The sequence below is a fragment of the Cnephaeus nilssonii genome (assembly GCF_951640355.1).
Source record: "Cnephaeus nilssonii genome assembly, chromosome: 5".
Classification (NCBI taxonomy): domain Eukaryota; kingdom Metazoa; phylum Chordata; class Mammalia; order Chiroptera; family Vespertilionidae; genus Cnephaeus; species Cnephaeus nilssonii.
Genome location: NC_137076.1, coordinates 80,466,104 through 80,754,461, shown reverse-complemented (window position 1 = coordinate 80,754,461; position 288,358 = coordinate 80,466,104). Strand labels below are relative to the sequence as shown.

Below are 288,358 nucleotides of genomic sequence, written 5' to 3'. Positions count from 1 at the left end.
ATTCCGGTCAAGGGCACATGCCCAGGTTGTGGGCTCGATCCCCAGTATGAGGCATGCAGGAGGCAGCCAATCCATGATTCTCTCTCATCATGGATGTTTCTCTCTCTCTCTCCCTCTCCCTTCCTCCCTGAAATGAATAAAAATATTTAAAAAAAAAAAAGAAAAAAGAAAAAGCGCATTAAGACTGGTAGGAGGTGTGGAGGCACAGAACGGGCTGGCACCCGGGTGTGCCACTTTTTTAATCGGGAGGGAGATACAAGCTCCTGCTTACTCTGAGCTTCAGTGCTGGGCGAGACTCGGGAGGACCCAGACACATACGGGGAGAAACTGGACTGTCTGGCATTGGGGCAGGAAAGCGGGGGCGGCTTTCTTCCAGACGGAGGTGCTCAAAACAGTCATTGTTACTGTGCTGGCACCTCCCAGGTACAGGGCTGACTGGCAGCCATTGCTGTTTGCTCCGCTCTGGAGATTCCCTGAGACCCGCCCTACCCAATTTACAACCTCACCCACGCTGTGCTCAGCAGCTTTTGCATATGAATGGCCTGTCTTTTCACAGCCTAAAACCTGTCAAACAAGCTGCAGCTGGGTCAGGGAGCCCCAAAGCTATCAAAAGAAGGTCCAAGCCTGCATCAGCACCAGCCTTCCTTGCTTCACAGCTGGGCCTCGTCTGGGCACTTCCAAACCCCATACAAAGAGGAGGAATCTGCAGATCTCTCTGTAGCTCCTGCTGGGCGGCCCCAGACAGTGGCTGACTTTGCATCTCCTTGGACATCCAAGAGCCAGTGTATCCAGTAGTCAGTGCAAGGCCATACCAGATTACAACTCTTCATATCCATAAGTGACACACTCAAGGGGCAGACTCAGTGAGCACCAAAGCCCCACTGAAGGAAGTCCTGCCCCATAAGGGTATCTCCTGCACAGCAGCTCTTCCATTGTAGACACAGCTGGTCCTCACAGCCAATTGGCCTGGAGGTCAATTCCTCCCAGGGATACCAACAGAAATCAAGGCTCAACTACAAGTCTGTGCACATAGCCCACAAAGGGGTGCACCAAGAGTGTCCACCTCAGGTGATTGGGGAGGCTGAGCCACTGGGTACACAAGGCCACTCTATCAACTCAAGGAGACTTAGCAGCTACCCAATACATAGAAACAAACACAGGGAAGCAGCCAAAATGCAGAGACAAAGAAACATGTCACAAATTAAAGAAATGGAAGAAAGCAAACTACTGGATATAGCATTCAAAACCACAGTTATAAGGTTACTCAAGAATCTTCTAGAAATTTCCGAGGAACTTAGTGAGACCTTCGAGGATCTTAGTGAGACCTTCGAGGATCTTAGTGAGAATGCCAAGAAAAAGGAAAAGGACCAGTCAAAAATTAAGCATACACTGACTGAAATAATGAATAAAGATTCAACAGTAGACTAAAGGATCCCAAGAATCAAGTCAAAGATTTGAAATACGAGGAAACAAAAAACACCAACTGGAAGAGCAAAAAGAAAAAAGAATCCAAAAATATGAAGATAGTGTAAGGAGCCTCTGGGACAACTTCAAGCGTACCAACATCCAAATTATTGGGGTGCCAGAAGAAGAGAAAACCTATTTGAAGAAATAATGACAGAAAACTTCCCCTACCTGGTGAAAGAAATAGACGTACAAGTCCGAGAAGCGCAGAAACCCCAAACAAGATTAATCCAAAGAGGACCACACCAAGACACATCATAATTAAAATGCCAAGGGCAAAAGACAAAGAGAGAATCTTAAAAGCAGCAAGAGAAAAACAGTTAGTTACCTACAAGGGAGTACCCATACAACTGTCAGCTGATTTCTCAGCAGAAACAATGCAGGCCAGGAGGGAGTGGCAAGAAATATTCAAAGTGATGAATAGCAAGAACCTACAACCAAGATTACTCTACCCAGCAAAACTATCATTTAGCATTGAAGGTCAGATAAAGAGCTTCAAAGACAAGAAAAAGCTAAAGGAGTTCATCACAACCAAACCAGGATTATATGAAATGCTGAAGGGTATTCTTTAAGAAGAGGAAGAAGAAAAAGGTAAAGATAGAAGATTATGAACAACCAAGTGACAACAAATACATATCTATCAACAAGTGAATCTAAAAATCAAGTGAATAAAAAGTCTAATGAACAGAATAAACTGGTGAGTGTAATAAAATCAGGGGCATGGAAATGGAGAGGACTGACAATTCGTGGGGGGAAGGGAGAATGAGGGGGGTGTGGGAAGAGATTGGACAAAGATCTTATATGCATGTATGCAGTATCTATGATGAAAATGGGGTGGCGAGGGCCTGGGCTGGGGTGGGAACCGGGTGGAGGGGAGCTATGTGGGGGGGAAAAAGGGACATCTGTAATAATCTGAACAATAAAGATTAAAAAAATTAACAAAATATTTCAAAATTTGCATTTGGAAATGATGTCTGAGTATTCTTCCAGAAAGTAACTTTATACCTGTGTTTTATATAGTTCACCAAAGCTTTGGGAGCAATTAATGAGCAGTTCCTAGGGCTACTTGGAACACAGGGAGACTTTTTAGTTAAAACAAACATGGAGCCTAAGATCAAAGCTTAGAAAATTAAACCATCAAGGAAAAAAGAACGAAAGATCTAATTCATGTTAATGAGAATGTGGAAAATCAGGAAGTCTGAATAGTTAATGGAAGTATAGACTGATTCAGCACTTTTGACCAATTTGGCAGCAGTGATCAAAATTTTAGATGTGGGCCCTTTGGTAACTAGAATATCACTTCTAGAAATTTATGTCTATAGATATATTCACAAAAGTAGAAAAGATATGTAAATGTGCTTAACAACATTTAGTGTAACACCATTTGTAATACTTAAACTAATAACCTAGATGTTTATGAATAAATAACTAGTTAAGAAATAAGTAACTGTGAAAAGAAATGAGAAATCCATATATTAAAAGGAAAAAGTTGCAGTAAAGTGTTATGTGACAACAAATCCACTCTATAAAGACATAGAGCCCACATACACAGAATATACATATATTTGGGCGTATAGAAATGTCCAGAAGGACACACAACATATTGCTTAAATTAAAAAAAAAAAATCTTATGAAAGAGGACTTGATCCACATAGTAGCCCTGTGCACGAATCTGAGGGCCAGTAGCTCTCTGCAGGGCCTGGCCGCTCCATGCCCGCTGCCCAGAGGCCCATCTGCAGCTGGGCGCAGAACGCTTGCCTCATCGCCAGGCCGACGAAGCAAGCATTCCGCCAGGCCACTCATGCTGCCCAGTCTCAGGGGCCGCCGCCCCCCTTCCTGCCCCCGGGACTGGGGGACTCCGGCAGGGCTGAGAGGACTGGGCGCTGCCATCTTGTGGCTATGGGCATCACCAGATTTGTGATGGACTGATGGTTAATTTGCATATTACCCTTTTATTAGATAGGATAAATTTTAATATAGATGATAAATTGATCCTTCAAAATTTTTTCTTTTTTTAAAAAAAATATATTTTATTGATTTTTTACAGAGAGGAAGAGAGAGTGATAGAGAGCTAGAAACATCGATGAGAGAGAAACATCGATCAGCTGCCTCCTGCACACCCCCTACTGGGGATGTGCCCGCAACCAAGGCACATGCCCTTGACCGGAATCAAACCTAGGACCCTTGAGTCCGCAGGCCGACGCTCTATCCACTGAGCCAAACCGGTTTCGGCCAAAATTTTTTCTTATTTTTAAGGGAAGTCTGTATCAAACCTCATTTTAAGAAAATAAATTCTAGGAATAAGAACCAGAGGGTGCTAAGGCTCCCATTAGCTCAATTATTCTAGGAAAATGACCCCTAAAAGGTCATTTGGCTGGCAGAATACATTCCAAGGAAAGCAACAAAGGTCAGAAAGCTTACTTATGCTTAAGAAAGAAAATCAGTGATAGACCACTGTGACATATTCAAAGGGTCCAATTTCCTCAGTGTAAAAGTGTTTGAACTTTTAGTAAACCCAGTAAAAATAATAAACCCTTCAAAGTTATGGTCAACGCAAGAGACAATCAATAATAATAAAAACCAAAATTCTACTTCAGTAAGAAATTATATGAAGAATTAAACCTTGATAAGAATGTTTCTTTCAATATATGTGACTTTTTCTTTTTTAAATATATTTTATTGATTTTTTACAGAGAGGAAGGGAGAGGGATAGAGAGTTAGAAACATCAATGAGAGAGAAACATCGATCAGCTGCCTCCTGCACATCCACTACTGGGGATGTGCCCACAACCAAGGTACATGCCCTTGACCGGAATCGAACCTGGGACCCTTCAGTCCCCAGGCCGACACTCTATCCACTGAGCCAAACCAGTTAGGGCAATATATGTGACTTTTCATCATACATACATAAAATATCTCCGGAAGGATCCAAGAAATAAACAACACTGATTGTCAATGGGGATGGAAACTGGGTAGCCATGAAACATTTTTATACTTTGTGAATCCTGAATGATGTAAAGATATTACTTAAAAATTTTAAAAACATATATTTTTCCAAATAATTTTAAGGTCTTGTTAAGCAAAAATTTTCGCTACAACAATGAGGACAATAACTAATTGACATAGGACCAACTATTATTCAATATAGCAAAGATTTCATAATTAGTAACACTGTACGCCTACCATACTTCTTTAAGTTGGTTCCATTTTTTATCTCTGATCCATTTCATCTAAAGCAGATTGATTATGAGCATAAAAAAGGAAACTATGTTCTATCTCACGTCCTTGGGTACCCTCTCCCTCTTCCACCCCTATCTTTAAGGTGACAAACATCTTAAAGAAAAATGGTATCTTTCTTGTTTTTTAGATCTCATGTATACTTGAAAGCCAAAGCTGAAATAAAAACAACAATCCTAAACAAAGGAAATTTTGAAAAGTTTTAAGACATAAAACATGAAAGGAAGATGATATAACATAAGTTTATTCTGCTATTTGAAATAAACTTTACTTGCAGAAAAAAAATAAAATAAATTTAGAACTGAATTAATACCAAAGATAACCAGAGAGACTATATTCTTAACTATCCTTAGGATTCCACAAGGGAGTAAGATATAGTTTACTTAAAACAAAAATCCATGTTGAGAAAAATCTTCCTACTTCTTTGATAATATTTAAGTAGGATAAAATAAAGATAGTAAAAAGACTTATAGTGGCTGGCTGTGGTGGTTCAGTGGATTGAGCATCGTCCCTTAGACCAAAAGGTCCCTGGTTCTCGGTCAGGGCATATGCCTGGATTGCAGGCTCGATCCCCAGTAGGGGGCATGCAAGAGGCAGCCGATCAATGATTTTCTCTCATCATTGATGTTCTATCTCCCTCTCCTTTCCTCTCTGAAATCAAGAAAAATATTTTTAAAAAAAGACATAGTGGAAGAGATAATGATTTAGCATTATAATGCCAGATTATTCTTTATTGGGGTAACCTTACTAAATTAATTGTGCATTTTAAGGACTATTTTATCTATTAAAGTAAACTATAAAATGTTAAAATAAGCAAAATTTGCTAATTATTAATTATATAATAACTCTCAAAATAGTGCTTGGGGTCACATAAGTACATCAAGTATACACATAGATTTTAAGCGATATAGTAATTTATATAACGGTTATACCATTATTACAATGACGATGTATATCTTAAAAATTCATTTTCTCAGAGGGTCTCATAGCCCTTTACACATTCTTGGGCTAACAAAGCATTCAATATCATCTAGTCTATCTAAACAGTTGGTTAACTTGTTCTTTAGAAATAATGAAATTAGATTTCTTAAGCTAGGTCATTAAAGATCATTTGGTCCAAACCCCTCATAAAAAGGGGTAGGAAAAACAACAACAAAAGAAGCCTATAAGAATTTAAGAGATTTGCCTAAGGACACCAAACAGAGTCAAAGTAAGAATATATTATACAACTATGGAAAATAGTCCAGAAAATAATAGTAGATTCATTTTACAGATGAGAATATTGAGGCAAACATTTGCTTATAGATCAGTGATTTGATGGCTATGATGAAAATTTAGGTGCCTCATCTAATGTTCTGTGGCATCAGTTCTTTTTGGATCTCCACTCAGATCTAGGATAATAAGATGCCTTTCATAGGCATTTCTTCCTTTAAGCAGATTTACTTTTGAATAGCAACGCAGGCCTACATAATGCTGAGTTGGGTCACAAAATCTCTTGGTAAGACATAACTAGATTGTATTTACCTTCTCTAATATCTATGCTGTTTTTTTATTTTTTTAAAATATATTTTATTGATTTCTTACAGAGAGGAAGGGAGAGGGATAGAGAGCTAGAAACATTGATGAGAGAGAAACATCGACCAGCTGCCTCCTGCACACCCCCTACCGGGGATGTGCCCGCAACCAATGTACATGCCCTTGATGGGAATCGAACCTGGGACCTTTCAGTCCGCAGGCCGACGCTCTATCCACTGAGCCAAACCGGTTTCGGCAATATCTATGCTGTTTTTTAATAGGAAATTCTCCTTGTATTCAGAGCCTACTGATCAATTATACTATGGTATATGTCTTCTAGTAATAAAAGACCAAGGAGCTGGACACAAGGAAGTATACTTATTTACTTAATTTATATACCACCCTCTCTTCCATTTCAACTTCAGCTTTGTTGGCAAATACATGTGAAGGAAATTCTAAAGATGACAAATATTTCTATCTTAACAAATGTATCAAAGTTTTTCTTAATTTTTAAAAAAAATATTTTTACTGATTTTAGAGAGAGAGGAAGGGAGAGGGAAAAGAGATAGAAACACTGATCAGCCGAAACCGGTTTGGCTCAGTGGATAGAGCGTCGGTCTGCGGACTGAAGGGTCCCAGGTTCGATTCCGGTCAAGGGCATGTACCTTGGTTGCGGGCACATCCCCAGTGGGGGGTGTGCAAGAGGCAGCTGATCGATGTTTCTAACTCTCTATCCCTCTCTCTTCCTCTCTGTAAAAAATCAATAAAATATATTAAAAAAAAAAAAAAAGAAACATTGATCAGCTGCTTCCTGCACACCCCCTACTGGGGATTGAGCCCACACCCTGGGTATGGGAATTGAACAGGTGACCCCTTAGTGCATGGGTCGACACTCAACCACAGAGCCACACTGGCTGAGCACAAATGTATCCAAGTTATTATGCTGAAATTAATATGCCATGATGAAAAGAGAGATTCTACCATCTTCACAAATGGTTTGAGAAACACAAAAACTCATCAAATCAAAAAACCTTTGACATGTTGGCCAACACAATGTTGTCACCTAAACATACTATCTATATTTCATTAGGGTCTTTAGAAACTCTGACCCAATGCAGTCATATTTCATAGACAAGGATCATGTCTATAACAATAAAATGGTTGGGCATGGAAACCAGGAAAAAAGACAACAAAGCAGATCAAAATTAAAAGCAAGCAAGAGAAAAAAGAAAGTAGTGTTTTATAATCCAAATTATACTGTTCAATAGTTAACTATGCAAATTCTCCACCTTGAAATTGAGAAGTAAAACTGAAGGGGGGCTAGAAGACTGTGTAAAAGAAATTAAGCCATAAAGGCTTGAACTGAATGAAGTAAGCTATAGAGATGAGAACAAGTATGAAATATTAAAATTCTGCCTTCTGGTCTAATTCTAGAGTTAATATCATTCTAGACCATTATTCATTGTTTTTAAAAATTCACATCAATATCTTAACTGATTCTGTTGCAGAATATTTTAAAGAATGGAAAACAACAGTTTTTAAGCTCCTTTTTAAAAATTATAATATCAAAACCTTGAATTATGGCAAAAGTTAAACTCTAAAATCTAATTAAGGCTTGAGGGTTGTTCCAAATTATATTCCAAAGGTTTACTTACTTGTACATCCTTATTTGAAACTAAGCATGCAAATAGTTCCCCAAAATGAAGGTGCCCAGCCAACCCACAATAACATCTATTTAACTTAAAGAACTAGCAAACCTAGATATCAAGAACACACATATGGAATGCTCAAATGGACTATATCTCTGCTCCATGCAATGGGAGTGGAAAGTCTTCCACCTGCAAACCACTGGAGGAAATTACTATAGCCCAAAACAGATACTAGGAGATAGCATCAAAGAATTAAGGACAAGAAAGATGCTACTGCCTTGCTAGGTCCAGCTAGTAAGAATCATCAATCATTTTTCTCAGGACTCAGTAACTGATATTATCTGCTTTACTCACTTCTTATATTTGACTAGGTTTTTTCACCCCTCTCTGGCTTATAGCAAAGTCTGAAATTACAAAGTTTATTTATAGGTTTTAAATACCAACTTACTATGCTTTCCTACACTCTCCACATCTTCTATAAAGAATATAACTAGTAAAAGAACTAATATTAAAATTGAAATGTCTGTCCACAGAGTGCAAAAGCATGGAATAAGCAATATATTTTTAAAAGTTAAAATCAATATATAAAATAACTGAAAAGGAGGAAAAAAAGAGTTATGCATATAAAGTTATCAAACCTAACAGTATTTGTAACAGTGAAAAATGAAAAGCAAGTCAAAACTTCAAAATTAAGTGAATGGTTATGGTTCATTAACTTGATGAAATATTATGAAAGAGTTATAAAAATAGACTATGTAATAATATGAAGATTATGCAAAAACACTGGAAAAAAATAGAGAAAACTGTATTATAATTACATGTAAATATGAAATGCAAAGATAGATTGCAAAATAGAAAAATAATTGTTAAAATAACAGTATTACCTTTGTATTTAATTAAGATATGTATTTATCTGAGCCATTTTTAAATCTAATATTTTAAATGTAAAACAGTAAATTCAAATCTATCTGTTCATTTAATGCAAATCTTCTAAAGAATTCTAATCACAAACACTACATAATTCCAGAAGACTATAGAAATAAAATATTTGGCCCTGGCCGGTTTGGCTCAGTGGATAGAGCGTCGGCCTGCAGACTCAAGGGTCCCAGGTTCGATTCCAGTCAAGGGCATGTACCTTGGTTGTGGGTACATCCCCAAGTAGGGGGTATGCAGGAGGCAGCTGATTGATGTTTCTCTCTCATCGATGTTTCTAACTCTCTCTCCCTCTCCCTTCCTCTCTGTAAAAAATCAATAATATATATATATTTTTAAAAGAAATAAAATATTTGAAAATCTATATATATAAAAGTCTAAGTGACCGAACAACTGTTCGACCATGTGACCGGTAGCTATGATGCGCACTGACCACCAGGGGGCAGATGCTCAACAATCAGGCATGGAAACATGGAACAGACTGATGAATCTCAGAGGGAAAGGGGGAGGGCGGGAAGAGATTAACTAAAGATCTTATATGCATACTAGAGGCCCGGTACATGAATTCGTGCACTGGTGGGGGTGGGGGTTCCTCAGCCTGGCCTGCGGGGATCGGGCCAAAACCGGCCTGGTGCACGAATTCATGCACCTGCAGGGATCAGTCCGACATCCCCCGAGAAGTCCCGGATTGCACAGGACAGGCTGAGGGACCCCACTGGTGCACGGGCACTGGGCCTCTAGTATTTCATAATAGATTTCTAACTCAAATCAATCAAAATCAGTAAGATTATGCTATACACTAGAATACATTTAACAGTTTATCTTTTTCCTATTTAATATTTTCAGAAAAACTCTCAACAAACAGGTTAAGAAAGTGACTATGTTGCAGAAAAATGGAAGAAGAGAGAATTCAGGCAAAAATTTGGAGGATAAGAATATTAAATTTGTTTATAGTATCTAAGCTTTTATGCTCTACCCTATTTCTTCTTTTTTTCCCTACTCTATTTCAAGTGGTGAAATATGACAATTCTTAAATTTTATAGATGACCCAAAGCAACTTTAAAAAAGGAAAAAGATAATAGAAAGAAGACAGGAGATTAAGATCTATTTAACATGTCTCTCTTGTCATAATCCTATATAATAAAAGGCTAATATGCAAATCGACAGAACGGTGGAACGACCCGTTGCTATGACACACACTGACCACCAGAGGGCAGGCACTCAATGCTGGAGCTGGCTCCTGGTGGTCAGTGCGCTCCCACAGGGGGAGCACCGCTCAGCCAGAAGTCGGGCTCATGGCTGGTGAGCACAGCAGTGGTGGCGGGAGCCTTTCCTGCTTCTGTGGCAGCACTAAGGATATCCGTCTGCAGGGAGCAGGCCTAAGCTGTCAGTTGGACATCCCCCGAGGGCTCCCGGACTATGAGAGTGTACAGGCTGGGCTGAGGGAATGCACAAATTTCATGCAGTGGGCCTCTAGTTCTCAAATAAAAATTAGTAAGTACACCTCAGAAATTCTAATTGATGGGGAAGATCCTAATTAATAATAATGAATGCTAGTGTTATTATAATATTTAGTATTAGTAGAAATAGTAGTAAATGGCATAATTATACTATACATTTAATTTAGTCAATAATTATTTTCCAATAACCTCAGGTATCTATTTGGGAATGTCTGTTATTAGAAATGGTTTAAAAGACAATACTTGCACAGTTTTTTTCCAAATAACTAAAACTAATAAATTTGATTCATTATAACATGTCTCTTACATTTTTATGAAATATATGTATTTTGTGAGAAACTAGAAAGCAGTTTAAAGAACCCTTACAAAATAAAAATGAATCAAAGCACACATTTCAGCAAGAAGTATAAACCTTTAAGTGGGATATGATTTACAATTCCCACAGTTGTAAGAAATATTACACACATAAACCTGCCATCTAATTTAAAACTTTGAAAAGCCAAACTGAAAAATACTAAAAGAACAGAAAAATAATAGAATACTTTAATAATGTTAGAAAGATGACAGCTTTGTTTTTAAAGTCAAATTAGAGAAACAAAAGAAATCACTCAGTGATTTGACAGGTTATTCTATTTTGTAAACATATCACTGAATTTATAATATTTCTAATAAAGGGCAGTTTAAAAAGTGTAAGGATGTCAATTGGAACTGGGGTGAGAAGAAAAAACTAAGTACTTTAAAATATTGTTAATAAATGCAATAAAATAAATAGCCAAACATTTTTTAAAGTTATTTTATATAAAGCATGTAAACTATAGATCTTTATTAGATTTTTCTGAATGTTAAAAAGAAATGAATGAGAATTAAAACAAAAATATTTGAAATTAAAAATATCTTACTAAATCAGCCCCTGCTTGAAGTAAAACATCTGCAACATCTGTATGTCCATTTTCACAAGCATAGGTTAAGGCTGTGTCTCCTGTTGCTGTTGTAGCATGAACATTAGCACCTAGCAAACAAAAAACAATCGTAAATTTACTTTGTGAATTATACATTATATTAAATAGTTTAATTTTGCAATTTGGTGAAACTGATAAACTTGAAGTATGAAGCCCCGCCAGTATGGCACAGGGGTTGAGCACTGACCCATGAACCGGGAGGTCACAGTTCAATTCCTGGTAGGGCACATGCCCAGATTTCGGGCTCAATTCCCAGGAGGAGGCATGCAGGAGGCAACCGATTAATGATTCTCTCTCATCACTGATGTTTCTATCTCTTTCTCCCTCTCCTTTCCTCTCTGAAATCAATAAAAACATATTTTAAAAAATTACATTTGATATGGATATTATTATGATAGTGTTTACTATGATGGCTTTTACTTCACAATAGTCCTAAAATGTTAAAAACAAAACAGAACAAAAAAACAACAAAATACTTGATGAAACTATTGGTATTTTAAATATCCTAATTTTCCTTTAAATATACTTTGTAAAAATGCTTTTAGCCATACAGAAAGAAACTATACCAAATGATTTTAAAATACAGTAAAATCTGCCTTCACATCCTCAGTAAGATATACCCTAAGAAATGAAAGAGCTACAAAAACAAAAAAAAAATACCAGTTTTCAGATATCATATTGTTGGTAGTGTTGGACTGTATTCTGAGACAGTTCTATAGATATTGTGATAAAATAAAATGAGTAATCCTTTGGTAAAAAGTGAAATTTTTGGCATGATTAAGAGAAAACACAGATATGACATTGCTGAGGTTAGTATTAGAAGCATTGACGTGAACTCATGACATATTTTATCTATAAGAAAAATAAATATTTCCTAAATCTGACCAACTATAAAGACCAGAGACAATGACAGACCAAGCAGAAATAGCACCTTTAACTTAGATTGTGGTCTCTAAATATCATTTCCTACTAAGTGGAATGAGTGCTTCTTAGAAAAAATGATTGGTTCCAAGACTGGGACAAAAGCTGCAAAGATGAGTATATCAGAAAGCAAAGAAACCTCACCCTAGCTGGTTTGGCTCAGTGGATACAGTGTCAGCCTGCAGACGGAAGGGCCCCAGGTTCAATTCCAGTCGAGGGCATGTACCTACCTGGGTTGCAGGTTTGACACCATGTGTGCTGAGGCAACCACAATGATGTGTGTGTCTCACATCGATGTTTCTCTGTTTCTCCCTCTCCTTTTCGCTCTCTCAAAAAATCAATGGAAAAATGTCCTCAGGTGAGGATGAACAACAACAACAAAAAAGCAAAGAAACCTCAAAGACTATAATGAGATCATATCAAAAGAATTTAGGAGATAATCTTATTGACCAAAGACAGTCAAATTGCCAATACCTTGTGACAATTTTTACATTAAAAACAAAAATGAGGACTGTGGTGAGGTAAAAGCCATCATAGATGTTTAAATCCAAAAGTTCAAAATAATGTCCATATCAAAACATAAAAACATTGCCCAGCAGGAGTGGCTCAGTTGGTTTAGCATCATCCTGAGCACCAAAAGGTTGGCGATTCGATTCCTGGCCAGGGCACATACCTGGGGTGTGGGTTTGATCTCCAGTTGGACACATACAGAAAGCAACCGATCAATGTTTCTGTCTCACCTTGATGTTTCTCTCTCTCTCTCTCTCTTCCTCGCTCCCTTTTTTCCTCTCTCTATGCATGTTCTGGGGTAAGGACTAACATACATACATACATACATACATACATACATACATACATAAATACTTTATTGGTCATTACTGAAGGATGCTCTAGGACCACCTCATTATTTTGGAAATGTTAATAAAGGGTGGAAAAAATCCTGGCCGGATAGCTGGGTTAGTTGGAGCATCTGGTTGGATCATGTCCCTTGTGCACCAATAGGTCAAGGGTTCAATTCTGGTCAGGGGATGTGCCTGGGTTGCAGGTTCGATCCCCAGTTGGGCGCATGTGGTAGGCAGCTGATGATGTTTCTCTCTCTCCCTCTCTCTCTCTCTCTAGAATCTGTGTTACATGTCCTCAGGTGAGGATTAAAAAAGAGAAAGACTGTTGTGGGAACATTAAAAACCAAACATTTATACTGCTATTCCTATATAATTTATACCTAAGAGTAATCAAATAGTTCATGAGGGGAAGTTTCTCTTTATAGACATATTCTAGCTAATAAATAAACAAGAAGAAATAGTCGACTTTATAATATCACCACTTTGCAACCCCTACTGAATTAATGGATCTAAGCAATGATCATCAACGGTTAATAATATTACAAAAAGAGACATCAGACATTTATTATCTCCTCAAGATAATAAATACTATAAATAACAAATACTACCTACAAAATAGTCTAGTAAACACACACACACACACACCTAATTCAGTCAAGTTTCTAGATCTATTACTTTATAGGAAATCCAAGGGACAGAAAAACAAGTTAAATGAAATGGAAATGCAATTAGCAAAATCTATATTATAGAGAGCCTAAAACATAAACATTCCTTTTAAAAAATATATACTTTTATTGATTTCAGAGAGGAGGGAAGAGGGAGAGAGAGATAGAAACTTCAATGATGAGAGAATCATTGATCGGCTGCCTCCTGCATGCCCCCTACTGGGGACCTAGCCCGCAACTGGGGCATGTGCCCTTGACCAGAATCAAACCAGGGATTGAACCCAGGACCCTTCAGTCTGCAGGCCGACGCTCTATCCACTGAGCCAAACCGGCTAGGGCAACATTCCATTTCTTTAACCAAATCTTAGAAGGAATAAGAAAAGAAAGATGGAAGGGGATCCCACAGATTGAGAGAGATTTAAGAGACGTATTTACCAATAGTTGTCATATGAATCTTATTTGAATACTGATTCAAAAAATTCATTACACAAACATACACATTTATAGGACTATCAGGAAATTATGAAAACTCCTTGGATATTTAATTATACTACAAAATTTTGAAAGGAAATAGTATTTTTACTTCTTAAAAACGTATTTTTATTGATTTTTAGAAAGAGAGGAAGGTAAAGGGAGATCGAGAGAGAAATATCAATCTGAGAGTGAAACATCAATTAGCTGCCTCCTCCGAGCCTCCAACTGGGGAATGGAGCTCACAACCTGGGCATGTGCCCTGACTAGGAATCCAACCAGCAACCTTTCTGTGCACGGAATGATGCCCAACCGAGCCACACTGGCCAGGGCACATTGTTACTTTTTGAAAGATTATATTTTAGAGATAAATATTAAAATATTTTTCATAATTAGTTTATAAAAATAAGTTTATTTTAAAAATAATTTATTTTCACATTTAAAAATTTAATTTAAAAATATTTTTGTAACTATGTATGGTGACAGATGTTAACTACACTTATTATGGTAAGCATTTCACAATATAATTTTATCTCAGCAAAAATTTTTTAAATGTTTATTTTAAATAAAAATAATTTTATAAAAATAATGGGGGATTGAAGGACATATAGATGAAATGAGATTAGCAAATTTAATTCAAAAATTTTTTTCTTATTGTTACTAATGGTTGCTTAGTGACCGTAGGCTTCTTTTGTTTGTTTTTTTAAGACTGAACTTTTTCTTGTTCATTCTCACTTGAGGATATTTTTCCCCCCATTGCTTTTCAGAGAAAGTGGAAGGGAGGAAGGGAGGTGGAAAGAGAGAGAAATATAAGAGGCGCTTTCCCTTCCCTAGAGCACGCATTTCCCTTTCCCTTCCGTGCCCACCCCCTACTCTTCCAGGATACTTTTTTCTTTTTTGTAAGAGAACATTTATTGGGTAAATTAATTTGACACATAAATTAAAAACTGCTAATGCTGGTGATGGGTTCTTAGGATTCATTAAATTACATTTTCCATGTGGTGTGGGAAAATGCCATAAAAAAAAAAGTTTCATTTTTAGAAAATTGTGTAGGCAATGTATTAAAAGACCTACTGGGGGCAGAGGCGGGCTAGAAGGAGTCAATGGGGGAAAATAGGAGACATCTGTAATACTTTCAACAATAAAGATTTTTTAAAAAGACCTATTGGATTTTTCTTTAGTGCTAAAAGAAGAACTTTACATAAATAGATCATACTTTAATCTAGAAAAAAAATTTTAGGTAGTGGTCATATAAAAAAGTGATTCTCAAATATCTAAGATAGTTCTGGAAACTGTATGCTTCAAATTAGCAAAAGTAGTTCAATATAGGAATCAATGGTGATATAATAGAAAAAAATGTTAGGAGTTCTAAGTACTGATTCTGTCACTTATTAGCTTGGATACATTAGGGAAAATATGAAACATGATTGTGCATCAGTTTCTATATCTATAATAATGTGTTTAATAATTTATACTATACAGGGACCAGGGGTAATTAATAATTAGCAGAATGTCTGATATTCAATAATTTCTTTTTTTAAAATATATTTTTATTGATTTCAGAGAGGAAGGGAGCGGGAGAGACAGAAACATCAATGATGAGAGAGAATCATTGATCAGCTGCCTCCTAGATGTCCCACACTGGGGATCAAGCCTGTAATCCGAGCATGTGCCCTAACCAGGAATCGAACCATGACCTCCTGGTTCATAGGTCAACACTCAACCACTGAGCCACACCAGCCAGGCATAAAGACTCTTTTTTTTTTTTTTTTTTTTTTTAAATATATTTTATTGATTTTTTACAGAGAGGAAGGGAGAGGGATAGAGAGCTAGAAACATCAATGAGAGAGAATCATCGACCAGCTGCCTCCTGCACACCCCCTACCAGGGATGTGCCCGCAGCCAATGTACATGCCCTTGACCGGAATCGAACCTGGGACCTTTCAGTCCGCAGACCGATGCTCTATCCATTGAGCCAAACCGGTTTCGGCAAGACTCTTTTTTAATTGAGGTGTAACTGACATGAGAAAGACTCTTGAATGGGACACAGACAATTACTGAAAATGATGAAGGAAGAGTGACTGAATAATGCATATACTAATTACGGTGATGAACATATTTGAGTCAGGGAAGAGATCAGCTTGTATGGTCAGTTTGTACACTAATTCAAAATCTAAACAATCAGCTGAACTATTAACCATCTGGATTAAGAAACTATTTCAATAATAATTCAAAAGAAAAATTGAGGCTGGGCTATATTCAAATTAATGTTTAACAGTGAAAGTCCAAAAAGGATGAATCAAGTTTTGCTGAATATTTTCCTTTATATAGTTTTAAACAAATATATCAAATATGGATAATTATATTATATAAAGGTTTACATCTACCTGAATCAATTCGTTTGGTATATTCTTACTTTGCCATATTATTGCTGAACAATATATAAATCACAAATTATTTTAATAGTAAGTACTTTTGCAAAAAAATTAAAAATAAAACTCCCGTGTGTGTGTGTGTGTGTGTGTGTATGTGTGTGTGTGTGTGAAAACTCAGAAATGTCAAGAAATGAACAGGCTTAAAGGCACCAAATTATCTCTATAATGACATCCCCACCTCCTCTTAGTAGCAGAGAGACTAGATGTTAGTCTCTCTTTTCCAGAAGCCACAAACCATTCACTGGAGAGAGAAGGCCAATAAGAAGCCAATGGCCCTGGCTGGTGTGGCTCAGTTGGTTGAGCAGTGTCCTGTGCATTAAAAGGTCAGGGGTTTGCCCTGATTGGTTTGGCTCAGTGGATGGAGCTTCGGCCTGCGGACTCAAGGGTTCCGGGTTCGGTTCGGTCAAGGGCATGTACCTTGGCTGCGGCCACATCCCCAGTGGGGAGTGTGCAGGAGGCAGCTTATCGATGTTTCTCTCTCATCAATGTTTCTAACTCTCTATCCCTCTCCCTTTCTCTCTGTAAAAAATCAATAAAATATATTAAAAAAAATAATAATAAGGTCAGGGGTTCAATTGCTGGTCACAGCAACCAATTGATGTTTCTCTCTCACATCGATGTTTCTCTCACTTTTTTTCTCTCTCTCTCCTCCCTCCCCCCCCCTCTTCCTCTCTCTCTCAAATCAATAAAAACATATTTTTTAAAAATTTCAGCCCTGGCTGGTGTGCTCAATGGTAAGAGTGTTCGCTTACACACCAATGGGTCTCTGGTTCAATTTTGGTCAAGGGCACATACCTGGGTCGTGGGTTTGCTCTCCCCCTCTGCACGGGGTACCTACAGGAGGCAACTGGTCGATGTGGCTCTCTCATATTGATGTGTTTCTTTTTTGTAAGAGAACATTTATTGGGTAAATTACAGAGGGAGAAAAAGTAATTTCTAGAAAAAATGGGCTTAGGAAATAAGTTATAGAGGTAAAGGAAGGCCCCTTGGAGCTTAAATGAGGAAGCTAACGTGCCTGGGGGAGTTGGTGGTGGTGGTGGGGGGGCCACGGGAGGGAAAGGGAAAGGCGTGCTCCAGGGAAGGGAAAGCGCCTCTTACATCAATGTTTCTCTCTCTTTCCACCTCCCTTCCACTTTCTCTGAAAAGCAATGGGGGGAAAAATATCCTCAAGTGAGAATGAACAAGAAAAAGTTCAGTCTTAAAAAAACAAACAAAAGAAGCCTATGGCCACTAAGCAACCATTAGTAACAATAAGAAAAAAAATTTTTCATAACATTTTTAGAGCCCTAGCCGGTTTGGCTCAGTGGATAGAGTGTCGGCCTGAGAACTGAAAGGTCCCAGGTTCAGTTCCAGTCAAGGGCATATGCCCAGGTTTGGGGCTCGGTCCCAGTAGGGGGCATGCAGGAGGCAGCAGATCAGTGATTCTCTCTCATCACTAAAGTTTCTATCTCTCTCTCCCTCTCCCTTCCTCTCTGAAATCAATAAAAATACATATATTTTTAAAAGTCCTATAAAGTGACATTTTTAGAGAGTTAGGAGCCTAAGAATAGCAGTTAAATTGTGGCTATCATATCTTTTGAAGATATGAAAAAGTTAAGTCTAATTGTTAAACTTATGAAAGCAACATAAAAATCTTTTTCTAAAAGGCATTTTTAAAGCCACATACCGGCAGCCAGTAAATATTTAACCAACTCCAGGTGTCCTTCCTGAGAAGCCTCCATGAGAGGTGTGGAGCAGCCGAGTTCTATATCAGCCCCTGCCTTAATCAGGAAGTCTGCAACTTCAGAAAATCCTCCACAGCAAGCCAAAGTCAAAGCTGTTTCTTGGGTTTCTTCTGTCTGGGCATTTATATTTGCTCCTGGAGAGAGCATAATGATAGATAAAACTAGTTACAAAATAAAAAGTAATTGTTTTGAATTATAATAATCATCTCTATCATCTCTGCTTCTGGGGTTCAGTTCAGAGTCTTGATAATTTACCATCAATGCAAAAAATATTTTAGTTGTAATAAACTTCACTGATATTGACACAAAACATCCAAAAGAAATTAATTTTTTTATTAAGGAAGTAAAACTACTTTACCTTGTGCTAAAAGTAGTGCCACCATCTCCTCATGTCCTTCCCGAGCAGCTTCCATCAAGGGAGTGTATCCTTCATCATTAACTTCTTCAAGATTTGCTCCCCTTTCAATAAGTAGAGCTGCCAATTCAACATGTCCTCCACAGGCAGCTAGTGTTAACGGAGACTCGAATGAATCTGCAGGCATGTTCACTTGAGCACCACTATCCAAAAGCAAACGTGCTACTTCTACATGTCCATCCTGCAGATTTTAAAAAGTAAAACAAGAGGAAGGAAGTTATTTGGAGATTTTTAATGTGCCAAAATAGACTGAGAAAACACAGAAAGATGCCATTTAGATGCATATACATTATCATGCCCATCTGAGCAACTTAAGATCTACGGTATCTTATCAAAAGCCCATTAAAATTATTTTACCTTACTTTTGAACAAACCCAACATTTTCTAAAATAATCATACTTGTGACATACAGTGACAATTCCAAATAATTTTGAATTTCTATCTTCTATGAAGTTCAAAAAACTGTTAAATCTATAGTAGACAACAGTACCTCAAAAAATGTTTATACTACTAGAGCTATACCCTCAAACTTAGGTGTCATGTTTAAGTGTAGAAATTACATTAGATCTATTTAAGAAACAAAGACTTGGCAAAAAAAATAACAACAAATTCTGTGAGGTCATTACCACCTGGTATTATGTCATCAAGGTAAACTCCTAAGGACTGACATTACCCTATATTTTTCCTTGTCACTAGCTTGCTGCAATGAAGCAATGAATTTTACAAAGATGTAAAACTAAGTATCTTAGTGAGGCCATTAACTAAATATTCTCATAGAGGGTATTCATTCTATACCTCTCTATCACCATAAATACCCTCTGTCAGTTTAAAATTCTTTAATTAAAAAATTTATGTAGGCCTTAACTCTTGGTGTGGCATATAGAGTCAGATGCCATGTCATTCAATATTTTTTAAACGACCAAAATATTGGTAATAAAAAGTAAAGACTGAGTACAAAACTAAGGTTTTATAAGGCTGGGCAATTCTTTTATTAAAGAAATAATTAAAGAAGCCTTACTTAAATGTCAGGTTTTGGCAACCATCAAGAGTTTCATTATACTTAATTAAATAACTAGCCTAGCTTTAATCATTTTTGATACAATGCCGAAGACAAATGACTTCACATTAAAATTTTAGTTTTACTAATCCACTTTTTTGTTTGTTTTACTAATTCTTCAAATATATGTAAAATAAAATATATTTTAACCAAATCACTGTAACATTTGGTGTCTGAAATAAACTTCTAATTGAAAAGAAAATAAGGATTTATAAGTGTTTACAGATCAGGGAACTTCTGACTGTGCCGAGCTCCTGAAGGCTCCTAATAAATTGTTTTGCTTGAACTTATGTGAATTTTTAAAGATTCTTTATGGATTCTGTTAACATATCTTGAGTACATACATATATTAAAAGAGAAACTATACTAAGCACTTTTTGATATTAATGAACAATATTAATTTTGCCAAAAGAATAATAAAATAAATAAATAACCCACTCTTAAAGGTCTAATATCATTATTTAAAAAAAATTTTTTTAATTCTAAGACTTTAAATGTCCTAGCCATAGAACAATAGCTGGTATTGGACTTAACTATGAAAGTTAGAAAAAAAAATAGATAAAGCAACGGGAGGCACTGGGAAGCAACCAAGCTAGGGGCTAGAGTTACGATCGCTGAAAGAAGGGAGCAATGAGATGAAGTGGACATTCACTTCAGTTTTTTTGGTTTCTTTCAAACCATGGCCAAAGGAAATACAGCCTAAACAAAGAGTGAACATTTCTATGGGTAAGGGAACAAAACCAGAACACAAGTCAGCCAAAATACTTAGGACTTGGGGAGTGTGAGCAGGATAACTGAGAAATAGAAGATATACAGAAGGAGTCCCAAAAATCTATATAAAGTCATCCTTGGACACTTGGGCAACTCCTGCGTTAGAAACACATCAAAGATGAGCCTCCAGGATACATAGCAGAGAAGGCTCCTGAAAGGTGGGAGACTTTGGGAGTTCAGACTCAGCTACAATGAAAAAACTTTGGTGAGCCCTGGCCAGATAGCTCAGTTGATTGGAGCGTTGTCCATACACCAAAAGGTTGGGGGTTTGATCCCTGGTCAGGTGTGTATACACAAGACAACGGATGTTTCTCTCTCATATCAATGTCTCTCCCTCCCTCCTCTCTAAAATCAAGAAAAAAACATGTCCTCGGTGGGGATTAAAAAAAAGAAAAGACCTTGGTGAATATCCCAGGCTATCAGTTGAGATCATAGAAGACCATACAGTAGCCCTAACCGGTTTGGCTCAGTGGATAGAGCGTCGGCCTGCGGACTCAAGAGTCCCGGGTTCGATTCCGGTCAAGGGCATGTACCTTGGTTGCGGGCACATCCCCAGTAGGGGGTGTGCAGGAGGCAGCTGATTGATGTTTCTCTCTCATCGATGTTTCTAACTCTCTATCCCTCTCCCTTCCTCTCTATAAAAAAAATCAATAAAATATATATATTTTTAAAAAGAAGGCCATACAGCCCTAGCTGGTTTGGCTCAATGGATAGAGCATCAGCCTGCGGACTGAAAGGTCCCAGGTTTGATTCCAGCCAAGGGCACATGCCTGGGTTGCGGGCAGCCAATCAATGATTCTCTCTCATCATTGATGTTTCTCTCTCTCCCTCTCCCTTCCTCTCTGAAATCAATAAAATATATTTTTTAAAAGAAACAAACAAGAAGGCCATACAGTAGAAGTAGGACCTAGAATCCCTTACTCTAGGATCAAAGAGTAAGGACTAAGGAGTAAGAGTAAAGCTAGAATTAAGACTCAATAGGATCAGAGTGATCCACTGGTAATTTAACTGACTGCTAGAACAAAACTTAACAGTCTTAAAAAGAAGACAGGATAATCCAGAACATAAAAGGTACCATATGGTTTACAATTGAAAAATTACTAGACATATTAAGAGGCAGGAAAAAGTGACTAATCAAGATATAAAATAACCAATAAAAGTAGACCCAAAACTGAATCAAAGATAGGAGTTAGCAGAAAAGGACTTCAAAATAACTATTAATGATAAATTACAGAAAATAGATTTAAAAAATGGAGAAAACAGATAAAAAATAAATTTCAAAAAAAATAAAATAAAGAATAAATTTCAACATAGAACCAGAATATAAAAACACCATAACAATATTTATATTTAAATATAAATGGTCTAAACAAACCAATTAAGAAATTCACTTCAGCATAACAACAGAGGCAGATCAAACATATCAAAGTTATAAAAAAACTTTAATCAAAGGGAAGCAGGAGTAGCTACTATTAATATCAGATAAAGCAGACCTCAGAACAAAGAAAATTACCAGAGATACAGACTTTATAAATAATAAAAGGATTAATCTATGAAGAAGACATAGTTAAGATGGTAAATTTTATGTTGTGTATTTTACATTAAAAAAACGGGGGGGGAAATTTAAAAAGTGTATCAGTGAGTTGGAAATGACACAGTTAAGACTGCCTTTTGTACTGTTTCCTACATTGAGAGATTTACTATCAAAAGGTAAATAAAATAGATATTTCCCTTTCCCTCTTTAGTATTGTCAAAATTTTTTAAATCTACTGATGTCATAATATTTTTCTAAAAATATAAAATTAATCCTTAAAGAGTAAAACAAAGATGACCTTTACTTCCCCCAAAATCTTAAGTGAGTGCAATTTAAAATTACCATGCAAGCCTCCATTAAGGCAGTGTGCATCTCATCTGTTTTGTGCTCTTGATCTGCACCAGCATCAAGTAGAAAGCGAACCATATCCAAATGGCCTTCAAAAAAGAACACAAATTTTAAAACTATATTTCTAAAGAATTGAGTATTAATTTAATATGAAGTATTAAAATGGGAAATCTTTTTCTTTCAGATGTCTATACAAAAATTTTGTATTGAATAAATAAATGATAGTTTTACAAAATGAATCCAAAATAATAAGCAGCCTCTCAGCAAGGTATTTACGTTGTTAAAGATTAAATTAGTCCAAAGCACATAATTCAAATAAAGTAACAATACTTATTCTTTTATTAAATCTATACAAACTATCAAATCAAAACACTGAAATAAAATAAAATGCCAGGTAAAGTATGTTTGGATCATTTTTCAGAAAAACAGCTTTAAAATAATAACCATAAACTCACTTTGGGAATGAAAACTCCATCAAAATAATTTCAATCCTCTTAATACATTTAATATTAAAAAAACCTTAATAGTCAATAAGAAAAAGACAAACATTCCAGTAGAAAAATGGATGGACATAAAATGGTAATGTAAAATAATGCAAATTAATATTAAGCTTCATGAATATTTAACTTGATGAAAAAATATTAAACCTTCCTATTAAACAAATGCAAATTAAAATAACACACCATTTTTTTACTATCAAAATGGCAAATATTAAGAAGAATGATAATACCCAGTGTTGGTGAGGGTGTAGGATAAGGTAAAGGGCACTCTCAAACACTGCTGGTGGGAGTATAAATTGATTCAACCTTTCTAGAAAGCAATTTGGCAATATGTATCAAAAGCCTTAAAATGCCCATACCCTTTGACCCAGCAATTCCATTTCCAGGAATTTAGCCTAAGGAAATAATCAGAGATTAGGCAAAGATGTCTGCACAAGTATGTTATCACAGTGTTTTTAATAGTAGTGAAAACCTGGGAACAATTCATATGTCCAAAAATAGGCAATTATGGTGCATCCATTTGATGTATTTGACAGAGACTGCTAGTTCCCTACTCAATATCCATTCTCTCAAATGTTCCTTAATAACAGAACTCTGATTTTATCTGAGTGGCAATTTGCCTGACTAAAAGACTACATTTCCCAGCCTCCCTTGTTGCTATGTGTGGCCAATGAAATGTAAGTGGGAGCCAGCTATATGGCAGAACTGCTAGGAAGATTTCTTAAAGGTAGCTTAATAAATTGGAAGCATCCCCAATTTGCTCTTACCCTCCTCCTCCTTCCTAGACTATGTATTGCTGGGGCCATAGCTACCATCTTGGCAACCTTGAGGATAAAAACCAGATACTAGGATGGTGAAACAGAAAAATAGAATGCTGAGATCTAGATAATAAAACCGCCATACTAGTCCTAAACAGCCCACCCTTGGATTTAAGTAAAAGAGAAAGGGCTTCTCTTTTGTTCAGATTACTATTAATAGGTTTTACAGCCAAATCCACTACTAAATGCAATAGTGAAATACAATGTAACCATCAATAGCTGTATGACAAAAATATTGAGATGGTAAAATGTTCAGTATGTACTGCTAAATAAAATAAGCAGACTATAAAATAGTGTTAGAGTATGATTGTTTAATTTAAAAATACAGGCATACCACGTCTTATTGCGCTTCACAGATGTTGCATTTTTAAAAAATAAATTAAAGGCAAGACCCTCCACCTGCAAAAAGATTATAGTTTACTTCATTGCAAGACTGCTTCATTACAGTTGTCTGAAATGGAATCCACAATATCTCCAAGGTATGCCTGTATATATACATTTGCTTATAAATATACTTGCCATTATAAAATTTATTTTCTTTATGCTAGTCTGTGTTTTTCAGGTTTTTTGAATCAAGTGTGATTATTATATTATTTAAGTGTGAATTATTTGTTAAATAAAGGCTGGAAAATCATATAAAACAAAAGTCATTAAAGAATGGAAACCCTCTAGATCTGTGCTAAGAGTTGGTTGACTTTATAGCTAATTGAATAAATTTGAATTAAAATAAAAAAGAAACATACTAAACTTTAGGATATAAAGGCTAAAATGTACTTTGTATATAATCTGGTGTAAGCTAAATCATTTTATAGCACAGGGAAAACATAAGCAATATAAAATTAAATCAAATACTCAATACTCAAATATTCAAAGTTGTTATTTTAAAAGACCCTAGTCATACATATATAGAGTACCTTTGTAGCAGGCAAGTGTAAGAGCACTTTCTTTGAATTCGTTAGAATGAGTGTTGATGCCTGCCCCATGATCTAGAAGAACTCTTGCAACTTCCACATGACCTGCACTGGCTGCTTCCATTAAGGGGGTATGTCCATTTTCATTATGATCTTCTATATTTGCACCTTCATTAAGTAGCACTTTCACAATGTCAACAAATCCTCCAGCACAGGCATAAGTCAATGCAGTGTTTCCTAACAAAGAGCCAAAGATATACAAAATTATGACAGAATGGATAAAATTATGATTACGCTACTGCTTTAGTTCTACCTCTTTCATTTTCTTACATAAAGGAATAAACTATCATCTCAAGTTTTTCTGTTGTACTAGTTAGAAACATCATCTTAATTTTCTTACTAATTAAAAGGTTTATTATAAACAGATCAATTTACCACTCTTCACATTTCCTCAGCTCAAGATTAAGAACCATCTTGAAAAATTACTTTCAACATATTTTTATCTAAAACATTCTATTATATCGTTTATAATTATTCCTTTTTCTCTCAACATTGTACAACTTAGAAACAATTTTATTTCTATGTATATTCATTTCTTGTAGCTCTTCTTTATCTTTATAGATTTGTTCATAAGACAATTCATTGTTTTAGGTACATTTTCCTTCTGAAACATATCTTCAATCTATATTTAGTAACCTAGTGAGACATATATAAATTGCCCTCAGCATAACTCCTTCAAAAATAAAATTTATTTAAAAGGTCATTATCCCTTGGTTTACCACTTATTTCTTTCCTGATTTTTAAAAAAATATATATTTTATTGATTTTATACAGAGAGGAAGGGAGAAAGATAGTTAGAAACATTGATAAGAGAGAAACATCAATCAGCTGCCTCCTGCACACCCCCTACTGGGGATGTGCCTGCAACCAAGGTACATGCCCTTGACTGGAATCGAACCTGGGACCTTTCAGTCCGCAGGCCGATGATCTATCCACTGAGCCAAACCGGTTAGGGCCCTGATTTTGTTTTGAGGATTTTTATTTATTTATTTATTCCTTAAAATGTATTTTTAAAATTGATTTCAGAGAGGAAGAGAGAGAGCGAGAAAGACAGAAATATTAATGATGAGAGAGAATCATTGCTCGGCTGCCTCCTGCAAATCCCACACTGGAGATCAAGCCTGCAACCTGGGCATGTGACTTGACTGGGAATCAAACTGTGACCTTCTGGTTCATAGGTTGATGCTCAGCCACTGAGATACGCTGGCTGGGCTTGAGGATTTTTATTTATTAAAGGGGGCGGGGAGATGGTTGAACCATCCAACAGAATGAGACTAGAGAAGATTATTTTAAAGGTTCAGCAAGAAAACTATAATTTCAAAACTCAATTTGTTCAGAATTCAACCATTTAACCATCTCAGACATTATGCGCATTAATATTACTACAACTTGGGCAGCAAAATCACCTAGAATTCCTTCTACGAAGTCTTGTTCATTTTAAAAATAAACGAGGCTACATTTAATATTTACTTAATTGCATGGAACTCTGATAGGCTTTCATTATTTAAATTTCTTTTTAAACCACTAAATCCAAGGAATCTCACTACTAAAACTATACCTATAACTCAAGAGATATTCAGTACATGTGTCATGAAAAACCTTATGGGTAAAAAAATACTCTCAGGTTAATCCATAATCTAAAGTCAAGGGAGCTGTACTAAATGAGATAAAGAAATTATAAGAGATATAGTCCATAATTTTGCCTCTTTATTTTTTAAAAATATATTTTTATTGATTTCAGAGAGGAAGGGAGAGGGAGAGAGAGAGAGAGAAACATCAATGATGAGAGGGAATCATTGATCGGCTGCCTCCTGCACACCCCCTACTGGGGATGTGCCTGCAACCAAGGTACATGCCCTTGACTGGAATCGAACCTGGGACCTTTCAGTCCGCAGGCCGAGGTTCTATCCACTGAGCCAAATCAGCTAGGGCAAAAAATTTTGCCTCTTTAAACAATGCATATAATTGTGGTAGAAAAAAGTTGTCCCTTACAGAAAAACTTACCAAATAGAATCTAAGTATGGTTTAAAGACTTTTGAAGATATCAAATTAATCTGTATTTTACTCAGATTCTAAACAAGGGCTAAGATTTTTCTGTAGGTTTACAACTGGTTTTCCCTAGGAATCAAATTTTTATCTTTCAAGTTATAATTAATTTTATCAATTTATTTTTTCAAACTCACACATAATTTTCTATATACCTGTTGCAGACTGGGAGTTGACATTTGCATCATGAAGAAGTAATAATTTCACAATATCTAAATAACCTCCACTGGATGCTGCCATTAGGGGAGTTATGTCTCCTTTAGTCCCTCGATCTTCAACATCAGCATGCATAGCAAGCAATACCTTTAAAACACAAACAAACAGAGAAATTATCAATTCTTACTATTAACATTATTTCTAGAGAATATACTAAATCTGGGAAAATACTCTTTTAGAGTGGGGGGGGGGGTAATAAAAAATAAAAAATAATCACCTTTGGGAAAATATGCCAGCATTTGGTACTCAAAACACCAAGTTAGATGCTATATTTTTACAATACCATTACATATTAATGTTTAAGTATGTAATCACATTACCCATCCTATTATATAATGGAACTGCTCTTGTCAAAGAATTGGTATTATGCTTGGGATTATCTAGTAAGAGAACAGCAAAACTACACTCACAAGATAGAAACTGATAAACACATGGCTATTTCCCAATATTGCTCCAACAGAAGGAAAAATTTAAAAGAATTGGGGTAATCTGGCAAAATGAAAATAAATCATCACTTTCTATTATAGCTGCGTATTATTTCCAAAGACAAGTTTAAAATATTATTATTTCTAAGTGTTTATTCATTAGGACTAGTTTTGAGTAAATGGTAGAAAAATGGACCATGCCTAGTTGCATGTACAGGCAACGAATTAATTATGTATCAGTTTCTGTTTTACCTACTGCCCAGAAGGAAAGACCTTGGCCTATAATTATAATTTTTTATTAATGATAAAATAAAACATCAAAACCCTTCAATAATTTTAATTATTTAAAATGCCAAAGATTATTTCTGCTTACTTGTGCTAATTCATAATACCCTGCTGAACAAGCCAAACACAGCAGGCTTTCTCCTTCTTCTGTATGTTCATTTACACTTCTGCCTTCATCTAGTAATTTACGAACAGCATTTACATCACCATCTGAACAAGCTTCTGCCAGACTGCGACTGAAAATAAAATCATCAACAATTAAGCAACCCAGAAAGACTCAGGGTCCCATGATCATAAATTACATTAAGTATAAATAGTCATACATAGAAAAATATTGATATAATAAAAAAAACCTGTATGAATACCTTGTTTACTGAGTCTTGTTTGCAATACTTATTCATGGATGTCAAGTAAGGCAGAATAAGTGAATATGAAATAGTTGTCATTTTTATATTTTAAAATATCCTAACATATTGTCATATTAAACTTTAAATAAAGCTTTTTACAGCTATTAGATGCACAAGTTATTTTATTTTTATTTGTTGATTTAGAGACAGAGGAAGGGAGAGAGAGAGAGAGAAACATCGATTTGTCGTTCCATTTATGTGGGATTGAACCCACAAGCTTGGTGTACCAGGATTATGTTCTAACAAACTGAGCTATCCGGCTGGGCTAGATGCACAAGTTTTTAAATAATACTATATTAGTGTAATGATTCTCAAAGATATTTGGGACATAATCCTATGGTTTAAAATTTTATTCGGTAATAGTAGAAGGTAAAAATCTAAGTAATCTTATTGCAGAATGATTATTAACAAAATCCGTGAATTTCAAACTTAATGTGCATACAAATCACCCATGTTTCTTATTAAAATGCAAATTCTGAGTCAGTATATCCAAATTCTGCATTCCTAATAAGCTGTGAGGTGATGCTGATACTGCTAGTACATGGACCATATTTGAGTAGCAAGCACCTAGATTATTGCATTAACAACCCATTTCATTTATAATTTCCCCCAGTGTTATTGAGCCATAATTGGCATAAAGCACTGTACAAGTTTAAGGTGATTTGACTTACATATATTATGAAATGACTACAATAAGTTTATTTAACACCCATCATCTCATTTAGATACCAAAAAAGTGGGGGTTTTTGTTGTTGTGCTGAGAACTCTTAAGATTAACTCTCTTAGCAATATTCAACCATTTTATTTATTATTATTCAAAGCAGTTAATTTAAAGTTTACTCCTGTAACTGTTAGGAAAAGTAACTTCCTTAGAAATGGAAACCAGATCTTACTCAGTTTGTTTTCTCACACTTTAGTACAGTACATTCCACAAGGACACTCAATGAATATGAGTAGAATATAAGGATAAAAATATAATATTCATTTTTATATACATATTTATATATACATTTATATATCAACTTAAAATACAAGAGTGGGCAAAAGTAGGTTTGCAGTTGTTCATACACAAAAAGACATGCAAGTTATGATTATTACAATGGCTTTATTAATTCAAAAGAATATCACAATGGCACAGTAAACCTACTTTTGTCCACCCTATATAAACCCACTTGACTAAAATTTATAAGCCCCTCCAAAAGATATATTTAACCAAAATTTGCCACTCAAGAAAACATCTAATATCCAGCAGAAGTCATTAAACACATACGTGTCTATTTGTCCTGCATTGTGGCCGTTTTCTGCTTTCATTCGTGTCAGTGCAGCAGCAGCTTCATCCAGCGCACAACTTACTGAGGATGTTAATCTCCGGAGTACCTCAGGATCTGCAAAAGCTTTACCATCAGCAGTTGACAATTTGCCAATTCCTTCAGTGTGCGTCAAGCAATCAGAAGTGCAGGGGAAGAAAACCATAAAAGTGCAAATTGTAATTACATTTCTAAACATTATTAGCTAAGGCAAAAATGACATAATCTCCATAATAACGCTGAAAGAATATTATGCTGATAATTTCAATTTTGCCACTAATGTCAAAAGACCATCCATAACCACCTATGTTTTAGTTTTTCCATCTTTACATTCAGAGCATATAATATTAATTTGTTCCCTACTTAACTCCAAATGTAACTTAATATGATGCTTATTTTAGCAAATACCGTACTTTCCGGCGTATAAAACGACTGGGCATATAAGATTTTCCTGGGTTAAAAAGTCGTTTTATACGCCAGAAAATACGGTATATTGGACTATATTGATGGGATTAGATATAATGGATTAGATATATTGGACTACCGTATTTTCCGGCGTATAAGATGACTTTTTAACCGAGGAAAATCTTATACGCCCAGTCGTCTTATACGCCGGAAAATACGGTAAATGAGATTTCCTTCAAAGTATCTAGTCATACCATAAGATCTCTAGGACAGAATTGTATTTATCTATAGACTATTTTCAGTAGCAACAAAGGGGATATTCTGTAATGTTCAACAAACAATCCAATAGTTTCCTCCTTTGGCCAAATAGACACTTAGAACCATCTTCTAGGGCCACATTGTAAATTAAAATAAATTCCTTCTTGCCCAACCAGTGCAGCTCAGTGGTTGAGTGTCAACCTATGAACCAGGAGGTCACAGTTTGATTTGTAGTCAGGGTGCATGCCTGGATTGCAGGCTCAATCCCTAGTAGAGGATATGCAGGAGGCAGCCAGTCAATGATTCTCTCTCATCATTGATGTTTCCCTCACTCCCTCTCCCTTCTCTAAAATCAATAAAAAATGTTCATTAAAAATTCATTTTTAATTTTATTATTTGCTTATGATGAGCCAGACACAAGGGAGACAAAAAGGATTAAGACATAGTTCCTATCCTCACAGCACTCACAGTCAGGTAGGACTATCAGATGTCTAAGTTGGCAATAAATCATTTTATCTAGAATCAGTGACTACTGTAAGCAAAAATTTTGTTGATAGTACCACTGCCTGTTACCACTAAAAATGAGAGAAAAATAGTCAATAAAATTTTGGAGAACAACAACAACAAAAAATGGGAAAACTTGCCCAATAAGATATAAAATGGCCCTAGCTGGTTTTGCTCAGTGGATAGAGTGTCAGCCTGCAGACTGAAGGGTCTCAAGTTCGATTCCAGTCAAGGGTACATACCTAGGTTGCAGGCTTGATCCTGGGCCCTGGTCAGGGTGCATGCGGGAGGCAACCAATCGCTGTGTCTCTCTCACATTGATGTTTCTCTCTCTGTGTGTCTCCCCCTCCCTTCCACTCTCTCTAAAAATCAATGGAAAAATATCCTTGGGTGAGGATTAACAACAAAAAGGAACACCAAAAAAACAAAAACAAAAATTGCTTAATGTACCAGAAAAGAGGCAGTCCTGAGTGAGAATCAGAAAAAAGAGAAATGAATTAAAAACCCTTAACTAGAGATCTGAAGTAGTACTCACAACATGAGAAGTGTCAGCCTAAACCAAGGGGTAAAGATGTACTACCACTAAAAAAACTTGGTCTGGAAAAAGAAAGGAAATTAGTCCAGAAAATATTTGGAGAATAGGAATGCCATTTCTCCACATTTCTTTCTGTTCTAAGCAAAATGTAAGGTTCCAAAGCACAGAAAAAAAAAGAAGGTGGCCAGGGCATTCCCATTTCAGAAATATTATACAGTATACCCCTAAATCACAACAGGAGACTCATAAAAAATCAGACTAAAAGGGAGGGATACCCAGTATAATTACTAATGTGATCTTCATTCCTTTTTTTGTTGTTGTTGTTGTAAATACTAGTCCTGACCTAAATTAAACAGTCTTCTGCTGGATACTTACATATTTTGATCAATATATTTTTAAGTTTGTATCAATTCCAAAAAGAGACATTAAATGGACTAAAAGTCAATCCACTAAAAATTGTACCTATGCTTTCATAACAGGATAAAGTTAAAAGAATAACAAGACGATATCAAGTAAATACATTCCTAACATACTATTTATGTCTTTCCAAGAATAATATAGAAAAACTCAATTTCTTTTAGCTCCTATTTTTCCCCTAGTCATTACTTGGTCAAATGTATCATTGCTTATTTCCTTCAATATGAAATGTGTTAAAAGGTTGCTGTAATTTTCCTGAATACCTATCTTTAATATTATGTTTATTAAAGGACAGTTGACCCTTAAACAAAACGGGTTTAAACTGCGCGGGTCCACTTAAACACAAATTTTTTTCAATAAATATGCTGTTGGCCCTACATTTCCCTGGAGTTTCATATCCACACATGTAGAGGGCCAATTGCATGCATTGTTCTATGCCATTTTATATAAGGAATTTGAATAACCATGGACTTGGTATCCTCAGAGGGTCCTGGAACCAAACCCCATAAATACTAAGAAACAACTGAGTTTGGGGGAGTTATATGTGAATTTTTTATTGCATGGAGGTTGACAACCCTAACCTCCTGCGTTGTTCTAGAATCAACTATACTCAGAAGCTTAATGAAATTCCCCATATTTTTTAAACTTTTATTTATTTTCTGTATTTTAATAGCTTTAACATGGCCTAACATATATGTCGCTGTAATAATATATATGTATATCTCCATAGAAGTGTCTAGGCGCTATTTTAAAAAGTAAGCTTTAAATTCTTCCAGATTAAATTCTTACGTATGTGTAATGTGCACATATATTTATATTAAGACATTGCAGACGGATCACGAGAATTCTCGCTTCATATCACACAGTGTTTTACAAATATCATACTTTTAAAAGATATTAGCTTGTAAGAACATGTAATAAATAACTTCAAAATGGAATGGGTATTTAATTTAAAGTGTGCCTTTAACATTTATATAAAATGTTTTTTGTACTTATTCAATAGAAACTTACTGGCCACTGGGTAAAGCTAGCAATAAAACTACTGGTCCGCAATGTGTTAAGTAAGTAAATAAAGGAAGTGTCATACAAAGTGAACATTCAAAAGCAATATACAAATATCAGAAAAAAGTTAACTTCCTTCTTAAAATATAATTTTAGGAGATAAAAGGTTTTCATTACGTATAATGGAAATTTTGCGTAGCAAATAATAAGTAGGTTGAAAAATAGAACAGTGATAAGTACATATTATTTTGAGAAAGTATGCTTATCACAGATTTTCTTTTCTGCTAGTTCAGAATAAGTTGATATAGCTTGGTATATTTGACTAGAGCTGATCCAATTTTGTGTTCAATTTTTATTTAAGGTCTTCTAAATAAAAAAAAAGCAATCTATAATTAAGATAATAACAGACTAAAATAAATAAGTAATCATAGAATTCCCTAAATCAGTTAAAAGATTCATAATTTGATTAACTAAATTTAAGTTTACCTTTCACGGTTTTATTTTATAATATAATTAGTAATAAATTTTCCTTGATAACTAGGTTATTATCTAATACATTAAATATGTTAGTGCAGAGCCCAGAAATCACTCACAGAAAACTTTCAACCAAGAATTTTTAAAATATAAAATGGGAATGTTTTCTTTAGGGGAAAAAATCCTACATAATAAAAAGGCAATATGCAAATTGCATCACTCCGCTATGCCCACGATTGGTCCGGCTGGAGGCGCGGGGGGCGGGGACTCGCGAGTCCCTGACTCCCGCTCCTCCCACCGGCCGTTAGGCCAACGCTGCGGAAGGACCCATGGGGCCGGCGGAAGACGCTGGTGGTGGCCGATAGCGTGGCTGCTGGCAGCAGTTTTCCGCCAGCAGCAGTTTACCTCTGGCCACCCGCCGATCGGAGCGCCTCCCGGATCGGAGTTCCTCTCGGGGTAGCCGATCGCGCTGGCGGGAGGCGCTCTGATCGGCGGGTGGCCAGAGGTAAACTGCTGCTGGCGGAAAACTGGTGCCGGCAGCCAGGTGAAAGTCTATTGCACGAAACTTCGTGCAACGGGTTTCTAGTATATATATATATTGTATAGAGATTTCAAATTTCACATAATCCTATATAATAAAAGGGTAATACGCAAATCAGCCAAACGGCTGAATGACCAGTCACTATGACGCACACTGACCACCAGGGGGAAGATGCTCAACGCAGGAGCTGCCCCCTGGTGGTCAGTGTGCTCCCACAGGGGGAGCGCTGCTCAGCCAGAAGCTGGGCTGACTGGCTGGGTAGCACAGCAGTGGTAGCGGGAGCCTCTTCTGCCTCCACCGCCACACTAAGGATGTCCATGGAGAGCGGCCCTAAGCCGTCAGTCGAACAACCCCAAGGGCTCCCAGACTGCAAAAGCGCACAGGCCAGGCTGAGGGACACCCTCCCCCCCTCCCCGAATGCACGAATGTCATGCACCAGGCCTCTGGTGTTATATAATTTAGGGGTAATCTCGTATAACCTTGTATAACAATCTAGACTTTTAAAGAGTTGAAAAAGAGAAAACAAAAATGACGTACCTGCTGCTTCTAGCAATGCTTCTAGTCGTGCCTGTGTCTCTGGATCCACAGTGCGTAAGTCTGCTCCTTCTGCAGTGCTTGATAAGAATATCTCTGATGTTGTTTTAAGCACTGGGTTATCCAGGTCTTCTTGGTCCAAAATAAATGATTCAACCTGTTTATGAATTAAAGATGCAATATCCATTAAATTAATCTCAATATTGTTAGAGTAACTGCAATTTAAGGTAATATAGCTTCTGATTTGGAATTTAAGTATATCCAGATAAATTACTGTAGAAATATGGGACTATGGGAAGAGACTTTGAGGGAGCCTCCCAACTATCTGCTTATCTTTAGCTCTGACTACAAATATAACATAGACACACCAAATTCAAGTTTTCTAGAGAGCATTGTATCTTCTGTGCCTAACACAGGGCCTGAAAAGCAGCATTTTTTCAATGAAGCAAGTCAATGAACATAGCCCCCAAGATGATGTATAGGGGACTACATAAGAAAAAGACTAGATAGCATAGATAAGTCATTCAGGCACAGCTTTTCCTTGCTGCTAATTAATTTATTCAATTCTAACTCTTTAAAATAATGTAATCCACTGCCAAATATCTGCAGTCTTAGAGACAAGCAAGCTCCATGAGATTAGGAACCATACCTATTTGTTCATTGATCCTCTGGGTCTAAAATACCTTGCAAAGAGTAGATATTCAATACATATTCCATGAAATAAGTAAATTATATAACCAAAATCAACTTATGAAAATAAAAACAACTCACTAATTTCAAATAAAGTTCTTTTTAAATAAATTCTCTTAAATAAAATATGCACAACTTTTCTGGAAAGCTATTTGGAAATGCATCAAAATGCCTTAAAAAGCTCATGCCCTGCTCCACTGGTGTGGCTCAGTAGTGGAGCGCCAACCTATGAATCAGGAGGTCAAGGTTCAATTCCCGGTCAGAGCACATGCCTGGGTTGTAGGGCTTGATCCCCAGCAGGGGGCAGGCAGGAGGCAGCCAATCAATGATTCTCTCTCATCACTGATGTTTCTATCTCCCTCTCCCTTCTTCTCTGAAATCAATAAAAATATATTTTTAAAAAGCTCATGCTCTTTGATCTTGTAATTCTATTTTAAGAAATCTATTAAAAATTTACAAGGTGTACTGGTTAATAATGCCAATTTTTTTCAATAGATGGAGTTATACATATGTTGATATACCTTATCTGAAAGCCAGATAAAAATATGCAAGGATGTTGACTGCAGCATTAATTAAAATTCCAAAAAGAAAAAAACTACAATAGGGAATTTGGTAAATGCATTTTGTACATTCACAGGATGGACTACTATGCAGTCACTATACACAGTATTTTTGAAGCATACTGAATGGCACGAGAAACCATCAAACTAAGTGAAAGCCACAAGATTCAAAACAGTATGGTCGTTATTTTGCTAAAAGTATATATGTACATGTAAGTAAACATGAAATGAGTACTCATAGTATATAATCATGAATACATATTTACATACCTATATACGTCTATCTATAATAATAAAAGCGTAATATGCAAATCGACCAAACAGCCAAACAATGGAATGACCATCCAGACGACCTTCTGGACAAAGCCGAGGCTGCGAAGGCCTACTGTACTCTTGCACATTCCAGGCATTGTGCCTCTAGTAATATATAAATACTAGAGGCCCGGTGCACGAATTTGTGCACCAGTGGGGTCCCTCGGCCTGGCCTGTGGGATCGGGCGAAAACTGGCTCTCCGGCATCCCCCGAGGGGTCCCAGATTGCGAGAGGGCGCAGGCCAGACCGAGGGATCCCACCGGTGCACAATTGGGGCCGGGGAGAGACGCGGGAGGTTGGCCAGCCCGGGTGGGACTGTGGGAGGGCTCCAGGGCATGTCCAGCGTGTCTCCCTCAGTCCCAATCGGCCGGACCCCAGCAGCAAGCTAACCTACTGGTTGGAGCATCTGCCTCCTGGTGATCAGTGCACATCATAGCAAGTGGTTGAGCAGCCTTAGCATATCATTAGCATATTACGCTTTGATTGGTTGAACGGCTGACCGGTCGACCAGACACTTAGCATATTAGGCTTTTATTATATAGGATGTATACCTGGGGAAGTTAACAGTTTTTGTAGACAGATAGAAAAACTGGAATAGAAAGGTTAAGTACTTCTTCAGAGTCACACAGCTAATAAATGGCACAGCTAGGTTTCAAACCCAGGCCATTAAGCTACAGAATCTGTGCTCTTAATCACTAGGCAATGCTATATCACAAATTTATAAACAAAGCACCTCTGTATTTGGACTACATTATTTGGCATATGTAGCTAGTTGATTATGTTTCCACAATGGACACCAAATAAAGATATCCTAATAAAGACAGTCAAGTTAGAATGATTTGGATGTAATTTATTACCTATCCTACCTAATAATAGACAAATATGCAAATTGACCACACCTTTGCTATGCCCAAACCACGCCCACCAGCCAAACCACGCCCACCAACCAATCAGGACAAGTATGCAAATCACCCCAACAAAGATGGCGGCTAATTTGCATATCAAGACAGCGTAGAAAGAAGCCAAGGGCTGCAGAAGGGAGCAAAGCTGCGGAGAAGCAAGCAAGCCGGGGGGAGGAGACGGGAGGAGTGGAGGCGGGGCCGGGGGCGAAGGAAGGAGAGCGGGGCGGGCTGGCGGAGAAGGCGGGCCAGGGGACAAGGGAGGAACGGAGGCGGGGCCGGGGGAGAAGGAAGGAGAGCTGGACAGGCTGGCGGAGAAGGCAGGCCGGGGGACAAGGGAGGAGCGGAGGCGGGGCCGGGGGAGAAGGAAGGAGAGCGGGGCGGGCTGGTGGAGAAGGTGGGCCGGGGAACAAGGGAGGAGCGGAGGCGGGGCCGGGGGAGAAGGGAGGAGAGCGGGGAGGGCTGGCGGAGAAGGCGGGCCGGGGGACAAGGGAGGAGAGCAGGCGGGGCGGGGTAGAGTGCAGCAGGAAACCCTATTGCAGGATTTTTCCTGCAACGGGAACGCTAGTTATACTATAATTTTACAAAATAAGTCTTTAAACTTCAGATCTAATAACATTGAGCAATGAACTATGTACTAGTATGTACTTAGTATAATACAACACAGCTTCACTAATATGTAATTATAAAGATGGCATTCTAGATCCATGCCAATAGATAAATGTAGAATATTAGTTGTCAAATGATATCAAAAAGTAACTGTATAACAAAGAGCTTGTTATAAGTCCACGACATTAGGTATTTGCAGATACATATACCTGCCAGTTGTAAGGATAGATAAAACCATGATTCCAAATTCTGGAATTTCTAACTGAAGATGGTATTTAGATGTTAACATTTCAACTTTATGAAAAGTATTGGTCTGAGTGGTATCATATATTATTATAGAGACTAATACAGAGTATATGTATTATGTAACATTTTAAAAATCCAAGTTAAGGATTTCCAATTCTCTCCCATTTGTTTCTCCAATATTTACTGAAGTCCTATTTTATACAAAGCACCATGAGAGCACAAAAATATGGTAGAAGAAATAAGTCAAAGACTCCAACAATGATTACAAAAGGCCTAAAAGAGAAATAAATGGTATAGATATACACAATAGAGAGAAGTCACTTCCAGCCCCAGTAATCTAAGAAGACATTGCACAAGTAGTATTTGAATTTGGTTTTTAAGGAAGCATAGAATTTCAACAGGTGGTCAGATGGCGGAGGGGTAGGGAAGAAGTAGAGGTGGGAGGGAATAAAATGAAAAATAGGCTTGAAGATGCATTTGGAAAATGATGACTGGTCCACACAAAAAAACATAAGGTCCTCTTCATACATTGCTAATGGGAATATAAATGATGCAGCCACTGTGGGAAACAGTTTGACAGTTCTTCAAATATTAAACATAGAATTATATGATCCAGCAATTCTACTTCTATGCATATATATATGAGGATTGAAAAGATATATACTTGTTCACACAAAAACTTGTACACAGAAGTTCATAGATGCATTATGATATAATGCAGACATAAAAATGGAAATTGAATGTCCATCAACTGATAAATAGATAAACAAAATGTGGTATATCCATACAATGGAATATTATTTAGCCATAAAAAGGAATAAGTACTGACACATGCCAGAATAAAAAGTTATATGAAAGGTCCAGCCTAAGCAAATCCATAGAGACAGGAAAGAGATTAGTGGTTGCCTGAAGAGTCAGGGAGGGAGGAATGGATATGATTGCTAACAGGTCTGAGATTTCTTTCTGGAATGATGAAAATGTCTGGAATTAGATAGTGATGAATACTGCATAATCTTGTAAATGTACCATAAACCATTGAATTGTACACTTTAAAATGTTAAATTTTATGATATGTGATTATATCTCAATTTAAAAATATATATAAGGTACTTAGAGTAGAATTATGGCTTTAGAAAGAATAACTGGGGATAGATTTGAGTAAGATCATGTAAAAGGTGATAGACTGCTCACTGCCTAACTGGTCACCACCAGTAAGAAGACAGAGAACCAGCCCCAGCTGGTTTGGCTCAGTGGATAGAGCATCGGCCCAGGTTTTATTCCGGTCAAGGGCACATGCCCAGGCTGTGGGCTCGATCCCCAGTAGGGGACATGCAGGAGGCAGCCAATCAGTGATTCTTTCTCATTATTGATGTTTCTATCTACCTCTCCCTTCCTCTCTGAAATCAATTAAAAAAATAAATAAAATATATTTTAAAATATTTTTAAAGGCATAAAAGATAGACACTATGGTAAGAGACAGAACAAAAGAGTTGGAATTACATAGAATTATATTCTAAGAATTACATTTATATAGTGCCTCCAAGTATTTTTACCTTATTTCATCATTTCAATAGCACTGTAAGGTAGGTGAGGCAGGTATTGTCTTTGTTTATTGAGAAAGAAAAAGAATCTCAGAAAGGTTGAGTGATATGTCTGATGGAACTAGCACTTGAACCTAATTCTCCTGATCTCTTGTGCAATATTCCATTATATTTTGTTGCCTGATTGAAATGCTCACTGCCTACCTAGCTATCCACTAGGGCTATCTTTTATGCCTTTTGAAACTGGAAGAATGACACTCACTGAGAATCAGCATTCACTTGAATTTTCTTTTCCCCCCATTTATTTTTCCCAGTTTTCTTGAGATATCATTGACATCAATGTTGTATAAATTTAAGGTGTACAACATAATGATTTCATATGATGCACATATTGCAAAATGATTACCAAAGTAAGTTTAGTTAACACCATCAATTCACAGTTACAATCTTCTTCTTGTGATGACCACGTAAATTGTCAAATGTAGTTTTAGCCATTTTATATTTAAGTTCTGACCCACATGATCAAAAAACTTTAAATATCTACAACACTTGGGAAAATCTTAAGTTCCCACGATTTTATAGTCACATATAACTAAACACATAAGTGATTTAAAAATATTTGTGTCAACCAGATGTGCCAAAAAGCACTTAATTCTATTATTATTCTGTTCTATCCCCTCTAAAATTTTATAATGTGGAATCAATTTTTTAAAAACCCAGTTATGCCTATTACTTTGGGAATATTTGGGGATTGCTTTTAGCAGTTCATAAATATCTTACTGATAAACCCACTGAAACACATACTCTTGAAATTCAGAGTGACATATCATCACCTCAATATATATCTGGCCAGAAAAAATGGAAACCATTTATAACTACATGAAAATATTAAATAAGACCTATTCTGTACATTTAATAAAGGCTTGGTGACATAGTACCAAAAAAGTCTATAAAATGGGTAAGTCCAAATTTATGACATATCTAATGAAATTAATCTTCATTATGCAAAGGAATATAAAGTCTCATAGTTTCTTATATGTAGCTGAAGGATTACAGAAATTCCCCTTATTGCCTGATGATACATGTACACAGCTCATCTCTATTCACCAGCTTCATTCAGCAGCAAACATGAAATACCCAACTAATAGTGATATTTGCCAATGGCAAAACTGTTTATTTCAAGTCTTAAATATTGCAGATTTTTCTTCTACCTCTGATAAGGTACAAAAATAAAAGGTGGATAAAATAGGACAAGAGGGAATCTGGCCCTGCCCCCCCCCCCACCCCCGCCACACACAACTACCTGTTTTTCTCTTATAGATAATCTTTTCTTAAATGCTAAAGGCAAAAATTTTGTCTTTCTTTTCAAAAGTCTTGTTTTAAATCTGTGTTTAAAAAAATGAGCATGGTTTTTAGCTTCAACTAGAATTTAAACAAAGGGGTGGAAGAAAACAGGAAAAGCATTTTTTATCCCACTTGACATTTCAGAAATGAACCACTGGATGGCAACAGTTACTAGGGAGATTAACCACAGAATCTGCTTCTATCGTCTTAAAAACAAACAAGAAAACAGTCACCCTGGCCAAAATCTAGTTAGAAAAATCACTTATCAATCTAGTTATGATTTGGCCAAAACATGCTTCCACTAAAAAAACAATTTATATCACCCAGCTGGCGTAGCTCAGAGGTTGAGCATCGACCTATGAACCAGGAGGTGATGGTTCAATTACTGGTTAGGGCACATGCCTAGGTTGTGGGCTTGATCCCCAGTAGGGGGCATGTAGGAGGCAGCCGATCAATGATTCTCTCTCATCATTGATATTTCTTATCTCTCTCTCTCCTTCCCTCCTTTCCTCCCTGAAATCAATAAAAATGTATTTTTTAAAAACCAAACACTTATATCAAGTGTAAGTAAGCAGTATTATAATTAAATTAAATTTTCAATAAGATTAATATATTTTAAGTCATATAATAGTAAAAATCTCTCTACATTTGTCAATAACCAATTATTACCTTCTCTAATACTGTATTTCTGGAATAGCAATTGCTAGTTAAAAGAGAAAAGAACTCAGTAAAAAATGAGTTATCTATCATAAAACATGTACATTATATTATACATTTTTTCTCTAGACAGGTGGTCATACCATGCAATATGCATGATAACACCACCAAACTCTCAAATATAAGTAGAAAATACACTGATTATCATTAAAACAAATAATCAAATAAACCTAACTTTTAACAAACAAACAGAGTATATAATTTTTATTTTTAGCATGTTAATTTGTATTTTATGTTAGGGACTAAAATATTAGTAGTCACAAATTTTGCTTCTACTAACCTCTTTAAAAGAATTTATTTTTAATGATTTCAGAGAGGAAGGGAGAGGAAGGGAGAAGGGAAGAAGGGAGGGAGGAAGAGGGGGAGGCACAGAGAGGGGGAAAGGAGGAGGGGAGAGAGAGAGAGATCAATGATGAGAGAGAATCATTGATTAGCTGCCTCCTGTATGTCCCCTACTAGGGACTGAGTCCCCAATCTGGGCATGTGCCCTGACCGGTAATTGAACTGTGACCTCTTGGTTCATAGGTTGACGCTCAACCATTTAGCAGCACTGGCTGGGCTCTACTAACTTTTAAGAATAATCATCACTCCCATGAATTTCACGTGGAGCTATGAGAAAGCTTCTATGAGAAAGATTAAGGGAAGGCTAAATCTTTATTTTACACCACTTCTCTTCACAAACCTTCAAAAATGAAGCTCCTGCCCAACTGAAGCTCTCTTAAGAAATTCAGATTTGAAAATTAAAAATAAGCTAAATAAAACATTTTAAACTTCTAAAATATACATTTTTTAAAAATGTACTTGCTATTTCTCCTCTCTTATTTAGTCTATCTATAGGATAGACCCGTGGTCGGCAAACTGCAGCTCGCGAGCCACATGCAGCTCTTTGGCCCCTTGAGTGTGGCTCTTCCACAAAATACCACGGTCTATTTTGAAGATTTTGAAGAAGAGGCGTTAGAAGAAGTTTAAATTTAAAAAATTTGGCTCTCAAAAGAAATTTCAGTCGTTGTACTGTTGATATTTGGCTCTGTTGACTAATAAGTTTGCCGACCACTGGGATAGACCAACATGCCTTGCCTTTCCCCACCTAAATTTAAGCCCTCCCTCTTCTTTAAGTCAGAATTGTCACTTACACCAATTTTAGAATGCTTTGGTTTACTACTGATTCCTAGTTGGAGCAGCAAAAAGGATGGGTTAGTGTTCCATGAAATAATTACTGAAGGACATAGAAATTCCTTTTTGCAAAACACACAGTACTCAAAAGTTCAACAGTAGCATCCATCATAAACATGCTCCAAGAATCACTCAAAGAGAGAAAGTAACAGTTGCAATTCAGGCCCAAATAATGATAAATTTAGGAGTGAATTTTGCTGATACAGTAAGGCCCAATATAATAAGCAACAACATCCTGAAATACTAGAATGAAAAGGATATATTTCCTAACATAAACACTTCTCAAATTTCTTTCTAAAAGGAAAACTGTATTCCCAATTTCAGACCTACAATCCTCTTTTCACAAAACATAAATGGTATTTTGGGATTTCTTTAGCTTCACACAGCACAGAAGAGAACATCATGTTTTTCCTAAGTTAAAACTGGAGAAAGTTAACTCTGCTCAACTATAAAAATTTCATTTCTAAGCTATAGTTTATATAAAATCTATTATTTTCTGAAGTCTCTAATTTAAAATGGGAGATAGGAAGATCTTTTAAAAAATAATTACCATTAAGAACTTAAAAACTAGGTCACCATTAATAAAAGGCCTCATATTTATCAGCATATTCCATTTATTATTCCATTCAATCATCTTACCTATTCAATGAAGTAGAGAACTAATCTTTATTTTATTTGTTTATTTATAATATTTTTTATTGATTTCAAAGAGGAAGGGAGAGGGAGAAGAGATAGAAACATCAACGATGAGAGAATGATTGGTCAGCTGCTTCCTACACAACCCACACTTGGGATGGGGCCTGCAACCCAGGCATATACCTTGACCGGAAATGACCACAGGACCCTTCAGTCCGTGGGCCTACACGCTATCCACTGAGCCAAATAGGCTAGGGCCTAATCTTCATTTAATGTAATAAACTCAGAAAAGTTAAGTGGCTTGTCCAAGATCACATAACTATGGAGGTATCTGAAGCCATGTATTTCAGATGCCAAAGCTCATAACTTTTCACCACATCAAACTGTGTTAAGTGAATCTCCTAAACAATGAAGTATAAGTAAAACAAATACTAAGCAATGAAGTAAGCAGAGAATCTACAAGGATTGCAATGTTGCAGTTTAACAGTAATAGTAATGTCAGGAAAAAAAGTCTTTAAATTACATTAAATGTAATAGATTATCAAGCTCACTAACTCCTCTATGCCAGAGTTCTTTAACAGACAGACAAATTCTGTTTTCATTTAATAATTTCTGGCAGCTACATCTACATTATTTCTAATCAGCACACATATAATAAAATTTGTACCACAGTAAGTTTTTTAAAAAGAAGATTGCTTACATATTCATTAGAAAAGCCGCAGGAATCAAGTATCTGGCAATTAAGAACAAGAAAATCTTATTGTTGAAGGGAAAAATATTACTCTATATTTTCCCCATCATAATAAATGGGTAAGATTGAAGTTAGAAAGAAATCCTGGCTTCTGTTCATTATTCTAAACTAGAGGCCTGGTGCATGAAATTCGTGCACGGAAGGGAGGGGTCCCTCAGCCAGGCCTGCACCCTCTCCAATCTGGGACCTCTCAGGGGATGTCTGACTGCCAGAGGGATGGGGCCTAAACCGGCAGTCGGACATCTCTCTGGCAATCCTGAACCACTGGCTCCTAACCACTCACCTGCCTGCCAGCCTGATCCCCCTAATTACTCTCCCTTGCCAGCCTGATCTCCCTAATTGCTCTCCCCTTCTGGCCTGATACCCCTAAATGCTCTCCCCTGCTGGCCTGACCGCCCTAACTGCTCTCCTCTCCTGCTGGCCTGATCGCCCCTAACCGCCTCTGCCTCGGCCCCGCCACCATGGCTTTGTCCAGAAGGACATCCGGAAGACATCTGGTCTAATTAGCATATTACCCTTTTATTAGTATAGACTATTAGTCTAGATAGACAACAAGCATTGAACACTCAACAATTAATTCCTATAAGGGGAGGACAGCATAATGACTAAAAGCAAGGACTTGTAGAATACCAGCCCACACAACTCACAGTATGATCTTAGATAACTTGTTTACCTCTCTTAGCTTCATTTTCCTCAGCTATAAAATAAAGACAGCAATAACTATATCACAGAGTTGTTGATGATTAAAACAGTATCTCTAAACTTGCACAATAGTGCTTAACACATGGTAATTGCTAAACAAATATTGTTATTTTTACTATTAATATTACTACTACTACTACTATTATTAAGGTCAGTTTCTATATTCTTACTTTCTACTCCACAAAAATAATATAGAATTCATTATACTTGTTTTAGACTAACAAATAATCTGAGCATATTAAGCACTACATATATATTCATTCAACCTTTATTAAGCATCTACTATGTGCCAGACATTCTAGTATATACTGGAAACATAAAAATAAATAAGACATGCCCTGGCTGGTGTGGCTCAGCTGATTGTTGTTCTGTGCACTGAAAGGTCACCAGTTCGATTCCCAGTCAGGGCACATGCCCAGGTTGTGGGCTCCATCTCCAGTGGGAAGGGGGCATGCAGGAGGCAGCCCATTGATGTTTCTCTCTCCCTCTCCCTTCCTCTCTTTCTAAACAAAAAATAAAAACATATTTTTAAATAAATATGATTCCTGCTCATTAAGACAGATAATCAAATAAATGTAATACAATACATATTAGACACTATAACAATCATATACATAACATGGGAACACAGAGAAAGGAATGAATGGTTAATTCCAAATGATAGTAATAAAGGAAATCAGAAATGACAACTCTGAAACAAAAAGGTATCCAACAGGATGGGAAAGAGTGACAACAGTGACAGCAGCAGTGTATAGTAGTAGTAGTTACGAACATAGGCTTTACAGACCAAGAAGATACCTGGATTCAAATCCTGGCTCCATCATTACTAGATGAATGACTTTGTATATGCTACATAATATCTCTAAGCTTCAGCTTCCTTACCTGTAAATTGGGAATAATATCACTTTCTTCATATGGCAGTTGTAAAATTTATTTGAGAATATATAAGCAAGCATTTGGCCCCATGGACAATAAGCACTCAGCATATAGCAGTTATTATGATACTAGAAGCCAAAGCAATGAAAGCGAATGTACCAGGGCATATAATAGCTTGATAGGATCAGAAAACTACAGCAATTTGGTATAGATGGAATATAAAAAGCAAATAAAGTAGGGTACAGCAAGGATAGGGTTGGAAAAACAGACAGAAGCAAAATCCTAAATAACCTCATATATAGCAAGGAATTTGGGTTTACTCTTTATCTAAGAAATGAGAAGGCTTTTTGCCAAAGGAGTGACATGATTGAACTGGCATTAGAGAAGTTACTCTGATAACTCGATAGAGGAAAAAGTGGAGAAGTATAATCTTGGAAATAGATAGAGCCCAGGATTACCGCAATAAGTGCAGGTGAAAGATGATGGTTTGATTTTCAGTAGAAGCAGTGAGGATACAGCAGAAGGGACATACAAACAAGATTTTTAAAAATATATATATATATTTATTGACTTCAGAGAGGAAGGGAAAGGGAGAGATAGAAACCTCAATGATAAGAGAGAATCATCGAGAGAAACCAAGATGGTGGCATAGGTAAACACCTAAACTGCTGCCTCGCACAACAATTTCAAAACTACAACTAAAAGACAAAACGTCTATCACCCAGAACCACAGGAAAGCTGGCTGAGAGGAAGTTCTACAACTAGAAGGAAAGAGAAAAGAGCATCGAGATGTGCACAAGTGCTGAAAAACTGAGGTACAGAGGCGCGCGGATCGGGCTGGCGGCGGGTGTCAGGGTGCGCTGCTTTTTTCAACCCAAAGGGAGACAAGCTCCCGATTACTCTGAACTCCAGTTTCTGGGGAGACGCTGGGGACCCAAACTCCTACGGGGAGAAGCTGGACTGTCTGTCATTGGGTCGGAAAGTGAGGGTGACTTTCTTGCAGAGGTGCGCCCAGCAATCATTGTTTACTGTGCTGGGGCGCAGGGCGTGGGGACTTGGAAACGCAGAGACAGCTGACTGGCAGCCATCACTGTTTGCCATGCCCTAGCCTAGTGACTCCCTGAGACCTCACCCCGCACAATCTACAAACCCACCCAAGCTCCACGCAGCGGCTTTTGCATATAAATGGCCTGCCCTATCACAGCTTAACCTAACAAACTGCAGCTCTGGTCAGACAGCTCCAAAACCTCCAAACCCCAAGCAAAGAGGAGAAAACTGTAGTTCTTGCTGTAGCTCCTGTTGGGTGGCCTCAGACAGTAGCTGACCTGCACCCCATTGGAGATCCAGAAACGAGTGTATCTAGTGGTCAGTGTGAGACGACACCAGATTTCAACTACTCACATCCATAAGTGACACATTCAAGAGGCAGACTCAGTGAGCACCAAAGCCCCACTGAAGCAAGTCCTACCCCATAAGCATGTCTCCAGCGCAGCATTTCTTCCATTATAGACACAGCTGGTCCTCACAGCCAATTGGCCTGGAGGTCAATTCCTCCCAGTGACACCAACAACAATGTAGACTTAACTACAACAAGGCTGTACACACAGTCCACAAAGGGGTGGACCAAGAGTGTCCACCTCAGGTACCTGGGAGGCCAATCCACTGGGCCATATAGGACACCTAGCACACAAAGCCACCCTACCAACTCAGGGAAGCAGCGAAAATGCGGAGACAAAGAAACAGATCACAAACAAAAGAAATGGAGAAAAACAAACACTGGATATAGAGTTCAAAACCACGGTTATAAGGTTTTTCAAGAATTTCCTAGAAAAGGCCGATAAATTTAACGAGACCCTCAAGGATATGAAAAAGGACCAACTAGAAATTAAACATACACTGACTGAAATAAAAAATATTATACAGAGACCCAACAGCAGACTAGAGGAACGCAAGAATCAAGTCAAAGATTTGAAATACAAAGAAGCAAAAAACACCCAACTAGAAAAGAAAAAGAAAAAAGAATCCAAAAAGTTGAAGATAGTGTAAGAAGCCTCTGGGACAACTTCAAGCATACCAACATCAGAATTATAGGGGTGCCAGAAGAAGAGAGAGAGCTGAAGATACTGAAAACCCATTTGAAGAAATAATGACTGAAAACTTCCCCCACCTGGTGAAAGAAATAGACTTACAAGTCCAGGAAGCGCACAGAACCCCAAACAAAAGGAATCCAAAGAAGACCACACCAAGACACATCATAATTAAAATGCCAAGGGCAAAAGACAGAGAATATTAAAAGCAGCAAGAGAAAAACAGTTAATTACCTACAAGGGAGCACCCATACGATTGTCAGCTGATTTCTCAACAGAAACTATGCAGGCCAGACGGGAGTGGCAAGAAATATTCAAAGTGATGAATAGCAAGAACCTACAACCAAGATTACTCTACCCAGCAAAGTTATCATTCAGAATTGAAGGTCAGATAAAGAGCTTCACAGATAAGAAAAAGCTAAAGGAGTTCATCACCACCAAACCAGTATTATATGAAATGCTGAAAGGTATTCTTTAAGAAGAGGAAGAAGAAGAAAAAAGTAAAGATAAAAATTATGAACAACAAATACATATCTAACAACAAGTGAATCTAAAAATCAAGTGAATTAAAAATCTGAGGAACAGAATAAACTGGTGAATATAATAGAATCAGGGGCATAGAATGGGAGTGGATTGATAATTCTCAGGGGGAAAGGGGTGTGGGGGATACAGGAAGAGACTGGACAAAAATTGTATACCTATGGATGAGGACAGTGGCGGGGAGGTAAGAGCAGAGGGTGGGGTGGGAACCGGGTGGAGGGGAGCTATGGGGGGGGGAGGGGAAGGAAAAACAATTGTAATAATCTGAACAATAAAGATTTATTAAATTTAAAAAAGAGAGAGAGAGAGAGAGAATCATCGATCAGCTGCCTCCTGCACTCCCCCTACTGGGGATCGAGCCCACAACCTGGGCATGTGCCCTGACCGGGAATCAAACCATGACCTCCCCCAGTTCATAGGTCGACCCTCAACCATTGAGCTACGCCAGCTAGGCCAAACCTACAGAACTTAGTGCCTGCTTAGATGTGTTTGGTGAGACAAAACAGATGTGAGCTCTAAGGTTTCTGAGGACAGTGACTAGCTTTGGGGCAATACAATTTACAAAGGTTGGGGGTGAAAAGGATGCAGGTGGAGGGGGAAAGGGTGAGTTCAGTTTCAGAACTGGTGAACCTGAGATGTTTATGGAACATATATACAGTAGGCAGTTGGAAGGCCTCTTAGCTGATTGCTAAAAGAAATGAGACAGGGAAGAAATATTGATATCTAAGAGAAGACTGCTGAGAGTAAACTGCAAATGCCAAAGGTCCTGACTTAGGACATGCTTGGAGAGTTTACGGAGCATAATGAAGCAGTTGTGGTTTTGCTCAAACATGAACAAGACAATCTTATGCCGATAGGCTTTGTAGCCTTTCATGTAAAAAATCACTGCCCCTTTAAATCTTCTGCTTGAACCCCATCAAACTACTGAAGACATCCAAACATCAAACTTTACAGCAATCATCCAACCAACACAGAGCAATGATTCATACATTAGTTTAGAATCTTGGACTGTCACAAGACCATGAGAAAATTAAATGAGGTGATGCAATTAAAGTGCACAATGTCTAGAACAAACACTGAAATATAATTTGTTAATATCTGAAAGGAGTTTACAAAGGCAAATATAATTTGAATTTTAAAAATGACCTTGTTTTCACATTCCCTGAAATGTTTAGTTCCTGAAAAGACTGATGTCTTTAATAATCAGGGACCACATTTTTCCATCTTTATAATTCCAAAGCCTACCACAAAGCTTAACAGTCGGCTTCAGATAAATTATTGTGGAATAAATAAATCCACTCTATAATACTAATCAGAATTTTCAAACAGACTGCCAAGGACTCTAATCTCTGAAAGACATAATTTTATTATGGAAGACATGAGTTCATTAAGAAGAAGACCTAGCCCTAGCTGGTTTGGCACAGTGGATAGAGCATCAGCCTGCGGACTGAAGGGTCCCGGGTCGATTCCAGCTAAGGGCACATGACTGGGTTGCAGTCTCAATCCCCAGTAGGGGATGTGCAGGGGGCAGCCGGTCAATGATTCTCTCTCATCATTGATGTTTCTATCTCTCTCTCCCTCTCCCTTCCTCTCTGAAATCAATAAAGAAATATTTTTTTTTTAAAAAAAAGAAGGCCTACCCAAAACTAGACTCTAATTTTCTTCTATAGAGAATGAGTAATAATTGTAACAGATTAGCAACAAGGAGATCATACACAACAGTAAGTACCTTTGATATTGTGTTATTATATTATTCTAAATTTTGTTAGAGTGGTGGGTTACAGGTCAAATTCATGTACCTGATTTAAGTAATCCTATGTAATAAAACCCTAATATGCAAATTGACTAAACAGCAGAATGACCGGTCGCTATGATGCGCACTGACCACCAGGGGGCAGACATTCAATGCAGGAGCTGCCCCCTGGTGGTCAGTGTGTTCCCACAGGGGGAACGCCACTCAGCCACAAGCCGGGCTCATGGCTAGCGAGCGCTGTGGCGGTGGTGGGAGCCTCTCCCGCCTCCGCTGCAGGCAGGCAGTAAGGAGTAAGGGGTCCAGGACTGTGAGAGCCCCAGACTGCAAGAGGCATGTCTGGCTGCTGGCTTAGGCCCAATCCTCCGGGGGAACGGGCCTAAGCCAGCAGGCAGACATCCCTCAAAGGGTCCCGGACTGCGAGAAGGTGCAGGCCAGGCTGAGGGACCCCCCCCACACATACGAATTTCGTGCACCAGGCCTCTCGTCTTAAATAATAGTCTCTTCAAATTAAAAGAAAATAAACTTTTTTTGTTAACTTGTCAGTCAAGTCGTAAGTAAAATGGATACTAAAATATAATACAGACTCTTACTGTTCATAGAATTAAAATAACTAGTAATTTAACATAATTAGAACCATTTGAGCAATGACATCCAATAATTGTTTTTGCAGTTTAATCACAAAGGTGATAATACTGGCTTGGGTGTCAAGCAAATTGTATGCTACTTAAATATTGAATTCACTCCTCTTACGCAGTTGTTAGGTGATACCAGATGCAAAAACTCTAACTGCTATGTTTTATATGTTATTCCACTTTATCCATTTGTTTGTTATCCTGGAAAAAGAAATTCTGTCCATATTCTTCTTGCAGACTGTAGTCCACAATAGATGCACTCAGACTACAACTATCCAAACCAACCATCTCCTCTCACTTCATCTTTATCTCCTCTCAAGCATTTTTCCAGGCTTTGTCAGGGAGAAGATGCAAGAAAATAAACACTAATACTATGACAACTTGCTCTTCTGGTAGCATGACAAACACAGATTTAAATCACATGAGTTCCCCCCTCACACACATATACCTTCAGCATATACAAAAGGAGCAGAAACTTGAAGAGCTGGAATATTATTAGGGGTGGGGAGAAGGTCTTTTGTATGTGACCACAAATTCTGCAGCATATTAAATACCCGCCATTGAATCTCTCTTGAAGACCAAATCAAGAGAACAAGCACAAGCCAATAACCCATAATAGCCAAAACAATCTTGAAAAAGAACAAAGTTGGAGGACTTACACTTCCCAATTTCAAAACTTACTGAAAAAAGCTATAGTAACAAGACAATATGAAACTGGAATAAGACAACATGTAAATTAATAGAATAGAAAATAAATATATATATATTATTGATTTCAGAGAGGAAGGGAAAGGGAGAGAGATAGAAACATCAGTGATGAGAGAGAATCATTGATAGGCTGCCTCCTGCACGCCCCCTACTGGGGATTGAGCCCGCAACCTGGGCATGTGCCCTTGACCGGAATTGAACCTGGGACCCTTCAGTCCACAGGCCAATGCTTTATCCACTCATCCATACAGGCTAGGGCTGTCAATTGGTTTTTGACAAGAGTGCCAAGACAATGCAATGAAGAGTCTTTTCAAAAAATGATGTTGACCCCTGGATCCGGGTGAGCCTGGGTCCCGGGTCCGGGCGAGGCCGCGGGCCCCTGGATCCGGGTGAGCCTGGGTCCCGGGTCCGGGCGAGGCCGCGGGCCCCTGGATCCGGGTGAGCCTGGGTCCCGGGTCCGGGCGAGGCCGCGGGCCCCTGGATCCGGGTGAGCCTGGGTCCCGGGTCCGGGCGAGGCCGCGGGCCCCTGGATCCGGGTGAGCCTGGGTCCCGGGTCCGGGCGAGGCCGCGGGCCCCTGGATCCGGGTGAGCCTGGCCCCGGGTCCGGGTGAGACCGCGGGCCCCTGGATCCGGGTGAGCTTGGGTCCCGGGTCCGGGTGAGCCTGGCCCCGGGTCCGGATGAGGCCGTGGGCCCCTGGATCCGGGTGAGCCTGGCCCCGGGTCCGGGTGAGGCCGTGGGCCCCTGGATCCGGGTGAGCCTGGCCCCGGGTCCGGGTGAGACCGTGGGCCCCTGGATCCGGGTGAGCCTGGGTCCCGGGTCCGGGTGAGCCTGGGTCCCGGGGCCGGGTGAGGCCGCGGGCCCCTGGATCCGGGTGGGCCTGGCCCCGGGTCCGGGTGGGGCCGCGGGCCCCTGGATCCAGGTGGGCCTGGCCCCGGGTCCGGGTGGGGCCGCGGGCCCCTGGATCCGGGTGGGCCTGGCCCCGGGTCCGGGTGAGGCCGCGGGCCCCTGGATCCGGGTGGGCCTGGCCCCGGGTCCGGGTGGGAACGCGGGCCCCTGGATCCGGGTGGGCCTGGCCCCGGGTCCGGGGGGGGCCGCGGGCCCCTGGATCCGGGTGGGCCTGGCCCCGGGTCCGGGGGAGGCCGCGGGCCCCTGGATCCGGGTGGGCCTGGCCCCGGGTCCGGGTGAGGCCGCGGGCCCCTGGATCCGGGTGAGCCTGGCCCCGGGTCCGGGTGAGGCCGCGGGCCCCTGGATCCGGGTGGGCCTGGCCCCGGGTCCGGGTGAGGCCGCGGGCCCCTGGATCCGGGTGAGCCTGGCCCCGGGTCCGGGTGAGGCCGTGGGCCCCTGGATCCGGGTGAGCCTGGCCCCGGGTCCGGGTGAGGCCGTGGTCCCCTGGATCCGGGTAAATCAGTGCCCCTGGGTCCGGCCGAGACCAAACCAGAGGGAGTCGGACCTGCATTACCACCATTTGTCCACCATCCAGAGCTGAGGGGTCAGTGCCGACATGTGCTCATAGGGAACTGGTGGACATTGATATTGGGTCTCAAAAGAACTGTTGGTCCAGAAAGAAACTCACTACAGACTGATTCATTTGCCTGTCAGCATAACTATTATTGCTCGTCGCACATTCAATTCTTATAAGTATATCTCTAGTGACACATGATTTCGCTCATCTAGGGGAAATGATGAACAACATAGACTGATGAACAAGAACAGAACCAGAAACAAGGAGGCATCGATCGGACTATCGGGCCTCAGAGGGAGGATAGGGGAGGGTGGGGCGAGGGGGGAGAGATCAACCAAAGGTCTTGTGTGCATGCATATGAGCCTAACCAATGCTTAAGTTAAACAGAGGGTTGGGGCATCCAAGGGGAGGGGTGTGGGATGGGAATGGGGGGATGAGGACAAATATGTGACACCTTAATCAATAAAGAAATTTAAAAAAAAAGAAAAAAAAAAAAGAAAAAAAAAATGATGTTGAGGAAAACTGAATACCCACATTCAAAAGAATAAAGTTGAACCTCTACCTCACACCTTATATAAAAATTAACTTGAAATGGACCAAAGACCTAGGTGTAAAAGCTAAAACTATAATACTCTTAGAAGAAAACAGACATAAATCTTCCACTTTGAATTTCGCATTAGTTTCTTAGACATGACGCCAAAGCACAAGCAACAAAAGAAAAAATAAATATTAGTACATATAAAAATTGGGCTTCACCAAATGTTAATGACATAATCAAGACAGTGAAGAGTCCTAGCCAGTTTGGCTCAGTGGATAGAGCATCAGACTGCGGACCAAATCCCAGGTTCAATTCCAGTCCAGGGCACACACCTCGGTTGCAGGCTCCGCCCTGGCCCCGGCATTCTTTGCGGCTCCTATAGGAGGCAACCAATCGATGTGTTTCTCTCACATCAATATTTCTCTTTGCCTTTCCCTCTCTCTTCCACTCTCTCTGAAAATCAATGGAAAAATATCCTTGGTTGAGGAAAGAAAGTAAGAAAGAGAGGAGGGGGGAGGAAAAGAGGGAGGGAGGGAGGGAGGGAGGGAGGGAGGGAGGGAGGGAGGGAGGGAGGGGAGGAGGGAGGGAGAAAGGAAAGAAGGAAGGAAGGAAGGAAGGAAGGAAGGAAGGAAGGAAGGAAGGAAGGAAGGAAGGAAGGAAGGAAGGAAGGAAGGAAGGAAGGAAGACAACCCACAGAATGGGAGAAAATATTTGCAAATTATACAATATAAGGGTCTAGTACCCCAAATAAACAATTTTTTTCTAAAAAAAACACACCCCAAAACACAATTCAACAATAAAAAGACAAATAACCCAATCAAGACATGGGGGAAATATTTGAACAGACATTTCTCCAAAGATATACAAATGGCCAACAAGTACATGAAAATATGATCAACTTAATTAGTCACGGAGGAAATGCAAATCAAAACCACAATGAAATACCACTCCAAGCCCTAGCTGGTTTGGCTCAGTGGACAGAGCATCTGCCTGCGGACTGAAGGGTCCTGGGTTCAATTCCAGTCAAGGGCACCATGCCTAGGTTGCGGGCTCAGTCCCCAGTAGGGGGCATGCAGGGGGAAGCCAATCAATGCTTCTCTCTCATCATTGATGTTTCTATCTCCCTCTCTGAAGTCAATTAAAAATATATTTTAAAAAATATCACTCCATACCCCCCAGGATAGCTAAAACAAACAAACGTACGTTAGCAAGGATGTGGAGAAATTGGGACACTCATACATTGTTGGTGGAATGTAAAATGTTGCAACTACTGTAGAAAATACCTTGGTAGTTTCTCAGAAAGTTAAACATAAAGTTATCATATAACCAAACAATTCCACTCCGAGGTATATACACAAGAGAACTGAAAAGATATGTTCATGCAAAACTTGTACACAAATATCCATAGCATCATTATTTATAATAGCCAATACGTGTAAATAACCTAAATGTCATCAAACAACAATCAATCAACAAAAAGTGGTATATCCACAAAATAGAATATTATTCCAATGATACATGTAGAAACCTTGAAAATAATATGCTACGTGAAAGAAGACACAAAACTACATATTGTATGATTCTATTTATATAAAATGCCCAGACAAGGCAAATCCAGGGAGAAAGTAGGTAGATGATTACCAGTGGCTGCAGGGAGTAGGGAATGGGAAATGACTGCTAATGGGTACAAGGTTTTATTTGGGGATGATAAAAATGTTTAAACCACTGAATTTACACCTTAAAGAGTAAATTTACCCTGGATCCGGGTGAGGCTGGGTCCCGGGTCCGGGTGAGGCCACGCGCCCCTGAGTCCGGGTGAAGCCGTGCCCCTGGGTCCGGGCGAGACCAAATCAGAGGGAGTCGGACCTGCATTACCACCATTTGTCCACCATCCAGAGCTGAAAAGTCAGTGCCGACATGTGCACATAAGGAACTGGTGGACATTGAAATTGGGTCTCAAAAGAACTGTTGGTCCAGAAAGAAACTCACTACAGACTGATTCATTTGCCTGTCAGCATAACTATTATTGCTCGTCTCACATTCGGTTCTTATAAGTATATTTCTAGTAACACATGATCTCACTCATCTAGGGGAAATGATGAACAACATAGACTGATGAACAAGAACAGACCCAGAAACAAGGAGGCATCGATCGGACTGTCAGGCCTCAGAGGGAGGGTAGGGGAGGGTGGGGGGTGGGAGGAGAGATCAACCAAAGGACTTGTGTGCATGCATACAAGCCTAACCAATGGTTAAGGACAACAGGGGGGTGGGGGCATCCGTGGGGAGGGGTGGGGGATGGGAATGGGGGATGAGGACAAATATGTGACACCTTAATCAATAAAGAAATTAAAAAAAAAATTTTTTTAAAAAGAGTAAATTTAAATTCTATGTGTGAATTATATTTCAATTTTTAAAACTTTAGGAATTTGAACTTGAAGAATACTTTAGAAATTTGTTGAATTTCCTATTTTGATAAATATACCATAGTTATGTAAGAAAATGTCTTTGCTGAATGTACACTGAAGAATTTAAGGGTAAAGCGGCATGATACATGCAACTTACTTTCAAATGGTCTCAAAAATAATTATTATTTTGTTTATGGAGAGAAAGAGAATGGGACAAAATGAACATAATTGGTGAATCTAGGTAAAGAGTATATGGGAGGAGTGCCTTGTACTATTCTTGCAGCTTTCCAGTAAGTCTGAAATTATATCAAAATAAAAAGTAACAAAAAAAGAGAATGTATCCAATATAATTGGACTATTGCCCCTTTTGGGATTTTCTCTTTAATGATAATGTTTCATATTACTAAATTTAGCAACTGTACAAATTTTAAAAGACAAAAATAAAGTGTAGAGATTTAACAGAAAATAAGTAAAAGCATAGAAGACAAAATAATTAGAAGCTGGTAAGAGCTGAAAGTCCTTTTAAAGTAGATCAGTCAAAGTTATCAACTGATATGGCCAAAACTTTACCTTTTGACTAAGATGTCATAAAATGCCTATGTGAAAACTTTTAAAATTCTGTATCATTAAATAAATACTATAGGTTCATTCATCTAGGTTTAATATCATATTGAGATCATTTTTCCAAAACCCAACTCATCTCTAATCATATAAAGGATAAAAAGTAGTCCTCTGAGATCAACCAAAGAACTTGTATGCATATATACATAACCAATGAACACAGATAATGGGGGGGGGGGGGGGGAGGTGAAGGCCTGAGGTGGGAACGGGTTATAAGTGGTCCATGGGAGAAAAAGGGAGACATATGTAATACTTTCAACAATAAAGATTTAAAAAATAAGAGAGAAAAAAAGTATTCTTCCTAGCATTTAATCAATATATGAAGCATCATAATCAATCACAAATACTCAATAAGAGGACAAATCAGGAAAAAATATGGGTTATATTTCAGAAACATCTACTCAGAGCATAGTATTCCATGTTAAGTGGGTTCAATGGCTTTAAGGAGGACATCAGTAAGTGCTCAATCTCTCCCTCCTTTTTAATATTTTGTCAATATTTTGATTTGCTAATATCTATTGTGATGAAATAATTACATAAGATTTGTACCAAAACTTGTTCTCACCCATAGCAATTTACAGATTCAAAGCAATTCCTATCAAAAGCCCAATAGCATATTTTTGCAGAAATAAAAGACCCATCCTAAAAGTATGTGGAATCTCATGGGACCCTGAACAGCCAAAACAATCTAGGAGGTGGGGGGGACAAAGTTGGAAGACTAACACTTCCTGATATCTAAACTTACTACAGCCCTAGCTGGTTTTGCTCAGTAGATAGAGCACTGTGGACAGTGGACTGAAGGGTCCCTGGTTAGATTCCAGTGAAGGGCACATGCCAGGGTTGCGGGCTTGATCCCCAGTGGGGGGCATGCAGGAGGCAGCCAGTCAATGATTCTCTCTCATCATTGATGTTTCTATCTCCCTCTCCCTTCCTCTCTGAAGTCAATAATATATATATATTTTAAACTTACTACAAAAGCTATAGTAATCAAAACAGTGTGGTACTGGCATAAAGACTGATATATAGACCAATGAAATAGAGCCCAGAGCCCAGAAATGAACCCTCTCATATATGGTCAATCAATTTTCAACAAGGATGCCAAACCATTTGTCAGAAAAGAGTCTTTCCAATAACTAGTGCTGGAAAAACTGGATATCCACATGCAAAAGAATAAAGTTAGACCCTTACCTTACACCATATACAAAAATTAACTCAAAATGGATCAAAGACCTAAATAGGAGCTAAAACTATAAAATTCTTAGAAGAAAACTTAAAAAAAAATCTTCATAATATTGGATTTGGCAGTGACTTCAGAGATATACCACCAAAAGTACAGACAATAAAAGAAAAAAATAGATAAATTGAACTTCATTAAAATTAAAAACTTAAGCATGGAAGGACAATTTCAAGACTTGAAAAGGCAATCATGAATGGGAGAAAATCTGCAAAAATTAAATATCTGATAAGGGATTAATATCCAGAATACATAAAGGACTCCTACAATTAAACAATTTAAAAAACCACAATTAAAAATGGGCAGCCCTAACCCGTTTGGCTCAGTGGATAGAGCGTTGGCCTGCGGACTGAAGGGTCCCAGGTTCGATTCCGGTCAAGGGCATGTACCTTGGTTGCAGGCACATCCCCAGTAGGGCGTGTGCAGGAGGCAGCTGATCGATGTTTCTCTCTCATCGATGTTTTTAACTCTCTATCCCTCTCCCTTCCTCTCTGTAATAAATACAAATATATATTTTTTTAAAAATAAATAAAAATGGGCAAAGAATTTGAATAGACATTTCTCCAAAGAAGCTATACGATGGCCAATAAGCACATGAAAAGATGCTCAACATACCCTAGCCGGGTGGGTCAGTTGTTGGAGCCTCGTCCCATACACCAAAAGGTTCCGAGCTGTTTCCCATTGGGCACAACCTGGGTTGTGGGTTCGATCTCAGGTCCGACACAAATGGGAGACAACCATCGATATTTCTGTCGTTCCTCTCTCTCAAATCAATAAACATACCATTGAGTAAGGATTTTTTTAAAAGATGCTCAATATCACTAATCATCAGGGAAATTCCAATCCTAACTCCAATGAGATAACATTTCATACCTATTAGGATGACTATTATTTAAAACAAAACAAAGCAGCCTTCGCCAGGTAACTCAGTTGGTTAGAGGGTCATCTCAATAGGCCAAGGTTGTGGGTTCCATCCCCAGTCAGGGCACATACAAGAATCAACCAATTAATGCATAAATAAGTGGAACAACAAATTGACGTTTCCTTTCCTCTCAAAATACATACATACAGAAAATAACAAGCACTGGCTAGAATGTGAAGAAAATGGAACCCTTGTGCAATGCAATGCCGGTGGAAAGGTAAAGCTGCTGTAAAGAACAGTATGGTGGTTCCTCAAGAAATTAAATTAAATCATATCACATGATCCAGCTATTCCACTTCTGGATATATACCCAAAGGACTGAAAGCAGGGACTCAAACAGATATTTGTACACCCATGTTCACAGTAGCATATTCACAACAATAAAAAGGTAGAAGCAATCCAAGTGTTCCTCAATAATGAATAGATAGACAAAATGTATAAATATAGAATAGTATTCAGCCTTTAAAAGGAATGAAATTCTAACACATGCTACAAGTATGAACCTTGAAGACATTATGCTAAGTGAAATAAGCCAGTCACAAAAATAGAAATACTGTATGATTCCACTTATTTGATATACCTAGATTAGTCAAATTCACCAGAAAAAAAGTATAAATGTGGTTGCTACGGGTTGGGGAAGGGAAGCTGGGATGTTACTGTTTAATGGGTATAGTTTCCATTTGGGAAGACCAAAAAGTTCTAGGGATGGCTGGTGATGATGATTACACAACAATGTCAATGTACTTAATGCCATTCAACTGTACACTTTCAAATGGTAAATTTGATCTTATATATATCTTAACACAACTTTAAAAAAAATGGTTAAAATGGTCATTTTTATGTGATGTGTATTTTACCACAATTAAAAAAAGAAAGAAAACTTGCTGTCAATCTAACTGTCCTCACTACAAACTGTTAAACACATCAAACTTACCTTGGCAACTTAATAAACTGTTTCTCCTGTTCAATTCTTTAGTTCTTAGGGTTAATCCCTGAGGATACACTTGGCCTTTCTCTTTTCAAAATTGCACACTAATGCAGGTGAATCCAACCATTAGGATACAGTGGGATATCTACTTTTTTAAAAATTGATTTCAGAGAGGGAGGGAGGAAAACATGGATGTGAGATACATTGATCGTTGCCTCCTGAAGGAGCCCCAACTAGGAATCTTACTCACATCGTAGATATGTGCCCTGACGAGGAATCAAATCCACAACCTTTTGGTGCGCAGAATGATGCTCCAACCAACTGAGCCACACCAACCAGGGTGGGATATCTACTTTAAAAAAAACAACAACACCCTTTCTAATACTGAAAACAGCATCCATTAAGTTGGAAAAAAAAACACCCAGAGAATTAGAGTATGTGAAGTGTAGAAAGAACAAAATGTGCTCTTTGACAAAACAGTTGTTATACTTCAGCTTAGCAAACAAAAAAGAGCCTTATATACAACTTCCCGTTCTTCCTAGTTTAGGTAAAGTTGGCCAGAAGAAAAGTAAACCAGTCAGTCATCATAAGGAAATGAACTTCATTCACAGGAACCATACACTATTAGTAGCTACCAATAGAATAGCATACATTAATTTTTACAAATCAATTAGAGTGTAACAATATTGCAAAACAAGTGTTTCCATATTGGCAAAGTTGCAAATGTTGGTGCAAAGCTGGGTATATGCCTTTCTTTATCAGTGGTTTTAATATTTCTAATTCTTTAAAAATGAATAATGACAAGGCCTGAACTTTCCAAGTAAGTTCAATTACAAAATTACGTTCTATGCTCAATAATACACCTTTGGTTTCCTTAAAATATTGATCTTCATGACATCACCAATTTTATTAATTACTATAAAACTTTTCCAACAAGGTCAGCTATGGATTACATGGATTATATATGGATTAAATGCCTAGAGGAAGGCATTTCTTAAGCAACTAATTAATTCATTGATACAATGCATCAGAAGAGAAACAGTAAACAGGACAAGCTAGCAGGTAGGATTAACTAGAATGGGGGTCATGTGACCTATTTTTCTATTACAAATTAGCTGTGTGATCCTGAGTAAGACACTTAGCTCACTGGTTCTCAAAGTTCTGAGGCTTTACCTAGGGTCCTGACATGAAGTTTCCAAATTTGATATTTTGTCAAATACAGATACGTCAAAAATTCATTTTGCAACAGTAGGAAGGAAATTATCTCAAAATAAAAAACAAGTGGGGAAAAAGCAGCTTTATAAGATATTCACTACATTGTCCTTAGTATTTTTTTAATTTATTTTTTTAGAGAGATCTAATTTGTTGTTCCACTTATTTATGCATTCATTTGTTGAGTCTTGTATGTGCCCTGACCGGGGATCAAACCTGCAAACGTGGCCTATCAGGATGATACTCCAACCAAATGAACTACCTGGCCAGGGCCTCCTTGCTTTTCTCATTTTACTTTAGATCTATGAAAACTTCAACAGGGACTAAGCAAACATATATTGGAGAAACAGCATTCTGTAACCAAAACCTTTGCCTATTTCTTAATCTGAGGAAGCAAAATAGCATGGCTTCTGGATTCCGTACTGAATTCAAATCCTAGTTTTACCACTACTAGCTGTGTAACAGTTTAACTTTTTTTTTTTTTTGGTCTTTTTTTTTTTTTTTAATTCATCACTTCTCTGAGCCTACATTTATTTGTCTATAAAAATGTAGATAATATACCTACCTCAAAGGGATGTTGAAACGATTAAATAAAATAACGAAAGTATCTAGTACGGTAGAGGCATTTAATAAGCATTCAATAAATGGTAGCAGTTACCTAAAAATGAGATGAGATAGAATTATCACCAAGATTCTATGACTTTATAGACAAGCAACAGGAGAGGAAAATTGTAAATAAATAAGGTCCAAGAAGACAGATATATTGAAATAATTCACTTATAGTGGGTTAAAAAAAGAAAAGAATTTTATTTCTTACGACTTTGGATTCTGTAGGAAGGTAAAATTGGACACACACAAAAAATTGGTAGACTCATTTCTTTATACTTGCCAACTCAAGACTTATACTTTTAAAAACTGTTTTGCTTTCTTTAAAGCAACATATTTTATTTATCTTATCTTCATCACTGAATCAGAAGGCTAGAATTGATTTTTAGAGGGCATCTAGTACATCATCACTCTACTACCAGATAGACTCAGAAAGGAATGTCTTTAAACTCATCCCCAATACTTCATTCTTAATATATTTTATCACTTTGTTTACATAAAAATCTAAATCCTTCTCAAATTTACCATTTAAAAATCTCATATGAATAGTATGTTATCTTTTGTGTAACAATGGGAAAAATAAAAATACATACTTGTATTTCCATAAAGAAATTCTGAAAGAATACACAAGACATTAAAGGTGTAACGGGCCCTAGCCGGTTTGGCTCAGTGGATAGAGCGTCGGTCTGCGGACTCAAGGGTCCCAGGTTCGATTCCGGTCAAGGGCATGTACCTTGGTTGCGGGCACATCCCCAGTGGGAGGGGGTGCAGGAGGCAGCTGATTGATGTTTCTCTCTCATCGATGTTTCTAACTCTCTCTCTCCCTTCCTCTCTGTAAAATATCAATAAAATATATATTAAAAAAAATGTGTAACAGGCAGGATACTTGGGAGCAGGGGTAAGAGCAAGACTTTTAACTGTATTTGTCTTTATTTTACTTTGGCTTATGAACTATATGAATGTAATCATTTATCAAAATGTACTAAATAACCACCAAAAAACCCCCCAAAAACACACCTGTATACTTTAAGTTTCACAATAGGTTTTCCTCCACCCATACCAATCAAGTGTTTTGACCCACCATTCATATAACCATACTCATTAACACATCATTTTATATGTAAAGTCTTTAGGCTTTACAGAATGAAACTTGTGCAAGGTTGATACTCATGCTATAACAAGTCATTACAGTTAATAACATGCAACTTTTCTTTTAATAAACATCCCCAATATTTCAAATATTTGCTCTCTAGAATATAAAATTCTATTTCCTATTTCTCACTTGTGATGATAATTTGTGGAATAAAGCCCTTCTACCTTGAACAAAGTCCCCATAAAGGTTTTTTAGAAATTCACTTTCCTGGACAATAAATAAAAATTTCAAAAATAATATAGTATTGCCCTGTTTGGAGTGACTCAATTGGTTGAGCACCGTCCTGTGCATTGAAAGGGTCGCCAGTTTGATTCCTGATTAGGGCACATTGATGTTTCTATCTCTTTCTCCCTCTCCCTTCCTCTCTGAAAATGAAATAAAAATGTAAATAAATAAAACATCTATGAAAGATGAAAATAAAGATTTTGGTATTATTCATCAAATGTCAGTTCAGTGAGTGCTTCTTGGAGATCATTATTTATGGTCTTCACACTGGAAATTCAAAGGCAATAATATGGGAGAAGACAGAAAAAAGGCAAGAAATTTGCTTGGGCAAATTTCACTCACAAAGGCATAGACTATACCTTCCCACATGTACTATACAGCAGATACTAGATACTCCCGGAATTTTTTTTCTTTATGTGATATAGGAGAAACAGGACATAACAAAATTTCCTTTCTCCATAGGTTAAGAAATAATCTATGTACACACTGGGCATCATTTGAGACCAGTCTGGGTATCCTAGAAATCTCCACTCAAAAATGAGGTCTATATATATACTTAATACCTAAATCCCTTTTAAGCACAGAAAACTGAAGTAAACAGGAGACTAAGTGAGGGGTTCTTCTACCATTAGCCTAAGTGGGTATAAGAATTGTAAATAAATAATTTCTATAATAAACATCAAAACAAGACAAAAGGTACCCAGCCAGTGTGGCTCAGTGATTGAGCAGCAACCTATGAACCAGGAGGACAGTTCGATTCCCGGTCACAGCACATGCCCGGGTTGTAGACTCAATCCCCAGTGAAGGGAGTGCAGCCGATCAATGATTCTCTCTCATCATTGATGTTTCTATCTCTCTCTCCCTCTCCCTTCCTCTTTTTGAAATCAATAAAAAACATATTTTAAAAAAATAACAATTTCACCTCAGGAAATCTGCGGGGATAAGGTTGCATAAAGCAATACCATAAATATAGCTCATTCAAAAAGAATGAATAATGGAATTCTTTCTGAAACAATTGGTGCTGATCTCTGTGCTAAACATTGAAATTCAGTACACACACACACACACACACACACACACAGACAAAAGGTGTGGATTCTGCTCATAGCTTTAACCACATGGTATGCAAACTCCAAGTGAAATTCTGTGTATGTGTGTGTGTGTGTATGTGTGTGCGCGCGCGCAGGCAAGCCTCACAAAAATGGTAGAAATGATTACTTCAAAAGCTCATTTCCCACCAAATATAACACATGAGCCCAAAGAGTTAGAGGTTTACGACTTCGGAGGCTCACTAGCACTCTACCTCTGAAATTTAAGAATACCACTTATTGTGTAAAAGCTAATGAGTGATCGTTTATCTCACCTGTGATAATTAAAAATAGTCCAGAAAATCAAGGACATCATCTTTCTATCACTCTTAGACCAAAGCAAACCTTTTCAGTCTCTTTTAAAGTTTCAAAGAAAAATAAGTCTAAAGATGTTCCCACTTTATTTTATAGATAAAAAGTATATGTGCTCTAGGCTCATCTCTCACCAAGTTTCATCAAAGATACAGACATTCAAGGGACTAACTCCCTTACAACTCACACAGTGTTTCTTCCAAAGCAAAATGTTGGGGTCAGAATGTATGAAGGTTTTAAATCTAAAGGAATCCCTGTTTAGATCTAGAATGTAAAATAGTGAACTAACTGTATTCGGCAACCCACAAATACAGTTTCTCCTAGTCCTCTCCAATACAACAGCCACAATACTGGTACACAGAGAAATCCCTGTACTTTAGCACCAAGATCAGAGGTTAAAATAATTGGTCATAAGGGATGAACTAGGCACCTTAGAACCCAAATAGAGTACTCTGAGCACTTAGAACAATAGTCACCACGGTACAATACTATAGCCAAGCCATGATCAAGGGGAAAAGTACACATATAAAATATCTCCTTTTTCCCTAGAGCCCAAAAATTGATGCCTATCCTCCTAGGTTGCTCAGACCTAAAAAGGCCCGGAACACACGTAAGAGTTAAAAGAAGGACCTGGTTACTAATTCCCCTCACTTCAAAAGATGCCCATAGGATGCCTCACTTTCTCCAAGCCTAAAAATCTCGAGGTCAGCTACCCTGCTACTCTGCAGTTGTACGGGAACTTCCTTTTCCTAATTTCACAAAAGGTCCCAGGTGTTAAGACTCACGTGATTTTTCAGGGTAAAGTCAGGAAGCTCCTTAAACACTCACCTGTCTCAAACTAAAAAAGGGACTCAATAACCCGACTTCAATACACAGGTAACGCAGAAGGCAAATAAATGTCCAATCCCTCAACTTTAGGGAGAGGCATACAGGAGAAATGCTCTGAGCTAGCTAGCTCTGCCGCCCTGTCTCTGTCTCCGTCTCTCTGTCTCGCTCTCAGTACCAAGGGCAGAGACTCTGGCAAGACCCCGCCCCCCCACCCCCCCAACTCCAAAGCGGGGTAGGCGGGAGGTAAGCCTGGCCTGGCGAGTCCTCGTTCCCGCGCGAAGCTCAGAGACCACAGGACTCCCCATTGTGGGTCTACAGATGTGACGGGAACCGGTCCGGCTCGAACCACGGGCTGAAGAGTAAGCTGAGGGAGCACTAGGCCCGCACCGCTGCCCCTGCCGCCCTGGAGCCGATCGCTGTCAGCGGACTCCGCCCGGGCAGCGGGAGGGTGGCCTCAGCCCTGTACCAGCCCGAGAGCTCTCGTGCCCCACGTTGTGGGGGAAGTGGGGGGTCCTGGAACCGTACCTCTGACACTTCGTCCTCGTCGCTGCCAGAGGCACCACCTCCACCCCCGGTCCTCAGCACAGCAGCCGCCAACTTGAAATCCAGCGCCGCGTCCCCTACGGCCGCACCACTGCCGCCGCCACCGACTCCCGGGGCAGGCCCAGCCTCCCCAAAGAGTCTCACGGTGCGGATCCCCAGCCCGACCCCTCCCGGCGGAGGCGGCTCCGAGGCCCCGGCTGGGGCGGATCGCGGAGCCACAGAGTCCAAGTCCTCCTCAAAGGAGGTGCCGCCGCCTCCGCCGTCGGTCAGCATGCTTCGCACGCGGAGCCGGATTCACTGCAAAGTCACTCGCGGCCGCCGCCGCCGCCGATCCCGAGAACGAGAGAAGCAGCAGAAGGAAGAAGCGTCTCCTTCCCCCCGTCCCAGTAGCGCCACTAACTTCTCACTGCCTAACCTGCTGCCTCCCGCCCCCCACACTCGCCACTGGCTACAGCGCCAAAGAGGCTGCAGATCATTGGCCAAAGTAACCCGTCGCTCAGGCTCTTCGTCACGCGCCGCTCGCTGGCTCCGGGCCCCCAAGCTGCGTTGACCCGCGCAGGCCTAGGCGGTTGCGAACACCCGCCTTCTATTCCCCGCGCACTGACTTCCGGTCTTTTTCTACGTCTATTGGTCAAATTCTCTGACTATCGCGTCACGACCTTAAAGTGGATTAGTTGGCCTTGTGGTCAGTCATAGTGACCCCTGACAGTGGGAGACTTCATTGGCGCTATAAAGTGTCGGTCACTGTGTCACAGGACGTCGCGTGGTGCAATTGGTCAGTAAAGGTACTATTCATCCCGCCCCCATCTGAGGTGACGGGAAAGGGTTGGGGAATTTCCACTTTCGATAAAAATGAAGGCTGAGGCGACGACTTGCAAGAATTGGTGGGATTTGGCGTCGAATTCGCCATGCGCTCGGGAAGCTTCTACGTCAGGTAAGTAAGAGACGCGGAGATAACGCAGCTCCCACCTGTCGCTCTGCGCCAGGCGCGGAGACTGCGACTGGAGGTTTGCTGCACCGGGATTGGAGGAAAAAGTAGTCAGTCTCAGCTGGGCTCCACCTTCCCGCCAGGCCCTGGTTGGAGGAGCAGAGCGTCAGTCACTAGAGCCGTCGCTCTTCTGGGACAGGTGAGGCTGCCGCCTCTGAGCCATCTGCCTCAGGCTCTTCGGGCCGGAGTAGGGAAGTTGCGAGAGGTGAGGGTCAGGGCCGGTCCTCCCGCGCGCCTCCGGCCTTTCGGAACGGAGCCCAGCGCGAGGATTTCAGGAGACTATGGAGGCTGCTTGGGATGGCCGCCTGGAGACGATTCGGCCCACGCGCGTGCCGGGACGTGGCAGTTCTACAGCCTGCGGGCGGGATCGCCCCCCGGGGCCGCGTTCTCTCGCCTCGTGGAAGGCAGCGGGCCTGAGGGCTGGACAGCGCCAGGCCTCAGTACTGGGAACTGTCCCACGAAATCAGGGGAAAGGCACCGACCGCATCGAGCGCGGAATCCGACCGCGGGGCTGAACGCAGTGGTTCCAAAAGAGTGCGAGCACCAGAACACAGTTTCGAGTTCTGGTGCCGCCACTAGTTTGCTGCGTGACCGCCGGGCGTTTGTTGTTTAATCTCAGTGACTTATAGTTCGTTCATCAGTAAAATGCAGGTCATATTAATACCTCCCTCATTGGGTGTTGTGGATAAATTAGATAATTAACACGAGGCGCTGAGCACAGTGTCAAACTTACAGTACAAACTCATTTTTATTAGCTACTCTTCAGGTCTCCACGTACCCCCGAGTCCTGCCAACCAGACTGATTCTTGTCAGGTCTCTGTGACCCAATAGAAGGCTAGCTGAGGGGGTCTGGTCCCGTCTAAGGAACTCTGCCTCTATTATTCCTATCTCCTTTGCCAATAAAAGAGGGGTTTAAAAGTGCTCATGCTCCAACTAACCCTATGATCGAAGATCACAAGAAAGACCCTGGGTGAAATTTGTATTTGTCTGGCAAATGTCCTTTGACCCAGAGAATGTCTGTATGATACTTAGCCAACGGAGACTGGCTGAAAGCAAACGATTTGGCATTGTCACCTCTTTTGCAACTTTTAACAAAGGACTTTGTATTGATTGTGCAATATTTAATATTTCACCCCCCCTTGAACTGGAATCTGAAAAGTCTGTAAAGAATATAATGATTTTTTTAAATGACATTTATTTAAAGAACATTTTGAAGATTGTAAAAATTTCTTTGGTTTGGTAATTGCTCATTTGGCATTTCACATGCAAAAAAAAAGGACTGTTTCCTTTGAGCAGAGCATGTTAGGTAAATGTTCTTTCTAGTTAATAAGTTGTGAAAAATGGTAAAAGAGTCTTGTACCTTTTCTAGAAAACTATTTTGATGTAAATGCCAAGTACACACTAGCTGTAGTTGGAATTTGTGGTACTTAATTAGGCCATATCCTCAGTGCTGTTTAAGTTTTTAAGGCCATGTGTGACTAGGTCACAACCCAAACTAATAACACCAGCAAAAGAAACCCAGCACTGCCCATCCCACTTCAAAGCTGGATTATCCAGAATTGGTATGGATACATCCTTAGGCAAAAACAGGTATTGACTGGTGCAACATTACAAAGGAACTATTTGTCATTCCTACCACTAATACAAAAATAATTTCTGATGCAAGTCCCTGAACAAATAAATTAAATTCTTTAAACAAATGTAATGAAACTCAAGGGCAGAGGAAATTTAGGTATATTTTTTTTTTCCAGTATGAGACAAAAATAGTCTCTCAGTATATTAAAAAAATACTCTTCAACTCAATACCTAGCAACCAACCCTGATGATAGCCAGGAAAATATGATTGAGCAATAATCTTATTTCCTCCTGGACCTTTACCTAAAACACTGACAGTAGTTTGACAGTAAGTATGGGAGTTAGGAACTGCTAATCTCCTAGACTTAGTGACTGCTATATACGGTCTGTATTTAAAATGATTTAATATTTCCATATATACCACATTCATGTGGTTTTAAAATTGAGAAAACTAACTAGTGAATATATAAAATCGCACTCAATGTATTCAGTGTAAAATATCAATAAGTATTAGTGTGATTTGGTAGGTAATCTTAGTTTTGATATGTTAAGATGATATTTCCTAATAAAAAAAGTAATACACTGATTTTTCAAATGTTTAATAAGTTGTAGAAAGAAAAATCCTTCTTAAAAGTATTTTTGTTAGAAAAGAGCATTAGAATAAATGTTTTCCCTTAGAAAAGAGTAGGAATATTTATTAGGGTAGAACTGTAATTTGTTTCAGAACACTCTCTTCCACCCTGGTGGGTATGGCTCATTTGGTTGGGCGTGGTCCCGTGCACAGAAAGGCCGGCAGTTCAATTCCCAGCCCAAGTTGTGGGTTAGGTCCCCAGTCAGAAGGCAACCCCATCAATGTTTCTCTCTCTCCATCAATGTTTCTCTCTCTGTGTCTCTCCCTCTCCCTTCCTTCCCTTAAAATCAATTAAAATGTATTTTAAAAGGAGATGAATTCCTGAAAACATTAAAAAACAACAACACTCTTTTCTAACCATCTTTCACATAGGGAAGGAAAAGGAAAGGGGAAACATTGTATAAACCAAGAATTTTTAAAACTTCTGAGGTAATAAAAGACTAAATTCCTCGTAAGAAATATGAGATTGACAAACTAAATTGTACATACAGGGACTTTAGCTACAGGTAGGTCTCTCATTCCAATTTGCATTTCCTCAAGATATTTAATTTCTGCATGTCAGTCCATCTCAGTTCAGTCTGTTTACATAAAGAATGGAGGTTAAGTAAGCCAACAAATTTGTTGCATTTGGATGTTATGTCATTTAATCTTTATAATAACCCTACCAAGATTTCACCCATTTTATAGATGAGAAAATTGAAACTCCAAAAAGGTTAAATAACTTACCCAAGCTTGTAAAGCCATTGTATGGAATAGCTAGGATTTGAATTTAGTTCTTCCTCACCTCAAAACACATGCTCTTCCCACTTCTCACATTGATTTCATGTTACCATCCATGGCAGATGAACTTTGTCAATCAAGTAATCCGATATAATACTCTAAACATTATAGCCTTCTTATAAACACGCTAATTAACAGTGTAGTTGGAGTTAACCCTAACTATCACCACATTTGCTATCTTTCTCCTTTTTTTTTTTTTTGAAACGTGCAAGTTGTTTTTTTAAAAAAATATATTTTATTGATTTTTTACATAGAGGAAGGGAGAGAGATAGAGAGTTAGAAACATCGATGAGAGAGAAACATCAATCAGCTGCCTCCTGCACACCCCGCACTGGGGATGTGCCCGCAACCAAGGTACGTGCCCTTGACCTGAATCGAACGCTCTATCCACTGAGCCAAACCGGTTTTGGCTATCTTTCTCCTTTTTTAACAGTTGGAAACATTTAACTTATCTTCTCATTTCTCCAACTATATTGTGTTTTTTAGACCATGTAATTTCATGTTTAAAAATCTAAATAGTTGCCCTAGCCAGTTTGGCTCAGTGGATAGAGCATTGGCCTGCAAACTGTAGGGTCCCAGGTTCGATTTCAGCCAAGGGCACATACACGGGTTGCAGGCTCAATCCCCAGTGTGGGGTGTGCAGGAGGCAGCCAATCAATGATTCTCTCTCATTGTTGATGTTTCTATCTCTCTCTCCCTCTCCCTTCCTCTCTGAAATCAATAAAAAATATATTAAAAATAAAAAATATATAAATATATAAATAGTTAATATTTTCACATGGTTCAAATTTTAAGAATTATTTAAAGAATATGATAAAAGGAGTCTTTTACATTGCCCACTAAACACCCAGATTCCCTTTCATAAGAAAACTATATTATTATGCTATTAAATATCATTCTAGAGATTTTATACGTATATAAGCAATTCTGTACATGTCAATTTATTTTTTTCCTTTTTAACACAGGCAACAGCATACTATACACACTTTTATATCTTGCTTTTTGTCACCTAATTTATTCTAGAGGTATTCCACGTTACTATTTAGAGAACTCTGTCATTCTTGTTTTCTGCTTCATACTATTCTGTTGACTGATTATGCCATTTATTTGTCCAGTTCTGTAATGATGGACATTTAGATTGTTTCTCCTTTTTTGGGGGGTGGTATAATAAACAATGCTACAGATGTCTAACTTTCTAACCTACTCTCTCACCTCCAGGAAGCACTTGTGGTAATTAACTGCTTTTCTCTTGCTGCTTTTAAGATTCTGTCTCTGTCTTTAACCTTTTGCATTTTAATTATGTTTTGGTGTGGGCCTTTTGGGTGCATCTTGTTTGGGACTCTGCACTTCCTGGACTTGTATGTCTATTTCCTTTATCAAGTTAGGGAAGTTTTCCATCATTATTTTTGCAAATAGGTCTTCAATTGCTTGCTCTCACTCTTCTCCTTCTGGCATCCCTATGATGCGAATGTTGGTTCACTTGATGTTATCCCAGAGGCTTCTTACACTATCTTCATTTTGGGGGGATAATTTTTTCTTTTTGCTGTTCTGATTGGATATTTTTTGCTTCCTCATATTCCAAATCGATGATTTGATTCTCTGCATTCTCTACTCCATTGTTGATTTCCTGTAAATTATTCTTCACTTTAGTTTGTATGTCTGTAATTTCTGACTGGTTCTTTTTTATGGTTTCTATGTCCTTTTCCATGCTGTTGAAGTTCTCACTAAGTTCCTTGAGCATTCTTATAACCATTGTTTTTTGTTTTGTTTTGTTTTGTTTTGTTTTGTTTTGATATGTTTTTTATTGATTTTTTAGAGAGAGAGGAAGGGAGACGGATAGACAGAAACACTGATGAGAGAGAAACATCATCGACTGGCTGCCTCCTGCATGCCACCCACAGGGGACCGAGCCCACAACCCATGCAGGTTCCCTGACTGGGAATCAAACCGGTGGCCTCCTGGTTCCTGAGCCGATGCTCAACCAGTGAGCCACACCAGTGGGGCATAGCTATTGTTTTGAACTCTATATCAGGTAGTTTCCTTGCCTCCATTTCATTTAGTTCTTTTTAAAAAATATATATTTCTTTATTGATTTCAGAGAGGAAGGGAGAGGAGAGAGAGATAGAAACATCAATGATGAGAGAGAATCATTGACCGGCTGCCTCCTGCACAACCCCCACTGGGGATTGAGCCCACAACCCAGGCATGTGCCCTTGACCGGAATCGAACCTGGGACCCTTGAGTCGGCAGGCTGATGCTCTATCCACTGAGCCAAGTCAGCTAGGACTCATTTAGTTCTTTTTCTGGAGATTTCTCCTGTCCTGTTTCTTTGTCTCTGCATTTTGGGTGCTTATCTATATTTCTCTGAATTAGATAGAACTGCTATGTCTCCCATACTTGGTAGAGTGGCCTTGTGTAGTAGGTGGCACAGTCTCCCCTGTCACCCAAACTGGGTGCTACAGATGCACCCCTGTGTGGGCTGTGTGCACTGTCCTTGATTGCTGTTGGCATCACTGGGAGGAATTGACCCCATAGGGGGATCAGCTGTGAGGACCATATGCAACTACAATGAAGGAGCTGCTGTGTAGGAGTTGACCCTATAGAGCAAGACTTGCTTCAGTGGGGCTTTGGTGCTCACCGAGTCCGCCCCTTGAGTGTGTTGCTTGTGGAGGTGGTATGGTGGTAATCTGGCATGGTCTGAAGCTACCTACTGGGTACACTGGCTCTGGGCCTCCTGGGAAGTGCAAGGTCAGCCACTGCCTATGCCCTGCCTGGGTCCACCTGGCACACGCTAAAGAGCAATCTGCAGATGGTTGCTATTTGTGCTGGGCTCAGAAGTGCCCAGGAGAGGCCAAGCTGCAAACCAAGGCTGGCTGCCACTAGTTCCGTGCCTGGGGCCACTTAGAAAGAGGTATAGGGTATGCAGAGGCTGGATGCTATTTGCCTGAGAGATTTTAGGAAGTCTGAAGCATGAGGCCAAAGAGGCCAGTTTTATGGAAAAGCCCCTGGAAATGGGTTGGGTAGGCCTGCAAGTTGAGTAGGGTGGGATCTTAGAATCACCAGGGCAGGGGGAATAATGTGAGCCAGGTTGATGGAGTTTCAGATACGGTGCCCACCTGTCAGCTCTGTTGGGAGAGCTCAGAAAAGGACAATGGCCTCTGCCAGCACTTTTGTCTAGCTCTCTCCCTAGTGCCAGACAATTTAGTTCCAACCCCATGTGACCCTGGTTCCTTTTGAGCTACTGCCCCAGCACTGGAGCTCAGAGGGAGTGAGTCCAAGTAAGTCTGTGCATGGGCCCTTTGAGAGGAGCTGCCTGGGACTCCAACAGCCCTCCATCTTAGCCACAATCCCCACTGGTTTTAACAGCCAGAAGTTATGGGGACTTCTTTCCCTGGCACTGGACCCCTGGGCTGGGGGCCTGGTGTGGATGTGGGACCAGCCTGTTCTCCGTTTCTGCCCCTCCTACCAGTCTCAATGTGGCTTCTTTAAATCCCTAGTTGTAGGATTTCCATTCATCTAGATTTCAGGTGGTTCTGAGTGGCAGCTATTCTATAGTTTAGTTATAATTTTGATGTGGTCGTGGGAGGGTTCCAGTACCACATTTACCTATGCCACTATCTTGATTGGAAGTCCAATTTTGCAATTTTTAAATCTGTTAATTCAACTAGCATTTATTCAATTACTGCACTGTGTCAAGAGCTTCAGAGAAAATGTAAAAGAATCAGAATATTTCACGTATTTCTTTCCCGTTACATTGATGAATGTAGATTGAAAGACTGCACATGAATAATAGAGAATAGTCTTAAACAACAGGAAGTCTAATTCAAGACAGTATAACTATTTTACAGTATTGAACAAATGGGAACTAAAAGAGAAATCAAAATGGAGTGAGTTTGTTTAGGAAAAAGCTTTGATTATGATCATTTTGATCTAGGACACTGCCTGAGGGAAATAAAAGAGAAAAAGCATTCCAAATTGAAAGGAATTTTAGGAATGATGACAAAGAATGGAAAGTCTTCAAATTCTGTGTCAGGTAAAAAGTCTAACTTGGTTAGTGTAGAGAAATTGGAAATGGGATTAAAGAGAAATTTAGTTACATAAATGTTGAATACTGGACTGAAGGCTTTCAGTTTGGTTCAATAGGCCACCCACTATAGGTCTTGAAAAGCAAAGTTACCAAGATAAAAATTGTTAAAAGAAGATTATAATTTTTTTTGTTGTTTTGGCTACGTTGTGTGAGTTGGGTTGGAACAAGGAGACACTGAAGTCTAGGAAACAAGCAATCTTGCTATTGCACTTAGTCCAGGTGTGAGGTAATGAAGGCCTGGATCAGAACAGTGGCTATTACAATGCAGAAAAAGGAGCTGTCAGCAAGTATAAAGAATCATCATGATTTGGTGCCTGATTAAATGTGGGGAGCAAAGGAGTATAAGAACAAAAGTTACTCCAGAGAAATCAATACAAACTTTCTGAAGAGAAATGTAGCTTTGTATATCAAGATCCTTTCTTTAAATTTTTATTTCCACCTATTAGAATGGCTAAAATCCAAATAAATGACAATATCAATTGCTGGCAAGGATGCAAACAATAGGAACTCTCTCATTGCTGGTGAGAATGCAAAATGGTGCAGCCACTATAGAAGAGAGGTTGGAAATTTCTTTTTATTTTATTTTATTTGTTTATTTATTTTTATTTCAGAGAGGAAGGGAGAGGGAGAGGGAGATGGAGAGAGAGAAATAGAAACATCAATGATGAGAGAGAATCTTTGCTTGGCTGCTTCCTGCACGCCCCACACTGGGCATAGAGCCCGAAACCCGGGCATATGGCCTGACCAGGAATTGAACCGTGACCTCTGGGTCCATAGGTCAATGCGCAAACACTGAACCACACTGGCAGACCTGGAATTTCTTATAAAGCTAAACATAGTCTTACTATACAATCCACAATTACACTCCTAGGTATTTACCCACTGATTTGAAAACTTATATCTATTATTATATAATATTGTGCATGTGAATGTTTATAGCAGCTCTATTCTTAATCACCAAAACCTGGAAGTAACTAAGATATTCTTCAATAAGTGGATAAACAAATTGTGTGGCAGCCACACAATGGAATATTATTCAGTAATTAAAAAGAATGAATTATCAAGCTATGCAAAGGTATAGATAATTTTTTTAAAAATGTTTTATTGATTTTTTTACAGAGGAAGAGAGAGGGATAGAGAGCCAGAAACATCGATGAGAGAGAAACATCAGCTGCTTCCTGCACACCTCCTACTGGGGATGTGCCCGCAACCAAGGTACATGCCCTTGACTGGAATCGAACCCGGGACCCTTCAGTCCGCAGGCCGACACTCTATCCACTGAGCCAAAGCGGTTAGGGTGGTATAGATAAATTTTATTTTATTTTTAAATTTTTATTATTGATAGTATTACATATGTTCCCTTTTCCCCCCATTGACCCCTTCTAGCCCACTCCTGCCCCCTACCCCAGGCCTATTGTCTGTGTCCATGGGTTATGCATATATGCTTACAAGTTCTTTGGTTGATCTCTTCCCACTCACCCAACCCCACCTTCCCTCTGAGATTGAATTTTATTTTTTAATTAAATTTATTGGTGTGACATTGATTAATTACACTATATGTTTCAAGTGTACAATTCTATGATACATCATAGTCTAGTCTCCCTTAGTTACCATATATTAACTCCCTTTGCCCTCTTCATCCGTTCACTTTTTGTAAGTTTCATGCTGTTGTGACATAGATGAATTTTAAATGTATATTGCTAAGTGGAAGAGGTCAGTCTGAAAAGGCTACATATTGTATGGTTCTATTTATATGATGTTCTGAAAAAGGCAAAGCATGGAGTTGATAAACAGATCAATGACTGCAAGGGGTCTGGGTGGGGGAAGGGTTCAATATGTAAAACACAGAGGATTTTTGGAGGCAGGGGGTGATAAAATTCTATATGATATTATATTTTGTATGATACAGTAATGGTTAGTACATGATACTATGTATTTGTCAAAAATCCATAGAACTTTATATACAGAGTTTACTTTAATGTATGAAAATTTTTAAAAAATAATTTAATAGATGAGGGAATTCCAGAATGGAATGCAGACTGTGAGAAAAGAATCTAGTCTTCTTACTTAATAAAAGAGAAACATGCAAATTAACCATCACTCCACTACACCCACCAGCCAATCAGGAGTGATATGCAAATTAACCCACCAAAGATGGTGATTAATTTGCATACACAGGTGCCTAGCGACCCGGGGGTGGGTGGGATGCTTGCGTCGTCGCCATGCGACGGCGCAGGCATTCCACCCCACCCCTGGTCTCTCAGGGCCTGTGGGCAGTGTGGGAAGGTGGGGCCAGAGCGGAAAGAGGCGTTCTGGGGCTGGGCCAGAGTGGAAAGGTGGTGCCAGCAGCCAGGGAAAGGACGGCCCATTCTAGCACGAATCTTCGTGCATCGGGCTTCTAGTTGTATTATAAATGTGTGAAGCAACTTCACTGAAGGGAGTAAAGGAAAAAGGTACTGACCTATGTAACTTTGAAAATCAGTGGTGGCTCTAAGACCAAAGGCAAACGGAGCAGCGCATAAGAACTGTACAGTAGTTGACAAAGTTGGTTCCCATTAGGGATATGTATTAACACATCAGAAATCACTATGTATGTGTACTAGAATTGAACAATTATGTAAATGGATGGTGGGGGCTTAGTTTCTCACTATTGAAGTGGGAGATTACAGATAAACAAGTGGAAGAGGCTAGAATGATCCATGTGGTAATGGATTAGAGTTGGAGGCATCAGTATCAACTCATATGAAGTTAAATATGGTTACAAGTGGATACATGTAAAAACATGTATAGGTATGTGTATATACACAGATAATATACACACATATTTTTCCTTGCTCTGTCAGCTGAGCAGACCTAGAAATAATGACACTCCAGCAACAACATATATATTTTGCACCCAGATCTTAGTTTTTAATATCATCCTATATAATAAAGAGGTAATATGCAAATTTACCCTCACGCCATCACGTCACAAGATGGCCGCCCCACGTCATCACAAGATGGCCGGCATGGGAGGGCAGTTGGGGGGGACCAGGCCTGCAGGGAAGGGCAGTTGGGGGTGATCGGGTCAGCAGGGGAGCAGTTAGGTGTCAATCATGCTGGCAGGGGAGCAGTTAGGTGTCAATCAGGCCAGCAGGGGAGTGGTTAGGGGGTTATCAGGCTGGCAGGTAGAGTGGTTAGGGGCAATCAGGCAGCCAGGCAAGGCGAGTGGTTAGGAGCCAGCAGTCCCGGATTGTGAGAGGGATGTCCGACTGCTGGTTCAGGCCTGATCCCAATCGGGCCTAAACCGGCAGTCGGACATACCCCGAGGGGTCCCAGATTGGAGAGGGTGCAGGCTGGGCTGAGGGACCACCCCCCAGTGCATGAATTTCGTGCATCGGGCCTCTAGTTCTTCAATAAAAGGAACCATGGCTCCTTGGAGAAATGGCTGATTCTAGGATGGGGCAGGAAATATACAAGCTGAGCCTGGAGCATCTTAAAATGCCAAGTAGGAAGGTGCTAAACACACACACACACACACACACACCACTAATAAGTGTATATCAAAGAGCTAACTGAGAGCCCCCAGTGGCCAAAGCTGAAACATTTGAGCAAATAAATAGTATTGGATTATAACCTGAAGTATAACATCAATATTCAAGAGTTCATATGGATATAAATAAATGATTGAATGAATAAATAAATAAATAAATAAATGGGAGAATAGATAAATCTTCCATTCAGAAGAATTCCAAATTTATGTACATACTCTACCCTCAAGGAGGTGAAGCATTAACTCCCTTCTCCTAAGTGTGAGCTGTGCAAAGTGACATTCTTCCAAAGAGTACAGAGTGAAAGTTGGGGGTGAAATAACTTAATAGTGGAGAAAACTGACAAACACTATCTCAGCCAGGTGATCAACAGTAGTGATGTCATGTTGATAAACTGTACCCTTGATTGTGTGCAAGAAAAGTATAAGAAACTGTCATAGTCAAGAGCAGCTTAAGGAGATGACGATGACTAAATGTAATGTGGTATCCTGGATGCGATACTGAAACAAAAGGACATGAAGCAAACACGAAGGAAATCTAAATAAAGTATGAATCTTAACCCTTTGCACTCACTTGCTTTTTTCTCGATTCCTTTATTCTAATGCTAACTGTGTCAAGTCACACTCGACATCCGAGTGCGAAGGTTAATAATAACATCAATTAGCTAATAATAATGTATCATTGTAAGTTCGTTAATTGTGACATGAACTAGTCTAATGTAATATGTTGGTACTATCTTCACAGCTTTTCTTTTAACTCTAAAGTTTCAAATTTTTAATTAAAAATTAAAATTTTTATTTTTTCTAGTTTTATTGAGATATAATTGATATATAACATTGTATTAGATTAAAATATACAACATAATGATTTGATATATGTATATATTGCAAAGTGATTACCACAATAAGTTTAGTTAACATACATATTCTCACATAGCTTTTTTCTTGCGATGAGAATGTTTAAGATCTACTTTTTTTTTAAAGCATACTTAATTTCTTTTTTTGTGTGTAATATATTTTTATTGATTTCAGAGAGAGGAATGGAGAGGGAGAGAGAGACAGAAACATCAATGATTAGATAGGATCACCAATTGGTTGCCTCTTACATGCCCCCCATTGGGGATCCAGCCCACAATCTAGGCACATGCCCTGACCAGAATTGAACCATGACCTCCTGGTTCACAGGTCAATGCTCAATCACTGAGCCACACTGGCTGGGCTAAGATCTACTTACTTTTTTTTTTTAATATATATTTTATTGATTTTCTATAGAGAGGAAGAGAGAGGGATAGAGAGTCAGAAACATTGATGAGAGGGAAACATCGATCAGCTGCCTCCTGCACACCCTCCACCGGGATGCGCCTGCAACCAAGGCATATGCCCTTGACCGGAATCGAACCTGGGACCCTTGAGTCCACAGGCCGACGCTCTATCCACTGAGCCAAACCCGCCAGGGCAGATCTACTTACTTTTAAAATATATATATACTAGAGGCCCGATGCATGAAGATTCATGCAAGAATGGGCCTTCCTTCCCCTGGCTGCTGGCACTGCCTTTGCTTCGGCTGGAGCCGCCTTTTCACCTCTCGCCTTGTCGCGTCAATTTGCATATTCCCTCCTTATTGGCTGTGGGCGCCACCATCTTTGTTGCAGAGTTATGGTCAAATTGCATATTCTGTCTTTATTAGATAGGATTTTTTATTGATTTCAGAGAGGAAGGGAGAGAGGGAGGGAGGGAGGGAGGGAGGGGAGGGAGAGAGAGAGAGAGAGAGAGAGAGAGAGAGAGAGAGAGAAATGTCAATGATGAGAGAGAATCATTGATATTGATCAGCTGCCTCCTGCGCATCCCACACAGGGGATCGAGCCACAACCCAGGCATGTGCCCTGATTGGGAATCAAACCATGACCTCCTGGTTCACAGGTTGATGCTCAACTATTGAGCCACCCTGGACAGACAGATCTTTCTTATAGAAGTTTATTTTTAAAAATTTCTATTCCTCTGGACTTCTAGGAATTTATCTTTACAAGTTAATCATCAAACGGCGGTGGGGGGAGTGGGGAGAAGTGGGCTAGAATAAATGGGGGGAGAAGGGAACATCTGTAATACTTTCAACAATAAAGATTTTTTTAAAAAAGTTATTCATTGAGCCCTGGCCAGTGTTTCTCAGTGGTTAGTGTCGGCCCAAGCACCAGATTCAATTCCCAGTCAAGAGCCAGTACCTGGGTTGCAGGTTCACTCCCCAACCCCAGTTGTGTGAGGGAGGCAACCAGTTGAGGTGTCTCTTTCATGTCGATGTTTCTTTCTCTCTCCCTCTCTCTCTCTCTTTCTTTCTCTCTCCCCCTCCCCCGCCCCCCCCCCCCACCTCCCCACACTGCCACTCTCTCTGAAAAGCAGTGGGAAAAATATCCAAATATCCTCAGGTGAGGATTAACAAAAAAAAAGAGTTAATCATCAATAGAGAAACAATTTGTTTCTTTCCTTGAAATAGGAAAAGTATATTTTTCTAGTGTATAATATTTCCATAACTTTCATTCATGGATTTTCAACTAATTTCAAACTAATATTCATAGATGAATCATCTTTTAGTGAAGGTGTCTATAAAATTATCGAATTTTTTAAGAAAAAGTTAATCAGACATGGGCACAAAATATTACATAGGAAAAAAATATTACAACCTAAATACCTAACAGGAAAATGGTTAACTCAATTATGGTTTGCAATTTGAGTCTATAGTAATTAAAAATGAAGTTCACATATTGTATTAAGAGTTTTTTAAAAAATTTAAAATGAAATAAAATTATAAAACAAAAGGCATATGATAGTCCCAGTACACACTAAAATGAATAGAATATTCCCATACATCAAAATGACATACAGTGGACAGAGATCCTCTATGGACGGTAGTACAATGGGTGATTTTTATTTATTTTACATATTCGTTTTCAGTTTTTCTATAAGTAATGTGTAAATTACTCTGGTAATCAGGAAAAAAAATAAAGTTTGTAAGAAAAATCACTACAGGTGTAAAATCAGTAGATTGATCAAATGTGGTATTTATTGAGAGTGTTAGGGAAATTAAGCAGGAACAATTATTTTTCAGTTGAAGATGATGATGGGTTCACCCTATGTGTTGGTTTCAGATGGCAATGAGAAGAACTTAGCTGATATAGAACATTACATAGTAAATCAGCCAGAAACCCTCAAGAGAAACATACTAAACAGGAACATAGATACATCTCTACTGTAATTGGGGGAAACATTTTTTAACATGTCAAGTTGTAACAGAAGGAAGCATCTCTCTGCAGAAAAGTCATGTTAAGTCACTGTTTGCTCAGGTGAATCCGTGGCGAATATATATATATTGGGTATTGCCTCCACAAAAAGATGCATAATGAAAATATGAGTATTAGCAGCAATTCTGTATGCTTCCCTCCACCTCTCAGTACTAATTAAAAGGGAAGGCCAAGAATCACATTGAAGAATAAGTACCAGAAAGTGTATAAGAGGTTAGCCCAGAAGACCTGGTCCATAGCTATATATGCTCTTTGATAAGAATAGAGTTTTAAGAATCTGAAATCAGTTGACCCTTTGGAGAAACCCAGAAGCTTACCACATACATCACAATGAAGTTCCCACCTCCTGTCCCACACTTGGAAAACATAAGACTAACCACTCTAAACATCCTGTTTCATATATCCTCTTATACCCTGCCACTTAGAACACACCCACCTTCTAAAGTCTGTGACAGAATGTCATAGTACCTCCTTGGCTGGTACTATAGCATTCTGTCACAAACTTCAGAAGGTTTAAGGACTGGCAAATTTGGAATCTCATGGTTTGATGAGAGAACAGTTAAACAATAACCCCCACAGCAAGAATCAGCTTATTTTCCAGGTCCTGGTGATCTGGCATGTAGTGAATCAGGACCCTTGAGGTGTCATGTAGTCTTCATTGACCCTCACAAGATGGCTGCCTATGACCAGGCCGGCAGGGGGGTTAGTGAGGGATGACCAAATGACTGAACAAGCAGGCTGCGTGGGGTGACCAGGCCGGCAGGATTGTTAGTGAGGGACGACCAAACAACTGAACAGCAGACTGCGTGGGGCAACCAGGCCGGTGAGGGGAGCCGTGAGGGGCAACCAGGCCGGCAGAGGGGGGGCAGTAAGAGGCAACCAGGCCAGAGGGGGGCAGTTAGGGGCGACCAGGCCGGTGGGGGGAGGGTGCAGTTGGGGGCAACCAGGCAGGCAGGCAGGTGAGCGATTAGGAGCCAGTGGTCCAGGATTGTGAGAGGGATGTCCAACTGCCAGTTTAGGCCCGATCCCCCGAGGGGTCCTGGATTAGAGAGGGTGCAGGCTGGGCTGAGGGGATTTACCCCCCCCCCATGCACAATTTCATGCACCAGGCCTCTAGTTTTTAATAAAGGAAGAACTAGAGGACTGGTCATTAGGATCAGAAAAATCTCTGAGGTGACCTACATGATCCCATCTATTACCCTCTGATGTTTCCTATTAGAATTAGAAGTACATCATTGCTTACCAATATGAGGAGAGAGCAAGCCCAAGATTCCAACTCAGGAAGCAATTTTGGCTTATAAGTGAGAACTGAGTCACTCTGAAGGCTGATCTTGGAGACTCATGTGGAGTGTTTGGACTCAATTTAGTTTACCACACCTCTTGCTCATCAAGGCAGACCCATAAATCAGGAGACGCAGCATGGCGTTCACCTGCAGGGCAGTTAACAGTGCCACTTCCCAGATGTTCTTCCCCAAGGAAGTGGCATGGTGTCTGCTATGGCCCCAAAAGAACACTTATAGAGAGTCTAGTTGAGACATGTGTCTGGACAAGATCACAGAAGCTATAAGAAAAATTGGGATCAGGTCTCTAGGTGAAACTTTTTGCCTAGAGGGCCCTCTTAAACTCTGGCAGATCAAATCTAGGGAATTATATTTAACGTACAAAAATGTGAACTTAGGGGGAAAATATATTACATATAAATACATACACACACATGTATATTGCCAGAGTTCTCAAAGTATGGTCTGTAGGCTCCTGGAAGCCCCAAGGCTTTTTTAGGGAGTCCATGAAATCAAAATTGTTTTTATTATAATTCTAAGGTATTACTTTTCACTGTGTTGACTTTTGTACTGATAGTACAAAAGCAATGGGGGTAAAAATTGCTGGTGCCTTAGGCCAGTGGTCGGCAAACTCATTAGTCAACAGAGCCAAATATCAACAGTACAATGATTGAAATTTCTTTTGAGAGCCAAATTTTTTAAACTTAAACTTCTTCTAACGCCACTTCTTCAAAATCGACTCGCCCAGGCTGTGGTATTTTGTGGAAGAGCCACACTTAAGGGGCCAAAGAGCCACATGTGGCTCGCGAGCCGCAGTTTGCCGACCATGGCCTTAGGCAGTGGTATCAAACTGTATAGTAGATAATTTAGTCTTCCCCACTGAGCATTCAAGGGGGGGGGGGGCAGGGGCAATTTTACTCAGGATGAAGCAGGAAATTTTATCTTTATTAAAACTTGACCCTTTAGTACATGTATTTTAAAAATTCAGTGTCAGGCCCGGCCAGTGTTGCTCAGTGGTTGAGCATCAACCTATGAACCAGGAGGTCGCAATTCGATTCCCAATCAGGGCACATGCCTGGGTTGTGAGCTCGATCCCCAGTAGGGGGGCATGCAGGAGGCAGCCAATCAATGATTCTCTCTAATCGTTAATGTTTCTATCTCTCTTCCCCTCTCCCTCTCTGAAATCAATTATAAATATATATATATATATATATATATATATATATATATATATATATATATATATATATATATATTAAAGCTCTGCACCCTTCTAAAAAAATTCAGTGTGAAGAAATAGAAAGTGTACATAGAGCACTTCTGCTGTACCTTGGCTGTTTTCAGGTACATTGATTGTCCAAAGTACATTGAGTGATTGTCTCAGAAAAACACTTGTGAAACTATTCTGTTTTCAAGCTGAAGTAACCACTTCTTCATAAAACAACATTTTTACTTGAAAGCATGACTAACATGAATTTTGGTAAGTCAGACATGTGTATTTGGCAGATATTTTCTGGAGCCTGCCACTTGAAGGAAAATAGTATTTGTTTCCAATTATAAAATTCAAGTATTGGGGCAAAAATGAGGATTTTGGAAAATTGTATTCACTGCCATTGGTTGACAGTTTCCTAAAATGTAAAGATTTTTTTTGATAAGGTAGGTGATGTTATTGACAAATGTGGTTCTTTATATTATACTAGTGGCCCGGTGCACGAAATTCGTGCATGTGTGTGTGTGTGGGGGGGTGTTCCTCAGCCCGGCCTGCACCCTCTCCAATCTGGGACCCCTCGAAGGATGTCCTACTGCCGGTTTACAGGGATCAGGCCTAAACCAGCAGTCGGACATCCCTCTCACAATCCAGGACTGCTGGCTCCAGCCGCTCACCTACCTGCCTGCCTGCCTGATTGCCCCTAACTACTCTACCTGCTGGCCTGCTTGCCCCCAACTGCCCCCCCTGCTGGCCTGCTTGCCCCCAACTGCCCCCCCTGCTGGCCTGCTCGCCCCCACTTTCCCTCCCCACTGGCCTGCTCACCCCCAACTGCCCCCCTGCTGGCCTGCTCACTCCAAACTGCCCCCCCCCCCCGCTGTCCTGATCACCTCCAACTGACCCCCACTGACGACCTGCTCACCCCCAACTAGCCCCCCTGCTGATCTGCTTACCCCCAATGGCCCCTGCTGTCCCATCCTGGCCTGATCACCCCCCGGCAACCCAAGGTCCCAGCCCCTCCTTTTTTTCTTCTTTTTTTTTTTTTTTCAGCACCTCCTTGAGCGGAGGCCAGGGTCGACTGGAAGCAAGTATCTAGGATTTATTTATCTTCTATAATTGAAACTTTGTAGCCTTGAGCAGAGGCCAGGGCCGGCCAGGGTGGGCGGGAAGCTTGGCTTCTTCCATTGCTGGGGCAACCCAAGCCTCCTGCTTGCTCCAGCTCCGTGGCCAGCTGCCATCTTGGTTGGGTTAATTTGCATACTCGCTCCTGATTGGCTGGTGGGCATGGCTTGGCATAGCAGAGTGGTGGTTAATTTGCATGTTTCTCTTTTATTAGTGTAGACCAGTGTTTGGCAAACTGCGGCTCTCGAGCCACATGCAGCTCTTTGGCCCCTTGAGTGTGGCTCTTCCACAAAATACCACGGCCTGGGTGAGTCTATTTTGAAGAAGTGGCGTTAGAAGAAGTTTAAGTTTAAAAAATTTGGCTCTCAAAAGAAATTTCAATTGTTGTACTGTTAATATTTGGCTCTGTTGACTAATGAGTTTGCCGACCACTGGTGTAGACTAGAGGCTGGATGCACGAAATTCATGCAAGAGTAGGCCTTCCTTATCCCGGCCGTAAGCACGGCTTCCCTCTGGCACCTGGGACCCGGGCTTCCCTCACAGCCCCGGCTTCCTCCAAAGGTCGTCCGGAAGGACATCCAGTCTAATTAGCATATTATGCTTCTATTATTATAGATACTGTAATATGTCAATATTTGCAAGATCTGCATAACTCATTGAACCAAGATTTCCCAAATGACCAATGCATGATTTTACAAAACCATGCATGAGTAAAAAAATCATCCAAAGATAGACCAATGGATTTTAATGTAACAGAATACAAAAAGTGTTCTTTATATATTCTAGATACTAATAGTTGTTTAATTTTGGTGTGCTTTTAAAGGGGAATAACCAAAATTATCTGAAAAAGCCATTAAAATTTTCCTCCCTTTTCCAACTACAAATCTGTATGAGTCCAGATTTCTTTGTATTCTTAAACTAAAACACTATATTACAGTTGACTGAATACTGAAGCAGATATGGGAATCCGTCTGTCTTTTATTAAGCTAGGCATTAAAAATTCTACTCTTTTTATTAATGTTTTTGCTTTGAAAATATTTTTTTCATAAAAATGTTGCTTATGTTCACATTTATGAAATGAACTTGCAGATTTTTTTAAATTCCTGTTTTAATTTATAATACAGTAAATATCGATAAAGCCCAGATACATAAACAAGAGCTCTTTGATTCTTAAATAAAAGCTCTTTGAGTCTTTAATAAGTTTTAAGAGTGATTAGGGGTTCTGAGACCAAAAAAGTTTCAGAACTGCTCGGCCGGTGTGATTCAGTGGTTGAGCATCAACCTATGAACCAGAAGGTCATGGTTCGATTCCCAGTCCGGGCACCAGGTTGCGGGCTCGATCCCCAATGGGGGGTGTGCAAGAAGCAGCCCATCAATGGTTCTCTCTCATCATTGATGTATCTAGCTGGCTTTCCCCTCCCTTCTTCTCTGAAATCAATTTAAAAAAATTTTTTTAAGAGAAAGACTTGGAAAGGGCATGTGAGAGTAAGGGAACTTCCCAACCGTTAAGGAGTTAATTTAGAAACCATGAAGTTAGAGCGCGCAGCGGGAGTGGGAGACCATGGCGTGGCTCAGTGGGAGCACCCTCCTCTGTGTGATCTGCTTGGAGAAGCCCAAATACCACTGCACCGCCTGGCCTGCCAAGCGCTCTACTGCTCTGTGACCTGTTTCCGGAAGCACAGAGCAGTGCATGCCGAAACTGTCTTGGATTTATAATATCAGCTTTTACTGCAAAAACTATAAAGCCCGAGGAAAACAAAGATGATGATGATTCTGTAGCTGATTTTCTTAATAGTGATGAGGAAGAGGACAGTTTCTTTGCAGAATTCAAAGAATTTAGGGGAGTCTGCATCATTAAGAAGCTTTCTGCTCAACCCACACCTTAGACAGCTGATGGTCAGCCTTGATCAGGTGGATGACAGGGGCAAGCTCATGAGAGCTGCATGCAGGAACCCTTGTTTGTGGAATTTGCCAGCTGCTGTTTAAGGACCGTGGAACCATCCCAGAATAAGGACCCTTAAAATGGATTATGGTGCTGTTTGTGCCTTCTCCCAGGAGACCAGCTCATGTGGGGCCCAAAGCAAGAGCAGTGATTTCCAGGAGGAAGACTTGCTGATGTAGGGTAGGTCACTCCGATCTTCACCTCCATTTCAGTGGGCTTAGGTGTCAGGCAGATGGGGGCGCTCAAGTAGCACACATTCAAAGTTATTTAAGTTATTTATCTTTAGTACAGTTAAGGTAGATATTGTAAGATAATTTATCAAGTTTCACACTTGTTTGAGTGAAAACTTGTTCAATATTACTAAATAAAATCAAGATGTGGTTTTGTGTAGAGGAGGAGGAAGAGGAGGAGGAGGAGTTGTTGTTATATGGTAAGGACAAGCTGTCAGAGGCCACAGAAGGTCCACTCCACAGTCTAGCAGAGGAGTCACGGCCATCCCCTAAAACAGCAGTACTCATATTCCCTTCCTCCTGCTCTGGCCCATTTCTTAAAATGACCTAAATGCTTTAATAACCTTTAAGAACCAACAATTCTTCTAGGCCACAAAACCACATGGTTAACTAGAAAAGGCCAACATGGAAAGAAATCAAGCTTAAAGAGAAAAGATGTATGTACTTTTCCACAGACCTCCACCTACCCTCTTCCTTTGCCTCCTACCATCCATCCCCTCTCCCTAACTTGAGCCCTGGCCTTCTTAGGCTATTACTGATTCATTAGGGATATGGTCACTGGCATGGAGAATTTTCAGGAATGATTTCAGTCTCCTCTATGACATTTACTGGCTGTGTGATTGAGCAGGTTACTCTCCTTTGGAACCTACTTTCTGCATCTTAGAGATGAGGTGATCTTCCAGCTCTGTGAGCCTATGGTTATTAATAAACAGGAAATATTTTCATATTGGAGCTAAGATCTGAAATTAACATATTATCATTGGGAAGAGCAGAGGACCAAGAGAGGGAACAACTGTATCACTGTACAGTATCCCCTTTGGACATGGATATATTCATGGGAGGTGAACAAACACAGGTTCTGAAAACAACCCGGAGAAATCTCCCAAGGCCATGGTTCTTCCCTTGGGTTCACTTAGCTGGTTGGTTCCTGGAGTTGGTATTAGAAAATTACCCAGTTCTTGCCCAGCAGTGGTAATTCCTTTGGTCTTGAAGGCCCTAGAGATTTTCAACCTCTTTGCTGTGCCCTGCTAATTAGATAGCAGGCTCTGCCCCCTACCTTAAAAAAAATTTTTTTAACAGCTTTAATGAAATATAATTCACATGCCGCACAATTCAAAGCATGCAGTTCAGTGGCTTTTGTTACGTTTGTGTTGATTTACAGAGTTATATAACTATCACATCTATTTTAGAACATTTTCATCACTCCTAAAAAGATCCTCTACCCCTTAGCTATTACCTTTCAATCCCCCAGGTCCCCAAACCTAGGCAACCACTAGTCTACTTTCTGTCTTTATAGTTTTGCCTATTCTGGGTATTTCATATAAGTGGAATTATATAACACTAGAGGCCCGGTGCACGAAATTCATGCATGGGAGGAGGGGTCCCTCAGCCCGGCCTGCACCCTCTCCAGGGGGACCCCTTGGGACTGCTGGCTCCTAACCGCTAAACTGCCTGTCAGCCTGATCCCCCTAACTGCTCTCCCCTGCCGACCTGATCCCCCTAACTGCTTTCCCCTGCTGGCCTGATCCCCCTAACTGCTCTCCCCTGCCTGCCTGATTGCCTCTAACCGCCTCTGCCTCAGCCCCGCCACCATGGCTTTGTCCGGAAGGACGTCCAGAAGGTCGTCCGGAAGATGTTCAGTCTAATTAGCATATTACCCTTTTATTAGTATAGATATGGTCCTTTGTGACTAGCTTCTTTTGCTTAGAATGATATATTCAAGGTTCATCCATATTGTAGCATGAATCAGTGTTTCATTCCATTTTGTGGTGGAAAAATATTTCACTGTATGGATATAATACATTTTTTTATTCATCAATTTGAGTTATTGGGTCATTTGGATTGCTTCCACCTTTTGACTATTGTGAATAATGCCTCTATGAACATTGGTGTACAAGTATCTGTTTGAGTCCCTGCTTTCAATTCTTTTGGCCATGTACCTAGAAGTGGAATTACTGCATCATACGGTAGTTCTATGTTTAACTTTTGGAGGAACACAAACTGTTTTCCAGTGCTGCTGCACCATTTTACATTCCCATCAATGATGTATGATGGTTCCAATTTCTCCACATCCTTATCAATACTTATTATTCGTAGCCATCCTGGTGGGTGTGAATGGTATCTCATTGTGGTTTTGATTTGCATTTCCCTGATGGCTAATGATGTTGAGCATCTCTTCATGTGCTCATTGTCTATATATATATTCAGATCAATATTTATTTAATGTCCGTTTTTAAATTGGGTTGTATTTTTATTGAGTTGTAAGTGTTCTTTATATATTCTAGATACAAGATCCTTATCAGATATATTACTGAAAATATTTTCTCCCATTTTGTAGGTTGTCTTTTCACTTTCTATATAGTGTCATTTAGAGCACAGAAGTTTTGACAATGTCCAATTTATTTTTTTATTTTGTTGTGTGTGCTTTTGGTATATAAGAAACCATTGTCAAATCCGAGGTCATGAAAACTTATACCTATGTTTTCTTCCAAGAAGTGGTTTAGCCCTTACATTTGAGTTAATTTTTGCATATGATATGAGGTAGGGGTCCAGCTTCATTCTTTTGCATGTAAATATCTAGTTTTCCCAACACCATTTGTTGAAAAGACTATTATTTCACCATTAAATTGTCATCAAAAGCCCTGGCCGGTTTGGCTCAGTGGATAGAGCGTCGACCTGCGGACTCAGGGGTCCCGAGTTCGATTCCGGTCAAAGGCATGTACCTTGGTTGCAGGCACATCCCTGGTGGGGGGTGTGCAGGAGGCAGCTGATTGATGTTTCTCTCTCATCAATATTTCTGGCTCTCTATCCCTCTCCCTTCCTCTCTGTAAAAAAACAATAAAATATATTTTAAAATAAATAAATAAATAAATAAAAAATTAATTGACCTCCCTAGTTGTTTTGGCTCAGTGGATAGAGCGTCAGCCTGCGGGCTGATGGGTTTGTTTCTGGACTGTCAATTCTATAGGTATTTCATTATGCCATTACCACACTGTCTTGATTACTGTAGCTTTGTAAATAAGAAACTGTGAGTATTCCAAATTGGTTCCTTACTTTCAAGATTGTTTTGACTATTCTGGGTTGGCCTCTACTGTTCTAACCCCAGGGGACAAGGCCTCACCCACATTGTCTCTTCCAAGATATTCATTATGGTAGACTACAACCCTAATCCTCATCCTCTCCAACCTCATCTTGCAATATGCTCTCCTTTCTCCTCCACTCTATCTACATGGGCCTCCTTTCTGTTTCTTAAACATTGTGAAATCCTTCCTGCCTGAGAGCCTTTGAACTGATATTCACTTTGCCAAAACTGCTTCCACTCCACTTCCTCTTCCCTATTCCTATGCCTAACTTCTTTTTGTCATTCAGGTCTCTGCTTATGTATTATCTTTTCAGAAAAGCCCTCACTAACCCCCAGTCTAAAGTAGTTACTCACCAAACCCTCCCTCTTTATCACATTAGCCGATATTATTACTCTACTAGAGGCCCGATGCATGAAAATTTGTGCAAGAGTAGGCCTTCCTTCCCCCAGCTGCTGGCACCAGCTTCCCTCTGGCACGTGGGACCCGGGCTTCGCTCCAGCCCCGGCTTTGTCCAGAAGGACATCTGGTCTAATTAGCATATTACCCTTTTATTATTATAGCTATTATTATTATTATCACTGTCTGAAATTATTTTGTGTATATATTGTTATATTTATTTATTTTCTGTACCCCCTCTTAGAATGGAAACTCCAGGACATCAGAGATTTTGTCTCACTTGACGCTGAATTCCTCCACATAGAACACTGCCTTGCATATAATAGATATTTAATATGTATTTAATGAATGAATGAATCAATAAATCAATCAAATATTTGTTCAAGCCCTGGACAGCCCCTATAGGAGGGATTCAGCACCAAGAAGAGAGGTAAGGAGCAGTGAATTAGCCCTCACACCAGGATTACTTTCCTTGTACTCACCTTCTCCTATTTTGCACCAGTCAGCAATTCCTCCCTCCTTTTCTTCAAAAGTTTCCCCAAAACCCTCCTAGCATCTGTCAACATTTGAGAAGTAGATAAAGGCACATTCCTGCCTCCTTCAATCTGTGCTCTGGATTGCTCTTGGGAAAAATGACCAAAGATGTCTCTGACCATAGTATATATGCACAAGGCCCATTTGCAAATACAAAAATCTACAGGCTGGAAAACATGAGGCACTGGATAAGGGGGCTGAAGAACACAGAACTAAGAAGCCAAGAATCCGGAATCTCAGACAAAGAGCCTAAGAATTCATATTATAACAACCTTTGATTCTAATGCCCACAAAAGTTTGAGAACCATTGTCCAACAGCTACAGACTAGACAGGAGAGGCTAGGTTACTGATGGAGAGATTTTCGATGGGTTTGGGAGGCTCTAATAACCCTCTGTACAGCCCTGAGTCTTTTAATTAAAGATCTTAAGGAATGTTACAGGCATCAATTAACTCTAGCAGTACCCTAGAATCTAGGCTTTTGGCCCTGTTTTACTGACAGAAAACTGAAGCCTATGGGTCAGTGCCAGGAAAGGAATAGCTCAGGCTCACATGGCCTGGGCTGAGCAAGCTAAGGGCTAAGTTTGAAGCCAGTACTGACCTCAAAAAACTTCCCCTTATGGAAGGGGTTCCCAGTCCATGTTTACCATGCTTTTACTGCAGGCAGATTTGTCTGGTTCCTTGTCACTCAGGTCTCAACTTAAAGGTCACCTCCCCAGAGAGACCTTCCCTGAACATCCACCTTAAGTCATGTCTTCCCCCATTTCCTATCATATTACCCTGTTTTCTTTTCTTTTTTTTTAATCATCACCCGAGGATATTTTTCCATTGATTTTTAGAGAGAGTAGAAGAGAGAGGGAAAGACAGAGAGAAACATCGATGTGGGAGAAATACATTGATTGGTTGCCTCCTGCATTAGCTTTGACCAGGGTCTGAGCCAGAGAGGAGCCTGCAACCTAGGTATGTGCCCTTGACCAGAATTGAACCCAGGACCCTTTGCCCCACAGGCCGACACTCTATCCACTAAGCCAAACAGGCCAGGAATATTTTATTTTCTTTAGAGTACTTGCCAGTATCTTATTTTTTGCTTATTACTTTTCTCCTTCACTATAATGTAAATTCCATGAAGTCAGAAACCTTATCTGATACAACATTGTCCATATTGAGTAAGTATTTGTTGACTATTTAAATAAGTAAATCCAGCCCTAGCTGACTTGGCTCAGTGGATAGAGCATCAACCTGCGGACTGAAGGGTCCCAGGTTCGATTCCGGCCAAGGGCACATGCCTGGGTGTGCAGGAGGCAGCCGATCAATGATTCTCTCTCATCATTGATGTTTCTATCTCTCTCTCCCTCTCCCTTCCCTCTGAAATCAATAAAGAAATATATATTTTTTAAAAATAAGTAAATCTAAATGAATATTTTCCGACAATATGTAGATGCTGTTGAAATAAGTAAATATGCAATTATCTAAATTTAAATGATACTTTGGAGATGTATTTCTTTTAGTAAGTAGATACTTAGACTATCGTGTTAGGATCCTTCTTTATAACATTAAAAAGGCCCATCAGAATTTCCATTTTTGTCATTGTATGTATTTAAATTTCTGAACAATCTCCTAACTAAAACAATCTCCTAACTAAACAATTAATAGGTTAAATATAATTTTTAACTTTAAAATTCCCAAATGAACTGGCACAAAAGTAAGGAGTTAGAATGACCCCAATATAAACTGTAACCAGAAACACTTCTCCTTGAAACATTTCTGTATTTCAAGAATGACACCATGTTCTCCTGGTTTTGGCTTCCATGTCACTAACCCCTCCTCAGGCTCCTCCTTTCCTGGTTGCTTCTCAACCTCTTACCTCTTAATACTGGAATGTTCCAAGATTTGGTCCCTGGGTCTCTAAATCCACAACCTTCGAAATCTTATCTAGTCTGTTTTAAGTATAATTTAGATACTAATAAACTTACAAATTTTTATCTCTGATTCAGATCTCTCCCATGAACTTCAGATTTGCATGTTCAGCTGCCTATTTGACATCTCTACTTGACTGTCTAAAAGTCATCATACCGCTGTAGCTGGTTTGGCTCAGTGGATAGAGCGTTGGCCTGCGGACTGAAGGGTCCCAGGTTCGATTCCTGTCAAGGGCATATGCCCAGGTTGTGGGCTCAATCCTCAGTAGGGGGCATGCAGGAGGCAGCCAATCAATGATTTTCTCTCATCATTGACATTTCTATCTCTCTCTAAATCAATAAAGATATATTTAAAAAATAAAAATGAAAAAAATAAAAGTCATCATACTTAAAATGCCCAAACGTCAACTTAGTGAATGGCAATTCCATTTTTACTGTTGTGTAGGCCAAAAACATTGGAGTCATTCTTGACTTCCCTTTTTCTCATATCCCACATGAGTAGAGGGAAGAAAATAGAAAAGAAAAAATAGACAAAAATAGCTCAATCAATCCAAAATAAGGTCAGAAAAATATAAAAGGGAAAAGAAACCAAAAAACAGAACAATAGAAAGCCAAATAAAACAAAACAAAACATATTAGTAATTGCTCTAAATATACTTAGTTCTCTAACTAAAAGCTGGGATTGTCAAATTGGATTAACAACAAAAACAAAATCTGAAGCGGGGGGTGGGGGGGTCATGCAGGAGACAGCCGATCAAGGATTCTCTCATTATTGATGTTTCTATCTCTCTCTCCCTCTCCCTTCCTCTCTGAAATCAATAAAAATATTTTCTTTAAAGAAAAGTCATGAAAGCCTAGCCTGCATGGCTCAGTGGTTGAGCATCAACCTATAAACCAGGAGGACACTGTTCGATTCCCGGCTGGGGCATATGCCTGGGTTGTGGGCTCCATCCCCAGTGTGGAGTATGCAGGAGGTAGCTAATCAATCATTCTCATCATTGATGTTTCTATCTCTCTCTCCCTCTCCCTTCCTCTCTGAAATCAATAAAAAATATATTTTTAAAAAAGTGAAATATATAGAATATTTTGAACAGTGTAATTAGTAGGTTAGCCTAATAGAAATAGATAAAAAAATTATTCAAAAAATTGGATTATAAACATTTTTAAGCACACATGGAACATTTATTTAAAAATGATCACATGTGAAACCATAAAGTTAGCCCCACAAATCTTTAAATGCAATTAAGTTAGAAATCAGTTACAAAAAAGATAATTAAGGGGGAAAACATATCTTTGGAATTTTTAGAAATGCACTTAACTTTTGGGTCAAAGAGAAAATAATGTAAAAATTAGAAAATACTTAGAAATGGCAATGAGAATACTGTATCAAAATTGTGGGATGCTGATAAAGGAGTATTTTGAAGGAAATCTATAGCAGTAGTGTTTACTGCTATAGATTTAGGAAATAACTAAGGCTTAAAATAGTGAGCTAAGATGTTGGAAAAATAGAATAAACCTAAAGAAAAATTATAGGGATTACTAAAGAGCAGAAATTAATAAAGTAGAAAAATATTCATTAGAGAAGATCAACAAAGCCAGAAGTTAGCTATTTGAAACTACTAGTGAAATAGACTGACTTCTAGCAAGAGTAACCAAGAACAAGAAAGAGAATGTACAATAATATTAAGAATGATAAGGGAACCATATCTAAATAGCTAAATGGGCTACATAGATTAACTAGATAAATAATATAATAATTTTATGCCAATAAATATGAAAAATGAATTTAATAGATTTCTAGAAAAATACAATTTACCAAAACTGGCTAAAAAGAAATAAAGAGCCTGAGAATCCTATAACTTGAACCTAAAACTGCTCTAAGAAAAATAATGTCTTTAATTAAAAATAAAATCCACCCTAGCTTGTTTGGCTCAATGGATAGAACATTGGCCTGCGGACCAAAGGGTCCTGGGTTCGATTCCATAAAGAGCACGTACCTTGGTTGGGTTGCAGGCTCCTCCCTGGCCCGGGCCCTGGTCAGGGCTCATGCAGGAGGCAACCAATCAATGTGTTTCTCTCACATAGATGTTTCTCTCTGTTTCCCTCTCTCTTCCACTCTCCCTAAAAATCAATGGGAAAATATCCTCGAATGAAGATTAACACCAAAAAAAAAAAAAAAAAAGAAAGAAAGAAATCCTATAATTGTCAAAGAATTTGAATCAGCTTAAACTTCCACAAAGCAAGTATCAGGTTCAGATGGTTTCACCAATGAGTCAATAGAAAAATAGAAAAAATGGATAATTGAACTGTGGTAGAATCATACAACACAGCAATGGAAATAAACTATAGCTGCCTACATCCACAGGTTTGGTTCACAAAACAATGTTGAGTGAAAGAAGCAGTCACAAAAGAATTCATATACTATGATTCCATTTATATAACATTCAAAAATAGGCCAAAAAATAAATACATAGAAATACATAAATGTAGCCCTGGCCAATGTGGCTATCAGTTGGTTGAGTATTGTCCCGATTGATGTTTCTCACATCAGTGTTTGTCTCTCTCTCCCTCTCCCTTGCTCTCTCTCTAAAATCAATAAAAACATATTTTAAGAAAAATACATAAATGAATTTGTAACTATAAAGAAAAGCAAGAAAATAATTACCATAAAATTTAGATAGTGTTTACCTGGAATTGGGGATGGAATCTGGGAGGAACAGAGGGGCTTCTGGAGGGCTAGAAATAATCCTATTTTATAACATGAGTGTTGGATACAGAGGGGTGCTTTTTATCATTACTCTTTAGATTCATACCTAGGTATATACTCTGGAGAAATTCTTGAATTTTCCAAAAATATTTATCTAGATAATATACATATATATATATATATATATATATATACACACACATATATATATATGTATGTATATGTATACACACACATATATGTATATACATACTCTTGAATATATGATACCTTTTTCAATTTAAGGGTTATTATTCTATGCAGATAACTAAAAAAGAATGAGGTACATATGTATATGACATGGGGAAAATATCCAATGCATATTCAGTAACAAGCATGTTAAGGAACTCAACAGTGTAATCCCATTTTAATAAAAATAGTAATGTGTCCATTGAAATAAATTTGAATAATATACACTAAAGTGTGAACACTGGTTATCTCTAGAATGGTTTCCATTTCAAAATTATACAGTTCTGTAGTATTTTAATATTTCTTTAGTAATCTCATTTACTTTTGTGGTTAAAAAAATAACATTGTGTCTTTATTGATTTTTAGAGAGAGAGGAAGGGATAGGGATAGAGATAGAAACATCGATGAGAGAAACATCATCAATTGGCTGCCTCCTGCACGCCCCCTACTGGGAATCAAGCTGCAACCTGGGCATGTGCCCTGACCGGGAATCAAACCAGTGACCTCTTAGTTCATGAGTAGACACTCAACCGCTGAGTCATACTGGTTGGGCAAGAACATTATTTTTTAAAAATATTTTTTTATTGATTTCAGAGAGGAAGAGAGAGGGAGAGAGAGATAGAAACATCAATGATGAAAGAGAATAATTGATCGACTGCCTCCTGTACACCCCACACTGGGGATTGAGCCAGCAACCTGAGCATTGCCCTGACCGGGAATCGAACTATGACTTCCTGATTCATAAGTTGATGCTCAACCACTGAGCCATGCAGGCTGGGTTAAGAACATTATTTTTATATGTGAAAAAAACCTGTTTCAAATAGAAGGAGGAATACTTATTTTAGAGGGACTTTGTCTCTCTTTTTTCAAGCAGAGAAGAATTCCCTGACAACCCACCAATTCTATAAAAGAGAATCTGTGAGGACAGAAAGTTCAAAATGGGAAAGGCTTCTGAATTCAGGTCCCTTTAATGGGGTTGAGCGTGAATGGGGCCTGGTCAGTTCCTCCGGCTTACCAGCCTCTCCTAACCACAAAGCAAACCTGCTTGTTCCCTGACACTCTCCACCCCAGCTCAGGAAGGTGACTGAGGTCTTGGCCAGCTGCCTTCCAGTCTTAACCCATTGTTCCAGGTTCCCAGCTGACTGAGAGCATCTGACAGTTAAGCCAAAGGCCAACAATGTCCTGACTTCCTGAGTAAACACCTGTGAACTGAGAGAGGACGTGGTGGGGTCAGAGCAAGTGTTCAGGACATAGTAGGGCAAAGAACAGAGCAAAGCCTTGATAGGGCATAAGGAAAGCCCAGGAGATCTTATTCTGGGCCAGTCATTGAATTTCTCTGGAACCCCAGAATTTCTATTGCAAGTGGTAGGCTCTTGGGCTCTGAGAGGCATGGAAAGGAGGGTGTTATTTGGCCCAAAAGAGAGTTCAGCTTATGGGGAGAGGCGGGGGGTATTCCAGGCTTTGTACATGTTGTGCCCTCAGCTTGTCCTGGCTAGCTTCTATTCATTTTTCAGATTTCAAATTATAGACCACTTCCTCTTAGAAGCCTTCCCCAACTCCCACCACCCCACCTTTACCATCCTCCAAGAAGGACTTAGAGGCCTCTGCTCACACCGCCCATGCTTCCCCTTAGCCAGCACTGTCCCACTCTAACAGTTACCTGTTTGTCTTTCCCACTGGGATTTTAACTTCCTGAGGTCAGGGACCATGATTGTCTTAACTACTGTATCTCTAGTACCTAGATACTCCAAGGGTACTCAGAAAATGTTGTGGGTGGTTGTTTTTTGTTTTGTTTTGTTTTCTTTAATTTGACTTGAGAGAGAGATTTGTTGTTCTACTTATTTATTCATTCATTGGTTGCTTCCTGTGTGTGCCTTGACCAGATAGCAAACCTGCAACCTTTGCATATTGGGCTGCTGCTGTAACCAATTGAGCTACCTGGCCAGGGCAGAAAATGTTTTGATAATGGGTGAATATAATGAAGGAATGGCAGAGAGGGCAAGTGATAGAATCCTTCCACTTGTCTGGAGTGTGGTTCTCAGCAGCCTAGGAAAGAGCCTCCAAAGGCAAAGGAAAGTTTCAGGGAAATTTATCCTCCCTTTTCTCCTCCCCTCTCCTTTCCATTCTTCTGACATTGCACCCCTCCCTTCCCCACCTCCCAACTCCACATCCAGTTTGGTGTGAGCTTGAGCTCCCTCTACTGGCCACACTTTAGTGGCCGCAGGGAGCCAAGCCCAGGTAACCTCATTTGTTTTTTTCTTCCCTATATGCACTTCTGGACTCTGGGGTTCATGAGAGATCGGAGCATGGAGAGAAAACAGGGCTAGTCAACACTGGAGGTTTCTTAGGTCTGAGCTCTCATCCCCACCCCCATTCTGATTCTGGACACCAAGGGGACTTCCCTTACACCCTCACCTCATGCTCAGTTTCCTGGAGTCTCCACTCCCAGATTCCTACTCCAGCTAATTCACAGAAATGTTGATTTCCGGAGCCTTTGGTTGATACATCAGCTCTGACTGTGGAACAGAGATCTCAAGATGAGTTGGGGATAGACAAAAAAAAAGAAAAAGAAAAGACAGAGACAACAGAAAGAAAGGGACCCTGAGAGTGAAGGATATAAATCCACATTGAGACAAACACAAAGATCAGGGTTGTATCCCCAGCCCTTTCCACCCCCATGGGCTTATAAACCAGGGCCCTGCCTTAAGAGGGAAGATTTCCCTCACCTCTTCAATGTGCCTGTGTCAATATAGAGCCAAGGGGAGTAACTGTATTGACCAGACTTTAGGGACAACTCCTGGACGACAGTGCTTCCCCCACCCCTGCCCCCTTCTCCTGAGAGGGCCCATCCTGGAGCTCACATCTTCACTGTCACTTCCACTGAACGAGTACTCTGGCTCCAGCCCCTTCTCAGGGGTGCTCCTTTCCTTCTCTGGCATCAGCTCATCAAGCCAGAGAAGTTCTTGTGGTGAGAAGACCCACTCCAGTGCCTTTCGGACCCCCACCAGGCCCAGCAACTGCAGGGATAGAAACAAAACCCAGGCTGTCAGCAACAACAGGAGGAACATTAGCAACAGTAACATTTATTCAGCATTTCCAATGTGCTAGGCATTGTGTCTTGGTTCACAGAATGCTAAGACATTTCTATGAGTAGATATAATAATTGCTCTGCCATTGTGCCGAGAAGGAAACTGAGGCCCTGAAAGTTTAGAAACTTGTAACCAGATTGGTCCTACTGCAAACACTGTGGCTCTTAACTTCCTCAGTGAGTAACAACAAGGCCAGAGCTACCTATTTTATCACCTCACTATGTAACCAAAGTGATAGCATTTCCTTTCCCAGGGCCTCAGGTTTTTTCTGGGCTTTCTGTCCCTCCCTGTGGTTGATAAGCCCAAAGAGGTTGGGAAAGGAGTTGCATCGGGTATCCCAGGACTAGCCCATCTGTTGGCATCCCTCGGCCATCTTTATTTGTCCTAGGATTTCCAACCAGGCACAGTCAGGGGAAAAGGAAAGAGGGAAGAGTCTTCCTCTTATGGAAGCCTTGGCCACCCTCCCAGGCTCAGAGTCTCTCAGGAACCCCCCAGGATGCCACCCAACCCTGAGTCACCATGATGGGAAAGATGATGGCTGCAGGTGTAGACTTGATTATCCAAAGCAGACCCAGGCAGGCAAGCTGGATGGCTGTGAAGAGGTGGACCCTGCTCAGAGGCACATGCCTCAAAAGCAGGAGGTCTGGCTGGTGTTTTGCTGGCATCAATAATAGCTGCACCCTCTTGGTGAACTGGGGGAACAAGAGGAGGACGAGAGCAGGGTGTTTAGGTAGCCTGGAGAGCGTCACTGTTGCCATTAAAGCTCAGTACTGGGGCAGTCAGAAGACTCCCTTGGCCCCCTCCTCACCCAGAGCATGGCAGCGGAATCCCTCTGCCCAGAAGAAACAGGAAAAGAGGACGGGGGGGGGGGGGGCGGGGGGGGGCGCCTGGGGGATTGGAAAGTACAGGCAAGAAGTACCAGTAGGAAAGGAAAGGAGGAGTGGGGTTTCATGGTGATTTTAATGGGCTCACCTGGATGCTGCTAATTGCTGCCACCCCCATGTACAGGAAGATGCCATAGAGCACAGGCATTGGGATGAACTGGTAAAAAGAAGTGGAGAGCCAGCAAAGGAGTTGACCTCTGCCAGCAGCCCAGGTGTCCCCCTTAGACTCCAACCCCAGCCTCTAGCATCCAGCATCTAAGCCTACCCAGGTTTATCTCTTCCTTCCCCACTTTGCATGCCTGATTTCATTGAATCTTCACGTAAGTCAGATGAGGTAAATTCTGGAATTGTCTCCATTTTACAGATGGGAAAATTGGGTTTCAGAGAGACTTGGTAACGTACCCCTTACCTAGCTGACCGCTCCAATCTTATCCATCACTTTCCTCTCTGCTTTCTCTGTTCCTGCTTATATTGACCTCCTTTCCTTCCCTCAACATGCCCAAGTTTATTTCTACCCCTTGCAAGGCCTTTTGCTTTGCTATTTTCCGTCACCTAAAATGCCCTGACTTCCTTCTCACTACTCATGACCCACCAGAAAGGTCTCCCCTGATCATTTAAAGTAGAGCCCTGGCTCGAAATCACCTTATTCTCTTTTACTTGTCATAGAAGTGATCACTATCTGAAATTATCCTGTTTTATTGTTGTTGTTTTTCATGTCTCCTCTCACCAGACTGCAAGGATTGGCTGATCTCTTTTGATCACCACTATATCTTCAGTCCTGAGACTGTGCTTGGCATATGGTTTATGCTCAGTAAATAGCTGCTGAATGAGAGTCACCTGGTTAGTAAGCCGCTGATCTGGTCCTTCTGGTTCTTTCAACTACTCCACTCTCACCCAGCCTCCGTGACCTTTCCCTTCCCTAACCTCCTGTGGTCCTGCCAGTGACTCTTGTGGGCCAGTCTCCACACCCTCTTGGCTGCTTTGCTGTCTTGGCTTGTTGAACCTTTCTGCTATTACTCGTTAACTTTTGTTTGTGTGTGGGTGTTGCTGACAGGTGCTTGGTTCTACATTCCTTTTCAATACTCTCCTCACCCCGCCTTCTCCCAGGTGCCTAGCAGAGCCTTGCACACAGAAGGTGTTCTTTAAACATATGGTTCTGGTGAGGAAGAAGTGAAGTGCTTTTGCCTCAAAGTTTTTGCGAGGTGTGATGATCATACTCTGAATCTAAGGCTTGTTGGGAGGCTGGAGCAAGGGCAGTGCTTGGCCTTTGTGTGGGGGGGGGGGGCGGGCGAGGGGGGGCATTCCTACACCCTGTACACTGGGTAGAAAGCCTACTTGGTAAGAGTTTGGGTTCTCAGATCTGAGAAACTAGCTTCTCATTTGTAAAGGGCACATGCATCTCAGGGTTAATGTGAGGATTGAATGAGACCAGGTATGGAGAAACATGCACTAAGTGTTCAGCCAATGTCAGTTCTTGTGTTTATTATCCCTACCCTGCCCCTGACGCCAGCCTGCCTAACAAATGTACCTTGAGTATAGGTGCCAGGAAGATGGAGATTCCTGTAAGGATGAACACCACCAGGCCTGTCAGCCTCTGCTCCCTGTGGGGAGAGGGAAGAGTTAGCCAGGGTCTGGGGGAGCCCCTGGGGTGCCCAGGCTGGAGACCCAACCCAGACACCACTATAGACCCTGGAAGGAGGGAAATGGAGGGATCCTCCAACTCTCCCCTTAGCTTGGTGTGAAAAACTGGAGAGGAAGGGGCAGGGCACTGCAGTATGGGCCCCAGGCCTCTCCATCAGTTCAAGCTCATAGTTGCTCTTTCCTTTTCTTTCTTTTTTTTGTTTTGTTGAAAAATTAGCAATTTTTACACAGCCATAAAGACTTTCATTTCAGTTTACAAAGTTGATTTCACAGACTTTGGACAGATTGTGTTTCCAGCAGTTACAAAATTGTTTTTGTGGTGTTTTACCTTATAACATCAATGAGGTGCTTCCACATTGAGTGGGTTTATTAGGTGGCACCTCTCCCTTGCTCAGCCCTGGCTGCCTCCACCCTTACTTCAATGATGCTCCTCTTGAGGGCCCTCCCAGTCCCATGGCTGAAGGAGGAGAGGGAAGATCTGACACACCCATCTCAGAGGCCATTCACCCCTCCCCATTCACCCCACTGCAATGCTCACGGGGCAGTGAGAGAGCCCTCTGGAGTTACCAGCTTAGAATTTAAGCTGCCCAAATAACTCTGCCTTGTCCCCTGCTACCCCACGTTGCTGCCCACCTCTCATTCCAGCCTCCTGAATACTGGCCTCACCTGATGCCCAGGAAGCTGGGGGGCTCCCCCAGAGCACAGGCTCTGCTCTCTCTCCGAAGACTGTCCATGTGGGCCAGGGAAATGACGGTGGCTGAGACATACCAGGGAAGCCCAAGCACTGATGTGAGCAGCATCAGCAAAGCCACACAGAAGAGGTCCAGGTGGAAGCCAGCTCCCTTCTGCAGGTAGTGGTGGGGAATTGGGATGAAACTAGCCCTCTGGGGTGGGAGAGGGGAAGCCTGGGACCCACCCTGGGCTTCTGTCCCTTAGTCCAGGGGTCTAGGGTGTTCCCGGCAGGCCTCACCCGCAGTCTGTATTCGGCACGATTGAGAATGACTGCTGTGATCTGCTGGTCCATGAAGATGAGAATAGACAGCAGCAGGGCAGGCAGAGCGGCTGCCACGCTCAGCCACCAGGGGTTGGTTCCAAAAGGTGACACCAGCCAGTCACGCCCAGGTAGTGTGGGCTGGGGGAGGACGTTCCATGGACATATTAGAGAGGGTCTCCCAAGAGCACCTCACCTGTACACTCCAGCATTGGCATTCTTCCACAATTTCCCTTACCACTGCCCCTCCCCACCAAGGCCCTGGATGCTATATGGGAGCAGTTGTGTGTGCTCGTGCATAGCTGGTTCAAAGCATCCCAGTACCTTAAAAGAGGGCAGAAGGAGGGGAACCAGCTAGCGGGTTGGGCTGGAGCCAGGGGCTCTAGACTTTGGTTCTCTTGGGCCCTCCCTCTCTGCCAGAGGAGGAGGGGGTAGATAAGGCCTGCCCATACTTCTTAGTGCACAGAGCTCTCCTCCCTGGGCACCCCCTCTCAGCATCCAGGGTGGGGCAACTCAGGCTCAGACCTGCCTTGATCTGGGGCAGGGGCAGGGCTGGGTGTGCCTGCGTCTGCTCTGATTATAAGCGTCTGTGTGGGGGACAGGGCCCCAGATGTTGTCTTGGGTTCTGAGTCCCTGAGGCTGCCTCTGTTGGAGTCCCCCTGCTGTCTTGTCTTAGGGGAAGCTGGAAGGGAGGTCTCCAAATGCACCGAGTGTAGGTGCCAAGGTGCTAAGCCCTGATCTGTGCACTGTTTTGCCTAGAGAGGGAGCCCCAACTTGACTGGATCAGGGCAGGCAACCCGGGGTGAAAATAGAGAGTGTGGAGTGGTGGAATGGGTAGGACCGTGGCAAGGGTAGGGGAAACCATGACAATAACTACCATTTAGTGAGGTCTTGGTATGTGTCAGTCCCAGCATTGTGATAAGTGCTTTACACTACTATCTGTAAACCTCAAAACACCTATAAGTAGGAACTATTGTTATTTATTTCCATTTTATAAATGAATAAATTGAAGATCAGAAATGTGGGTTAATTTGCCTAAGGTCACACAGCTAAGAAGTGGCAGAACTGGAACTCAAACCCAGGCCAGCTGACCGGAAGGAACCCATCCTCTTAACTCCATACTATAATAATAGCTTCTGAGTATTCTGTGCTTATTATGTGTCTGGAGCAGCATCTCATTCATCCTCACAACTCTGTGAGGCCATTATTATTACTATTTCTATTTGACAAGTGGGCAAACAGGAACTTAGAGGAGGTGAAATGTAGAATTTATTCATCCTCCCCCTCCAAGGTTCTGTCTGCTGGCCCTGTTTTTCCCTCTCCCAGCTCTCACCTTGAACTCTCTGGGCACCGTGAGCTTTGGCGTGGCCAGGCCCAGGAAGGCATCAAGGCCACAGCCCAGCAGGATGGCCAGGACTGAGGAGAAGTCGCTGAGTACCTTGCGCACCTGGCCACACAGTGGACACTCAGTCAGGTTCAGGCCTGCCATCACCCCTTCCCATTTACAGGCAGGGCCCAAGGCCAAGAGCTAGTCCTCTCCCACAGAAAGAGAGTTGACACTCACCACAGATGGGAAGAAGCGGCTTGTCTTGACATGCTTGAAGGCCATGGCAAAGAGGAAGGAGGTAAGGAAGAGGAGGAGGGAGAAGAAGGCGATGTCTGGAACTGTATGACAGCCAGGGCCACGAGGGTGGCCTCCCTGCCGGACACACTCAGGTGGAGGCAGCAAGGACGCATTGACCAGGCCTAGGTCCTATATGGAGTGGTGGTCAGGGGTGAGGTTATGGGCGGCAGGCAGCACAAGCATCTACTGATGCCCCGTGAGACACCGAGGGCCCAGGACAGGAGGTTCCCCAGCCATAGCAAATGGCTGGGCCTCGGTGACCTTGAGGGTTTCTCTAGCCTGTGGGATGGAAAGAGCCAGGAACCACTGACTTCTTCCTCCCAGGAACAGGTCTCACCGTGTTTAAGATGTCATCTCTGTCTTTTGGCTTTGTCCTTGTCCACTGAGACTCATTTCCTGGGAAGCAGAGAAGAATTTGGGTGTATGCCCCGCCCCTGGGAACCTTCTCCAGCCCCTCCAGAGCCTAATCTCATGGGTCCAGCAGAACCAGAAAGTTCTGGCTCATCTGTATGCTGACTCCAAGAGCTACCATGTCTGTTCCTCAGGACACTGCCTTGTGCCCTGGTTCCTTCAAATTCTCTACTTATCTGTATCTCTGGTGCCCAGCACAGGACTGGCCAGAGCAGATGCCCAGCAAATATTTGCTCAGTGGAAGAGCATACAAATCTACCAGGGGCGGAACTGGTCTTGTTCATGCCTGGTGCAGAGACTGGCACTCTTGAGGGGACACATCTTTGCCAGTCCTGCTGTTTCCTTCATGTGGAGGGCTCTATGCAAGTATAAATACTCTGAGCTTCTCTCCACTAGGTCAGTCCCTCAGTCCAAGGGGAAGAGCAGCCATTTATTTGATTGGTGAGCTTGGGACTAGAAGCTGGGCATGCCTGCCCTGCCCTTTCCTCCCCTGCTCTTGGGAGTAAGCTGCCTGCACGTGCATCTAACTGCTCCTCTGGAGCAAGACAGTCCCTTTTCCAGTGTGGCCATGACCTAGTGGGTAAGTCTACCTAATTTGGGTTTTATCGTTAGGAAGCTCATTCACCCATAGATATAGCCATGTTCTTCTATTAGCATTGTCAGAAATAAAGATGGTATTGGGCCTGCTCTGTGACTTATTTTCACCTGATGTAGAATCATAGTGGGGGAGAGTGCTGCGGTTGTTGGGTAAGTACTCAGAATTTTGCTGAATGCAACCCGGGGAGGGCGGGCAGCAAGGAGTCACCCTCCCCCTCCTTATCCTCCCTTGTCTTGCCAAGCTCCCGATTTCCCTCACCCACCTCCAGCGTCTGGGTACTGGCAGAAGCAGCCATAGGCGGGAGAGCCAGGCCTCTGGATGGGATAGGCACGGGTCAAGCTCAGCATTTTGCCCACGGCATCGTAGATGAAGATGAGGCTGATGAGGGCACAGAAGCCTTCCTCGGTGAATCGAGTAAAGTAGCGCACCAGCACACTGGCCTCTGTGGCCACCAACACCAGGCAAAAGGTGGCCACCCAAATGCCCACCCATAGGCGGAAGGGCAGGTAGTCCAGGCTGTAATCTCTGGGGGGTGAGAGACAGGCAGGGCTTGGCAGGGCCATTCTGCTCCCCACTTAACCCAGGTCAGGTGCCCCTAGACCCAGACAGTTCCACCCTCCCCTACTGACTCAGCCAGGATCACGCTAGGGAGGTGAGGGAGTCCCACCTGCTGAAGGAGAAGAACAGGCGTTCAAAGACCAGCACTGGCCCCGTGCTGCTGAGGATGGTGAGGGGCTGGCCGGCCATCAGGCAGAAGGCAGCGCCTGCCACCGCCGTGCCCAGGAAACTTTCCAGCACCCCCTAGGAGCCACCATGGGGCCTTGTCAGCTTAGGACCCTGGAGTCCTCAACACAGGAACCCAAGCTTCCAGGGGCCTCCTCACCCCCCATGGTCCCAGGGAAGGACGAAGGGCATGGCTGGAGGAACACCAAAGCTTGTGCTGTCCCCTTCCACATCCCTACCCACCTGAGCACCATCGGTGGCTTCTCCCAGCAGCCCCCCAAAAGTGATGGCGTTAGTGATGGTGGCCAGGTAAATGTAGAGCACAGCTGAGAAGCACTGAGGGTGCAGGGCGTCCAAGAAGTCACTGGGGTACCACAAGGCCTTCCTCCGGACGTCCTGGACAAGGCCCCCAAACAGCCTCCCGCCCATTGGTCGTCAATGATACCGGTTTCCCCACCCCACTACTGCCCCTGAGCCCCTGTCACAGTGAGCACACCTCTATGCTCCTGGGACTCCTTCCCCCTCCCCGTACACCGATCCTTACTCCTACCCCAGCTCGCCTCACCTGCCCATCCGCTGCAGCTCCGGGCTGGGTGCCTGCGGCGGGTGGCCGTGCCTGTCCTCAGCCGGAGACCCACGCCGGGCAGAGGAGCCCTTGACCTCCTGCATTTGCCAGGGGAGCCTGAAGGGAAGGGAACCCTAGGTGACTGAGGTTCTCCAACTAGCCGCCGACTGGGAGCCAACTTCATGGCGCCCTGCCCCCTGGTGGCTGCTCTTATCCCTGCGGGCAGACTCCAAATTCAAAGGTAAGTAAGTCCCTGTTCCTTTCCTGGAATCCCCTCCCCTCCTCAACAGTGGAACTGGACCCAAGACTGTGGGGAGAGAAGGATCTAGATGGGATGATTACCCCAGGTACCTTTTGTGTTGAGAGGGCAGACATTTAGGCGGGGGAATCCGGGCTGTTGGGTCCCACCGGCCTGGAGGGAGCACTGTCACCTCCTCTAGGAAGGCATCCAGGGCTGCCAGAAGGTCATAAAGGTTGCTGGCCCGTCGAACTGACCACTGGAATTGCTGGGGACAGGCACAGAGTGGCAGTAAATGCATATCTGAGTTCTTACGTCCATTTTCACAGTCTCAAAGCTGGACACACGAGTCACAAAGCAGACTAGTCATTCAAACATTCGTCCATTAATGCATGCATTCAGTATCTGCTGGGTGCCTATTGTGCTAGGTAAGGGGGCTACAGTGGTAGCCAAGGAAACTTCAGTCCTCGTGCTCACACGCAAAGCCACACTCTGCCTCATTGCTGTACTCAGTACATATAGAGTCCACACACACACATACACACATACACACACAGGCCTGCCCAGCTCACCGGGTCACTGAGCAGGACAGCCATCGCTCGGCCCATTTCATGGTAGCTCCTTCCCAGTGTTGGGGGACCGAGGAGGAGGCAGAAAAATCTGAGGAAGGAACCAAGCCCCAGAGTGGGTTAGAGGCTGCTGTGCCACAGGGCAGTCCTGACTTCTGACCTCCCTACCAGTCCCCATACACACACTTATGTGCACACCCACTTTGCTGTCCTGACCACTAACCCCTCCCCAGACCCCTGGGCACCATCCCCCACACACCCCAAGAGAACTGGACCAGAGATCACGCAATCCCCTTCCCAGTAACGGCCCTTCTCTGGGCTCCAGGATCCCTCACTCCCACTCCGCAGCCTCACCTGCTGGGGAGGGGCACCTCAGTAATGGGCCCCAGCACCACTGGATCCCGCAGTCGCACAAAGGCCCCCAGTGGCTGCGCCAGGAAGCCCAGCTCTCCTGCCAGCACAGCCCCGGCCTCAGCCCCTGGAGGCAGCTTCTGTCTCAGGGAGTTCTGACGCTGATGGGGGTTCAGGGAGACACAGAGGATGAGAGGTTATTTGGGGAGGGGGATGTTGGCAGGATATTGGCTGGTGAGGAGTCCAGTGGAGGGTGGGCCCCTGTTAATCCCTGACCCCTGTCCCAGCCCTGCCCAAGGAAGGGCGGCAAACCTGTTCCTGCAGGAGGGCTTCCTCATCGTGGGAAGCCTCTCTTGGATGGGCAGACCCTTTAAAACAAGATTTTGCAGTGGTTTAGAGCACTGGCTTTGGGAATGGACCCGCCGGGGCTCCCTAACCAGCGTTGCCACTGACAAGCTCTGAAAACAAGCACATCCTTCCCCGCTCTGAACCTCAGTTTTCTCATCATGAAAATGGACATTATTGTGGTACTACCGAAAGGGTGCTTGTAAATATTAAAGAAGCTCCCAGTGCAGTGCCTACCAAGAACACCCTTTCACAAAGCTCTGGTTATTATGGTTCTAGCCCCTTCCTTCTCCCCTCACCATTATTCCAGTTCCCTCCTGCCCATGAGTCCTGGGTGGAGGGTGGAGGTCTAAGCCGAGGCTAGGCCACTCCTGGTCCAGAAAGGTGCAGGGGGGATCTGGGACCCTCCCACCCTAGGATTTTTGGTTCTGGGCCCGGGGATGGGCCTCTTACCCCAGCAGGGCCTGGTGCTTGTGGTCTGGATGAGGTGCTGGGGTCTCTGCAGCAACAAGGACTGCAGCTGCCCTCTCAGCTCCGGGCTCAGCGACTCCACTCTGGTCACCTGCTCTGGGAAGCGGAAGTGGAGCTCCAACCTTTTCCTGAGAGCTCCCTGCCCCCGAATACTTCCCCTGTCCCCTCTGCCCAGGTCACTTTCCCTCCTGGGAGTCTCAGGGAATGGAGGAGCCAGGGAATTTCTCCTTCACTCTGCTTTTCCATCTTCTCCTCGTACGGGGATGGATGATCCCTAAGGTGAGTGTGGTGGGCGCTGGAAAATTCCAGTACTTTTGAGGGAAATCTTAGGGAAAAGGTGGCTTGGCTACCCAGGTCCTCCCTACAAAGGGTCCCAGCATACCCACGAGCTCCAGGAGGCTCTGAGCTGGGCAGTCCAGCAGGACAAGGCCCTCCATGAGAAGGCTGCGGAGCTTCTGCAGGCTGGGCAGCGCCAGGGTGGGCACATGGGGGGCACTCCACCGGCCCCCACCCATCTCCAGCTTCTCTTCAAACAGCACCCACCTGCGGTGGAGAAGGGTGGACAGTGTTACTGGGGGCACCTCTCCAGGTCCAGGTGGGGACACAGGAGAGCCAAAGAAGGTAAATTAATGAGGGAGACGTGACCCCAGTGGTGCAGAGTATGCCCTCCTTTCACAGTCACCTCCCATCTTGGTCTTGGGGAACTCAAAACTAGACTGCAGAGAAGGCCGAGTATCAGAGAGGGTGGGGACCTAACATGTGGACAGAGAGGAACTTCTAATTGGGGGTAAGAATACCCCCCTACAGGAAGAGCTGGGGTCATGGAGGAGGCCCCAGCTGAGAAGGGGGAGGACCCCATAAAACTGGCCTGGGTTTCACTCACCTGCCTGTCTCTCTCCACTCTAGCGCCTGGGGCCAGCCCAGCAGCTCATTCAGCTGAATGAAGAGCAGAGGGTCCTTGGGTACCCCAGTGTCTGAGGAGCCATCAGGGCTGGGGCCAGAGCCAGGGCCACTGTGCAGCTCTCCTGTGGGCACATTTTCATGAGCACTGTAGACCTCAGACTCCTCCTGGCCTGGCAGCTTCATCTCGGGGAGGCTTGCGCAGCCTTTTGGAACTAGTGCAGTCTGAGGTTCTGAGTCCAGGAGCCCCTGGACTGGCTGCATTTATAATGTACCCCCCAAGCAACACAATACAAACAGCAAGGCCTGCTGACTCCAGAGCCAACCGGGTTGCCTCCTCCCCTGCTTGCTTTCCCTATCCCTGACTGGCCTTAGAGTGTTTGTAAGGGTAGCCTGAACTCTCCCAGGCTCCCCAGAAATGTCCTAGCTGGGGCCAAAAGTATCGTGTGCATTTTTTGTGGGGTCACGTCTGACCTCACAGTATTTTGTGTAAATAAATAGGAGTGAATTGTTGGCCTGGGTCTGAGAATTGACAGGGCCAGATTATGCTGCCCCCTATTTTGTGTCAAATAAAAACACCAAATACTCAGGACTGTTTTGGTTGTCACCAACACACCCTGAGGGCACTCAATAGGACAAACAGAGACCTAACTACTAACTGGGCCTATAGAAGCCAGGCAGGGTAAAGGAAACAGCAGGTGGAGGCCCTGCCCATTAAGTGGGCTAATGGTGGAAAGTGGAAGTGTTGGAAGCTGCCCATTGCCTTCACTAGCAGAGAGGTGTGGACATGGAACCTGGAAGGCTCTGGCTAGGGTCAGAGCCATACACCCACTGTCTGGTGGAGACAAAGGGAGCTGAAGCAACTTCCACCTTTTAGTCTTATGGAAATCCTTGCTGATGGGCTATCATCGAGCTGTTACTAAAATTGCCTGCGTAAGGGCTATGGGTGTATCCCAGACCTGAATAAAAAGGATGGCAAGGCCAGAGCAAAGAGGAGTCCTCTCTTGGGCTTCCGCCTGCCCCCCAATTCCCAAATTAATATTTTCTTGTCTCGTCTCTCATTTATGTGCGGCCGCCTCCAGAGCCCGAACCCTGAACCTGAACCCTGAACCACGCGGGACTTGGGGGGTACACTCGCATGGAAGCAGTTCATGAAGAATATAGCGGCTGAGTCTTACATTGTTTTGTCAAACAACACCTGGATACTCCCAATTTAACTGTATCCTTGGGGTCTGCCCTGCTAACTGAAGCCCCCAGTGAGGATGGAGGCGCCAGCTAGGGTGTGTGTGTGCTTGAAGGCGTTCCTGGAGCTGAGTGAGCAAAGGAGAATGTGGGATATTGGCAAGTCTTGTTGGCTCTACCTTCAGGCCTAGCATCCAACCACATCGCCCATCTCCAACACTACTACCCTGACCCAAGCTGCTATCATTTCTCACCTGAATTATTTTAATAGCTTTCTAATCTCTTGCAATAATCTCCCTGCTCCCACTCCTTCTTCCTTCCTTGCCCAAAGTCCATTTTCTTTTTTTAAAAATATATATTTTATATTTTTTAATTTTTTTATTGTTTAAAATATTACATATAGTAGTACACATATCTCCTTTTTCCCCCCATTGACCTTCCCCCAGCCTCCCCTACCCCCTGTTGCATGTCCTCATCCCAACCCACCCCCTAGTGTCTTGTGTCCATTGGTTGTACTTATATGCATGCATACAAGTCCTTTGGTTGATCTAAAATATATTTTTATTGACTTCAGAGAGGAAGAGAGAGATAAAAACATCAATGATGAGAACAAATCATCCATCGGCTGCCTCCTGCACGCCCCCCACTGGGGATTGAGCCCACAACCCAGGCATGTGCCCTTGACCGGAATCGAACCTGGGACCCTTCAGTCCGCAGGCTGACACTCTATCCACTGAGCCAAACCAGCTAGGGCCTAAAGTCCATTTTCTACACAGCAGCCATAGGGGTCCTTTCAAAAGTCAATGTAGCCACACTAGTCTTGTGCTCAAAACACACCCAATACATTCCCATTACTCCTAGAAGAATTAAAGTCTGTCATGGCCTACAAGATCTATAGTCTGGCCCAGCCCCCCTTCCTGACCATATCTCACACCGCTCTCCCTTCCCTCTCTGCTTTCCAGCCAAGCTGGCCTTTGTTTGTTTTGCAAAGCCTGCGCCTGCCCGAGGGCCTTTGCGGTTGCTCATTTCTCTGCAAGGAAAGCTTTCCCCCAGACCCTCACATGACTGAATCCCTGTCATCTGAGTCTCATCTCCGATGGTATCTATTCAAGGAAACTTTACTTTTCCATCCTGTCCTGAGTTTCCCTCTTGGGTCACTCTTCACATTTCTCTGTTTTATTTTCTTCCTAGCAGTTACCACTATAATAACTGCTCCGGTTATTTACTTGTTTATCGCTTATTGCCTGCCCCTCAACGCACACACACTGGACTGTACCATCCACAGAGCAGGTATTTTATCTATAATCTCTACCGCTACCCTTAGAGCACCTAGTGGCTGGCCCTCAATAAATACTTGTTCAATGAGCGCATAGAAAGGGTGGGGCTGGGGAATGAGATGCGTTTCTCTTGGAGGCCACACGATGGCGCTACTCCCCGTGGACCGGATCCTAGGGTCTCTGGTGGTGGTGGGGGGGGGGGGGGGGGGGCGGGGCGGGTGCGGAGAAGGCGAGAGGACAAGGGAGGGGTCCTGGACCTCCAGGGATCCTGGCCCACAGCTGACTGGCCTGATGGGATGAGGTGTTGGGGGAGTGCAACAGGGATGGGGAAAGAGAGCTGAGCAGGCTCAACTGAATGTGGGCAAAGCCCCCACTAGATACCTGGGACCCATCTCCTCCCGGAGAAATGGGACTCACGTTAGCCCTCCCCACCAACCCCAGTGTGGACTTGGGAGAGATTTGCCCCAAGTCCAAGGAGCTCACAGGGCAAGAATTAGGAGTGAGTCACTATGATTATTACCAGTTGGGGACAGGGTGCTGAGTCTGAGGGGGGAGTTGGTTTCAGTCTCAGGAGGAATAGAAACTGGCTTAGGGCCTGAGAGGGCCTGGAATCCTGTGACCACCCCCTTCAGGAATGTGCCCCAAGCTCAGGGGCGACTCAAGGAAGTTTGAGGGGGACAGGAGCATGGGCTTGGTGTGAATACCCCCTCACATACACACCCTCCCTTCCCACCCCCTACTCTTGCCAGAGTTGAGATGGTCTGTCTTTGCCCTCTCTATGACCCCAACTACCCTGGCTCCCAAGAATGCCTGTGGGTAGAGGGCCACCATGCCTCCACTCTCCCCAGATCCCACTTCCACCTCATGGGCCCTGAGTGCCCTGAGATGGGGAGGTTGGTAAGGGATGCAAGGAGGAACCCAGAAGTCTGCCTGTGGGTGCCAGCAGTCTCCCAGACAGGGAAGGTGTGCTGTGTGGGCAAGCAGACCTGGGTATGGGCACGGGAAAATACCCTGACCCAGGAGTTTTAAGACTGCAGCCTCATCCTGGCTCAGTCACAGACTTATTGGGTATCCTTGAGCAGAGCTCTTCCTGAGTTTTCTTATCAGCAAAAGAGGAATAATAAAAGTACTTACTTCATAGGCTTTATTGAATTAAATAATGCACGTAAAATAGACCTTGTACATAGAGTGACGAAGAAAGAAAATATCATACACTGAAATGCCATTGTACCCAACCATTGTACTAGGCACATATCTTATGTAATCCTTAGAACAGCTTTTAAAAAGCTTTTAATTCTTAAAACTTATTTAACTTATTTTTAAAACTATTTCTGTGAGTCTAATTATAGAAGAAGAAATATAGAAGTTGCAAAAAAAAGTACAGAGAAGTCTCCAGCTGGTACTTTTCATCCAGCCTTCCCCATCATACATAAAGATAGCACAATATCAAAGCCAGGAAAATGACATTGGTACAATTCTGTTAACTAGACTACAGGTCTTATTCAGATTTCATGTGTTTCTACATGCACTCATTTGTGTGTGAGTATGTATAGTTTTTTGAAATTTTATCACATGTATAGATCACTTACAATAAGCTGGGCAAATTGCTCAACCTCTTTAAGCCTTGGTGTTCTCATCTATAAAATGGGGTGAAAATACTGTCTTTCTCAGATGACTGTTGTGAGAATTAAATGAGATAATATATGTAAAGTGCTCAGAGTAATGCCTAAAATGTAGTGAGAGCACTCAATAAATTTAAATACTTATTTAGAAAAAGTGTGTTTTGAAAAGTGACTTAAAATACATAATTCAGATTTGTTATAGAAAAATACAGAAAATGTCCATTAGAGTAAAAATAACATGAAATAAAATTTTCATAATGTCCTTACCCCCAAAATAACCACTGTTAAGAATTTCACCACAAATTTGAGGTAGATTTTGCTATTCCCACTTTATTGTAAGAATACTGAGGCTCAAAAAAGTTAAGTAATTTGCCATAGTCACTGAGCTTATGAGTGAGGAACTGAGATTTTTTCCCCATTTTAAACAACTTTATTAAGATATAATCACATTTCACACAATTCACCCATCTACACGAATAAAAGAGAAATACGCAAATTGACCACCACTTCGCGATGCCCACCAGCCAATCAGGAGTGAGTATGCAAATTAACTTGACAAAGATAGCAGCGGCCCTGCCCCCGAGCTGCTCCAGGCCTCTGGGCAGTACACATGCAGGTGTGGAGTGGCCGGGCAGGGCAGGACCTCTGCTATGAGCGGGAAGGCAGGGGGTGGAGGGAGCTACAGGAGCGGTGCTCCAGCTGGATTGAAGACTGAAGGCAGCAGCCAGAGCAAAGGCTTTGGGTGCCAGAGAAAAACCAGTGCCGGCATCCAGGGGAAGGAAGGCCTATTGCACGAATCTTCGTGCAATGGGCCTCTAGTTTAGAATATAAAATTCAATGGTTTAAGATATATTAACAGAGTGTGCAACCATAATTGCAATCTAATTTTAGAACATTATAATCACATCCAAAAACGACTCCATACTCATTAGCAGTCAACCCTCATTGGCACCACTCATCTACTTTCCATATCTATAGATTTGATGCTTTGGGATCTTTCATATGAATGAAATCATAAAATATGTGGACTTTTGTGACTGGCTTCTTTAGCATAATGTTTTCAAGGTTTATCCATGTAGCATGTGTGAGTACTTTATTCTTTTTTATTGCCAAATAACATTCCTTTGTATGGATTTATCACATTTTGTTTATCCGTTAGAGATTCTTCCCATTAATCTATATTTGAGGGGCTGAGATTTAATGCACACTCTTGCCTCCAGACTCACCACTGGGGGCAGCAGACAGGCCAAGGAGTAATACGGATCCAGGTGGACTGGGAGGAGCAGCCACTGCTGGCTTTGAGCTCTTGCTATGTTCTAAGCACCTCGCAGGTTATCTCAGTGAGTCTTCACAATGGCTCTTCGAGGTAGGTATTGTTCCCATTTCTGGAAACGGGGGCTCAGAGAAGACTCCTGCCCAAGGTCAGAGCTAGGGACCAGTCGACCCAGGGTTCAGAAAGGGGTTAGTCGCATGCCTCAAGCCTAAGCTTCAAGGCTTCTGCTCTGAGAAGACACTAGGGTTGTGTATGTGGAGAGTCTCTCCAGTTAGAGCTTTGGGCTTCTCTGATCCTGGAGCTGGGGTGCCCTTCCCTAATCCCACTCTGGCCCCAGACCACCAAGATCCAGCCAAGACCTGGAGTGGGCTCTGACAGCTGGAGCCTGTTTCCACTCCTGACAATGCCAACACCCCCTTGAAAGGGGACGAGACAAAGATATCAGAGATGGAGTCTGCAGAGGAAAACCACCTGAGCCGGCCACAGACTGCTCTGCCTCTGGCTTTTTGGGCACCTCTGACCTAGACTTTCAGACTCAGGAAGTGTTGGGAAGGCGACTGCAGGTATGTGGCTTTTGAGTTTCACATTAATTATGCTCTCCTTACTTCCAGAAAAGATTTAAAGATAACAAGAGGCATAGATACAAGTAAAATCTTAAATACACCCATAATGAAATCAAATTGGAGAAGAAAGAAATGATGGTCTTCAAAATGCTGGGCTAGGAATAATCACCGCAAATGAGCACTGAAACCTAACTGTGATCTTCCTGGCAGTGAATTCATCAAGGGAACACAAGAATTCCACACCTGTCATTTGTTAATAAAAGGAAGTGCCTATATCAGATAGGCATGAGTCAAACTTCCTAACCCTGACCTACATGAAGAATTTATTACACTTTATTCAGGCACTGATCAGGGACCTTATGTGTAATAGCATCTAGCACAGCATTTTTACAAAGGATACAGGAAGGCTTTTCAAGTGGCTATCTCTTGGGTGAGTGGTGCTCAATCCTTTCACAATCAATATTCTCTTTTTATACATGTTGTTAATACTTGCTTACTATCCTGAAATAAAGTTCACAGATAATATCCTATCTGCACATTTACTCTGTAAAGAAAGTCAATGCCCTAATTAACCTAAAAGAGAAAATGATTTAAAATGTTTGAATATGCAAAGGCTTGGTCACAACTACGCTAGAAATCTCTATGAAGTAGCCCACTGCTTGCATCTACACAGACTTATTTTGAATGTGACAGCTACAAATACTGACTGCTACAGCTGTGTTGTTTGGCCATTCAGATAACACCAAGATGAACAATTCACATGAATTTAATTCCTGGAAAACTCAGTGCAAAAGCTTTTTTTTTTTTTTTTTGACATTAGAGATAATTCTCAGTGCAAATAATTATAATTACATTTTTCATCCATATGAATGGCTGAGGGGACACTTAAAAGCAGTGTGGAATGCTAGACAATTCTTAATTATGTGGGCCTGACAGCTTTTCCACTCCAAAATGCCTGAGGACTGCCCAATCAGTGACAACCAAAAACTCCCCGCGATTCCAAAAATGTCCTCTAGGGGTCAGTATCTCTTCCTTTGTGAACCACTGTCTTAGATCAACCCTCAATTCTTTTTTTTTTTTCCTTAATCCTTACCAGAGGATATTTTTTCATTGATCTTTTTAGAGAGCAAGGAAGAGAGAGGGAAAGACAAAGAGAAACACTGATGTGAGAGAAACACATTGATTGGTGGCCTTCTGTACGAGCTCGAGCTGACCAGGCGGAGGAGGAGCCTGCAACCACTGGATGTTGCCCTTGACCTGAATCCAACCTGGGACCCTTTGGTCCGCAGGCCAATGCTCTATTCACTGAGTCAAACCGGCTAGGGAACCCTCAGTTATTAAAAAGAGCAAATGGCCCTAACCTGTTTGGCTCAGTGGATAGAGCGTCGGCATGTGGACTCAGGGGTCCCAGGTTCAATTCCAGTCAAGGGCATGTACCTTGGTTGTGGGCACATCCCCGGTGAGGGGTGTGCAGGAGGCAGCTGATTGATGTTTCTCTCTCATCGATGTTTCTGGCTCTCCCTTCCTCTCTGTAAAAAATCAATAAAATATATATATTTTAAAAAAGAACAAATGGATAATGCTAAACTATTAAACTGCAGCTCTGTGACCACCTTCCTAAGAGAAACTGAACTTACACATTCTTGGTTCCGGATGTGCTGTGACCTCATTCCAAGGTTGAGGCCCAGAGAAGTAAATAACAGTACTGACCTATTAACGTAGAGCTTTCCATTTTGCCAAGCATTTTCTCCTTCATCACAAGAACCTTTTAGGTGATTGCTAGTTTCCCCACTTACAGATGAAGAAGCTGAGGCACAGAGAAAACAGGCTATCGTGTCCTGTAGATCAGCCACTATTGATTATCATAAAATTGCTTCAACAAGCATGACTGCAAACAATTCATGAGGGATGGCATCCGGCCAGTGCCCCAAACAGAACAATTGTTTCACCCCTCATTTTACATATGAGGAACCTGAGGCTTGAAGAGGGAGGTGGGTTGTATGATGGGTGAGTGAGGGATCACTTGCTCCCTCCCTGCTGACAGAGAGCCATCAGTGCTAGGGCAAGTGGCCAAGTCCTGGCACTGGAGTTGTTGAATCCTCAAAGTCACAGAATGGGCCCCAAAATGGAGGAGGATGGCTTAGACTCCAGGCCTAAACCAAGTACATTATTATAAATGTCCCTTCTTCCACATCCTCTGGGGATGACAGAGTTCCTGAACCTCTCAACTCTCCCCACCTCATCCTTGCCTATTCTTCATTCTATTCAAGTAGATCCTGACCCCAGGCAATCAGACAGGAGAGCCTGTCCATCCCCACGTATGCATGAAGTGTTATCTGGTACTTCCTCCAGGCAGCGTAGGAGGTTCATAGGGACTACAAAGGGCAAGCCTGAGCTCATCCCCAAAACTGAGAGAGCAGGGTTCAGAGAAGTCCACTTGGGGCAAGGAGCAATGACCTCTTACCTTGAACTTCCAAGTTTGGGTGACTCTGGCTTATGACCACCTGGTAATAAAGGTATCCTCAATGGAAGCTACCTTCCTTTACCCCTCTCCCCAGTCAGCAGAGCTCTGCGTCTGCTTAGGATTCACTTCTCCTGGTCGGTGGAAGAAGGCAGCTGAATCCTCTCCCTCAGGGAGCACATGCTTCTCTCTGAGCTCTGAGCCAGGGTTGCTTTCTTTTCTTTTCTTTTCTTTTCTTTTCTTTTCTTTTCTTTTCTTTTCTTTTCTTTTCTTTTTTTTTAAGTATTTTTATTGATTTCAGAGAGGAAGAGAGAAAGATAGAAACATCAATGATGAGAGAGAATCATTGATCAGATGCTTCCTGCACACCCTCTACTGAGATTGGAGCCTGCAACCTGGGCATGTGCCCTGACCGGGAATCGAACCGTGACCTCCTGGTCCATAGGTCATGCTCAACCACTGAGCCATGCCGCTGGGCAGGGTTGCTTTCTTGGGTGGAGGTTTCCAAAACTCTGAGTTGCCTTGCAGATCACCACCACCACCACCACCTCCCCCCACCCCCACCCCACCCCCGACTGGTAAGCATGGCCATCTATCAGCAGAGAGGGACCACTTCAGTTCTGAGGCCCAGGGTAATACAGCATCTTATTTAAGTTCCCACTGGAAGGAAGGAAGGGAGGGAGGGAGGGAGGGAGGGGGGGAGGGAGGGAGGGGGAGAATGGGAGAGAGGGAGAGAGGAAGGCAGGGGAGGGAAGGGGAGGAAAGGGGAAAAGAAAGAAAGAAAAGAAAGGAAGGAAGGAAGGAAGGAAGGAAGGAAGGAAGGAAGGAAGGAAGGAAGGAAGGAAGGAAGAAGCATTTGTTTTTAATAACAGCTGTCACTGAGTAAGCAACTACTATGGGCCAGACATCATATTCTGCTTTATGCACATGATCCGATTTAATCATACAAGAGTCCTATAATAATAGTTACTATTATCTTCATTTTGCAGATGAGCAAACTGTAGGTCAGAGAAGTTGAATAACATATCCAAAGTTAGAAAGCTAAAAAAATAGCAGAAACAAAATTTGAACCCATGGCTGTCTGGCTTCTGAGAGTGTACCCATTTCCCTGGCTGCCCTGCTGCCCTTACCTAATCCTCATTGCAGCCTGTGAGACAGATTCTTATCCTCATCCCCAGGATAGATGGAGCACTGAGCCTCAGTAAAGCTGATGATGTTACTGTTGCTAGAAGCAGGGAGAGGGTGGCTGTCACTTCATCCATTTATTCAGGGTAATGTTGAGCTTAAGAGCACAAGCTCAAGAAAAATCAGAGGCTGAGATTCTTACTAGTAGGGTGACCTGGTACTCCCCTCTTTGAGTTTCGACCCTTTAAAATGGGGAGGATTGTCTAGTTGTAGGACAGTTGGGAGGATCACACAAGATAATGCATGTGAAGTATTGAGCACGTGGGAAGTGTCTTTACAGAAAGCTCCCCTACCTCTGCTGTAGAGATTCAGATTTTGTTCAGATGCTTGACACATTATCCTGGTTAATTATGCAGACCGATTAGCTTCTGAGCCTGGCCAATGTAAGAATTACTTGCCCAAAGTTTAAACGCTTGGGCCCCGCCCCAAGAGATCTTGAATTAGGAGGACTGGGCTGGGGCTTAGGCCTTTTTGTCTTCAATAAATTCCCAGGTGATTATCATGCACAGCCATGTTTGGGGGAACCAACCTACTAGTGTAGACATCTTAGCCACAGTGGGGAAGAGACTCAGATTGGTTCCTCTCTAAGTTCCCTTCTCCCCTTTCTTGTCACCAGCACCCCTTTTGTCCAGTTCCTCCCCACTGGCTTATGAGTGCTCTCCCCAAATCAAGGTCTACATGGCTTAGCAGTGAGTCAGTTAGTGGCACTCAGAGTATCATGGACCTGGCTCTCCAGAGGCCTGGGTACCCAGCGCAGGGCTGGGAGGCAGGATGCCAGGGTTTCCAACCCCTTCGACTCACTAGTGCCCCATGGCCAGTAAGTCTCCAAGCCTCAGTTTTCTCGTGGTCAATAAATAAGGAAAGCAGAGTGGCCCATTTGGACTCTGCTTCCTTAGGAGTGTGTCCCTGGCACCTGACAGCCAGAGAGCAGGTAGGGGAAGACGGGAAAGAATTCTTCATAACTGTACTTCCCCATTGACATCTCATTTGATGTTCACAATGATAGGGCATAAAATCCAATGTCTACTTAGCTCTATAACATCCACTGTTATCTGTCCCTAGCCTTTGCTCCAATGTTATCTTCTATCCCTCCTTCCTTTCTGGCCTGCTTGCTGTTCCTTGAATGCTCCACACTTGTTCCCACCTAGTTTTTGCACTATTTGCATGGCTTGGACTGCTTTTGCCAGGGATGACCACAAATCTGGTTCCTTCTTCTTATTCATGCTTCAGCTTACATGTTACCTGCTCAGAGAAGCTTTTGTCTAATCAGTCACCGAATCTAAATTGTCATCCCAAGCATTGGGACACATCATTTTGTAGTACATAATTGTATTTTTTTGTTGTTGTTAATCCTCACCAGATGATATTTTTTCCATTGATTTTTAGAAAGAGTGGAAGGGAGGGAGGGAGGAAGGGAGGAAGGGAGAGAGTGAGAGCGGGGGGGTGGGGACAGGACAGAGAGAAAGAGAGAGAGAGAGAGAGAACCATCTATGTGAGAGAGGCACATTGATTGACTGCCTCCTGCACGTGCCCACACAGGGGCGGGAGATAGAATCTGCAAGCCAGGTATGTGCCCTTGACCGGGAATCAAACCTGAGACCCTTTGGTCCTCAAGCTGATGCTCTAACCACTTATCCACACCAGCCAGGGCCATTATTGTATTTTAGCGTTCATCTTGGCACTTGTCATCATAGCATCTGTTTTTCCTTCTTTATTGACTTTGTCCTGCCTGTCTCCCCTATTATAGAATGTAAGCTCCTTGAAAGCACACCCTTGGCTGTCTGGTTTATTGCTATGTCCCTGGTGCCTGAAAAGCATTCAGCAAATGTTTGGAATAAACAAGTTAATGAGATTGCCCCTGCATTAATTGCCATTTCTTTTTTGGTCATCGGACACTCAATGTTCTAAGAGGGGAAGTGACTGTCCCCAATACATTCCAGGCCTTTTGTCTTCTTGTCCAGGCCCTTCCCGTAAAACCTGGCTGACACACAAACCTAGCCGGGGTGAGGCTTCCAGGTGTGATGAAAGCTTGGAGTTGCCCTATGAATGGGACTAAGGCTGATGTGGGGGTGAGAAGGCGGAAGAACACGCAAAGGGAGAGGCAGGCTGGAACAGGACAGCAGGGTGTGAACCTGGCCTTGGGTCAGGGAAAGGGGGGTGTAGCTTGGCTGTGTGTCAGGAAGTGTTTCCCTCCCCCCTCCCCTGGGAGAGCCCTGACCCCAAGGTGGCTTTGTTTTGGGGAAGCAGGTGATCAGACAGCTGCTGAGGGAGGAAAAAAAAGTGCGGACTTCGGGGTGACCATCCACTGAGGTCCTAGGCCCAATACCTATCACCCAAAGGAGTGATTCCATGCTGGCACTTGGCCAAATAGGTGACAGGTTAAGCTTCCACCTGAAATCAGCCCAACCACAGCATGGCACCTCATACCGTGGGGCAAAGGGAGAAAAGAGGCCTCTATGAGAATGGAGTGATCAAGGTGGAATGCTTAGTGATGATGATGATGATGATGATAATGATAATGTCACATTTATTGAGAGTTTATAATGTGCCTGGCACTATACTAACTGCTTTATATGTGTTCCCTTGTTCAATCTTCAAAAACCTCTCTCCAAAGTAGGTGCTAACATTATTACTGTTATCCCCTTTTCAGAGGTGTGGAAACTGAGGCTCAGTGAGATTAAATATCTTGTCCAAAGTCAGACAGTAAGTAGAAAAGGCAGCATTCCAATTTAGGGCTGTAGTAATTCTAGTGCGCCTTAGAACCTAGGCTGGGGAGGGCTGCCCGGGGCAGGTTAAGAGGGCAGAGCCTGATTGACCCTTGCAAAAGTGGGGATGGAGAGGGACAGTCGGATAGACTATGTATAAATAGCAGGCCTGTTTTTATCCCTACACATGGGCGGAAGCAGCTCTATCTGGCACAATTTGAGGGCTCTGAATGCCAACCCAGCCCTGTGTCATACAAATCCCTTCCCAGCACGTCCCCACGAGCTGAAATACCTACTGAGAGTCATTTCTTTGGGTCAGGACATTGACTCCAGGAGACCCTAGTCACAATAAACAGGTTGGAAGAGAAACACATCAATCTCCTGGCACCTGTTGAACAAAGCAACCCTAGGCTAGCTAGCTTCGTCCTGCAGGAGTGGGCTCAATTTTTATGTTGGGGAAGAAGGTGATATTCAAAGGCAAGGAAAAGTATGAGGCTTGTTTCGTAGCCTGTGTTGTCCAATCCCAGAAGCCTGGGAATTATAACCCATAGTTCAAAAATCCTAATGGATACTATGTCCTCTAGGCCGGGGGAAGATGGGGGAGCCACTCCCTGGCTGGAAGAATCCTAACCTCCTTTGCTGTTGTTGGATTGATACCAAGCGCCTGCAATTGCAACTCTGGTTACCCTGGGGCTCATGAGATCGGCCGGCATTCATGTGTCTACTTTTTAAATGACAAATAAATGTATTATTACTAACTACTTGCAGTGTTAGTAGGCAAAGAAGCGAGTTTCCAAAACTCAGAAGCTGACATGGTGGAGAGCCCTGGGTGGGAGCAGGGAGGCCTGAGGGACTGGGCCTGGGAGAAGGGAAGGAATGAGGGGTGTCCAAGAACACAACTCAGCTCAGCAGTCGCTAGGCTGCAACGAGGCAAGGGTTTGGGGAAAGGTGGGAACTGGTTCCCGCCACCTGCCGGTTACCAGTCTTACCCACAGTCAGGCCCTGGCTGCCCTGGCCTGGTCCCAAAAAATGTGAGCGCCGCCCCTACTCCCGCCCCCTTCCCAGTCGCGCCCGCCGGGTCGGGGGCTATTCTGCAGGCGCCGGGAGCCGGGCGATGTCCCAGCGCGGGAGGGGGAAGGGGAGGGGATGGCGCGGGGCGGGGCGGAGCGTCGGCGCCTCCCCGAGCCTTATTCCCGGCCGCGCGCTGGCAGCGCTCAGTCGACCGAAGGAGCTGCACGCATCACGTTGCAGGCCACCCTGACCGAAGCGCAGGGGCACGGGCGGACGGACGCACGCACGGACCGACGGAGTGAGCAGACCGAAGCCCAGCGGCCACTAGCTCCGCGCAGGTTCCAGCAAGGCTTGCACCCAAAGGCCGGCGGCGACCGTGCCCCGCGGAATCTCCTGCGCTCCTCCCGCCCCAGTTCCTGTGCCAGCGCCCCGGGGCCGCTGCCTCCAAAGTGATTGTTGCCTCGTAGCCGCCGCTGGGTCCGGGAACATGAAGCTGCTGCCGTCGGTGGTGCTGAAGCTCTTTCTAGCTGCAGGTAAGAGGGCTGCCGAGGCCCCGGGAGGTCGGGGGTGGGGGTGGGGATGGGGACGCTCTGCTGGGGGTACCGGGGGAAGGTCGCTGCAGCGCCCCTGGCGTGGGCCACTTGGTGGGGCCCGTGCACCCTGGCAGGCGGGCGCTGGCATCGTGTGGCGACCCGGGGTCTGGGCGGAGGGTCTGATGCGGCCTCGCCCCTTCACTCGCAGTGCTCTCGGCGGTGGTGACCGGAGAGAGCCTGGAGCGGCTTCGGAGAGGGCTGGCGGGTGGAACCAGCAACCTGGGATCTCCCACTGAATCCACGGACCAGCTGCTGCCCCCCGGAGGCGGCAGAGGCCGCGAAGTCCTGGACTTAGAAGAGGCCGACCTGGATCTTTTCAGAGGTGGGTGTGGGGGCGGCCCGTCCTCAGACCCTGGTGGGCAGGTGAAGAATAAGCAGACCCAGGATTCTTGTTGTTTGGGCACCTGTGGGTTTGGGGTATTTATGGAAGACTTCAAGGAAAAGCTGCTCGGCCTGGCAAGCTTCCTGATGGATCCCGGAACATGGACCCCGCTCTTTCTTGCTCTTGGTTTCCATATTCCAAGTTGCTGTTCTTCTGGGTACGGGTACCTTGGAGCACATTGAAACAGGCAAGGTGTCTGGGGTCCGTACATTCCTCTGAGGTATGCTGAGTGGTAGGAACAAGGAATGACTGAGATGCTTTCCCTAGAGTTTCTATGTAAAAATGGGCATTAAGTCCTAATTTCCGCATCAAATGACTATTATGTAGAAAATAACAGATGTGGAGATGGTAGGCACATAGTAGGCATGCAGTGTTAGACTTCTCCATCCACCTGTCTCCAGGTTGGGGAAAGAGAGGGGAATGAGAAACGGTTGGTCTCCCCAGGTGAAGCCAGCACCTCCAGGGGAGGCTATGAATGAGGAGCACTGGGCCCCTAGGGAGCTGTATTGCTATGCTGGGTGCCTACAAATCCTCCCCCAAACCTGGAGACTTCCTGGCCACCTTGAGCCCCTGAGAGAAGCTCCAAGGGAGGGAGGGCCCAGTGGGTCCTCCAATCAGCAGATGTGGCTATGGCTGAGTATTGGTACAGATGGGGCAGAGTCCAGAGCCTCTGACACGGCCCGCATCCCGGACCCAGCCACCTGCAGCAGTTCCTGAGGGTGGAGCAGGGACTGAGCCCTGGAGGACCGGAATGACTATATTTGGTTGGAAAGATACCCACCTGTTCTAGCCCCACCCAGAGCCACCCTTCTCCCTCCTTATCCAGCGCTTCCCTTAGGGGCTGTATCTGCTTTGTATAAATCAGGGGTCTGCTGCAAAGCTGGACCTGGACTCTCACTCTTCATCCTCTCCCCGTGGACCGTTCTGGTCACCCCTGAATGCTCCTGGCCCTCACCTCCTAGGCTGGGCGGGCTGGGCTGTGACTCACCCTCCACCCACATGCCTGCTCCTCATACCTCTGCAAACCTGACTCACTACTCCCTCCGCCTGGCAGGGGACAGGTAGTCACCCTGTCACTCTTTCCCTCGCCTCTCTGATTGGCTTGGGCTATCTGCCTCAATTTCACCACAGCTCTGGTCACTGGGTTGTCTGGGCATCTTTTATTAAGTGCCTACTGTGTTCTAGGCACTCAACATGTTATTGTGGGTTAATTAATCCTTATAGCAACTCTGAGATGGGAACTCTTATTGTTCACTTTTTATCAAGAATCCCAAGATTCAGAGAGATTAAGTGACTTGCCTGAGTTCACATGGCTGAAATTAGAGCACAGGTCTGCTGACTTCAGAGCCCATTTATTGTCTCATTCCTGGCTCAGCATCCCAGGTGCCCTAGACTGTCTGGAGGAGGGGACAGGAGTGTGTGAGGCAGCTTGGTGTATTGGGAAGGAGCCCTGGATATGGAATCCAGAGATTATGCTTCTGATTCAAACCCTGTATGACTTTGTATGATCTTGGGCAAGTCACTGCCTTTTGGGACCTCAAGTTTTTCACTTGAAATGGAAAGCCATGCTATTTTTTTAAAATGTTTTTATTGATTTTAGAGAGACAGGAAGGGAGGGAAGGAGGGAGGGAGAGAGAGAGAGAGAGAGAGAGAGAGAGAGAGAGAGAAACATTGATATGAGAGAGAAACATTGATTGGTTGCTTCCTGTACACTGTCCGACTGGGATTGAACCTGTAACCTGGGCATGTGCTCTGACGGGGAATGAACTGCCTACCCTTCAGTGCATGGGATGACACTCAACCAACTGAGCCACACCAGCCAGTGTGGAAAGCCATAATATTCTTTGAAGTCATTTCCAGCTTGAGGATTGTAGATTTCCAGTCTAATGTTTGATGCTCACCTGTCTGCCAGATACTTAGCTACAGCCATGGACAGTGGGCACCTTTTTTCCAGCTGGGGGCAGGGAAGAGGGGGGACTGGTGTCAGACCCCTGGGCTGATGGGCGTAGCCTATGTTCAGTCCCAGCTGGATGTCTGTGTGAGGTGGTTTTTCCCTTTTGAAGTGTGAAAGAATGGAGGGAGTCATCGTTGTTTCAGTTCCTTCTGGATAGTTCCTTACTTTTTATCTCTCTATCCCTTCTACACACTGTGCTCCCTATCCTAGAGAGCCAGGACATTTGGGGATAAATGTAAATGGACCTGTGAGAGAAGTGGTGAGCTGCAAAGGGCAAATATTTCGCTTGAAGTAAAAAAAGCGAGGCCCTGAACAGTGATGGCTTACTTGCTAAGGTCATGGTACCCTGGTGCTAATAGGTACCCCAGAGGAGTCCACTTGGACATGGGCACTGTTCTTATTTTATGACACCCCCCACCCCACCCCCCAAAAAAAACCCTCCAAGAACCTTCTCCAGAAGCAATTTAATCTCTGACACTGTCTTCCTGCAAGTGGGCCACTGAGTGCAGCATCAGGAAATGAGGTTGCTTTAAGGCCAACATAGAACCAAGTTGGCATGGGACAATAGGAGATGGGGATGGACAGTGGAATGGGGGTGAGGTTGGTAGAATTGCCCAATCAGTTGCAGTTACTCAACAGAAGCTAGCTAGCATTCTTGGAATGAAGTTCTTAAACGGAATTTGTGAAATGCCTTCCTTGGGACCCCACCAGCCTCTACTTCTTCCACCACTTTCTGGTGATTCTGCCCACTCTTCAGCCCTCGGGAGGTACTGAGCCAAGGGGCCTCCCCAGGCTTCTGACTTCAGGTGGGATCAAAGAGTACATTCTCCTTCCAGATGCTGTGCTCTTCTGATTCTTTCTCTGTAGGGTTTGGTGGGGGGATGCCAAAGACTTAACAGAGTGCTTTTCTCCTGCAGCTCCTTTCTCCTCCAAGCCACAAGCTCTGGCCACACCCAGCAAGGAAGAGCGTGGGAAAAGAAAGAAGAAAGGCAAGGGGTTGGGAAAGAAGAGAGACCCATGTCTTAGGAAATACAAGGACTTCTGCATCCATGGAGAATGCAAATATGTGAAGGAGCTCCGGGCTCCATCCTGCATGTAAGTGTTCCTGCCCCCAGGCTGACTCTTACACACTCTTTGTCAGCCACGTGGCTGTTCCTGGTTGTCACTGTTCCTTGAATTCATAATTCCACCCAGTTTCTTCTCAAACTCCGGGCGGAAGTCGGGAGGAAGGGAAATATTTTTAGTCAGAGGAAGGGGCTTCCCCCGCATAGGGATGCAATTTCCTGTGGTGTGGGTCTGTGACGTTCTTTCATCTTTGGGGATGTTTCCTGCTTGCTCAGAAATAAGCATGTGGCTAGGAGAGCTGACACCTGAAGACAGGTCCTTCATTCCCTGCCTCATGCAGGGCTCCTGTGGCCTCCTTTCCCAAGCCCTGCAGGGAGGCATGCGGTACATTTGGACACATGCTGTGCAGGCATGTGTGCCCTTGAACATGTGTGCACATGAACGAGCTAATGTGAGTTGAGTCTAAGGCATGGTAGGACTGCACAGGGAGTGATCATCATGGGAGTGGGGAGAAACCCCTCTTCCCCTTTTTCTCCCCTTCCCCCCAGCAAGGGCCAGGAAGTAGGGAACATGGTGGGTATTGGCCTTTGGCCATGGGGTGGGAGAACACTTCCTTTGTGCAATATTCACAGGAAATGGAACCCAATCCAGTAGGCATCAGCCCCCAGTCAGGCAGCACCACCCTTCCCTCAGCAGGGTCGTGGGTGGAGGGGCCACGGGTTCCCCAGCTGATCTGTCAGGCCATGCCCAGAAAACGGCTGTCTTGGCAACCCCTCAGGGATGACGGCACTGCCATGCTCTCTGGCAGGCATAATGTCGCCAGTGTGCCTGAGGCCAACACCCGCGTCAGGCTGTAAACATCCACTCTCTCCTGCTGGGCGTGAGGCCCTATGGGGAGGCAGGCCCTGTGACCAGGGAGACTCTGGACAGGGCCAGGAGACTGTTGGGTGCACACCACCTCCCAACCTGTCAAGACGACTTGGCTGCCTGTCATCTTTTCTGTGATGGTGCAGATCCCTTGGCTTTTTCAAACTTCCTCGTCCCGTCTGATCTCACACAGCCGTGCCGCCCTGTGCTTGGCAAGCGGCAGACAGACTTCTTACTCCCCACCTTGTCCACAGTCACTTGTGTGTCCTCTCCTGTAACATTCTTGTCAGGAGCTTGGTATTGGAGGGGGTTGCTTAAGAATGACATAGACAGTCTCCACATTATGCTTCCCAAGGCCTTGGGACAGAGCAGGAAATGTTTGTCTTAAATTTTTTAAATGGCATCATTAACACAGGGTGGAGGCAGTGACTCTGAGGGTAGTCAAGAGGGATTGAGGCCAGGAATCTGTCTGGGCCAAATGGGATCAGGGCGTTGGTGAATGGACTTGCACTGCTCAACTGAGAACCCTTGTAAGATTGCTCTCCTGAAAAGCTGGGCTCAGCCAACCATCTAAACCCGGAGAACCTAAAGGGTGCCCAGGGCCAAGGTGGCCCTAGGCATGGTGATGATAACCATAATGATGCCTCTCTCCTTTGCCCTGAAGTTTATATTTAACTTGAGTTGAGCCCAACAGGTATATGATGAGCGCCTACATGATGCCAGCTGTTCTAGGGGGTGGGGAGATATAGACCTATCATGGGATTCTCAAAAGCTCTCTGCTGGGTAGGCGCTGCTTACTATCTCTACTTGAAAGATGAGGAAACTGGAGCAGGAAGTAGGAAGTGATTTGCCTGAGATCAACAGCTAAATAAGTGGATGGAACCAGGACAGGGACTCAGGTGCCTGACTTGCAGTCCAACATGGTTTTTATGTCCCCGGGCTGCCCTGGGTGTTGGCTGTCCTTGCAGAGTTTGAGCCGGATTTTAAAGAGGGCAGCTGTTAGCCTAGAGGTCTTTAAGACTTTTACTAGGCTAAGAGAATGGCAGTCTGATTTGAAGACTTTGTGTCTGCTTCCTAGGCATATTTTCAAGGGGCTCGACTCTGTGTCTGGTTGACTGCCTCCTGCCTCCAGCCCTTGGTATACAGGGCAGAAGGCACCAAGAAGACGCAGAGTTCCTGGTTTGGGGGAATGTGACATCTGGGCACCTACATCTGGGGCCCTTTGTGGCTCCTCCTTGCCTCCAGACCAGGAACCGCCACAGGGTGTGTCCAGGCTGCTGTGGTGAACTTGAGGCTAGTTGGCTTCCTAAGCCAGCCCTCCCCGGCCATCATCCACAGGAAAACTCTTTTGTGTCACCAGCCAAATGTTACCCTCAAAGAGCAGTTTCCTGGGGCTCCTGACTGGCTGCTGACCCAGATATTGGCTGCAAAGTTTCTTGTGGTTGGAGGAAACTGGGAGCAGTTGGGTTGAGGAGGACTCAGAGCTGGCATGGGGACAGGCTTGAGGGCTCTACTTGCCTCCCTGCCAGGTGCTGAGAAGGAGTGACACACCCCTTCTCTTTGGATCCGACTGACTTTGGTGCCCCATTCCTCAGGTTTGGGCAGTACCTTCGGAGTCTGATAAGGTATAATAATGCGCACATAAGTGGGACTTAGCCTCTTATTAAGTGCTTTTATCTATATTATTTGATCTTCACAATACTCTAGTGAAGTAGGCATTTATTATTCTTGTATATTTTTAAATATATATTTTTATTGATTTCAGAGAGGAAGGGAGAGGGAGAGGGAGAGGGAGAGCGAGATAGAAACATCAATGATGACAGAGAATTATTGATCTGCTGCCTCTTGCACGCCCCACCATGGGGATTGAGCCCACAACCCAGGCATGTGCCCTGACTGGGAATCGAACTATGACCTCCTGGTTCATAGGTCGACGCTCAACCACTGAGCCATGCCAGCTGGGCATTATTGCTGTATTTTACATGAGAAAACCAATGCTTTGAAAGGTAAAAGTAACTGCCCAAGATTGCCTGGGTAGAAGTAGCAGCAGAAGCAGTCTGGAACCCAGGTATTCTGAGCCCCCTGCACCAATGGTGCCCCCTCCACCTTCTGGAGGAGAGGTGGAGAAAGCCAGTTTGGAAGATGTCTCTGGACCCTAGAGGGTTCTTGCTTCTGTTGTAATACAAGCCCTGAAATGGGTCACAGACATGGGTAGGAGGGTCATGTCCCAGTTTGATGGAGCACTCACTCTCTGGCTCTGGAGAAGACACATGATCTTGCCCCCACCCTGGGGTGTTTGGAATGCAGTCATCCTCCCTCCTTCCCTGGGGAAGCCAGGAGTCTGCTGCAAAGGGAGGGGGAGGTGGGTAATATTAGGATGTTTACATTATTATCCTTTTGACTCAGGGTGGGGGTGGAGGGATTATGTAACTGGATTGCAGGACCCTGAGGCCAATATTTATTTCTATCATCTGAGTAACTACCTGTGGGGTTTGAATGATAGGCTGCAAGTGAAAAACAGGCTCAACTTCAGTTTTCCTCCCACCGGGAGAGCAAAGTCTCTGAAGTCATCCAAAGTGCTGGGTTGAATCCTGCCTCCACCACTCTCTAGCTGTTTAACCTTATCTAAGAAGCTAAGCCTCAGTCTCGTCATCTTTAAAATGGGGAGAGTAATTCCTACTTCATAGAGATGTTTTTAAGATTAAATGAAATGATCCTTGTAAAGAAATTAGCAGAGTACCTGGCTTATTTATTATTTAAGTTAATAATAACAATAACAGCAACAGTAATAATAACAGTAAGTCAGAGAGCAGGGCCAAACAGCCCTAGGAACCCATCAACCCATCACATAAGTATTTTCCTGGGGTAACTTGCACTGTTCATGAATTTGGAATATGCCAAGACTGGCTTCTAGTCTTAGCTCTCCTGCATGCTAGTTGTTTAACTTTTGGCAAATCAATCTCTCTGACCCTTAATTTTAGGCTTTCACTCTGTGAAACTGGGCTATACCTGCCTTCCAAGGTGTTATGGTCTCAGTTGAGCTTGTAGATACTAGTAAGGATGGTGTTTTACAAACTGTTAACGTCTGTGCACAAGTGATTTTCCCTGGGTGTTCCTGAGAGCTTCCTCCACGTCCTGGCAGGATGGGGGTCGTGGTTTTGCCCACCTGAGCCAATGAGACAGATGCATGGATGTGCTCTGGTGTGTGTATAGGGAGCCTGCCCTACATTTATCCTGCAGTGGGGTGTTCCCCAAGGCACCCAGGAGGAGCTGGGGCCAGGAGAGGCAGGGGCAGCCTGGCCTCCCTGCTGTTGCCAGAACTGGACAGGTCTGCTTCACGGGTTCCTCTCCTTGTTCTCGGGCACCAGGCGCACAGCCTACTTCCCAGAAGGAGGCTGAGCTCAGAATAGAGGGCCCAGGTTCTCAGTGCTTCCTGCAGTAGCTTATGGCCTGAAGTCCCCAGGCAGACAGTGCATTGTACAGCCTGGTTGGGGGTGGGCAGTTATGCATGTGAGTAGGCAGCACACTGAGCTCAGAGTCAGACAGTCTAGTCCACACCTCTGCCCTGCTGCGTGCCCATGAGGAAAACAGCTCTGCCTGCTGCGTGCCATGGCATTCCTACCTACATCAAAGGGTCTCCTGGTGCTCAGAAAAAGGAAGGGAGGGAAACATGCTTGTTCAATTGTAAGCGCTTCCGAGTCTTCCTAAGAGCTTCCAGGAAATGCTTTGTGTTAGAAGAAGCAGTTGCCATCTAATTTATTTCTAGAGTGAGAAGAGCCAGGGGTTTGTTTTTGACATTGTTCCACGCTCTGGCAGGGCAGCTGGGCATGATATTACCTTGGTTTGTTGGCTTTGTCCTGTGATGAAGGAGGCCCCATAGCCCAGTGTTCAGAGGCCAAAGGCTGGAGTTGAGCTCTCAAGTTGGACTCTGCACCCAGGGGGAGCTGGGAGTTAATTGAAGGGAACTTGAGAAAAGTGACTCCTGGCAAAGGCATGGGACCTATTAATAGGCTGGGTAGTGGCTGAGAGGGACTGAACTCGGGAAGCATTGATGGGGAAGGCCGGGTTTATTTCTGGGTCAGAGTGTTGCGGGGCCTCACTAGAGGGAGCGATACTGAATCTCCTCGGTTCAACCCACCAGCTCTTATGACTAAGTCCTCTTGACCGGCTTAAACAGACCATCTTCCACACATGCAATAAATCATCCACACGTGGAACACATCTAGCTGAGAGCTTGAAGTCCTCCCTCCCTTTTTTCCCTGCCTGGAGCAGGAATCTCAGGCCAGGGAATCAGAGGGATTGGCGAAGGGGAGTGGGGGGGGGGGGGGGGGTGGGGCGAGGAAGGCGATGGAGCCCTCAGAGGGGCCTGTAAAGAGTCCCTACTGGAGAAGAATACAGGGCAGGGATGATGGTTAGGAACCATGAGGGAGTGAGGAGTGGGGTTTGGCTCATGTGGGTGGGCCGTTGACAAGAGTGAAAGGCCAAACCAATAACCTCATCTTTCCTTTGTTCTGTCTTGAACCAGTTGCCACCTGGGCTACCACGGAGAGAGGTGCCATGGGCTGAGTCTCCCGGTGGAAAATCGCTTATCTACTTATGACCACACAACCATCCTGGCTGTGGTGGCCGTGGTGCTGTCGTCGGTCTGTCTGCTCGTCATTGTGGGGCTTCTCATGTTTAGGTGAGTGTTGGGGGCCCCTGCAGGCTGTTTCTGCAAATCACTTCCATTCCTCATCTTCTTTCCGGGTCTTCTGCCTGGTGACCACATAAGCCCTCCAACCTCCCCAAATTCTGGGCTAGGATTCTGATTGCATTCCCAAGGACAGGTTCTCCAAGGACCTGACTTCTCTGGTTTGACATGAGTCCAGTGTCTAGAGCCAAGGGCAAAACTCGCCAGGCCATAGCAGGTCCTGCTACTCATAGCAGACCTAGTAACCCACCCATGGAACCACCTCTCCACACAGTTCTTTCTCCTGGCTCTGTTCTAGTGTGTGGTTTGGCATGGGTAGTGCTATTGGTATATCCTGCAAGTCTGAGGCATTTGGCCCTCAGGCCATGCTTCCAATCCAGGTTATGTTCTAGGTTGGGGGAGACCTACCAAGCACTCTGTGCTCATTTTCAAGCAGCATAACTCATTTGTTGTGAGACCTGGACCAAGTTACCTCCCTTTCTGAGGGTTGTAGTCTTTCAGTGATTGTAATCTCTGTCCACCTACCTCACAGGATGCTGTGAGGATTATATAAGTGAGGAGTACATTTCTTAGCAAATTGTAGCCTGCTGCTGTTAGTCAGTTTGGGTTCCTTGGCACAGTTGGACCTTTGATCAGAGGTCTGTAGGGCTGCCATCCCTCGGGGCTTTTCCAAGTAGTGGGTGGGACCAGCATGACAGCATCCTTCCGGAGGACTCTTTCTGGGACCTGCGCCCTGTGGTAGCGGCAGAGCTTGCTCACAAAACTTAACCTTCCTCAGGTACCATAGGAGAGGAGGTTATGATGTGGAAAATGAAGAGAAAGTGAAGTTGGGCATGACTACTTCCCACTGAGAGAGACCTGTGCTCAAGGTAATAGTCCATTCTTTGCCCCATGGCACCATCACCACCCTTCCTGGATCTGTTTCAAGGCATACTGAATTCTTCTCTGGACCTGGGAGGTCAGGCTGCTAGAGAGTTAGGGTCCCATCGCAGAATTGTTGTCAAAAAGGCTGTCCGCACTTCATCTCCACTAAGGGTGAAAGTTGCTAGAGAGATACCCAAGAGGGATGCCTGAGAGGACAGCGTCTCCAGCCCTTATCCCCTCTCCTTCCACCCTCTCCCACATGATCTTTCCACTTATTAAGACTGGATCTGGGAGACTCCTAAGACCTCTTAAGACTGGATCCAGCTTTAAAGTTCTCCCTCTTGTTCTTTAGGAATCAGCTGGGGACTGCTACCTCTGAGAAGACACACGCGGATCACAGACTCTGCAGAGGGGAAGGACTTCACAACCAGCCATGAAGACTCCCTCATCCCCAGTTGCCATCTAGATTGGGCCTCCCAGTATTGCTTTATCAGAGCCTTCAAGTGCCAAACAGAATATGGGATCTGGGTCAGAAGGAAGCAAAAGTGAGGGACCTTCATGCTCTTCTGATTCCCCTCCACCAAACCCCACTTAACCCTATAAAGTTTGTTTAAACACTTGTCTTCTGGATTAAGATGCCAGTTAATTCCATATGCTCCAGGATCTTTGACTGAAGGAAAAAAAAAAGAGAGAGAGAGAGAGGAAGAAGGAAAGATTTGTGGACTGGAAGAAAGTAACAAAGATTGAAAAACCACGGACTCAAGTAGTCACCAAGGGATCTGCCATTTGGACCCTACAGCGCTGGATTTGATGAGCTAACTGTGAAATACCACAAGCCTGAGAACTCTGAATTTTGGGACTTCTACCCAAATGGAAAAATAACAACTATTTTTTTTGTTGTTGTTTGTAAAATGCCTCTTAAATTATATATTTATTTTATTCTATGTATGTTAATTTATTTAGTTTTTAACAATCTAACAATAATATTTCAAGTGCCTAGACTGTTACATTGGCAATTTCCTGGCCCGCTACCCCGCATTCCCGTACCACTTGGCTCAGCATCACTCTCTGCTGCCACCAATCTGAGATGGCTCTATGACCCATCTGTAATTCATTGTCTGTCCACATTTCCACGGATCTTCCACAATCAGAGTGCCACAGGGGGCGGTCTGTATGGTCAGGATGTAGGAGTTAACTTTGTCAGATCCACTCTATGAGTTGGACTGCAGTCTTGCCTAGGCGATTTTGTCTACCGTTTGTGTTTTGAAAGCCCAAGGTGCTGATGTCAAAGTGTAACAGATATCGGTGTTTCCCCGTGTCCTCTCCCTGCCAAATCTCAGAAGAGGTTGGGCTTCCATGCTTGCAGCTTTCCTGACCCCCTACCCTCTATAGCCTCAGGCCCACAGAGTGGGATCTCACTCTCCCTTGTGTCAAGACATTTCTCTTACTCCTGCCATTCTTCTGGTGCTACTCCAAGCAGGGGTCAGTGCAGCAGATGATAATCGAGAGAGGTATTCGTGGGGAAAAAGGCTGAGGAGGAACAGGAAACATTGGAGCTGACTGCTCTTGGTAATTGATAACCTATCAATTGCTACAGAGAAGATTGGAGGTGAGGATGGCTTTTGTGTGAACCCACCCGCCTCACCAAAACTACAAACGTATGCTGTCATGGTCCCTTCTGGAAGTTTCTGGTGCCATTTCTGAACTGTTACAACTATATTTCCAAAACTGGTTCATATTTGTACTTTGCAATTCAAATAAAGATAACCCTTATTCCATAGCCTTCTGTCTGCTTGTTTTAACTGGGAATTAGTTTGACATAGGTATTTTCTAAGTCCTGATTCAATATTAGATCTGCACTAGGCCTGTTTATATATACTATCTCAGTATCCCAACAACCCTGTGATGGAGGTACAACTATTGTCCCATATTTACAAAAGAGGGGGTTCAGAGAGGTTATGTAACTTGCTTAAGGATACACAATTGATACGTGACAGCTGGGATGGATAGTCTGACTCCAATTATTTGTCTAAATAACCTACATTACACTACCTCTGACAGGAAAGAGAATACATCTTTCACATGGGAAGTTTGGCTGGCTGTAACCAGGAAAGACATCTGCCCATTCAATCAACAGACCCTAGACCCAGGGCCTGATCCTTGGCTGTACATGCATGCAAGCATTGCTCTTGGTGGAAGGCAGGCACCTTTGATTCCCCTCTCCTGCTCCACAGCCAATTCATTAGCAAATCTTATAATCCATACCTTTAGGATATATGGCGAATGAAGCCGCTTATCACTGCCACTGCCATTACCCTAGTCCAATTCACCATTATCTCTTGTCTGGACTCTTGGAATGGCTTCCTGTCTCCTTTATTTCACTTTGGCCCCTTATAGCCCATTTCCAATATAATAGTCAGAGTGATCATTTAAAACATAATCCAGATCTTGTCTGCTTTACAGGCCTTCCCTGACCACTCACTTATACAATAGCACCTTCTTCCCCCACCCCACTCTTCTTATTCTCCTTATATTGTTTTATTTTTCTCTATAGACCTTATCACCACTAACATATTATTTGTTTATTGTCTTTCTCTTCCTCCTAGGATGCTAGCTCCATGCGGGTAGGTGTACATTTCTTCAATCCCAGATTCCAAAACAATGCAATTGAATTGTAGGCACTCAATACTTGTTACAATGGATGAATATGAGAAATGACTAAAATCCTCTCCAAGGCCAGCCAGTGAACAGGTATGTGATCCAATGCCTCCCTGGAAGTGAGGTGGGGTGGGGTTAAAAGAAGGGCCTTTGTTTGGGAGTGTGGATGGGAATGGCAGGTCATGGGGCCATGGTGTCCTGGGTGGATTGAACACAAAGAGACCTATTGGGAGCCATTGGACAAGTGCCACTGGACTGCCCCCTCCTCATCCTCTTCTCTCGGAAATCTGTGACACCCTGAAGTTTTCCTAGGAGCCCACACAGAGCTCTTGTATGTACTTTGAATATTCTTGTAAGACTTTGGGCAGTAGTAGCTACCAAGGCTGAACATATACACATGCTATCATCCAGCTATTCCACTCCTAGGGATACACATAAGAGAAATGAGTGCATATGTTCACCAAAAGATATGTACAAGAGCGACTTAGCGTTATTTACAATAACTGGAAACTTCCCAAATACTCATCAGTATTTGATGATGAAACGAATAGATAAATTGTGGTATATCTATATAATGAAATACTAAAGAACAATATGGATAAATCTCACAACCATAATGCTGAATGAAAGAAGCCAGACACAAAAAGGGTACATCTGCCATTCCATTTATTTAAAATTTAACAACATGCAAAACTGATCTAGTAAAGGGAAAGAAATTAGGAAAGGGATTCTATTGGGATTGGTAATGACTGGAGGGGGCAGACAGGGCAACTTCTGGTGTTCTGACAACATTATGTCCCACAGTCTGGGTGCAGGTCAACCAGGTGTACTCTCTTTGAGAAAATTCGTTGAGTATATTTGTGCATGCCTGTATCTGTTTTAAACACGAGTAAACATAGTTTTAAAAACTTGGGGGTAGGGGATTCTTGCGCTATTTGCAGTATAGAAATCTCTGTAAAGTACCAATGTATTACTCTGGTAATCAGAGAAAATAGTACAGATGTCAAAAATAATAGTGAGTTACTTTGAACTCTTCAAGGGGCTCCCTTTCCTGCTTGCTTCCAAACTTCAAGCCTCCAGCCTTCACGCGGGGCTGGGCCTTTCTGAGCACACTTTGTTTCTCCCGCTAATGTTTCCTGTGGGCTCTGGCTTCCTGCCTTCCAGCTACGCTCTCCTCCTGCCCCTGCTGTTGATGGGAGTTCTCCTTGGCCTTGTCAGAGCCCCCCTGGGCATCTACTTGGCCGATATACTGACTCCGGGAGCCTCTGAACCTGCAGCCACTTCTCAAAATGGGCCAGCTCAGTAAGCATGGCCCACTGGACCGCACACTTTTCAGGCATCATCTCAGCTACGTCTCATCACAACCAAGGAGGTAGGTGCTCTGATTCTACTCATGTTGTAGATGCCAAAGGTGAGCGGTAAAGGCAAGATGGGGACTCAGGAAGCCTACCTCCCAAGCCTTCATGCTAACCACTAAGCTACATTCCCAAACGAGTTAGTTCTCAGTGCCAGGCTATTTTCCCTTCTTCCCGTATCCAGAAATGGTATAGTAAAGAAATCTTATGAAAGGGATCTTAGAGATCAGCTCCTTAGAGCCCAAGAGTTTCTTCTCCTGCCCCCCAGTTAATAGATTCACAGCAGGCCCGAGGTGCTATTATCAGGAAGGAGGGGAAGGAACAGGAGTGCAAGCTAACAAAAACTTGGGTCTGAGTCTAGGCTCCACTGTTTACTAGGGAGTGCCCTCCTGCATGATACCTGACCTCTCTGAACCTGTCTCCCTATCGATAAAATACAGATGATAAGAATATCCACCTGGAAAAGTTGCAAAAATGATATGTGTGAGTAAAGTGCCTCGCTCAGGGCCAGGCACAAGCTAGATGCTCAGTAAATGTTGGCTATCTTCAGCAACCCATCAAGGAGCTAATTAGTGAACCGCCAGGATTAAAACCCGGCCCTCTGATTCCCCATCCCCAATTCTTTCCTTAGAAACAAACACAGCTTTTCAATCACTATTTTACATTTTAATCTCCACTTCTTTAATTTCAAAGAAGCCCAAACGAGTCTTAATAAATATTTTTAGGTTTAAGAAGCCATGGAACAGCAACTATGTCCAAATATATCACTTCAACTCTGGCTGGCCTGACATTTTTCTTTTCATCAACAATGCCTGAAATTCAAGCTTCCTGTTTGAGAATGCTAATACTCCTGGGAATAGCCAAGCATTAAGAGGCTGGCATTCTTTGTTGGTGTCATTCATTTTAGCTTCATTCATTCAGCAAATACTTGTGGAGGCCTCCCTGTCACCTTCCAAATGAGATTCATGCTCTGAAGGAGGGGGCATTTTGATTGAGGGTGGGGTAAGAAAAGAAGTAATTTTGGAGCCAAGGCATTCATTTATTCATTTTAAAAAATGGACTGGGCAATTATAATGTGCCATGTACTATTCTTGTTGGAGAATAGGGACACGACTGACACATGGACCAACAATACATGTGTAAATAAAGAAATAGGATAATTTCAGAAATAAGTAATAAGCACAAAAGAGTGATGTGCTAAAGAGTCAGTGGAAATTAATATATATAGGCAGCTCAAGGAAGGCCACTGTGAGGAGGTAACATCTGAACTGGAATAAGAGGGGATCAGGCATGTGAAGGCCTGAGACAAAAATAAGCTTAATATGCATGAGGGCCAGAAAGGGATTCCTGAGCTGCAGCATAGCCATTGGAGGTTGAAGAGGGAAGGAAGACTGGATCACGTGAGGCCTTGTAGATCACAATTTGGAAGCCAATGGAGTGTTTTGAGGAAGGGAGTGATATGATATTATTTATGTCTTAAAAATAAAAGTATGTCCTGGCTGCTGTGGCTCAATGGTTGAGGGTTGACCTACGAACCAGGAGATCACGGTTTGATTCTTGGTCAGGGCACATGCCTGGGTTGCAGGCTTGATCCCCAATATGGGGCATGTAGGAGGCAGCCAATTAATGATTCTCTCTCATTATTGATGTTTCTATCTCTCTCTCCCTCCACCTTCCTCTCTGAAATAAATAAAAATATATTTATTTAAAAAATATGACTGCTCTACAGAGAAGGGGCTCTACAGGGTGAAAGTGGAAGAAGCAAGACAAGTTAGGAGACTTTTGCAATTATCCAGGCAAGACATGCTAGTGGCCAGGATTAGAGTGGTAGCAGAGGAGGTGGTGCGAAATGGTCAGACTCAGGATATGTTTTAGAGCATGGTGCCGACATGCTGATGGATTGAATGTCGGTACCATGAGAAATAGAAAAATCAAGGATGGTTTATTGAATTTTAGCCTAAGAAACTGGATAAATGATGGTTCTGTTAATCAAATTAGGAAAGAAAGGAAGTTCAGAAGAGCCATGAAAATAAAATACTCTTTTGTGGACATATTAAGCCTTTATGGGGTGAAGAAGGGCAGTGCAGAGAAAGCAATGGGAGGAAGGGGAATGCAAGGAGGAGAAAAAAAAAAAGAGGCAAAAGGCTTCTAAATAAGAAGACAGAAAAAAAAAATGACACCTGACAAATGGTGTTTCACAGCTGTAAAATGTACTTCTTTTACAGAATCATACGTAATCCTCACACTGCCCCAGGGAGGTGGGTAGTATCATTACTACCCACCCAGCATTAATGGATGAGGGCCCTGATACTCAGAGGAGTGAAGTACCTTGGGCAAGGCTGTTACTAAGTAGTGCCCTTTGGCTTGATGCTGACCTTTTCCAGGAGGGCCCAGGCTCCTCACTGACCATGAGCTCCTATCTTGGCCACCATTCTCCCAAGAGGAGAAGTCTCTATGTTTTCCTTCTTGCTGTGGTGAGATGCCCAAGCCAGGGAACAGGGCACTAGGCAATGTCTGTCACTCCATGGAGATGAACCCCCCGAAAGAGAAAAAAACAGTCTAACCTCGTCCAAGAGCGGGAGGAAGAGGTTAGAATTGCCCCTTTCTGTGATTGATTTCCGCAGTGTCAGGCCACCACCAAATCAATATAATTTGGGGGTTGTTGTGGTTTGGATTTTCTTTTTGAACTTTTAAAATTGCACATTTTTTCTTGATTGCCCCCTTGATTGATGGCGAAGAGAACAGGGGCCTCTTAGCTCACTGCCACCCACACAGCTGTGAAAGAAGCCAGCTGCCCTCTTGCTCTTCAGAGGACATCCCTCCCTCCCTCTCTGCTTCCCTCCCAGAATCTTGGCCATTACTAACCAACGGGGCATCTAAGGAAAAGGGCTCCTTTCAGGCCTGGAGTGCTGTACTTAGTGGATCATAGCCTGTGTGGGAGGCTGCTCCAAAGACTTACGATGTGGGTGTAGGAACCAGACAGACGGGAGGAATTAAGTCACCCTTTCCCCCAACCCTGATTCCCTTGCCTAACCTAGAAGTCACTGGGTTGGTTTCACTAGAATGAGGGAGTGGTTTTATTTCTGCTGTCCCCCAGCTTTTGACAGCGGTCAGGCTTTCCATGGGAATGTGAAACAAGGAAGAAGCTACCAGCTTATTCTTCCTTCACGCCACACGTATTTACATAACACTGGCTCTGTAAACCGTGCCGCACCCCAGGCTCTCTAGGAAGGCCTTCCTTCTTTCCATTTCGTTAGTCGTCCTGAGTGTGTTGCTTGGATGTGTTGCGTGGCCTTGTGCTTGGTAAGGAGGGCCATCAGGTCCTTCTGTGAGTAAATGTTTTGTCCTGCCCAGTGAATGCAACTCCAGACCCAGGCCTGAGAAATCTGACTCAAGTTCAAACCTGCAAGTACAGACATCCTATTCCAGGTGTGTGCTTGGACACCTTCTGGAGAAAGTCTGTCACCCATCCCCAGTCCTGGTTGGATTAGTCACTCCTCCTCCGTGCATTAGACAATGCAAGGAAAATTGGTCCTCTTCCCGTAGCAGCTTCGGTGTCCCTCTCCCCTGGCTTCCATCACATTGTCTATTGTCATTGTTTGCTCATCTATTGCTCACACTGTGAACTCTTGGAATTCTTGGAGTCTATCCTTTTGCAGCTCTGCCCACCTGCGCCCCCATACAGTTCTCACCACATCAAAGGCTCTCACTCAGTGTTTGAGACATACGTGAATGAATGGACAATTGAACTAATGAATGAATGCATGACTAAGTGAGTGATGAAAATAGAGTGGAGGTTAAGAGTTTTGGCTCTTTGTCAGACAACCTGGGTTCAAATCTTGCCCATGCTGTTTTCTGGTTGTATAAAATCATGGATAAGTTATTTAAACTCTCAGAGCCTCAGTTTTCTTATTAGGACTTTTGTGAGGATAATAGTGTATGTAAAGCCTTTATAACGATGCCTGGCATGGAATAAGGACTCAATACATGATAGCTATTAACAAGCTCTGACTTCTGGTTTACCCTCATGGGTCTTATTGGCACCTCCTTTTCCAGATTCTTGGCATAGCCAGGTCCTTTCCAGACTCAGGACTTAGCTCGCAGGACTGTCCCAGTGGGTATAAGTCAGGGTCAGGTTGTGTAAGTGGGTACCGCACTGGACTTTCCTGAGAAAGGGAAACTGTGACAGGGGCCTACAGCTGCGCAAACAGGTCAACTGTCACTCCATTGTCTCAGGCCTTCTCTGCTGGCGGGTATCCTCAGGAAAACGAGAACAGTGCTACATTTAAGGTGTCCGGATGACAGCCACATCAAATATGTGACCTTTTCCTAGGAAGCCTGTTTCCATGGTGAGCAGGGCCTCACGCTCTTTCTCAAACCACGCTCTGTGGCTCACAGCCTGCTCAGAATGTGATGGCAGTGGCCCCAACAGCTGGGTGGGGACATCTGCCCAGGGTCTGCCCCTCCAAGATCTCCAGGGCGGGGGAGAAACTGAGATAGCCCCTGGGATAGCTGATGCCCACACCAGCCCTCCAACCCGGAAGGATTTGCACTGAGGCCCTGATACTATGCTGCTACCCCCACCCAATATACACTCACACACTTAATGGCTCATGGCCAACTGGCTGCCAGGCTGGACAGAAAGAAGGGGGCCCTTTCTATGATTCCTGCATCCTAGGCACAGGCCCTGACCTCCTCTACCTCATCTTGGCAGCCTAGGCTGGGAGAGAGAGCCTGCCTCCCTGGCCTTGGCAGAGTGTGTGCTCAGGCCCTGCCTCTGCAGCTGCCAGAACAGGAGCTGAATGCCCAGTGCGTCTGCCAAAGCTTGCTGACTTCTTTCTTCTTTCTCAGAGCTATGCAAACGGAGGCCTCTGAGGAATGCCAGGCTAACCTCCCCAACACCCGCCTCCCTCCTCCTGTGGCCTGTGCTCCCCCAACCCCCAAGGCTGGAGTCACATCAGAAAAATGCAGGGCAAGAAAGAAATCCCCCAATGTGTCATGACATTACATTTCCGCCTGGTGCTCAGAAACAAGAAAAACAGGAGGGGGAGGTGGAGGTAGTGTGCTAGGAAGCCCAGTGACTGTCTCATTTCCACCTCTCGGCCTCCCTGGGGTAGATCACCTGTTGCCTTGGGGCTGTTTGCTCATTAATAAGTGGGGGGCAAATCACCCTGACTCAGGTGGCAGAGAAACTCTAAGAATTAACCCTTTGCTATCATGAAAGAACAATGATATTCCTAAGAGGCTGCTGAGAAATGCCATATTGCAACTTTAAGTTGCAACTAGTTCACTGCTCACATGTCTTCTTTTAACAGGTGTACAGTGATTCCTACTCTGTTCTAGAGACTAAGAACACAGGGGTGGACAGGATCCAGGCTCTGCCCTCTAGGAGCTTGCACTCTAACAGGAAAGAAAGACATTCAACAAGTCACAACAGTCAAAAGTCAAGAGAGTTATCATGGGCAGCAGGGAGTGCCAGGGACTGAGCCTGTTCCAGGGCTCAGGGAGGCCACTTCTTGAGGAAGTTAAATTCAAGCTAAGGCCAAAAGGATGAGCAGCTGTCGTCTAAGGGAAGGGGTGGAGTCTAGGGTATTTGGGCAGAGGGACTAGTCAGGGCAGAGAGGGGGGATGATGTGAATGAGGAAGTGAAATGAGTTTGGTAAGACAGCAGAGATAGCTGGGTTGGAGTCTGCGGAGCAGTGAAGAGGCTGCAGAGGGAGGCCAGGCCAGGTCATGCAGGGCCTTTAAGATTGTGTCGAGGAGTTTGGACTGGATCCTCAGGGCAATGGGGAGCTAGTTGAAGGTTTTAAAGTGACTCAGGCTATAATGTGGAGAATGGGCTAGAGGGATAGCTATAGTAGAGTGGGGAGACCAGTTAGTTGGTAGCTGTTACAGTATCTAAGGAGTCTGATGGCAGTAGCAGTGGAGAGGAAGAGAAGTATATAAATTCCGCCCTAGCTGGTTTGGCTTAGTGGATAGAGTATCAGCCTGTGGACTGAAGGGTCCCAGGTTCGATTCCAGTCAAGGGCACATGTCCGGGTTGCAGTCTCGATCCCCAGTAGGGGGCATGCAGGAGGCATCCGATCAATGATTCTCTCTCATCATTGATGTCTCTATCTCGCTCTCCCTCTCTCTTCTTCTCTGAAATCAATAAAAATACATTTAAAAAAAAAAGAAGTATATGAATTCAAGAGAAATGTAGGAGGTATGTGGAGGATAAGAGAAAGGGAAAAGGAGTCAAGGATGATACTTGAATTTTAGGCTTGTGTGCCTGGGTGGAAAGCAGTGCCGTCCACTGAGATGGGCCACACTGGAGACAGAGAGGCTGGTTGGGGGGGAAGATAGCAAGCCCAGTTTGGTCACATTAAGTCTGAAGAGGTGACCACCATGTCAGTAGGGATGTCCAGTGCACAGCTGTAGAGCCAAGTCTGAAGCCAGGGGAGAGTTCTGGGTTGGAGAGGTGTCATTGTCCTGGAGAGAGCAAGGAACTGGGTAGCTAAGACAATGCTAGCTGCTCTAACAGCTAGGCTCCCAGCCTCGGTGGCATATACAGTACTTGATTTCTTGTGCAGGTTAAATCCAAAATGGGTGCTCCAATAAACAGGAGGCTCTTTCCCAAGTAGTAGTTTAAGGACCAATGTCCTTCTATCTTGTGACTCTGCCATCTTTAATACATGGCTTCCAAGGTCACTGTGATTGGGAAAGTACACGATGGATCATGCATGGGAGATCCTATCATTGGCATCCACGTTCCACTGACAAAATCTCATCCCATGGTCATACCAACTGCAAGAAAAGTGGGAAAATATATTCTAGTTGGGTTCCCATGACAAAGAGGAAATGAGTTTAGCAACCAGCAAGCCAGCCATGGCACAGAAGTGGATAAGATCACTTGGCAAATCTGGGGCTTGCACTCTTTCATGTGTCCCCATTTTTTTTTCTTCTTTAAATATATTCTATTGATTTTTTACAGAGAGGAAGAGAGAGGGATAGAGAGTTAGAAACATCGATCAGCTGCCTCTTGCACACCCCCTACTGGGGATGTGCCCGCAACCAAGGTACATGCCCCTGACCGGAATCGAACCAGGGACCCTTCAGTCCGCAGGCTGACTATCCACTCTGAAATCAATGGGGTTTCGGCAATGTGTCCCCATTTTTACATGCCAACACCAGCACAGGACTGACAGGAGTGAAGATAAGCCACTTTCCCCCTCTCCAGACTCATGTTCTTGCAAACCAACAGGAGAAAGTAGGCTCCGACCCATTTTGGTCCCTCTTATAAGTTGGGCAGATATTCTGGGTACAATGATCCTACACTAGTTTGTTGTATTCACTCTGACTCAGACCTTCACTGAGGTGGGTTGCCATTCACCCTCACTTTATTTCCTTCCCCTCAACAGGCATTTATTGAATATCTGCTATGTGTTGAATACAATGTCTATAAATGTAGCCGTGAATAAGGCAGAGGTCTCTGTATTAATTGCTTATTTGTTTATTGTCTGTCTCTCTCACTAGAATGTGTCATAAGTAGGGTCTGTGGCTTAGCTTGCCTATAACTGTATCCCTAGCCTCCAGAAAAATGCCTGGTACATAGTAAGAATTCTGGAAATAAATAAATGGTTAAATGAAGGCCCTTTGGGAACTCATATCTGTAATGAGTTCTATGAAAGAGGAAGAACATGGTTCTATGGGGGTAGCCTATAGCACAGTCATGAAATCTGGTTCAGGAGGTCAAGAGAAGTGTTCCTGGGGGAAGAAATTGTCAAGTTTAGAATTACAGGATAAGTGAGTGACAGACAGATAAAAGAGCATATGCAAAATCCTGGCATCAAAAGCGTGCAGGAAGAACAAAGGAAGTTCAAATGGCTGGGACCTGGAGGAGAGGGAGGAGTGCAGCAAGATGAGACAGAAGGGGCAGGCATGGACCAGACTGTATGTGACCTTGAGGGGACCTTCTAGGTCTCTGTATTGTGTTCTGAAGATGCATCACTCAGCAGCTTTTTAAAAAAAAATATTTTATTGATTTTTTTACAGAGATGAAGGGAGAGGGATAGAAAGTTAGAAACATCGATGAGAGAGAAACATCGATCAGCTGCCACCTGCACACTCCCCACTGGGGATGTGCCCGCAACCAAGGCACATGCCCTTGATCAGAATCGAACCTGGGACCCTTCCGTCTGCAGGCTGACGCTCTATCCACTGAGCCAAACCGGTTAGGTTTTTTTGACATGCAAACATTATACTTCAAGTCTTTGTTTAATTTTTTCCTTATTAATAATTCTCACATCACTGTCTCAATAATGTTTGAACTGGGGTCGGAATTAAAGTTCCTGTCTGCCTGACCCTGCTTTCCATGCAGAGACTTCTTCATTTTAGCAAAACAGGCACTGAGACGCTGCTTTTTGCTGAAGGAGGTGGGAAAGTGAACAACTGCCTTGATGTGCTTGATGCTTTCACATACGACCTCATTCAATTATCACAACCCCGGAAGGTTGGCACAAGTATCCCCATTTTATAGATAAGGAAACTAGTCCTTAAAAGAAATGAGGATCTGCAGTTAGGTTCAAGTGAAGTGCATCTCTGTAAATTTAGAGCTTTTGAAGAAAACACTAGTCTTTATTGGAAAAATAACAACTCTGAACTGCTCTAACAGGCTGCAAACTGGCAGAGTTTAAGAGAGTTGCAAAGGAGCCAACAGTCCGATGAGTCAGATTAGATAAGCAGCCAGTCAGAAAGTATTCATTGACTTCCAGGATGCTTAGCACAGCATTCCAGAAGAGGAAAACGTGGTCTTTGCCCTCAAGGAGCTCACCGTCTTCTGGGAGAGACAGACAAACAAGTGAACAATCATTTCAGCACCGGGTGAGGAGTTGCTCTCACAGGTATAAACCAAGACTTAAGGGAGCACAGGAGCAGGGATAAGGTTACCGTGTGCTCAGTGCTGAGCGGGGCAGGGAACATGTGTAAGAGCTGGCAGTTTAGATATTGACCCGATCTCTCTGCTCTTCTAACATCTATTGATTCATCCCACCAACACCTATAAAGTGCTGATTATGTGACAAGTACCAGGAATAATGCAATGAACAAATAGACACAGTTCCCATGCTCAGTAGAGGAGATAGCCACTTAATAAATAATTACATGGACCCACAAAACTACATAGAATATCTACAGAATATAAGTGTTAATAGCATTTGCCTGTGGGAAGAAGAACTGAAAATCAGGGGTCAAGAGCAGGGAGCTAATTTTCTTTTCCTGTTATATGGTATACTGTTCTCATTTAATATGTGGTTATTGTATGAATTACTTTTTTTAGTGAAGTTTAAAAATAATCACACAGCCCTGACCGGTTTGGCTCAGTGGATAGAGCATCAGCCAGCAGACTGAAGGGTCCCAGGTTCGATTCTGTGGAAAATCAATAATATATATATATTCACACAAATAAATATACTATTAAAATTGTGATAAATGCTATCAAGAAAAAGTAGAAGGTGCTCTGGGAGAGGACAACGGGGGGTGGGTACTTTATTTTTTAATTTTTTATTTTTGGGGTACTTTAAATTGAGGAGACAGTTAAAGGCCTCTTCAAGAAAAAGCCATTGCAGCTGACACCCACAGGTTCAGTTGCACGTGAATGGGCAGAGTGCAGGTAAGAATGTTCGAGCCAGCAAGTGTAAAGCCTGGAGGAAAGAAAAGACTTGGTGTGTTCTAGGAATAGAAGAGAAACCAGTGTGACGAAGCCACTAAAATAAAGGGGAAGATCTCTTTATAACCCCAATTCTCAGTAAGTCTGTGAAATGAACCCAGTACCTATGCCAGATTGCAAGGGTCTTGAGGACTGCTAGAGCAGTACTTAGCAACTAGTAGACACTTAAATATTTGCTCCATGCATAAATAAAGTCAATGTGTGAGTAGTTTTTTATTCAGAAATTATAAAAATGCCAAGATGTGATGGGTTTGCACTGATGTTCTATTACCCTGAGGGTTGGGGATTCACAGAATCTGATGGTCCCTGAAGGATACAGTCAGGGAAACAGAGTATGTACTAAGAACTAAGTTGCTGGGGTGTGAGCTATGGTCACAGTGCAATGTAACAGAACCTTGGCCTTCTTCGGAATTCCACTGTTTTCTCTAAGACCTCTGGGGTTTCAACTCCTTCTCCTTTCCAGGAATTCTAATTTTTCTTTGTCATAAATACCTGGATTATTTACATCAAAATGGCTTTAACATGCCAAATCCTGAGGCAATTTTCCTTTTTCCTTATAGAAAAGCATTTTCATTAGTATTTTCTTCTAGAGCTGTAGCTTCTAAGCCTGGTGAGCTTCTAAGAAATGCAGATTCTTTGGGCCCAGCACAGATCCGCCAAAGAAACTCTCTGAAGGAGGGGCCCAGCTATCAGTGCTTTTAAAGCTTTTCTGCTATCTCTGATGACAACCCACTTTTGAAAGCTCACTTAACCTTTTGAGGGTTATCAGCCCCTTTGAGATGCTGAGGAGATATGCTCATCCTGATCCAGATAAAAAAGCCTCACAGGTACAACATTTAGCATATGCTGCTAAGTATATCATAGACATCCTAGTGTATTTATGGACTATCCCAAATTCCCAGTGCATAGCCCAAGTTTGCTGTAGGGACCAGAGCCCTGGAGCTTTTTCTATTTCTTCTCCTCTTGGTGCTCCAGGATTGAGACCCTTTTCAAGATGGATATGTCTTAAGTGCCATTGATGTGATGCAGGCCTGCCGGGGGTGTGGGAACCAGAGGGTCATGACCCACTGTGGGTTCTTGGCTTTGTGCAGTAAAGAATTCAAACGTGAACCAGCATAAAGTGAAAGTGAGTTTATTAGTGAAACCCTGAGACAGAGAGTGAGTGGGCTACTCCACAGGCAGAGCAGCCCTGCCTTTAGCGGAATTTGCTTCCTTGGTTAAGGGGAAGGAATATTCGGGATCCCGGGGAAAGGGGTGGAGACTTCTCAGAGGAGCTCCGTCAGCCATTTTGTGTCCTTATATTGGCTTTCCCGTTTCCAATCATTGACTTTAGGAGTGTCATTTAGCATGCTAATGTATTACAATGAGCAAATAAGGAGGCTAGGGATTACCATTAGGTGAAATTAGTCACCATGTGGGATCAAGCTGATCTCTGCCGTTTTTAAGCCATAAATCTGGTGGTGGTGGTGGTGGGGGGGGGGCTGGTCTTCCTTGTTGGCATTTCTGGTAGCTGTTATTGATTACAGTTGTTTTACCACATACCTACAAAAAGGAGCCCCATGTTCCTGAGACAAATGGAGCCTCTTGACTCCAAATTGTTCTGTGTGAGACTCAGTAGTAGTCTTGCTGGAATCCACCAAGAGAGGCCACGGGGTGAAATGGAAGGAACTCTGGAAGGAAATTCAAGACTCCTAGGCTCTAGTCTTAGCTTGGACACCATTTGCTATGTCCTTGGCTAATCGCTTCTCCCTGTGAGCCTCATTTTTCTCAACTATAAATGAAGTGGTAGACTAGAAAAACGCAAAGATCCCTTCCAGTTCTTTGAGTCTAGAATTCTTTTCTGAAATTTTTATACAGGACCCTGTACTTCAGATGGCAGAACACAATGGAGATATGTGACAAATGGATAGACTACTAGGGTTCCCTTGGACAGTTTTTTCCCTTGATTATATGGCCTTCTGCCCTCAGATTCTGATGTTCCAGGATAAGTATTCCTGCTAGTGACCTCTTATGCAATCTACTAATCACTGTGGTTAGAAGGAAGGACCTGTGAGGTCACTGAGGTTACTTACCCACAGCCAACCACACTTTGCCATCTTCCCAAATGCAGGCTAAGGCATTTGACCTTAGCTGAGGGGACAAAAGGAAGTGGTAACTTCCACAATCCTATCAACAGTGGCTGCTACAATTTGTGTTTAATGAAACAGAGAGACAGTACTTAATGTTTCTGAGCCAGGAAAGCCAAACAACATTAAGTCTTAGATTTGGTTCCCTTGGATGGGACCCTTCATGACCAATGATCCAAAGACTCCATTACAAAGCAAGACTGTTACCTTGAGGTCTCACCAGCACTCTGGGAAAGAATAGGGGCTCACCATCATGAATTTCAGGTAACCATTGAAATGAAATTGGTTTTTTCATTAGGAGAGAGGATTGAAAAAGTTGAAATTTTGGCAGCTAAGGCACAGTGGACATTTATTTTTTTTTCTCTCTTTGTGATGTCCATTTCCTCTTCCTTTGATAGTTTACTCTTTTGATATATTTTTATTTATTTCAGAGAGGAAGGGAGAGGGAGAGAGAGTTAGAAACACCAATGATGAGAGAGAATCATTGATCGGCTGCCTCCTGCACGCCCCACACTGGGGATCGAGCCTGCAACCCAGGCCTGTGCCCTTGACTGGAATCAAACCTGGGACCCTTCAGTCCACAGGCCTAGGCTCTATCCACTGAGCCAAACTGGATAGGGTGATAGTTTACTCTTTTGTAAAGAAGATACTTTTTCCAACGTAAGCTCAGTCCATGTGTTTTTTGGGTGAGGCTGGTACTCCTAGCCTTACAGGAAAGGCTAGATGACCTACACCTGGCCAATCAGATCATTCCATGTCTCTGGCTATTGTGGTAGTTTCCATGATGGGCACATGGCCCAAGCTAGGCCAGGGATATCCAATCCTAGCACTCTTTCTGGAACCATAAAGGAAAGAGGCATTGTCTCTCTGCACTGTGGAGGCTAAACTGGTCAAACATAAGCCTGGAGTTGCTTGTGGCTATATATGAGAGTAACAAGGTAGGCTATGTGGGGCTTCCTATTTTAACTAAATTTCTTGCTTGTAGGTGCTACAATCACTCACATTCTTCTAATTTGTAATAGGAAAAATATTAATTTTTTTGTTTCTCACAATACAAAATAAATTTAAAAACTTTTGGAGCTGCTAAATGTTGGTGCTCTGTGGAAAAGCTTTAGTCACCTTGTCATAGGTAGAGTTCTGAGGGTGAAAAAACATTCCTTTGCGCTGGTACTTTTTGGTGCCTATTTATAAAATGCATGGTGAGTTTTGTCCAGATTTCAACTCAACACCATTGTACTTCTCTTCCTGTTCTAAAGGATCATGAACTTTTTCCCTTGGGGTGAGCTGGTGGATTCTCCACTAGGCTTTTGATTTCCCTGATTTTATTTCTTTCCTATTCTTGGCCCCACACCCTTACTTTCTCTGCTGAGCAATGGCATAAATAACTCAGCCTTTGTTATGCTCGGTTACCCAGCTTCATCTCTTACAAAGGCTTAAATCATCTAATTGACTTATATTCACTTTCTTTGGCCTTTTCATAAACATATTGAATCAGATGTGGCAAGGTGCCTGGGAAAAGCCACCACCAATTCCTGTCTACGACTCACTTCCTCTCCTTGCATAGTTTCCAATGACTATTTCATTTGGTGGATACAACTAAGTCCCCCTTTCCCTCCTAGGAAGGTCCCAGCCCCAAACCTTACTTTGTCAGCCGGAAGAGCTACCTCAGAGTTTCTTGGCAAATGTGTCACTTGGGAAGGCTCAGTCCCCATCCCTGTCCCTGAGGCCCTCAAAGAACTATCATGCAAGCCTTACAAATGCCTCACCTCATCCCACCCTCCAAGGCAGGCAGTTGTACAGAATTCATTTTCAAAGGATACAGGTGCAGATGTCCCTGTTATTAGGAGGCTGCCCACTTGGGAGCAAGTCTTAAAAGCCTTCAATCTTGTTTAATTCAATTTAATACTCTCTGAGGCTACGCACAGGCCAGAGAGTTTCCTGTGTTACCTATCTTTTCCTTGCCTTTCTTTGGTGGGATGACTGAGAGCTTGAAGTGAAGGGTCTGGAGACATCCAGAAAGGATGACAGAGCAAGGGGATGTGTGAGACAAAGTGAAATAAACCAGAAGGCAGTAGGTTTATAATAGCTATAATTTCAAAATGCTCACAGCAAATATAATGTTCCAGGAACTATTCTAAATAGTATATGCTATTTGATCCTCACAGTGACCCTGTTAGGTAGTTACTATACTACATCATCCCCATTTGTCATGTGGGAAAAATGAGCTACAGTAAAGTCACTTGCTTAAGTCCTACACCTGATACATGAAGGGGCTAAGATCTGAATTTAGGCAATCTGCCTCTAGGCACTACACTGCCTCTCCATAAGGCTCTACAGGTTGGGTCACCAACTATCCCAGCCTGCCCAGGACTGAGGGATTTCCCAGAACACAGACCTTTCAGTACAAAAACTGCTATAGTCTTGGGTGAATCATGATGTTTGGTCAACCATTTATAGAAATGTTATCAAAGAAACTATTTGAGTGATGAAAAGCAGCTGAGAAAAGGCAGAATTAAGGGAGCACTTGCTCACCCTAGCTGGTTTGCTCAGTGCTTAGAGAATTGGCCCATGGACTGAAAGGTCACAGATTTTATTCTAGTCAAGAGCATGTACCTCAGTTGCAGGCTCGATCCTGATCCTGGCCATGGTCAGAGAGAGAGAGAGAGAAGAGAGAGAGAGAGAGAGAGAGAGAGAGAGTGTGTGTGTGTAGGGGTTTGTGGGGAGAGAGTGGCAAATAATTGATGTAACTCTCTCACATGATGTTTCTCTCTCACTATCTCTCCCCCTCCCTTCCACTGTCTCTCTCTCTCTCTTTTTAATATATTTTATTGATTTTTACAGGGAGGAAGGGAGAGGGATAGAGAGCTAGAAACATCGACCAGCTGCCTCCTGCACACCCCCTACTGGGGATGTGCCCGCAACCAAGGTACATGCCCTTGACTGAAATAGAACCTGGGACCTTCCAGTCCGCAGGCCGATGCTCTATCCACTAAGCCAAACCGGTTTCGGCTGTCTCTTAAAAAATTAATGGCGCCTGACTGGTGTGGCTCAGTGGTTGAGTGTTGACCCATGAACCAAGAGGTCACAGGTTCAATTCCCAGTCAGGGCACATGCCTGAGTTGTGGGCTCCATCCCCAGTAGGGGGCATGTAGGAAGCAGTTGATCAATGATTCTTATCATTGATGTTTCTATTTCTCTCTCCCTTTCCCTTCCTCTCTGAAACAGTTAAAAAATATATATATATTAATCAATGAAAAAAATATCCTTGGGTGAGGATTGCATCTTACAAAGTTAAACAGAGAGAGAGAGAGAGAGAGAGAGAGAGAGAGAGAGAGAGAGAGAGAGAGAGAACTTGCTCAATACAGGACAGGAATTTTGAAGAGCAGATAATCTCTGGGGCTCTCTTCTTCTATTACTTAGGTTTAATCCCTCAGAGTCTAGATGACTGCTCTAATTCTGATTTCCCTTTGCCTTTTGGGAATCACTTCACATAAAACAGCCATGGAAACTTCTGGAGTGTAAATGTGACTAGTCACTCCCCTGCTTAGAACACTCATTGCACTCAGTGACCACAGGATAAAACCTAAGCTCTTGAGCTTGTCCTGGAAGGTTCTCCACCATTGGCCCTCATCTACCTCTGTCCCTTTTGCTGAGTGGTTAATATGCTTCTGTGCTTCAGCCATACCAAACAGCTTGTATTTCCCTGAAGACACCAGGCTCTCATCCTGGTGTTTTGTTCTCTCTTCTAGGAAAATCCTTTTTCCCTTCCTTGCAACTAACTCCCATTTTCCCTACAAAACTCTTGATTTAGGAGCCCTCTCCTCTGTGTTCTCCAATCTCATGTGGTCACTTCCTCTACTGCAGAATTTTCATATTCTCTGATAACTCTCTATTGAATCCCCCACTGTACTGTGAACTGCTCTTTTGTTTATCTGTAGGTTCACCATACTTGACACATAATGTTGATTAGGTACAACTATATTAGGCACTTTGCATGCATTATCGAATTTAAGCCTCATAACAACCTATGAGATTGGTACTGTTATTGTGTCTATTTTACAGTTGAAGCTCTGAGAAGTTCAGTAATTTTCTTGGAGCCTGACATCCTTGGCGGAAATAGGATTTGACTAGGATGTCAGACTCCAAAGCTTATACTCTTAACCATTCTGCTAAACTTCCTCTCAAACTGAATGAACCCTTCAGAGTCTATCTATCTTACAAAGTTGTGAAAATCAAATGACTTTGTAAGCTGAAAAGCTCTGATGTTAGAAACTGCTCATTCCCCCACAATAACTGTTTTCTGTTCCCTTTTCATAATAATTGAATTCCTGGTGTTTAACTAGACACATAGTTGCCTATAATAATTACATTTCCCAGCCTTTCTTGCAGCCCGGAATGGCCATGTGATTCTTTTTGGGCCAATGTGATATCAACAGAACTATTACAACTTCTAGGACATGCCTTTAAAGAGAAGTGAGCTTGCCCTTACTTTTTTCCGTTTTTCTAGCTAGGCTGCAGATGTGCTGGTGAGGAGTCATTGGAACATATAGATAAGATAGAAGGGGGCGGGGAACATTGGCATTGTGGAACTGAGATACTTACCCCACACTGCTTATGCCTGGTTGATTGTGACAAAGAGAAATAAGCTTCTATATTGTTTCATTCATTGCTATTTTGGGTCTCTGACCTATACTCTCAATTAACATGGTCTATTTATAGGGAGGATGGATTATTCTTATTATTCCTACAGAGTGGCTTTGAGACTGCATGCAGGCTATATCATAAGACTTAATTTCTCTGCCAAGACTGGTTTGGCTCAATGGATAGAGCGTCAGCCTGTGGACTGAGGGGTCCCAGGTTCGATTCTGGTCAAGGCCATGTACCTTGTTTGTGGGCACATCCCTGGTGGGGGGTGTTGCAGGAGGCAGCTGGTCGACGTTTCTTTCTCATCGATGTTTCTAACTCTCTCTCTCCCTTCCTCTCTGTAAAAAATCAATAAAATATATTTTAAAAAAAGAATTAATTTCTCTTCTCAGCAAAAGACATTACCGTTCAACTAGTTTGCTCAGGTCTAAAACCTAGGAGTCTTTGTTTTCCTTTTTTTTTTCTCTTCAGGTTTTAAAACTTTATTTTAAAAATTGTGCATTTCAATAATTAAAATCATTTGAACAAAAAAAAAATGGCACTCTGATTAAACTGCATTTTACAGCCCGCAGGACCCCTTGGACCAGCTTGGTGTTTACTCTAGATTTCACCCTCCTCCCACCCAGCTCGTTCCTTCACCAACATGCAAGTTCCCCCTTCCCCGCCAGCCAGCCGGGCAGATGGGAGCGGCAGGTGCGGCCTTCGGTGTCAGCAGTTGTGATGTGAACAGGGGCAGCACAGTCATTTAAACTGATCCAACTTCTTTGCATCTTACAAAGTTAAACAGCTAAAAGAAGTAAAATAAGAAGGCAGTGCTTGTGGGATGCACAGTGCATGTTGGCGGCGCGTGCCTCATTACGATTCGCCTGCTTGCTTCTCCTGTTCAATCGTTCCTTTTGAAGGCAGTGGGTCTTTCTCTTGCGTTTCTGTCTTCTTCAATTTCAGCTTATCGAATTTCTCAATCTCAGCCATATCGGGTGTGTCAGACATGGCTGCAGAGGAAGCCGAGCGAGGTGCGCGCACGAGAGAAGTCCGATCTGCTCAGTGACCGCCGCCGAGTTGTTTTCCTTTTTAAAAACAACTTTATTGAGGTATAATTGACATACAAGAAACTAAATACATTAAGATATACAATTTAATAAGTTCCTGCTCAGGAAACCATCTCCACAATTAAGAGATCATAAACATATCCATCACCACAAATGTTATCTAATGCTCCTTTGTAATCCCTCCTTCTGCCTCCTCCCTAGTTTCCCTCACCCCCAACCCTATCTGACAACCACCGATCTTTTTGCACTTTAGATTTGTTTGCATTTTCTAGAATTTTATATACATAAAATCATATAGTATGTTACTCATTTTTTCTGGCTTCTTTCACTCAGCATAGTTATTTGGAGATTAGGAATAATCTTTGATTCTTCTTTTTTCATTGACAGACCGTACCCCCAATCCATTCCTTCATTAAGTTCAGTAACCTCTACCTGAATACATCTGCTTCTCTCTATCTCCAGTGCTATCATCTTCGCCTAGACCACCATCATCTCTTGTACTATTGCAATAGTCTTTTAACTGGTCTCTTTGTTTCCACTCTTGCTCCCTCCAATCCATTCTCCACCTGGAACCCACACTAATCTCTTTAAAATGGGATCATATCAATCTCTTCAGGCCATATCAATCCCCTTCTTGAAATCATTCAATGGCTTCGGATCACACTCAAAGTAACATTCTAACCTCTGACCATAGCTTACGAGGCCTTTTATGGTCTGGCCCCCTGCCCAACTCTCTGATGTCACCTTTTACAATTCTTCCCTCCCAGCTTCTTCCTTTGGTTCTTCAAATATGCCAAGCCTGTCCCCGTCCTAAACTCTTTGCTCTTATTATTCCTTCTGTCTGGGATGCTCTTCCCCAGTTCTTTGGATAGCTGGCTCATTCTCATTTTTCTGGTCTCATCTCCCTCTAGAGAGCTTCCTACACCTGAGTAGCCTCCACCCAGTCGATCTCTAACCACACTGCTATTTCCTTCCTTAGAAACACATTAATATTTAAAATATTTGTTTGTATGTTTATTGTTTATCTTTCCCCACCGGAATATGTGCCCCATGAGGTCAGGGAGTTTGTCTCTTGCTACTGTTATATTCCAAGGGTCTAGATCAGTGCCCAACACATGTTATTTTATTTTATTTTATTTTCTGTGGGGAAGGGAGAAGGGTGCCTAACACATGTTAAAAAATATTTGTTGAAGGAATAAATAAATGTATCGAGCATGGGTAAGGCAGAGCTGAGGGATAATAGGAGATCACCCTTCTAAATTTTCATAGCTTATCAAACCTCAGAAATAGTATATTCCTACATTAGCGAAGCCTTCAGTGTGAAGTCTGTGTTTTTCTATGAAATAATAGAAGCAAGCACATTCTGGTTATTCTCCAGGCAAGTGTCCAAGTACTACTGCAAGGCTTTCATAGATAATCTTTCTTGCCATTTTAGAAGCTCTAGAGAGAGAAAGGAAATAATTTCATTTTGAAGACCTAAATGAAAAGGAGATATGGCCCTAACCGCTTTGGCTCAGTGGGTAGAGTGTCCGCCTGTGGACTGAAGGGTCCCAGGTTTGATTTCGGTCAAGGGCATGTACCTTGGTTTCGGGCACATCCCCAGTAGGGGGTGTGCAGGAGGCAGCTGATGGATGTTTCTAACTCTCTATCCCTCTCCTTTCCTCTCTGTAAAAAATCAATAAAATATATTTTAAAAAAGGAAATATGGAAAAATAATACAGTGGCTTCCAGTTCATAAATGTATATCACATTCTGCCAACTTTATGGTCAGAGAAAGTTTTATTTCCCCCCAAATATGCTTCACTCATGTGATATCAAGATTAATGTAAGAACTGGTCTGGAACCATGAAGCTCATAGGGCTTTGGTAGACGTGAATTGGAACCTAACCTTAGGGATGTTTACACAGCCCAGGACATGATAGATACCGAAGATAGGTTTTTAGACAAAAACTTATGTGATATGAGAAAATCAACTGTCACAAGAAAGAACAGCAAATGCTCCCAATGGAAGAATTCACAGCCAAAAACACCTCAGGTGATAACCCCGTTAGGTCAATATTGTTATTCTAACATTAAAAGAGAAGAAAAACTCTACTGCCACACAGTAAATGGAACCAGACAGACTTATGGTTAAGGTAGACCAAACCTTCAATCCAGATCTGGTTGGTTCCAAATTTCCGTCCTTTACCCTCCCTCATAAGTTTTTAGAGTAGGTAAAACATCCATTTCTTCCATTTTCAAAAGTCCAATTTCTATCCATCCTTCTTGTTCAAATGTTGGCCGTTTACAGCAAATTCTCAGAATGTGGTCTGCAGATGACTTGCATCAGGTCATAAAGGCTGTTTGCAAAAGTGCGAGAATCTGGGCCCCAAACTCAAAGATTCTATGTAAATAAGTTTGGGATAAGGACCAGAGAATGAATATGTATATCTATTTAAACAAACTTATTTGGCCTCTCTTGAGAACCACTGTGCCAAAAGGTCTTCAGGAGAGGTCAGGAGAAATAAGTTCTCGGGAAGAACACTCCAATAGCATTATGGCCTTCTCCATACAGACATACCTGATGCTCAGGCTGACTTTTATTTTTTTTCTCACCCCTGACAGTACAGAGACTAGCTGAATGACTGAAGAGGTTTGGCCTGATCTACATACATCTCAATTTAGTAGCACAAATTAAGCAATTTGTTAAAATGCTTAAAACCATACACGAAATCTGCGTGTCGTGTTGTGTCTGGAAGGATGTGGAGAAGCAGGCCAGGCCTGATAGATCACAGGGGGTACGCAGACTGAATCGTAACCTGGGGTATTTCAAGAGTTACTAGCGGGGAAGAAAGGAAGAAGCCTGCCTAGCCCCACTCATGCGGCGCAGGCGCAGAAGGAAGGAGGGAAATACTCAAATCTCCAAGGCGCGCCCTTCCCCCCCACACTTTCCGGCTTTCTCCACCGCGCAGGCGCAGAGAGTGAGCCAAGATGGCGGCGCCCGTGGATCTGGAGTTGAAGAAGGTAAGAAAGCGTCTTGAGGAGGCTGAGGCTTCTGTTTGGTAGCTAAGGGAACGGTGGGCAAGAATATTGAGGAGACTTGAGTCTTGCGGAGGGAAAGAGGCCCCAGGGAACTGGGGGGTGATCTCCCAGAATCCTAACGGGCGGGTCTCGTTAGGTTGGAGTGGGGGGCGAGCGGCTTTGGCTGGAGAAGAGCCGGCTGGGCTGGGTTTGGTGAAGTCTGGGGGGCGGATGACTGGCTTGTCCTGTCGTCCCTTGTTCCGGCCTGTGCTTTTAGGCCTCTTATTCCACCCCGAACTTGGAAAGGTTGCACTGCAGTTCAGAGTCAGATAAGCTCATAGCAATGCTCATCTCAGGCTCCCCTCCCCCCACCGTTTTTGGAAGAAAGAAACCGGTCCCGTGAGGTTTTCTAAATAAAATTGATATCGGAAGAAATTAGGTTTATCTCTTCAATTGCTTATAAATGTATTGTCATTCAGAAACGTTTTCACCACCAGTTGTCAGGATTCTAACATCTCTACTGATCCCAAATCATATTTTTTTGGGGTAGGAAGGGTGTAGGAGGGGGATGGGGATTGAAAAGAATCCTAGGCTTTCATCTACTTTAAACCTATCCTTTTCTAGGAAAGAAAACGGAGTTCCAGAAAAGACTCAGTCAAAGGTTGGGGCTCAAATCCAGTATCCCCTGCCTTACTCCACACCTTTCGGCTATTTAGGTTCTTGAGAAAAACAAATTTTACTCAAGACTGCCTGCTGGTCAATCTGTGCATAAGCAATTGGACAGCTGAAATAGCTGTAGATCCTAAACATTGAAGATGTTACTGTTGTGAGGATTTATGTGTGTATCTTTTTGTCATTCTTGTTTTGAAACTTGTAAATTTGGCCCTTAGGTGGTATTCTCTTACGCTGTAGTATCTCAGCTTTAACAATATACTAGTTTCCTTAGCAAACTGTGTACCAAACAATCAGGCAGTACCTGTAATTTTGTATTATGTTAAAGATTCAAATTTAAGTCAGGGTTTAGTAAAAGAGCTAACAATAGCATACAGCTGTGAATAGACTCACCTCCCAGTATTTGAATTTGTTGCTAAGAAACCTGTGGGCAATCAATGCAAACTAAGAAAATGATTTCGGCCTTAAATTGGATAGTTTTGACAATCAATTAAATTAACTAAAGATACGTTTAAAAATTTTGACTTCTAATATAAATTATCATTATTATTATTTTTTGCCTGGAGACTAATAGGAAATTTCAGGCTTCTCCCTCCCTCCCAAATAAATATTTTGAAACCTTACTAGTAGGTGAGAATCAAGTCAGAATAAAAGTTAAGTAGTAGCCTTTGCCATGTATTGCCGTCACAAATGTTATTATTAAGGCATAAATTTGACAGCTTGTGACAGTCATTCCAGGCACTTCAACAAGAGTATTCATGAACTGTGTTTATCTTTGAGTGAAGTGTACATAAGGGTCAAATTTGGCTTGGTCTATGCATATGAAGATCATGATGCAATTCTAATACCAATGTGTTTTTTTCTTTCTCTTAAGAATATTTATATTCTGGATATTACTATAGACAATAGAATAAAAAAATTCCTGAACTGGAGGTCAGAAGAAATGGATTTAAGTACTTGCCTTTCCTCCCGATAGTTGTTCAACCCTTTGCAAGCCACTTAACTCTTATCACATTTACTTAATTTATAAACTGTTATGATGAAACTGCCACCCTAACTCATAGGATTTGAGAGGAGTAAATGAGATATTTATTATATCCCTCAGTGTTCTCATTTTATTAATATACCTATAGTAATATTTGAAACAAATGTGGGAAAGTGCTTTGAAACGTAGTTGAGTAATACAAATGTAGAGAGTTGTTCCATTTATGGTTCTTGTTTTGGATCTCTGGGTTTCATCCTCTGACTCTTACATTTATTACTTTTATTACTCCTTGAGCACCTGCTACTTGATATGGCTACAATTTAATGTGCATTTATTTCTGCTTCTTCAAAAAGATTCCATATTCTGAGGACAGGGTAAATTCAGTAGTTAACTTGGTGGCTTGACTGATTACAATTATACTAACTTTTATTGATGTTTGGTTTAGTAAATTTCACAGCTCTGCCTCTGGTTAGCATGCTTTATTTTAACATATTTGGATTTGACTTAAATGTTTCCTGTAAAATATTTCACCTACTAAATCAAGGACTTGTTTTTATTAGGCCTTCACAGAGCTTCAAGCTAAAGTTATTGACACTCAACAGAAGGTGAAGCTTGCAGACATACAGATTGAACAGCTAAACAGAACGAAAAAGCATGCCCATCTTACAGATACAGAGATTATGACTTTGGTAGACGAGACTAACATGTATGAAGGTGTAGGAAGAATGTAAGTAAAATATATTCTTAAGGGGGTCATCTTGGGATATGTTTTGTCTGAAATAAATCATAAAAGTTGTTCATTTTAAAACGGGTTAAAGTTTCACAGTCGCTCTAATACCTTATTTTTTAAAAATGAGAAACTGAATACCAGATAGATGTGTTGAATTTAATTTTTTTCCCTTCAAATTGTAAGAGAAGGTTTATTTAGAAAATCATAGAGGTAGAAGAAGTGAGCTGTAGGAGAAATGGGCTCAGGAAACAAGATACAGAGGCAGAAGAAAGGCTCTTGCTGCTTAGAAGAGAGAAAGGTAAAGCTACTACTATGCCTGGGAGAGGGGAGGGAGAAGATGGGGCCAGATGTGTTTAATTTTAGACTTTGAAGTACATTTCTTAAATATTTCCCTCCTCTCTCTACATTGGATGCTTAAAAGTGTGTAACTTCAATGATAAAAATATGATTTGTCATGAAAAGATGTTCATAGTAATTTTGTGTGTGAAGATTTATTTAAGTAGTTGTAGTTTTAACTTCCCCTTCTCTACCTAATTTGTGAGGAGTCATACAAATCATCTTTTAGATGTCTGACGAGTGTCCTAAAATAAAAATATTAAGTTAAATATTCAGTTGTCATTTATATGCACTTGTTCTGTCATACACGAGAAATCTAGTAAACCAATTTATGTTTTGTTTGTTCTTATTGTTATGTGATTAACATCTAATAGCACTTCACTTTTTTCTTTTAAAACATATATTACCTTTATGAGAGAGAGAGCAGATCTGTTCTCTGAGCAATAAGTAAGGAATGGAAAAGCCCTTAACTACAGGTCACATTCCATTACAATGAGCTAAAAGGAGAGGACTGGTTTGGGGGGGTTGAGATACAGGAGGAGGGTTCTTCTGGAATTTAGTCTTGACTATTACTTAGTAAGTGGACCATTACTTTAAGTTTGGAGAGCTTTTAGTTAGAATGGAATTTGACCTCAGTCTTGGGATGACTTATTTTGTGATTGATTTGAAGGAAGCATAACATGTGTAACATTTAGCAGTGACTTTGGAATGACATCATGAGAAGTAGACCCTGCTCCTGACTAGCTAATCCATAGCTTTCTGGAAAAGAGATAGATTATGATAAACTGTTCATTAGATTTGCTTGATCAGAATAAACAATATGCCACAAATAAATTTTGTCTCCGGAGTTCATATTTTTCATTTTAGCTTGTTTTAAGAGGAAGAAAATCCCAATTTGAGAGTTTATTACTGGGACACAAAAGAATTGGGTTGAGAACAAAGTAGTGCCCTTGAATATGTGTCTATGTAGTATGAAGTGAATTGTTGGCATTCATCACAGGATAATTTTATCCTTAATGTGAATATCCTTAGGTCTTAAAACAGTAATGCTAGCTTTTCTAGCATGGTTGTTAACATGTTGTCCTTGGATTTCACATCACTACATTAGCCTGTTTGCAACAGCTAAAGAATCTTTTTCCAAAATAGAAAAACTCTTTGACTATCTTTGGCCTTTGAGTTACAATGAAGCTTTTATTTTTAATTAGAATAATTTCATTTATTAAACATTCTGCAGAAGTGATAGGAGTGTTGCTATTTTTTTTGCATACTGCCCAAAGTGCTACAAATAGATTGCATTCCACATAAAGAATCTTAGAGTTTTAAGGCTGGGATATGAATTAGTTAATGATAGGACAGTAATATTTCCAGAAGATTTGTTTCATATTATTTATGTTTTTAAAAAGAAATATGTAGTTTTAAATGTTTGGATAAAGTGGGACTCCTATATGGTTTCAGACATTGGTTTTAAATTTGACTTATGTGCTTTCTGCATCTCACTGGGAGTGTGCATTTGACCCTGCATTGTAGGGGCATGTAAGGTGAATAGTGTTTGTTGGTTGGCTAGAATATTAGTGCCCTCAGGAAGAAAAGACTTGCTGAGTATTAGTCTGGTCATGAGGACGTTCTCTTTCTTGATGCTAAACCTGAAATATCTATTTCTGAATTTATAGTCTTGGGTAATCTTGAGTATCATTGTGATTCATTTCTTTAATTCTAGTCTTTACCTTATGTTGTCTTATCTTTTCCTTTTTGAGTATTATTTGGGAATTCTAAATAGAATACTAATTTTTCTCAAATTGTTTTGAAACCATGGATTCTAAAATCTAAAACACTCTATTTTTTTGTTTTAGAATCTGCAGTAGATTTTTGCCATCGCTGAAATTCAGGCCTCATTAATCTTTTCTAGACTATTGCAATAGCATATTAACTGTTCTTTATGCCTTTATTCTATCTGTCCAAATGCATTGTTTACACATCTGCCAGAATTGATCATGCCAATATTCTTCATAAAATCCTTTGTTCATCCTCTGTTGTCCACAGGATAAAATTTAAACTCCTTAGCCTCATAGTAATTCATAATCTGTCCTTTATTTATCCTTCTAGTCTCAAGTTCCACCATTTTTTATTCCTAGACTCAGGATAGCTCGTAAATTTCATCACATGGACTTCGTTCCTTTCATTGGTTTTGGGTTATCTGTTGAGAAGGAGTTTGAGTCTCATATAGACTTTAAACATGTTTTAATTGATTAGTGATGCCTGTCATGTAGTAGCATATGAATCAGAAATTGTTATTCTTAGCCTTGCCACATGGGCTTCCTCACACATGCCATGTTTTGTGATTTCTTGCTTTTGCTCATTCTGTCCTTGGCCTGCGATACTCGACTTTCTCTTGTGAAATTCTCATCCTTTAAGACATAACTTAGGTTTTTCTGAAGATTTTTTCCTTTCTGGCAGACTTAATTACATATCTGGGGTGGTACCAGGGCTTTTGTTCCTATAGCTACTTTAGAACACACACATATACACATATACACATACACAGGATGAGAGAGAGAGATTGAGATTTATTGATTGATTTAAAAAAATGTTTTTACTAGTATTGATTTTAGAGAGCAAGGAAGGGAGAGAGAGAGAGAGCGATAGAAACATCAATGAGAGAGAAATGAGCCCACTACCCTGGGTATGTGCCCTGATGGGGAATCGAACCAGACACCTCTTGGTGCATGGGTTGACTGCTCAACCACTGAGCCATACCCGCTGGGCTGATTGATTTTTATTGATTTCACAGAGGAAGGGAGAGGGAGAGAGAGATAGAAATATCAGTGATGAGAGAAAGATAATTGATTGGCCGCTTCCTGCACGCCCTCTAATGGGGATTGAGCCTGCAACCCTGGCATATGCCCTGACTGGGAATTGAACTGTGACTTCCTGGTTCATAGGTCGAGGCTCAACTACTGAGCTACACCAGCTAGTTTCCCCAACCAGATTGTCAGTTCTGTGAGACCATGTACATACATATTTATCTTTGTTTCTTTAGTTCTCAGCATAATGTCTGGCACAAACTAGATGTTAAATGTGTATTGATTTGAGTTGAGTAAGATTCTTTTGCCTAAAATAACTGCATTTTCTTTTGGCTTTTTAGAAAGAATATATGTTTAGAAAGTGACAGACTTAGAATTAGAGTTTGTTATTGTTTTAATATTATGATTCAATAAAGATGAAATTATAAAAGTAACATATTTTGACTAATGTCAGAGGAATTTTGAACAAAATTATGTCATTTGATCTGACAGGATTAATTCTTTATTAAATTGTTGAGAAAGTTGACTAATTCTAAATACCAACCAGTTGCAGAGATACTCAGTCAGAACTGACAATATAGAAAAATCCAAGCCTTTGAAACTAAACTGAGAGCAGTATAGCCCTTGGAGAATAAAGGCTATTCTCTGCAGAACAATATCAATATAATTGTATCTGTTTTACCATTCTCATCTTCACATAGGATGAAAGTCATTTTTCTTTTTAGGGTATGTATTTAGTTTACTAAATCATTGCAAGCCCAGTGCCTTTCAAGTCACAAATATGGAGAATTTGGTAGAGTTAAATACCTGTTATATATGGCTATTTTGGACTTAAAACAAGGAAAATCAAGCTTGCAGGGTAAGAGATGATGAATTGCTATATACTGTAAGCTCTGGGTATTTGTTGCTCAAAGCTATATTCCATCTAGTCTCTTGGCATGTTGCCAGCACATTTTAGTTCTGTTACTTCATATTCTTTGGAGAGGCTGTTATGTAGCCTGATACTACTACCACCAATTTCTAGTTTTACTCCTTAAGCTGTTTGTGAGCTGACCTCACCAGACTGCTTTGAGAACTATGATGAAAGTTACAACTGTGGAATGATCTGTCTGAATAGTTGGAAGTGTTTGTCTTTGCATCTTTCTAGCATACAAGGAGGGAATCAAATAAATACTAGATCTCAAATAAATGTTACATGAATGTTTCTTGTATTTATTTTTTTAGGAATAAGAACCAGTTTCTAATGGTATATGGTAGTTTTCTTCTTTTGTACTTTGCATAGAAGTACAGTTAAAAAAAAAAAGAATTACATTTGAAAGTACACATAAATGACATTTAACCATGCTAGTGTTTGAAAAGATCATTAGGATAAATGTCAAACTTATTTTTATTAACAATAGGTATAACCCTGACCCTGATTTGATGTCAGGTCTGTTATCCTATTATTCTAATCTCCTTTTGCTTGAGGGTTATATAAATAACATTTCTTCTTTCCAAAAGAGACAAATTAAGCTTTTTATTTTTTTAATATGGGAGGAACTTGAGTAGATTAGCCTTTGAAAAGAATGATTAGTGTCTTTTTAAAACTTGAACCTAACCAGAAATAACTTTGTGCCATATTTAAACTAATTTAGAGGTATGCCACCATTCTGTGGGTATTTTTTTACATTTAAGGAACTAAGAATGAACAATGGTATAAATCTACCAACTAGATAAGTGTCTAGCAATGCAGAAATTGCTGTTTGGGAGCGGTGTTGCTATTTCTACTTGTTGAAGTAATTTGATGGTTGATCTCTAATGGTTAAAAGATCCAGAAGTGTTTAGACTTAAGATAAATGTGGCACAGGTAGAAAGTGAAACAGTAGGTTTATTTCTGATAGGTAATAAATATAAAAAAATATATAAATAGTTGAGTAACTTTTCAGCTAATTAGGATGTAGAAATCTGAACTGTCCATGACAGGTTAATTGAACTGCCCTTTGTTTAAAATGTTATGCTGGTTTTGTAGTGATTTCAATTGTAAGTTTGGATGTTGACCTGTAATTTGAACCATGACATTTGATAAAACCGGGATGAAATTTTTGCAGTTTCTCTAAGTTTAGTTATGTTAAATATTAATAGAAAGGGATAGAGTCATGCTGCCTCAAGTTTTGCAACTGTTTTACAATTTCGTGTAGCTGTAGAGTTGGTATTCCAATTAATTTGAGGTAATTTTAAATCTGAAGAAGTAGTTGTATTATATTTGATTCCTAAAAGATTAAGAAATAAATTGTAAATCATGGTGTAGTAAATATTGTTGATAAATATCGTTGGTATTATAGTAAAAATAGTTTTTATTGTTGTTCTCACTGGAATCAAGTTTGGTTATTTTTAGTGCTTACTAGAGGAGAAAAAAATAATGTGTAGGTTACTTTTGGTGTGAGAGCACATTGCAAATTCATAAGCTCTTTTTATGCTCTCTTTAAAGTATTAAGCTGTGTTTTAGAGTAGAGAATATATAAGCAAAGATAAAATAATTTTCAAATGTAAGAAGGAATTTTTAGTTCTTTTTTAGGTTTTATTTTAAAGGAAGAGGAGTTCTTCATGTTGAGCTGCTTTTACTAATAGACCATGACCCACCCTTCATGTGTTTTTATACAGAGCCATTTAAAGTCATGGCTTTCATTGCTCAGAGTTTGAAGGGAAAAAAACACAACTTTTCCTGTTGTGCAAGGAAAAATGACTTCAGTTTTGTTGATGTTGAGTATGTATATAACCCCAGATGGGCACACTCTCCTCTTCCACAGATGTGGTACTCTAGGGAGAGGAGATTTTTGAGTAATATTCTTAATTTCCTTAAGTGTCAGTGATCTAAAAACTTGGTGTTCATTATAACTCTGCTGTACTGCTGTGTGGAATGACATCACTGTTTTTATGCCAAGGGAAGTTAACAAACAGTTGCGTAGGAATTACATAGCCATGTTTCTTTTGCAGATACTTTAAATAATTCCTTCCCTTCTTCCCCTCCCATGTCCTCCAGGGTCCAAACAATCTGTGAAACACAGGAAAGTAATTTTGAAAAGGTTATGCTAATTAGAAGTCTATTGTACAAAAGGACAAAGAAGGTTGTTATACTTACCTTGGGATGAACAAACATGCTACGATTTTTTATTTAATGTGTCCTTGTAGGTTACTTATTTTAGGCCTAAACTTGTTTTAAAAAAGGTAAATGTAATTGATTCATTTAGTTACTTGGAGGACTTTGCTTCTGCATTTCCTGATATCATAAGGCCTGAACTTTTTTTTTTTTTTTTAAACTGACAAAGGATTAAACAAAATCTACTTTTGTTGCTTGAAAGTAGCAATTCTTGAACAACACAAGAGGATACTACAGTGTTTTTGGTGATAAGCAAGAATTAATGTAGTAAACTGATGGAAGAGTGAAAAGTACCATTACCTTTGTTGTTCCTATGTAAATAAAAATAAAGGCAGCGATGATCTTGAGCTTTGCTACTTTGTCATTGGAGAATTATATACTGTAACTGACTTAGCGCTAGCTGAATTTTTCTGAAATGAAAAATAGTAAATTTTAAGCTGTACCAAGAATTTTCTGATCTTAGCTGCTAATTTTCTTATAGTGGCAGATTTAGGAACAATTTGCTATCTAATCTGTTTGAGAGAGGACTGAAGTGTTCATGTCAAGAAATATATCTGCTTAATGAAACTGCCAAAAAGCTCAGAAAAAAATATTTTGACCTAGAAGGTTTGAGTCAGTCTATATATATGAACACACACTTGATAATGACTTATTTTAGTATTCTTTTCTTATATCAGGAATTGCTGTGAACTGCAAATATTCTTTGCCCAGATGGAATAATTAGGATTGCAGTGTGTTGCATGCACCATTAGTGCCTGTGGCTTTGTGAAGAATGTATGCTCAGTTTGTTTTTAGAATTTAAGTTTGAATGGACATATCTGGGAGAATATTTCATTGTCCTGGCCAGGAACTCTCATTACTAACTCTTGTTCTCATGAAAATGAATTAACGTACCTTGAAATGGACCAGATTATCTGAAGACGCTATTCCTATGGCTTTGAAAGAGGACTTGAAATGTTCTCATATCAAAATTTTCGCAGCAGCAGGAGCCCAGTATGAAAAGTGTATCTTTAAATAGATAAGAACATGACTGCCGTAAGCTGAGCCTTTTACATTGTTTAGCTCAGGGTAAAAAGATTGGGACCACAATATGCATCCTGTATGTGTGTGTTGGACCGAATCTTTTGCATTTGTGTCAAATATATTTATATTTCTCTATGACTTTCTACATTTGTATGAGGAGTCTTCTGTTTGTGTCCTTCAGTAGTCATTGGGTAGTAATCTTTTACTATCCAAGGGTTATATTTTATTGTGTTACATTTTAACCTACGGTACTGGTGAAATAAAGATCACATCTTGGAAAAAGTTGTAGCACAGCTTGATGCTTAAATGTGGAAATGTTTGGGGTTTGATGAGGCCAGAGTAAAAGTGGTAAACATCAGAGGTGATTATTTACCAGAATACTTAGAATACCAAATAGTGACCAAAAATAAGCATCATGTTTAAAATAGGTTAACATACTACTGCTTCCATTTCAGGAGTAACAGTTTGATTTAAAAATACACAGTGATTTTTAATTAGTACAGATTGAACCTAGTAGTGTGAGTTACTCATTCAGAACAAAGAATGTTTACATGGGATTGTGTTCCTGACGCGGGAATAAAGACGGTGAATTCTCAGACCTCATCTCATTTGACCTATCAGTAGTGTTTAGTCCAGTTGATCTTTCCTTCTTGAAGCACTTGGCTTCCAGGACATCACCTTTTGATTTTCCTTCTATTTCACTGGCCAGTCCTATTCACTCTCCTTTTTCTGTTTCCTTTTCTTTCCCATTTCTAAATATTAGATTGATTTTGGACTGAGCCTTTGGATTTTTTCTGTTCTCTTTATCTGTACTCAGTCTGTTAGGGACCTCATCCAGGCTTATCTCTTTAAATGCCTTTTTATGTACTGACAGCTACTCACATTTTTGTCTTTAGACCCCTTCCCTAAACTCCAAACTTGTATATCCACCTGCCTGCTTTACATTTCCATTTGATGGTCTAACATGCTTCTTAAAAATAACTTGACTTAAATAAAATTGTCACTGTTTACAAATAAATGGGTTAGGCCCTGGCCATGTGACTCTGTTGAGTATCGTTCCAATGCACCTAAGCGTTGCTGGTTCGGATTGCCAGTCAAGGCATAAGCCCAGTTTGCAGGTTTAAGACCCTGTCCGGGTGTGTGTGGGAGGCAACTGATCCATGTTTTTCTCTCACATCAGTGTTCCCCCTCCACCCCCCCCCGCCTTCCTCTCTTTAAAAATCAATAAAAAGTAAAGTAAACATACTCTCAAAAAATGAAAAAAAAAGTACAGTCGGATGAGTTCTGACAAATGTAACAATATAGAACATTTTTGTCACCCTAAAAAGTTCCTTCTTCCAAGTCAATTCTCTCCTCTCCCAAATCCTATTGTAAGCAACTGATAATCTGATTTCTATCACTGTTGAATAATTTTGACTGTTTTAGAATTTCATATGGACTATATATAAATGGAATCATTATAGTATATACCCTTTTGTTTTTCTTTCATTAAGCATAATTTATCCATGTTGTGTATATCAGGCCTCCTCACTGTAGGTAGAGCTTCAATTCCATTTATTTCAGTACCCTTGCTTCTGCCCCCTTCCTTCTGCTTGCCAGCTTCAACTTCAAGTTGGGTGAAGGATTTCATTAATGAGGTGACGACATCCAGAATTAGGAAGTACCATGTTTTCTATGTCATTTTTGTTAGGGTCAAAGAAATGTTTCCCAGAAGTCTCCAAAAGGGTGACCTCTCACATTTCATGACAGGAACTGAGCCACATACTTGGGCTTATGCCTTGGGGGATGGGACTGCCATGATTGGGAAAGACAAGTCAAGATTTACCCCAGGATTCACTTCCCTTAGTCACTTGGGAAAGTGAAGGGTACACAAACAAAATTGGGGCTCTATTAACAAGGAAGACTGGATATGGAGTTGCTAATCATTAGTGTCTGCTAAAAATTATCCACAGCAATCAATACAGTGACCAACAGTTGAAGGCTGGCTACATGAAAACTGTTGGTAATATATTTAGAATGAATTAGGGAGAGTTTAATGAGGGAGTACAGGTAGGGAGATATTGAAGTAATTCAGTTGTGTATTAAAAGGGCATAAATTAAGGTGACAGAAGTGGAATGCAGAGGAAGTCAGTATGAAAGAAAGTGATGAGTCAGTGATAAATTGGGAATGTAGGGGACAAGGAGGATACCTGTAGCTTTGGGACTTAGGTGAGTGGGAAAGTGGTGATATCATTGATAGAAGCTGAAGTTGAGATGGGGAAACTGCTTGATAGGGAATGTTGCTATCTACACTAATAAAAGAGTAAGATGCAAATTGACCGTACCTTCGCGATGCCCACCAGTCAATCAGGAGTGAGTATGCAAATCAATCCAACAAAGATGGTGGGTTAATTTGCATACGCAGGTGCCGAGCGGCCGGGGGAAGGTGTTCTGTACTGCCCCTGCCGCTCTGGGCCTCTGGGCAGCGTGGGAAGGCGGAAAGGTGGTGCCGGCAGCCAGGGGAAGGAAGGCCCATTCTTTTTTTTTTTAAATATATTTTATTGATTTTTTACAGAGAGGAAGGGAGAGAGATAGAGAGCTAGAAACATTGATGAGAGAGAAACATCGACCAGCTGCCTCCTGCACACCCCCCACCGGGGATGTGCCCGCAACCAATGTACATGCCCCCGACTGGAATCGAACCTGGGACCTTTCAGTCCGCAGACCGACGCTCTATCCACTGAGCCAAACCGGTTTCGGCAGGAAGGCCCATTCTTGCACGAATCTTTGTGCATCGGGCCTCTAGTGGGTAGATAAAATGAGTTAAATTTGAGACATGTTGAATTTGAGGAGATGTGGAACTTACAAGTAATAGGGTTGGTACTATTCTGAGGGTCATTAGTCAGGTTGAAGCCTTGAAAATAAATGAGTTCTTGGGGGGACTTTGGGTAGAGATAGCTTAGCTGAGAGCCTTGCCTAATATTTGCAATAGGAGCCCTGGAAGAGAAAAGGAAGGTTGGGCTTAAGACTTAACAGTACTGTAGTTGATGAGGTGTTCCTGGACAGCTCCCTGAGTCAGTGGGAGAGGGCTGTCCCCAGCCTCCATCTTTGTCTTCTCACATAAATGAATTTATATGAGAGACCTTGACTGTGTTGTGAAAGCCAATTTATTAAAGCAATTAAAGCATGCACCTTTATTGAAAAAGCAAAGCAAGCAAATCTATACATCTGGCTTATGAAGCGCAGACGGGCTCTCAGCTAATCTCAAGAGCCAGTTGGGTGGGGGTCCGAGGTGGTATATACCCTCCTGTCTATAGGTCTCAAAATTCCTCTGCTGAATACTTGGGGTACAGATTAATTTTCAAGGTCCCTTTTTTTTACTTTGTTGTGGTCTTCCCAGAATTCATGAGAAGCACCTGGCAACTTTATCTTGCCAAGCTTTGAGACTGCTGGCTTCTCTGCTTAGGGAGTAAAACTGCCCTTTTTTTTTTTTTTTTTTTTTCATTTCCCCTTTACCCCTACCTTTCTACATTCTCTTATTATGGAGGTTTTTAACCATTTGCTCTTAAGTGTCCTTGGCTGGGGAAGATAATGGCTTGTTAGATACAAGCTGGCTGCAAATTGCCCTCACTGTGGGGCCTTGTTTTAACTTTCCTGTCTCAGTTTCCTTATTCCTCCTGTTAACAATACTATTGTTGTTGGAAAAGATGCTTGATATGATTTTAATCTTCTAATTTAGTAAGACTTGTTTTGTGGCCTAACATGATTTATCCTGGAAAATGTTCCATGTGCAATTGAGAGGAATGGTGAAGTGGATGTATCCAGTGAGTTCACAAGTGGATGGATGTGTGTGCTTGGGTCATTGGTCTCTTAACTTCAACTTCCCGCTCAGGTCTGGCCTTTCCTGCCTCTGGTGAGTGCTCCTCGCCCATTCGGGCTATCATAGCACTTGCACTTTCGGAGCTCTGCACAGCTCCTGCTTGCTGCAGCTCTGCCCGTCTCTGTGTCATGGTCCTTTCTTTATTTTTTTAAATGTTTTTATTGATTTAAGAGAGAGAGAGAGAGACAGAAACATCGTTGTGAGAGAGAAACATCAATTGATTGCCTCTCATACACACTGTATACACCCTGACCAGGGATCGAACCCTCAACCTGAACATGTTCCCTGACCAGGAATCAACCAGTGACCTTTTGGTGCATGGGACGACGCTCACCCACCTGAGCCACATTGGCTAGGGCTCATTTTCCTTTCTGACTTCTCTGACTGTGCCTCCTCAGCGCCTTTCATTTTTCTCTTCCTCCTCTTGTTTCCCCGGCTGTTTTCACATTTTACCTCATATCTGCCAAGGTGCGCCTCAGTTATTATCTGTCTTTTGTATTATTGCCATTCTAGTGGGTATGATTTTGCTTTTACTTTGAACCTATCTATGTTGTTTTATTAAAAGTGGATTTCTCGATGATGGCATATAGTTGGGTCATGCTTTTAAATTCAGTCTGACAACCTTTATCTTTTTTTTTTTTTAATATATTTTATTGATTTTTTACAGAGAGGAAGGGAGAGGGAGAGAGAGTTAGAAACATTGATGAGAGAGAAACATCGATCAGCTGCCTCCTGCACACCTCCTACTGGGGATGTGCCCGCAACCAAGGTACATGCCCTTGACCGGAATCGAACCTGGGACCCTTCAGTCCGCAGGCCGACACTATCCACTGAGCCAAACCGGTTTCGGCAACCTTTATCTTTTTATTGATATGTTTAGATCATTTATGTTTCAAGTAATTATTGCTATGATTGGATTTAAATCTACCTTAATACTTGTTTTCTATTTGTGTCATTTGTTCTTGAGTCCTTTTCCCCTCTTTTTTGTGTTCTTTTAGATTATTTTTTTATGATCCTATTTTACCTTTACTTTCGGCTTATTAGTCCTCAGTAAAAAAAATATTTTTAGTTTAGTTATTGTCCTATTTTTTACAATATATGTCTTTAATTGATCTCAGTCTACCTTCATCTTATATGTCAAATTGCTCCAGTCATTCCTTTTTTTTATTGTTTTGCATTTTACATATGTTATGAAGCCCACGATATGTTATTATTTTGCTTTATATCAGGAATTGGCAAGCTTGTTTTGTAATCGGCCAGGTAGTAAATATTTTTGGCTTGATAGCCAATAAAATGGTTTGCCGGTCATATCTTTGTCACAGTTGTCTCTCTTAACTCTGCAATTGTTGTGAGAAAGCAGCCATAGACATTATATCCTCCTATCTAATAAAAGAGTAATATGCAAATTGACCATTACTCCAACACACAAGATGGCTGCCCCTATGTGGTCAAAGATGGCTGCCCCCATGTGGACACAAGATGGACACCACAAGATGGCCAGATGGGGAGGGCAGTTGGGAGTGACCAGGCCTGCAAAGGAGGGCAGTTGGGGGCAATCAGGCTTGCAGGGGAGGGCAGTTAGGGGTGACCAGGCCAGCAGAGGAGGGCAGTTAGGGGTGACCAGGCCTGCAAGGGAGGGTAGTTAGGGGTGACCAGGCCTGCAGGAGAAGGCAGTTAGGGGCAATCAGGCTGGCAGGGGAGCAGTTAGGCATCAATCAGGCTGGCAGGGGAGTGGTTAGGGGGTGATCAGGCTGGCAGGCAGAAGCGGTTAGGAAAATCAGGAAGGCAGGCAGGCGAGCAGTTGGTAGCCAGCAGTGCTGGATTGTGAGAGGGATGTCATCCCTTGAGGGGTCCCAGATTGGAGAGGGTACAGGCTGGGCTGAGGGCAACCCCCCCGCCCCCGTGCACGAATTTTGTGCACCGGGCCTCTAGTAAATAAATGATCATGACTAGATTGGACTGCAAGCATAATTTGCTAACCTCTGCCTTAGTCAATTATCTTTTAAGATGATTAACAGTAAGAAAAACATGTCAAGCCTTAGCTGGTTTTGCCTAGTGGATAGAACGTCAGCCTGTGGACCAAAGGGTCCCAGGTTTGATTCCAGTCAAGGGCACATGCCCGGGGTTGTGGGCTCGATCCCCAGTAGGGGGCGTGCAGGAAGCAGCTGATCAATGATTCTCATCATTGATGTTTCTATCTCTCCCTCTCCCTTTCTCTCTGGAATCAATAATAAAAAAAGAAAAACAAGTCTATTATATTCATCTTGATTCATACTATTTTCAGTGCTTTTCATTTTTCTGTAAGTTGCCATATGTTATCATACTCCTTCTACCAGAAGAACTACCTCTAACATTTCTTATGGTGTTTGTTAGAATAAACTTTATCAGCTTTTGTTTGTTTGAATTTACCCTTTATTTTTGAAAGATATTTTCATTGTATATGTAATGCTGGGTTAATAATAGCTGGTTTCTTTTGGTATGTACTTTGAAAATGTCATTCCATTGTCTTCTGTCTTGTATAATTTGTGAAAAGGTGTTTGCTGTAACTCTTTGTTTCTCTGTAATGCATCATTTCTGTGTCTGCCTTCAAGATTTTATCTTTGGCCCTGTCTGGTTGCTCAGTGGTTAGAGCATCGGCCTGTGGATTTAAGGGTAGTGGGTTTGATTCCTGGTCAGGGGCACGTACCTCGGTTGCAGGTTCCCCAGCCCTGGTAGAATAAAGACCCAAGCAAAATAAAGACAACAACAACTAGATGTAACATAGTCAAACTACTGAAAATCAAAGATAAAATCTTTTTTAAATCCTTACCCGAAGATATTTTTCCATTGATTTATAGAAAGAGTGGAAGGGTGGGGGAGGGGCGGGGAGAGAGAGAGATTGATTTGTTGTTCCACTTATTTATGCATTCACTGGTTGCTTCTATTTTTTTATTATTATTATTTTTAGTGCTCACCTGAGGATATGTTTTTATTGATTTTGAGAGAGAGAGAGAGAAAGAGAGAGAGAGAGACATCGATGTGAGAGTGAAATTGATCAGTTGTCTCTACTCCCCTCTCACACCCGCTCTGACTGGGGATCGAACCTGCAACCCTTTGGTGTATGTGACTACACTTCAACCAACTGCACCACCTGCTCTGGGCTCCCTGGTTGCTTCTTGTATGTGACCTGACTGGCTCAAACCCAGAACCTTGATGTATTGGGACAATGATCTAACCAACTGAGCTACCTGGCCAGGGCTGTATTTTTTTGCCTTTTTTTTTTTAAAGTGTGTTTTACATTTTTTTTCCTCTTTGTTTTTTAGTTTAATTTTTATTAACCCATCTTCAAGTTTACTTGAACTTTGCCATCCCCCTAATTAGGAACATTGTAATTTATATTCTGTGATTGAGATTTTTCTGGCACATGTATTAAGTTGAATTTGAACCACAGCTCATGAGAAAAGGCCAGTTTATTGTTACACATTCTTAGGAGACATTTTTGTTTTTTCACTACCAAGGTATTGATAAACCAGTGTCTTCTATTTTACTCTGACAAGAGGTAAGTTTATTTTTCTTCACTCTTAGGTTGAAGGTGGAGCCCTTTGGGAACCTGGCTTTAATTAAGGATTCTCCTAATATCATCCTTACTTTGGATGGCCCCTACATTTTATCTCCTACTAGAGGCCCGCTGCACGAAATTTGTGCACTGGGGGGATGGGGGGGTGGTCCCTCAGCCCAGCCTGCACCCTCTCCAATCTGGGACCCCTCGGGGGATGTCAGATTGCCAGTTTCGGCCCGATCTCACAATCCGGGACTGCTGGCTCCTAACAACTTGCCTGCCTGCCTGCCTGCCTGATTGCCCCTAACCACTTCTGCCTGCGAGCCTGATCGCTCCCTAACTGCTCCCCTGCCGGCCTGATTGATGCCTGACTGCTCCCCTGCCAGCATGGTTGACACCTAACTGCTCCCCTGCTGGCCCGATCGCCCCCCAACTGCCCTCCCCTACTGGCCTGATCTCGCCCCCAACTGCCCACCCCTGCCGGCCTGATCGCCCCTAACTGCCTCTGCCCCCACCACCATGGCTTTGTCCGGAAGGAAGTTGGACATCCAGAAGATGGCGGGTTGACCCAATCTAATTAGCATATTACCCTTTTATTAGTATAGATTTTATATCCTGTTTCTGTGCCTGTGTGGATGCTCAAGATCTCTAGAATTCAGCAGAAACTCTCGGGTTTCTCAAGAAGGGGAATTTATTGCTTTCTTACCTTCCAGAATTCCTGATTTCACTATGTTTTGGGCCTTTGTAGAATCTTCATCTGTGTTTGTTCCGCAGAATGTTTAAAATGATTTTTTTTGGCTTTGTTTTTAATTAGGAAGGGTATTCAGGGTATCTACTCTGCATTATGCCATAAAAAGAAGTTTCTACTCATTTAGCATCCCACAGTATAGATCAGGCATCCTCAAACTATGGCCCGCGGGCCACGTGCGGGTGTTTTTGCCGTTTTGTTTTTTTACTTCAAAATAAGATATGTGCAGTGTGCATAGGAATTTGTTCATAGTTTTTTTTAAACTATAGTCCGGCCCTCCAACAGTCTGAGGAACAGTGAACTGGCCCCCTGTTTAAAAAGCTTGAGGACCCCTGGTATAGATATACCATAATTTGTTAATTGTTTCCTTACTAAGGGATTTAGGTTCCTTCCTTCCTTCCTTCCTTTTGCTAAAAATTATGACGTAAAATTTTTTTGCACGTAGATCTTTGTGCACATGCAAGTAGTTTTCATTGCCCATGGAATGAGGCAAAGAAACAAGATAAGTTTATTCTTCTTCAGCTTTTTCTGTGCCACTTAATTTTGGATGCCCTAAATGCTGTTTAGAATGTTTTCAGATATCCTCTAAAAATTTCCCACTCAAACAAAAGGCATTATCATTACCCTATTGTTGTCTCTGAATATTGTATGTCTACTTTGAAAGGGTACCCAAAAAACATCATTGCCACTGATCCTGGATTGTGTTTTGGGTTCGTGAGCAAAGTGGAAGTCATGTACTAATCTGCGGCGCAATTCAGAACACAGCCTCTGATGTTTCTCAAACAAAATCAAAGGCCATCATAAAATTATGTTTTTCGGATGGCAAAATTGCAAATAAATGAGGAAATGAAACAGCAGGCTACGAGCCCTTAATAATTGACAGTGCAGGGCCACATGGCATTGATTTCCAAAGTAGAGGCCTTTTACAAAGCAGTGACTCTAGCCTAGATTATGTCATCCTGAGTATTGTAAGCACATTCTGTGCATATCATTTCTCATATAAAAATAATTTCCCTCTTCATGGTTTATTTTTCCTTTATGGCACATTCTGAATTCCAGATTTTTTTAATCTGCCATTTGGCTTTCCATAAACTGTCAGGCAGGATCTTTGTGAGATTCTCTGCTTTGAGAAACTATCTACATAATATTTATTTATGATATATGACTCATAATTACATTGTCATGATATATCCCTTATCTTCAAAATGGCATCTGATAATTCAGTGCCTTTTTAACAATAGACAAGATGTTTTCTAAAGCAGCGGTTGCCAACTGGTGGTCTGTGAGGTCCGAAAGGTTGGCAACCATTGGTTTAAGGAAACCATTGGAGCAGCTGTTTTAAAGATTTTTTTTCAGAAATCCAAATGTTTCTTGGGGCCCTTTCCAAGAACTATACCGTGTATCTTTGACATTTTTATTTATTTTGATCTATATATATTTGTTTTTTAATCCTCACCCGAAGATATTTTTCCATTGCTTTTAATTAGAGTAGAAGGGAAGTGGGGGGAGAGAGAGAGAGAGAGAAAAAAAAAAGCATTGATATGAGAAAGACACATTGATTGGTTGCCTCCTGCACATGGCCCTACCAAGCCAGGGATCAAGCGTGCAATTGAGGTATATATGCCCTTGACTGGGAATCAAACCCACGACCCTTTGGTGTGCGGGCCGACTCCAAACACTGAGCAATCTGGCCAGGGCTCTTTGGCATTTTTAAATTTGAGGACTAAGCCAAAATTCCCATATCATTTTTGTTTGAATTTTGACTATGTAATTACTCTTTAAGGTAGACATTTGAATTTACTCAATACTCATCCTTGTTTAAAACTTTAATTGCTCAGATGTCCTTAAGCTTATAGTAGATTGGCCAGCTTTGGTGACATCTCTCTGGCCTTTGAGGTTGGCACAATCCAATATAGCTATCTCAGGGGTGTGTGGCCATCGAAAAACATGTTTTGGTTGGTTGTTGAGTGTTTTTGCTTTCTAATAATTTTATTTTCTGCTCAAGGGATTTAGTATCTGTTCAGATAATTTATTTTTAAAGGTCACATAAGTAATGACTTGACCTCTAATCTTAGCGTTGGAAATTTCCCAGACACTAATAAAGATAATGTCCAATGACCTTTTATTTGAGAACCAGAGGTCCGGTGCACGAAATTTGTGCACGGGGGGTGGGGATGGGTCCCCTCAGCCCAGCCTGCACCCTCTCACAATCTGGGACCACTGGCTCCTCAGAGCATCAGCCTGCTCACCAAAGAGTTGTGGATTCAGTTCCTGATCAAGGACACGTGCCTAGGTTGGGGGTTCGTTCCCTGCCTTGGTCAGGGCTAGTCCACGAGTCAGCTAATCGATACATCAATGTTTCTCCCTCTCCCCCTCACCCCCTTCCTCCCTCCCTCCCTTAAAAACAATGGAAGGGATATCCTCGGGTGAGGTTTAAAAAAGAACAAAACAAAACAAATGATTTTAATAGTTAAAAGACTTTCTTAGAAAAATCCTGCATGTAATTAATTACTGATTTGGTGACTCTTGGGCCTAGATTTATAATACTTTTTACATGGTGTCATTGAGACTTAGTACCGTTCTAAACAACTCTTCTCTACAAATACTGTACCAAATGCAGATGCTCTTCAACTTAAAATGGTGTATGTCCCGATAAACCCATTCTAAGTTGAAAATGCATTTAATACATCTAACCTACTAAACATCATAGCTTAGTCTAGCCTACCGTGCTTAGCCTACAGATTTGGGCAAAGTCATCTAACACATAGTCTATTTTATAATAAACTATTGAATATCTCCTGTAATTTTTTTTTCCTGTAATTTTTTATGTGTATGGCTTTCATGCTATTGTAGAGTTGAAACATCATACGTCAAACCATGATAAACATAATTATTTCTGAGAAAAATATCCTATAGACTATAATCTTATCAAAAATAGCACTGTGTCTCTTGGACTAATAACATTTGGACACACAGGGTTATGGAGTAATCCCTGTTTTGCATGAATATATCAGTAAGATTTTTTACAAAAGATCAAGTTGCGACTGAAGACTAGTATGATCAGTTAAATTATCTGGACTTTCCACATCAGGACTCAGGCTTAATAATTAGTGGAGTGAAAAAGAAGTTCAACGGACTGTATTAATGTGTGCGCCAAGGTGTATTCATGAAGAAGAGCGGGTTGTCTGGGCAAAGGGAGAATTGCTGTTTTTGTTTGTTTTTATTTGTTTTATATCTATAATAACAGACCCTCTTGCTAAGAACCTATCAAGACTATTGTTTTTGTGAGGTTGGTAGAGGAAACTGCATATTGCTACTTTGATATGTTTTCTTGTTTGGTTTTTTATTAAGAGACTAGAGGCCCAGTGCATGAAATTCATGCAAAGGGGTGGGAGGTGTCCCTCAGCCCAGCCTGCACCCTCTCCAATCTGGGACCCCTCAAGGGATGTCCAGTGGGATTGGGCCTAAACAGGCAGTCGGACACCCCTGTCACAATCCAGGACTGCTGCCTCTCAACTGCTTGCCTGCCTGCCTGCTTGATTGCCTCTAACTGCTTCTGCCTGCCAGCCTGATCACCCCCTAACCACTCCCCTGCAGGCCTGGTCTCCCCAACTTCCCTCCCCTGCAGGCCTGGTCCCCCCCAACTGCCCTCTCCTGCTGGCCTGGTCACTCCAAACTGCCCTCCCCTGCAGGCCTGGTCTCCCCCAACTGCCCTCCTCTGCAGGCCTGATCACCCCCAACTGCCCTCCCCTGCTGGCCTGAGCACCCACAACTGCCCTCCCCTGCCATCCATCTTGTGTCCACATGGGGGTGGCCATCTTTGACCACATGGGGGCGGCCATCTTGTGTGTTGGAGTGATGGTCAATTTGCATATTACTCTTTTATTAGATAGGATGTTTAGTTCTTTGTTAGAAACTCTTATGTACAAAGAGAAGAAACACTTCACTTAATTAATTGTAATCTTTAATTGAAATTTGTTATAGCCTAGTTTTAGGACAATACTAAAAGAGATTTGAGTAATTGAGGTTTTCCCTTAGTTCCAGTGGAAGGGAAGTATTTCAGTTCACTTACTTGAGGCTATAAAGTAATTTGTTTTTCCTTTCCCTACAGCAAGAATTATGAACATAAAATAAAGTCACAAAACAGATTCAGTGTTAATTTTTAAAGCTTCCCCATATTTCCACCCTCATCTGTTGTAAATAATATGTCTGACTGTAAAGTGGAAAAAGTTGAAATTTTCCACTTGTGCATTTTGAGCTTTTCAGAGGTATTATACACTCTGGAAATAATAATAAATGATACTAGGCTATATACAGCGCTTTTTGTGTTAGGAACTCATATAAACACTAATGCATTGATCCTAACACAGTACTTGATTGTGACTTTAAAAGGTCATGAGTTACTGCTGTTACAACAAAAAAATAAAATAAAAGATTGGAGAGAGAGTTCTAATTCATAAATATTGTTTAAAAATATCTAGATAAAAGTTGATACAGATAACTGGAAAAATAAAAATTATGGGGATTTTTATTGTTTGTTAACTTTTCTCTTAGCCTGTAATAGATTTTTATCCCTTTATGTTTTTTCCCCTTTTATTTATGAATTTACTTGAAGCCTGATTTAATTCCCTTCATAGATAAGAAGGCAAAATTTACTTTTAAGCTTTTATTCCTTCTCTGCCACGAAGGCTTAAACCTGTGGTGATTTTTGGAGTTTGTCACATTAACGTAACAATGCATGTTATTAGTCCTAAATTGGGAGATTATTCCTTTAGCTTTCTTAGTTTAATATTTGTTGATTTTGATGAATAAAGTGGTCATCATGTGGCTTAATCTTCAATTTTTTTGTGTTTTGTAGGTTTATTCTTCAGTCCAAGGAGGTAATTCACAATCAGCTGTTAGAGAAACAGAAAATAGCAGAGGAAAAAATTAAAGAATTGGAAGTAAGTTTTGAGTGAATATTGACAGTAAGTAGCCAACTTTAGAAAATAGTAATTATCTGATTGTGTCATATTAAATGTATGCCTGCTAAAGTCATGCCATTATTTCATTTTTTTCTAATTTTGTTAGAGCTATGAAGCAGTCAAATTAATGGCAGTATATAAGACACAAAAAAGTCTCTAGAAACTAGGGAATTTTGAAGAAGATAGGATGCTTTTATTCTGAGTGTATTTTCTCCTTTGCCTTTGAATGAATATATCTGTTTTTAAAATACAAAAATAACACAACATATATTTAACCACTACATATTGTACTGGTAGGGCATGAGCATAGCTAATGATAATACTAAAGGATATTGATATATTAGTATGTCTCTTTTACACATTGTAATTACTTTAACATAGATTGGGTTCTAGACAAGGACCAATTATTAAGCTGTAATTAACTATTTGAAGGATATTGCTCTGATGAGGAAAACAAATTATTATTTTTTAGGTAGGGAAAAAGATTAGTATAGGTGAAAGTAACTTAGTAAATCTTTGGAAAATTGAAGTTTATTATTAAAATGTCCTTATACATTAAGACTTTTGATGAGATACTCTTCTTGGGGTTTGGTGAAAGGTGCATTCTGTTTATAGTAAAAGTTGGACTGGACAAAAAATTGGTTATTATATCTTTGGGAGCAAGATTTCCTGAGATGGGGTGGATACAGTGACTTCATAGGTCACTTTATCCAATTTGTGTGAGTACCATTTGAGCAGTGGTTCAGAATCTGACTCAGCCCTCTGCTGAATTGGTGAGACACCCCCTAGCTTTCTGGGGGTTTCTCAGGGGCATTGACTCCGCGTGGCCTGGGTGAGCATGTAGTGTCTTAGGTCACTTAGGCTGATTTTTGTTTGACTACTGATGATAATTTAAACAAACCTGATAATAGTTTTGTAGTTTAGAAAGATGTATTATGAAAACAAAACAAATAAGCAAAAAAAAAAACAAAAGAAAAAACTGTTTCCTGCAGTAATCAGGTTGTTATTGTGTCCTGTTTTATCGTTTTTGTCAGCCAACTGTTCTAGGTAGAATTTTATATTCTCTAGGGTTTTCAAACAAAAGTATCTTACTTAACTCCAATCACAACTGTTTCATGTAGATAAAAAATGTGATTTTGCAACTGTTGGTAAATATATCTAAAAATTGTCCTGATGAATAAGTGGCAAGATGCAAAATAATGTGTATATAATTCTCTGATGATCTCTGTGTTGGATAAATTGTAACAAGTATGTGTTAACTTTTATAATTGAAAAAATTGTCCAGGAAAAATCGCCACAGATGATTATTTTAGCATACTATTCAGTTCTGATGAGTATTAGGAAATTTATTTTTAGAAAACGTTTAGAACGTTTCCTTTCATAGAATCTCACATACTGGTTAAGTATCCTGATACCGTCAGATAATAGAAGTAGATTAGCTGGCTGGTTGGTACCTGTTTGAAATGCTAATTATAGCTGTAAAAAACTAGCAGTTAAACTCTAGCCTCTATCCCAGGAAGTTATTTTCTCTTTAATCTTTCATTTTACTGTTATTTATATTATAAAAGCAATATAAGTGCATTATAGAAATGAAAAACAGAAAAGAAAACAAATGATAAAATGAAAATATAACCTTCCCCTTTCCCTGCACACTCCCATATGTCACCCCTGCAGTAGTGTGTATCATTCCAAACTTTCCTTTATTTTATAAACACATTCATACACATATATACACACTTAAAAAAATAATGAGTAATTATTCTGTATATATTGTTCATCATTTGATAACTTATCTTTCCACTTTAATAATATAAATCTAGTTTATATGTAATAAAATTTAAAAAAATTTTAAGTGATTTCAGAGAGGAGGGGAGAGGGAGAGAGAGAGAGAAACATCAGTGATGAGAGAGAATCATTGATCAGCTGCTTCCTGCATGCCCCCCTACTGGGGATTGAGCCTGCTACCTGGGCATGTGCCCTGACTAGGAATTCAACTGTGACCTCCTGATTCATAGCTTGATGCTCAATCACTGAGCCACACTGGCCGGGCTATATTTAATTTCTTATTTTCCATTTCGCCTACCATTGTAGGTTCCTTATTACATCAACGTTCAATTATTATATGATCCCTACCTCTACATTTTGTATACTCTCTAATACTGCCCTATCATGTATTGTTAATAGTATCACCCAGTACATACTAGTACTCTGTCATCCCTGAAACAATCCTGTACTTTTCCACTGCTATACCTTTATAGCTTTGTTACTTCAGACTGAAATATATGCATGTGTACACACCCACATGTGCACTCATACACACAAACATTGGTAATTATAGTGTTCAGATTTTTTTTCGCTTATTTAGTTATTTAGAGAGATGTATCAAATCTCCCTCTGTGATGGTGTTTATCAATTCCTCAGTCTTTCAGTTTAGTGGGCAATGGTATTTAGAGACTATTATCTGGGTGCTGTAAGTGCTCATTATTACTCTGCACATAGTTCAGAGGGTATGTTTCATTTTGCTTTATATGTTTAGGAATATCTCAGCTTTTTTAAATATAACATTCCACTGACTTCTGGCTTCCATTGTTGCTATTGAGAAGTTATCTATCAGTCTAAGTATTGTTCCTTTGTTTATTTTCTCTCTGGCTACTTTTAATGTTCTCTCTTTTTCTTTCTTTAAAAAAAATCTTTATTGTTGAAAATATTACAGATGCTCCCTCTTTCCCCCTCTATTGACCCCCTCTCTCTTTTTCTTTAATGCTTTGTAGTTTCTCTGGGATATGTGTAGGTATGAATTTAGTCTTTTTATATTTTTTTTCTTAGTCCTACTTGGATTAAGTTGAGTTTTCTGAATCTGCGGATTGGTGTCTTCCATCAATTCTGGAAAGTTCTTATTATCTCTGAATATTACTTTCCTGTTTTCTCTATTAAATGGTATTTTCTTTAGGAATTCCCCCCCACCACCACCACCTTTAAACCAGCTACCCCCACATCTGCAGTAGATTCTTAGCTGGTTTTTCCATCTCCAGCTTTTCCCCTTCCAGTCCTTTTAACATATTTAGGTTAGAATGAGTTGGAGGGGCTCATCCTTCCTTGGCTCTTTTTCAATTAAAAAAAATATTTTTATTGATTTCAGAGAAGAAGGGAGAAGGAGAGAGATAGAAACATCAATGATGAGAGAATCATTGATTGGCTGCCTCCTGCATGCCTCACACTGAGGATCGAGCCAGCAACCCTGGCATGTGCCCTGAACAGGAATCGAACCATGACCTCCTGGTTCATAGGTTGAAGCTCAATTCCTTGGTTCTTGTCACTATCCCGAGAAAGAATTCAGATGAGTGACAGAAAGCAGTGTTGAAACAAAGCAAGTGAATTTATTAAGGAAGCAAAAAGCAAGCAGATTTATTAAGAATGTACTAGGCATAAAGCATAAGCGGGCAACTCAGGTAGTTTGAATGCCACACTTGATAGGGGTTCAAGTTTTCCCCATAGGTTTCAAGGTTCCCTTGCCAGATGGACTAGATTTCAAGGTTCTCCTTTTACATTGTTGTGGTTTTTCCCAGAATTTATGAGAACATCTGGTGATTTTATCTTGGAAGTACCAAGACTGCTTACTTCTTTGTTCAGTAGGTGAGATAAACTCCCCCCTTAAACCCTTTCCCTTCCCCCTGCCCTAGCAGCTATCTATCCTGCCTAACATTTATCCCAACCAGCCATATGCTTTTGGGGTTTTTGTTATTTGTCCCCCAGACTTCATCTGTTCTTAGGTTTATCTGGCACAAATGCCATTAATTGGATCTTTGTTCTCTTATTTTTCCAGGCCAGGGTGATTTAAGCTATATATGCTCTGTCAGGGAGGAGAGGTATAAATCATTTGCTCTCAAGTGCCCTTGGTTGGGAAAGATAAAGTCTTGTGATTCACAGGTTGGCTACAAACTGCCCAAACTGTTTGGCCTTGTTTAATTTTCTTGTCTCACTTTCCCTATTCCACTTGTCCAAGAATTTTCCTAGCTTCTTACTATCCTGCCACAATATTACTCCTCTTTGTAAAACCCATCATTGTTTTTAGAGTAAAAGTTCAAACTTAAATATACCTTTAAGTTTCTTTATATGAAATTACTCCGATTTATTTTTCTCATCTCTCTCATTTCCTCTGCTTTCTCTTACACTGTATGCTTCAGCCATGCAGAAATATTTTATTTTTAGAACTTGCTGTGCTTTCTTTGTTCCTACTAGGTCTTTGTAAAAGTAGTTCCCTTTAACTGGGAACTTCTTCCTGCCCTTACCACCAACCAGCTCCATCTATTGATCTCTAAGATCTTAGTTTAGGGCTATTTCTCTTGAGAACCATTTTCTGATTCCTCAATTTTAAATTGGGTGCTTTTTCCTTTTTCTCCCTACTTTCATAGTGCAATGTGGGAATTTGGGCATTTGAGCTATTACTAGTTGAAATAATTACAATTATGGTTTCCTATTACTTTGCGAAACTATTAGATAGAGATTCAGAGCTCTAAATAGTTTTTCCCAAAGCATACCAATTGTTGTTCCTCCTTTCAAATATGCAGTCTCTTCTTCTGGGCCCCAGTATTTCTTGCCAGTCTAACCTGTTTTGTCTTAATCCTATTTAGTTATAGTTAGCATTGTTAATTTCTGCCCTCAGATTCCTTACAATTAAATTGGAGAGGCATGCCTGGCTGGTGTGGTTCAGTGGTTGAGCGTCAACCCATGCACCAAGAGGTCCCGGTTCAAGTTCCAGTCAGGGCACATGCCTGGACTTCTGGATTTCTGGCCCAATCCCTGGTGGGGGCCATGCAGAAGGCAGCCAATCGATGTTTCTCTCTCATCAGTGTTTCTATCTCTCCCTTCTCTTTCTCTAAAATCAATAAAAACATTTTTTAAATTGGGGAGGTACAGTGTATACATAATTCTGCAAACAAGGGCCAGACTGTTTCTATTTAGCATGTTATTCATCTCTGAAGGGGTAAGGTTGTTTTTGGTCTGAGTCCATAGGTCCAGTTTCTTTTTTCTTTTCTTTTAAATTTTATTTATTGACTAGAGGCCCAATGCACAAAGATTCATGCAAGAATGGGCCTTCCTTCCCCTGGCTGCCGGCACCGCCTTTGCTCCGGCCGGAGCCGCCTTTCTGACTTCCCATGCTGCCCAGAGGCCCGGAGCGGCTGGGGTGGTGCGGAATGCCTGCATTGTCGCCATGGCGACGACGCAAGCATCCTGCCCCCAGCTGTTCAGCGCCTGTGTTTGCAAATTAACCTGCCAACTTTGTTGGGTTAATTTGCATACTCCTGATTGGCTGGTGGGCGTCGTGAAGGTATGGTCAATTTGCATCTTTTTCTTTTATTAGTGTAGATTTTAGAGAGAGAAATGTCGATTCGTTGTTTCATTTAGCTGTGCATTCATTGGTTGATTCTTGTATATGTTCCTTGGTGTATTGGGACAACGCTCTAACCAGTTTCTGATCAAAGCATTTAACTTGGCCTACTATGTGAATGCCTCCTTTTCTATGACCTGGTGCTGGTCTTGATTTAGGTTCTCTAATTTGAGAGCCTATTCCATGAGTACTTCATAGATTCCCTTTTATTCACGTCTGTTCTTACTGTTCCTTTATGTTTGCCCTCTCCAGATCTTTCCCCCTAGTCGTCTTTCTTTATGAGTGCAAAGCTTACCTAGAATTTGTCTAACTTTTGATAACTCTTTTGTGCTGTGTCTACATTGTCAACCAACTTGTGGTCTTACCTGCTGGCTCTTTCCTCTTATGGAGCAGAGGTGGGGGTACTAGAACACTGCCCTCACGTACCCTTGATAGGGAGTTACATTACTTACTAGAAAGGTAAAGACAAGTCCTGTTTTAACCTTGGAAAGCTAGTCTTACTGTTTTTCTTTTTAAAACTCCATATTTACATTTTAATACCCCCATGTAAGGTTATATAAGAGTAATACCTGCCAAAACCGGTTTGGCTCAGTGGATAGAGCGTTAGCCTGCGGACTGAAGGGTCCCGGGTTTGATTCCGGTCAAGGGCATGTGCCTTGGTTGCGGGCATATCCCCAGTATGGGGTATGCAGGAGGCAGCTGATCGATGTTTCTCTCTCATCGATGTTTCTAACTCTCTATCCCTCTCCCTCTCTGTAAAAAATCAATAAAATATATTTTAAAAAAAGGTACGGTAATACCCCTATGTAAAGATAAAAAAATAGATTTTTATCTTTCCTTTATAAAGATAATAGATCAGATTCTGGGAGGGAATATCACCATTTCATTCTAATAGTGATTAGATCAATGATGCTGATTCTAGTCAAGAGAAAATATAAAATGGTCCCTTTAATATGATAGAGTAATCATGTTGTTTGTCATTGAGGGAATTTTCTATTTTTAAAAATATTGATAATATAACTTTTTAAAGAAGATGGCTGAATATATACTGCATAATACAGTATGTTATTATTAGAAAAGTACAAAGCATAATTTTTTTAAATGAGATGAATATAATTGGGATTTGGAATTATGACTCGGAGTCTTATTGGTCTTGGTAAAAACAATTTTCTCTGTGAAATGTACAGCATACTATAAAGAGAAAGCTTTTTTTTTTTTTTTTTTGAGAAAACTCAGTTGTACTTATTTTTTTATCCTCATCCGAAGATATTTTTCCCATTGATTTTTTAAGAGAGAGGGAGAATGGAGGTAGGGAAGAAGAGGGAGAGGGAGGGGGAGGGGGAGAGGGGGGAGAGAGAAATGGGGGGAGGGAGAGAGAGAGAGAGTGAAAGAAAGAGAGAAACATCAACATGAGGGAGACACATCGATTGGTTGTGATTGGTTGCCTCCTGCTTGAGCCAGACCCGAGCCAGACCTGGGAATCGGGATGGGGATTGAGCCTGCAAGTGAGGTACATGCCCTTGACCGGCAATTAAACCCGTAACCCTTTGGTCCTGGGGGCTGACGCTCTAACCACTGAACAAACTCTTCAGGGCAGTTTTACTTAAAATTGAATTAAAACCTATTGATAGATTGAGGAGATATACTAGTATAGAGTGAAAAATACATCTTATATTTTTGCTCACTTTTTTGGGGGTAATAAAGAAATAATTAACTTGTGGACTTCTTTTGCAGTTAGGAAAACTTAGATTCAGCATTCAAATGAGCTAGAACTCAATTTTTGACCCCTTGCCTTATGAATTTCAACTATTTGGAATCCTTGAGATAACTAAGCTTTCAGTGATGTATTTGAACACATGTTGTCCACCATATTCTTATGTTCTCTCCCTTGTTCCAGAGCAAGGGCAGACCGGTTCTACTTCAGGCTCGTCTGCCTGCAGTAAAGCCCCCATTGTATTTTAGGCACATGCATATACTGGTTGACCACTTTCCTTCCCCTCTGTCTCTGACATGGTTTCACCACGCTGGTCAGCTCAGCAATGACAGAATAAAAATAAGAATAAGGAAACTCAGGACATTGTGGCCTGCGTAGTGCCACTTTTGACGCAGAATGTTACAAAGCCGGGGTTGTGAAATAGCTCTCCAGCCCATGACATAAGCAAAATCTAAGAAACTGTGCAAGTCCTGACTCTTTCACAAAAATGACAATTTTGATTAGACAGTGGTTCCTGAAAAAAGTAGGAAGAATAGTGGCAAGAGAACTGGATAGGAGGTGCCTGTGACACTTGGCAGTTGGCTGAGTTCTGAGACTGATGAGAAAATGTTTTGGAGGAGTTCTCATGATTGAGATTTTACTTTGCCTATTGAGCATCATTTTTTCCATAGCATGGGTGGTGACTGGTCGGTACTTGGATGGATGTCCAGTTTTTGCCCTAAGATACTTTATTTTAGAGGTGGTTCTGTTATTCATATGATGGGAGCCACCTTGGAGGTGATGTTAAGTGAACACTATGATATGGTGGGCACTGATTCTTGTCTGTGTTTTCAATGAAGAGAGAAGAGCAGGTGAGAGCAGAGCTAGTGATAGAATGTTTTTTATACATTAAACAAGAATTAAACCCTATAGTTCATCTGTTTGCGTAGCTTAAAGTTTCAAACCCATTAAAAAGTTCATTTATTTTGTAGTGAAATATAGTATTTATGGAAATATAGATTAAAACACATATAGCTTAGTCAATAATTATAAAATAAACACCCGTAACAATCATTCAGGCCACAAAATAAAAAACTGGCAGGACACCAGAGCCCCTCCTCACCCCTCCCTTCCTGATCACAATGCTATCCCTGCCCGATCCCCTCCCAACTACTACCCTAACCTTTGTGATAATTTTTTCTTTTTAAGGAAAAATTTTATTACTTTTATGTACAGAAAACTCAACAGTATAATTATTTCCTTTTTAAAAAATACAGTATTACTACCTATCTGTGTATCCCCAAAATAGTATAATTTAATGGTGCCTGTTTTTGAACTTTATATGAACAAAATCACTAGATATATTTTTTGCCTTGCTGCTTTTGTTTGTGAAGTGTATCTATGTTACTGGAGACTGTGATTTGTTCATTTGCATTGCTAATATGGTATTCTATTATATAGATGTATCACGATTTATCTTTCCAGACAGTCCATTTTTATCCTTAACAAGTCAAGATGTTCTCATAGAATGTTTGCACAGTTTAACAGACTCTGAGCCTTTGCTGAGGGGAGCTATTTTTTCAGACATCCTCTCACCTCAACCCAGGAAACTTTGAGTCCTGGAGAGAAGTCTACGTGTCTCTACTCTAAAAATTAGCTTGATGACTTCCCATCTTCAGTAGCAGCTAGATAGTTAGCTACCACTGAGTGTCTTTTTTTTTTTAATTTAAAAAACTAATTGCAAGTTAGTAAATTAATCTCTTTTCTGTTTTCTAGACTTGGGGGGTCTTTGTTGAAGTTTCTCTTATTGTCCCATACATTGGGATTTCAGATATGAATACTCATCTCTTTATGGAGTTCATTTGCAATCTCAACATTTATAAAAATGGATGTTTTAAAAATAGTTTTTAGTTATTTAAGACTTAAGTCTAACAGAGCCTAATGGTTGGAAACTAGAGTTTATAGTGAACTATATATATTCTCTATGTCCTGTGTCTTAGGGCTTAATGTAGCTATGTAATCCTCTGTGGCTTTCAGAGAATAGGCGTGAGTCCCAAAAAGCCCATATGCTCTTTTTCTGGTTGAGTATTCTTTATTGGTTCTACAAGGGGTGGGCACAAGTAGGTTCACATTTGTAATACAAATAAATAATACAGTAATTAATAATACAAGAATAAACTTTGTGTTTTGTGTGCTCACAACTGTAAACCTACTTTTGTCCACCCCTGTATTATCAATGCCTTGGTCAGTGTATATGTGTTAGGATCCAAATGCTGATATTTGCCCAAATGTACATTATCTATGATATATTTAATTTCTGCAATATAAATATTTCAGGTCTGGTGAGAACTTAGATGTAAATAATTCAAATAGGTTTGCTCTACTACCTAGACAGCCTTTCTTATTTCTCTGTAAAATATGTTAGAGATTTTACACACACACTCCTTTGCTGTTCACTGATGTGCACATTCATTTTATGATTAAGATAAAGGAAGGATTTGCATTCCAAGTAGCCCAGAGTTCAGTTTTTTGCATCTCGATTTGATTATTCTTTTCTTCCAGGATATATTCCCAGAGATCCTTGATTCCCTTCCTTGGACTACTTGTCTATGCCCACACCAGACTATCCCTTTGAATACTTCAGAGGGTTGTTGACCTCAACCTTCAATACTGCATGCTTTATATGGTCTATACTTTTCTGTCTTACCATAAATATTTGTCCTTAGCCCCCTTCCTCCCATGCTTGAGAGTTCCTCTGGTCATTTTCAGCCTTTTAGAGAATGATTGCTTTTGATGAGTTAGACTTTGAATTTTCTTTCATGTTTTTTTATTGCATGCCTCCCTATTCTTATAACTAGATGGTAAGGTGAAGTTAATCAGTACACTGTACCTGAGATCTTACAACTCTTACTCTGAGCCATAAATCACCGGTCTCCTCTAACTTGAAGTAATAGATCCTGTCTAGAAGAAGTGAATTGTTCTGTACTCAATGTGGACAAAGCCACACCTGTATTAATGAGCACACTGTCCTTGTCAGCTCAGAAAAACAAGATCCAAACTGATGTTTGAACAATAAATAGAGATCTCCAAGTCTACTAGATTCAGTACCCTAAATGCCTATTTAAATACCTTCTGTTGAGTTAGGAGTTCTGGATTCTAGCCCTTGCTCTACTCGAGCATGTCAAACTTGCAGCCGGCTTGCTCTACTCTAAACCTCAGTGTCCTAATTTGTAAAAGCAGGAGGTTTGGATTAGAAGATATCTAGGATAGTTTCTATTAAATTTATTATTATAACCTTGGTCTTTTATGAGTTGCCACTTTAGGAGCAATAATGCCCCTTCAAATGAAAAGATGGAGGGAGGCAAAATAAAACCAAAGTTTTCTTTCATGTCCAGATCATTACCTTAATTTAAAAAGTTAATTGGATTCTATTTCTAAAGCTAAAATAAAACTAGTCTACCTACAGCTTTGCCAGTTAAAATGTAATACAAGGTGACAGCATCTCCTTTGATATTTTTCTGGTAGTAGCTTAAATTAGTGAAATCTCAGAGATGTGCATGTGATGGCTTAAAGGTAGTTTATTTTAGGCATCACCTGTTTTAGATATAATTTTGGATAGAGCTGTGTAATAGCTTATTAACTCCACATACATAAATTAAAATAACATACCTAGGAAGACATTATTATATTTATTTGTAGTGTTTTATCAAACTATACTCTCTTATAAAACACGTGATATTTAGAATAGTGGCAAAAAATGTTCAGAAAATGTTGGTAAATTATTAAATTCCTTGAGTATACATGGACATTTTATAAATGGTATCTTATTGAATTTTGTAGTATATATATTTTTATGAATTTTAATTTGTTGCAGCTAGTTACACATAGGGCTTTATAATTTTTATTTTACCATTTTATTCATTTCTCATAAATTTCACTACATTATTTCATTTATAAATACAGTGTGTATCAGTGATGCTATTTTGCTAATTACAATTAATTAGAGTAGTTTCTCTCACCTCACCTTGTCTTGCTTTCAAACAAAAATCTCTCGACTGCCATCAGTATAATAAAATATTAGCATTCCATAATTATTCACAAAGCCATTCTTTTGGGTACATGACCCTAGATATCTTCTAATCCAAACTTCTTGTGAGGAATTTTTCCAAAATGGACACAGACGCATTGTACTACTAACTTTTGTGTTAAAGCAATTTGTTCATTCTATTCTGCTTTTGTTTTTAAGAAAACACATGTGAGGGTGGAACAGTACTCCAGGTCAGGAAGCATTATCGTTTTCCGGGATGTTTTGTGTGTACTGTTTTTATATAAGACTCTGAAAGCTCAAACTCTGTGTGATGCTATAAAGACATGGAAAATGATTCTTTCTTAGGTTTGGAGGAAGTGATGACTGGTGTTTTTTTGCTGGTGGTATCTGATAATCCCCCCTCCTTTTAGCTATTCTAGGCATGTTTCGTTGTCAGGCGTTGTCGGACTAAATTGCTAAAAATAACAAATAAGGGGGAGGCTGTTCTAAGGCTAGCTCTTGCCACTGTCTGTAATCTGTTTAATTTAGTTCCTAGGGAGAAAGGGCAAAAGGAACATGGTGCCATTCTCATTGAATGGATTTTTTGTTTAAAGTGCTGACAAGAACATTGTTTGAGCTCTCACTTTGCCCTAACTCCACATCCACTTATGCTGTGGAGCCAGAGGTGGGACTCAAGGAGCATGCTCTGATCAGTGGTTGTGTCAGAGATTAACCAGGCGATTGTGGTCTTTTGCTCATCCTTTAATGTGGCTTTGACAGTGGAAATGTGCAGTTAGCCTGTGAGAGAGGATGAGAGGGAGAGGATGGTGGTTAAAAAATGGAGGAGTTAGTGTGAGAATAAAGATACCGTTCTATTTAAGTACTCTCCCCAGCTCAGTATTTAGAGATTCAGGTTGTTTGATAAAATTAACAATACATGTCACTCTTGTACACCTGCATGTCATTTTAACACACTTTGCTAGCAAAAACTCTACTTGGATTTGGCTCTTGACCTCTGAGTGCCTTAACTTCTTCCTAATAATAGAAATAACTTTCTGGAAAGCAGAGATAGCCATCTAGTACTTGTTTGTAAAGCTGTTAAAGTTCACTGAAGGAATAATTTAAATGCCTTTTTTATACCCTGCTATGTATTTACTAGTGGTGGAGTGTGTGAAAACTAGTAGCAAATTTTCAGTTATATTTCTGGAGTCCTACATCCTTTGTTGACTCACCTGAGGACTTACTGATTTTTATATTCTGAAGTTGCATATTGATTGATTGTATATGACATCCTATCCGAAATCCTTTCTTTTGTGCAATTTTTTTTTTTTTGGGGGGTGAGGGGGGTCTGAACCTGACTACTTCAGTACCTAAGGAAAAAATGGATTGCTTTTATTGGAGACCAGTGCACGAAATTTGTGCACGGGGTTGTGTGTCCCTCAGCCCAGCCTGCACCCTCTCCAATCTGGGATCCCTCTCACAATCCAGGACTGCTGACTCCCAACTGCTCACCTGCCTGCCTTCTTGATTGCCTCTAACCGCTTCTGCCTGCCAGCCTGATCACCCCCTAACCACACCTCTGCCAGCCTGATTGATGCCTAACTATTCCCCTGCCAGCCTGTTTGTCCCTAACTGCCCTCCCCTGCAGGCCTGGTCACCCCGAACTGCCCTCCCCTGCAGGCCTGGTCCCCCCCAACTGCTCTCCCCTGCAGGCCTGGGTCCCCCCCACTGCCCTTCCCTGCAGGCCTGGTTGCTCCCAACTTCCCTCCTCTGCTGGCCTGGTCACCTCTAACTGCCCTCCCCTGCAGGCTTGATTGCCCCCAACTGCCCTCTCTTGCAGGCCTGGTCCCTCCCAACTGCCCTCCCCTGCTGGCCTGATCGCCTACAACTGCCCTCCCCTGCTGGCCTGATCACCCACAACTGCCCTCCCTTGCAGGCCTGGTCCCTCCCAACTGCCCTTCCCTGCTGGCCATCCTGTGGTGGCCTCTTGTGTCCACATGGGGGCAGCCATCTTTGACCACATGGGGGCAGCCATCTTGTGTGTTGGAGTGATAGTCAATTTGCATATTACTCTTTTATTAGATAGTATAGAGGCCTGGTGCACAGGTGGGGGCCAGCTGGTTTTCCCTGAAGGGTATCCCAGATCAGGGTGGGGGTTCCCTCGGGGCGTGGGGCGGCTTGGGCGAGGGGCCTGTGGTGTTTTGCAGGCCGGCCACACCCCCCAGCGACCCAAGCGGAGGCCCTGGTATCTGGGGTTTATTTATCTTCTATAATTGAAACTTTGTAGCCTTGAGTGGAGCCAAGCCTCCTGCTCACTCCATGGCTGCAGCCATTTTTGTTGGGATTTATTTATCTTCTATAATTGAAACTTTGTAGCCTTGAATGTAGGCCTGGACCGGCCAGGGCGGCAGGGGAACTTGGCTTCCTCCATTGCCGGGGAAACCCAAGCCTCCTGCTTGCTGCAGCTCCGTGGCCGCAGCCGTCTTGGTTGGGTTAATTTGCATACTTGCTCCTGATTGGCTGGTGGGCGTGGCTTTGTGGGTGCGGCAGAGGTATGGTCAATTTGCATATTATTCTTTTATTAGATAAGATAAAGGCCTGGTACACAGGTGGGGACCAGCTGGTTTGCCCTGAAGGGTGTCCCGGATCAGGGTGGGGGTTTCCTTGGGGTGTGGGGCGGCCTGGGCAAGGGGCCTGTGGTATTTTGCAGGCCGGCCATGACCCCCGGCGACCCAAGCGGTGGCCCTGGTATCTGGGATTTATTTATCTTTTATAATGGAAACTTTGTAGCCTTGAGCGGAGCCAAGCCTCCTGCTTGCTTTGTGGCCGCAGCCATTTTTGTTGGGATTTATTTATCTTCTATAATTGAAACTTTGTAGCCTTGAGTGGAGGCCTGGGCTGGCCAGGGTGTGCGGAAAGCTTGGCTTCCTCCATTGCCAGGGGCAACCCAAGCCTCCTGTTCGCTCCGTGGCCGCAGCCATTTTTTTTGGATTAATTTGCATACTTGCTCCTGATTGGCTGGTGGGCATGGTTTGTGGGTGTATTGGAGTGATGGTTAATTTGCATATTACTCTTTTATTAGATAGGATAGGATTCTTGGAGTGTGTGTGTGTGTTTTAGAAAAGCCTATGTTAATGAAGATCGTGATATTTACCTAAAATTTTGATATCTGAGCACTTGGATACTGCAGGCTTTGGGAATGTTTACTTTTAGATATTTCTTAAGTTGCCAATCTTCCTTACTCTCTAATTTAATGAAATAATCATTATAACTTTACTAAAGGGTCTCAAATGTATAATTTATAACACAGTGTTCAAGATTATTTGTTACCTATAGATGATACAGTCCTGCGAGACATGTGGAATGACATATATGGTAGCCCTTTAGATCTTTACAAGTAGCACAAGAATCATTTCTGGTCAGGTTTAATCAGCTCTAGAAATTTGTAAAGAAAAGCATCAATTTCTTCTCAGATCCTGGACTGTCTTTGGCATTCTAATTCAAAGCCTTCATTAATGCAGACTATCTTCTCTAGGGAAGGCATCCTAGGGAAACGAAAGATAGGTGGTGCAGAAAAACGTAAGAGGAAGAAGGAACTTCTGATACTATAGGTGAAGCCTTAAACTGGATCAAGTTTTGAACTGAATTATAAAATATTGATTGCCTAAATTTTTAAGCTTTGATGCTTTCAATATCAGAGGCTGAACTTTTTAATTTATAACTGATTTTTCCTTCCTTTGGAGAACTAAACAATTCCAAGATTTGTGACCTAAGGCTTTGGCCAATTATAATTGCTAGAAAGATCAGGAATAAGGTATGCATATTTTAAAAAAAGCATTATTGAACATTTGTTGGTGTCTTGATTGTACAGATTGCTTTGGGGTTGTGCCTAATTATGTGGGCTTTTTTGTTCTTACTTTCAATCTTAAGTATTAAGGAACCTGCAGTCTATTGTACTTACTATGTAACATGCACTATTACAGGCAGTGAAGACAAAATTAGCCAAGGCCCTGATGGCCTGAAGCTTATATTCTGGAGGATGGAAGGGGAGATAGATAATAAACAAATAATATAATTGATTAGTGCTAAAAAGACAAACAACACAGGGTAAGGAGACAGAGAATGATGGGAGTGTATAAGCTTTTTTCTATAGTGTTGACAGGGAAGGCTTATCTGATAAGGTGATATTTGAGCAGAGGCCTGAAGAGCAAGAAACTATGTATACATTTGGCAGAAGAGGTTTCCAAGCAGAGAGAACAGCAAGTATAAAGCGTGGAGGTGAGAGCACAGTTGAGAAGTTGAGAGAACACCAGTGAATGGGTCCTTTTTCTCCACAACCTCTCCAACACTTGTTATTACTTGTCTTGTTGATAATAGCCATTCTAACAGGTGTGAGGTGGTATCTCATTGTAGTTTTGATTTGCATTTCCCTAAGGGCTAGTGTAGTTGAGCATCTTTTCATATGTATATCTGATGGCCATTTGTGACCACATGGATGGACTTTGAGAATATCATGCTAAGCAAAATAAGTCAGTCAGAAAAAGCTAAGAACCATATGATTTCACTCATATGTGGGACATAAAACTGAAACTCATAGACACAGACAACAGTATTGTGGTTACCAGAGGGAAGGGGTGGGGGGACAGTAAAGGGGGCCAAATAGATGGTGATGGAAGATGATTTGACTTTGGGTGTTAGGCACAATACAATATACAGATCATGTATCATAGAAATGTACATTTGGAACCTATATAATCTTATTAACAAATGTCACCCAATACATTTAATTTAAAAAGGATATGAATTCTGGAATCAAATGAATATGAATTTGAACTCTGACTCTGCCACTTACTTCCAGTTGGGTAAATTACTTAGTGTCTCTAAGCCTAAATATCCTCTTCTGTAAAACAGCAATAACAATGTTGATGGAGAGGGACAGTAAATAACCCCTTTATCTCCTGCCTAAGTGTGGAACCAACTGAAAGGCAGATATAAATATTTTTATCTATTTTACCTTTATTACTGATAAAGATTAGGCTGAAGGATGTGGCTTAGGTGTGCAGCAATAATAATGGTTTCTAATACTAGTCCAGAATTAGGCATACAGATTTACCCAACAAATCTCTAGGTGTGCAGGACAGCCACAGGTTTCTCTCTGCAGTGGCAGGCAGAGCCTATCTGTCAAACTCATGAGGGAAATGTGTACCTTCTGTAAGTAAGGCAAATCCTGGTAGAGTGGAAGGAGCTGAGTCACAGATCCTTTTCCCAAACATACTAATCAGAAAAGCCTTCCTGAGAGTAGATTGAGGAGGCCAGGACTGTAACTAATTTAAGCTGGAGGTGAGGAGGATAAGCATTTCTCCCTTACAAAAAGTACCTATCTACCTTGTAACGTGATACATGTAAATCACACAATGCTGTGTCTGGCACATGGTAAATACTTGCTAAGTGCAGGTTTTGTTTTTTGCATATGGTGGATGCTCAGTAGCTATTTACTGATAGAGCGTATGCCACCAAATGCTTATAAGATAAAGTTTTGTTGGGAAAAAACTAGAGGTAACAAATGCTATCATTTTGTAATATTTACTCTTTTTTATTTGTTTTAAAAAAAAATAAAACAATACTAATGAAATTGAAGTCTCCTTTGTTACATCCCTCTCAAACTCACCTCAATCTTATTCCCCGTCATCAAAAGCAATTACTAACAGGTATTTGGTATATAGTTTTCCGTTCCATGTTTCATAGCATCTTATATTCAACAAATGACATCATACAGGGGTAGTAGGCAAAAGTAGTTTAATAATAATAATATTAATACAGTAATAAATAATAATGCAAGAATAAACTGTTTCATGTACTCACAACTATAAACCCTTTGCCCATCCCTGTGTTATTCATATCTTTCAATAAGTTGCTATTTTTTAGCTCACATTTAAAAAAATACACACACACACATACATACACACACACACACACACACACACACACACACACACACACACACACACTAGAGCAGTGGTCACCAACCTTTCGGACCTCATGGACCACCGGTTGGCAACCGCTGTACTAGAGGCCCGGTGCATGAATTTGTGTACGGGTGGGGTCCCTCGGCCTGGCCAGCAATTGAGGCCTGTCAGGGCCGGCTGGCTGGTGGGAGGGAACGTGGGAGGTTGGTTGTGGGAGCGCACTGACCACCAGGGGGCAGCTCCTGTGTTGAGCATCTGCCCCGTGGTGGTTAAGTGCGTGTCATAGCTACTGGCTGGTTTTTGGGTCGTAACAATTGCTCAGGCTTTTATATATATAGATATATGTGTCTGTCTATCTATCTATCTATCTATCTATCTATCTATCTATCTATCTATAGTTTACTCATTTAATTGCTGTAGGGTATTCTATGCAAACATATAGCTTTCTGTATTTTATTCAAAGGACCCATTGTAGATAGCTCCAGTAATGTAAATGTGGCCAACGGACCTGATGACTCCTTCCATTTGTAGCATAAATTTAGCCATTGGTAGGGCTAGTCAGTGGGCTCAGGGATGCAAGTGCCAAAGGTTAGTGATATCTGCTGCTCTTATTTCCTAATAGCCTTGGATTCTGTGGTGAAACCATCTCATAAAGTTGGTGACCTCTGCCCATGCTTTAGAAATGGAGATCACGTGTATATTTCACAGGATCAGTCAGGAAGGAGGGGAAGATCAGAGTGCGATCCAGGATTCCAGATTCGAGGTTCTAATCACTATGTTATTCACTTTTACTCAGAAATGGGGATTCCTAGGCCATGGTTGGGCCCTCTAATAGCTGGGCCCTCTAATTTTAGGGGTTCTTTTCTTATAAAATGATAAGCTCCTTAAACACTAACTCTTCAAGTAAAGAGATTATAAGTGGCTTCTAAGTGGCCTAGCATCTGGAAATTGAAGAAAGGGCAAAATGGAAACCATGCCTGGAATCATGTTTGCAAAGAGAAGTGTGCCAAGTGCTCTTTATTACTCCAGTGTCATTATAAACTTAATTGGTGTTATGTCAGCTACTTAGATCAGAGCCAATAGCATATTAAACTTTATTCTGTTTGTACTGGTTCCATGGTAACTTGGGTGGGGGTGGGTGTGGAGGTAGGGACAAGTGGCAGTGTGACGTCTGGTCTATAGAGTGATTTCATCATGATATGAGCCCTGCATCACCGTGCCTGGAGAAATGTCACTGGGTGATGTGACCTGACCTCTCAGTGTGCCTACGAGCACTCCAAGTGATATGAGCAACTACCCTAGGTTGCTTGTCTGACCTAGAGGTTTAGCTTAGAGTTAGAGAACAGCAGTTTCTTGGTGATACTGACCAGCATAACTATGCGTTTTCCTTTTTCTTAATGAAAAGAAAGGGAGGTTTTTTGAAAGCTTTATAAAGAGCCCTTTGATATTGGAGTCTGTTTGTCGTTCTGCCCTCTGCTAACCTATACAGATCAGCACAGGAGGTGCCCATGAGTCATTCATCTGTGCCCACGGTGGCTTTGAGCTCTTGTTTGTTTTCACTGTCTCCAGGTCCTTTTATGGGTTTCCGGTTGCCATATCTCTATTTTTTTAGTTGTATAAATACGTTACTCGATTGGAAAGTAGCGCTGTGATCACATAGAAGTTTCCTTACCCTTGTTTGTCCATTGGCTCTCCCAGAGTGCCTTATTAACTCATTAATCTGAATGTTTAGGGCTTCTGCTGATAACTTAAAGTTAATTTTCAGAAATTAATTACGTCATTTTATTTTACCCTGGCCAATTTGTGTATGTGTTACTTTTAAGTGTTTGGGTGGAGTAAAGATTGATTTGCTGTGAAAATAATTCATTAGGAACTTGACTTGCCATGCCTGTTTTTAAAACACAGGAATTTCCTGTCCTATCTTTTCTCCTTTGTGATGCAGCATTTTGAGAAGACTAAGAATTATTTTTGATTTTTAATTGAGGTAAAATTCACAGTGTTAGTGCAGCCATCATGTCTGATTCTAGAACATTTTTATCACCCCCAAAAGAAACCCTTTACCTGTCAACCAATCCCATTTCTCTTTTCCTCCAGCACCTGACATCCATTAATTTGTTTTGTGTATCTATAGATTTGCCTATTTTGGATGTTCATATAAATGGATCATCCAATATGTGGCTTTTTGCTGGGGTGGCTGATCGGGACTGAGTGAGATGGGCCAGACATGCCCTGGAGCCCTCCTGTAGTTCCTCCCTGGCTGGCCAACCTCCTGCATCCCTTCCTGGCCCCGATTGTGGGTGGGTGGGTGGGTGGGAGGTAATCAACCAAAGACGATCCTATATAATAAAAGGCTAATATGCAAATTGACTGAACAGCTGAATGACCCGTCGCTATGATGTACACTGACCACCAGGGGGCAAATGCTTAACTCAGGAGCTGCCCCTGCTGGTCAGTGCGTTCTCACGGGGTGCGCCTCTCAGCCAGAAGCCCGGCTTTACGGCTGGTGAGCACAGCTTTGGTGGCGGGAGCTTCTCCCACCTCCGCAGCAGCGCTAAGGATGTGTGGGGAGCAGGCTTAAGCTGTCAGTTGGACATCCCCCAAGGGCTCCCGGACTGCGAGAGGGCGCAGGCTGGGCTGAGGGACTCCCCCACCCCGAGTGCACAAATTTCGTGCATGGGGCCTTTAGTCATTTTATATTCCCACTAGCAATATTGGAGGGTTCTAATTTCTCCACATCTTTGCCAACACTTATTTTCTATTTTTGATTATAGCCATTGTAATGGTATAAAGTAATGAAGATAAATCATTGTGATTTTTATTTGGATTCCCTAATGACTAATGAGGTTGAACATCTTTTCATGTGCTGTTGGCCATCTTATTTGGAGAAAAGTCCTATGCTAATTTTTAAATTGGGTTATATATCTTTTCGCTGTTGAGTTGTAAGAAAATAGAAATTCTTGACTTGCTTGAACAAGAGAGTAGGATCAGAGTGACTTCAGGCTTTTGCTGCACATACCTGTGTGCTAGTCTTGCACGCACAGTTGAGTCAGTTACACCTCCACTTCCAAGAATGCAAGGTGTTGCCCTTACTTCCTCACTCAGAAGACACACCTTTACCTACCCCTTTACCATGCCTACAGGCCAAACTCCACAGTAAACACTGTTGATTTGATCCTCTTGCTCTTCTTGTAAGACTAGGGCAAACTAAAGATAAACTATAACAGTAAAACTTGTTTTATTTGGAAGACTTGTAGAATTTTAGTAGTCTTTACTGACCCTGGAGAAGCAGAAATAAAACAATGTATATTGGGCCAGGACCGGTTTGGCTCAGTGGATGGAGCGTCGGCCTGTGGACTGAAAGGTCCCGGGTTCGATTCCGGTCAAGGGCATGTGCCTTGGTTGCGGGCGCATCCCAAGTGGGAGGTGTGCAGGAGGCAGCTGATCGATGATTCTCTCTCATCGATGTTTCTAACTCTCTATCCCTCTCTCTTCCTCTCTGTAAAAATCAATAAAATATATATTAAAAAAAAAACAAAAAAAACCCAACAATGTATATTGGGAAACCTCTTGCTTTTATAAAATTTGTTTTCATGAGATTTCTTTATTCTGTACTGTATACCTTTATTTTTCACATATGGTGGAACTTAGGAAAGTATTCTATCTGGGCTATAATTTTTGGGTTTTTGTTTGTTTTGTTTTAGAAATGAATCAAAGACCTCAGGGTTGTTATACTGGTAGTGATCTCTCCATCCTTTTCCTGATCTCTTTTACTCAGTTCCTGAAACAGACAAATACTTGTTATGTTTATTATATTGTTAGTACAGTTATACTGCACACAATTCATAGCTGTGGCATTTAGTGGTCTCTGAAGGACATTCTCTTTGCTGCTTCATTTCCTGAATGAAGCATTTCAGCTCTTCTAATCGTTCCTTGGGCATAATTATACTGACACTTCTACAACTCTTGTGCTGGACCTGTGCAAAGCCCACTGTATCATTGAAGATAGGCAGTAAAATGATTTGTCCTGACACTGCATTACGTATGCTCTTGGGGCTAATCTGTGACAATTAAAATATCAGGTAATTTTCCTTCCTGGAGTTTTTGGGTCAGGTCTCAAAGAGCCATAGTGAGGCCTCTTGATGTAGCACTCCCCTCCCCTGCCCCCCCACCATTTCTGACTATTTCTATTTGAATGCATCCAGTGATTTCTAGTGATCTCATTCTTTTTCTTGAATGCTTCTCTTGGTTTCTGATAGTTTCCCTCCCACTTAGTGTTATTTGCTGGTTCCTCCTCTTCTTTTCAGTCTTACTAAATGTTGACGTTCTACAAGACTAAGTAAATTCTCTTATTCTGTGTTCTTTCTGTAGGAATTTCAGCCTTCTCATGGCTTCAAGTATTACCTGTATGCAAAATTATATCTCTAGCCCAGACTTCTATGAACTTCAGACCCATTTCACTTGGACGTCTTAGGTATCTTCAACTAAATGCCTAAAACTAAACTCATAATGTTCCCTTCCAAACCTGATCCTCTTAGGATTTATTCTTGACCCCCCCCCCCCCACACACACACATACCCAACTTCTAATTTCTAATAGAGGTTATAGTGAAGTACTTGGTGAAGTCTTCTTGTAAATATTTCTTAAGTCTATCTGTTTTTCTCCATCTCTATTACCACCACTAAGATGTTATCTCTTCCCAAGACTATTGCAGTGGCCTTCTAATAGGTTTCTCAACATTCACACTTGTAGTCTCTAGTCCAGTGCTAACCAACCTTTTGTACATCACAGCGCCCGGGAAATAATAGTTGCATGATTCATTGGGGTAAGTTTGGACAAAAGGTGCTCAAGGTTGGATGCAACTGCTAAGGGGGGTTTTGGCTGCCCTGAAACCTACCCACTCACTCTAGGAACTAAAGAGATCAATATCTTGGGCACATGTTACCTATTCATGACTAACTGGGCATTCTGTGGGAAGCTCTGTTCTAACTCATTCTCTATGTTGTAGCCAGAGTGATATTTTCTTTTCTTTTTTTTTTTTAAATATATATTTTATTGATTTTTTTTTACAGAGAGGAAAGGAGAGGGATAGAGAGTTAGAAACATCGATCAGCTGCTTCCTGCACACCCCCTACTGGGGATGTGCCTGCAACCAAGGTACATGCCCTTGACCGGAATCGAACCTGGGACCCTTGAGTCCGCAGGCCGACACTCTATCCATGAGCCAAACTGGTCAGGGCTGATATTTTATTTTCAATGGAATTTGATTTTTGTCACTTTTGCTTAAAAATTGGTGGCTTTCCATTATCTTCAAGGCACATTTAAAAAAAAGATTTTAAAAATTGATTTAGGGAGAGAGAGGAAGGGAGAGGGAGAGAGAAAGATAAACATCAATCGGCTGCCTCCTGCATGACTCCTACCAGGGATCAAACCTGCAACTGCAAACTGGGCATGTGGCCTCTTAACAGGGAATCGAACTGTCAACCTTTTGGTGTACAGGATGATGCCCAACCAAGTAAGCCACACCGGCCAGGGTAATATTAAATTTTTAATATGGCGTAAGATCCTGAATGATCAGACTCAACCTGACCAGTTTCATCCTTCTTTATTCATTCTCATATATTCATATTCTCTCTTTCTCTTTCCCTCCCCACCTCCTTCTCTCCCTCTCTACCTTCCTCCCTCCCCTTCAGCCTCACTGACTGTCATTTAGTTTCCAGACATGCTGTGCTCCATTTGCCCTTTGCACATGCTGCTCCATTTGCCTGGAATTGCTCTCTCCCCCACTCTAACCTCTCCATTTAGTTAATTCTTACTCATCCTTCAGAGCTAGTTCAAAAGTGCTTCTATGATTTCCTTAATTATACCAGGTGTTTCCTCCATTAAACACTGTGCTTTTCCCTCAGAGCCCTCCTAAAACGGTAGTTAAATGGCTGTGTATGAAGAAGTGTGCGACTTGCTCACTGCTTTAATCCCAGTGCTCTTTGGGTCTAAAATTGGGTGCTTAATAAGTGTTGCTTAAATGAATTATATGTCAGTTCTTGGTGCTGGGGAAGAAACATTAATCAAGTCCAACAAACTCCCTACTCTATTCAGATACAGAATATAATAAAGAAATAAGCAGAAAATAGTATATAGCAAAGGTGATGATGAAGAGAGTTACTCCTTTTAATTGAGTAATCAGGGAAGTCCTCTTTGAAAACATAAAATGAAAAGAAGCAGCCAACCACTTAAATGTTATTTAGAACAGTCCAGGTTGGAGGTATAGATGGTGCCTTAAGATTGGAATTATTATTATTATTATTTTTTATTTAAATATATTTTATTGAATTTAAAAAAAAATTTTATTTTTTTAAATTTATTTTTTTATTGATTATGGTATCACATAATTGTCCTCATCGCCCCATTTTTTATTGATTTTTTACAGAGAGGAAGGGAGAGGGATAGTTAGAAACATCGATGAGAGAGAAACATCGATCATCTGCCTCCTGCACGCCCCCTACTGGGGATGTGCCTGCAACCAAGGTACATGCTCTTGACTGGAATCGAACCTGGGACCTTTCAGTCCACAGGCCGATGCTCTATCCACTGAGCTAAACCGGTTAGGGCTGGAATTATTTTGATGGAGTTGTTTAAGCAGTGAAAGTGGAAAAGTGGGGAAATAAGGTTGGAGTGCGTGGCAGGGATCAGATCGTGCAGGGCCTTATTGCCCAGGTTAGGGAGTTTGGATTTTATTCTAATTTTCATTGGAAGACATTAGAGAATTTGAGCAGAAAGAAACTTGATTTACACGTTAAAAATTCATGACAGCCCTGGCCTGTATTGCTCAATAGTTAGAGTGCTGACTTGCACACCAGAGGGTCGTGGGTTCAATTCCTAGTCAAGGAGACGTATTTGGGTTGCAGGTTCGATCTGGCCCTGTGCGGGAGAGAGGCAGCCAATCAATGTGTCTCTCTTTCATTGATGTTTCTCTCTCTGTCTCCTCTCTCCCACTTTCCCCTCCCTTCCACTCTCTCTAAAAATCAATAGAAAAAATATCCTCAGGTGAGGATGAACAACAACAAAAATCATGACAAACGTTCAGGCTTGGATGATGGAGGCTTGGACTAGGATGGTGGCAGTAGAGCTGGTTAGAAAGAATATTATCTATCTACTAGAGGCCTGGTGCATAAAATTCATGCACAGGGGGGTGGGTGGTGTCCCTCAGCCCAGCCTGCACCCTCTCCAATCTGGGACCCCTCGAGGGATGTCCGACTGCCCGTTTAGACCCGATCCCGGTGGGATCATCCCTCTCACAATCCAGGACTGCTGGCTTCCAACTGCTCGCCTGCCTGCCTTCCTGATTGCCCCTAACTGCTTCTGCCTGCCAGCCTGATCACCCCCTAACCACTTCCATGCCAGATGTCTAACTGCTCCCCTGCCAGCCTGTTTGCCCCAACTTCCCTCCTCTGCCGGCCTGGTCACCCCTAACTGCCCTCCCCTGCAGGGTTGATCGCCCCCAACTGCCCTCCCTTGCAGGCCTGGTGCCTCCCAACTGCCCTCCCCTGTTTGCCTGATCGCCCACAACTGCCCTCCCTTACAGGCCTGGTGCCTCCCAACTGCCCGCCCCTGCTGGCCATCTTGTGGTGGCCATCTTGTGTCCACATGGGGGCAGGATCTTTGACCACATGGGGGCAGCCATCTTGTGTGTTGGAGTGATGGTCAATCTGCATATTACTCTTTTATTAGATAGGATAATAATAAAAGTGTAATATGCTAATTAGACCGGACAGCTGAATGACCTTACGAAAGTCATTCCGGACGAAGCCGCCGCAGTGGGGGTTGAGGCAGAGGCAGTTAGGGGTGATGAGGCAGGCAGGCGAGCAGTTAGGGGCTATCAGGCAGGCAGGCAGAGTGGTTAGGGGTTATCAGGCAGTCAGGCAGGCAGAGTGGTTAGGGGTGATCAGGCAGGCAGGCGAGCGGTTAGGAGCTAGCAGTCCCGGATTGCAAGAGGGATGTCCGACTGCCGATTTTGGATTGGGCCTAAACCAGCAGTTAGACATCCCCCGAGGGGCCCCAGATTACGATAGGATGCAGGCCGGGCTGAAGGTCTCCTCCCCCCCACCCCCCGCCCTGTGCACGAATTTTGTGCACTGGGCCTCAAATATATATAAAAGGCTAATATGCTAAGTGTCCCTCCTACTGTCTGACTGGTCGATATGACGTGCATTGACCACTAGGGGGCAGGCGCTCAACACTGCCGAGCTGCAGTGACTTAGCAGCAGCGGTTCTCAGGTGACACACCCCAAAACCAGAGAGGAGGGAGCCCGATTCTTCACGGGGCTGTGCGATTCCACCTTCGGCTGTGGGTTATGTGCCTCCGAATCTGGTTTACTGTACATTTGTGTTTATGTTCCACACCCTGTAGCAACTTTGCAGAGTGCCCTCTCGCACTCTGGGACCCCTCAGGGGGTGTCGGAGAGCCGGTTTTGGCCCAATCCCCGCAGGCCAGGCCGAGGGACCCCACCTGCCGGGGGGACCCTCGCTCACTCCTCAGAGGCTGGGGAGGGACCGTGGAAATTGGCTCCAGGGCATGTCCGGCCCCTCTTGGAGTCCCGCCCTGCCAGCCACCTTCTAATTTCCTTTCAATGTGCATGAATTTGTGCACCGGGTCACTAGTTTAGGAATATATTTGGAAGTAAGTTAAGAGTTGCTGATGCATTGGATGGATAATAAGGGGTTTTACTAAATCTGTATATAGAACATATACACACTAGAGGCCCAGTGCACAAAATTTGTGCATGAGGGTTGGGGGGTGTCCCTCAGCCCAGCCTGCACCCTTTCCAATCTGGGACCCCTGGAGGGATGTTCCACTGCCCATTTACAGGAATTGGGCCATGGGGGTGTGGCCAGCCTGGGTGAGGAGCTGAGGGCTGTTTTCAGGCTGGCCATACCCCCTTCAGGGTGGGGGTCCCTGCAGGGGTGCCTGGCCAGCTTGGGTGAGGGACCGATGGCTGTTTGCAGGCTGGCCACACCCCCGGTGACCCAAGCTCCCAGCCCCTCCTTTTTTTCCAGCCCCTCCTTTTTTTCCAGTGCCTCCTTGAGCGGAGGCCAGGGCTGGCTAGAAGCAGGTACCTGGGATTTATTTATTTTCTATAATTGAAACTTTGTAGCCTTGAACAGAGGCCAGGGCTGGCCAGGGTGGGTGGGAAGCTTGGCTTCCTCCATCACCAGGGGCAACCCAAGCCTCCTGCTCACTCCAGCTCCATGGCCGCCACCATCTTTGTTGGGTTAATTTGCATACTCGCTCCTGATTGGCTGGTGGGTGTAGCGGAGAGATGGTCAATTTGCATGTTTCTCTTTTATTAGTGTAGATTATTAAAATTATACAGCTTTATTTAATCTGTACACAGAACATATAAGAAACTGGACTAGATTCAGAGGCAGAAGGGGTGAAATTGGTAGAGGAAATATCAATAATTTAAGATATGTAGATGAATTTATTTTACTGGCAGAAAGTAGCAATGATTTGAAATGACTTCCAATGAAAGTGAAAAAAGAAAGTACTAAAGCAAAGCTGAACATTAGGAAGACAAAAATGACTATAGAATAAATATACAACTATAACACAATGAAGATACCAAAATTGTTTAATATTTTGCTTACTTTAGTTCAGTCATCTGTTCAAATAGAGACTGCACCAGGAAGTCAAGAGAAGGCTGAGATTCGGAGGGGCAGCAATGAAAGAATTAGAAAAGATGACCAATAGCAAAGATATGTCATTAGAAACTAGGGCTAAGATCATCCATACCCTCATATTCCCAATTATTATGTAAAGATATAAAAGTTGGACAGTGAAGAAGGTAGATAGGAAAAAATTAATTCATTTGAAATGTGATGTTGGAGGAGAGCTCTACAGATACTCTGAACTGCCCGAAAGAAGAACAAGTGGATTCTAGAGCAAATTAAGCCTGAAACATCACTGGAGGCAAAAATGACAAAACTGAAACTGTCCTACTAGAGGCAGAGTTCTTTGGGAAAGAAAGTAATGCTGGAAAAAACTAGAAGGCAGCAGCAGGAAAAGAGGAAGACTAAATGCAAGATGGGTTGACTCCATAAAAGAAACCATAGGCATGGATCTGCAGGTACTGAGCAGGGCAGTTGAGGACAGGACATTGTGGACATCACTCATTCATAGGGTAGCCAGGAGTCAGAGCTGACTCAATGGCCCATAATACACATAGGGTTTAAAGAGAAGAAAAGAATCAGGGATGGCTTCTGTTTTTTGTTGGTTTGTTTGTTCCTGTGGTTTTTAAGTTGAGCAATTAGATGAGTGGTATTCACTGAGATGGAGAAGACTGGGGGGAGCAGAGAATGAGGTGACTATAAATCACCTTAGTTTGACATCTAAGAGGATATGTTTTGCAAGCAATTGGATGTATAAATCTGGAATTAAAGGGAAGTCAGGGTTGGAGATATACATTTGGGAGTAATTTAAATTAATGTTTAAAACTGTGGGACTAGCCCAGCTGGTGGCCCAGTGATTTGAGCATCAGCCTATGGGCCAGGAAGGTCATGGTTTGATTCCTGGTCAGGGCACTTGCCCAGGTTGTGGGCTCGATCCCCAATAGGGGGCGTGCAGGAGTTAGCCGATCAATGATTCTCTCTCATTGATGTTTTCATCTTTCCCTTTCCCTTCCTCTCTGAAATTAATAAAAATGTATTAAAAAAAAAAAAAAACTGTGGGACTAGTTGAGAGTTTCTAAGAGAAAGTGTAGATGGGGAAAAGAGAAGTTCCAGGACAGCTTCCTGGAAAATGCCAACATTTTGAAGTTGAGCATTGGAGTAGGAGTCAGCAAAAGAGAACTTAGAAGGAGTGTAGCCAGTGATGTAGGAAAATAGGAGTGTGGTATCGTGACAGCTAAGAAAAGAAAGTATTTTAAGAATTGTGTTGAATGCTGTTGATGAGTAAGAATGGGTTAAGAGAATAGAGAAGTAACCACTGCTTTGGACAACAGAGCTCATTGGTGAGCTGGATCACAGTCAGTTTAATAGAGTAGATGGACGTGATTGGAGAGGTCTGAGGAGCAAATGGGAGGTAAGGAAGTGGAGGCAGCTATTAAAGACAAGTGGTTCAAGAAGTTTTGCTAAGAAGGGGAGGAAGGGGGCAATACCTACAGGGAAATGTGAGGTCAACAAAGATAAAAAATAAAATAAAAAAGATTTGTCCCACTAAGAAAGATGTTACAGAGAAAGAGAAATTGAAGACTAAGAAGAAAGAAAAGGGATAACTGGGGAGTGAAATTTTGAGTAGGTGAGTGGAGATGGACAGTGCCAGGTGGAAGGGTTGTTTTTTTTTTTTTTTAATATATTTTATTTTTACGGAGAGGATGGGAAAGGAATGGAGAGTTAGAAACATCAATGAGAGAGAAACATCGATCAGCTGCTTCCTGTACACCCCCCACTGGGGATGTGCCCGCAACCAAGGCACGTGCCCTTGACTGGAATCGAACCCGGGACCCTTCAGTCCGCAGGTTGACGCTTTATCTACTGAGCCAAACCAGTTAGGGCGGAAGGGTTGTGTTTTGATAGAAGCAGGGACATTCTCTCCATTTTAACAATAGGGAAAGAAGGGAGTGTATGTATAGGTGGAGGTCCAGTAGTAGATCTGGTAGTGGGAAGAAGAGGGAATTCTCATTAGATTGCTTGTATTTTCTCAGTGAACTGGAAATGAGAGGGGAAGAGGAGAGAATGTAGGAGATTTGAGGAGAACAAGGGATGAAATAGTAATTTTGGAGAGCAGACAAGTGAACATACTAGGTGTACCAGTTAATAATGCGGATTTTGTAATAAAAGAAAACACATTAATTTCAAGAGAAACATCAAAAGTGCTTTATTCAAAGTAATGTCCATCGCTAGCTACACATTTCCCCCATCTTTCAGGTAATTTGTGGATACCATCCCAATAGAACTTTTCTTGTTTTGAGGCAAACCATTCAGAGACCCAATTTTCTACTTCTTTGTATGTTTTGAAGTGCTGCTCAGAAAGTGCGTGTGCCATCGATCAGAACAAGTGGTAATCTGAAGGAGCGAGGTCTGGTGAATTGGATCAATCCATGATTTTGTGCATTTGGGATTCTCAAAATAAATCCACTTTTCATTGCCAGTCACAATTTGATGCAAAAAAAGACTTTCTTTCGTGCTGTTGAAGCAACATTTTACTGATGACTTTCCAGTTTTCCATTTGTCTTTTGTTCAGTTGATGTGGCACCCATTTTCCTTCCTTTAAAATCTTTCCCATTGCTTGTAAAGGATTGGAAATTGTTTGCTGAGCAATGTTTAATCTTTCTGCAAGTTATTTTTGAGTTTGACATGCATCTTCATCCAATAATGCTTGTAATTGTTGGTCTTCAAACTTTTTTCAGTTGACCTGGACGTTCTTTGTCTTTCATATCGAAATCATCACTTTTAAAGCGTTTAAACCAGTGTTCACAATATCTTGAGATGGAGTATGTTCACCATAAGCTTCCCAAAGTATATGATAACTTTTTCTTCAAAATAAAGTAGTGAATTAAAACTTCCCGCAAATGCTCTTTTTTTTGGCACGACATTTTTAAGCATAAAAATATCTATGATGTTAATACCTTCAGCAAATTTGACATATGAAGTTTTTAAAAATATATATATTTTTATTGATTTCAGAGAGGAAGGGAGAGGGAGGTAAAAACATCAATGATGAGAGAGAATCATTGATCGGTTGCCTCCTGCATGCCCCCTACTGGGGATCGAGCCCGCAACTCAGGCATGTGCCCTTTACCGGAATCAAACCTGGGACCCTTCAGTCCGCAGGCCAACGCTTTATCCACAGCCAAACCAGCTAGGGCAACATATGAAGTTTTGAAGCTTGCTGTCAATACAACAAAATATACATATCAAATCGCATGTATATCAACATATATGTAACTCCATCTATTGAAAAAAATCTGCATTATTAACTAGTACACGTAGTATTAAGGAAGTTTAATAGAATTTCCAAACAGTGTTGAGTGCCATTTGAGATTCATGATCCTGAATTTAAAGGGAAACCATTCAGCATAGTTAAATGTTTTTCTCCAGCAATATTCAGTTGTTCAGGTACAAGCATGGTGTAGGTAGATGGTTGGGTTTAATTTGGGTTGGCATTTAGCCAGGCAAGTGCAGCAGAAGGAGAGAGGGGCAAAGGAGAAAAGGGTATTTACAAAGGGAATAAATATCAATGATGGACTGTGCAGGCTAAAGTGTGTAGGAGGGGGAAAGGTTATAGAAGCATAATGGATAATGAAAAACTTGTTGCTGAGTGATGTGTTGAAGAACTGCTGGAGAGTCATCAGATAGAAGTGACCTGAAGTAGTGGTGGTGAAATTACTGGTGTTGACAAGATCTCTAGGATATGACCATCCATGGTCGGTCAGAGTTGGGGGTAAAGTAAAAATTGTGAGGGGAAAGGAAGTCATGAGATTGATGGATCATCTTCATTCTTGTTGAAGTCACCTTGAGTGGTGGAGAGGAAGCTGGTGTGCCATCAGTGAATGAGGGAGTCCCCAAGGATATTGGTAAGATTGCAGCAATGAATGAAGTAGGGTAAGATGATGGTAAAGCATGATGCCACAGACTTCACGAATCACGGTTTTTGGAGGGAAAAAGAGGAGAAATGGTTTGGCAGTTGGCCAAAGGAATGAGTGGAAGGATGGATGGATGGAAATTTATACTTTTATTAAGTAGGTCTTGTTAAAATTCTCTGAAATCTCTAACTGCTGGACTCAGTTCTACTTTTAAAAACTCCCTCCTTTTAAGAACAGAGGTTGGCCGGATCTGACTTGCTGCTTGTTTTTGTGTTTTTAGAACACAGCATTCACTTACACCACACCCATTTGTTTACACATTGACTATGGCAGCTACAATGACAGAGTTGAGTAGTTGTGAGAGAGACTATACCACAAAGCCTAAGGTATTTACTATCTGGTCCTTTATAGAAAAAGTTTTCTGACTCCAACTTTTGAACAGTGGTTCTTAACTGTAGTGTGCCTCAGAATCACTTGGAGGGCCGTGAAAACACAGATTGTTGGGCCCCACCCTTAGAATTTCTGATTCAGTGGGTCTGAGTTGGGGCCCAAGAATGTGCATTTCTAGCAAGTTCCCAAGTGTTGCTGATACTGCAAAAATTTTCAGGGACCTCCCTTTAAGATCCACTGTTTTAGGTATTTAAGGTAGTGGTCAGGTTTCCTCTTCCCTTAACCTTCTCTGAGCCACATGTCCCTTCCTACTTCAGCTACTTACAGTTGACATGATTTACTGACTTGTCTCATCCCTTTTAGTCTTGGTGCCCACAAATGTCATGATTCTGTGAACGAAGCCTGATCAGTGCCATATGCTTTGGAGCAGTTGCCCCTACTGCCTCTCCACTTACCTATGAGCGTTCTTTGTACTTTCTTCCCCGGTCTGATGGAATGGGCGTTCTCTGGGACTTACACGAAGCTGATGTATTAGGGAGAGCAACAGTAGGTAGAGATCACCTACTGTTTGGGGGAATTTCCCCCATCAGTGTATCTCCGCTAGAAGGTGCTTGAGAGGTGTAAAGGTTTCTTGGGCAGATTGAGCATCTTATCACTTGGGAATCTGACCCCATATAGTACCTGTGTCAGAGTCTTTTAGCAGGTAAAAGAACACCTGGGAGAAAAATAAGGTCAGTCAGCTGAATCAAGTCTTTTATCTCTCTATCTTTCAGCAGAGAAGCCTTTATTTTCTCCCATGCGGCAGAAAATGGACTGTATTTGTTATTTATTGCTGATGAGTAACAGGTTAACTCCAGACTTAGCAGCTGAAAATAACAAACATTTCTTTTTAAAAGGATATTTTTTTTATTGATTTCAGAGTGGAAGGGACAGGGAGAGAGAGATTGAAACATCAATGATGTGAAAATAATTGATCAGCAGCCTCCTGCACACACCATACCGGGGATGGAGCCCACAACCTGGGCATGTGTCCTGATAGGGAATCGAACTGTGACCTCCTGTTTCATAGGTCAATACTCAACCATTGAGCCACACTAGTCAAGCTACAACAAACATTTCTTATCTCAGTTTCTATGGGTCTAGAATCTGGGCATGGCTCACAGGGACAATGATCGGGTCTCATGAGGCTACTGGCAAGTTTTTTTGCGGGGCTGTGGTCTCACTTGAAGGCTCCACAGGGAAGTGATGAGGGTTCTGCTTCCAACATCATCCGCTTTGTTGTTGGCAAGCCTCCGTCCTTTGATACATGGGCTCCTCCTAGCTGGCCTCATGATGTTGCAATTGCCTTCCCTTAAGAGGAACAATTAGAGAGAGGGGGAGTGGGATGGGCAGGCGGGAGGGCGGGGGGGGGGGGGGGAGAGAGAGAGAGAGAGAGAGAGAGAGAGAGAGAGAGAGGACACCTCTTAAAGCTGTTCTGAAAGCAGTTTCTGCAAGATGCAGAGACAGTAACCTCTTCTTACATTTCTCTTTATTCTCCTGCTCCATGCCTAAAATTGCTATCTCTTTCTCTTTGAGCTTGTTTGCTAGTCATATATAGTTCATAAGTTACCTTATAACCTAGTTGTGTTCTTAATGGTGAAGTGGATGTACCTGGATGAATTCACAAGTGGACGTGTGTGCTTGGATCATTGGTCTCTTAGCTTTAAATCCCCGCTCGGGTCTGGCCATTCCTGCCTCTGGTTGAGTGCTCCTCGCCCATTCAGGCCATCAGAGCACTTGTACTTTCAGAGCTCTGCACAGCTCCTGCGTGCTGCAGCTCTGCCTGTCGCTGTATCATAGCTTTTCTTTTTTCCTCTTCCTCCTTTTCTGACCTCCTTCACATTTTACCCCTTGTCCGCCAGGACGTGCCTCCTCAGCCTTCAGTGAATTCTTGGCCTCTTGCTAAACTTCCCCACTGTGGGCAGCTGGCACCCTCTGGCCATTTTACAGTAACGCAAACTGAGAGAACACGAGAATCATTGAGGCTCTTGGGTTTTTAATTTGGAAGTCATGGGAGAGACAGTGAGAAGGTGGCCTTTGCCTGAGGTTTTTTGATTAATAGTAGAGCGTGAAGTTGGCAGTTGTGTGCTGAAGCTGGACATTAAGCAGAGGAAGAGTGTGTGGCCAAGATAGGTCAAACTCAGGGTCAGAAACATGGAGCTCAGAGCAGAGGGTCTCTGAGCACAGATCTCATAGAATATTAGGGCAAAGGGAACCAAGAATGCCTTGCCTGCTGCCCCTGGAGATTGGATTGGAGGCGGAAGACAAGCCAGGTCTGCTTTAATCCAACACGTCTCCCCCTTTCCCTGAGCTCCATTGTATTTGTCTTATTATTTTGTCTTTAAGACAAGAGTTCATTTGAAGAAAGAGTTCTGTGACGAAAGAAAAAATGGGGGTGTAGGAACACTGGTATTGTCCAAATCCTCATTTTACAAATGGGGAAATAGAGGGTGCGAGGGGAAAACTCTTTTCTGTACCCCAGGAAATGACAAACAGGAAAATATTAATTTAGAGAAGGAGAGGACAAGCTTCCTAAGAATAAAAGGTCTGTAGAGATAGCGTCACAAGATGAATGACCTCAGGAGTCTATTTGAGAGATCGTGTCATGTCAGCAAAGTTCTAGGGACTTGAGCCTTTTCCTCCATGAGAGTAGAAGAGAACACGAGAATCATTGAGGCTCTTGGGTTTTTAATTTGGAAGTCATGGGAGAGACAGTGAGAAGGTGGCCTTTGCCTGAGGTTTTTTGATTAATAGTAGAGCGTGAAGTTGGCAGTTGTGTGCTGAAGCTGGACATTAAGCAGAGGAAGAGTGTGTGGCCAAGATAGGTCAAACTCAGGGTCAGAAACATGGAGCTCAGAGCAGAGGGTCTCTGAGCACAGATCTCATAGAATATTAGGGCAAAGGGAACCAAGAATGCCTTGCCTGCTGCCCCTGGAGATTGGATTGGAGGCGGAAGACAAGCCAGGTCTGCTTTAATCCAACACGTCTCCCCCTTTCCCTGAGCTCCATTGTATTTGTCTTATTATTTTGTCTTTAAGACAAGAGTTCATTTGAAGAAAGAGTTCTGTGACGAAAGAAAAAATGGGGGTGTAGGAACACTGGTATTGTCCAAATCCTCATTTTACAAATGGGGAAATAGAGGGTGCGAGGGGAAAACTCTTTTCTGTACCCCAGGAAATGACAAACAGGAAAATATTAATTTAGAGAAGGAGAGGACAAGCTTCCTAAGAATAAAAGGTCTGTAGAGATAGCGTCACAAGATGAATGACCTCAGGAGTCTATTTGAGAGATCGTGTCATGTCAGCAAAGTTCTAGGGACTTGAGCCTTTTCCTCCATGAGAGTAGAAGAATGAAACACCAGTCCCTCAGTCTGACTCTCAGAGAGACCCTCAGGCTGATGAGCAGTAAGTCCAACAATTTCATTTCCCTGGCCATGCTGAGCCCCACAGGAAACCTCAGAATTTCACATCAGGACAAGGCCCCACAAGAATGTCGCTGCACCTAGAGCTCTGTGGTTTGATGCCACTAGAGAATTTCCTAGGGAAAGGGCTCTGAGGGAGATTGCTCAGCAAGACAGAAAAATGCTGCAGTGAGGCCAGCACATGCCTTCCTGGGACTCCTGGAGGTTTGGGTTTAAAATGTCCCCTGGAGTTCATGCAGCATAGCCCCCTTGTAGCTCACAGCAGCCCTGTTACTGAGTAGTTTCTCAAGGATTTGCCACTTCAGGATGTGGGGAATTGGGATGGTTTGCTTTACAGTTTTACAAGTTGGCCTAATGAGGCGTAAGGGCCTGCACTGTGTGTGGGATAAGGCTTTGATGCCCCATTGGGATCAGTGAGGTTTGAGTGTTAGACCTATGTATATCCAGGGGAGAGGTTAGAAGGCAATGCCAAACACTACAAACAACCTTGAAGGAGAACGATCAGTTTCTGCCTTTGCTTTCTTTGTAGGGTATTCCTTGGTCATTTAAACCGGCAGGAAGAATTAATTAAAAAGGAGCAGTGTGTGTGTACAAGTAAATCAGTAAGGCATCATTTCCCATAAAAAACACTTTTTAAAAAATTTATTTTTATTGATTTCAGAGAGGAAGGGATAGATAGAAAGATTAATGATGAGAATCATTAATTGGCTGCCTCCTGTACACTTCCCACTGGGGATCGAGCCTGCAACCCTGGGCATGTGCCCCAAACTGTGACCTTCCTGGTTCATAGGTTGATGCTCAAACACTAAGCCACACCAGCCAGGCAATAAATACATTTTTATTCAGCTGGTATTGAGTTCCTATTATGTACCATTCATTCTTCTAGACCTGGACTGTATCAGCAAACAGAACAAAGTCCTGCCCTCATGACCTTTTCTTATAAGGGAGGACAGACAGACAAATTCTGCTTCTGGTGGTGATGGGTGCTATGGAGAAAAATCAGAGTGAGAATAGGGACATAATCAAAAGGCATTTCCCATAAGGTGACATTAAGAAAGGCCCGAAGGAAGTGAGGGAGTATGTAATGTGGCTACCTGGGGAGGAGAGTTCCTACACAGAGCCAAAGGGCAAAGGCCAGGCAGGAGCATAGCAGGTGGACTGGAGGAACAGCTCGGAGGCCTTTGTGGCCGGAGCCGAGTAAGTGAGCGAGTTGTGGGTGGGGTGGTCAGAGAGTCAGCTGAGAACAAGACTATGTGGCTTTTTGAAAAGACCTTGCCTTTTACTTCTGAGTAAAAACCCATTGGAGGGTTTTAAGTGTTAAAAGATGAGTCTGACCAATGTGGAGAAGAAATTCAAGGGGGTCAAGGGCAGAAGAAAGGAAACCACTGATGGGGCTATTCATTCATTATGGTCAGATTCTGGATACAGGATTTGTTGATTGATTCCATGTCAGATGTGACAGAAGAGTCCAGGATGACATCAAAGTTTCTATCTTGAGCAATTACAAGAATGGGGTTGTCATTTACAGAAATGGGGAAGGCTGGGGTCCATAGAATTTCTGGCTTGACTAAGTAGTTTTAGGAAGAAGTTGTGGAGATCTGAGGAGAAAAAGTTTGACTTAATCATTGGTTTCTTCATTTTCTCCATTGTCTCTGAAAGTCTGATTTGTATTTGGGGTCAATTCTACCACAGTTTTCGGGAGGTGGCGGGGATATTGTTCCATGGTACTAACTTAGGGATCCTTACCCATGCCTGTACAGATCAGTGTGGTCAGAGGCTCTTTGTGGGTAGATTCTGTCCCTGGTGCAGCCCTCATTTCAGGTGCTATGTTGGTTTCCTAGGGCCACATAACTAATTACCACAAAGTGGGGGGTTTAAGACAACAGAAATTTATTCTCTCATAATTCTGGAGGCTAGAAGTCCAAAATCAAAGTGTTCCAGGGCCCTGCTCCTTCGGAAAGGCCTAGGGAATAATTCTTCCTTCCCTCTTCTGAGCTTCTGGTGGTTGCTGACCATCCCTTGGCTTATAGATGCAATCCTCCACTCTTTTACCTCCATTGATGCATGGCATTCTCCCTTTGTATCCCCTTGTCTTTGTGTGGCCTGGTAAGGACACTAATCATTGGATTTATCCAGCATGACCTCATCTTAACTCAGTTACATCTCCAAAGACCCTTTTTCCAAATTAGGTCCCTGTCTCTGGTTCCAGGGGTTAGAACTTCAACACATGTTTTTATGAGACACAATTCAGCCCACAACAGAGGCTTTGATCTGGGTTTGATTACGAGAGTCTTTTGGGCTCAGAGGTGTTTGAGGATGAGATAGGACCTATTGAAATAAAATTAGAAAACAGGTCCCTCTGGCTAGGGATGCCCCATCTGTTGGGATGAAAACCTTTTTTCTTGTCCAGCAAATTTAGGTAAACTGAAGATTTAAAAATAGACAAGTTCATTTTGCATTATTTTTTGAAACTTGAAGACTTTAGGATATGCAGTGGTAAAATCATGAAGAAGTCATGTAACTGGAAGACAGAAGGAATAAAAACGATAAAATGAAGAATTTTAAAGATAAGAATCACTTTGATTTTGACCTGAATTGAGGCCTGGACTATAGGTAGAAAAGCTCTTGCTGATGTTCCAAGTTTGTGGTTTTGCTGGTTGGGCAGCAAGCTGGCAGAAATGGCTGCCACACACCTGCGTCCCTGAGCCCTGACCCTTGGCTGACTACTGCAGAGTACAACTGTTTGCTCCACTAGCCTTTTCCTTAGATTCCCACGCGGCTGCTGCTACAGGGCACTACCTAGCTGCTGCTCCCCTTCCGTGCAACACCCAGTACATATACATTCTTCAGTGATGTGTCAGGCGTTTATTAGTATTTCTTTTTAACTCACCACAAGTACAGTCTAAAGGTTGTTTATCAAAGAAAGTTTAAGTTTCCACTCTGATATCACAATGATAGGACTATGTCAGGTCTAGCAATGTAATTAAAATTCTTTAGCAAGAACATACACTTGTGGCCAACAAATTATATGGTTCTATGAGTTTTTATGGTGCTCCTGTTGTTTGTAAGGAATTGTGTGGAAGTTGGACAGATGGGAGATGGGTAAAGAGATACTGCTTTTTCTCATCTTCAGGAAATTTGAAGTAAGACAAACATGAATTAGAGGTTCACATAAAAACTGATAAAAGATTGGTGGATGCCACAGCATTTGGCACCTGCAGGAAAAAAAATCTCTAAATGTATTGTTTAATAAGTACCTGGGTAGAGAGTGGGAGAAGCTGGAGGCAGGGATATGTAGTGAGGTTTAGTGGCACAGGCCTCGAGTGATAGTGGGATTCACTTAGATTTTCCTGCAAGGCCTATCAGACCAGGCTGCTCACCTGTCCTTGGCCCTAGCCTTTCCCTGGCTCTTCTGGGCACTCGAGTGGTCAGTGTGAAGCCACAGCAGCTGCTCGTGTAAAGGGGTAGGTTTGAGAGAAGGGCACTGGCCGCATCTGCACCGCCTGGGCCAGTGCTCTGCATTACTGGCTTAGTCACACACATCCTTGGAGGGGATTATTTTGAGTTTTCCTAAAAAAGGGAGCCTTCATTTCATGTCTGGTAAGTGGGAATGCAGCCACAACTATGTCTTCAGGGCAGGGACCAGTGGTGAAGCCACCGTACTTCTGGGGTGACCACAGGGCAAATCCTGTACGGACATCATTTCCTTTGACTAATCTTCTGTAATCCTGGTCCAGATGTGGCTCCTGAAAGTCAAGTTCTTTGTCTAAGTTGAGATTTTTAATTTAGGACCCAGATGGGGAAGGAGGTAAACTTCCAAAGGGTCTGTTTTACTCGGTGTGTCACTGTCCTGGATTCCTGGCAGGCAGCAGTTTCATTAGAAAAGCAGATTTCATCCTGACTCATCTGCCTCGGTGAGATGTGTGATACAACTTTTTAGGACTCATGAAGCCTGTCATCTCGCTGGACAGAGCAGAGGGTACACGGTCCATTCGGCAGTGGCGGCGGCTACTGGACCTGGCTGGGCCCATGGAAAACCCTGAGAGACAGTCTGCTATGGGGCTGGAGCTTTGTCCTGGAATTTCCTGGCCTTTGTCTGGTTAAATTCATGTACCCAGACGCCTGTTTTTAGAGTCTACTTCCTTCTACAGCACTCTGCTTTCTGTACCAAGCGACCTCCTCCCCCCGTGGGTCAGGGATCAGGTGTGTGTACCTGGCTCCCAGTCAACAACATGCTCCTGGAAGTCACTGGTCACAGAGGAGAAGCCATGACCACTGGGCATAAAAGTTGTATCTGCCAACCCGTCCCATTCACCCTAACCTTGTTTCTTACCTCACATTGCAGCAGAAAAAATCCTACCTGGAGCGCAGCGTGAAGGAAGCGGAGGACAACATCCGGGAGATGCTGATGGCACGAAGGGCACAGTAGGAAGCCTCTAGGGAAGCTTTTCCTCCTGACCCCCCCCCCCCCCCCCCCACATTCCTGGCAAGGACAAGGGGCTCGTGTAGGGAAATAGCCTCTGCTGTACCCTGATGGACGTTTTATCTGGATGGCCCGGTAACCCTGTGTTTTCTACATCACCCTGAGCCCCTTTCAAACCCCAAGCCCATATTTTTTATCCTGGCTCTGCCTGCCACCTCTGCCGAAGACACTCTTCTCCCCTGGGGGTGAGTCCTGAACTCCCAGGAGAGGGGAGATGGGAGCCAGGACAGGTAGGGGAGTGTGCCCATGCCCTCTACTAGTCATGCTGGTCAGACCAATAAAAGGCATCTGTGCCACTCTGCCAAGTTTGCTTTTCTTGAGCCGACGGATGAGAACAGAGAGGCAGAGGCTATCTCTACCTGAGCTCCTCCCTGTCCCTCTCTGGGGCTGCGGCCCTGCTCCTTCTGCATCGAAGTCGTCCCCACTTATTTTTTCCTCTCTGATCCTTCAAGTAAACCCCTCAAGCTCACAGCCTCCATGGGATGTGCAAGTAGGAAAGAAAGGAGACCAGGGCATAGCTGAATTTATGTGAGGACAGCAGTCTTCGGTGGCAGTATGCCTAAAGATTCCTTTCCTGCTTTTTCCCCAACATCCCAAAAGAAAATTTACTAATAAGCCAGCAGCACCTCGAAGACTGTCTCCCTTTGGTCATAAGGTGGACACTACATCCTGAGGCCTCCTAGAGGCTTGGGGGCGGTGGTGTGTTGGAGCTGGCTTATGCTGGCTCAGGAGAGCCAGTTATTCAATTTTTAGGAATTTTGTTGCAAGCCAGTTGTTAAACACAACCATTATTAAAAATTAAATTATGTAACTTTACAATTAAATTATTAAAGAACAAGGGTAATAAATATTCAAAACATCTCTCTTTCTAATAACTAAATGTGCCTGTGATCTATGTTTTTGAGGTTAACAGTCTTATATCTGGACGGTGGAACCACTACATAACAGTGCACTCTTGTGCTTCTCTTCCCAACTCTCAGGACATCATGGGAACTTGAAATCAGCTATGGTGGGACCTTTTACTCCACAGAAATCAGGTGATGCTACAAAAGCATGGCATTGTGTTTATTTTTAAGAGAGAGAACTGGTAGTTAAATATTCATGAGCACATCACTGCTTAGAGGGAAGGTGGACAGGGAGTGGTCAGCGGCAGCCTCTTGGGGCTGGCAGGGCAGGCCCTTAAGGGAAGCTCTGACTTGCTGCTCTGGTAGCTCAGCGCCACCCTGTGGCCAAAGCTAAGATGGGTGGCATGGTTTACTGATTTGAATTATGAGTGTGTGTGTGTGTGTCAGCAGGAAAAGAAAGCTTTGGGTCTGGCCGGACTCTGGACTCCTGTTCTCCTTCCTGCCAGAGACAGCCCGTAGTTACCAAGAAGCCCTTTCCTAGGCTCTGGGTAAAAGTGAGTCTGGCTCATTGGTGGGCCCATCTTTGAATGGGACTAGGGAGAAAAGGCTAGCTCGGCGAGGGCCCCATGATCTGACTGAAGGCCCCAGCCTTGGGACCTAGTTTCCTAATAACACCCACCCTGCTCATACAGCAGCCAGAATGAGAAGGCAAATAAGCCCCTCATCATATACTGGACAGCGGCCACTAGCTGAGATACCCACAGCTTAAATTTTACCTGGAATAATTCATACAGTTGAAGTTTAGACAAATTTATTGAAACATACAGGGTGTTAGCAAAGAAATCATTCAGTGATATGTTACATTATGCCACTACCTTGAATGTGTACTTTAAAAATTATAAATATATATTTCATAACTAAGCCTTTGGCCAAAAAATATAAGGGAAGTCATTTAGCACATTTGTGAAAGGCCAATAGGAAATTAATTTTGAACATTAGAAAGATAAAGTCACTGGATTAAACATCAGTAACCCCTGCTAATCTAGAATCCCACTGTGTTGAAGGTAGAAGTGTCTGCGCAGAGCTAGTCATTTATTTTAGCAATCAGAAGAGATGGGGGCAGGCACACCTGTTGGAGGTGGCAGAAGAGCTGGCAGGACAGCAGGGACAGGCTGGTCAGGTGAGCATGTCCCAGAGACAGCAACAACAGAGAGCAGTCCAGCACGCTGTGAGGCAGGAGGATGGGCCCAGGTCATCCCTTCTTTGGTCTTCTACCACATACACTGGAATGGAGAGAGGAGAGAGGGTGAGAATGAATGGCACAAACCCTGGGCCCTACAGAGCCCATGCCTCCCAGACCAGGTGCCTTTCTGCTTATGCTGTTGTGGATAATGAAGAGAGGAAGGGGATGAACACCTCAGCTACTTCCCCTCCTCCTCCTCCTCCCGACACCGATTCCTGCAGGGACAAGCACTAGGGAACCTATACTGCTGCCTGGCACCAAGGCAGCCAGAATTTAGATAAGAAAAGTCCATTGCGATCTGGCCAGCGTTGGCTGACCCAACTTGGTTTATAAACCAAGCAACACTATTAGTATGTCCCGTACCCTATAGAGGTCTGGGGGAATGTTTCTTTAGATACAACTAAGCCCTTTCCCAAGAGAGAGAATAACAAAAATCTCCTAGAAAGGTGCTTTAGTCCCTAAAAGAATAACCAAGAATCTTAGTTTTTCATACCTGGGCAATGAACAGTATCAGAATGTGCCCCAACCTCTAAAACTTTCACACAACACCGTGGAAGGCAGGGATGAAAACCTGGTCTAGTGGGAGGGACCCCCGGAGCCTAACATGCTTCCTTTTTCTCAGAATGGAGTTGGAAATCTAAGCCCTGCCAGGACTAAGTGCTCTGTTAAGAGATTTGAGTGCAAAACAAATCCATAGGTCAAGAAGGACCCCAACCACCCTTTACTCATCAGCTGATTTTCGGCCTCTCTTCCTGTAAGGACATCCTGATGGTCAACCCTGGCCTCAGAGAATCTGGGCCACTTTTAAGAAAATCTCAAAACCACCACCATCAGACTTAGTTTTAGGCAGTTAGGATTTTAAACTTTCTGAAAGTTCATGAATACACGAATCCTATAAATTAAACCAGTCCTTTGGCAATCTTTCAGTTCTATTTTTTGCCTATCTATTTTTATACCTCCGCTCTGGGTAACTTCCTCTCTCTGGAGCCTGGTATAGTAGCTAGAATATGCCGGGTTAGTAGTGAGCTTTCCAAATTTCTCCCATTGTATCAGTGGCCCTCCACCGAGATATCCCCTTCCCTTCTCTTAATCTCAGTGTGCTTTCATTTGGCCCCACTCAGCAACACAGGCAAAGCTGTTCGGGTCTGGGACACAAGGCTCATCACCAGGAAAGCTTAGCTGAATAACCCATTTGTTCTGAGGCCTGATAAGGTGTGTTACCCGACTTAGTCCTAACAGTAACCTTGAGATAGATATTTCGATCATTCCTATTTCACATGCAAGGAACTCCAGGTTTACAGAGATTAAAGTTTCATGTTCAAACACACATGACCAGGCAGGGGCAGGATCTGAACTCAGGCCTTTGACAAGCTAGGCCAGGCCTGCCGAGGTCCAACTAGGATAGAAAAGGGAGTAGGACAGTCCTCTCCCACACCAGCCAGAGCCCACCCTACCTACTGAAGGCCTGGGCACTCCAGACTCGAGTCACTGCAGCAAGGTGTCACCTGCCATCTGCCTAGATGACAGACCCAAGTCCCCTGGACAGTGGCCACTAGCTGAGATTCCCTGGCCAGGGAAACTGAGGACACAATTGGCTGTGGAACCCCTTGAGTAATCCCTTCCTGTAGTCGCTCTGGCTCTGCTGCCCTGGGATAGAAAGGCCCCCTCCCCTGCCAGCTCTAGAAGTAGCCTGCTTGATCCAGGCCTGAGACCCAGCCCAAGGTTGGGTTGCCATGTGAAAGGCCCTGCTGTTTCTCTTAAGCTGCCATTTATTGAGGTGTTCACAGATGTGCCAGGACCAGTGCTGAGGCCTTACATACACAGTGCCACTCAGTCTTCCCAACCCTGTCCCCCTCACCGCTTCTCTCCTGTCAGAACCACTGAACCGCAGGCAGCTTCGTCAGGAACACAAAAATGTCCCTGTCTCACTTCCTCTATCACTTTCTCCTTTAGTTCAGTTTGTCCTTGCCAGGGTGTGTTTCACATGACATACTCCGAATCCTGGGGCGATAAGTACTCTGAGCTCATTACTCCCAGACACTGTCCACAGAGGTTAGAAATAATCAGTCTGGCTGTAAAACAGAGGACTTGGACCAGAGGCCTGCGTCGGCCTCCACAGGGGTGGTGAGTGCTGTACATACCTTAGAAACCCGAATCACTTATTTCCTGGAGCACCAAGTCTTCCAAAGCCCTTGTGACTTTTTCCTTTCCATTAGCTGAGGACAGAATCTCTGCCCCCAAACTGTCAAGAAGATGGGGTGGTGGAAGAGTACACGGGGCAGGGCAGGTGTGGAGGTAAAGTGACTGCTCTGAGGAAGACCTCACAGTCCCTCATAGTGTACCCACTGTGGGGCCCAGAAATGGCATATTTTACATCTGTATCTTCCTAGATGCCTTACCTACCTGGAGGGTCCGAGGAACTGCACCCCCAGAGGGTGCCTGCTGCACTGAGTTGCACGGCCTAGTCTGCCCCGGGACACCACTGCTCCTCACCTTCCACTCGTCCCCATCCCTGCCACCTAATAATGGATGACTCTGCCTGAGAGCTCCTACACCACCCTGGTTGGCCTGCCCGTCTGCAGCCCCTGCTGCCCGAGTCCTGGGCCGTGACACCCGCCCTGGGTACTCGAAGCCCGGGGACGCATGTGCACTGAAGTCACTAGCAGCATTGGTTACAGCAGGGGCTGAGGCGCAGATGATGCCAGTGTACATATTCCCTACCCAGGCCAGTGGCCTTCCTGGCCATGGTCTCTTCTGGCATGCAGGACAAAAAAAGGGGCAGAACTATGGCTATGTAAGATGTTAAACATTAGAGGAAGCTGGGCGAACATATACAGAAACTATGCCATTTCTGTAACTCTTATGTAAGCCTAAAGTTATTTGAGAATAAAAGGTTTATAAAAAAGGATGGGGCAGGCAGGGAGGGTCAAAAAGCAGTGGGGGTTGGGAGCAGGCAGTTCAGCAGTCAGTGCCCAGGTACAGGGGTTGCATGTGCCCCACTGTGGGCAGCTTGGGGACAAGGAAGGGTAGGGCCAATCTGTTCACATACACATCAGCCAAAAGACTAACCCACCTATTAGCTATCCAGTGGTTGGGTAGCCAAGACCACCCTGTCCAGCCTGTGCCAGAAGCCTGTGCCCTGGACCCAGGCAAGAAGGCATTGAAGGGACTCTATTCCTAGAAAACTGCTGTTGAATTGGGAGATCAGGTTCAGCCTACCGGTTTGTCGCTCTTGCCCCCAAACAGCCCTTCGGCACCAACCCTCAGTGTTTTCAGCTCCAGCCCAGGGTGGGGCATACCAAGGGGCTTTGCCATGTCAGTGCAAGTGGAACGGAGAGGGAGAGGGGGAAGGGGGATATGAGCATACAGTTTTGACCCAGAGGCCCACACTAGGTCAGAAAGGCCCAGGCCAGTCTTGGGTGCAGAGCAGCTTCTGTCAGAGGCTCCCACTTACCCTCTTGCCTCTGTGCTGGAAGCAGAGTCAATAGAAAAAGATGCTAGGAGGCCTACAGCCCCTGTGCCCAACTGCCTGCCCACCAAGCCCTGGGTCTTCTACAGGGCCACCAGCCTACGACAACCTAGCCAGACACACAAACCCGCAGCCCAAGTTCTAGGACCACCGTAGCGTGCAACTGCAAAGGTGCCATTCACAAAACCTGGTTCTGGGCAGGCAATAGGCAAGTGGAGATCCAGGCCACATGGGGGCCAGGGCAGAGATGACTCACAAGAAATGTGAGCAGAGGCCTTTTCGGCTGAAGGCTCCTCAGCTCCTTCCTGGAATCTGAAACCTTTTACTTGCTCAGCTCAGACATCTTAAATGATTAATCAGATGCTGTTGGTAATGGAGCCTTATAGCCCATCCCTTTGTGAATGCATCTGTACAAAGTCACAACCCAGGAAGGCTAAGGACGCACATAAGGACTGGGGCCTCCCACAGAGTTCTGACACCGGGCGCCCTCTTGCTCTAGAAACTAGGAAGTCGCACCTTGGCCTCCTGAGACCAGGAATGGCACTCAGGGCTGCTCCTCAGTTGCTAAGACCACCACAGCCACTGCACTTTCCAAGAAGTGCCCCCGGCGAAATGACAGCTTTGCTAGAGGCAGGAGGCCTGGAGCCTTTGCTCTCCTCAGCCCACATTGAGAACCTAAGTCAACAGAGACACCCGGTCAGCCTTTCCAGAGGTATCAGAGCTGCTGGAACAGCCCTCCTCCTGCTCAAACCAAGAGGCAGGCAGGGAGGGAAAATCTTTAGGAGCAGGCAAATCTCAAGGTAGCAATAGGTTGGATTCTGTCCCATGCAGGGGCAGAGGGAGAGCACACAACTTGTCATGGATGTGCATGTGTAGTGGGATCAGTTATTACTCAGCACAGGGGGCTGCACTGGCGAGAAAACATGTCCTAGAGGCAGTACCACTGTGTCACGTGTGCAAGCTCGTGAGCACCAGGTTAGGTATGCTGGGGGGGGGGGGGGGGGGGGGAGGGGTGCTGGGGAAGAGTGGCTAGGAATAGCAGAGGCAATGAAGGTGTGTCCTTTTTCCTGGAGGTTAAGAGCAGGAGAGGTTAGGAATATCCTCCACTTTCCTCTTCCTCCACAGGGAGGTGGGGTAAGGGGCTGGCACAGCCCTGGCCCTGGTTTTGCAGCAGCAGCCTTTGCCTGCTAAGCTTGGGGCCTTCCCCAGCGTCCAGAGTATGTCCCCAAGAGAGTCAGGGCCCACTGCCTCAGAACCACCTGGGAGATGGAGTGAATTTCAGGGTCCTTCCTGGCAGCCACTCGGCCATCTCCAGGCAGGCTAGTGGGTGTGCAAGGCATTCCTGGGGGTGGGTGGAGGAGAGGTGGCTGGACTATCCCCCTAAAGAGATCTACTCCAGACTTTCCTTGGCCGCCCACCCCTAGGGTTGCTTCATTGTTTAAGGACAGTATCTCTCTACGGGGCTCTGCCCAACTTCCAATCCTGATGCTGCCACTGATAGGCTGTGTGACCCTGAACAAGCCACATCTTCCCTGTGCCGCCGTCTTCTCACTTGTGAAATGGGAAAAGTGGTGCCTAAGCCTATGTTTTATGACAAAAACAAGCCCAGGGCCTGGCATAAAGTGCAGGAGGGAGGACTTCATAAATAGGAGCCGCCGTGTGGTGACATCCCGCAGAAGAAACCACCAAACTTGGGTTTTCTTATTCTGGGTCTGTGAGAGGGGCCTGCAGCCAGTCCATATTCAGATCAGCATTTGTATGTGTGGCCCCAAGTCATCCTAGGATGGCAGAAGCGGAGGACCTGGCAGTAGTCCATGTTTAGCACAGCTGCTCTCAGGGAAAAGGGAAAGAAGGACCCCCCACGCCCGGGGGGAGGCTGTGTGTACTGGGAGGCAGAACACACAACTTCGCTGTTGAGACACCCCTCAGAGACTAGAGAGGGTGAAATGTTTAGGAACATCCTGTTTCCTTAGATGAAGGGTGTAAGGAAACCCTCACATACAGTAAGTATGTGAGCTTTTGCTGAGATGTGATGAGTCTGTGACTATCATTAAGGCAATGTCAACACTAAGGTCCGCAAACAGTACAGGCTATGAAACATAATAGGAAAGAGAATGGTCAAGTTAGAAGGGATGTACATACTTAAAGGATTAAAAACTGAAGAGTAAAGTGTTTCTCCTTATGCCTTAAGAAAAAAACAAACAAAACAAACCCAGCCCTAGCGGGTTTGGCTCAGTAGATAGAGTGTCGGCCTGCAGGCCAAAGGGTCCTGGGTTCAACTCCGGTCAAGGGCACATACCTTGGTTGCAGGCTCCTCCCAGGCCCTTGTCAGGGCTCATGCAGGAGGCAACCAATCGATATGTTTCCCTCACACTGATGTTTCTCTCTTTCCCTTTCTCTTCTACTCTCCCTAAAAATCAATGGAAAAATATCCTCAGGTGAGGATTAAAACAAACAAAAAGCCAATCCTGTGTGATCAGCTCACAACTGAATCTCAAAAATTCCATCAGGAAAGAGACTGAATTTTGGGGGGACAAGAGTATCTTTCAAGAGGCAGCTTTCTCTTGTCTGTTTTTTTGGTCTAGGAAAATAAAATGGGGTAAAGGAGCTGACAGCATTTTCTGTCCATGGTCACAGAATATTAAAAAGTGAAAGCACCATCCTCCTCCTCCCACTCTTTCACCCCCCAAATGGAGATGCTGCAGAAGAGAAGAAGGTTGCTGAGGAGCCCGAGCAGGGCGTGTGTGCGAGAAAACACAAGCACAGACCACTTTCCTCATATGACACAATGCAGTGCTGGAAGCTGACCAGAGATATTTTCCAGTAAAGACCATGCTGGTCTACAAGTGGAAAAGTGGAACTCACCCCGCTTAAATAACAGAAAATAAGCCCCCTCCCAACACACACACACACACACACACACACACACACACACACACACACACCAACAAAAGAGGTCAAAACCAGTGTCCACATCCTTGCTACCAACTTGGGAGTTGGACAGACCCAAGCTGAGGTCCCGGCCCTGTTCTTCATTGCTAGGTGACCTTGGGTAAGTCATTTGACCTCTTAGAGCCTCTGATCCCTCCTCTATAGGAAGGACAGATAGTTGTGGAGGCTCCTACCTTATATAATATGGGAAATGACAAAAGTATTAAAACAAAAAACTTCAGTTAACAAACGGGAAAGTTTCATCATGGGGATTCTTAGTGAGATCATATAGTACATTTTAAAAGTTATATTCATAATTTGATACACACTCCACTGTTTATGTCCATAAAACTAAAGAACTGAGATGCCAGGTGTTCTGGTACAGCATCTACATTCGCACCCCCCCGCCCCCCCCCCCCCCCCCCCCCCCCCCCCCCCCCGCAGGCCCAGAGAGTGCAGGGTCCCGCACGTGCACAGAGCTGATTGAAGGGTTGAACAGCTTTGGGGTGGGGTAGGGTGGGGGTCTACCCAGATGAGTTTATAAAATGAAAGACGTATAGATAATTTTAGTTTTTTGTAAGTCTGAGCAGATAACCAAGAACCTCATGCTGGGAGAGAAGCAGCCACCAAAAGGCAACCTCGAATAGTTTACTAGTGATAGACCCACTTCTGTTGCACAGAAGATTATTCTGGTGAATAATCTCATATACCCAGAGGGGAAGAGACACCTTAGAAGGACCCCTGTTCTTATTTAGTTCAGAGAGTAGAAAGCAGCTTTTCTTTTATTCTGAAGTCAGCCCAAAGGCAGATGGGATGGTAGGGCAGGATGAGGCACAAGCAACAGGTGATTCCTAGCACCGCACTTCCGCTGGAAGTCTCACCGTCGCCTCGGACAAGAGAAGCCATGGCTGTGAGCTGGGGAAGATGTCACTGTAAAGACCAAAGGGGAGAGGGGTCAACAAGTATGAGAAGCCCCATGTCATGGATGACATTACCACAGCAGAAGGGAGGAAGCAATTCATTGTATCATGAATATATTTCTAATGCAGTTTTTTGAGAAATAAGTATGAGTGGGGCTGCTATGCCAGGCAGAAGAAATTAAGGAAAATCCAGAGGAAAAACATCTGATTATGCCTAGAACATGACAGTTCTGTGACCCTATGGCAGGAGAGTAAAGACCTCGAGGCAGAGAGAATCCTCTAAGGCAGTGGTTCTCAACCTTTCTAATGCCACGACCCTTTAATACAGTTCCTCACGTTGTGGTGACCCCCAACCATAAAATTATTTTCATTGCTACTTCATAACTGTAATTTTGCTAGTTAATGAATTGTAATGTAAATATCTGTGTTTTCCGATGGTCTTAGGCTCTACAGCAGTGGTTCTCAACCTGTGGGTCGCGACCCACAGGTTGAGAACTGCTAGCAGGGTCGCCTAAGACCATCAGAAAACACAGATATTTACATTACGATTCATAACAGTAGCAAAATTACAGTTATGAAGTAGCAATGAAAATAATTTTATGGTTGGGGGTCACCACAACGTGAGGAACTGTATAAAGGGTCGCGGCATTAGAAAGGTTGAGAACACTGCTCTAAGGGCTGGCAAACTATCATGATCCTGCTCACAAACTGCTCATTAGTTGAGACTCATGGGAACCAAGGCTGTGAATGATGGTGGCTTACTGACCCAGAGCATGGCCAGGCCCACAAGCCACTCATCATGCTAGTCCTCTTTTCATGGCTGTTCGTACCACAGTGATGTAGACCACATCTGTTACTACCAGACTTCAAAAGACACCAAAGTAACCAGTCATCAGCTGGGCTTTAACTCGAATAACCACAACACAGCAAAGGGAGGTAGGAGCAGGCTGACTTGCATCATTAAAGGCTATGGCACATAAGAGTGAACAAGCAATCCCACTGAAATACCCCTCAGACCCCATAATGATATGTAGATTTAATCCAAGTCTAATAAAAATCCCACCAATATTTTTTTTGTGGCTAAGCTGATTCTAAAATGTATGGAAAGGCAAGAGAAGTAGAACAACAAACAATTTTGAAAAAGAATAAAGTTGGAGGAAATCTACCACCTTACTTTAAGAAAGATCCTATCTAAAAAAAAAGGGGGTGATATGCAAATTAACCATCACTCCGTCACAAAGACAGCAGTGCCCATAGCCACAAGATGGCGGCACCCAGTCCTCTCAGCCCCGCCCGAGTCCCCCAGTCCTGGGGGGGGTGGCCGCTGAGAGCAGGCAGTGTGAACAGCCTGGAGGAATGCTTGCTTCATCGCCGCGGTGACGAGGCAAGTGTTCTGCGCCCGGCCGCAGAGAGCCTCTGGGCAGCGGGCGCGGAGAGGCCAGGCCCCGCAGAGAGCTACTCGCGCATGGATTCGTGCACAGGGCTACTAGTTTAATATAAAACTACAGTAGTCAAGACAGTTTGGTATTGGCAAAGGGAGAGACACCCAGATCAAAGAAATGGAACTAAGAGGACAATAGACCCACAGCAACATGGTCAGCTGATGTTTGACGAATATGCAAAAGCAATTCAATGGAGAAAGGGTAGTTTTTTCCAAACAAATGTTGAAAAAATTGGCATACAAAAAACCTAAAAAAACCCTCACATTTTATATAAAAATTAAACCAAAGTGGATCATAGATTTAAATGTAAAACATAAAACTGTAAAATGTAAAAACAAAAAACCAACACGCAGAAGAGAATCTTTATGACCTGGGGTTAGGCAAAGAGTTTTCAGACCTGACACAAAAGCATGCTCTAGAAAAGAAAAATCAAAATTGAAAACTTTGGTTCTGTGGAAGACACTGTTAAGGGAATAGTCTCCAACGAAGGACTTAATATTTAGAATTAATATTAAAGACTCAAAACTCCACAGTCAGAGAACAACTCCATTTAAAAATGGGCAAAAGACTTGAACAGCCTGGCTGGTGTGGCTCAGTGATTGAGCATCAATCTATGAACCAGGAGGTCACGGTTCGATTCCTGGTCAGGGCACATGCCCAGGTTGCAGGCTTGATCCCCAGTGTGGGGTGTGCAGGAGGCAGCCGATCAATGATTCTCTCTCATTGTTTCTATCCTATGCCTCTCCCTCTCTCTGAAATCAATAAAGACTTGAACAGACACCAAAGAGTAGATATAAGCAGGGCAAATACATGACATCATTAGGCATTTAAAAAATGCAAATTAAAACCACAATGAGATACCACTATTACACCTATGAGAATGGCTAATTGAAGAAATATCAAGTACTGGTGAGGAGATAGAGCAACTAGAAGTCATTCTTTACCCTTGGGAATACAAATGGTACAGCCACTCTGGAAATCAGTAGCAGTTTCTTAAACACATACTTAATCATATCCAGATATTCCACTTCTCTTAAAAGATGAAAATTAGGTTCACAGGAAAACCTGCACATAAATTTATAATCGCCAAAAAGTGGAAATAACCCAGCAATAAAGTACCTTCCAGATCTTAACAGAATACACACCAGCAGTTACACACTGATTTTGCTTGTGAGGCAGTATCCAGAAGGGCAAACCTCATCCAGCCTGACCCTCCCTGGGCTTGGCCAAATGCACTGGAAAATCTGGAAAGACCAAAGGCTTTCAATTGCACTATTCCCTCAGGTCCCCAGGGGTTCCACAAAAGGTAGGGGGTCGTCCCTTGTCTCAACTGCAATTCCAAACTAATCTGTTTCTCATACTGGAGTTGTATGTAAAGTTTCTTTGAAAACATTAGAAAAAATCTGAAAACTATCAATAAGTCTGAAATGGCAGTCATGAAGGATCTACTGTTCAGCAGGGCCTCCCCAGAGCATGGATAGTCATATGCTTGGTTACCTACATGATGGATCCTCTACCAACCAACCACCCCAGGGGACACATTCTTCTTGAGGAACAATATCTTCTCTGTCTAGATTCAAAGCTGAGTGACATTAGCTTGACTGTCTTACATGGTGTCTGGCCTTTCTGGAACTTGATGTGTTGTTGCATGCTTCTCTCCAGTTTAGCAAGGGTTCTACGCCTTCATGCCCAGCTGGTTCTTTGTACCTCTGAGCTTGTCTCTTCCATGCCTACACAAATGTCTGCTTCCCTCCAGACCTGAGGAGCCCTATCTCTGGTCCTAGCAGTCCTGACTTCCTCTGTGGGTGTCCTTCACAGAATAGGAACTGGAGAGAAGTTCACCCCCCTCAATGATAATAGTGTGGTTAAGTCCAATAGACATTTCTGAGTTCTTATCTTACCTGACCTCCTTGCAACATCTGATCACTCCCTGCTTAAATTCTCTCCATTTCCAGGACACTCCATTCTCCTGGGTTTATGATCTCTGATGTCTTTATAGGTTAGGTTCATCATCTACAGGTCCACTTCAGTTTTCCTTAAAGCTCAGCCCTACATGCCACCTTTTCTTTTCCCTCCATATTTCTACCCAACTTGATCTCATTCACTCCCACAGTCCCAATTACCACCAATAGGCCAATGCCTTCCCCATATCTCCAGCCCAACCTCTTCTCTAAGCTCCATGATTACATGACATCTACACCTTGATACCTCAATCTAATATGTTCAGAGCTCAACTTGATTATCTTCCTCCAAGTCAAACATGTTCCTTTCCTTTGTTCCCAACCCCCACAAACATCACCACTAGGCATCTACTTCCAGTCAAAAGCCCAGAAGTCATCCCTGACCTCTCCCTTCTTCAATCTCTAGATCCAGTCCATTACCAAGTCCTGTTGATTTTACTTGCAAATATTTCAAATGCATTCATGTCTCTCCATCATTCTCTACATGGAAGCTAAAGGGATCTCTCAAAATGCAAATTTGATCATGTCATCCCTTTGCTTGAAATCCTCCAATGGCTTCCCACCACCATTCACATGACAAAAATCAAAATGCCTAACTGGGGCTATGAGCCCTTTATCTTGCTCCTGCCTGTTTCTCATGTTTCCCAACATCCAATTGCTCTCTGTCGGATGTGAGGGCGATCTGGCTGCAACATCTGTCACCCCATTGATCGCCAGTGTTGATTCGGCTGATCTGGAGGGTGTCCCCTCCTCCCTCACCGATCCATGTGCATCCCTCCCGAAGCTGTGTGCTCTGTCGAAGAGGACAACCTTCTCCCCAGAGGAGAGGACCAGTCTTCGGTCAAGGGTATACGAGTAGCTGCGCTCCCCTGCTAGAACCTCCAAACAAGCTCCCAATTGCTGTCACGTTGATTCTAGTTTCTCAAATGAGCCATGATCTCTCTTGCCATTGGGCCTTTGCACCTGTTCATCCTACAACCTTTGCCTGAGGACACTCACTCATCTTTCATATCCCTCCTAGACTGTGCAAGCTGGTCTCCCTTTTATGTTTTCATAGCTATACATATCTTCTTTTCATAGGAAAATAGACTGTCAATTATTACCTGTGGGATTTATTTAATGTCTACTTCCCTCCTTACAGTTAGCACCATGAGGGCAAGGATGGAGTCTGTTCTGTATGGTCTATCACCTAATAAACTGGAGCTGTTCAGCATTTACAGCGTGAATGTGGGTGCTTCCCTGGGAGTATGCAAAGGGCAGGTCGGTGAACTGCTCCTCCCAATTTAAAGTGCCCCAGGTAATGCTGTGATAAAACTGGGCTAGAATCTTCCAATCTGTGATCCCACTGGAGTGAAGAAATTATTTTTACCCAAAATGTAATATTTTTAAAAAAGCAATTCATTCACAGTAGCATTAAAACTATAATGTATTTAAGGAGAACTCCAATTTTAAAACCAACAATATGCAAAAACTATATGAAGAAAATTATATGACTTTATTGAAGGATTTAAAAGAAGACAAAAATAAGTGGAGAGATAACATGTTCATGATAGGAAGACAATCAATCCTGTAAATATGTCAACTCTTTCCCCAAGTACTCTGTAAATTACATGTCATCCCAGTTAAAGCCAAACGTGGTAGTTTTCCACAGAAACTGACACACACACTCATCCTAAAATCCAGATTAAAGAGGCAAAGATCAAGAATAGCCAAGAAAATTCTAAGGAAGAAAATGGGCATTTGCCAGGGCTGGGAAGATGTTTAACATACCAGACTTCTGATTCTAGCCCAGTTGTTTATGGAAACTTGGTATTTGACAAATCTCTTTTCAAATCAATGGGTAAAGGATGACCTAATCAATACATGGTGTTGGAACTATCAAAATGGAAAAAGATAGCCAGAACTTTATCCTATACCATGATCAAAAATAAATTTAGGTGGACTAAAGATTCTATGTAAAAAATTTTAGAAGAAAATATAGGCTTATCTTTATGTTCTTAGAATAGAAAGTTAGTTTTCAAAGACTAAAACACATAAAGCATGAGGGAAAGATGATAAATGTGACATTTAAAAACTTTCATACTAGAAAATATACTATAAGAAAGATTAAGAGACAGGGAGAAGATATTTGCAAACCTATAAAAGTAACATACTAGTGTGTGGAATATTAAAAACTCCATACAAATCAGTAAGAAAAGACAAACAAATAGAACAAAAAGGGGGCTAAGAAAATAGAAAGGCAATTCAAAAGATTTGTAAAAGCAAATCACCAATATATTCAAGGTCACTAAAAGCGAGGGAAGGTAAACTGGAATAGTGAGATACCATTTCACACCCATCACAGGTGCTAAAATTTAAAAATCTGCAAATTAGGTATTTGTCAAAGAAAGAAAAAATGGAAATTGTGCGGCACTAGTTGTTTATTCCAGTTACAGGAGGCAGCACGCCTGGAGGGAGCTTGGGTCTTGGCTGCTCAGTCCAAGTTGTCCAGGAGGCAGCAGCAGCAGAGGGCGGCCCAGCACGCAGCCAAGGCCGCCTGACACCCGGTGTCGTCCTTCTTCCTTTCCTGTTGCAACACATACACTGGGGCAGGGTAGAGGCAGGGGAGGGACAGGGAAGGGCAGGGGAGAGAGAGACCCAGTCAGGGGGCAATATGAGCAGCAGCATCCTGTGCTGATAGCACTTAGCACACAATCTGCGGAGACATGTTGGCTGTCTCCCTCCCTCTCCAGATTGCTGCTCCACCAGGGGGGAGGCATGCCTACCTGGTTCACTGGTCCAGTGCCGCCATTTCTTGAATGTGTAAATAAAGGTGACATCTGCTCAGCAACAGTCAGACCACTGTTTCCTGCCACCTCCCCTTCTCTGAAACCCAAACCAGCACCTTTCTTGATACTTGACCAGTGATCCAGTTTGCAGTGAGCCCTGGCCTGCAGCCTGATGTGGCAGGCACTGGCCGAAAGCTTTATACATTATCTCATTTAATCCTCACAACAGCGCTGTGTTACTATCACCATTTATAACTCTCAACACTGTCTGCAAGAGTGTGAACTAGTAGAACCCTTTGAAAGAAAATTGGGTTGGGGGGTATACACAACACTGACCCAGAAAACCTGTATCTAGAACTTTTCTACAAAAATAATTCTGGTGTTTAAAGATAGGTGCACGCTGCGATTGCTACTGTATCAAAATAACCCCAAACTATCAAGAACCTCAATTTCTGTCACCTGGAGACTGATAGCTAAGTCAATGCATAGCACATCAGAGAATACTTAGCAGCCATTAAGAAGAACTAGGTGGTTCTTCCATGTTGCTAAGAAATTAAGCAAGGGATAAAAGCAAGGTAGAGAGCAGTGCTTTGTTTTATTTGTACAAGGAAAGGATATATATATATATATATTACAAACACACATATAAACACAAGTTTCTGAAAGAATACAAGAAACTTAGAGGTCAGGGTGTGGGAGGGGATAGAGGCTTTTACTTTGCATTTTACATTTTCTCAAATCCAGGCTTGTCTGATTCCAGAGCCACACTCAGCTGCTCCTCCCGTCATTGGGCCTGGTTCTAGCATGCTTTGGACCTCTTCTAGCCTCTGCCACAAGTTCTAGCTCCAAGGGCTTTGGGGGCAGCTGGCATTGCCTGACCTGGGCTCCCTGGTGACACTGGCCTCATTCCAGGCCTGCCTTCCCATATCACTGTTACCTGGACACCACCCTGGGCCCAGCTCCACCTAACCTGTGCTCCCGGTTATTCTTGCTCCTCTCATGGCCTGATCTGGCCCCTGTGACCCGGAGTCCCACCTGTCAGATGTGCCTTCAATGCAATTCTGACACCTCCCTCAGGCCTTGCTGACTTTCAACACTGGCCAAATGCTAGGAAGCAGCAGGTTTATCAAATGGCACTCTTCCCTTCAGCTCAGAGACCAGAACGCCCCACACTTAGGCAATTCCTAAGGCTGAGCCCCATGAGGCAGGAGCTCCCTCTCCCCTTGCCAGGTCCCAAACACCCACTGCCAGGGTCCCTTCTACATGCCCCCCCTTTCCAGCAGCACTGCTGGCGGCTTTTCAGAATTTATCAAACCATCCCCAGCCTCTTCACTCCCCTTTGGGTTTGGGTTTGAACAGGAGCCCACCTGAGCCTGGTCCTGGAGAAAGGGCACCAAGGGAGCAGGGACCGCCAGTCTCTGCCTCTGTAAACCCCTGAGGATTCAATGGTCTTCTAGGTCCCGCACCAGCCCCCAGCTCTCCTGTCTGTTCACCCGTGAGGGCGAACACCATGTGCTGGTCCTCTCCGTTCCTCAGCAGGGTCCCTCTGTCCGTGAGGCCCCACACTGCTGCTATCCACCTCTGCCAGCCTGTCACCTCAGCGGTACCTGTGTCAGGAAGTTCAGTGCCTACTCATCTGACCCTGAAAGCAGTGCCCACCCCACCCCTTGGCCTTCTTTTGACACTGGCAATACATACTCAGTGGGCTCACTGTCTCCTCTGTCCTGGAAATATCCCTTCCACATTTCTACTCTGCCTCTGGGGCCCTCAAACACCACCACCGATTGCTGGGACATGGGGCCAAAGCCTCCTCAGCCCAAGCACCTGCCTACTGCTCTTAGACTCAGCCTTCATCATTCTTTTCATCATCGGACTGAAGTCTGTAAAGTCCTGCACACTCTGTGGTCCCAATGCATAGAGGAGGCAACTGCATGAGGGGGCTACATGGTGTGGCCACATCAACTAGAAGGTGGTATTCACATGTCAGTTTTTTTGTTTGTTTGTTTTTTAATCTAAGTACACACATTTTAATTTATTTTTTTTAATATATTTTTATTGATTTCAGAGAGGAAGGGAGAGGGGAGAGAGAGAGAGAGAGACATCAATGATGAGAGAGAATCATTGACTGGCTGCCTCCTGCATGCCCCCTACTGGGGAGCGAGCCCACAATCTTAGCACGTATCCTTGACCAGAATTGAACCTGGGACCCTTCAGTCTGCAGGCTGATGCTCTATCCACTGAGCCAAACCAGCTAGGGCGTAATTTATTCTTAACTATATATATACTAGAGGCCCGGTGCATGAAATTCATGCACGGGGGCGGGGGGGCAGTGTCCCTCAGCCCAGCCTGCACCCTCTCCAATATGGGACATGCCTCTCACAATCCAGGACTGCTGGCTCCCAACTGCTCGCCTGCCTCCTGCCTGATTGCCCCTAAGTGCTTCTGCCTGCCAGCCTGATCACCCCCTAACCACTCCCCTGCCGGCCCGATTGCCCCTAACTGCCCTTCCCTGCAGGCCTGGTCCCCCCCAACTGCCCTCCCCTGTAGGCTTGGTCCCCCCCAACTGCCCTCCCCTACAGTCCTGGTCACTCCTAACTGCCCTCCCCTGCTGGCCTGATCACCCCCAACTGCCCTCCCCTGCAGGCCTGGTCACCCCTAACTGCCCTCCCCTGCAGGCCTGGTTCCCTCCTAACTGCCCTCCCCTGCCGGCCCAGTCACCCCTAACTGCCCTCCCCTGCTGGCCTGGTTCCCCCCAACTGCCCTCCCCTGCCAGCCCAGTCACCCCTAATTGCCCTCCCCTGATGGCCTGATCGCCCACAACTGCCCTCCCCTGCTGGCCATCTTGTGTCCACATGGGGGCGGCCATCTTGTGTGTTGGAGTGATGGTCAATTTACATATTAACTCTTTATTATATAGGATATATATATATATATATATATATATATTTAATTTTTAATATTTTTAGAGAGGGAGGGAGAGAAACATTGATGTGAGAGTGAAACATTGATCAGCTGCCTTCTGCATGCCCCCTACCAGGGATTGAGCCTGCAACCCAGGCATGTGCCCTGACCAATAATTGAACTGGCAACCTTTGGTGCATAGGACAACACCCAAACAACTGAGCCACACTGGCCAGGGCAACAATATATTTATATTTTAAAAACAGGATATGTATAAATATGACTAAACAGTAGGGCTCACGCTTGCAGACCTAGCCACACTGGTAAGTACACTCCCACTGTTCTAAACTTAACTTCCCATCATGTTACTCCTTTACTCAAAAACATCTGGGTTCCTCCTTCCTACCCACTTTCTCTTTGGCCATCTAGACTGTGCAGTCAGAGCCCATGGATCTGTATCCAGCGTTGATCAGCAACCCTGCTACCTGGCCCTACCCATAAGGTCCTCAGGTCTCTCATAGCTAAATTCCCTTGTTTTGCAAGACCCAGATCAACCTACAAGGAAGGCTGCTTCTCAGCCCAGTGCAGCTCAGCCCTGACTCAGCTCCTTTTAGGAGGCTTTTGAGTGCTCTTTGGGAAGCTCCTTTCATGAATCAGGGAATCCAATTCTAGACACGTGCACAGTGTGAAGGCTAGTACTTGGCTGACTAATAATCCAAAGAAAAGTGTGAATTCTTTGGGCTGAAATTCTGGGCTTCAAGCACTAAGGCCTGTAGTTGGTGGTTGCGGAACTCTGGTCTCTGGAAAGTTGGTGAGGACAGTTTTCCTGTGAGGCGGCAGGAGCCAACTTAGGCTGTATTCACAGAGCGGACACACAGCTGCCCTGAACCCCCAGCAGTGCTGAGGGCTGCAGTGGGCAAGGTGTGCATCGCACATCCCTCTGGGGGTCAGAGACTACCCCGCCCTGCAATATACAAAATGACAAGCTGCAGCGGGCACCAGCTGTGCTCTCAGAAAGGCTCTGTCCCACTTCTCCAGGCTGCCCCCCGCACCCCCTTTACCAAAGCCCCTTACCAAAGCTGGCCCAGGAACATTTCTTCCCAGGAATCTGAGGTTCAGCAAGAATGTGTGTGTGTGTGTGTGTGTGTGTGTGTGTGTGTGTGTGTGTGTGTGTGTGTGTGTGTAGGGTGAGTTCTCATCAAATTCTGGAGAGAAGCAGGGAAGGAACCCTCCCTACCTGGTACTGTCACTCCAATCCAGGTCACACTTCCCAGACACTATTCCAATTTAGTGGGAGAAACCACAATTAGGATTTCAGAACAGAGATTTTAATCAGACATATCAAATTGGATTTAATAGACTCATCTACTCATTTGCCATGTAACCTTGGCAGGTGACAGCCTCTCTTTGCCTCAGTGTCCTCTGCTGTAAAATAGGGGCAACATTAGTAATATACATCCCACAGGGTTGTTGGGAAAATTAAGAGCACCATGTAAAACACTTAGCAGTGCCTAGCACATTGTAAAGCGGTCAATAAATGTTCATTGATGTTATTACTGTTCTTCAAATGACAATGACCCTTTAGACAGACCCCTCCCTGACTGAGTAAAGAGCAGGCCTCTTGTAGACAGATTCAGACAGGCAGACAGAAAGAGGGCTCACCCGGACTCTGGGGAGAAGCCTCAGAAATAAACAAGAGGTGAGAAGGCAGAGTCACAGGCTGTTCTGGGAGCAAAGGCCTGCGAGCCCAGCGGGGCCTTCACTGTCTGGAAGCGATAACAGAGGGCCAGCCCCCCTCCAGGAGACCCATGCTGGGGGGAACTGCCAGGAACTCCAGGTCCTGCCCTCACTACAGCTCGTGCATGCACATACACAGTCCCTTCACCTTGCCTTTGGCCTCAACCAACCACATGGCATCAGAACCCAGGTTCAGGTTTGGGGAAACATGGTCACATCTTTGAGAAGTATGACTCTGGGAATTCAGACAGGGCTCAGGACAGAGCAGCACCCAGGGCAGGAGGCAGGGAGCTGATACACTGAGCCTGGGACAGAAGAGGGACCTAGCTAGCATGGGAACAAACAGGACAGCAACACAGGGGCTGTGACCCAAGCGCCACAGACAGACCTGCATCCTGACTACCAGGACCATGCCTAGTGATAACCTGTCCCATCACTGAAGGCCCAGGTACCCCAGGCTTGGTGGCCACTCACCCCAGCAGGAAACCACTCAGTGGGCCTCACAGGCACCTGCCTAAACCATCTGCTATTTCTTAGCTTCCCCGTACAGACACTGACACCCATGAGCAGAGACACCAGCCCGCCTCCAGGACCTGGCTGTGCGCCCCTTGAACGACCTCGTCCTCCTCGCCCTGCCAGAGGAATGGCTCTCCTGCCGCAGGGCAGAACAGTGCCCCTCTCCATGTCGGCTCCAGGAACAGCTGCCTGATTCATTAGTGGACCCTCCCAGGGCCCAGGCCAGAAACCTCGCCGAGGTTGGGTTACTGCGTGAAAGGCTTTCCCCACCGGACACAGACCTTTCTGCTCCCCTGAGAAACATCTGATCTGCTGTCTGGCCAACTCCTCCCTTCATCCTCCTGCATCTACAACAAACCCCCAAAAGGCAACCAGCCGGGGACTAAAACTGTGGCCACAGCTAAGCATGTACTCGTGCCTCCTCCACTCATCCCAGCGCAGACTCATCTGCACCCCTTTCTTCCTGCTGGGTTCAGGCTCCATCCAGTTCAGCTTGCCCCCAACGCAGGCCTCCCCTTCACCTCCCTGACAGTGTCTTGATCTGTAAAAAGTGGGGTTGACAGTGGTGTCTGCAGTGAAGCTCCAAAGAAATTAAAATGGTTGGCAACAAGGTATCACTTGAATCCTATCCTCTCCCCTCCTGGCCCCTGCAGCCCTGTGCCCAAGCAGTAGGAGAAGGCAACAGTCAGCCTGAGGAGAGAGAAGAAAAATGTAGAGGATTCCTCCTCCTCCGCATCGCCACGCTGGACAGTACCCGCCACCCAGAGGCTCCCAGCATCTCCTCTGAGGCCTTCCTGACTGAGGCCAGCCCATCAAGAACTTTCTGACTCTGAGCTGCTGCTACCGCACCATCATTACGATCATTTGAAACAGCCTCAGGAACATCAAGCAGTCCTTAAGAGGAAGGCGGCACTGAGACAGAGGGGGCCCAAGGGAAGTCTTCAGATGAAAAGGGCAGGCTACAGGACAGTACACTTTACAGAGCGCCCAGGTCAGAGCTGGGGGGTAAGGACCGGAGGCTTTCCCTTTGTATGCCAGCAAGGTTTGCATTCCTGTGTCACTGGAACAGAATAAGAAAACAGGATTGTCTCAGAAATGGCTGGTTTATCTCTAGGGTTTCAAACTACCTTAACTCGACTAGGAGTTCCCAAGTGTAGGGCACAAGTCTTCTCCGTGAACTGCCCTGCAGGGCCTGAGGCACACAGAGGGCAGCACGAGGTGGACGGGAACTAGGAGCATGCAGTGGCAGTCAGCACGCAGCCCCCAAAGCCTTCCAGCCAGGGCCAGGTAGCTCCAGTGGCAGGGACTCACAAGGTCGTGTGGCACACGGTCCTGGTCCTCACTGTATCATGGGCTCGAAGTCTACCGGGGCACTGGCGATTGTCCTTGGCTATGCAGAAGAGGTTGGAGTTGGCTCATTTGTGGGTTTGGAGAATTTCCAATAAGAAATTAACACAGAAAATAACCATGTTCCCATGAAGGTAAGACTTTCACAACCAGCCATCTCCACTTCCTAACTGGTCTGGCAAATACAGAGGGGCACTGGCCTAAGGAGGTCTTTTCCTGAAGTAGAGAGACCCATGACAGGACAGCTGAGGCCATCAAAAGCCCATTACCGCCAGGTGTGTACACCTTACCAATTCCTGAGGGCCCTACGACTGGTTCTAAGCGGATGCAAGGAAAACCAGACATTATGGCAACTCCGAATGCCAAGGTTATTTCAGAGAAAAGATTTCACTTTCCCTAGGAAAAAAATTACATGTAATTCTAATTATGCTAAAACTGTTGTGTAAGAACTAGATGAAATGAAAACAGGTGACAAGCACCAGCAGACAGAGGATACTACCATGCCTGCACAAAGCTGCACGAGTGTAAGACGAGGGGCCTCAGCCTCGGCTGTCAGTGGGCTCAGGGTTTCAGGTGCCAAGACAGACCCTCGTCTGGGGACAAGGCCAAAGATCAAAGATCAGCCTGACTGGGTCAGGAGGGGCAGAGTCAGTGAGAGCCTACAACCCCTAGAGCAGCCAGCTGGACGAAGGTGCACTGTCTAGTGCCATGCCCACCTCTGAGTGCCCCACAATCACAACTAAGTATTGTCAATGGCAGGTAATGTGTAAAACTGGAATTGTAACATTGTGAAAGCCTATCAAATATCAAAATGAAATATGATGTTACAAGTGACCAGTTGTGGTTACGTTGGAGTCTAAAATTAGATGGTGAGTAAAGCTGACTTTCAGTCTGCAAGTCTAGCCCTGGGTGGAGAAGGGTGATTCATCAGAAACTGACCTTCAAAGACACCTTGCTCCTGTGTTTTAAAACTCTTACCCAAAGAATTGAAAGCAGGGACTCAAGCAGGTATTTTTTATAGCCATGTTCATAGCAGCATATTCACAAGAGCCAAGAGGTAGAAACAACTCAGTGTCCGGTGATGGATGAAAGGATAAACAAAATGTGGTCTATACATACAATGGGATATTAGTCAGCCTTAAAAAGAAAATAATCAATTCTGACCCAAGCTACAACATGGGTGAACCTTCGAGACATTATGCTAAGTGAAATAAGATAGACACAGAAGGACAAATATTGTATGATTCCACTTATAGGAGGTACCTAGAACAGTCAAATTCATAGACGGAAAGTATGGTTGCCAGGACTTTGGGATGGGGGCTATTGTTTAATGGGTATGGAGCTTTAATTTGGGAAGATTAAAGTGACAGTTGCATAACAATGTGAATGTACTTAATGCCACTGAACTGTATACTTAAAAATAGATTAAAAAAAATATGCCCTAGTCAGTTTGGCTCAGTGGATAGAGAGAGCATCAGCTCTCGGACTGAAGGGTCCCGGGTTCTATTCCGGTTAAGGGCACATATCTCAGTTTCCCAGCCTTGATCAGGGCACATGCTGGAGGCAACCAATTGGATGTTTCTCTCTCACATCAATGTTTCTCTCTCTCTTTCCCCACTCACTAAAAATCAATGGAAAAATACCCTCAGGTGAGGATTAAACAACAGGTTAAAATGATAACTTTTATGTTATCAATATTTTACCTCCCACACAAAAACCCTACATTGTTTACTCTGCTTATTCCCGAGGATTCCAGGGACCTCAACAAGCTAGGGAGGACAGACACCAGAGCCGAGCTTCAAAAGCAGGCAAAACTGTGCCGGTGGCTCAGGGACGTTCTGTTCCGAAGCAGTTTCAGATCTCTTCGGTTTGGAGCCTGAATCAATCCTGCAGTCTCCTGGGGCCAGCCTGGACTCCAGCCAGCTCCAGGCACATCCTCGTCATCCAAAAATCCGCTCTGCCTGCCTGTGTGCCCACCTGCCTCCTGCTGCAGACTCTTCCCGACTGCTCCCGCTCTATCTCACAAGCTGGATGTGCTGAAGGAGAAACAAGCTGCTGTTGCAGACACTTAGCTCAGGCTCTCTCCCTGCTCACGTGATCACTTCTCATTTTCCTAACACAGCCAACCCTGCAGGGGATTCCGGGAATAAAAGGCATCTTTCCCAACTCAGGCAGCTCACAGACCATTTAGAGAAAGAGCTAGAGACCTATTGAGGAAGCTCACATTGGGTGGGACCAATGATAAACACAACTGGATTAAAAATCAGGGCAGATCCTTACAGAGAGCTAAGAAGAGAGGAGTGTCAATCTTATTACTGCTCTGTCCTCCTTTCTCTTCCCTTAAGCTAATATAAGAAAATTTAAAGAAACGATGGCTAGTGAGTGGCTCACCCAGAAATGGAAATCATATGATATTGGTCCTGGCTGTCACAGCCCTGGCTTCTCACTGATAGAGTCATCATGGCCTGACTCCCTTGCCCCAAGGAGGGGCGGTGGTGACAGTGATTACTGCACGAGCTGTTATTTCATATCCTGCTGAGCAGCAGGAAAGATGCTTGGAATCACGGAAACAGTAATGAGAGAAAAGGCAAGAGTAGAACAGAAACAGACTCAGAAACCACAAATTCCCAGTGTCCCTTGGTCCCACGGTTGTAGTTGGTCCGATGGTTGTGGGTTATTGTTAAGCTGATTAACCAATTCCCAGTGTCAGTGAATGGCTCCGGAATATAAGACGACTGTCATGATTTTGGGACTAAAGAGAAATGAGAAAAGCTATTATTTTCCTGGTTTTCAGGCGCTGGATTACAGGGGGAAATGGAGAGGTTACTTTAAGGGGAGCTGGTCCTTTGGAACTTGTCCAAATGGGCAGAGATCACCAAGGAGGTAGCTGCTGGGTTCTACCAATTAGTGTCCAGGCACAGACGGGCACAGGCTGCTCTGTTATCGGCAACATTAGTCTGACTCACACTGAGTGCCGGCCTCAGGAGTCTCGTTCAAACAGTACCCACTGAGTTTTTAATAAGGCAAATATTGCCATATCGTTTTTACTGAACACAAAGTGTGTTGTTATCTTAGGTATACAGACCACAACTGGCTTCAGCACGTACCAGATTCCTGTGTTACTGATTAACAGTTCTAGCAGATATATTTATGCAAAACACCCCAGGCTGTTTTCTTCCTCCACTGTCAGGCTTAATTTTACGACAGTAAAAATAGTTGTGTTTTCACCTAAATGCACCTCAGTTTTGGAGGCCTGGTGCAGGGGAGTTCTAAGGTCAGGGATGGGACAGGGTGACCACTCTCAACAAACATGGAGAGGAGGTGACTCGAGGCAGATCTCACTTGTAAGGACTGTCCCCTCCTGTGCTCTCTACTCCCGCAGCGCACTGCCCACCATTTCAGAGCAACAAAGGTCATCCTTATAGACTTGGAAGGAATGGGGGGGGGGCGGGGGGGCTCTGCCAAGTTACCTACGACGATGCCTGCTCCTCAGTAACACTGCCACAAGCCAACAGCCGCCCAAAGCCAATGACAAAGGGTCCTGAAAGCCACCACCTCGCCCACTGAGAGGGCCATTTGACAAATGTGAAGCTAGAGCTTTCCCCAGTGGAGAGAGAGAGACAGGGGTGCCTGGCCTGTAGGACTCTGACTAGAACTCTGCTGGTCTGGGAGACAGGGCCAGAGTTTAGGGAAGCAACTCCCTTCCATGGTCATCAAGACCAATTCTAGTCAGCCTGTCACTAAAGCTCCATGAACTTTAGTGGTTCAGTGGCTCAGTGGTTGAGTGTTGACCTATGAACCAGGTGGTCATGGTTCTATTCCCGGTCAGGGCACATGCCCAGGTTGTGGGCTCCATCCCCAGTGGGGGGCGGGCAAGAGGCAGCCGATCAATGATTCTCTCTTATCATTGACGTTTCTATCTCTCTCTGCCTCCCTTCCTCTCTGAAATCAATTTTAAAAAATACTTTTTAAAAAGAAAATGAAGAAAGTCTCCAACATCATGACCAACCAATCATCTTTCCATTGAAATAGAAGAAACAGGCAAATCCTTGTGATGAAAACCCTATGGTGGGAAACTAAGTGGGGTGAGCCGTGGAGGTGGAGCAGGTGTTCAGGAGCCTCCAGTGTGTCAGAAATAACAGAAGGCATTGCATTGCTCCCCACCCACTGAGCTGGGTGTAGCTGCCCAAAGTGATGGGTTTATATATAGCACCACCGGTTTGGAGAACAGAGGGACTCTCAGCAAACTGGAAGCCGGGCAGACACAAACTAGGGCACACTCTTGCAGCCCTGCTGTCATCGGTAGTCAAGTGTCCCTCCCCAGACAGCAGCACAAGCAGACCCCAATATCTTGGGCATAGCACGTCCATGTCTCTTAGGAACACTTTATAGATGGGGAGAGGTGGCTCTAGCGTTGGATACCCTAGGGTCCTCTCTCAATGCCACCTTGAGGGTATGACCACCTCTCCCAGCTTCAGTTTCTTCACCTGTCAAATGGGGAAATAATAGTACCTATATCCTCACTGGGCTCTTCAGGGGCTTAATGAGCTAATAGGCCAGTGATGTGTAGACAGCAGGTATTCAGTATGCGCTAGCTGCTGTTATTACTCCCAAGACAGAGACCTAAAGGACAGAAGGCAGGACTCCCTTATTGCTGAGATACCCGGAAGCAACATGGGTATTATGTAAAGGTGGTAGGAGATCTATACACAATTTTTCACTCTGCACAATGAATTGAGGTCTTTTAAAAGACTGAACAAGAGACATAGAAATGGGGTGAAAGAGGCGTCTATTTCCCCTAAGTACTGCCTGAGCCCGACTCCATGTGGATGCCAGGTTGCTGGGCGATAACCTAGGAAGGCAAGGGGCATTGCCTCCTAATGATGTCACAAGCACACAGCCATCCTAACTACCTACGCCCACCAATAGCAGGCTGGAGCTGGTGACCACCAAGAATCCTTCCTCCAACCCCCTTCCTCACCACCCTTCTCCCCTGCTGGAACAGGGAATGATCCTGTTCAGAATTCCTTTTGACCTCTAAGATGAACCCTTAGCTCCTGATTCTACCTAGATAAAAATGCGGAGGACTCCAGTGTCATTTTCCACTCTAAGCCCCCAGTCTTGCAAAGGGCACACTCAGTAGACCTGCCATACAAGAGATGTGGAATCAATGAATTAACCAATGAGTGAATGAATGAGTGAACAACTGAATGAACAATCTCTCATGCACCTTTTACCTCAGTTGGAAAAGCTGTTTCCGGCCTGTCTTGTAAACAGGCTGTAGACATGGGCTTAGCTGACTATTTTCTTAAGCAACAGCAAAGCATTACTGATTAAAACTATGAAGACCCTGTCAGCCTTAAGCTCTTAAGGAAGGGAGTCACTCCTACTTCTGCCAGTTGAAACCCTTCAAGAGCTCTCGGCTCATTCTGAACCTTCCTGAAATGGCTGAGGGCAGTCCCTGGTATCTGAACCATCACTTTATCTAGAAGGGATCAGTCTGACTAGAGGAGGTCTTAGGGAACATCAAGAGAGCAAAGGGAGCTCGGGGTCCCGAGCCTGCCTGGGTCAGAGAGAGGGGACCCCACAGCCACAGAAGACACCTTTTCCAGAGGGGACCCTTGGGAGCCTTTGGGAGTTCATGGTTACCCACAGCTGCCCAAGGCTACATGGACAGGGCTTTTTAGGGGGGGGGGGGGCGGAGGGAAAGAAGGGAGAAGGATACTGATCCTTTATAAACTACCCATTATACACACACACCCTAAAGCAAAAATCTATTTTTATCCCATTAAGAACAACTCAAATAACAATCTTGTACGGTCTCCCTAAAATCCTCCAGCTGACAAGGTCTCCTAGGTTACCAAATGAACTCATTTCAAAGGTAAATCAAAAGCTCAGAAGGAGCCAAGACGCTACTAAAAAAAGTCCAATTGAGATTTTTCCCCTTAAGGAAATGCATCAGAGCCTTTCCTAGGCTGTTCCCCACTTACGAGCTTTAAGCAGGTGTGTCCCTGGGAAAAGGGTCTGATGCCTGGGACCCCAAGGAAAAAGCTCTTCACATCACCACACACACCCCAGGTACAATCCCTAGAAGCAGCATGTGTGTGTGCATGTGTGCGTGTGCGTGTGCGTGTGTGTGGAGTGTGTGTGTGGAGTGTGTGTGTGTGTGTGTGTGTGTGGGGGGGGGGGTCCTACTCCCTTCTCCAGATTCAGAAACTCTAGTCTAAAAGGCTGAGGATGGGTAAAGGCATCAGTATGGAGTGTGCCACTTTTGCCAATCAGTATCCCAGCCTGAACCTGTAAGACACCTGTGACTGAAAGAGGAAAAAGCCACTGAGCCCAGAGTGGGAAAAGGAGGGGGCAGCTCTGGCCTCTCAAAGCCAAAAGGGTTACAGCCCTGGTAGCAGCAAGCTTCCTGGCTGCGAGCTGATAAGGCTTTCCCATAAGTCCACAGGAAAGTCAATACTTCCTGGAGGAGGGAGCCACTCCCTCAAGGAGCCAAGGCAAGTCTGGAACAGCAGAAAACCGGGCAGACCATAAATACTGCCACGATCCACTCACTGGTCTGTCCCTGAGGGTCTCCCATCCCCACCTGCCTGTGAGTTCAGCTGAGCGGGCAGGAGCCAGATCCTCTCCATCAGGTGTGCTGGGCTTGGGTTACACCTGCTATACCTGGTCCAGTTAAGCAAAAAAGGAGACAATAACAGCACTGACCTCTTGGGACTGTTATAAAGATTATAGGATCAACTCCTCAAAAAGCAGCTAGCTTTTTGCCAGGCACAAAACAAACAATAAATTATAGCTATTATTGTTGCTGTTATTCCATAAACTAGATAAAGAGCTAAATTATAGAGCTTTCCACTGTACTGAGATTTTTTTTTATTTTCCTTTTTATTGTATTGGGGTGACACTAGTTAACAAAATTATATGGGTTTTAGGTGCACAATTCCACAACCATCATCTGTACACTGTACTGTGTGCTCACCACACCAAGTCTGTACTAAGATTTTTAAAAACAAGAATAATTTAGAGTGGGGGAAAGAAAACCCCACATGATCAGGAGTGTTGAGACGAACACTTCAATAAGCGGTGATCACCGCTCCTTAGGCAAGGACTTGCATGTTCTATAGGGCTGAGATGCTGCTGAGGAGACCCGGACTTGATGAATTTAAAATGAAGAAGAAAACAAAATATGCCCAATAATACTCTCATGTAGCATGATATCAGCTGTAAATATACCCCATGGGTAGAGATTAACACACTAGTTGAACTTCAAAAAGGGACTGCATCATAAAAAAACTAAACATACACCAAAGATTTATACCGAAATGTTGACAACTAACTCTGGATAGCAAAATTATGGGTATTATTTACATCCTATAAGAGATATTTCTGTAATTTTAAAAGTTCTTTTAAAGATAAGGTCCCCTGCCTGGCTGACGTGGCTCAGTGGTTGAGCGTCGACCTATGAACCAGGAGCTCACGGTTTGATTCCGGTCAGGGCACATGCCTGGGTTGTGGGCTTGATCCCCAGTAGGGGGCGTGCAGGAGGTAGCCGATCAATGATTCTCTCTCATCATTGATGTTTCTCTCTCTCTCCCTCTCCTTTCCTCTCTGAAATCAATACAAATATATTTAAAATAAATAAAAATGAGGCCCCTTTCCTTTGTCCAGAACTGTGGTGTAACCCGGGAGTCGCAGCCTGGGGTAGAGCAGAGCCTCCAAAGTCAGGTTTGGAGAAGCCACTCTTCCGGCCCCTGAGCGTGCTGGACTTGGTCACCACATCTGTGTTATGCCTACCAGGCTAAGCCCTCACTGGTGACTCGGACACCAATCCTGGCATGATGTCCCACATTTCAGCACATCTCAACTCTGGGGAGCCACAATATAAGCAGAATAAAGATTTCTTCCCCATGGCTAACCACACTGACCACCGGGAAGCAGGAGCCAGGTGCCTATGGGCGCCATGCCACACCGCCTGGGCACAGATCCTGGAGCCGGCCAGCTAATGCCTCATTATTATTTGGAAGAATAAATCCTAGGAAAGATCCCTGCCACCCTAAGTGACCCCACACTCACAGGGAGGGCCCAACACTACAGTCTGGGCTCCAATCCTAGAGACTGACCTACTCTAGCCCACCCGCACCTTCCAGTTCCCTGAGATGCCCTTTACCCGAAGCAGGCTTCTTTTTCTTGCCCACCAAACCAATTTCCTCATTGTTTATATCAGCCTAACTTTTACAAGCTGCTGTGAGAAGTGAAGGGAATGTGTGTGTTATGTTTTGAAACTGAGTAAAAGTAGTATTAGAGCAGAAAACCCAGGCTGCACCTGGATGCAAGGGGACAAAGAAGAACAACGAAGCAAACCAGCCTGTGAGCACGGCAAGACTTCAAGCACTTGTTTCCCCAGGCCAGCCAGGTCTGGCCAACCCAGCCTGGCCCAGTCAGCAGGCGCCGGGCACCTCCCCCGGTCAGCTGAGTAAACTGGACCTGCAAAGAGTAATTGCCTTTCATACTCCATTACCCCTGAGTGCTGGGCAGGCCAACGCTTTTGAAAAGCAAAAGAGAATGTTTTGCATAAAGTATTTGACTAAAACAGTCTGTGTCTCTGTGTGAGAAGATGAACAACCTGAGCCTATCTTTAGGAGCCGACAGTCCCCAAGTGTCCTCATGACCCTCGGGTCCAGGAGACCTAGTGCAGTCACCAGGGGGACTTTAAGGAAGCGCTGGGCCTACCTGAGCAGACCTGGCGAGTTAACGCCTGAATTCACACGTATGTGGACTGAGAGTCAAGGTTGGTGCTGAGCCCAGTACACTTACTCAAGACCAATCTCATCTGCTTTTGTGAGAAGGAAGGAAGAGCTGCAACTGAGTGTCGCCAGAGGGAACTCCTCCTACTCACAGAGCCCGCCTTCTTTATTGCTGTGACAGATGCTTGTTATTGCTAATTTTGGAGTATTTTAAGAATATTCCCTACTGGTATACAAAAGAGCATAAAAGTTAGGAATACAACTTGAAATCAGGCAGACCTGGGTTGAATTCATGGCTTGGCGAGTTACTACTTGACTTTAGGTAAATTAATTCATCTCTCTGAATCTCAGTCTCATCTCTAACATGGGAAACTACCAGTACTGCTGTATGGATTACATAAGATAGTGTACACAGAGCACCTGAATAAGATCTAAGTAGAAATGGTAACATATTTAGTGCCTGGCACTGAATTAGAGAGAGCACTTAACTGGCAATTACTGAACGAGTGAGTGGTGTTTCCAAGGGAAAAAGGAAGATGACGTTGTAAAATATTTTTACTCATCCATGGGAGGCCACATGACACATGGAAGCATGTCAGGCTCTGGGTCAGACACCGGGGGAACATGAGCAAGGCATTGTAGCTTCTCTGAGACTCCAGTTCCACATCTGTAAACTCTGGGATAATACCACTTATGTGGCTTGCTCTGCCACTGCCCAGCTCTGACCTTGGGTAAACTCTCGTCTTTAATAAGACCCACGTCTTGTGGCCCTCATGCTAAGTAAATGATGAAGGATGTAAGTGTTCAGCACAGGCCCGACACACAGCAAAACCTCAGTTAGCAGCAGCTCCTTAGGGCCACTCGCAGAATTCTGACAGAGGCGATGAGGAGGAAAAGGAACCCAAGGCCTGAAGGAGAATGCCTCACAAGATACCCGTGCAGGCAGAGGATGCAGGGAGTGGGTCACAATCATTCAACAACTCCTTGGAATTGAGTAGTGGAATAACATACCAAAGTCCCTGCTTTCAAGGAGCTTATATTCTAGTGGGAGGAAAAAGGCAGCCAAAGAACACGTAAAGCATGGTAAGTAGGGAAAAGAGGGGGGAAGCACAGGGCCAGAGAGAGCCAAGTTGGGGCAGAGGGAGTAGGGAGGTGGATGAAAGGCCTCCCTGACTAGGTAATAGCTGAGCAAGAACCAAGACAGGGCAAAAAGCTGCAAAGATTTCTGAGGCAAGCAAAAGGCAGAGGGAAAGGGACAGGCAAAAACAAAGGCCCAGCAGGGGGAGCGGCCTGGTGAGTGGACAGGCGGCCTGTGAAGACGGAGCAGAGCCTGCAGATGTAACCACAGAAATAGCTGCAAATGGTCCTGTCCTGTTGAACAAGACACTGAGTTGTTTTTCAGACACAAGAGACCAAAACTGCAGGTCATGCAGCTGAAGCATGTGCAGGGAGGAGAACTTTGGCCTCCAGCGGCACCTGGAACCAGTTTCACCACCTGTCCCCATCCTCCCCACACCCCTCTCCCCAACACACACACACACACACCAAAGGACCAGGACAGAACCCGGACCTGAACACGGTACCCTTCAGAAGTGAAGGGTCCACTGTCCAGGAAGAGCCAGTGCTGACTCCCCCACCATAAATGGCCCAGTTCCAAGGTCCTCCATTAAAACTTGCCCCACCAGGCCTTTGGCACACTTGGTCCCCCTAACTCCTTAAAACCCCCTAACCTAGTCCAGGGAATAAGAGGGATTTGAGGCACTATTAAGTCTCCCAGATTCTCAGTTGGCCAATAAACTTTTCCTTACTCCAAACTCTGACATTTTGAGTTTTGGCTTTTCGAAGCATCAGGCACACAAACTTGGGTTCTGTAAGGTGGGGGGTGAAAGGGGGACAACCTACTCATAGAGAACTGTGCTAGTCACTGCAAAAATTCTGCTTTTAATCAGGTCTGGGTAGAAGACAGCAGGGGCAAGAGCTAGAGGAGCGAGGCCAGTTATGTGGTTATGACAGTAGATGGGATGACTTTGGGGCTGCCCACGGCTGCCTCAGGCCAGTGGGAATTCTCAGGGTAGATCAGGAATGACCCTCAGTTCCTGTCTTCCCCACCTTCCCCATGAGAACTTCCTGTTTTCACCACCTCCTTCCACCCACAAGCAAAAATTCAGAAAAATGTTGTGAGCTGCGAAAGGTTACTAACTTCCTCAATGCCCGTCGAAGTGTCATAAACTGTACATATTACTTTATTCTTCACCACATTCCTGTAATCCCAGTTTCACAGATAAGGAAACAGAAGTCCAGGGAACCGGAGAAACTAAACCTAGATTCCTAAGCCAATGCGGCTTTTGGTGGCACCATGCAGCGTCCTTGCTGGGACATTCTGTCATCTGATACCTGGCAAAGAAAGACGGCACTGAGCTGGACTCTATGCTAGAGAGGCTTCCCAGGGCAATGAAAATGCCTGATCAGAGTTTCTGATGAAGAAAGGCATAAAAGGCTCAAACAAGCCAGGTTGTAATTCCATACCTCAAGCCAATTAGCCAGAGATGCCAGACCGTTAAATTCTTTCCTCTTCTATCCGAACACTGACTGATGAGAGCACTCTCAGACACCAAGAAAGTGTGCAGGAGAAACATGCCACTCTCCCCCTCCCCCTCCCCCTCCTTCGGTGACTGTGGACTAAAGGAGAAGCCGCTCCTAACTTCTTACTGGTTGGCCAGTGACCCTGGAACAGGCGCTCTGCTTTTGCTTCTTCAAATTACAAAGAACCATAATAGGGTCACTTTTAGTTCCCTATCTACAGGCTTAGAAACCCAAGCGAAGGCCAACTGGGCTTTTGGTCTCCATGGGAGCATCCCAAGGACTCAGTTGAAGTAGAATTTATTTTATTTTAAAAAAATATTTTTATTGATTTCAGAGAGGAAGGGAGAGGGAGAGAGAGAAACAGCAATGATGAGAGAATCATTGATCAGCTGCCTTCTACACGTCCCCTACTAGGGATCGAGCCCACAACCTGGGCATGTGTCCTGACTGGGAATCGAACAGTGACCGCCTGGTTCACAGGTTGATGCTCAACCACTGAGCCACACCAGCTGGGCAGAATTTGTTTTATTTTAAATCAATATGTTGCCAAATATTGCAGCCCTAACCCAGAAGAGCATGTATAAAACCCAGTATCTGGATTCAAAAGAGTTAGCTAGTAAGGGAAGGGTCCCAAGGGAAAGGGACCAGATACCTAACATGAAGTCACAACCACCTTTCGACATAGTGATACTGCCATTCATTCAACACATATTTACTGAGCATAAACATTGTGTCGGCACTGTTCCAGGTGCTCTGGAAGGGGAGGTAAAGGAGAGAAACAACGGCCTTCGTGAAACAGGGAGGTTCAGTAACCTGCCAGATCCTAGGGTTACCGGGGTTTGAATCCAGCTTTCTCATACTCCACTTAACTCTGTTTACTAGGAAACTGGTGCCCTGCTGTAATTAACAGGGTTTTGGGGTAGGGGTGGGGGGCTGAGGGAAATAGGAGAGGGAATTGCTGAAAAGGAGGTGTTTTCCTTTGGTGGGTATTTGACAATCACTGCGGAATCTGTGTTGGATTATAGCAGCAAGGCATCGGGAGGAAATACGTACTTATCTTGGAATCAGGACTTATATCCAAGCCAAAACTCACTAAGCCTCTCTGGGCTTCAATTTGAATCTCTAAAAAAAGGAGGTTAGCCTAGCAGGAATAGTAAATGGTTTCCTCTTACCTAACAATTCAAGCCTATTCAGAGTGGCTGAAGCCACATTTGGGCTGAGCAGAAAGAGCCACAACTGATTAGTGATGTCTGCTAGGAGCGTGGAATGGTGATTAACCTGGGTGATCATCTAAGGCTTCTCCCACTTCTGATGATTTAATAAGGTATCTGAGTGGGAGTCATTTCAATTTTGATGACAGAATTAAAAAACCTCTTCTTTCATGACTTTCTAACCAATTCACAGAATGTTCCTTAACAAGACAGACTGCCTATTTTCTGACATGACATTGGAGATACTGTTGTGTTTAATTTTTAACTTTAAACGGTCTGTTACTATGACATTTTTACAAGAACCTAGAAGAAGTTTTGTTCTTTAGATGCTCCACTGAACAGGAGTTCATCCTCACCACTGGGATTTGTGGTAGTGTTCCCAAAGGGCTCCCAATCCATACGCCATTTGCAATGTGGCCTTTCCCTAGACCACATGCTAGGTAGACCTGTGGCTGCTTTGACCAATAAAAGTGCGATGGACGTGATGATGGGAGAAATCTGGGTGAAAGGTAAACAGAGTTGTTTGTACTATTTCTGCAATGCTTTTGTAAGTTTGAAATTATTTCAAAATTAGAAGTTAATTAAAAACAATTTTTAAGAAAGGCCTGGTAGCTTCCACTTTTGTACACTATCATGGAAGGAGCCCACTACCTGAGGCTGTCACGCTGTAAGGAGGCCCAAGCCAGACACACTGAAGGGCCATGTGAAGGAAGGGGAAAAGAGAGATAACAGAGAAAAAATCCCAAAGGAAAGGACATTAAATAGCTTTCAAATGCATTTATGAAATAACTAGAGGCCTGATGCACGAAATTTGTGCAAGAGTAGGCCTTCGCAGCGCTGGCTGCCTCAGCCCTCACAGCCCCGGCTGCCTCGCAGCCCCGTCCCCTGCCCACTGGTTGTTCTGGAAGGTTGTTCAGCCATCCGTTCTAATTAGCATATTAGCTCTTTATTATATAGGATGATATAAACAGAGCCTTTCGCCCTAAGAAGAATTAAGATATTATTTTCTCAAAAAGGCTGAAATAACACCAAAGGTAAAGAAAGAAGATGAAGTCTGTATATTTTGCAAGTCCAGAAAGCACTTATTCTAGATAAGCTCTATAAAGTTCCACATCCATCGAATGCTAGTTACAGTCAGTATAAACAATACAGGTCAAGAAAGGGCCTACACACTATAGACCATGGAAGACATAACACCAGGCAGGCACTGGGCTGAATCTATTGGGTAACCCAAATGCTAGGCTGACTTTTCTTTTCATTGACATATAACATCTAAGGTAGTGCACAAATAGTAAATGTACAGCTTGAAGAATGTTTATACCCGGATTAAGGTAAAGAAGATTCCTAATACTCCAGAAGGTTCCCTTGTGCCCTTCCCAATCAATAACCAACCCCACCCTCCCCCCCACTCCATAGCCAGGAGTAAACACAATTCTGATCTTCATCACTATTGATTATTTTGGCTTGTTCTTGAATTGCACATAACTGGAATCATACATTATGTGGTATTTCAGTCTGCCTTCTTTCATTTATCACAGGGTTACCTTGTCTTGAAGCAGAAAACCGGAAACTGAGATTTATTTTCAGGAAATCCCCCTCTGATGTCACAGACCTGAATGCCAAATACTCTGATTTTACTGGCTATACTTCCTGCACTCTTCTGAGCATGAGCTATTTAAAACTTACAGCAAAACAGAATCTTGGATTGTAAAAGCTTTCCTTCAAGATAAACCAAATCTTTTAAAGGTATGAACATCTATTCAATCTTAGCACAGCCTCTGATCTGACACTATAAAAGTATTATTTTTCCATATTGAGTGTAAATTTCCTCAAACATATTTTTCTTCCTTGGAATCCACCCATCCTTAAGAATCCTCAAATCCTGAAATAAAATAAGCCATTGATTCTGTTACTACTTTTGATTAATAAGGGGATAAGCTTTAGGAAAATCTCAGAGGCAGCCTAAGGCCCTAAATTCAGATGAATGTGGGTCAGAAAAGACAGGAGAGAGATAAGAGTACAGCAAGAAGTTACAGGTACAAGATTCTTCAGCTGAACTATCCGAATTAGACTCTGGGATCTGCCACTTCTAGCTGGATGACCTCGGGCAAATCATTATTCCACTCTGTGCCTCAATTACTTCACTGTAAAGTGGGAATAACCTCATAGGATTGTTGCAAGGATTAAATGTTAATGTATATATAAAGCTCTTATGAGACCACATAGCACATAATAAGCACTCAATAAAAATTAAGCTGAAAGAGCTGTAAGAGAGTAACTATTCCACAAAGGTTCTGAGACAGTCATAGCAGTCACCAAGACATTTAGTACAGTGCTTCTCAAGATATTTCCTTTTTAACCCTTCACAGACTGATACTTTTATAAAATGCAAGCTCACATGCTTGAATGTCAGGGAAATATCAAATTGCTCTAAAGGTTTCTAAATGTTTACTCTCACTTTCTGTGCTTATCTCATCATAGCCCAGTAGCTGCTCATGGACTGGCGCTAGTGTGCAGAGTAAATGTTGAGGAGCACTGTTCCAGCACACAAGGACTCACAAGCCAGCTGAGAACTCAGCCAGCAGGTTAAACAGAATTATGAAAACATGTTAGGAAAGAAAACCAACCCCAATAGTAGGGGCAAGAGGATGACTTGAGGGTCAACAAGCTGAGATAAAATAATCCCAACAGGTTAAACCTGAAAAACAAAACTGACAGCCAGAGCAAAAAGCCAACTGGTCCTTCCCCGCACCAGTGCTCCAGGAGGTGCACCCAGAAAACATGTCGGCCTGGAAGTCATCAGCCCCACAGGGAACAAGAGAAATCAAGAAAGTAGGCAGAACTGACTCAGGTTTCCTGAGAAAGAAGTCCTCTCAGGAATAAGAAGCCACCCTAAGCACTCACCAAGCTTTGAGAATGTCAACCACGGCACACAAAGGCCAGAGTTTCTTCTCTGCCAAAGAAAACTGGCAAATACTTCCTTTGGTGACGTGGGACTGCGCACACGCCCCCACATATCCACCTATACACACACCCTTCACATACCTGTGGTTTTAGGAGGCTCCTGAGGGCCGCCTTGCCAGCCGTACTGTGGGTATCCTTGGTAGGGGTACCCCTGAGGAGGTGGGTAAGGTCCCCCCATAGGTCCTGGAGGGTAGGCCTCAGGCCCCATTGGCTGTTGTGGATAAGGTGGGTACGGGGCCGTCGGACCAGGGCCCGAATACGGTGGAGGGTTCCCTGGGTTCATTAGGGAACTGCAGAATATACCTAAAAGACAAAGAATAAAAATTATTTGCATTTAATCAGTGGAAATCATTAGGAAGAGAATTTCAACCCAAGAGATCATTTATAAAATGCCATAAAAGTATTTCAAACCTCTTGAAAAGCTTCAGCTCTGCCTACTTTGTTTCCTTCTCACCATCATAACTGGCAAATATCTTATGTATCTGTTTATTAGCCTTTGTCTGACTTCCCCACTAGACTGTAGGCTGGGACAGCAGAGATCAGGTCTCTTCTGAATCATCACCGTGACCCTAGAGCTTAGCATTGTGCCTGGCACAAGGCAGGCCCCTCAATAAATGTGTTGAGTAAAGAACAGGATATTATTTTGTGTTTTAATTGCCTGAAATGTCCATAAATGTGACTGGATAGCTCTAAAAAAAAAAGCACAAAGTCTAACAGCACTAATTGTAAGTCAGATCAGCAGACGCTGACCCAGTACTAGCAGTCCTCCCATAAACAGGGTTGGGCCACACGGGGTTTTCTAACAAGCAGCACTGCCAGCAGTGGCCGACCAAAGCGTGTAACTGCCGCCACCGCCCTGGGCACTGGGTGATCTGGTTGCTCCCCCGGACCCATACCTCTAAGCAGCTGAGCAGCGTGCTCAGTCATCACTGGGCAGGGGCAGAGCTATCTACAGAGGATGCTTGAGCATCTCCCCTGACCATCCAGGCTCCTGGGACCCTGGAGCGGCTCACCAGGAACCCCCACTTGTGTTTATAGGTTCCTGTTCTCAGTGGCTTGCTTCTGTGAGGGAGGCCATTGCTTCCCAGCCTCCAAGCCTGTAAACCATTCTCCTGATTGGGCTTCTAGTCTGCAGGGCCAGCATCTCATTTCCACAGTGCCCAACACAATGACTTCCAGAGGAAAAGCATTACTGGGGAATGCAAAGTCCACACTGGATGAACAGGGAGATACCTGTCATCTTGCTGCCTTGTACTATTACCCATCTCTAGTATTGCTATTAAACTCTTTACCTATTTGAGTTTCTTCTATCCTTAATTAAATAGTAAGTTAATAAAGGGAACAGTCTCATACCCAAAACTTACTATTTTGAGTATTACTAAATACTCAGTGAATACTTAATTTCGTAAATACTTAGTATTTACTAAATTTTACTTAATTCTTTTTCATAACATGCAATCAAATAAGTGACTCTATATGACTCTACATGAAGAACAGGATAGCCGCCCAAACCGTTTGGCTCAGTGGATAGAGCGTCGGTCTGCGGACTGGAAGGTCCCAGGTTCGATTCCGGTCAAGGGCATGTACATTGGTTGCGGGCACATCTCCTGGTGGGGGATGTGCAGGAGGCAGCTGGTCGATGTCTCTCTCATCGATGTTTCTGGCTCTCTATCCCTCTCCCTTCCTCTCTGTGAAAAATCAATTAAAAAAAAAAAAAAATATATATATATATATATATATATATATATATATATATATATATATAAAGAACAGGATAGCCATTAAGTAAGGATCCTCAGAAAAATCTGAATTAAATTAACAGACTTTGTTGGCTGCCCACACAAGAACCATATCCTCCCTTAGTAACAGTAAGAGAAAGAGAACAGCAGAAGTCACAGAAACAGCATCTGTGCTGGGATCAAAGTCCTTTTGAGAAGCAGGACCTCCCTGATGGGAATCAATTATTCTCAAGCTTGTACAGGAACAAAGCAACATAAAAAATTACCTAACACTAACATAGTCTAGTTACAAACCACTTAACATAACCAAAACACAAATGAGCTTTTAATTTAAGGTCTGATACTAAACTTTGTAATATGAACGTTTTCCCTTATAAATTTGGTCAGGTGAAATGTAAGTCCTACTGGAAGGATCCAATGTAAACAGTAGAAATTGTAGCATTAAAGACAAATCATAGCTCCAAAAAGGGACAGTGCAAATGGAGTAGCAGCCAAGATCCATTAATAGATTGTATTGCATGACCACTGCTATCCGAAGATCCCATTCAAGACATGTTCAGTCACAGGATTAGCAGATATTCAACGCTACAATGAGAAAAGCAGTAACTATTATTTGGAAAAGTGGTCCATAGAGATAAGATCACTATCAAAAACCTCATCAAAGTAGAGGTGTAGGAAAGAACAGTATTTTCCGTTATTATTTTAAAATTACCTGGTAGCCTGGCATTGAATTTGTAAGCAGCACACTGGGGAATTTTCCCCTGGAAAAACTAAAGAGCCCCAATGGAAAAAAAAATATTGATAACTAAAAGCTGAGGAGATTCCAAGAAATAACTCGCCCAGTCACCTCACAGTAAAGCCCGTATACACAGATCTTCTAATCAACTTTTTATTACCTCATATATAAATGAATGGACAAAGATTATCAGACATTTGGAGAGAGCATGCACTATAAAAGACAAAGTAGAAGAAAAACACATACCCTAATATCCAACAAGAGAAAAGAGTTAAATTATAGTACATCTACATAGTTCTTTTGCTGACATTTTGATTTGTTTTTGAAGCATTATGTAATAATTTTAAGAAAAAATTTAAAGCTACATATTCAGCATGATCCCAAGTTTCTTTACTATAAATACTGATATGCTATATAGCAAACCTCCAGATAACCCCGATTACCCACTAAAGGACTACAGAAGGAATGCTCACATATCCAGACCACGTGACATCCATTATCCAGATCAACAGTCATCTAGAGGATTACACTCTCGGACAAATCCAGAGGCTAAGAAGGCAGGACTGACTTATCTCAAGAATGTACTTGTTACTATAAGAACTCTTAGCTTTCTTCTTCAAAACACTCTGGGTATTGCCTACTTGTATTTCCAGCTTGCAAACCCCGACCTTTGAATAAATTTTTAGTCTTTATTTCTAGCAAAGCCTCCAGACTCTTTTTGAGTTCATTCCACAATATTCTTGTGGGAGTGTGGAAATGAACCTTGATCCTCATCCTTATAAACAAAAAATAATTCACACTATATCATGGATCTATATATGAAAAGCTAAAACAATTAAGCTTTTGGAAGTATATAATGTACTCATGACTTTGGCAGTATTTACCTTATGACCCAGCAACCCTACTCTTAGATCTATACTGAGATAAAATGAGTGCCTAAGTCCATTGAAGACATATGTAACAATGTTCAAAGCAGCTTTACTTATAATAGCTCCAAACTAAAAACTATCCAAATGTTCACCAAGAGCAGAACAGATAGATTATGGTATAGTTAAATAACAGAAAATTGCTCAGCAATTAAAAAAACACACACCCAGAACAATATTACATACAATAATGTGTGTGTGTGTGTGGGGGGGGGGGGGGGAGGCGGCTAAGAGGTCTTATAGTAACAAGTACAGACAAAGGTGAGCAAAATAAGCCAGACTCAACAGACACCACACTGTATGATCCCATTTATGTGAGGCTCAAGAACTGCCAAAATGGAAGAGGCACAAGGACAGCCTTCTGGGATAATGGAAATGTCTACATCTTGAACTGAGTCATGTTTACGTGAATGCTATGAACTCACCGAGTTGTACATTAAGATTTTCACACTTGCCCTAACCGGTTTGGCTCAGTGGATAGAGCGTCAGCCTGCGGACTGAAAGGTCCCAGGTTCGATTCCGGTCAAGGGCATGTACCTTGCTTGCAGGGCACATCCCCAGTAAGGGGTGTGCAGGAAGCAGCTGATCAATGTTTCTCTCTCATCGATGTTTCTAACTCTCTATCCCTCTCCCTTCCTCTCTGTAAAAAAAATCAATAAAATATATTTTAAAAAAAAGATTTGCACACTTTAAGTCATACAGTAACAGCAGACGGACAAAATTTGGCAAGAAGGAAATATCTGGCTGGAATGATAGGCAATTGTTATTTATTTATATTCATTTTTGTATTTCTGAAAGTTTGACTAAGGCAACCTTTATGGTCTTTTAAAAAATATATATTTTTTATTTATTTCAGAGAGGGAGAGATAGAAACATCAATGATTAAAGAGATTCAATGATCGGCTGCCTCTTGTATGCTCCCTACTGGGGATCGAGTCTGCAATCCAGCCATGTGCCTTGACCAGGAATGTGCCTTGACCTCCTGGTACATAGGTAGATGCTCAACCACTGAGCCACACTGGCCAAGCAAGTTTTCTTAGTGCTTTTCATGCTACCACTTTTTTTTTTTAATGCTACATGCCTTTATAGACCTTCTATTCACTTCCAGTACCCTGATTTTCTTCCTATTACTAATCTTCTCCTTGTTGGTAACCTATTTTATATCTGCTTTTCACAGTGATTTTTGTAATTGTGGTTCTTTTTTCACATGACACTTCAGCTCCCTAAGTTCTTTAAATGTTTTCTTTCTGCTTCAAACTGAGAAGTCAGACGTGGGATAAAAAAGCAAAATTCCCTTAATTTTCCATCTTGTAAATGATCTTATGGTCAAAGCCAGACGCCATGCTCATCCTTCCATCCTTACCTATCCTTCTTGGGAATTTATAAATTGTCTTTAAAGTTTAAAAACACGAGATCAGATCTTATTCTAAAGAACTCCTCTGTGTCTTTTTTTAACTCCCTGATTAGCTGGCCTTTTAATAGGATCTTTGTAAATAGTTTATTTTCTATTCTAGGTCCCTCAATTTTTCTTGATTTTCATACCCACAATTTTGGGTATGGTTAGGCTTAAAAAAGCTTTCGAATTACTGGTTCTGTGCTGTTCTATCATCTCGTTTGCAGTTTTTGTAAACCTGTGGACCCAACATTAGTGGTTCCAGGCACTACCGAGATAATGGTAATAAGCAAGAGACAATTTCTTCTCGGGCTAGTGAGAGAGACAGACATTAACATCAGCAATTATGCTAAGAGAGAGGAAACACTTGGTACTGTGAGCTCAAAGTAGAGGCCACAGGTCAGGGAAGTCAAGAATGCTTCTGAAAGGAAGTGATGAACAACTGAGAGTTAAGCATATACACACAGGTCAAGAGATAACAATCTGTGAGAAAGAGCTGAATGCATTTGAGGAATTAAACCGATTCATACCCTGGCAAGTGTGGCTCAGTTGGTTGGAGTGTTGGCCCATGCACGGAAAGGATGATCGAACCCGAAAGGTTTCGGGTTCCATTCTTGGTCAGGACATATACCCAGGTTTTGGGTTCAATCCCCAGTCGGGGTACATACAGGAGGCAACCAATTGATGTTTCTCTCTCACATCATTATTTCTCTCTCTCTCCCCCCCCCCCCCCCCTCTAAAATCAATTTAAAAACAACAACAATATATCCTTAGGTGAGGATTAAAAACAATACAACAAACCAGGTTCATTATGGCTGAAGCAGCTAGTATGAAATGAGGCCAAAAGGTCAGCTCACAAACAGCCTTGCTAAGAAGAGGATCATTTCAGGATTATTGCAGCTTCCTTTTCAACAGTTATTCAATCTCTTTTTAAAAGATTCACATAACTTATGTTTACTTTTTGAATACTATTGGCAAGCCTAATATTGTTTATTCATCAATATAAGTACCCACTACATGACAGGCCAAGTATGGGGGATATGAAAGAAAGAATTATCTAGCTGGCTTGCTCTTCCCCTTCAGTACTGCTAATAAAATTACCTTTTCTATTTGTCTGTTACTGCATCAAGTGGAAAATGCTAGAATTTCTCCAAATTTCAGGGATGAGGATAGTTTGCCTATAAAGACTAAACAAAGTTCACTTTGGGTGGTTCAGAGGGTGGTCACCTCAAAGAGTTATGCAAATTTACTGAAATTGAGGTACAAGTACAGCCCCAATGACACCACCAATAGGGAAAGTCATTCCACACATACATGTGGATATCTGAGCCCCAAAGCCACAAGAGAGGCAGTCCAGGACAACAGAACTACACCAGGAGATCTCAGTTATCATAACATGGACAAGATCTTTGTTTTTATGACTTGTTCATTATTTATAACACATTTTGCCTTGTTCCCATTTCCTAAGTTGTTTTTCTTTTACAGGCAGACTGGAAGCAGATGTCCTGTAGTGTTATTTCATTCTTGTCCAAATACTGATTTTGGAGTTGGCCTTCTAAATATTATTAGCCATCCCCTACCTTAATCACCATCTTTTGTTTGCCAGAGAATTCTACCATGCCCTGAGCTGTCCTCATATAATCAATGAATGACTAAATATTAGAGCTTATCTTTTGCATCAACATTTTGACTTGTGGCTTTAGAATAGCCTCTCCGTGGAATACACAATGACACATAGCTTAGAAATGGGACCCTTCCTGAACAAGGACATCAAAAAGCACATGGCGCCCTAGCTGGTTTGGCTCAGTGGATAGAGTGTCGGCCTGGAGACTGAATGGACCTGGGTTCGATTCCAGTCAAGGACACATGCCTGGGTTGCGGGCTCGATCCCCAGTAGGGGGTGTGCAGGAAGCAGCTGATCAATGATTGTCTCTCATCATTGATGTTTCTATCTCTCTCTTCTCCCTTCCTCTCTGAAATATATATATATATATTTTTAAAAAAAATGCACATGGAGGCAAAAAATACAATAGTGGATCATCTATCTCTGAAGCCCCATCCTGGAGTAAGGAAGGTTCAGAGACTATCTTATTTTATTTTCCTTTCTCACAAACAATATTTGATATAAAAACTACACACTACTTTTATTACTCAGTTTACATGAAACTAAAAAATCTACAAACTATTTAGTAACATGGTTTGCTAAAGCCATTCAGCCATTATCGCCAATATTAAAATAATACAAAAATGTAAGCATTCTCCACTTGTCCTGACACATCAGATTAGGAGAAGTCTGAAAAGTCATACCCATATTAGTTACCCACAGTAGTTTAACATTATTGGAAAATACAGGGAGGGGGCAAAAGTAGGTTTACAGTTGTGAGAATGCAAAACAGTTTATTCTTGTATTATTTTCCAGAAAAACAACTGTAAGCCTACTTTTGCCCCACCCTGTATGGCTATAGCCAATCAATCTCACTTCCCTCCAATATTAAACTTGGTAATGTACATCTTAGCATTCTTCCAGCCTTGTAAACTGAGGGAATCCAGAGAAGTTTCCTTCACCAGAGGATAACACATCATCTGCTAAAATCCTTTTTCAAAACTTTCTATACAGAACTCCTGGCTGGATCCAGGACCTGCTGCTCTATAAGATATAAGATCTAAATATTAAACAGCCCTAAAAAAACATTGTTACCTGAATATATCAACAAATAAAATAGCCTACCCCTCAGCTGCCCAGGCACTGGTATACCATTCCTCCCTAATGTTTGGAGGAAACATCCTTCTTTTTATAGAGGGCCCATTCTTTTTTTTTTTTTTTTTTTTTTTTTACAATTTCTTCAACAAAGACACATTCTTAAGTGAAATCTCAAATAAATGAAAATACCCTATTCTTTGAACCAACAATTTTGTCTTTAGGAATTTATCCTACAGATATATACTACTGCTAGGATGCAAAACAACAGACCCCACCAATTTTATACACAGAACTTTATAGCATACACACATTAATTGTAGCATTTGTTTATAACAGTTAGATAGTACACATATTACATGTGTAAAATATACAGGTTCATATTTATGTGACATATAACATCCCAAAGGTCCATCAATATGGGAATGATTAAATAAACCACGGAATTTCCCAACCATGGAACTGCTATTATTTGATGCTTAAGAAAAGGAGATAGAATTACATGTGCTGATATGGAAAAGTGCCAACACAGTTAAAAAAGCAAATTGCAACACAGAACATTCTACTGTCCCATTTGGGTTTAAAAAGTAAAGTTCTATTTCTAGACCTGAATAAATTAGTTATATTAATAAATATAATTATTCATTAAACTGTACTTTTGTTTTATACACGCACACATACACACACACACACATATATATATATACATATCATATATATATACATATATATATTTCTAAACATATTTAACAATGAAGTTAAAACCCCTGTAATCATTTTTTAGTAGAGTCTGCCACATGGCTTTTAAGAGAAAAAAATCCATTTCTTAACTCATTGAGCAGGAAAGCCATGCTTCTAGATCAGTGGTTCTCAACCTTTCTAATGCCGCGACCCTAGAATACAGTTCCTCATGTTGTGGTGACCCCCAACCATAAAATTATTTTCATTGCTACTTCATAACTGTAATTTTGCTAGTTAATGAATCATAATGTAAATATCTGTGTTTTCCGATGGTCTTAGGCTCTACAGCAGTGGTTCTCAACCCACAGGTTGAGAACCACTAGCAGGGTCGCCTAAGACCATTGGAAAACACAGATATTTACATTACGATTCATTAACAGTAGCAAAATTACAGTTATGAAGTAGCAACGAAAATAATTTTATGGTTGGGGGTCACCACAACATGAGGAACTGTATTAAAGGGTCGCGGCATTAGAAAGGTTGAGAACCACTGTTCTAGATGCTTCCAATAACCATCCAACTACCACTGAGAGCAGTTTGTCCCAGTCGCCCCCTGGAAAAACCCAGCTGCAGGGCAAGATCCACAACTGTAAATAGTCCCATTGGTTCCAGGCCAACGTAACCAAAGGCCCCCTTTCCAGACTTTGTTAGTCACATATGGTCCTCTGCAGAAGCCACAGGACTGCCTGAACACAGGACTCCCCATTCTGCTTCTGCCTTCAGCTTCCGGAAGGACTCGCGAGGGTGGATCTCAGTCCCTTGTCCGACGGCTGACAATGCCAGCAAATCCTGCCCACAGCCCCTGCCCACACTGCTGGGGCCCCAGTGGAGAGGCACCTGCAGCTTCACCCAATGACTCAGGTCAGGGACTCTGGGCAGTACCCCACCAATGCTATCGAAAAGCAGGAGGGAAGTGAAGGCTGGCTCCTCAGAAAAAAAAGCTGTGGACCTCTAAATTACACCTGGTCACTGGGACAGGACAGCATCGTACGCCTGGAACTTCAAATAGCCAGGCCTCAAAGTGACAATGGGGGGAAATGAGGCCCAGCAAGAGGGAGGATTGAAAGAGAAAGCAGCAGTGAACAAGGGAAAGGAAAAGGAAAGAAAGCTGCTAACACAGAAAGTGAGTTGGGGAAATGAAAGGCTAGGTTAGAGCATGGAGAGAGAGAAAAGGGATGAACTCTGCCTCCTGCCAAGTTTAGAGGACACATTAGAAAGAGGACTGGCCCATCCTTCCCAACAAGCCTGACATGGCCACGACCCAACCAGGTCCCCCACCAGCACAGCCCCTGAAAGACTGTCTCTGCCCCGCTCTCCCGCATACCCCAGCCCTGGATTAGGCTTTGTGGGAAAATTGAAATCGTGATGGCTTAGAAAGAGACCCCTACAGCTTAATGTGCTGGTAATTTAAGCACTCCTGGTTCCTGACGGACACCAAACCAGCCCTGGCTTTGCGCCACCATTAAAGCATGCCCTCCTGGCCCATGGAGGAAGCAGCAGCTCAGCCAGCCCTGCAGGATGGCTGTTAATGGACAAGAGTGAATTTCACTTCACACCAACAAGTACCACTGGTGCCTACCATGTGCAGCACCCCAAGAGACCATGTACTAGTACAAGCGCAGGGCAGCTCACTCTCCCCTCCTTTCTTCTCTTCATTTTCACAGAATTTTTAAAGGAGCAGGCACTATGGACAACACAAATTAGAAAACACAAATGCTAGATGCTATCTTCAGATTTCTGTCATTAGTACTACCCACAAAGAGCTACTGCATATGTGGAAAACAAGGGGCTCAAAGTATGGGGTACTGATGAATTAAAATAAATAACAGCATCCACCCTGAACTAAAACCTGAGTTTTCCAAGAGCATACTTACACAGAAAGAACAATATACCACAGCACCAAAGAAGTCACTCCCCTGGTGAAGGGACTAGAATTTAATATAGCATACAGTCTTACCACCACTTAGGCCTCCGGGCAAATTTCATATAAAAACACCAGTGGTTTCACACTGACTGCACTTATTTCTTTTTAACGCTTAGATTTTTCACTGCTGTCTTCCCAGTATCAGAGCCACATGGAGTTCCAGGAGATGGGATTTAAGGGGCCCCTACCACAAGCCAGCCCTACCACCTGCCTACTGACCTCTGAAAAAAATTCACTTAGTGAATCGTATCTTTGGCTGAAGGCAGTATTTATTCTCCCCAATGATCCTGCCCAAGGTCCTGACACCGGAAGCTGACTGGTGAAGTACTGTGCACGGCATTAGAAATTTAACGTGGCAGAAGTCTAACACCACTTCCCAGGAATTCTTCTCCCCCAAAACCTTTGCGGTTCCATTGTTCCCCATCCCTACCTTTCTTTGAACACTGACCACGTGGTCAGATAATTTGCAGTAACGATGTGTTTTCTGGGCCAGTTCTCTTGGGACTAACTAACGATTCTTTAGCATAAATCATCAGAGAACTAATGATAGGCACCTGTGAATAAGACATTACTCCCCAATGAGTAAATGCAGGTAAATCAAACCCTCCTCTCACCATAACTACCAACACTCCCTTAAACCATTTAATTGAAAGGGTTCAGAAAAATATATATCATCCCTTGTTTTCTGCAGAGTCATACCACAGGCTTGTTGGCCACAGAGACTGTATTCAAACGATTTGCCTCCTTTGCTTGAGGCCTAAATCAGTACAAATATTCCACATGTCTCCTAAAAACTACAAAAAAGAAGTCATTCCAAGCTCACTTCCTTCTGAAGGGCACTTTGTATATAGTGCCCAAAGCATTGTAAACTTTTTCTGGCTAGAGGCTGGAGGATCAACTTATGCTCAATCCCCTGGCTTCCATACAGCTGTTTTTTTAATTGCTGACTCCCATTTTATAGCCAAGCCATTTAGTAGCGTTGGCCCGGCGTGGGGAGCATGAAGGCCTGAGCTCAGTCTGAGGAAAACAAGAAGCCTCTCCCTTTCCTGTCAGAATTTCACTCAAGTGAGAACTATGCTTGTCAACAAATGTCAAAAGTCTAAGAGGTGGATGTAACAGTTCCGTACAGTTCCTGGGAACACCAGCAAGCATTTGAATCTCTACTTGACCGAGCAGTAGGATTGGTGGACATAGGATAGGGGATTTTAAAGAAATGACTATTTCACTCATTTCATTTTGTGAGCTTTATTACCTACTTCTGTCTCTGATGAGCTTAATAACAAAGTCCTTTAGGGTTGACAGGGTGTTGGGTCCAAAGCCCCATACCTTCTAGGCTACTGATTGACTCCTAGGCATTCTGAAAGAGTGGGGGGGAATCTGGACTGGTTTACATGTGAAATACAAACAGCACTTACGCTCAGGCCTGCGGATCCTGATTATAGGCACGTTGGTAAACCAAGCCCAAATACTCCAGGAAAAAACAACAACAACAACAAAGCCTTAGGGTTTGAAGGAGGCTTTTACAAAAATTTAGAACGTCCATCTCCTTTTTTATTTCACTACATCTCAAAATTTACCATTCATTCAAGAATTAAAATATTTGATTTGGATGAGCTCAAACTTCATACAAGCCTCTCATTAATTCTCTGCAGTACCTCTGTGAAGGGAGGACTGACTGACCCTGTTTCAAGGTCGAGGAAGAAGTTTCAGTGCCAAGAGAGGAGGGCCCTGCCGAGGCCTTGGGTGACAAAGGTGCAGGCCCAGATTGCTCCGGAGGGTCTCTGGCCTCTCCTAGTCCTGCCTCTCACCTGGGCCTCGTTCCCGGTAAGGGACGGCATTTCACTTTCTCAACAGAACACCCAGTCCCAGGGAGCCGTGCTTAGGGAAAACACACTAATGCTTTTTTTCCTGACACGAAGTCTTAACTTCTCTACCGCTGGGCAAATTTGTGGAGGTGGCAGAGGTGAAAGAAAGCGGAAAATTCCCCCAAACTTTTGACCTACTTAACCGCCTCGGCAGCACACAGTTACAGTGTTTGGGGGAGTGGGGGGTGGACTGCTTCTTTCCAAAGGAAGAAGGATTAGCTGGCGGGTTCAAATATTTCCAAAGAGATTTAGAAAATGGTTAACAATTTTAAAAAATCTAATATCCAGTATTCTTAATATTATGAGGCCCCCGCAAAGCCCCTTAAGAACCACTATTATAACAAGGGGGAGATGGGGACTCAACGGGTAAGTAGTAATATGCGGTAAACACAGTGTTCAGGTGACCTGTCTTAAGATTTCTTTTACAGAGAATGACTTCACTGATGTGACTGGAAGCTCACTCTCCCCAGGTGCCACCACTCCGGATTTGCCCTCCCTTGAGTGCTGGGCAGGTTTCTAGGTTTATACACAAACCAGCTTCGGCCGGCCACCTTGGCCAAGTTCTCAACAATTCCCTAAAGTTTAGGGCCTAAACTACCTTTTACTGTATGAGATCCCTGGAGGTCCAATTCTGTTTTCTGGAGTCAAACAAATACAAAACAAATTGGTGGGAAGATTCAGCCATTTTACCTCCTTCCAGAAAACAGAAGTTCCTAAGGTTCAACATAAAATGGACATCAGCGCATTTTTTGAGTCACAGAATGAGTGAATTCCAGAGCTGGGAAAAACCTTGAATCACCAAATCATTCCTCTTCAGTAACCAAAACATTTTTTTCTCCTGTTTCTCAGGAAGTTAAGACAAAACGGCCAATTAACACTTAAGCAATCTGATGCTGGGAAGCCCACAAGCTGAGGGGAACAGGTAGAAAAGAGGAACGCTGTTCTACAATTAACAAAGAGCAGGGGCCTCCTTTCAGCTTCCCCAGTGCCCATCTTCACGTTTTGGGCACTGATTCTCCCTTAATAACTTCCCCCCATTAAATCTCCTCCCAGTCACTTGGGGTTTCGATTCCCCCCTGAAGACAAGAGGTTTTGGTAAGAGTTTGGAACCTCTGAAGAACAAGTGCTGCCGACAACCAACCAACCGCCCGCCCACCGCACAGACACAGGGTGGGGCAACAATCGTTTACAGTTGTTCGTATGGAAAACAGTAATGAATAAAAAAGTAACACAAGAATCAACTGTGTTTCGCGTGCTTACAACTGTAAACCTACCTGTGCCCCACCCTGTAGAGGGGCGCAAAGTTCTCCGGCAGTCATCACATCTGGCCAAAGGAGACCAAGGGAGCTGCCGCGGGCGCTTCCTTTCTCCCGTAAGAAGGAATTTTTGCTTTAATCTGCTAACAATGGCTGGGCTGTAGGCGCCTGACAGTTACAAACATTTCATAACCAGGGTTCGCAGAATCCCATCACACCAGAGTTCCAAGTGCGGTCACCTCTTTGCCAGGTTGTCACAAGAGCCTCCCCAGGGTCTCCCCATTCCTGGGATCCCCCTACCTCCAACCAGTCAACGCCTCAGGGACTCCCGCGGCACGCAATACCCAGCTGGGCACTAAGAGTTTTCCTAACCGGGACTAACCTAATTCTCCAAACTTTCCCCCACACACACGGCCCCAGGGCTCAGTCCAGCCAGTCACAGAATCTTCCTCCCTTTTCCTCCAGCGCAGGGACTGCGGTCTCCGGAGGTCTCCTTCCTCCCTCCCTCTTCTCTCCCAATTCCCCGCGGGGGCTGCGAGAACAGTCCCCGCTGCGCAGGGCTCCGCTCAGGTTTCACCCCCCAACAGGTCTACTAGAACCCCAACCCACCGCTCTCAGCGGTCAGGATCCCCACTCACCACAGCTCGCCGTCTGCACACCCTGCGCCCCTGCTCCCACCCGCGGGGCTCCGGGGCGGCCTCCCGCCCCCCCGCAGACCGGGCTCCGAGCTCCGAGTAGGTCCCCGGCAGCGCCCCAGAAACCGCAGCCCAAGGCAAAGAGATGCAGAAGCCTCCCGCAGACGTCCACCGAGGCGGGGTGTGGCGAGTCTGGCTTCGAGCCCGCCGATTCCTTGAGCTGCGAGGCCACCGAAACGCAGAGCCCCTTGGTCCACCGCCCAGAGGCCCCCCGGGGCGGCGGATCCCCACCCCGCTCCTCGCCCCCAGCCTCCGCCAGCTGCGCGGCGACCGGGAACCGGAGGAACAGCCGAGGGGTGAGGGGGTGCGTGTGTGGCGGGGAGACACTGGTGGGCATCGGCTAGGCTCGCCGGGACCCCCCCCCTCTCCGGGGGCTTCGCGCGCCCCGCTTCGTAGCCGGCCCATCCCGCTCCGTTGTCTGCCGCCCTCGGGGAGCCCCGGGGAGCCGGGGGACGCGCACAACCCAGGAAGGGCCCTGCCCGCGCCTCACCCCCTCTCTGGTCCCAGCTTGGCCGGCCGGGGCCGCCGAGCCTCACCTCTTCACCAGTGGACTGGGCGCCGGTTGGGACGGAGCGGACGGGACCAGGCGAGACCGCACAAATAGCGCCGCACCAGCCGCGGAGTGAGCGGCAGCGGCGCGCCTGACGTCACCGCAGTCCCAACAGCCGCGAGCGGCGAGTCACCTGATCACCCTGGCAACGCGCGCGGGGCGTGCGGAGGGCGGCGTCACAGCGCGGGCCCCGCCCCGCCCGGGCCCTCGGGCGCCGAGGCAGCGCTGCGCAGCCGCCAGCGCCTGGGGGGCTGGAGAGCCGGCTCCGGCCTCGGAGCTGGGCTGGGTGCGCGGGACGCCAGCGGGCTCTCCCCTCCGGTTGGGTCGGTTCTCTGAGACTCCAAACGACCTCCCTCTCCGCTAGAGCAAGTGCCTGGAAGGCAGGGCCTCTGTCCGGAGTCCCCAGCCCAGTGCGTGCACACAGGTTAGCTGCGGGCTGCTCCTCTCCGAATATTCTTCCGTTTAGACCAGTGATGGCGAACCTGTGACACGCGTGTCAGCACTGACACGCGTAGCCATTTCTGATGACACGCGGCTGCATGCGAGGATGAAACATTTGCTGCTCCTGAGGATGAAACATTTGCGACTAGAGTCTTGGAGTTAGTTTTTTCCTCAAAGTGACACACTACCCGAGTTATGCTCAGTTTTTTGGCGAAGTTTGACACACCAAGCTCAAAAGGTTGCCCATCACTGGCTTAGACCCAGCGAGGCTCCGGAGTTGACTCCCCGAGCTGAACCTGGGAGGACGGGGCTGAGGCTGACACCCGGATAGTGCTGTCTGGCCACGTTTCCTCCTCACAGCAAACAGCGCAGGCTTTGCTGGGGAATGTAATCAGACTTCATTCATTCAGGAGAGCGGAGGGGAGGGGCTGGAGCCCAGGCCTCCTGTTCTGAAGGCCTTCCCCCCCCCCCCCGCCCCCCCCCCCCTATAGTCAACAGAAAAGAAATCCCTGAAATACTCCCAGAGCAAAGCCTAAGACAAGCCTGTAAGTCTTTGTGGAAAAGGTTTTTTGTTTTTCATTTTACAGATTGATTTTACCTTCAAATTCCTCCCCTTGCTTGCTATTACCATATGCCTACACCTCTACAAGAATTTGAAAAGATATCTGCACCACTATATTCTTTGCAGCATTATTTACTGTAGCCAAGATACGGAAAAAACCTAAGTGTCCATGGGTAGACGATTGGATAAAGAAGAAGTGATTATATATGGAATATTACTCTGACTTTCCAGTCTCTGGACATAAACCATCAGCCTCAAAATAAAATTCTCACGCCCCATAGAGAGGTCCCAGTTAGAGAGCCACTGTGTAGCTCATCTCTTTTTCCTGAGTTTCATTTATATTTTACTCTTCTACACCCTGCACCACTATGGAGGTTTCATGTATGTTGACCTTGCCTCTCAGACTATGGAATTTTAGACCAAAAAGTTATTTATAATTAACTTCTAGTGAGAAACTTTTGGTGCCTGGCAATGGGCAATGCCAGGATGACTGAAGCATGGTCACGGAAGACCGCGAGTTTATGGGACGTGTGTCTCATATCCAAGTACCACCTGTCCTGTTTATTACTTACTTAATGGTTTTATTTACATGACGCTTTTTGACTTTTATACATTTATTTAAAAATGAAACTAGTGTATAGGGGGTGGGGGAAGACAGTTGTAAAAGGCAGAGAAGAATCATGGCTCCAGCCAGAAAGAGTTGTACTAATAGGGGAGAGGAGATTGAAAATGTGAGTCCAGGACCCAAGGGGCAGAGATTAGTGGTCAGGAAGAAGGTGGGAGCAGGGCTGGGGCAGCCGGACCTGGGGCGTCTGGCAGGTCTGAGGAGGGGAACTCCAACTGGATTTCTGCTTTCTAGTACCATTCGGAGGATTAACAGAGAAAATGAATATGAAAACTAAGCATGTTGCCTGGCACATAGTAAGTGCTCCAAACTGTTGGCTTTTATTAGTGGTAGTAGTTTTTCTAAGGGCTGGGGAGAAGAGGATAGATTCGATATGAGAACTATAGGGACCACCAAAGCTCCCCGAAGTGGGAAATGGGATGCAATATTTTGTGAAAAATTCTTTGGTAGCAGAATTCAGGCTGGTCGGATGAGAAAGCAGGGTCACAGCAAAGGTGTGGTCCCAGCGGGTGAAGAAGGGCTGACAGTGGAGTAGAAACAACCCCTCCTGAAAAGGAGAAAGCCTGCTCCACTCAGACATGTGCGCAAGTCAGAGCCTGGCTTGAGGAGGTGCTCAATAACCCTATTCAATGAACATCTCTAAATGATGCATAAGTTGAACAACGTCTTTTTGGAGCTCACAGGCTCAATGACGAGCACTTGTAGAATTCCTCTGTGTCAAATACTAGGGAAGTCCACGAAGACCTGGCTTATTTTGATGTCTTCCCCTGCACCCCCCGCCCCCAACAACAACAACAAAACACACGTCAAAGGAAAGCCAGTGAATGTGGTCAGTACCTGCACAAAACCCAGAAAAGAACAACTGGACTCTTTTCTCATGCCAGGTATCAAAGAAAGGGTTACATTTCTTCTGTTGTTTCCTAGCTCCCTACTCTGCTGGATTCTAATGGAATTTGAGGTTCAGGTAAAGGAGAAAGAGGCAAAGCGATCAGTTTGCTTCTGGCCATGGTCCAAGGTTTGATTTTCACCTGAACAATGGCCCTCACAGTTTTGTGCCTCTTTTTCTGGTCTACATTTTCAAATTCCAAATTGCTAGTCAGGATGTCTCCATTGCTAGTGAACTAAAATGCTATTCAAGTTGGTTTAAGAAAGAGAATTTATTGGTTCATGACACCAAAAACCCAGAGGCGAATCTGAACTTCAGGCAAAGTTGGATCCAGGCACTCCAACACTGGCACCAGGAAATCCCAGGCCTTCTCTCCCTCAGCGCTCTTTTCCCCGCATTCTCAAGCAGTCCCTCTGAGAGTATCAGAATTACATCCTCACAGTGAAAAATCCCAGCAGACAAAAGCTTTCTTTTCCCCAACAGTCCTAAGAAAGGCTCCAGATTGGAGCTTAGTGTTTGCACTGTATGTGGGCAACTTGCTTTTCTCTGAATGTGTGGCTGCGGCCAAGGGATATGACACCTTGGCTAGGGGTGACTCCTCTGGAGCCGGGCGGTGAGGTTAGCACCCCCCTCCCTCCCCCATATCTCACATTTGAAAGTGTGGAATAATAAGAAAAAAAAATCAACACATAAATTAAAAATAACCTGTAAGTCCATTTGCATTTATAAAATGAACCAACAATAATTTAGCACATAACAATGATAGATCTTCCCTTCCCCCAACTGGTGGGCGGAGTATGATGTAACCTGCACCTGCGGCCTGGACATACCTGAGTACCTAACCAGGCACCTTATATGGACTATACATTGAACCACCAATCAGCACCTGCCAAATACCCTAAGTACCTGAGTGACTATGTACCTTATATGGACCGTACATTAAGCCACCAATCAGCACGTGCTGAGTACACTAAGCCCCCATTCCTTCCCATTCCTCCCCTCAAAAGGCGTGTTCCCCTCTGCACGTGTTGCTGCTCTCCCCTTGCGAGACAGCCCGGCAGGTCCTTCTCCTCTAATAAAGCCTGTAGTCCTGGTGTTCGGCCTCTGTCTGATCTTTCAAACATATGAAGAATAAGAATTCAGGAAAACATTAAGTTCACATATTCATTCAACACAGTTACTAAGTGCCTACCATGTGCCAGGGACTGTACCAGGCTCTGAGGGTGTAGGAATAAGCAAAACAGATTTTTAAAAATCCTTGCTTACATGAAGCTTACATTCCAGTAGGTGTGTCTGTCTGTACACCATCTTCAAGTCTCCTCTGCCATTGACAATAGTATGCCAATAGCACGCAGGGCAAATTCTCAGTGAGTGCTTCCCCTAGGCGCGGCTTTCCCCTGGCGCTCTGCCTCGTTATCCTCTTCTTCCCGGGGGTTAAACACAGGCTTCAGATAGATGCAGACCCCCTGTTCGAGAGCCACAGGAAATAAGTGGTAGAATCGAGACTGAAACTCACACCTCCATATCTGCCTTTTACCTTGTACCCTCTCTTAGGGTGTGGATGGGGGGTTATGTGGAGTGGGTGGGTGGGGGGGATTATGGCAAACTGGAGAACAACCTGTGCAAAGGGAGCCACTGTTACTCAGTTCCAGCCACTTGTCAAAGGGGAGTGTGGCCCAGTGTGGCCAAGTTTTCTGATTTTTCAAGAGAAGCCAGCAAACAGGATTTTGATGTGAAAACCAAAAACACTGTGAAAGCCAAAAATAATCCAACTGGGCATAATTCAGGCCACAGGTCTGTCCCTCTGTTGGAGGCCACACTTGCCCAGGAGGGGCCCTGGGCAGGTAGGATTCCAAATAGCAACCCTGAAACTAAATATGGGCCAAAAAAAAAAAACCCAAAACAAAACACCCTGCAAATATAGCTGTGGTCTTTGCATAAAGTATTTATTTCTTAGGTTGATTTTATAAGGCTAAGGTAGAAAAGTGGTGCCCTTGTTTACCAAAAAAGCAAAGTCCTTAATGAAAGGTAACGGCCAGCGAGGGAGAAGCTGGAGCATCCCACCCCCCTCCTGTGGGGGAGGTCGGCAGAGAACCATCCTCTGCTGGGCTGACAGGCCATGCTTATCTGACAGGGAAAATTTAACTTCAGGGCGGCCTCTGTGTTACATCTGAGGTCCTAATAATGATCATTATACCGTCAGCGCACAAGACATGGTTCAAAATAATTCTCCTCCTAAAAGTCACATTCTCCTAGCTCAGTGGTCGGCAAACCGCGGCTCGCGAGCCACATGCGGCTCTTTGGCCCCTTGAGTGTGGCTCTTCCACAAAATACCACGGCCTGGGCGAGTCTATTTTGAAGAAGTGGCATTAGAAGAAGTTTACGTTTTAAAAATGTGGCTCTCAAAAGAAATTTCCATCGTTGTACTGTTGATCTTTGGCTCTGTTGACTAATGAGTTTGCCGACCACTGCTCTAGCTTCCTGGCCCTTCCTGGCTTCCTCCACCCATGGCCTCCCGCGCTCAGTAAGCCTTTCCTCTTCCCCAACCCCTTTGCCAAGGGCTGGCAGCCGCAGGACACAAGGCGGTCTCATCAGGAGGCCGGGGGATGGGGGGGCTGTGACTGGAATGGAGTTGGACTCTGACTGGAATGAAGTTGGTCTCCTGGTGGTGGTAGTGCCTCTTCTGTGTTGGCCTTAGGAGGGAGGAAGAGCTTTCATGTTTAAAAAAACATTTGCACCAGTGATAGACTGAAACTGTAAGTCAATAGTTTTACTTTAAAAGTGTAAAGGACTTCCCATCCATGGGATCTTAACAAGATCAAACAACCTCTGTTTACTACAAGATCATTTCAGAAAGGAAGTAAAATCTGGCACATGAAGAATCCCTTTCTGTTCTCAAGATAGTAACTTTGCAGCCATATGCCATGTGTATTTCATCATAGAGAACAGTGCTGCAGTGCGCCGGGGACAGATTTGCTGCTGCCGCTGCCACCTCCACCACCTCCTTCTGTCGCTTGGATAAAGCTGAGGCATGTGGCATCGCTGTGAGATTCTTAGAAGTGCTCCTGCCTGGGACCCTACAGCAGGAGGCTCTAAATCCCAGCTCCTCTGGCCTGGGAAGGGTTTTCTTTTGAAAACACACATAGTAAGGACTTAGGTACCTTCTGAAAGGGATGGGACAAAGAAAACTTGTACCGTCCCTTCCTTGCTTGGAAGATCACTTAAGATTAGGAGATGACGTGACTTTTCCCACTCAGGGAGGCAGAGCAATGCTATGATTAGGAGTGTCCAGAGACCTGGGTTCTAGTCCTCGTTCCCCTACCTCCTTGCCACAGGGCCCAGAGCAATTTGCTAATCCTTTTTGGGCTTCAGTTTTCTCATCAGTTGGTTGGAGAATCATCCTGGACACCAAAAGGTTGCAGGTTCAATTCCCGGGGCCTATACGGAAGGCAACTGATCAATGTTTCTCGCATGACACTCTCTCTCTCTCTCTCTCTCTCTCTCTCTCTCTCTCTCTCTCTCTCTCTCTCTCTCCCGCTCTCTAAATCAATAAAACATATCCTCGGGTGAGGAGTAAAAAAAAATGGGTCTGACCACAAGGAGCATTGGTGAGACGCCATGCGTGCAGTGGAAGCTGCTCTCTCTACACATGAAGTATGGTAGCAACCATACTTAGGTACAAACTGAATAATGAATCTAAGGTTTAGATTCATTCCCAAAAGACGAGTAGGGAATGAAATAAGGCTTTAAGGACATTCATACATTCATCTCAGGTAAAAATTGCTGTTTAAATTTTAACCCTGCTCTTTTGGTGCCTGCACATACTTACTTGCTTAAACAATAGGGTAGTTACCTCAGCCCCAGACTGAGACCTGGAAACTCACATTAACCCATCCCACATCACAAAGGTCATTTTCCTGTGCCTGTGGACCAGAACCACAGGAGACTGATTCACACTGACTCAGTGGCTCCAGGAGTTGACTACCTTTAGAGATTATTAACCCTGCTCAGTTCTGCTTTTGTACAATCTGCTTTCGCAAGGGAGGTCCGCATTCCAATGTCTAAAATTCTTGTGGTTTAGACCTTTAAAAGGACTGCCTACACCTGGGATGGCGCGGTCGTGAGGGTGGCCACCTGCGTATGGTGCCCTCGCGGCCGTCCTGGCCAGTTTCAATAAATCCTTGCCTGCTTTTTTAAATCAATTAGCAGCCTCTGGTGGTCTTATTGTTGACTCCAGGGTTCGACCCCACAACACACAGAGCTTGTTCTGTTCACCGCAGCCTCCATGAATCCCCATCCTGCCCCCAATCCACACCCTAGGAGAGGTACCAGTTAAAAGTCAGACTCACGCTCCCATCTTGGCTCCACCCTTATTCCTGTGGCTCCTTGGACAGTTGACCAGGAGTTACACATGGTGACCAGAGCGATTCTATGGCAATTCTTCAGCTGCACCGTGGAAACACAAGCTATCTTTGTTCCCACCACATCCAGAGTCTTGTTTTAGCTGTCATCTGTACCTGAATTTTGTCCAGACGGGAGTGTGGCTGTCCTGCCTCCTGCTCCAGCCCCTGGAGAGTAGGTATGGAGTCCTCCTGCACCAGAGTGGGAGGGGCACTTTGTACATATACAGATTCCTGGGCTCCATCCTAGACGCACTGTTTCTGAATCAGTGGGGCCAGGGCCTAGGAATCTTCAGGTGTAACAAGCCCTCGGAGGGAGCAGATGCAGGTAAAAGTTAGCCTTTCGGCCCTCCGGTGCCTCAAACTCAAACAGGTCTTTACCTCAACCTGTTTTTCCTCATGTGTCCTGCTTATTAGACCAAGGCAACAAAAACAAAAATAAATAAGTGGGCCCTAGCCGGTTTGGCTCAGTGGATAGAGTGTCAGACTGCAGACCAAAGTGTCCGGGTTCGATTGCAGTCAAAGGCAGGTACCTCGGTTGCAGGCTCCTCCCCGGCCCCGGGGCCCTGGTTGGGGCTCCTGCAGGAGGCAACCAATCGATGTTGTTTCTCTCACATAGATATTTTTCTCTGTCTTTCCCTCCCTCTTCCACTCTCTCTAAATCAATGGAAAAATATCCTTGGGTGAGGATTAAAAAAATAAAATAAAATAAAATAAACAAGTGGGACTACATCAAAATAAAAAGCTCTGCAAGCAAACAAAACCATCAACACAGTAAAAAATTTACTGAATAGGAGAAATTATTTGCAAGTCATATAGCTGATATGGGCTGATATCAAAAATATATAAAGAACTCACACAATTCAATAGCAAGAAAACAAACAACCTGATTAAAAAATAGGCAGAAGAGCCCAGCCGGCATGGCTTAGTGGTTGAGTGTGGATCTATGAACCATGAATTCACAGTCTGATTCCCTACAGGGCACATGCCCAGGTTGCCGGCTCCAGCAGGGGGTGTGCAGAAAGCAGCCAAGCAAGGATTCTCTCTCATCATTGATGTTTCTATCTCTCTTTCCCTCTCCCTTCCTCTCTGAAATCAATTAAAAAAATTTTTTTTTAAAAAATAGACAGAAGATCTGAGTAGACATTTTTCCAAAGAAGATACAAATGGCCAACAGGTACATGAAAAATTGCTCAACATCACTAATCATCAGGGAAATGCAAACCAAAACCACGATGAGATATTACCTCACACCTATTAGAATGGCTAGTATAAAAAAGACAAATAACAAGTGTTGGCGAGGATGTGAAGAAAAGAGAACCCTAGTGCACTGTTGGTGGGAATGTAAATTGGTACAGTGACTATGAAAAACAGTATGGAGGCTCCTCAAAAATTTAAAAATAGAACTACCATATGATCCAGCAATTCCACTTCTGGGTATTTTTCCAAACAAAACAAAAACACTAATTTGAAAAGATACCTGCACCCCCATGTTCATTGCAACGTTATTTACAATGGCCAAGATATGAAAACAACTTTAGTGTTCACGAATAGACAATTGTATAAAGAAGAAATGGTACATATATACAAAGGAATATTACTCAGCCATAAAAAATAATGAAGTTTTGTTCATTTGCAACAACATGGAACTTGAAGGTATTATGCTAAGTGAAATATGTCAGAGAAGGACAAATACCATATAATCTCACTTAAATGTAGGATTTATAAAAAAAAAACACAAGCAAATCCAAACTCATAGATACAAAAAACATATTAGTGGTTACCAAAGGTGGGAGGGGGGATTGGTAGTGAAATGGGTGAAGGGGAGTCAAAAGATATAAAATTCCATTTATTGGTATTTGTGGGATGTAATACACAGCATGTTTATAGCTAATACTACTGTATTGCATATTTGAAAGTTCCTAAGAGAGTAGATCTTAAAAGTCCTGATCACCAGAAAAAAAAAATTTGTAATTGTATAATGATGAATGTTAACTAGACTTTCTATTGTGGTGATCATTTCATAATACATACAAAGATCAAATCAGTATATTGTACTTCTGAAACTAATATAATGTTATGTGTCAATTAAACCTCAATAAAAATGATCATTTATAGCCATCTGGTGCCACAAACTCTGCAGACCTTTTCCTCAACCGGTTTCTCTCACGTGTCCTGCTTAATTGGACCATCAGCTCCCAGGGGAGCCAGGCCTTCAAGCCAGCAGAAACCTGAAGTCCCTGGGTTCAAGATAGTCCCAATCACCTCTTAGCAGCCTGGCCCTCCTCCTTGCTCACCCACACCTGTCAGGCCTTCCCCATGATCTCACATCAGAACCAGTGGTCTTGCTCTCCATTTGCCAGGTCTTGATCTGAAATGTAAACCTGGCCCTAATACCCCCTTACCTAAAATTCTTTAGGGGTGTCCCATACCCTGCAGCATCAAGTCTGAGGAGGCATTCAAAAGCCTCTCTCTCTAGTCTCTGATATTCTGCTACTTCCCCTCCTACAGGGAAGAACTCCAACAAGACTAAAACAGGGCAGGGCAAAAGTAGGTTTAAGGTTGTTTGTATGGAAAATCCTATCTAATAATAGAGTACCATGTAAATTACCATCACTCCGCTATGCCCACGATTGGGCGGCGGGAGGCTGGGGGGCGGGACTAGGAGTGGCCTATCCGGCCATTGAGAGGCACGGATCTGCTGCCACTGAGCGGGGCTACCCTGCTGTTGAGAGGTGCAGGGGGCGGGACTCCCGACCCCTGTGCCTCTCAATGGTCAGATCTGGGGCCGCTGATGGGGTCCCTCCCCCTGCGCCTCTCAACTGCAGGGTAGCCCCCCTCAGCGGCCGCGGACCATCAAAAGTGGGGGAGCGAGCTCTGGCCTCAGTCAGCGAGCCACGGAAACCCGGCAGAGGATGGAGAGCAGCGACGAGGAAGACATGGAGAAGCACCGCATCCACCTACGCCCCGTCGCTCTGCGCACACGCTGCACCTTCTGCCCTGTGAAGTCCGGGTTAACCGGCCCGCCCCTGTGGGGCGCTTTTTCACCCCGCCATCCGTCAGGGTCCCGATGGACTCGAAGTGTCGTTTCGGGGCGCAGTCTTAGGGGCGAGGAGGTGGAGGTGCCGCCTGGCCTGCTGGGATACGTGATGGTGATGGAAGAGAAGTCGGTGGGGAAGCAGGACTTTTCAGCGGGATCCGACAAGGAGGAGCAGGAGCTGGTGGAACTCCCGGAGGCGCTGGAGTGGGACTTCGACCGCTTTATTCGTGCCTCCGCCAGTTTCAGCCGCTTCACCCTGTGGGGCCTGGAGAGCATCCCTGGCCCGGATGCCAAAGTGCGTGCAGCCCTGACCTGGCCCAGCCTCGCTGAAGCGATCCATAAACAGGTGCCGCAGGACTGAGAACCAGCGCTTGAAACTGGAAGCCACCGATCCCTTCGCCAGCTCTCCACTTTGGATCCACTGAGTCCACCACCCCAATAAATGAGCTCTTTCACAGCAAAAACAAAAACAAAAACAAAAACAAAACAAAAAACAAACAAAAGTGGGGGACCTGGGTGCCTGTCTGCTCCGGCACCAGGCCTTTCAGAAGCCTCCACCGAGCCGGAGGCTTCTGAAAGGCCTGGTGCACGAGTGGACAGGCACCCAGCTCCACCGCGAAAAGTGAAAGCGTGTAGGGGACCCTACACGTGCATGATTCAATCATGCACTGGGCCTCTAGTAATACAATAAGTAATAATACAAGAATAAACTCGGTGTATCACATATTCACCACTGTGAACCTACTTTTGCCACACCCTGTGTTATGCTCAGGTCTTTGAATGTCTGCTTCTCTAGACACAGATCCTTCCATTGAAATAGCCTTTCTCTTCTGCTACTCTTCCTTCAAACTTCGGCTGAAATGTCACCTCCTCTGGGAGGCCTTCCCAGATGTTTCCAGGGTGTGCTGACCACTCCATCGTATATTCTTGTACACTTCCCAAACATGTCACCCATGGCCCAGTATTGGCTCTATTTCCTTATGTGTTTCTGCCCCACTAGTCCAGGAGGGATTTGCATTTTATTCATTTCAAATTCCAAACAGTTATCAGGGCTGATAAGGTCTTGCATGATCTGGTTCCTGCCAACCTCTCCACCCTATCTCCTACCACTCTCAGCCCCACCCACGTCGCCCAGTCACACTGCCCTTCGGACTGTTCCCAAGATCAGGAGACTCCTTCCTGATGCTAGGTCTTTGTTCCTGCAATTACTCTTTCCTGGAATGCCCACCCTCCCCTAGATCTTTCCATGCCGGCTCCCTCTGGGCATTCACCGCTCTGCTCAAACGTCAGAGTAGTCTCTATCCCCCGTATTCTTTCTTTAATACCATATTTTCTTCCGTTTGTAGCACTTACCACAAGCTATAGTTAATTCACTTTTAAGATCAGCCTTCTTGAGACATAACTGCCTACAATAAAAGGCATCCAGGCATAGAGTAAGATGAGTTTTGACAAATGCCCATGTAGCCACCACTCTACTCCAGATACAGAATATTTTCATAACTTGTACAATTTTCCTGATTCCTCTTTCCAGTCAATATCCCCCTGCTCCATGGCCAGCCCCAGTCAATCACTGCTCTGCTTTCTGTTCTACAACTTTGCTTGTTCTAGAACTTCATTTCAATGTGAGTATACAGTATATGCTCTTCGGTCTGGCTTCTTTCATTCAGCATGCTTTGAAGATTCATTCCTGTTGTAGCATTTATCAGTATCTGTTTCTTTTTATTACTGAGTAGTAAGCTACTGTATGAATGTGCCACAATTTATCTATTCCCCTGCTGATGGACACCTGGGCCATTTCCAGTTTTTGACTATTATGAATAAAGCTCCACTGGCAATTCATGCACAAGTCTTTGTGTGGACATACGTTTTCCTTTCTTTCAGATAAGTAGCTATAATGGAGCTTGCTGGGCACATGGTGTATTTAACTTTATAAGATACTGCCAAACCTTTTTCCAAAGTGATTTTCCATTTCACACTCCTGCCAGCAATGTGTGAGAGTTCCAGTTGTTCCACATCCTTGCCAGCACTTATTACCAGTTTTTTCAACTTTGGCCATTCTAATGGGTGTACAGTATTATCTAATTGTGGTTTTAATTTACATTTCCCTAATGGCTAATGATGTTGAACTATATTTCATGTGTGCATAGATATTAGTATATCTTCTTTTTAAAGAAATATATTTTTATTGATTTCAGAGAGAAAGGGAGAAGGAGAGAGAGATAGAGACATCAATGATGAGAGAGAATCATTAATCAGCTGCCTCCTGCATGTCCCACATTGGGGATCCAAGCCTGCAACCCAGGCATGTGCCCTGACTGGGAATCGAACCATGACCTCCTGGTTCATAGGTCAACGCTCAACCACTGAGCCACGCCAGACAGGCTATATATCTTCTTTTTAATGTATTTGTTAAAATCTTTTGCCCATATTCTAATTTGGTTGTTTGTCTTCTTATTTACTCAGTTAAAATATTTCTTTACATGTTGCAGACACAATTTACTTGTTAAAAATGTCTGTGTTGCAAAACTCTTCTAGTCCGACTGACCTTTCATCTTCTTAATGCTGTCATTCTCCCCTTTTATAATTACTCCTTTATGTGATCCAAAAATCTAACCCTAACCCTAACCCCACCCCCCGAAAGCCAATCCTGTCCTTATGGGGGAGACAGACTGTAAATAATTCAGTAATTGATACACATTTTATTAAGCCGAGATAAGTGCTATGAAGAAAAATAAAACAAGGTAAGAGAATTGTAATGATGGGTGGGAGGATGGGGCTCATTTTGACCATCAGGAAGGTCTCTGAGAAGCTGACATTAGACCTAGAACAAATGGAGTGAGAAACTGAGCCATGTGAATACCCAGGGCAAGAACATCCAGGTGGAAGGAACCGCAAGTGAAAAGCCTGGAGGGAGGAACGGGATATTAGAAAAACAACAAGGCCACTGTGGCTGGAGCGGAGTGAGGGGCAGAGTTGAAAGAGGTCGGGAGAGAGGTCTGGCAAACTTCAAAATGAATTTGAATGTCATTCTGAGTGTGGTGGGAAGCCACTGGAGAGTTTTCAGAAGAGGTATAACTTGTTCTCATTATGGTTTAAAAGTTAGGTGGGTACCATAGCATATATGTATTAGGAAGGTTAAAAAATTTTTTTTAAGTTATAATACCTAGTGCTGGCAGGGATACAGAGCAACTGTAACTTTCATACACAGCGTGTAGGATGCAAAATGGCACAGCCAGTTTGCAAAAGAGTTCGGCCATTTCACAAAAAGGTAAACTGACACCATGCAACCCAGCAATCCTGCTCCTAGGTATTTCCAAGTGAAATGAAGTTTATGTGCACACACAAACCTGTACACAAATGTTTACAGTAACTTTTTTACAATCATCCAAAACTGGAAGCAATTCAAATATCCTTTAACCAGCCCAGCCAGCGTGGCTCAGTGGTTGAGTATTGACCTATGAACCAGGAGATCACAATTCAATTCCTGGTCAGGGCACATGCCTGGGTTGTGGGCTCAATCCCCAGTAGGGGGCATGTAGGAGGCAGCATGATGTTTCTGTCTCTCTCTCCCTCTCCCTTCCTCTCTGACATCAATACAAATATATTTTAAAAATAGCCTTTTCCTGGTACATAGCTAAACTGTAGTACATCCATATAAGAATACTGCTAGGCAGTAAAAAGGAATGAACTATTGATAATAAACGCAACAACCTGGAGGGACCGTCCCTAAGGGTACTGTGCTTAATGAAAAAAATTCAATCTCAAAAGGTTACATACTGCCCTAACCGGTTTGGCTCAGTGGATAGAGCATTGGCCTGCTGACTGAAGGATCCCAGGTTCAATTCCAGTCAAGGGCATGTACCTTGGTTGCGGGCACATCCCCAGTAGGGGGTGTGCAGGAGGCAGCTGATTGATGTTTCTCTCTCATCGATGTTTCTAATTCTATCCCTCTCCCTTCCTCTCTGTAAAAAAATCAAATATATATATATATATATATATATATATATATATATATATATATATATATTTACATACTGCATGATTTATTTTTTTTATATATATTTTCATTGATTTCAGAGAAGAAGGGAGAGGGAGAGAGAGATGAAAACATCAATGATGAGAGAGAATCATTGATAGGCTGCCTCCTGCATGTCCTCTACTGCGGATCAAGCCCTCAACCCTGGCATGTGCCCTTGACCAGAATTGAACCCGGGACCCTTCAGTCCACAGGCTGACGCTCTATCCACTGAGCCAAGCCAGCTAGGGCTGTATGATTTAATTTATATAACGTTCTCAAAATGACAAAACTATAGAGATGGAGAGCAGATTAGTGGTTGCCAGGGGACAGGGAGATGTGAAGTGAGAGTGGGTGTGACTACAAAGAAGTGGCACTGGAGTTCTTTGGTGACAATGTGACAGTTTTCTACCTCGATTATGGTGGTAGACATATGAATCTACGCACGGGATTGACGTGCGTAGAACTATACACACACCCTCATACACAAATGAATGCAGGTTTAAAAAATGGTGAATACTGCCGAAACCGGTTTGGCTCAGTAGATAGAGCGTCGGTCTGCGGACTGAAAGGTCCCGGGTTCGATTCCGGTCAAGGGCATGTACATTGGTTGCGGCCACATCCCCGGTAGGGGGTGTGCAGGAGGCAGCTGGTCGATGTTTCATTCTCTCTGTCCCTCTTCTTTCCTCTCTGTAAAAAGTCAATAAAATATATTTAAAAAAAAACAAAAAAACAAAACAAAACAAAAAAAATGGTGAATACTAAATAAGGTATGTAGTCTAGTTAACAGTAACGTACCAATGTCAATGTCCTATTTTTGATATTTTACTATTGTTCTACATAAGCTTTATCTAAAGCTCTGTATATAAGCTCTATATAAGATGTCACCATTGTGGAAAATTAGTTGAAGGGTACATGACACCCTATTATTTTTGCAATTTCTTGTGAGTCTATAATGATTTAAAAACTAAAAGTTTAGAAATAAAAATCCTAGCAGGTAGGTAAAAAACTATAAAAGACTTTTTATAAAAAAATTTGGGGACTTTTGCAAATGGATGTATAAAAGATGACATTTGTGAGTTATTGTCAACTTTCTTAGGTGTGATAACCTATGCTTATCACATGTCCTCATTTTTAACTGTATATGCTGAAGTTTTAGAGGTAAAGTGCCAGCGTCTACAACATAGTTTCAGATTTTCCACCAATATGTGCCTAGGGACATATATCATTTTATTTATTTATTTATTTATTTTTAAATATATATTTTATTGATTTTTTACAGAGAGGAAGGGAGAAGGATAGAGAGTTAGAAACATCGATGAGAGAGAAACATCGATCAGCTGCCTCCTGCACACCCGCCACTGGGGATGTGCCCGCAACCAAGGTACACGCCCTTGACCGGAATCGAACCTGGGACCTTTCAGTCCGCAGGCCGACGCTCTATCCACTGAGCCAAACCGGTTTTGGCAACATATATCATTTTAAAATATGGAAAATGCAAACAATTATTGAATCTGGGTGGTAGATTTATAGGCGTTTACTGTCTTATTCTTTTAACTTTATATTTGAAAATTTTTGTAACAAAAAGTCTAAAGTACAACAATATGGATGAATCTCAAGAGCATTATGGTAAGTGAAAGGAGCCAAACTCAAAAGGACACACAGTGTAAGATTCCATTTTGGAAAAGTCAAAACCATAAGGACAGAAATCAGATCAGAGGTTGCCAGTGGCTGGGGTGGGGGGGATGTTGATCAGTACAGAACAAGAGGGAAATGTTGGGGATGTGGTGAACATATTCTATATTTTGATTATAATGGTGGCTACATACTTGTGTTTGTCGTAGAACTGTACATTTAAAAAGATGGATTTTAATGCAAATTACACCTTTAAAAAAAAGCAGAGGAAAGTATATGTGCGGAAGAACCATTAAAAAAACAACAATAAGCGACACGAGGACAAAGATCTTATCTGTCTTGGACTTGCTCGTTGTGCTTATAACACACTTGGCATCGACTAAGCACTGAATAAACATTAGCTAGGATGTGCAGTAAGTTCCCCCCAACAAAACCCTGTGTTCCAGGGACTGCGGGCTGTGCAGCACCACGTAGTGCAGGCAAAGCAGCTGCGCTGCTCGGTGGCTCTCTGCAGAACGCGTGATTTGGCCTTGTCTTGCTCACATGGCTTTGAGGTTTTTTTCTGCTGCATCATCTGGAACAGTGAGATCCCTTGGTCTCCTTTATCCCGGTGCTTTAGGCTGCGGGGAGCTCTGTGGGCCACCTTAGTGACCAGCCATAGCTCCGGGAAGCGGCACGTGGCCACTCCACCAGAGGCCCCGGTAAAGGCACTTACCTTTCTCCTGAGACTTGTAAGTCAAGACCAAACGTCCGTCCGTCGCCATGCTGCAAAGACTAGTTCAGCTTGAAGAGAGAAGTTAGAAATTTCCTTTCCAAACGTAAGCATGCTAAACAGATTTGATACTTTGTTTTCTGGCTTAGGAATAACAACTATTTGGCTTTCTCAGTGCCGGGTCCCTTTCCAGGCGCCCTCTTAGCCTTACAGCACTTGGATACGGTGCTCTGGTGAGTGGTTCCATTGTACAGGTGAGATAGCCGAGGCTCGGAGAGGTGGCCATATCTTGGTGTGCTCTCACAGCTGACCTTGCACTTACCTGCTCTTCCTTATGGCTTCCACAGAGCCACCCCCAACCCTTTCGGCCACTAGCCCTAGCCCTACCTGGGTGCAGCCTTTATGTGGAGTTACTGTGGGTCCAGCAGCACCACGTGGGCCATGGAAGTCTCTTCCTCTGGCACAGAATGGATGTTCTCTCTGCAGTAGGGTGAGTGGTCCTATTTAGGTCAAATATAGAAAGGAAGGGGAGGGTGGGGGCGAGGGGAGGAAGGGGAGGTGAGAACATGCAGAAAACACCAGATGCTCTTTCTAGCTTAAAAAACTCCACAGACATTAGGGAACAGATTTTTATCACAGTCTGTTAGGAGGGAAAGGGGGAGGGCGAAGAGCAGCCTGGGGAAGGAAGAAAGGGCTTCTATCCGAGACCTCAGAATTGGGTCTGGGGCCCATTGATAAAGACAAAGAGACAGCAACGATGGCAATAGTCTCAGGCACTGGGCAGTGCAGGTGCTGAGCTAAGCGCTCCACATGAGTCATCTCAGGCAACTTTCCAGTAACTTCTCAGACTTAACTACTTCTATTTTCAGTCTCATTTAGATTAGGAAACTGAGGCCCAGAGAGTACAAACTGGTACAACACATCACATAGTTTCAAAGGTACAGACTAATATATCAATACACTAATTGAGGTCAGGAAGGACGCACTTGAAAGTAACAGCAGTATTTACCTGGGGAAAGGGGTGTGATAAAGGTGGGGAGCTTTAGCTTTTTATTGCAGTGGATATATATATATTACCTTGGGAATGTGTAATCATGTGTGTGTGCCTTTAAAAAAAAAAGTGGGTGGTGGTAAAGACTGTGTCCAAGGATCCGAATTACTTTGGAGCCGGATCTCAGGCTGCAGATTCCAGTCTATAACCTCTACGCTGCACTGCCTTTCGAAGAAAGGAGCCGACTTCTGAGAGGCGTGGGCCCCTGGCCCCGGCTGCCTTCCCTGGGTTTCCTCGGGGACTGGGCCGGCCGCACGGAGCCCATTGCTTGGTGTCCAGCCCCAGGCCCGCCGCCCACTGTCGCGGAGCGGACTCCGGGCCAATCAGACCTGGGAGATGAGAGTGGCAGGAAATCAAGGTCAAGGCCCCGGACACAATGGGGCCGTTGTCGGGCTCCAGTCAGTTGACTTGCAAGCAGCAGTTCCCCATCCACCCGCGCTCCTTCCCCCCATCCCCGCTCCCTACCGGGAAGTCGCTAAAACCGGCGGCCTCCCGTTGGGATCCCACCCCCGGCGGGGAAGGCCGGGCCGCCCGGTGTATGGCCTGTTATGTCCACCAGGTGGCAACCGAGCACCACACTGCTGAGGTCGGCGTGGGAGGCCAGGGGCGGGCCGCTCAGTCCCTGACGGGGGGCGTGGGGGGACCCTGCCCTTCCTGCTTTATCCAAAAATCCAAGTCAGATTACACTTTCCCTCGCCCTTTCCTCTGAGATCACCGAGATCTGGAATCTCCAGGGCACTTCCCTCAGCAAACGGCAAAATGGCCGTGGACTACAGCACTGTTCCTGGATGGAGAGGAAAACCCAGGGGAAGCTCTTTCCGCTGCAAGCCGCATCAGGAGGAACCTGGCCGTCTCTCCGGCCTGGATTGATGAATTGGCTGCTTGATTGGTTACGTTAGTGTATAAATGTCATTTCTGAAAGCCCCCACCCCCCACCCCCCACCCCGTCTAAATTATGTCCTTCTTGTTCTCGCTCAGAACCAGCTGTAGTTTTCCTTCTTGGCGTGTATTGCGATTTGTAATTGGACACATATTTGATTCT

The 288,358-nt window shown here is 43.1% G+C and overlaps 6 protein-coding genes and 2 pseudogenes across 17 annotated transcripts in view; 4 read left to right on the top strand and 4 right to left on the bottom strand.

The window, feature by feature from the left end:
* Positions 1 to 65,306, bottom strand: part of LOC307100685 (ankyrin repeat and KH domain-containing protein 1) — a gene marked incomplete at its 3' end in the record, with an annotated part of 127,204 nt that extends 61,898 nt beyond the window's left edge. For 6 of the 7 annotated variants that reach the window (XM_079773212.1, XM_079773208.1, XM_079773209.1 and 3 more), the window contains exons 1-10: positions 64,886 to 65,306; positions 34,049 to 34,202; positions 29,339 to 29,495; positions 27,750 to 27,897; positions 26,891 to 27,038; positions 24,633 to 24,866; positions 22,395 to 22,489; positions 18,634 to 18,871; positions 18,218 to 18,409; positions 11,158 to 11,267 (exon numbers count right to left, since the gene is read on the bottom strand). In XM_079773212.1, coding sequence (XP_079629338.1) covers positions 11,158 to 11,267; positions 18,218 to 18,409; positions 18,634 to 18,871; positions 22,395 to 22,489; positions 24,633 to 24,866; positions 26,891 to 27,038; positions 27,750 to 27,897; positions 29,339 to 29,495; positions 34,049 to 34,202; positions 64,886 to 65,176 — 1,767 coding nt within the window. In that variant the 5' untranslated portion in view covers positions 65,177 to 65,306. The remainder of the gene's footprint in view (positions 1 to 11,157; positions 11,268 to 18,217; positions 18,410 to 18,633; positions 18,872 to 22,394; positions 22,490 to 24,632; positions 24,867 to 26,890; positions 27,039 to 27,749; positions 27,898 to 29,338; positions 29,496 to 34,048; positions 34,203 to 64,885) is intronic. The other variant, XM_079773214.1, reaches the window with a different exon arrangement.
* A 19,218-nt stretch (positions 65,307 to 84,524) lies between these two features.
* On the top strand, positions 84,525 to 85,416 carry LOC307100265 (zinc finger HIT domain-containing protein 3-like; annotated as a pseudogene). Its single transcript has one exon. The product of its transcript is annotated as a zinc finger HIT domain-containing protein 3-like (transcript).
* A 10,490-nt stretch (positions 85,417 to 95,906) lies between these two features.
* SLC4A9 (solute carrier family 4 member 9) lies at positions 95,907 to 109,508 on the bottom strand. The gene is made up of 21 exons (XM_079771914.1): positions 107,813 to 109,508; positions 107,312 to 107,544; positions 106,912 to 107,025; positions 106,426 to 106,481; positions 106,117 to 106,274; positions 105,766 to 105,853; positions 105,307 to 105,461; positions 104,956 to 105,072; positions 104,634 to 104,808; positions 104,335 to 104,468; positions 103,930 to 104,192; positions 102,996 to 103,054; positions 102,599 to 102,787; positions 102,368 to 102,481; positions 101,014 to 101,175; positions 100,710 to 100,888; positions 99,931 to 100,003; positions 98,491 to 98,559; positions 98,037 to 98,210; positions 97,291 to 97,446; positions 95,907 to 96,945 (listed from the first exon to the last, which is right to left on the bottom strand). Exons 1-21 carry the CDS (start codon positions 108,091 to 108,093, stop codon positions 96,892 to 96,894), a joined length of 3,003 nt encoding a protein of 1,000 aa, XP_079628040.1. The 5' UTR covers positions 108,094 to 109,508; the 3' UTR covers positions 95,907 to 96,891.
* An 11,806-nt stretch (positions 109,509 to 121,314) lies between these two features.
* Positions 121,315 to 133,321, top strand: HBEGF (heparin binding EGF like growth factor). Of its 2 annotated transcripts, XM_079771943.1 has the most exons (6): positions 121,315 to 121,641; positions 121,850 to 122,023; positions 124,955 to 125,132; positions 130,495 to 130,650; positions 131,438 to 131,528; positions 131,876 to 133,321. In XM_079771943.1, exons 1-5 carry the CDS (start codon positions 121,596 to 121,598, stop codon positions 131,508 to 131,510), a joined length of 627 nt encoding a protein of 208 aa, XP_079628069.1. In that variant the 5' UTR covers positions 121,315 to 121,595; the 3' UTR covers positions 131,511 to 131,528; positions 131,876 to 133,321. The 2 variants fall into 2 exon arrangements, with proteins under 2 accessions (XP_079628069.1, XP_079628068.1); XM_079771942.1 differs by lacking the exon at positions 131,438 to 131,528.
* A 19,360-nt stretch (positions 133,322 to 152,681) lies between these two features.
* On the bottom strand, positions 152,682 to 153,051 carry LOC307100788 (thymosin beta-4-like). The gene has a single exon (XM_079773373.1). The coding sequence runs from the start codon at positions 153,000 to 153,002 to the stop codon at positions 152,868 to 152,870; it is 135 nt and encodes a 44-aa protein (XP_079629499.1). The 5' UTR covers positions 153,003 to 153,051; the 3' UTR covers positions 152,682 to 152,867.
* Positions 153,052 to 155,994: 2,943 nt separating this feature from the next.
* On the top strand, positions 155,995 to 218,143 carry PFDN1 (prefoldin subunit 1). The gene is made up of 4 exons (XM_079770683.1): positions 155,995 to 156,064; positions 158,279 to 158,445; positions 178,748 to 178,832; positions 217,701 to 218,143. The coding sequence occupies exons 1-4, from the start codon at positions 156,032 to 156,034 to the stop codon at positions 217,782 to 217,784; spliced, it is 369 nt and encodes a 122-aa protein (XP_079626809.1). The 5' UTR covers positions 155,995 to 156,031; the 3' UTR covers positions 217,785 to 218,143.
* Positions 218,144 to 219,477: 1,334 nt separating this feature from the next.
* On the bottom strand, positions 219,478 to 270,078 carry CYSTM1 (cysteine rich transmembrane module containing 1). Of its 3 annotated transcripts, none has more exons than XM_079770686.1 (3): positions 269,936 to 270,078; positions 255,508 to 255,729; positions 219,478 to 219,966 (listed from the first exon to the last, which is right to left on the bottom strand). In XM_079770686.1, exons 2-3 carry the CDS (start codon positions 255,707 to 255,709, stop codon positions 219,860 to 219,862), a joined length of 309 nt encoding a protein of 102 aa, XP_079626812.1. In that variant the 5' UTR covers positions 255,710 to 255,729; positions 269,936 to 270,078; the 3' UTR covers positions 219,478 to 219,859. The 3 variants fall into 3 exon arrangements, with proteins under 3 accessions (XP_079626812.1, XP_079626810.1, XP_079626811.1); XM_079770684.1 differs by lacking the exon at positions 219,478 to 219,966 and adding an exon at positions 227,855 to 233,232; XM_079770685.1 differs by lacking the exon at positions 219,478 to 219,966 and adding an exon at positions 227,855 to 233,232 and having other exon boundaries at positions 269,890 to 270,046.
* Positions 270,079 to 279,678: 9,600 nt separating this feature from the next.
* Positions 279,679 to 280,344, top strand: LOC307099461 (ribonuclease H2 subunit C-like; annotated as a pseudogene). The gene has a single exon. The product of its transcript is annotated as a ribonuclease H2 subunit C-like (transcript).
* Positions 280,345 to 288,358: the final 8,014 nt, after the last annotated feature.

Coding starts and splice junctions, on each gene's coding strand:
- CYSTM1 (XM_079770684.1), bottom strand. CDS start 255,709: ATGAACCCAGGGAACCCTCCACCGTATTCGGGCCCTGGTCCGACGGCC. Junction 233,233..255,507: donor GGAGCCTCCTAAAACCACAG/GTATGTGAAGGG, acceptor ACCCTGCCCCAG/TGTATGTGTTGCAACAGGAA.
- PFDN1 (XM_079770683.1), top strand. CDS start 156,032: ATGGCGGCGCCCGTGGATCTGGAGTTGAAGAAG. Junction 158,446..178,747: donor TATGAAGGTGTAGGAAGAAT/GTAAGTAAAATA, acceptor TGTGTTTTGTAG/GTTTATTCTTCAGTCCAAGG. Junction 178,833..217,700: donor AAAAAATTAAAGAATTGGAA/GTAAGTTTTGAG, acceptor CTCACATTGCAG/CAGAAAAAATCCTACCTGGA.
- HBEGF (XM_079771942.1), top strand. CDS start 121,596: ATGAAGCTGCTGCCGTCGGTGGTGCTGAAGCTCTTTCTAGCTGCAG. Junction 121,642..121,849: donor GAAGCTCTTTCTAGCTGCAG/GTAAGAGGGCTG, acceptor CTTCACTCGCAG/TGCTCTCGGCGGTGGTGACC. Junction 130,651..131,875: donor GTGGGGCTTCTCATGTTTAG/GTGAGTGTTGGG, acceptor CTTGTTCTTTAG/GAATCAGCTGGGGACTGCTA.
- SLC4A9 (XM_079771914.1), bottom strand. CDS start 108,093: ATGCAGCCAGTCCAGGGGCTCCTGGACTCAGAACCTCAGACTGCACTA. Junction 98,560..99,930: donor TCCTGGCACCTATACTCAAG/GTACATTTGTTA, acceptor TCTTTTTACCAG/TTCATCCCAATGCCTGTGCT. Junction 97,447..98,036: donor CCATCATCTTTCCCATCATG/GTGACTCAGGGT, acceptor CTATCCCTGCAG/TTGCTGGGCCTGGTGGGGGT.
- LOC307100788 (XM_079773373.1), bottom strand. CDS start 153,002: ATGTCTGACACACCCGATATGGCTGAGATTGAGAAATTCGATAAGCTG.